The sequence below is a fragment of the Filicampus tigris genome, chromosome 1 (assembly GCF_054856515.1).
Source record: "Filicampus tigris isolate MCC_2025a chromosome 1, RoL_Ftig_1.0, whole genome shotgun sequence".
In the NCBI taxonomy this organism is placed as follows: Eukaryota; Metazoa; Chordata; class Actinopteri; order Syngnathiformes; family Syngnathidae; genus Filicampus; species Filicampus tigris.
Window position 1 is genome coordinate 11551588 of NC_141217.1, and position 288358 is coordinate 11839945.

At 41.0% G+C, this 288358-nt stretch overlaps 17 protein-coding genes and 2 long non-coding RNA genes across 33 annotated transcripts in view; 9 read left to right on the forward strand and 10 right to left on the reverse strand.

Annotated features, from left to right (window-relative positions):
• tp73 (tumor protein p73) overlaps window positions 1-335 on the forward strand; it is a 23611-nt gene extending 23276 nt beyond the window's left edge. For both annotated transcript variants that reach the window (XM_086052182.1, XM_086052191.1), the window contains exon 12: window positions 1-335. This exon is cut by the window's left edge and continues 969 nt beyond it. The gene's annotated coding sequence lies outside the window, so the exon portion shown is untranslated.
• Window positions 336-1165: 830 nt separating this feature from the next.
• Window positions 1166-11244, forward strand: rer1 (retention in endoplasmic reticulum sorting receptor 1). Of its 2 annotated transcripts, XM_086052228.1 has the most exons (8): window positions 1166-1524; window positions 2759-2840; window positions 3248-3352; window positions 4203-4299; window positions 4494-4572; window positions 6039-6174; window positions 8984-9038; window positions 10299-11244. In XM_086052228.1, exons 2-8 carry the CDS (start codon window positions 2760-2762, stop codon window positions 10307-10309), a joined length of 564 nt encoding a protein of 187 aa, XP_085908354.1. In that variant the 5' UTR covers window positions 1166-1524; window position 2759; the 3' UTR covers window positions 10310-11244. The 2 variants fall into 2 exon arrangements, with proteins under 2 accessions (XP_085908354.1, XP_085908346.1); XM_086052220.1 differs by having other exon boundaries at window positions 1168-1524; window positions 8984-11244.
• Window positions 11245-11635: 391 nt separating this feature from the next.
• tas1r2.2 (taste receptor, type 1, member 2, tandem duplicate 2) lies at window positions 11636-18643 on the forward strand. The gene is made up of 6 exons (XM_086042669.1): window positions 11636-11886; window positions 12211-12517; window positions 14640-15365; window positions 15685-15891; window positions 16081-16201; window positions 17279-18643. Exons 1-6 carry the CDS (start codon window positions 11702-11704, stop codon window positions 18205-18207), a joined length of 2475 nt encoding a protein of 824 aa, XP_085898795.1. The 5' UTR covers window positions 11636-11701; the 3' UTR covers window positions 18208-18643.
• Window positions 18644-28897: 10254 nt separating this feature from the next.
• Window positions 28898-30619, forward strand: hes3 (hes family bHLH transcription factor 3). The gene is made up of 4 exons (XM_086044106.1): window positions 28898-29046; window positions 29131-29226; window positions 29948-30029; window positions 30111-30619. Exons 1-4 carry the CDS (start codon window positions 28993-28995, stop codon window positions 30536-30538), a joined length of 660 nt encoding a protein of 219 aa, XP_085900232.1. The 5' UTR covers window positions 28898-28992; the 3' UTR covers window positions 30539-30619.
• Window positions 30620-32995: 2376 nt separating this feature from the next.
• Window positions 32996-74192, reverse strand: gpr153 (G protein-coupled receptor 153). Of its 3 annotated transcripts, none has more exons than XM_086052255.1 (7): window positions 73985-74192; window positions 73628-73714; window positions 58482-59076; window positions 51815-52244; window positions 45911-46100; window positions 44063-44247; window positions 32996-37299 (listed from the first exon to the last, which is right to left on the reverse strand). In XM_086052255.1, exons 3-7 carry the CDS (start codon window positions 58832-58834, stop codon window positions 36529-36531), a joined length of 1929 nt encoding a protein of 642 aa, XP_085908381.1. In that variant the 5' UTR covers window positions 58835-59076; window positions 73628-73714; window positions 73985-74192; the 3' UTR covers window positions 32996-36528. The 3 variants fall into 3 exon arrangements, with proteins under 3 accessions (XP_085908381.1, XP_085908374.1, XP_085908366.1); XM_086052248.1 differs by having other exon boundaries at window positions 73795-74192; XM_086052240.1 differs by having other exon boundaries at window positions 73628-74192.
• A 7137-nt stretch (window positions 74193-81329) lies between these two features.
• On the reverse strand, window positions 81330-125382 carry acot7 (acyl-CoA thioesterase 7). 3 transcript variants are annotated; one of them, XM_086052269.1, is made up of 10 exons: window positions 125220-125382; window positions 125032-125106; window positions 121761-121878; window positions 120852-121008; window positions 109746-109837; window positions 108566-108677; window positions 107821-107907; window positions 97258-97374; window positions 91446-91630; window positions 81330-81700 (listed from the first exon to the last, which is right to left on the reverse strand). In XM_086052269.1, the coding sequence occupies exons 2-10, from the start codon at window positions 125079-125081 to the stop codon at window positions 81602-81604; spliced, it is 1017 nt and encodes a 338-aa protein (XP_085908395.1). In that variant the 5' UTR covers window positions 125082-125106; window positions 125220-125382; the 3' UTR covers window positions 81330-81601. The 3 variants fall into 3 exon arrangements, with proteins under 3 accessions (XP_085908395.1, XP_085908402.1, XP_085908388.1); XM_086052276.1 differs by having other exon boundaries at window positions 125032-125101; window positions 125220-125349; XM_086052262.1 differs by lacking the exons at window positions 125032-125106; window positions 125220-125382 and adding an exon at window positions 123073-123220.
• LOC147152758 (uncharacterized) lies at window positions 87342-89881 on the forward strand. The gene is made up of 3 exons (XR_015089657.1): window positions 87342-87645; window positions 89151-89222; window positions 89297-89881. It is a non-coding gene; the product is annotated as an uncharacterized LOC147152758 (long non-coding RNA).
• Window positions 125383-126143: 761 nt separating the features above from the next.
• Window positions 126144-127487, reverse strand: LOC147152759 (transcription factor HES-2-like). The gene is made up of 4 exons (XM_086044225.1): window positions 127362-127487; window positions 127176-127271; window positions 126993-127080; window positions 126144-126886 (listed from the first exon to the last, which is right to left on the reverse strand). The coding sequence occupies exons 1-4, from the start codon at window positions 127449-127451 to the stop codon at window positions 126576-126578; spliced, it is 585 nt and encodes a 194-aa protein (XP_085900351.1). The 5' UTR covers window positions 127452-127487; the 3' UTR covers window positions 126144-126575.
• Window positions 127488-140188: 12701 nt separating this feature from the next.
• Window positions 140189-141009, reverse strand: LOC147152760 (transcription factor HES-2-like). The gene is made up of 3 exons (XM_086044398.1): window positions 140896-141009; window positions 140624-140807; window positions 140189-140523 (listed from the first exon to the last, which is right to left on the reverse strand). The coding sequence occupies exons 1-3, from the start codon at window positions 140983-140985 to the stop codon at window positions 140189-140191; spliced, it is 609 nt and encodes a 202-aa protein (XP_085900524.1). The 5' UTR covers window positions 140986-141009.
• Window positions 141010-155242: 14233 nt separating this feature from the next.
• On the forward strand, window positions 155243-195238 carry espn (espin). 3 transcript variants are annotated; one of them, XM_086052298.1, is made up of 15 exons: window positions 155243-155943; window positions 156832-157025; window positions 166033-166219; window positions 166398-166580; window positions 168062-168193; window positions 169658-169922; window positions 170378-170652; window positions 175243-175404; window positions 179225-179486; window positions 180366-180419; window positions 183259-183404; window positions 183641-184018; window positions 192135-192213; window positions 192510-192531; window positions 193978-195238. In XM_086052298.1, exons 1-15 carry the CDS (start codon window positions 155644-155646, stop codon window positions 194123-194125), a joined length of 2787 nt encoding a protein of 928 aa, XP_085908424.1. In that variant the 5' UTR covers window positions 155243-155643; the 3' UTR covers window positions 194126-195238. The 3 variants fall into 3 exon arrangements, with proteins under 3 accessions (XP_085908424.1, XP_085908432.1, XP_085908442.1); XM_086052306.1 differs by lacking the exon at window positions 180366-180419; XM_086052316.1 differs by lacking the exons at window positions 192135-192213; window positions 192510-192531; window positions 193978-195238 and adding an exon at window positions 185994-188248.
• Window positions 177333-194589, reverse strand: LOC147152762 (uncharacterized). Its single transcript, XR_015089669.1, has 4 exons — window positions 194224-194589; window positions 192104-192185; window positions 189122-190340; window positions 177333-188934 (listed from the first exon to the last, which is right to left on the reverse strand). It is a non-coding gene; the product is annotated as an uncharacterized LOC147152762 (long non-coding RNA).
• Window positions 195239-196332: 1094 nt separating the features above from the next.
• arhgef16 (Rho guanine nucleotide exchange factor (GEF) 16) lies at window positions 196333-212399 on the forward strand. The gene is made up of 15 exons (XM_086052328.1): window positions 196333-196582; window positions 198740-199379; window positions 200075-200126; window positions 200605-200768; window positions 200958-201014; window positions 202665-202825; window positions 204609-204761; window positions 204835-204964; window positions 205212-205286; window positions 205360-205452; window positions 206451-206602; window positions 207213-207401; window positions 208100-208170; window positions 210160-210261; window positions 210341-212399. Exons 2-15 carry the CDS (start codon window positions 198807-198809, stop codon window positions 210478-210480), a joined length of 2112 nt encoding a protein of 703 aa, XP_085908454.1. The 5' UTR covers window positions 196333-196582; window positions 198740-198806; the 3' UTR covers window positions 210481-212399.
• Window positions 212397-220297, reverse strand: ybx1 (Y box binding protein 1). Its single transcript, XM_086052338.1, has 8 exons — window positions 220023-220297; window positions 217213-217276; window positions 216918-216951; window positions 215129-215218; window positions 214764-215048; window positions 214405-214490; window positions 212828-213117; window positions 212397-212743 (listed from the first exon to the last, which is right to left on the reverse strand). Exons 1-7 carry the CDS (start codon window positions 220129-220131, stop codon window positions 212874-212876), a joined length of 912 nt encoding a protein of 303 aa, XP_085908464.1. The 5' UTR covers window positions 220132-220297; the 3' UTR covers window positions 212397-212743; window positions 212828-212873.
• Window positions 220298-222248: 1951 nt separating this feature from the next.
• Window positions 222249-229619, reverse strand: ppih (peptidylprolyl isomerase H (cyclophilin H)). The gene is made up of 9 exons (XM_086042694.1): window positions 229403-229619; window positions 224901-224965; window positions 224160-224183; window positions 224018-224062; window positions 223897-223939; window positions 223456-223548; window positions 222751-222838; window positions 222614-222654; window positions 222249-222507 (listed from the first exon to the last, which is right to left on the reverse strand). Exons 1-9 carry the CDS (start codon window positions 229466-229468, stop codon window positions 222439-222441), a joined length of 534 nt encoding a protein of 177 aa, XP_085898820.1. The 5' UTR covers window positions 229469-229619; the 3' UTR covers window positions 222249-222438.
• Window positions 229620-232512: 2893 nt separating this feature from the next.
• taf10 (TAF10 RNA polymerase II, TATA box binding protein (TBP)-associated factor) lies at window positions 232513-235089 on the reverse strand. Its single transcript, XM_086042708.1, has 5 exons — window positions 234612-235089; window positions 233852-234009; window positions 233161-233225; window positions 232922-233036; window positions 232513-232798 (listed from the first exon to the last, which is right to left on the reverse strand). Exons 1-5 carry the CDS (start codon window positions 234748-234750, stop codon window positions 232709-232711), a joined length of 567 nt encoding a protein of 188 aa, XP_085898834.1. The 5' UTR covers window positions 234751-235089; the 3' UTR covers window positions 232513-232708.
• An 873-nt stretch (window positions 235090-235962) lies between these two features.
• On the forward strand, window positions 235963-251101 carry LOC147152767 (uncharacterized). 3 transcript variants are annotated; one of them, XM_086052391.1, is made up of 13 exons: window positions 235963-236260; window positions 236541-236625; window positions 236696-236769; window positions 236856-236915; window positions 240062-240169; window positions 240762-240818; window positions 240910-241040; window positions 241445-241499; window positions 241642-241734; window positions 241814-241948; window positions 245851-245952; window positions 249131-249292; window positions 249427-251098. In XM_086052391.1, exons 1-13 carry the CDS (start codon window positions 236168-236170, stop codon window positions 249547-249549), a joined length of 1278 nt encoding a protein of 425 aa, XP_085908517.1. In that variant the 5' UTR covers window positions 235963-236167; the 3' UTR covers window positions 249550-251098. The 3 variants fall into 3 exon arrangements, with proteins under 3 accessions (XP_085908517.1, XP_085908526.1, XP_085908532.1); XM_086052400.1 differs by lacking the exon at window positions 241642-241734 and having other exon boundaries at window positions 249427-251101; XM_086052406.1 differs by lacking the exon at window positions 236696-236769 and having other exon boundaries at window positions 249427-251100.
• Window positions 246598-263273, reverse strand: LOC147152768 (outer dynein arm-docking complex subunit 1-like). 4 transcript variants are annotated; one of them, XM_086052360.1, is made up of 16 exons: window positions 258113-258227; window positions 257894-258033; window positions 256388-256457; window positions 255956-256055; window positions 255624-255813; window positions 255423-255539; window positions 255234-255347; window positions 255026-255093; window positions 253820-253989; window positions 253512-253625; window positions 253341-253423; window positions 253076-253244; window positions 252786-252964; window positions 252559-252662; window positions 250816-250898; window positions 246599-250726 (listed from the first exon to the last, which is right to left on the reverse strand). In XM_086052360.1, the coding sequence occupies exons 3-15, from the start codon at window positions 256425-256427 to the stop codon at window positions 250820-250822; spliced, it is 1527 nt and encodes a 508-aa protein (XP_085908486.1). In that variant the 5' UTR covers window positions 256428-256457; window positions 257894-258033; window positions 258113-258227; the 3' UTR covers window positions 246599-250726; window positions 250816-250819. The 4 variants fall into 4 exon arrangements, with proteins under 4 accessions (XP_085908501.1, XP_085908494.1, XP_085908505.1 ...); XM_086052375.1 differs by lacking the exons at window positions 257894-258033; window positions 258113-258227 and adding an exon at window positions 263212-263273 and having other exon boundaries at window positions 246598-250726; XM_086052368.1 differs by lacking the exons at window positions 257894-258033; window positions 258113-258227 and adding an exon at window positions 263065-263204 and having other exon boundaries at window positions 246598-250726.
• A 10158-nt stretch (window positions 263274-273431) lies between these two features.
• errfi1b (ERBB receptor feedback inhibitor 1b) lies at window positions 273432-287599 on the forward strand. Of its 2 annotated transcripts, none has more exons than XM_086052453.1 (4): window positions 273432-273552; window positions 281194-281321; window positions 282234-282307; window positions 284494-287599. In XM_086052453.1, the coding sequence occupies exons 2-4, from the start codon at window positions 281239-281241 to the stop codon at window positions 285399-285401; spliced, it is 1065 nt and encodes a 354-aa protein (XP_085908579.1). In that variant the 5' UTR covers window positions 273432-273552; window positions 281194-281238; the 3' UTR covers window positions 285402-287599. The 2 variants fall into 2 exon arrangements, with proteins under 2 accessions (XP_085908579.1, XP_085908587.1); XM_086052461.1 differs by having other exon boundaries at window positions 273464-273552; window positions 281191-281321.
• emc1 (ER membrane protein complex subunit 1) overlaps window positions 287186-288358 on the reverse strand; it is an 11792-nt gene continuing 10619 nt past the window's right edge. Inside the window, exon 22 of the mRNA XM_086052441.1 lies at window positions 287186-288347. Within this exon, the coding sequence (XP_085908567.1) occupies window positions 288168-288347 (180 nt within the window). The 3' untranslated portion in view covers window positions 287186-288167. The remainder of the gene's footprint in view (window positions 288348-288358) is intronic.

The window sequence follows — 288358 nt, forward strand, 5'->3', positions numbered from 1 at the left end:
TTAAAGTCAAACTTTCAATTTTGTGTTAAACGTGCATGTGATCAGTATTATGATGTATATAGTAACAGACAGTTTTGATAGTCTTGTTTCTATCAGTGTAAAGATTATTCAGAGGTGTACCCATCTATCCATTGCTGTTCATTATTCAGTCTTTTCTATGATCAAGTTCAGTGTTTTTCTTGTTAGGCGTAGATGATGAATTACTAATTGTCTCTGTGTAATGTTTCTCAACACAAAACAACTTGTTTGTTTTGTTTTTGAGTGTCATTAAAACTGGCCGTGGATAGAGCAGTCTTGAAAAAACATGTCATTAAATGTTACACATTTGTTTTAAATTGATTAAATCGGTTATTCTTCATTAGTGGTATGCGGGCTCTGTAGTGTAGTGTTTAAATGTTTAAATGCATAATGTTACAGTTCCTTAACCCATTGGTGTGCATAGCACAGTTGATGCCCGGGAGGAGCACATGTATATGATACCCCCTAATAATTTCAATCTTTTGTTGGGATTGGTTGGGGGGGCGGCTACATTTTGAAATTTAATGTCCATATAGCTGCCATCTGAAATGCTGGATGCCATCTTTAACACAGATGCTCCGTGGAAATGTTTGTCAATGCGGGGGTGAACGCAAGTTTTTTTTTAAGTTGACATGCGTCTGGTGTAGTGTATTGACCGACAATTTTGCTGCCCATTGAATTGTTTTTTTTTTGATGATGCGGCTGGAGGTTTGGGGTCGTCTGTGGATAACCTCAGGTGGATACCCGGGGCTACTGCCTTGAGTGGGAAAAAAAAGAAAAAAAGAAATCTAGTTCCTTTGTTAAGAACAGTTCTCTGATATTTAACTTTAAGTACAATACATTTGCATTTAATCCTTTAGATGTATTTGTTTTCAAACATTTCTTTTGGTAGATTGTTTACATTATTTTTTATGTGTAATAAATTTAAAATTTAAAAGTACACGTTTTCCTTATCTATATTTAAGCGAATTGTTACATATAACTTTTAGGAATAAAAACATTGTTTTTTTTTTATGTTTTAAAACTTATAAATTGATTTATTTATTTACACTTAGGCCAAATATCCATCCATCCATTCATCATATGTCTCGGGTGCTGGAGCCTATCCCACCTGACTCCAGGCGAAAGGTGGACAAGTAACTATTCTGAACTGGTTGCCAGTCCGTCGACTTGCAGGGAACATATCAGATAACCTCACATTCATACTTTCATTGAGTGGGAACTTAACCCACGCTGACTGCATCGAAGTCGGGCGAATGTTGCAGTTTCTCAAACAGAGCTACATTTAAGACCTGTTTGAGAACCCCTGGACTAAATAACAGTCATACGGAAAATGATACCGAAGAAACCGATTTGACTTGCATCCGACGGCTCATTTTCGGGGTTCAACTAGTCTGGTCTGCAGTAAAATCCGAGCCTTGCGGAAGTACTGACGTGTTTCTCATCAGTTTGGTGACTGTCTACTAGCTGAAGTAGAGCCGGGTAGCGAAACAGCGGCTAAATCAGGTAAGAAAATACTCTCTTTGTTCATTTTTGGACCGTTTGTCAAAACAGTCACGGTACATGCACAAGATGTTATATTCAGTTATGTATTATGAATTACATTCATTCCAAAAAAAATAAACACTGCTCTAATGTAAAAACTAAATAATGTAGCGGTTATAGCTAGCTGACTAACTAGCAGCGTAGAAGCGTTTCGTTTTTCCGGAAGTGAGTTGTCACATTGTATCGTTTTTTCTGGGACTTGTAGTTCTACATTTTCATTGTGCGTATGTATTGAAACAGGAGTAGTGCGTGTCAGGAACTACATTAACACCGCTTGGTTGTTTAATGGTTAGCACGTGGGAAATGTAGTTCAATGATGTATTCTAAAGCTCTAACTGCCGAGAAAGAAACACTTTAAAAACTACATCACCCATTCAATCGTCAATTTAGGCCGAAGTTCAATGTACATTTCTTGCTAGTTAGCTGGTTCCTTTTACAAGCTAATGTGAGTAACACGACATATTGTTTTATACATAAAATGTTGGTATCGGTATTATGCTTTTCTCGCGCTTTGTTGGGTAAAATGAATACTGATCGATTTTCTCCAGGCAATGCCATCCACGCAAATGTTAGCATTTTACAGCAGCTTCTTACTGTCGGCATTTTGATAGCTAATGTACAGTGTACCAAAGCAATCGCCTGATTGTGATTTTGGTGATGCGTTCAAATCAGCATGACCACAGACCCATTTGTTGACGTTCTTTACCTCATGGGTTTTCTTTTTGACCTGGGTTATATGATTAGCCTGTGAAAAATATAGTGCACTAACGCAGGTTTTGTGAAACTTAGCCTATGGTGGTTCATATGGAGAGTAATCATCTGGATGTTCAGTATTAACTATTAACTGCCTTAACGTTTCCATCACCTGAGCTCCTCATTATCATGGTATGATTCCTATTTTGTCCTGGTGTCTTTAACTCGTCCGCCAAGGAAATACTTAGGTCATTAGCAAACCATAACCCTTATCATCAAAACATCAGTTCATTTGATCGAAACACTGTTATTGAAGTGGTCCAGACCACGTCCCAGTTTTTATGAAAACCATGGCACTCTTTGGAAAATAGTTACACTGTCTTGGGGCTTACTGGCTGTGTGTTTAAAACATTATACCAGACGAATGTACACTTGTTCGTGATTAAAATCCTGTTTTTTTTTGGGGGGGTGGGTGGGGGTTGTCATCTTTATTTACATGCAGAATGTCAGAAGGGGACAGCGCTGGGGAGTCAATCCATGGAAAGTCATCTGTAGTTGCTGCCTTTTTCACACGGGTTGGACAGGTGAGCATCTGTCATTAACTTGCCAGCTACTTGTTCTAATTGATGTGTGGCACTGAAACCTAATGAATGGATGGTTGAAAGTGTAGTTTATTTACAAAAACAATGCACACTGCACTGTTGGGTATTGCCCATGTGTTTCCAAACACATATACATTATTTGTGCTTCTTTTTAAGTTTATGTTTGTCACATAGTCATGGACTTAACACAAGACAAGTGTTCTTTCTATAATATAAATTATTAATTTAGATTCGAGCACTATTCTTCTTGATGCTCTGGAAATGTTCAACATTGATTCAAAGTAAATTGATACAATATCTTTTTAGAGGACCTGCTTTATCGTATATAACGAGAGTCATATTATATCCGGTGGTAACGTCCACTTCTTGTTTTGTGTTGTGTGACACAGATCTATCAGTCATGGCTAGACAAATCAACACCATATTCTGCAGTACGATGGGCCTCCACACTCCTACTTACCGCACTGTACATGATCAGAGTGTACATACTACAGGTAATGTTGCCTTTCCAGCGTTTGTTTACAAAAGGCAGAATACAATTAATGTGACTTGCTTGAATCAACAAGCGAGAAAAAAGTCCTCATAGTGCATTTACACTTGTGCTTTAACTTACAATGTAAAACCCTGTTTGTGCTGCTGCATTACATGGCTTATTTTGTTGAATTATTTCCTTGAGATGTAAGACTCATGTCACGCAGCTATTTCTTATATGCTTACGGTATGTTCTCCTAACCTGATTCTATTAAAACTATAGGGTAGGCATACTGGACAAAGGCTCTGCTTGTTAACAGGCTGTATCAGACCCACAAGTATACAGACTAAGCTTCTCAAGTTTATGAATTTCGATTTCTGTCCAGTGATTGACAGCTTTAAGTTGATGAGTTCCTAAAGTCACAAAAAATAAAATAAAAATTCTCATAACTGCATACCTAAACTGGCACTTGGTACATATCCAAACAAATACTTCAAACACAACGCCACCTTGACAAGCATAAGATCTGTTTAACTATTAACAAGGGACTGCTTGACAAATTGGCTGTTTAAAGTAAAAGTTCCTCTTCACTTCTTTTCCTCTGCTTTCCGTTCACTTTCATTGAAGAAACAGTAGCAGTTTTGTTTACAAGTTTACAAGCTGACAGTTTTTTGTTTCCTTTTCTTTTGAACCACACCTTAAGCTTTCACTTCAGGTGACTCCAACCAGCCATGAGTCTTGCCACTCCATCTGCCTTGTAGTGTCAATATTCCATTTATGTGATGTTTAAGTGTGCTTATTTATGACATCTGTATAACGCTGTTGCCTACTTGCAAAAAGAATATTTCATTTGATCTTGCACTGCTTTGCAGGGTTGGTATATAGTTACATATGCCTTGGGAATCTACCATCTGAACCTGTTCATTGCTTTTCTATCACCAAAAGTGGATCCTTCATTGCTTGACGAAGGCAAGTTTACTCCATTTTTATGTTATTTTTGCCTTTTGTGTTTAGTAGCAGGCAAGAGTTCTTATTTATAGAGCACCCTAATTAATTAATAAAAACAAATCTTTTTTGCATAATTTCTTGAAACCAGACAACAGTTCACATTCTTGTAGTGTAAATTTGTATTTGTGTGCTTTATATCTGAAATCACTCCATAGATGAGGGCCCTGCCCTTCCTACCAAGCAGAATGAAGAGTTCCGTCCTTTCATCAGGAGGTTGCCTGAGTTCAAATTCTGGTGAGCCCAGCTCATAGTGAGGGCATCTAACTTGTCCATTCACAGATTAACCTAGAAAAAACTTCACTTTGGAATTTGAAAATGTATGTAATGTGTCATCTTTATCAGTGTTGTTAGCCTTACGACAAACAGCACTGTGTAGTGTTCCACTAATGCACATTTGACTTAAATCCTTTCTTGCTTGGCCATGTTTTATTCAAACAGCAGATCACCACGTGGAGCCACGCAGGAGTAGTGTTTTGCACCAGACAGCATACAGATGCTTGAAAGGGTCATCTTTTTTTCCATCTGGAAAATGTCCCAAAAAAATCTTAACTTGCTGAGTTTAAAAGGTTTTGCTCATATGCAAAAGTTCTAACAATGAAATCCTGTTAGCTCATTGTAGATTTTGTACCACACTATCTACACGCTATGCATGAGATTAACAATCTGCATGTATTGCAAAATTCAGTATATGAGTTATAATTGACCTGACAGTACGGTATTTTTTGGACCATAAGGTGCACTTAAAATTCTTTAATTTTCTCAAAAATCGACAGTGTGCCTTGTAAGACGGAGCAATTTATGGATGGATGTCAGCTTTTCAGTTCGTCTTTTTTAATCCAAATTGCTTTCTTCGTGTTATAGTGTTGTCATTCTCATCCGCATCTAATCGCAAGCAGGCGTCTATTTTCGTCATACTGGAACGTAGAACTACTTCCTGCTTCCGTGACTAAAAATCATGGGAAGTGTACAGTATTCCTACTAGGCTAATGCTGCAGTCGCTGGTTAGACCCAACGTAAGGTGAGCTTTTCTGGCGGCATATTTCAAATGTTATAATGTGGGACCGGCACGAGGTAAATGACACAGCCATCTTCAAATAGTTGAGCTGAGCAAAAAAGGTTGGATAATGGTAAGTCAGTTCAAATGAAATGTATTTATATGGCCTGAAAGGTCTTCACAAACCCATAGTTGACAAATATTAACGACATCCCCTAACCCCCAGGAGGGTCAGGAAAAACTCAAAAAACGTAAATGTATGACTTGATTACAGCTGTTGAACTGTTAACCAATATTGCATTTAGCATTAGCCAAAGTAATAACACAACCACTGGTCACCAAATTGACTAGCGATGTTCAAACTATCTGACTAATCCCTCCTCCGCTGGAAGCAAACCCTTGTTTATTTGCACGGCGAATAAAAGCAAGCCTGACACGCGGCGCTATCTGCTATTTTGTGTCCGGTCTGAACATAGCATAATAGTGCTAAATCTATCAAATGAACGTACCGTACGTACAATTAGAATAAACTATTTAACATACAATGCTTCACAAAAATAAAGCGCCTTATAACCCGTATTACCCTATGTATGAAACAATTTTGCAAATGTGCCCGTTCATTGATATTGCGCCTAATAATATGATGTGCCTAATGGTCCGAAAAATACGGTTTCTATTGTTTCTAAATGAACCCTTTTCTTGACAGGCATTCAGCAACAAAAGGCATTGTCATTGCCATGATTTGCACATTTTTTGAAGCCTTCAATGTGCCAGTGTTCTGGCCCATACTTGTAATGTACTTCATCATGCTCTTCTGCATCACCATGAAGAGGCAGATCAAGGTAAAGATATAAACACACGCTGACAAACTCTCAAACTGTGCTAGCCTTGAAAGTTATGAAAATTACACTGGAATTGTATTTCTTCTCACTTTTACAAAAGCAGATAATTGCACCATAAACCCTGCAATTAGAGAACTATAGCAGTGATTCTCAACCAGTGTGCCCTGGGAAAATATCCATTGTCAATTATTTTGACCAAAAATATATATTTCCTAACTTTCAAAAAATGTTTATATATGCCAACCACACATAGTAAGAGGCAAAACAATAACATTTTCTTCCACTAGATGACAGAAGGTACATAATGATACTGTATAGCCCACTTGTGAATTGTTTTGCTAAGTGGTGTGCCGTGAACCTGACCTCATTAATGGCTATATTATTTTATATTGTAAATAATTTATTGTTTAAGTAAATTAACAGAGCCGGACATTTTACCCAAATTTATCGCCTTCCGCCTGCAGCCGGGGTACCCTTGCGCCATCCGTCTATCCGCCTTTTTGTCCTTTTTTAAGGTTCTCATCTATCGTTTATCACCTACAAATTGGCCGTCCGTCATGATGGATAGGCAGACCGGTCTGTCACAGTCAGAATGCCCATCTCTGTAAATTAACATTAGAGGGGAAATCAACCCCCAAATTTTCTTTACAATAATATGTTCTATGTAGCCCCACTAGTCTAAACACGGCATTTTGGTTGATATTGTGTTTGTGGAATATGAGCTAAGTAGTCAAATTAACCAATTTTTTGCCATCTCAGGGGATGGCCGTTTTGTCACTTGCTGTCAACTGAAAATGTCATCACAGTTACTTAGGGCTCAGCTAACACCCAATCATGGCAGATGAACAGATGAGCCGCGATTGGTTGTTACCTGAGCCTTTTCAGTCAACAGAAGTGACAAAATTGCCATCCCCTGAGATGAATAAAACGGCTGGATTTCGCTACTTAACTCATATTCCACAAATGCAATATTCATTAGAATGCTGTGTTTAGACTAGTGGAGGCACATAGAGCATTATTGTAAAGAAAATTCTGGGGTTGACTTCCCATTAAGCACATACAGTGGGTACGGAAAATATTCAGACCCCTTGAAAGTTTTCACTTTCTGTGTCATTGCAGCCATTTGCCAAAATCAAAAAAAGTTCATTTTATTTCTCATTAATGTAGTAACTCAGCACCCCATCTTGACAGAAAAAGAAATGTTTGCATGAAAAAAGAAAAACTGAAATATATGGTCATCAGTATTCAGACCTTGGCGCATGTTATTGAGTAGAAGCACCCTTTTGAGCTCGTACAGCCATGAGTCTTCTTGGGAATGATGCAACAAGTTTTTCACACCTGGATTTGGGGATCCCCTGCCATCCTTCCTTGCAGATATTCTCTACTTCTGTCCGTTTGGATGGTGAACATTGGACAGCCATTTTCAGGTCCCTCCAGAGATGCTCAATCAGGTTTAAGTCAGGGCTCTGGCTGGCCCAATCAAGAACGGTCACAGCGTTGTTGTGAAGCCACTCCTTTGTTATTTTAGCTGTATGCTTCGGATCATTGTCCTGTTGAAAGGTGAACCTTGGGCCCAGTCTGAGGTCCTGAGCACTCTGGAAGAGGTTTCCTCCAGGATATCTGTGTACTTGGCCGCATTCATCTTTCCTTCAATTGCAACCAGTCGTCGTGTCCCTGCAGCTGAAAAACACCCCCACAACATGATGCTCCCACCATCACGTTTCACTGTAGGGATTGTACTGGGCAGGTGATAAGCAGTGCCTGGTTTTCTCCACACATACTGCTTAGAATTAACACCAAAAAGTTCAATCTTGGTCTCATCAGACCAGAAAATCTTATTTCTCATATTCTGGGAGTCCTTCATGTGTTTTTTGGCAAATTCTATGCAGGCTTTCATGTGTCTTGCACTGAGGAGAGGCTTCCGTCGGGCCACTCTGCCATAAAGCCCCAACCGTTGGAGGGCTGCAGTGATAGTTGACTTGGTGAATCTTTCTCCCATCTCCCCACTGCATCTCTGGAGCTCAGCCACAGTGATCTTTGGGTTTGTCTTTACCTCTCTCACCAAGGCTCTTCTCCCACGATTGCTCCGTTTGGCTGGGCGGCCAGATCAGGGAAGATCTGTGGTCATCCCAAACTTATTCCATCTGAGGATTATGGAGGCCACTGTGCTCCTAGGAACCTTGAGTTCTGTAGAAAATCTTTTTGTAACCTTGGCCAGATCTGTGCCTTGCCACAATTCTGTCTTTGATCACATTGGACAGTTCCTTCGACCTCATGATTCCCATTTTCTCTTACACGCACTGTGTGCTGTAAGGTGTTATGTAGACCTTTCGTAATCAAGTCCAATCAGTTTAATTAAACACAGCTGGACTCCACTAAAGGAGCAGAACCATCTCAAGGAGGATCAGAAGAAATGTGAGTTAAATACCAATGTCTGAATACTTATGACCATATAATATTTCTGTTTTTCTTTTTTTCATAAATTTGCAAAAATGTCTACCTTTCTGTTTTTTTCTGTCAAGATGGGATGCTGGGTGTATATTGATAAATAAAATGAACTTTTTTGATTTTGGCAAATGGCTACAACGACAGAAAGTGAAACATTTCAAGGGGTCTGAATGTTTTCCTTACCGACTGTATTTTGTGTGGTCTGCTTTTTGTGAGTTTTCTTCTTGTTAAATATTGTTGCATTATTTTGTTGAATAGGATGTATTTCCTTCAAATATATCAGGCGTTTAAGACTACTAAACTGCTTGTATGAGTCCTTTTCTTGCTGCTTACTAACTGCCCCCCCCCCTTTCTTCTCCAGCATATGATCAAGTATAGGTACCTACCATTCACGCACGGGAAGAGGACATACAAAGGCAAGGAAGACACAGGGAAACCTTTTGCTAGTTAAAACTCCCACTTCCCTTCATCCTTGTTTGAAATTTACCATTCACAGTCCATGGAGAGACAGGGGCTCAGATCAGTTTTTGTAAGGGGACAGTTATATGACAAGAATAAAAAAAGACCCAATCTTTGATCCACGTTTGACAGTGTTGTAAGAGCATACTAACGGCGCAGATCAAAAAAGTCTGAAAGTGTTGCCTTTGTCTGCTAGGAATGATGGGATGGGATGGGGGGTTCTTTAGAGGATTCTAGTCCTAAATTAGATCTGGCCAACATTTGTTAGTAGTTAGTGAGACTCGGTGCTGCCTTTTGCCTTTTAAAGCCCACTGATGATGTATGTGGTCAGCAAGAACCACAGGCAAATATATTTGCTACAGTTTTGGATCATTTGAAAACTTCTCCCACCCCATGGTAGCCTCCCATGAGTTTTGATTAATACATTGTCAGCAAGTTTGTTTCATGTGATAAAAGTCAGTAGTGCCAGATGATGAGGTTGATTGAGGAAACAAAACGTTTTTAGATTGAACAATTGCATCTTGTCTACTAAAATAATGTGCTCCTACTCCGAAGTGTATATCAGATGACTGTCCTCTGAGCCTAATTTGGATTTGTGGCATTTGATTTGAATGCACATTTCAGGGTCAAAATCAGACCTCTTTCACCACCTCCACACAAATTATTTCACTTGATTGATGAAAGACTTCAATTGACCATTTTCAGTTTTTAATATCAATTGATTCATTAATTGATATGTTTAATGCCCACGCACCCTCTTTGTCACTGGATTTAAGTGGCACAAACACATTTAGTCCCCACTAATCACTGGGATGAGTTACTTGGAGGGCATTTTGCTTGACATGGAAAGTCCATGAATTAGCTTTACCTCACATTTCAATACTGACTATGGACAGCCCACTCGAATGCAGTTTGTAATGGACTGCATTTCGAGGTGGATACGTTTGTGTTTGACTCTATTTTGCATTAGTTTAAGAATCAGTGAATTCATTTAATGGGAGATTTGGAACATGTTGATGTCAACTCTCAGTGGGGCTGTCATGTTTTCTGAGCACAGGGGAGTCTGGGAGAAGCAAAATTCAGTCTTGGACTATTGGTGTTTCAAAGCTTGGGTGCCATTAATTAGATTTGTTTAGACTAGCTCTTGTACTCATTTATAAATTGTTTGTTCTTCATAAAAAGTCATTCCAAGCAAACTGTTGTTCTTTCTTTTGCAGAGGAAACATAAGAAAACTGAGATTGAGGGCTTTTATTATGTCAAATGGATGAAGTGGGTGGCGATCACACCTTTTTTTTTTTTTTTTTTTTTTTTTCTGGGTGTCCCTGACAACTTTTTTTTTTTATTATATATCTATATTTTGTTTTCCAAAACCCTGGAAACTCTTGCCCTTACTGAACTGTTGCCAACACTGTTGTAAGGGAACAAAACATATTTCCTGTAAAAAGTGGCTTTCAAACAGTTGCTGAAAAGATTTGTACATATATATATATATCTTTAAATATGACATTTGAGATTTATTTTTCCCCCCCTTCAACCATGATAGATGACAATTTGCTAGTATTAAACTAAATTTCATCTGAAATTGTTAAAAGCAGAACTGGTTAATTGGGTTCTTGATTTGATGTATTCAGTCTATTTCTCATGACGTGCATGTTATTGTTTTCTTGTGTAACTGTTCAAAGGTTGGTTTTAATAAGTGACATTTTTTTTCACTTCAAATGCTATTAAAAAGGATATGTCCCTTAACAATACAAAGATATCTTTTATCTGCGCTGTATTTTTTTTTTTTTTTTTTTGTCTCAGAGTGGGTTTCAAATGGGTGAATCATACAAAAGTAACACTTATGCTATCAATATGGTTAAGTGATTATCTTGAGTTATGGTTAAGCCTTGGCCGATGCATGTGCTCAGCCACTGACCTTTTAGTGATTGTGTACTCATCTTTCTCTACAGTTTTAACAGCCACGAGAAGTAACACGACCTCTGTATGATGTTGCAACCAAAAACTGTGAATTTTTGCCACAACCTTTGTATTTATTTTGGGAAAAAAAAGTGGTTGATGGGGCACATTTCTGTGAATTACGTAAACCAGCTTCCTATGAATTCAATTTTGTGATACCAGCCACAATAAGAGAATCTGAAGTAAAGTGTTCTGGGGAGAAAGAGCTTGCAAATCATTTTTGTTTGTGCGCATCAAATTTGCAAGTGGATGTGACGTGGCTGACTGGGTGAATTAATGTATTTGCTTGTGACCTTGTGTGCCCCTGTACTTCATCTTACTTCAGCTGCTACTGCGGTTTCCAGCCCAGTGTGATATTTAGTTAGATAAAAAAAAAAAAACTCAGCATTGTGCAATTACATTTTTGACCAAAGTCAATGGAGAACTTTGTTTGCTTCTGCTGACATTGCTTTCACCAGAGTTCGCTGAGACTTCACAGCCAGTTGAGATTCTTTTTGCATACTGATTTGTGAATCCCTCCTCCTTTACAGACGCTAATACCAATTCTGATCATGCATTCCAAAGTGCATGGAAATGTTCATAGGGGCTTTTGCCAATAGAAGCATCATGTTACTTAGAAGCAGACAAGTATCATACTGAGACGTTACACGGGCTTGGACAATGGTCGCCAAAAGAATGAGACATTTTCTTGTCTCTTTGTATGTGATGGGATATGTTTTACACACATGGTCTCAGTGCAACTCTCAGTTCAACCTGAATGGAGATTATTTGATAGGTGGACTTTTTGACATTCACACTAGTAACTCTGTCAGCCACGAGAGACCAGAAGCCATTCACTGCTCCAGGTAAGTCTCCAAACATTTGGCAGAAAGGTGGAACCAATAGTATTTGTGTACAATATGTCATTAATAACATCAAAATCAAGAATTACTCTCACCAGACACTTTATTCAATACACGTGCGCTAGATTTCAATCCAAATTGTTCTTTTGCAAAAATATTTAAGCTTGATTAACAATGTCAGAGATAATCAGTTCATGGTTGTTATTGTGCTTGCTTGTAGTTAGCAGTGGTCTATAGCATGTACTGCATCATATTTGTTATTTTTGATGACGTCTTAATCCATTATATATGTTGTTATATCTTATTCCAATTCATTTCTCCTTCCAGTCAAGACTTCAGTCTGTCAAGTTATCGGCGGTTTCAGATGATGAGATTTTCCGTGGGGCAGATCAATAACTCAACTCAACTCTTGCCCAATGTGTCCCTGGGCTACAAGATATTTGACCACTGCTCAATTTCCAAGAATTTCCCTGGTGTTTTTGACCTCATCTCAGCCAACGGACTGATCCGACCTTGGAGCGAAGAACACCTGCATTTGTCTGCAGCCTCCAAAGTCATAGGAGTGGTGGGCCCTTTTACAAGCACCGACGCGCTGACTGTTGCGCCACTCTTCATGATGGATCTCATTCCACTGGTGACTGCAACTATTGTGCTCAAATAGTTTATGAACTAGTTGTTCAAACTAGAACGTGTGTAGTTCAAGGAGACGTACACATACTGTACTGTGATCCCTGCATATACATTTGGAGAGAATTGAAATTTTGAGTGGCAGACAGTTGACAAAAAGCATGTACTACTGATCTGAGGTTTTACCTCAGTTACCTTAACGTCGGGGCAGCAAATTTTAGCTTTGATTTGACACTATCAGTTTGGCAGGATCTGTTCCTTCATTCAAAATTAATATCCCAACAAAAGTCAGTGAAATCTGAGAAATTCAGTTGCCTAGCTGATATTCCATAGGGAAAAATCAATTACAGGATATAATGCTAGTGAATACATCCATCCATCAACAAGTACAATCATTTCTAGCCATGCAAACTCTCCCTCGACTGTGAGCATTGGTTGCTGGCCCTAATGTCTTGCTTTTCTCGCATTGATCTTCTCATGATAAAATGTGTGCTAAACAAGTAGCTCTGATTCCATTTCAATCCATTTTGTTCTTTGCTTCCGGAAATTTTGAGAGATGGAAATATCAATGATGTATACATGGTGTCCAAAAGTCACTATGATATATTCCTGTTTTTTTTTTCATTTTGTTCCCGGTTTCATTCAGACATCATTTGTTCATCTTGGGCTTTGCAGTTTTGTAAGCACATCACATCATTCCCTTGCCCAAAGCTCGCCAATTGACATTGGAGCAGCAGTGAAAAATCGCCGCCTTGCAAAACGTTTGTATGTCCACGACTGCAGCTCAGTGTCGGTGTGAGAAACTTTACAGACCTCACACCAGACACGCGTAGTACTTACGTAGTACATCTTTACTACTAGTACTACCCTACTACTAGTTAGACCACTACTAGTTGTGCTTTCCATGACAAGTGTCTTAAGTTGAAACAGGATGTGTTTTGGGAAACAGTTTATGGTCTGCTATTACGTTATGCTATGACACAGTTAATCAAAATGCGAACTACTGGAACAGGTGTTTGCGCAAAAGCACAGAAAGTCTTTCTGGAGAGATGAACTGCATCTCGGCATCCACAAATGCCCGATTCAACCACTTCTTAGGAGTGATGAAGCTTAAAATAGTTGTTGGCAGGGAAGTCAACGCAAAAATGTTCTTTACAATAATATGTTCTATGCGCCCCCACTAGCATTCAGATTAATATTGCCTTTGCGGAATATGAATTAAGCAGCAAATTCCACCCGTTTTATCCATCTCGGGGTGGCCGTTTTGCCTCGTTCTGTTGACTGACAATGACAACCCAGTCGCTCAGGTCTCAGGTGACAACCAATAATGGCTCACCTGCTTTCCGAAGCTCAATCTTGATTGGTCATTACTTGAGCCCTGAGCAACTGGGATGTCATTTTCAGTCGACAGCAAGTGGCAAAATGTCTGCCCCCTTAGATGGACAAAAATGGATGGATTTTACTACTTAACTCATATTCCACAAAGGCAATATTAATCCGAATGTTGTGTTTACACTAGTGGGTCTGCATAGAACATATTCTTGTTTAGAACATTTTTAGGTTGACTTCCACTTTAAGGTTGTGCAATGGCTTCAAGAGGGCGATAAAGATGCCTAATTGCCTCAAGTCGGTACGGGTAAAATTTTATCAATCTATGTAGTAAACTGGCACTAAACTGCAGTTAGGGACAGAAAAGGTTGCTGCCAGGCAGCCATTTTGCAACATTGCTTCAATGTCAACTGGCGAGTGATGGGCATGTGAAGCTGTTAAATGCTAATGGCCTCACGTCTCTTTGAATGATACTTGAACTTAAATAGAATAAAGAAAGTGTATACTGTAGTGACTTTTGGGACATTGTAATTATGGTACTTTTTCATAATTGATGTGGATGCTTGAATCTTCGCATTTGCACTATAAATAGCTTTACTTAGAATTGAATGTTAAATTCTTAACATTTTCAGCATTCACACAATGAATATGGCGACAGAACAATGATCCTTCGTAGGCTATCTTAAAGAAGTACAGGACTACTGCAGTTCAGAAATCCCTTTTTTTTTTTTTGAAGTTCACGCTGTGTGCTAATTTATGGTAACTGAAAACTGACGACCCCTCTGTTACCCCTTTAACAGGTCAGCTACGGAGCTGCCAGCTCTGCCTTTTCAGAAAAAGCGAAATTTTCATCTTTCCTGCGCACCGTGCATTCCAACCAAGACAGCGTGAAAGTGATTGTAGCCATCATGACGCACTTCAGTTGGGAATGGGTGGCCTTCCTTAACAGCAATGATGCTTACGGCAATGACGGCCTGGCACTCTTCAGGAAGATGATTCGAGATACTGACATTTGTCTGGCCCTTACCATGGATCTCCGGCAAAACACAAATTACTCTGAAATGTTCCAACATATTGAAGTATTGAGGGTAAAAACCATCGTGGTTTTTGCACCCAAAATGCTCTCCGAGGCTCTAATCGAATCAGCGATACAGTTGGGCGTCACAAACAAGGTGTGGCTAGCGGTCGACACCTGGTCCTTAAGTGAGAAGCTGCCCAAGATAAAAGGCATCCAAAAAATTGGAACTGTGCTGGGCGTGTCTCAGCCCGTGTTGACAATACCTGGTTTCACAGAATTTCTCCTCGCTTCCCAAAGCAAAGGTCATTGCGATGATGCAGAGGAGCTTCAGTTTTGCAATCAGATTTGCAACTGCTCTACTCTGAGTGCACAGGAGATCATATCGATGGACCCGTCCTACTCTTTTTCAGTGTACTCGGCCGTATACGCCGTTGCTCACGCCTTACACAATGTCTTGCAGTGTGACACGCACACGTGTCAAGGGAATATTTCAGTCTTTCCACACAACGTGAGTGGCTTTTTATTCAAACAATTTGAATTGTTCACAGTCATAATAATTCTTGGATAATCTTTTGATATTATCATGTGTAAGTGAAGATTTAATATACATACCCAGTAAAGATACTTTCTTGGTAATTAAATGGTAGTCAAATGTAAAGATGAATCAGCAATGTATCGAGATCCTTAATAAGATACTACAACTTTTTTTTTTTTTTTTTTTTTTTAATTTCACGATTACATTTTCAACAATTTAGTAGCCAGCAGCATAAACGCTTATATGAAATGAAGTGCACATGCTGTATGTGACTTGATGTTCCCCCTTTGAGGTTCTGGTGGAGCTGAAGAAGTCAAACTTCACACTGCTGAACCAGCACATTCATTTCGATGAGCACGGGGACCCCATTTTTGGATCTTATTCCATTGTTTTCTGGAACAAGAGTGGCGATATAGAGGAGATTGGATTTTATGAATTTCATTCCTCAGTCACCTTTGCCATCGATGAGACTAAAATTCACTGGCATGGAAACTGGAAGGTAGGTGATTTCTTAATTTCTAATCAGATTTCATACTGTTGTTGGTGTTTTTTTAAGTGTATTTTTTATTTTTCGCATCACCTGTTTTGCTTATTTAGCTGAGAGGGCCACAGTTCGAATCAACCTGGCCTTGAAACGGGAATCACTGAATTAAACACGTTTCCTTTTGCTCATGTTTATGATGTGCAGGTGCCAACATCACGATGCTCTCACAAATGTCCTGTTGGATTTGCAAAGAAGCAAGACGGAATTCACAAGTGTTGCTTCAACTGCGAGGAATGTCCTAATGGAACCTATATCAACATCACACGTAAGTAGGTCTGAACAAAGGAACATAAATGTCATTATTCCAGTGCATTACATCCTTTTTCATGATATTGTAATGTTGCAATGCAATATACAATTTAATTTTCGTGATATTCTGTCTTTCATTTAGCATTATAATAATTATTGTTCCTATCCGATTGGCTGGAAGAAGTTACAGGGTTCTATTAGTGAGGCATCAACTACCAATGTAGACAGTGGAACCTCAAAGGTCCAACATAATCCTTTCAGGAATTGTTGTCGACCAACGATTTACTTGCATTTACAGAAAAATGTTGAATGTATGAGTTAAAGGAAATATAAATAAAATCTCTTCCAACTGTTGCCGTCATAAAACCTTTATTAACTGTGCTGTAAATGTATTTTGAACATTCTTAACGGTCATAGAGGTGTAAAAAGAAGTAAGCCAATAGTAATCATTAACCTATCATATCATTAACATTATTTTACACATTATGATAATTTAGGCTTGCGGCACACCAAGCAGCCTCAAACTGTCACGTCACAGAGGAGCCTGGCTGTGGTCAGCGACATGGGGGAGGCGGGTGAAATGACGCTGCATTCAAATATTGCTAGCAGTTTGAAAACTTCCCCCTTTGATTGTTTCCCTGTGCTTTTTCTCATGCAACAGCTCTTGCACCTCTTTGAATCAGACGTATTGCAACTTTATTTAGAGTTTTTTTTTTTTTACTAAAGCACTTTAAAAAGTGCTGTACATAAAACATAAAGCATAATAATGAAAATAATAAATGAATAATTTTGTAATTGACATTTAGCATACAAGAGGGTCAGACTTTTATTCCCTCTATGTTGCAAGTAATAATAAAAAAAGGATGGAAAAGTACAAATTAGGAGCAAGCAAAACTATGCCTTGCTAGAAAAGCTAAATGGAACCCATAACCTTTGTGTAAAACCTTAACTTTGCCTTTAAAGCCCAATTTGAAACCCTAACCCCGTGTTGAAACCATAACTTGAAAACTCCCGAAAGCTTTTCAAGCTAATGCTAACCATGCCGACTCTCAAGCGACTTACCAAGTATTGCCTGGTTTTGTGTACCCCACAGAGGATGCATACAAGTGTGTGGAGTGTAAGGAGACGGAGTGGTCGTCCGAAGCCAGCACGTCTTGCACCCTGCGACAAGTGGAGTACGTCTCGTTTGAGGACAGCACCGCTATATTAATCATTGGGGCCACCTTGCTCTTGCTGGGCCTGGGGGTCACCATGTGCGTTATCTTTGCCCTCAACTACAACACGCCAGTTGTCAGGTCCGCTGGCGGCCACATGTGCTTCCTCATTTTGGGCTGCCTCAGTCTGAGCAGCCTGAGTATTGTCTTTTTTTTTGGAAAGCCCTCCCTTGTGTCGTGTGTCTTACAATTTGTGCCCTTTTCGTTGCTTTTCTCCTTGTGCCTCGCGTGTTTTGTGGTGCGCGCTTTCCAGATTGTTTGCATTTTCAAAATGGCCGCCAAGTTCCCCAAACTACACAGTTGGTGGATGAAATATCGCGGTCAGTGGCTGGTCATCACGGGGACGTTTGTAACGCAATGCGTGCTGAATTTAATTGGCTTTTGGATTGCCACGCCCAAGCCGCACAATGAGACGACATGGGCTCCAGACAAAATCATACTGAGCTGTGAAATCAGCACCAAGGCGGCCACCGGTCCGTCGTTTTTGCTAGTGTTTTTGTGCACCCTCTGCTTCATTTTCTCCTACATGGGGAAGGACCTCCCCAAAAATTACAACGAGGCCAAAGCGATAACCTTTTGCTTGCTCCTGCTGATCCTCACCTGGATCGTTTTTGTGACTATTTCTCTGCTTTATAGGGGCAAGTTCGTCCAAAGCCTGAATGCGCTGGCAGTGCTCTCCAGCCTCTACTCCTTCTCCTTGTGGTATTTCCTGCCAAAATGTTACATCATCATATTTCAACCCCACAAAAACACACCACAGTACTTCCAAGGCATAATCCAGAATTACACCAAAACAATTAGCCAGTAGCCTACAGCGGTTACTACCATCACCATCCTATTTATTCATTTGAAACTATTACGGTAGGTCCGGAAGTATTCAGCAGAACTGGGCATCGCCTAACCGCCACCGCGTTCCGTCTTGCGTATTTAATCGACACACGTGGTCCCGGTCCATCCCTCGTCGCAGACAGCCAATCGGCGTCGAGAGCGTAATTTTCACGTCACACCCAGGCGCCGCCGAACAAAGAAAAATATCAAACAAAAACAACTGACACAGCATGGTGAATAGTGAAATTAAAACAAGATGAAGCACGTGTCATTGCGTCTGTTGGAGGTACACAACACTGATTTTCCTATTTCGGCCGCGTGTCAGGAGTGCCGCACCTGCCTCTGACGTGGTCCAGGTTAAGTCCATTCTCGGCGTGGCTGACTCGGACTCGACTGGGGCCACATGGGTCGATTAAATATGCAGGACGGAACACAGTGACGGTTAGACGATGCCCATGCAGCTCTGGTATTCGGTGACATTGTTTTTAGCATTTTGGCTTAACTTCTACAATGGCTTTCAAATAAAATAACCAAAATGTGATTCAGTGTATAGACTTTTGGCTTTCATTTAAGAGGTTACACTAAAATGTTGCATTTGTCATTCAGGAATACAGAAAACATGTGACATCAATTTCAGTCAACAGCAGGGGACGGTGCTGCGTGAACTGTCAGCTGTCAGTGGATGGCTGAAAACGGGCAGATTCGTCTGCTTGATTCTTATTCCACTAACCCAATATGAATCAGGATATCATCTTTAGACTAGTGGAGGCACATAGAATTTCATTAATGAAAATACAAATTTTGACTTGACTTCCGCTTTATCATCTATCATGATCATTTCCAGTTCTGCCCCTCCCCTCTCATGCTCATAGACTTTTACAAAAGTTCTTACGGTGTATGTGTAAATTTGAGGAAAATGCATTTTGGGAGATTTTTCAGATTTGGTATTTTTACCCGTTTTTAAAGAATTCACATTTCCAGCCGTTTCTCATCTAAAATATTGAAGACTGACATTGGAAAACAGAATAATATCAAAATGATTCAAGTCAAATCTTTATTTATTTCTTTTTTTTTTTTTCAATTGTGTCTTTTTCGGTGTGAATACAAACTGCCGATAATTGTTTCCAGTGCCAAAACTTCATGGCAGTGTCGTGGCTCCATACAGTACATTTTTCAGGGGCTCACATCTTTGAGAAGGCTCAGGTGAGACAAATAAAGGGAAGGCATCGCACAGCATTTTCAAAGAGGAAGCACCGAATTTGGAGACGGCAACTGGCAGGAAACATCAGGCACTCAATTGACTGAGAAAAATTTAGAATTATAACACAAAACGTAAACCTTAATCTCTGCTTTAATCACGTCTCATATAGTCATGTGGTGCATAAAGGTAAAGATCATTGAAGCTGCAGACGACACCATAAAATAATTACATGGGTTTTGCAATGAAATGCAATCATGGAACTTAATTACATCGAAATGAATGAAAACACACTAATGGAAATTCTATGACGTCCCTCCAGATAGTCCCCTGAACTTTAGCAAACATGATTACAATATCCACAAACATCCAAGCAATTACTCTCAGTTATAGTAAGTACAGCTAGTTTCGCAGAAGTACGTTGGAGTAAGACAGTTGGCATCATTACCATATGTTTTTCCCTCTTCAACTTAAAAATAAATAAAGAAGAAAATCACCACTAGGTGGCACTATTGCACTACATCTTCCCCAATTTAGACTTCAACCGATTTTGACCGCGTTGGATAACGTTAGCACGTCCGCCTCACAATTGTCAGGTCGTAGATTCGAATCTGGACTCCACCCATTCTGTGTGCAATATAGATGTTCTCCCCGTCCCTGCATGACTATTCTCCGGTACACTGCTTTCTTTTGAAAACTCTTGATTTGAATGGTTGTCTGTGTGTGCCCCACAGTTGGCTGGTGACCAGTTCAGGTTGTACCCCGCCTCTCGCCCGATGACAGCTGGTAGGCTCCAGCACGCCCACGACCCAAGTGAGGATAAGCAGTTCAGAGAATGGACATGGGGTGCATTTTAACGGTTATTTTAATAAGAAGCAAGCAAACATATTAGAGTACTCATCAAGTGTCCAAATTACAGTACAGTACACATTGAGAAGGGTTTTATTGTGCGAAAACAGTAACCAAAATATTAGTCACACCCGCACATTCTTTTACAGACCACACCACAGTACCGAGAACAATGAAAAGAATACATAAATAAATATGCCTTTATGGATTATAATGTTCATTTTTGGTTAAAGAGGAAGTCTACCCCACCGCCCCCCAAATTCTTTACAAGAATATGTTCTATGCAGACCCACTAATTGAAACATGCATTCTGATTATAATATTGTGTTTGTGGAATAAGAGTTAAGCAGCAAAATCCACCCGTTTTTAGCTATCTCCGGGGGCGGCCATTTTGTTACTTCTGTCTACTGAAAATTACATCACAGTTGCTCCAGACTCAGGTAACGACCAATCACGTTGGTCGTTATCCCTTAGCAACTGTGATGTCATTTTCAGTTGACATCAAGTGGCAAAATGGCCTTGAGATGGAAAAAAACGGGTGGATTTTACTGCTTAACTCTTTTTCCACAGACGCAATATTAATCAGAATGCCAATTACGAGTGGGCCTGCATTGAACATATTCTTGTAAAGAAAATGTTTAAGTTGACTTTCCACTTTAACGCTGCTGGAGGTGTTAAAGGTGGTGTATATTATTGATATCGTGATGTAGAAGTATGCTACGGTGAGTTGTTATATTCTTTGCCCGCATGGTCTAAATATTAGAAACAGTTGCCACATGCAGTGCACTTATATACACTTATTATATTGTACATATTTATACACTTATATACACGCCACTACAGCCATTAACCTTAAGGCCTTACTGCATGGGACATATGGTAATGTAGCTATACAAGTATCTTAATAATATATCTTTATTGTATTGCATGTGATTCCTATTAGCATACATGCCAAACTTTTCAAATGAACTATTTTTGTTTTTTGTTTGCTCGAAACGCTGGCATCCATCAACTTTGCATTGGTGTGTAAAGAGCTACTCTACACGTGTGTGAAGTAAACTTGTAAACAACAATAAAATAGTAATATACATTGCATGCAATCCCTGATGCCTTGAAGGTGTAGCTTGCACGCACTCGGGGGTCGGGGGAGCGGAAAGGCTTTCAAATCCATCGGGGGTATGTGAGCATTTCTGGCGCTTAATTGACATTTTCTTGCGGCTATTCACCGCTGCAGGACGGGGAGGATGAACCGTGAAATGAGGAACGAATCGCTAAATGGTGCCACTTAGCATGGCATATGGCGCCGCGGGGCAGCAGCTCAATGCTGACACCAACAAATTGACGATTTCATACCAATTTCCGACTTCCATTCGCCGCGCACATTGCTAACTCAGCGGGAACGCTTTGGTGGCTACAGAGAGGTGACAGAACAACAACAACAAAAAGAAAGCATTCACATTAATAAAAAGTTTGTAATAATTTTTAGTACATGTGGAATTTGTGCAACAGTTGCAGTTTTTTGCACAAAGTCCGTTTGTTTCCAATTTTATTCTCACAATTTCTCATTCTCATAAATGATGCATTTATTCTCGTATGATTAATAATAACAACAATGCATCCGATTTATATACTATTATTAACACATTAAAACATGTTTTATTCCAATCTTTGATTTTCTACCAGTCCACATGGTTTTTGGACAATAATATTGTTGGGTGACACAGGTGAAAGAGCACGTTTGATCTCTGAGCGTCTTCTTGTGGTTTATTCACGCAATGTTTCACCTTTATATTCCACCTTTATCAGTGCAAACCATATTTTATCTCAGAATATACAGCTTTATTTTTACAATTGACTTTTGCAGTGCTTCATGCTTTATATTGTTGAGGGAGAGTTTACTGTACATATTTGATCTTATCTTTTTCCTCGGTATTATATATTTTTTTATTGCAGTATTCTTGCTATATCCTTGCATTTTTTTTCATATTTCATTTGATATTTGGGAAATCTATTAATATTTTATTAAATTGGGTGACTCTTAATATGCTTTACTCTCACAGTTGTATTTGCATTTGATTTATTTGCACATAAACAACAAAACAATATAACCTCTAGCATTGGAGGAAATTGTGCAGGTGAGATCCTAAAACCCATCGTAGGGTTAATTTAAAAAAAAAAAATCTCACCATACATCGAACATGTTCCTAAATAATCATAAACAAATGAATAAAAATAACAGTACTCCTTCGTGTATATGACGCACATTGCTGTAACATTTTTTTCCTGTCCACGTTGCATGCGCATTGTTCTTGATTAGACATTTTGCTCAAGACACAGCAATTCTGCTGCAACACATTTGTGTGTCCCAAAGATAGCATAAGGAGCGAGGAAAATCGCAGGAACGCCCATGTGTCTTTTCAGTTGTACCTTTCAATTTTCCACTTTGGCCGGATAAAGGGGAAACCCTGGGAAATCCTTGGCTGGCAACTGGTCCTTAAACTAAACAATAAGACACTTAGGTCGCGGCCATGTGGGATTTGTGTGGAGGAGAAAAAAATGGCATCCCTAAATTCAAGATTGATCCCGCAAGTGATGCTGATGTGAGGATGGACTATTAGAAGTGCTTTACATCCCTTTAAAACAACCACATCATGTTTCTCTCTATTTTGCTATTTTTAGTCTACGAGTCCTAGTTTAAAAATAACTGGGGTTTAACAGAAAAGCCAATCACAGTCATAAATCCAACAAACAGAACATACGTCAAAAGACGACCCATATTTTCACGAGGTGTGCCAGCAACTATAGATAAACGTGAGCGTTTTTTTTTTCCTGCTGGTGCATATGAGGCTAAAAGCGCGTGCAGATTCCGTCCCACTCATTGTTGTTTTACGAAGACAGTGCACTAAAAGGCTGCTTTATGTTAATTCAAATCCCGCTCAAGTGGTTCCAAGTAAATGGCAGATGTTTTGCAATTCAAGGCGCATCAATACCCATGCGCTTTAGTGTTTAACAATGGCACCCCCTCCCTCCGTCTCTCCCTTTTCTCTCCCTCTTGTCTTTCACTCGAGGCGCGCACAAAGGCTTCATCCTCCAGCGAGTTATAAAGTTACTTTGCAGTCAGTTCATTTGGGGCCATGTGAGAACCTTAAGCGATGTTAATGTGCACCTCTGCTCCTTTCATGCGCTCGCCCCTGCACACACAGGCGAACAGCAGCCTTTGTGCGCCCAAAGCAAAGGGAGAACCCTTTAAATAACCCTAGGATCAGTCCATAGAAATTCATGATGCTTTCTGTTTGATGTTTGATCAGAGCTACTGTCGCGTGGCTGTGCCCCAAATCCTTTCTCGAAAATTGTAATATATACGCACATATATATACATATATATATCAATTCTGCTGCATGCACCTGTTGATGTATACCTGCTCCGTTTTGTGCACTTGTTGCTCACAACAAAAGCCCTTTGGTCACACCAGCGCAGACTCAAGTGCACCTGAATGGAAGCGGCAAATCGATTTGCTCCGCTCCCGCTGTGCCAAATCGTGGGCCTGCCCTTGTCTGCATGTTTTAAGACACAGGCCACATATATGGGACGCTTCGTATACGCATGCAAGCATGGCAAGGAAAGAAAGGGTAAAAAAAAAAAAAAAATCCTCATGGCAATGGTGCTAGTGTACCCAACTGGATGGATGGATGGATGGATGGATGGATGGATGGATGGATGGATGGATGGATGGATGGGTGGATGGATGGATGGATGGATATGTAATAGATGCCATACATTATGTCAACCTCTCTCCCTGACCCGCAAGAGCTCAACTCCACTTGATTGTATTTGTATAAAATACTCTAAAAACAACTGAGAAAAAGCGCTGTACATACATAAAAATCAAACGCACAAGACAGTTGAACATAGCATTTTAAAAATGATAAAAACAAATAAGACGACAAATTAAAGGTTCAAGTCGCATGTGTTGCTGATCACCAAGAAAGAAAAATGGCCTTGTAAGAGGAAGTCAACCAAACACATTTTTTTCAAGAATATGTTCCCAGCAGGCCCACTAGTCGAAACACGGCATCCTGATTAATATTGCGTTTGTGGACTATGAGTTAAGTCACTGAAAATGACATCACAACTGCTCAGGGCTTAGGTAACGACCAATCACAGCTCAGCATCGGAAAACATGTGAGCTGTGATTGGTCGTTACTTGAGCCCTGAGCAGTTGTGATGTCATTTTCAGTCGACAGAAGTGACAAAATGGCCACCTCCAGAGATGGCTGAAAACGGGTAAACGCAATACTTATCAGAATGCCTTATTTTAATTAGTGGGCCTACATAGAACATGTTGAAAAAAATGTTTTGGTTGACTTTCTCTTTTAGGGCTGTTTGAAAAATAGACAGGGAAGGGGCTTGTCCAATGTGCATCGGGAGGTCATAGTTTGCAATTGGGACCAGCAACAGAAAAATGCCCTCTGAGCTTCTGCTTGGACTTCAATACCTCCAAGAGCAGCTGGTCACTAGGCAGGAGTGCAGGGAAGAAGCAGCTCAGAGAGGTAAGGTGGGGTGAGACCATTTTGAGATTTGAAAACAAATAGCAGAATCTTAAAATGAATTAACCCTATGGTGTGCCAGCAGTCAATGGAGTGAAGTCAGAATAGGATTTATGTGCTCCCTCTCACTTGTTCCAGTTAAGAGGCGAGCGGAAGCAGTTTGAACCAATGGAAATGTTTGAGGGAATGCTGGTTGACTCCAAAGTAAAGTGGATTGACCTAACCCATGAAATAAGACATAGATTACTCATCCAAAATGCTGCTGTGTAAGAAAAGGCCTGCCTCACCCGTCCAACCTGACTAAGGTGAAAAAAGACAGTCTTGACTACAGCACAAATTTGTCGGTCCAGTTTAAAACCTCTGTCTAATTTAAAGGCCAGGATTGAGACTGCTGCCTTCACAATGTGTGCCTAGGCGCCCGTGCAAATCAAGCGGAATGGGAAGATTTATGAGGACCCAAGTGACAATGTGTCACATCACGGTCTGGTTTCAACTGGTAAGTAGTTCAAGGGTGCAGATGGTTAGGAAGATGCCGGGTCAGGAGTTAAGATCACAGTGACGCAAATGCCTAGCTTGTCACCTAATGAGGTCACCAAAGAGGCCTGTCATACTGTACAGTGTTACATTGGCAGCCGGGTGGCTCAGTTGGGTAGAACTGCTGACTTTGGGAACGGGGAACGGGGAACAAGTCCCAGTCAGGGTGAACGGTAGCATCCAGCCTTTAAGCTATTTCCCATTTCCCAGCCACCGTCGTGGGTGGCTTGCATAAGGAAGGGCATCCGGCGTAAATACTGTGCCAAACATGTCTTGCGAGGGACAAAGTAGGAAGTCAAAATGTACATTGAGACATCCTACATCACTTATTATTAGCCTAGTCCTCTTTTGCTTTTGTAACTATCACATTACAATACATTACATGTTAAGAAAAAATAAAGACAGTAAATTATAAAAATTGCAGCTTTTCCTTGAGGTGAATGAGACATGTAAACGGAACATCTGCATTGGAGTGTCGATTGCAGGCACTTTGTCTAACCATTGATTTGCAAATGCGCCACTTTGCTCCCCAGAAGAGCATATAGTTTATTGCAGTAATAGCATAATTGCTTCACTAATTGCTGCTAACAAGTCCTTCAATAGTCCAATTCTTACAGCAGCTCCTTCAGAGCCCCCGTCGGCACAGCTCCACGACAAAGGCCCCAAAGGGTTAATGTATGACCCGAGGCTCAAAGGCTGAAAGTGGCGCGAGAGCTGCGTCCTTTTTATAAACATACACTTAACTTGTCGTTTAATGGCACATGCATTCTCCCGTTGCGCCATTCTCATGGATAGATGTTGACATGGAGACTTTGAAGTGGGGTGCATGGGGAACACTTTGAAAGCTTGGCCTCGTCCCTTCCCTTCCATTCGCTTCCATTCCCTGCATGTTATTTTAATAGAAGCACTCCATTCTTGTTTTGTTGCTGAAAGGAGAGGCAACACTAATTGGAATTATAGCGAATAATAAGCGCGGCCATGTCTCTTCTGTGACTCCGAGGAACCTCGCCACGGTGCCGTGTCCAAAGCAAGCGTGAAAACTTCACTAATGTGACGTGGAAAGAGGACAAAAGACACCACAGAGCGGCCTTGGAGCGCAGCACCTTTGCCAGATTTCATACCGATTACGCGCATCACTATTGCATTACATTAGTGTCCTGCAATTATTCGGTGGATTTTACGCAATTAGTGTTGAGGGGCTTTATTGTGTGCGTGTGCGTGTGTGTGTTTTGACACGAAGTAGGACACGCGCCATTTACATAGCCGTGACGTAGACGTGACAATATAGTCATCCGAATGTGATTGGCAGCCATGGAGATAGCATGTTGTGACGTTTAATAAAATAACAACTCACAAATTTGTATCCGTCAAGAGCAAAATTATTATTCACGTTGAGTGAGTAAAACAAGCTTCGGATGGTATACTCTTATGCATAAAGAAAAATATTGGGGAGCATTTTGACATTTTCTGAAAGATATAGTAATGCTGTCAAAAATTGTAACTACCACAAATTGACAAATAAAATTGCAGTGAAGGTGTTTCACTTGACTTTGACTGAAGATACACGTTGTTTATTATTATTATTATTATTATTATTATTATTATTATTATTATTATTATTATTATTATCAAATTATAATACGTGAGGTCATAAATGAGCATCCCATTTTTTCCTTCGAAATACAGCACGAATAGGTATAACAATATATAGGCTTATCCATCATGAATCAAAACTTAAAGAAAAAACAAACATATATGGCAAACACTTGGGTTATAGGGGCCAGGAAGGCACAGGTTAAAAGAGCAGGACAATGACTGGGGCAGTTTTTCACTGGAAATTTGTATATTGGTTATGTTGCCTCAAGGCGGGGTATGCAAAGAATAAAATATAGCACCTTGACATTTTTAGTCTAGTAATCAAAACTTTGTGAACACGTATACTGAAAAAATTATAGAATTTACTCAAGTATATTTGGTCAGGTGGTCGCACAAAATAATATTTTCTGGATCCATATATATATATTTTTTTAGATGTATAGTCTACATAAAAATATATCTGAATTCAGATGATTATACAGCATTTCGTGCAACCACTTGAAAAAATAAAATTGAGTAATTGACGCAAAACATTTTTTTTTTCAGTGTAAATTTACCCTCACCGTGATCCTTCCTACAAACTCGCGAGGGACACTTCTGTCTAATATGATAAGCTCACTCGTGGGCGGCGACATTACATTAACTACGCTTGAATATTCAAAGAATAAAGGTGGAAAGTGCGTTTCACCTTGGAAAACAAGGCAAATATTTGATGCATGCACCTCCAACCCTCCGCCCCCCTTTTCTTATTCTTTATGGAACTGCATCGAGCGTTCACTGACATGCCGCGTGACCCTCATAAGGCGCAATCTAAAACCTCCCCCTCCCTTTTCCAAAACGTCTTCGGGCCCCTGCTCAGAGTGGGCCACGCCGTGTCCCAAATGTTCAAGAAGTACTCATTTATATTTTCAAAAGCAGCTTTTTACGTGCGTAAAAGATGCGCAATGGGCCGCAGTGAGTCCACTTTCCCAAGCCAGCTCTCCTTTCAGGGAGCAGTGTGGAGAATCGCGAGGCGGGGGACCGAGGAAAAGGGGCGGCCCACAATTCTCCTCGGTGCCCCCCTAAACCAAGTACACCCGCAACCCCCTCCAGCTAGCCTGGTGTCAAGACAAAAAGTCATGACGCTCAATAGCCGATGAATAGCAGAGTTCGCTAGCCCAAAGTCCCTTTTACAATAGAAACTATTTTCTGCGTACCCACAAATATTGTCTCAAAAAGGTTGTGTGATGCGAGCACATTATTGCAAGTGTCACATATTGGGCCATGCAGTATACCATAAAATCGGGAACACGTCGAAAATTACCACGGTGCTGTATTCGACCTCATGCTGGTGTGAAACTTCAACTCCCAGACAAAAGAGTCACTGTACGACCAAGCAGAACCAGAATCGTGTTATGTTTCACTTACATTGATTGGACTCTTTTTACATTTCGAATTTATGCAGCACAAAAAAATAATTGAAACGATCCTACAATAAGTAGCTCACGGGCACTTGAAACACCGTGTAGGCAGAAAATAGGAGAAAGTTAACAATTAAATCTTATCCTACAATTAATCCATAAAGTGCAATCCGAAATACATACTTTATTCACATTTTCCCATACTCGGAAATACCACATAAAAACACATTCCTCCTTCGGTTGTGCATGTGCTTAATGTTTTTAAATTGTGGCGAATCTGCACATTTCTTCGATATAGAGAATGTTTCTATTATTATTTTGTTACGTCATCATTTCAAAATTACTGTAACTCTATAAATCAAGAAAATAAGATCAGATAAAAATGTGCATAACGCATTTCAGTATTTGTATTCCCTGTGTTGGTATGTGCTTGTTTTTGGCCATCAAATGACAGCAGTGCTCGGCCATTTGAGAGTACTGCATGTATTAGGGAATGGGGCAGGGGCGTCCTTTGCATTGAGATGTTAAGAGGGTGTGTCTATATAAAAACCCGCGCGTGGTCTACGTTCTCATTCTGGCTGCGGAGAGGGGAAGGAATTCGCTTCAAGAGAGAGAGAGAGAAAAAGGGATTCAAAACAGAATGGTGGCCACTACTGACTGCGGCGACAAGTCCGACTCAATCACTCCTAATAAGGTAGGTCTAAAAAACCCAATGTGAATGTAATATTAAAAACTGGGTTCAGTGAAAGGTATTCATTATTTTATTTAAATTATCCAGGTATCCAAACCGCTGATGGAGAAGAAACGAAGGGCTCGTATTAACAAGTGTTTGGACCAGTTGAAATGTCTTCTGGAGAGCCACTATAGCAGCAGCGTAAGCGTAAAAAACTTTAACTATAGCTCTCATGTAGTAAATGGCTGCTGTACAGTCCAAGAGTTCAAAACATTCAAGAGATTTTACAAACAAAATTGAGAAAATACAAATCTTAAACATTGTCGTCATTTTAGATCTTTAGGTGCAATGCTCTATACTAGAGGTCACCAATTCCGGTCCTCGAGGGCACCTGTCCTGCAGGTGTTCAATCTCTCCCTGATGTAACACACCTGATTCGAATGATCAGCTCATCGGCAAGCTCTTGAGAAGCCTGATAACGAGCCTGATCATTTTAACAGGTGTGTTACAGCAGGGAGGGATTGAAAACCTGCAGGACAGGTGCCCTCGAGAACCGGAGTTGGTGACCCCTGCTCTATACCCTTCATAGATATAATTTTAGGATTTATCCAAGCCAATCCAAATTTATATAACGCATTTTAAAACAACAGGCTTGACCAGAGTGCTACACTGTTTTAATTCAATCACACGTTAATTTAAAACACACGTGAAAAAAGCTAAGGCACATTACAGAAGATAAAACCAGTAAAACACTGAATACAATTATAATCAATTTCAAACACAATGATCGCATCTCGACGCATGATTAGGGAACCACCATGACGAGAAGAAACAAATGATTGAAATCCATCATGGACATTTTATTTACATGCATTGAACTATGCGCGTTTTGATTGTAATGAATGTTATTTTGCTCACACAGATTCGGAAGCGCAAACTGGAGAAGGCTGACATCTTGGAGCTCACCGTGAGACATTTGAAGCACCTTCAGAAATCTCACACCTGTAAGTCCGCACATAAAAAATTGCAAACATGTTACATTTGTCCTATCTAAGATAAATCTGACGCACATCTCTCGTTTGTAGCTCCCTCCACGCGCGGGGAGCTTTCCGATTACCAGAAAGGCTTCCACAACTGCCTGGCCAACTTCCAACACTACTTGCTGATGGCTGACACAGTGAGCGACCGAGAGCGCCTCAAGATGGCGCCGTTGCGCTGCAAAATGGTGGACATCTCCAGAACCACGGACAGCGATGCACCCCACGCAGAGACGCGAGAAATGGCGTGGAGAGCCGAGAACGAGAACACGGCCTCACAAAGGACCCACTGCGCGTCTCACTTTCGCCCAAGTGAAGACACGCGGAGGCCGACGCAAGAAGGGTCCACACTGTGTGGGCTGGTCGCCGCCCCCACGATAGACGCCCAGGAAAAAAGAGCCACGCTTAAAAAACTTCACCCCAAAAGTCCCGGTGAAGTTGGCAGCACTCATCACAATATGTGGAGACCTTGGTAGAGACGCTGAAAACGTAATTTAGCCTATTCATATACTGTTGCGGGTTCTATTTTCTGAATAAAATTGACTATAAAGACTCCATTCTTGCATATACTTCAATATAGTCAGTGTCATATATTCGCCTATAGAGCTGTTAATAACACTCAACGGTTTTATCCCCCCGAGAAAATTGTTTAATAACAGATGCAAGTAAACTTTTCTAGATTTTTTTTTCACATTTGTGACAGACAATAATCAAAACGAATGAGGGAAAAATCCAACTGTTATTAGTTGTTATTGTGCAACTAAATGCAAATCAAGTAAACTACATGACGTTCTTGGGTGTTGCATAGTAATCTACTAAATCTTGACGATACCAATTGAAAATTATACTCGTCAACACAAATCGTTTTAATCAGAGATGAAAGTAAACATTTTTAGATTTTTTTTCCCCCCCGTTGATTCAGAATCTGCCCTCGTTTTTTTCCCAGCACATCAGGTTTTCATAAAAATAACAATAATATAATATGCAATATATGACAGGTGACATTTTCTTTCTGAAACGTATAGCTATATATCATAACACATGGTAAAATCCGGATGTGCAAGTTATAGGTCAAACTTAAAAACAAAAATGAAAATCTAAACCTAAAAAAGAAAGAACCTTATGTGCGACAATACTTTTTTTTTTTTACAATCAGCATCAAAATATGTTTAGGGAGGACATATAAAGCCATCTGTAATTAAAAATTATGAATAAGTTGTATCAAACATTGAAAAGATTTCAATGGTCTTTACTATAATGAAAAATCGAACAAATGAAAATTCAAGGTTTGGAGTTATTTTAACGTTATCATTTTTTTCCGTGCATGGCTTTGCCATGAAATGTCCCCAAATTAATAGTAACCTCTTCATGCTTTGTTTAAATTATTTATGTGGGGTGTTTAACTTACACTTAAATAAAATACAGTGTAAAGATTAGCCCAATTATTAGCAATTAAAATGTCTCCATTAACCGAGAAGCAAACAGGAAAAACTGAAAACTAATTGCACCGTTAGCATACATAATACATGTACAATACTTTCAACGTAGGCCTATGTGGCTCATACTGATACTGGCTATAATGAATGTAAGAAATTAATGAATTAAAAAAAGTCAAATCAGGGTTGGATTTCTTCCGCTTTTTCCGCTTCCGTTAGGAGTTTGTTGTTGTTTTCTCAATAGTGTCATAAAGTGTGTGTGTGTGTGTGGGTCGGGGGGGGGTCGTGTGTGCGCCTTGATGGAGGTCCTGCACAGACGGCACCTTGCAGCGAGGAGAATCGCTCCCACGCCCACTTGTCTTTCACACCGGTGGCCCTCACGGAAGTGGGATGCTTCAGCATGCTTGGGGACCCCACCTCTTCCTTGCAAAAAAGACTTCACACTTCCTGATTTTCTTATCGTCCCCCCCCCCCCCCCCACCCCCCCTTATCGTGAATGTCCTTCAGCTATCCATAATACCCTCTATGAGCTATTGGTGCGATGCAGGGGCATCAGCACAGGGGGGGGCGGAGCATTCTCGATGGGCCCTTATGAAAGTAAAACAATCAGACGTATTGGGCACCACTAGTTGTTCTATATTTCGCGAATGTATAAAATGGCAATAGAATGGAATCGCAAAGGGTTACTACATAATTTTAAGGAGGTTACATTCCACCAAGTCATTGAATTTTAAAGATTTGAACTGTTTAAACACTGGATTAGTAAGGTCCTTACAGCCACTTCTATTAATAACACGAACAGCACGTTTCTATAAATGAAAGAGCAGTTCGGTATCGGACTTACAGGCCCCCCATTCTTCAATGCAATAGGTCAGATATGTAACAATCAACGGATTATACAATAAAAGGCAAAGCATTCTTATTAAGTGATTCTTTGACCTTATGTATTGGAGCGGTAGTCTGGGATAGCTTTGATTTAACGTGTTCTATATGAGTTTTCCATGTGAATTGTTTGTCAATCATAACACCTTAATTTGTTTAGTCCTTTCAATCTCTATTCCCTGCACAGTCAATGTATTTTCACATCTATATTCCTGCAACTACAAATCTGAAATTTGGTTTACCGTGACCCTGAGAGGGAAAATAATACCTTAATTTCAAGACAAAAAATCTTAACCCTGGCTCGAAACTTCAAATGAAGCCTTATCCTTTGTTGGAAAACCCTTACCCAGATTTGAAACCGTTGTTTTAAACTTCAATCCTCTGTTGAAACCCTACATTAAACCCAAACCTGGACTTGAACTCAAATTTAAACCCAAAACCCTGTAGGAAACTTGAAACCTTAATCCTGTCTTGAAACCCTAATTTGAAGCCCCAGCCCTGCACTGCAACCCTAATTTTGGTGATATTCAATCTTAAAAGAGGTGAAGGGGTGCAAGTAAACACACACACAGCCACACCCACACACGCACACTCACGCACCCGCACACACTTGAATAATCTTGTGAATTTAATCAGTCACAATCTTTTTCAAACAAAGTCATCTAGGAACTCATAACAATTAAACATCACTCATTGACTCATTAATCTTTGAATATGTAACAAAATTATATATTCAGATTGTAAATACAATAGAAAGTCAAATGTCAATGAAAGGGGAATGTGATTTGATGATAACGCATGATAAATGAGCACTGTTAAAGGAGACAATTGATGATTGAAACAGAATGTGGACAAACATGCAACTATTGAATAACAGTTTCATGTAACTCTTGATATTCATTTGCATGTTTCTGTGCAACTTCTTTGCCAGCTCTCATTTTCTGCGCCTTAGCTGTTCCTGTTTTTCGCAGACTCACTTTGAGCAATCATATGAATGTCTTTTCATTGCTCAACTTTTCTATTTTTGTCATCGATTGCAACGCACGAGCAATTTAACCATTAAACCATTTTCGGGGCCCTCACCTTTGATGGCATTACATCCAACATCCATGGTAGAGCTTGAGACTACTAATGCCGGGAGTTATATTTACTCTCTCCAGAGTTATTTAACTGTGGTGTTAAATTGTATTAACGCCGTGCCGTGTTAGCCAGTGTAAAATATGTATTGAATTTTGAGTTATTTTGCCACAGAATTTTTTCAGGACCAAATGCACTCAGACACAGTGTTAAATTTAAGTCTGTAAGGGTTGAATTAACACTCAGAAATTTGCTGTGTACTCTTACTGAACTTATCAAATATTCAAAAAGTTGTACATAATTACCAAAACAAATATGGAGAATGTTTCATGTCCAGGCATATGAGCAGGAAAGAATGTATCTGGAAACAAAAATCTGCTGTACAATAATGCATGGAAAGAAAATGTGAAGTGAAAAAAATCCCTGTATATCATCAGCATTCTATAGGGAACAACATCAAAGAGCATAAAAAAGAAGGAAATATCATCCGGAAAGAATTCACTTGTGTGTTGTGACGAGCCACCGTTTCACAATGATGCATGTGTCGTTTACAATATGTGGAGATGGATAGTTAACCCTCCTGTTATAGTTTTCAAAAGTTTAAAACATTATAGACAGTTAATTTCAAAATATTTTTGAAATAGGGTAAATCTTCCTCTGCTGTTTGGATTTTCTTTTAAATGTTATACACTAACTCCCGTTACATTTGTTCTGAAACATCTTATGTCATCTATTCCCAATGCCGCAAGAGATTATCCAATTTACACCTGTTGCCATTTGTACAACAGAATAAGTCATGGCTTCGTGTGAGCTTTGTTAAACAGGTCCAGATTTCACATGGAGCAAGTCAATTTTGTGTGGCTTGAGACGTGATCATCATTACTGCAGTATTGATATTTTTTTGTGGCATTTTTGTTTAACGATATGCTGTGAAATTTTTTAAATGGGTGCCTTTGCCCAGTAAATCAAATCACCACCGAATGTCACCCAAATGTAACAACATGGTCTCGAGACCAATTTTCATTTGTCTGCCCGTGGGCCAGATTCAACCCTCCACATAATTTTTTCATGGACCATGCAAAATTGCCACAGTTTTTACTTGACCATTGTTCTAAAAAGTTATCATAAAATCTATTATCTTCAACTGTATGGGGAATTAGATAATGTGATGGGACGAGGATTAGGGTTCCCACTGAGAATATATTAGGTAAGGGGCAAGAAGTGTAACTGCCTTGTGCTCATTTAAAACAGCATCACACGTATGTGAAGATCATTGTGGCATGAGAATAATACCAACATAATTGAAACAATATTCCCTTCAGATGAAGCCAAAGCAATAACAAACGCCATGTTTGTGTTTTTATAGCGTAAGAACTCTCTGCATTCAAATTGTTACTGTTGCACTTGTCTTCATCCTCCTTTGTTAAAAGAAGACTTAAACTGGTGTTGCAGATTGAAATGATTTAAGATGTTAAAGTCAAATGTCATAAAATGTGTTCCTTTTTACACAAAACTTGACGTTTGTATAGCATTTTGTGCCTTTATTGTACCTAATATGAAACGTAACATGAATTTAAAGCCAAGATGCAAACTAAACTGTGACGTTTGGCATACAGATATGCCGCTTTTCCATAAAGGAAAACCATAACTACAATGACACGATAAAAACAACTTTGTTACCCCGGCCCTATGAGAGAAAAAACTCGTCATGTCAAAATAAAAAATACAAATGAGCGCCCACTGATCAAACGCAGGATGTTCGGGAACTCACTGTGCTGTGTTTTAATCTGTGATTCCCACCCAAATATAATTCGTCCATGACAGCAATGCATAGTGACAGGAGAAGAATTAAATGGTTTTCCACTAACTATAGCATGAAATACAGTACATTAAATCTGTGTAACTACCTGTTGCCATTAATCCAACAAAATAAGTCATGGCTTCCCGTGTTCACCTTTGTGTTCATTTGAATAGGTCCAGACTTCACACTGAGCAAGTACGTTTGTCAGTAAATTGAGACAAGATTATTATTTCCGTAATTTTGTGGCACTTGTGGTGTGTTATGAGATGTTTCGAACACACAAAAGCTGTGGAGTTTCAGCAAATCGGGTTACCTTTACCCAAGGGTGGTTTAATTTTTTGACTAGCAGATTGGTTTGAAGATTGGATTTGGCTGAAGAACTGAAGCTGGTCGCCATTTGTAGGCCTACTGAGGTTGAAGTAATTTTTTTGTAACATTCTTAGATGTTAGTGGCTCAGTGGGTAACAGCTGCTGACTCTGGACACATGCAGTCAGGTTCAAATCCTGGTCGGGGCACATGGCCCACACACAGAAAATTGTTGTGACCAGAAGTGTATCTGGTGTAAGAAGTCAAACATATCGTGTGAGCGACTTGCTGTCATGACCCCTGACAGGAAGACGTTGCTTCTTCTTAGAATATGTTAGTAATACTTTGTAAAATTAGAATGTTTTTGAACAATAGCTATACTAATAACCTGGTATAGTAACTCATTTACCCCTTGTTGGATCAAAATCTCAACCCAATTTGCTGCCTCAAATCCTCAACCCAATGGGCTGGGTATGCAGTAAAAAAAAAAAGAAAAAAAGAAAACAAAAGCATTGGCTCAGTCGCTTTTTGGCCCAGCACTGGTTAGCTATTTCACCCAATTTGGGTTACTTTTGACCAAGCAGTTTTAAGAGTGAATGTAAAATGGATGAAACACTATGCTCTAAGTCTTGTATTGTGTAATGAATCATGTTAAGAAAAACAGCAGTGCAGAGCAACTTTCAGAACACCTCATACATCTAAACTCATTAATTTAATTCCTGGAAGCAGGATTTTTTTTTTTTGTGTGTGTGTGTTTATTTTTTAGTTTTGTTTAGGTTTAAACATGCAGCCACATGGTCACATTGAAGCATGACCATTTTTGATGGCCCAAAGAAACAGGCCTAACAGGAGGGTTAAACAGTGGATCCACAAATGTCAAAAAGGATGGGAAAGCTTGAGTCCGTGATGAAAAAAAGTATCACAATTTCGAGGGCAATTTTTTTTCTCTTTTTCTTTTTTGTTTCAGGAAGCGGAGCCAACAGAATCCGAGTGAAATGTGATATAACCCGAAGAGGATGTCGAGGGCGTGCTTACAAAACTGTTCGTGCCTTCTTTACCCTCCCCCAAGCTCGGCTGCTTGTGCTGGGCCCAGTCGACTACCGCATCCGCCTTGGACCTACAAGCAGGTGGGGGAGTCCGTCGGGTGACCCCCGCAGGCGAGCCCACCTCCCGACCACCTTTCCCGGAGCTCCCATGACCGTTTGTCCCGTCGGACGAGCCCCTCGAGTTGCTTTTGTGTTCCGAGAGGCGCCAGAGCGCTTGAGGCTCGCGTTCAAAGTCCGTGAGCGCAAAGTGAGGCAGGATGACCGCGTGGTGCTCGTACACGCTGGGGATGAGGGCGACGGTGCAGGACGCGCGGCGCGGGCTCCTCCTGGGGCTCGGCAGCGGCGTCTCGTCGATAAAGTTGATGACCTCGTCGCGGCTGAAGCAGCGCGGGTCATCGTCACGGTAGTCGCGTGGCAAGTGCTTGAGGGAGTGCGTGTCCTCAGAGCGCCGCCGCTTGCGGTAGAGGTGCCGGTGATGATGATGATGATGATGATGATGATGGTGGCTCTCCTCGTGGTAGGAGACCAGGCTGTTCCTGCGCCTCTCGCGGCGCGGCAAGGTGGAGCTGTAGCGGCCACTCACTATCATGTCCTCGCTGGAGCCCCAACGCTGAAGGTAGGAGTGGGGGATCTGGTCGCTGGTCCACATGTCGGTTTCGTCGTGGGAGAATCTTCTTGTAGGGGGCACCTGGAGCCAAGACATTAAAAAAAAGGAAAAAAAAGTGCCCCACTCGTGAGCGCTTGTGGGCTGTCAACGTCAAGGCACGACACTAAGACATTTGCTTTGGAAAAAAAAAAAAAACGTTAGAGCAGGGGTGTCAAACTCATTCTTGTCGCGGGCCACATCGTGGTTATGATTTCGCTTCGGAGAGCCGTTACGACCGTGGACCCAAATGAATGTATGATCGCCTCAACAAATTGATGAATAACTCATTTTGAAATCAGAGGCCAATAAAAAACTGTTCAAATATGCTAACATTTATTTTAAAAAGGGGATTGGCAACGAAAAATGCAAGTGCTATCTCGACATTTTAAAAAAGTGAAAACAATTTGCAGTTTTGGTATTTTAGAAAGAAACATGAAGTCAGTGCACATAATTTGCTTTTGCGGGCCACATAAAATGATGTGGCGGGCCAGATCTGGTCCCCGGGCCTTGAGTTTGACACCTGTGCCTTAGAGCATTTATTGAATAGCCTTGATATCCCAGTTAAGATCCATGTGCTACTAGCACGCACACTAGTTGAACAACTAGTACGAGTAGAATGACTGTCTTATTAGGATTTTTTTTCCACCACCACTTTTGGCCTATAGTAAAGATGGATATCAATGATACATATATTCAATATTTGGTTTAAGGTCTATATACGCTAGGAAACTCTTTGTCATCACAAGTACCACAATTCAGTGCACTATAGAAGAATGACTCGGGCGCACTAGTAAATTGACTGTCTTAAAAGTAAGGTTTTTTCACACTACTAGTGTCACTTCTGGCCCACTAATAAAACTTGAAGCTGCATATCAAGGATATCCATCTGAAGGTCCATGTACTACTTTGCTTTTTGTTCTCACTAGTGAGTAAATGCAGCACATTACTAGGATAGTAGCACAAGTAAATTGACTGTTTTAACAGTATTTTTTTCCATCACTAGTGCCACTTTTGGCCTACTAGTATGACCTTGAGCTGGATAACAAGGACATCAGAAAAATGCATTTATTCGATATCCTTGATATCTAGCTTAAGATCCATAGGCGAGTATACACCTTGTCCACACCAGTAAGATGATTCAGTAACATTCTAATAACGTTCTTTTTACAACTGCCTTCTATTACTGTATGCCATTTCTGCTAAATAGTACTGTACATGTTCCTAGTGAGGCAAAACAGTGCACTGTATTTGACATCTGAACGCTACAACTGAAGTGCTAAATAAATTAGCAGAATTTTGTCACTAAGTGTATCAGAAGCACACGGTTGTCAACGATAGTGCACAATTTTGCTTCATGAAGGCAGAAGTAAAAAGACATTGCAAGTACAGTCGTTCGACGACTTACATTCTAGCTCGATATCAAGGATATCAAATAAAACGCTCAATCTGCTTTCCATATCATGTGGCACTGCGTGTGGTTGCATCATAATCGCAACACACCTTGTCTTACTCATAAATCACATTACCTGTTTGAATGTCATTGTGACAAAACTCTGATTTATTATAATTCATTATTTTCCCCAAACCTAACCTGAATGTAAAGTGCAGAAATAATGATAGTTTCATGAGTTATCTACACTACTCACAAAACATTCGGGGTCTTGGGCTGTCTGTTGAAATTTCAGGCTGAACCGAAAATGCACTAGTGTATAACCTTTACAGATGAGCTTAACTTAACCATCTCAAAACTTTTGAATGCGCTCAATAATTCGGGGGTTTTTGCTCAAATGATGTAATTCGCACCAAATATCGTCAGTCATGCAGCCAGTCAACACAACACCCAAATGAATTTAGCAAATGAGTGTACAAAGTTTGGTTGCAAACAACAAATATTGCCCTACAAGCATGAGTGCAAGTCTTATCAACATATTCCAGGCATTGCCTCTTAATTGGCATATATGGGAAGATGGATAAGAATGTAATTCGCACAGAATAACACTCATGAGAATGTTAGACTATATACTGTAGGTGTTTAATCAGCATAAGTCCAGCTACGGTAATTGTTATTATTTTTGAAGAGGCCTAATATTGGCTGATAAAATCGACTAGCCTATTAATTGGCCAGGCCCTAATTTAAGCAGGCTTCCTCATGATTCTGTTCACATTTTTTACACTAAGACAACACCTAACATGTGATCAACAGTACTGTATTGGAACATGATGTTCCACTGAGCTCAATGCGTCATCAGCAGGTGGCAACAGAGAGACCGGAGGAGTCACAGAAGGGCATGGAAGTGGACATCCTTGGAGATTTTCATGGATCAAGCTCCTGTTGTGTATTTTGACGTTAAGGTTCTTGTTAGAAAACAGCAAGTTGTGCAAAAAGGATCGAACCTTTGAACAGTTGGACATTTGCATTCAAAAGTTCCGTGAAGGTCAAATAAAATTCACCTGTAAAGGTTATTTTAGGTTCATCCTGGAATTTCACCCCAAAGTCTAGTGATCTAGTAGTCCCTAAAAGTCCCTTCACTTTTTGGGAGTTATGCACTTATCATCAGCATTGAGTTTAATCAAAATGTTACACTGCAGATTTTACGACAGAGATTTTAACATGCTGTTCATGGGTATTATGTTTGGATCTTACAAATAAATGAAATATATAAGATTTCGATTGAATACATGGCCACAACTTGAAGAGCATTTGCACAATCTAATCTAATGGAGCAGAGGTTCCCACCCACTGTGGCGATGCACATTTGTGCCAGCAACGGACGTACAGTGACAGGTTGAACCATTAAATGTGCTTACACTAGATGGCATAAGGTGCAATTAAGCCGTAAACCAACCTGTTGGCATTCATGCAACCGGGTAACAGCTTTGTGTTCAACTAAACTGGCCCTCAGTTCACACTGACAAAATGCGTGACTCAAATTGGATGAGATCATCAATATTTCCATACCGAGTACATATACTTTTTGCCACATTTTTGATTGGTGGTGTGGTGTGCCAAGAGATTTTTCTAATGTAAAATATGTGCCTCGGCTCAATGGACCTAAATGTTGGGAAACATTAATAGAGATCCAATTGAACATTCGGACTTAACATTGACATTGAAATTAGACTATTTAAACAACTCTAATATAATTTTTTAATATTTGTTTGATAGTAAATGAACTCTTCTCTGATACTGACCAACACCATCAAGAATTATCCATATAGAGCTCTTGCAATGGATTTTATTCGATTGCACAAGTGTTCCTCCGCATTGTGGCCGGTAAGTGTGTACTTTGTGTGTGTGTATATATATATATATATATATATATATATATATATGTATATATGTAAGTGTGTACTTTGTGTCTATTTATATATATATATGTAAGTGTGTACTTTGTGTATATATATATATATAGCGTATTCATTCCACATTCCATTCTGACCTGATAACTTAAGCAAGAGAAGGAAGATGTTTGTCAAGCTGACGTCACATTCACAAGGCTCATGTCAGCCTGCACCCTTGTGGTGGCTTTTTGGTGGAATTCAGAGAAAAGGTGAGACAGCAGACGATACAGTAGCGGTGTGAGGGACTCCACAGCAGAGGGCAGCACAAGCATGACAAGTGACGTGAAATGCAAGACGCGTGGGGGGGGAGAGGACACGCCAAATAATGCAAAACAAAACAAAGAAGAAAACAAAAAGCCGCAGAGGCTTTATTGTACCGGTACAATCGCTAGATAAATCTAAGTTTAAATTTAAGAAAAATAACAGATTCTCTCTTGATGCTACCCATTTGTTTATCATCTTAAGTTTAATATTACAATGGGTGCTTTGACCACAAACATTGGGTGAAGTATGGATGAAATGATGGCTACTGTATCCATCTCTGTCTCATTCAATGAAGATGTCCTCAATGACAATTGCTTTTGCTATCTACAAACCAAATGACCCAAGTAAAAGTACATTGCTGGGACTGCAGACTGGAGGCGAAGCCCCTGTCAAGTTAACTGACAAAGATGGCACAGTGTTGAGATGCATTTGTAAAAATGAAGCATAAAATGGGAAGGGAAAGAAGCAAAAGAGAAACTTTTCTCTCAAGTTGCATCATCAACAGTCTTCCAGGCCAGGCTCAGCAAGTGAATTTCATCAGTTCTAGTTTGCCCAACAAATCTCAACGTAGGGCTGGGCGATATGACTGAAAAGTATATCACGATATAAGTGTTTCATATTGGTCGATATCGATATATATTGAATTTGTTTTCTTTATTTAAACTATTGAAAATAATGACCCGAAGGAAAAGACATTTAGCTTATTTTATTTTAACATAATACTTAACCTTTAATAAGAGGTCAATGTAACTATGAAAGAGTGAAATAAACTGGTTGATATAAAGATTAAATAAACTCCATTTTAAAGATAATGTGCTTAGAAGGGCTGAGAAATGTTTGAAAAACTCACAATCTAAATATTTCATATCAGTCAATATTGATAATTATTGATTTTGTTTTAAACCATACCTTTAAATAACAGTTAACTGTTTTTTGTACATCGTTAGGTAGAGTAACGTGCAGTTTGTCCTCCATCAGTGCACTGTAAATGCTTACTTGCATTAGGTCTACCCCAAAGCAGTTGTTGACACATACAGCATATAGCCTTCATGTAAGTGAACGAATACTCTCTTGCAGTGCATACATCATCGTTGACCAACCGTCTTAGGACTACTTTATCTTTTTAGCGGACTCATTATTGCCATAGTCCATTCATATTTTACTTGCTGGATTTTACCTTGAGTGCGATGCCGGTGTCGGATAAGGCTAACTAGTGCTAGCATGTCAAAGACAAGAACTCCTCTACTTGTACACCATGGCTCCATCTACGGCCTTTTAATAGGGTTATCATGCATAATATAATTTAATTGTAAGAGTTGTACTCAGGGGCGGAGCCATGCCGTGACAGACTGCCCACGCAGTGGGATTCATGAAAAAAATATATACTTTTAAATGGTTAGTAAATTGCGTTTTTTATTGTATTGAATATTTAAGAGTGGCATAATTGCGGTTGTCTAAGGAAGATCTGCACTTCATATTATTCAGTTTGTCGCTTTAGTTGAATATGCGATGTGTCGGGACAGGTGGATTGTGCTCAATGAGAGAAATATTCAGGCCCACCCGGATTTTTCCAGGCCCACCCATTAGCCACGTTCTGGCTCCGCCCCTGGTTGAACTGTGTCAAGTGGTCATTTATTTGAGCAAAGTTACGGCGCTCGCTCGCTGGACGCGAGCATAGCGCACGGCCGCCGGTTTAGCGTTAGGGTTAGTTAACAGCTTCTTCCTCGTTGCTTTAAAAGCTGCTTCTTCTTTGGTTTAAACGCTTCTTCTTCATGTTTGGAGGCGGAAGCGCGCTGCCTACATCACGCACCATGCTGCGATCGGATTTGTTTTTCTTTTTTTTTCTTTCCATCGAAGGTTTTATCGAAGGCATTTTCTATTGGTATGGATCACGTGTCAATCGCGATACATATCGATATCGAAGGATCGGCCCAGCCCTATCACAACGTATCTCTTCAGAGCAATTCGAATGTATTATCCAGGGCCAGAATGACAAGTTTGCCTAAATAATTGATTGTGGAATTCCACAAATGATGATCAGGGGTTGTTGAGTTGCCCTCGAAGGCTGTATGCCATCCGAAAAGAAACGTTGATTGTTTTTGTACTTATACAGCGCCACAATTGATTTGAAATACAACCTCCAAAATGTGATATGAAGATGGCATTTAGCTTTCACCGATGACAGATATTTGCCCATTTCCGGGGGCTTGTAAGTATTTGGACATTTGATGACACATCGTTTTTAATACTCGGGTGGGAATTATTGATAGTCAGTTAATGCTCTTTGTTGTGGGTTTCGCTGCCCTCATTGTTGTCTTCAATGAAAAGCTGCATGCTCTTCGACCTTGAATACAGCCGTCTTCAACCTTTTTTTGCAGACTATTTCATGTCAATACACACTGTATTTCAAAGGACAAGCATAGAAACAAATGCAAAGAAATGATTACAACTACAATTTTTAGTTGTATCTAGTAGGAAATATTTACATGTTCCTCTTCAATAAACTGGCCAGTCTCATGTTACGTTCCATAAAGTCGACTCGTCGACTAGTCGGTTCATCCCCTAAATGCAATGTCCTTTGGATCATGCACGAGTGTTCCTGTGTTCTTGACTTCAGTTCATGTTTTTGAAGTGCTCTCTTTTCTGGTAATCCAGGCCAAAATATTGATTTGCATAATAATGCACTGAGATCTCCTGGCACATATCCGTAGCTGAAAACTCCATAACAGCATTAAAACAAAAAAAAAGTATCTGCTTCATTTTGCATGAATGAGAGTACAGCACTTTCTGAATGGTGAATTGTCACATTTTTGTTAAATATTTTAGATTAAAGCTGAAAGTTTACGCTTCAACTTCATCTTGATTGTTTTATTTCAAATCAACTGTGGTGGTGGTGCATAAAGGCAAAACAAATTGTCCAAAAACCTCTGCAGTATAGTATGTCTTTGCATTGTGTTGATGGGAGTGCCAGTGGTCTTATTTACCAAACATTCGCTAGCCAGAATATATTTTGGAACCAGGTTACAAAGCAAATAGAAACACACACACGCACAAATCACATGGCATATCTGACAGCATCACAATGTCTGTTAAAGGCCCACAATGCCATTTGACCATGCACATTAGCAATAAAGTGTCATTCAAAATAGGTCATGTGATCAAGTTAAAAGAAATGAAGAAAATCAATGAAAGCATATACCTGCAAATACTGCATTTTATCTTCCTGCTGTTCCCTCACTGGATACCCTTGCGGGACCCCCCTTTCTAAGGTTGAGAACTCATACTTGGCATTACGGTCTACGGTCACGATTTCAGGCGCTGAGCTATAGTCATATGGTCTGTCATATATTAAGTCGACATGAATTCCTCCATCGTGGCTGTTTTCTACAAAGTGCAGAAAAGCACGAGCGTCAGGGTTAGATAGCAACGGACTCACAAGACAGACAGACAGACAGACAGACGAATAGATAATAGAGACAAGTTCAATTGCTTTCTGATTTGGTTTGCCTTTTGCCTTTACTTTGTCCTGCGAGACTGACTTTAGATCAAAATAACTTTCTCTTGAAATGCTTTTTGAATGCAGAAATCAACACAAATAAGACAAAAATACCCCTGCATGTTCCCAATTTGAGCATTCAAGTTCATTTAGGATGTGTTGAGCTTGGCTGTAAAATGCTGCATTTGAGGGAAAACTGTGCCAAAGGGATGAAAGATAGCAGATCTTTTGCACAGGCAGCAGGTGGGCATGCAAGTCAGCAGCTTGGTAAAAAAAAAAAAAAAAAAAAAAAGCAGGAAACAGTCCTTATACATACAACTGTGATGAGTTATACATGGCAAGCCCTCTGGAAAAAGAAAGCAGAGAACTGGAGGTGTTAATTATCACACAAATATTGGCTACCCGGTGTTGCTGTTTGTTACATGACCCCTAAGTGGACAACATGCACTTCTCATGGAGGACACCAGGGGGCTCAACGTGTTTGAAAGGTGACAGGAATAAGGACGGGGAAAGGGAGATTGCGTGGGATGCAGATCCACTTCCACCATCAGACAAAATACTAATATGCATATGTTGTTAGTCCGCACCATCAACAGCCTTTTAATATTCTAATATGACCCTATAACCTCAACCCGGTTTTCTTACAAAGTGTCAGTCCAACTATAAAACAACATTAGAAGGAAATCCCTTATATACAAATGTTGTATTCAGAAAAACAAAATATCTCTGATTTGAGGGTAATATGAGCATGAGGATGGCATCAAAGTGCTTTTCGGCAGGTTTTCCGGTCCTTCCAAATCAATGGGAACCATTTAGTTCATTGCCCTGTTGTAGTGGGCCAAAATGGCCCATCTTAAGTGCAATGGAGTGAATAAAGTGCTACAAGATAAATATGGCCTTTGAATAGCAATCACTCACTGGGTTTTTTTTCGGGTGCTCATGTTTCAGCAGTACATACTAGCACATTCTAACTGAGTAAATAGATGCTTTAGACTGTAGGTCAGGTGATAATATTTGACCATTGATTTCATGGGGAAAACCCCTTCAAAATATATTTTTTGCATTCATTCAAATTCTTCTTCAATATTTAGGGTGTACTCATACTTTTTAAATTCAATTTAAATTCCATTTATCACATGTAAACGATTACATCTGTCTTTCATTCATCTCCATCCACTAAGAAAAAGAAATGGCGCCCTAATTCCGAACCTAACCAGACTATAAGGTCACTGAAGGAAAGGGGGAATTCTATGCGTGGACAGAGAGTGAACGCGTAAAAATAAATTGACCAAACAATAGGAAAATAAAAATTGGCGAACACAAACAGCGAAAAGAGTTTGGGATCATCTTCTTCATGGCCATCTTAAAAAGAAAACAAAAATCAGTGATCTACAATTGAGACATTGGCCATGGTTCATTCAGGCTTTAAAAAGACGAACCATCCACCACCTTGATGTCAGGGGAAGGGAGTGAAAAAGGATGCCGGGTCGGTGGGTCGGGGACGGAGAGAACACCGGATTGTGTGGGGTGGGGGCGGGGCGGGGGGCTTACCCTCGTCCACCTCGTCATTGGACATGATGGCCACGCACTTGTCCCACACCATGCGGATGTCGGCCCGATAGCGGTCACAGGCCCAAAGGAACATGGGCAGCAAGATGGACTGCACAATGGAGCACCAGAGCACACACACAACCATCCAGTTGTAAGAGCGGTCAAACTTCAGACTGGCAAAGCTCACCACCTGTGCAGAACAAGGCCATAAAAGATACACAACTTGACTACATGACTGTTGGAATGCAGAAAGAGAAAAATTCATTGGTAACATTCCAAACGTTAGCAGACGGTCAAAGCAAGAAAGGGCGGGCTACTGATCGTTCTCTTGTGATTTGAGTGATCTCAGTCTCACGCATCTTCAGATTCTCAAACATCAATCTTAAAGAGCCACACGAACGTTTTCACTGAGTCAAAGGTCCATTCATTGACGTTGGCCAGGCCACATGCCATAATGTTATATATATATTCAGAACAAAATGACCTTTTCATAAATTTAAGAGCAAGTAAATCAAAATGTCATTTCCATTTTGAGGAGGAAGATCTGAACTTCATATTATTCAGTTTGCCATTTTATTTGAATATACGAATATACCATGTGTCATAAGAAATATTCAGGCCCACCCTGATTTTTCCGGGCCCACCCATTAGCCACGTTCTGGCTCCGCCACTGGTTTAACCCCCTAATTTGAAACCCTAACCCCAGTTTGGAACCCTAATTTGGGGCGAGCGGCCGATTTTGAAGGCCCCGAAAAATCATTAGTCGACAGGCGTGGGGGAGGGGCGTCCATTCTCCTCAATCCCAGCCGGATGCCCCTTCAATATGCCTCTGCCACTACATTTTTGTCCCGGGGGCGGTGGTGGGTGCTGTGGAATCGCCGCCGCATCGGCCCCACCCTCTGCACGCCCTGGAGACGATCCAGTTCTACGCATGCTAACCCAACCAAAAAGGTCGACTGAGGGTCAATGCTGTATTGCAATAAACCAGTTGAAAAAAGCAAACTACAAACATTCTCCTGTACTTGCAGTACAGTATATCCTGCATGCACACCTTCAATTGACAAATGTACCAGCATATACTCTAAGCATGCACTTTGCACAGCATTGTATCAATTCTAATCATAGACTGCATGGCAACCAAGTGTTTCAAGTGGTTATCAGACTGCCTCACAATTCTGAAGCCACGGGTTCAAATCCAGGGCCCCACCTTACTGTGTGGCGTTTGCATGTTCGCGCCGTGTTAGCATGTGTTTGTCAGGGTATGGCGACTTCCACCCGCATTCTAAAAACATGCGTGTTAAGTTCACCAAAGAGAGAGTAGGTGTGAATGTGAGAGCAAATTGTGTTTTTGTCTGTAGGCGCCAGCCAATCGCAGGGCGGGCGCCTATAGACAAAAACACAATCCCAGATGCAGCCCAGCTGGACTAGGCTCCGGCTCAGAAAATGGATGGATGCATAATCATCAACTGCCACGTGGAATTTGAAATTGGGATTATTCAAATCATTGCGTGTCGTCGCAATAGCAATCTTACATAATTGACATACAATTACTTACTACTAGGTAAATGCATCCCTATGTTTATGAGTGCTTATGACAAGGGCGTTTTTCTTAAGAGTTGGGCTATGACTTTTTATTTATTTATTACTCGTCTTTATTGGGGTTTGAGACCAAATATGATGCTTCAGATCTAACACAATTTATTTGATCAACACTTCAATGTATAAAATATATATTTTTACCACTCTCTGGTAAAAAACAAAATGCTTGTCTGAGTGTGTGCTATAAAAAATATGTTGTTTTCTTATGAATCTTTATGGCGCTTCCAAATGTAAAATCCAATTTTGCTCCCACCACAAATCTATTGCCGAGTGCGTGAATCATCACACAAATGTAAATGAGTATCCGAGAACATTTATTTGTGTTTGTTCTTCCAATGCATTTAAATAGCTCATTATATTTGGTCAGGAGAGATGCTGTTATTTCTGTCACGAAATAGAATCTTCCATCACCATGACCGCCTCTATTTAGAACACATTGTACTGTATAAATGCACTTTGTAGTACAGTGAAGCATTACTTTGCTCAAACCAAGCAAGTTCATGAACAAAACAGCAAACCTGGAGAATTCAATTCAATTCACCAAAATGAACTTGTCAGTGTCCTGAATCTTTCTGACTGCTAAATAGCAGCTGTGGCGCCCAAAGGAGTGTGAGGACCTCCCTTTGCTTGGAAGCGTATTCATTGTCTCTAGTCTCCACCTAGAAGTGTATATTCCACATTCATGTTTGGTAAAAATATGAATAGTATCTTCCCTTAGCATGTGCATATAAAACTAGGTATTGTTTATCAAGTAAGGTTTGAAATAATAAATGTAAACAGCACAAAAATAAATGCTTAAATACAAATGAATAAATAAAACATCGACATATACTGTTTGAAATCAAATGTAGCTTTTGAACAAACTAAAATGTTGAAAATTTTGTTTTATTTATTTTTGCTACAACTGTAAAGAACCTGATGTCTTCAGTCAAGCGTGCACAGTAGCGAAATGTGCCAATGAGCCAATGAAGGAAATGACAGTGGAGAAAAAAAAAGAGCTATTTGTCAAGGAAGTTGTTATCGCTCAGCTCCCAGCGTGCAGTCGTAGGCAAATAGCAAGTGAGCCCGCAGAAGCCGAGAAGCATAACCCGAAGGAATAATTGAAGATGATGACTATGAAAGACAATGCCTGTGTCACTTGCTAATGTGGTTCTCGAGCTCTTTTCGAGGTTCTTTTCAAGAAAGTATGATCTATCGCACAATATTAGGGCTGCAACTAACGATTTCGTCAATAATTATGTTTTGTTTTTTTCAGTTTCTCAATAATTATTTTTTCAATTCATCGATAAATCGGATTAAAAAAAACAATTGCCAACACTTTACTGAAAAATAGGACTTGACAGGATGCTTTGTGAACATCCCAGAGCTCTTATAAGAGAATAAATAAGTTCTAATGTTGTTGTTGTTTTTTTATACTAAATGTTGTCAAAAACGTTTATACAATATGATATGAACCACCACAAAAAACATTCAACATTCACCTTTTAACACGTATGTATTAGTATTTTGATTGCCAGTACTTATTATCTATTTTAGTACATTTGTTTAACACACATTCTTGTGTGTAATTCAATTTGTCCCTTCAGTGTAGCCATAGCTGTTCCCACTTTCACCAAAAACCGTTGCTATATCGGTGGTTTGCATTCTGAAGAGCTTTACATTCAATTCAGACATGCAATTCTTTCCAGTGTCCTCATTAGCATACAAAAAAAAGTATAGAAAAGTATACAACACTTTGGACTGCTGCATGTGTGTTGATTGAAGGTTTATAATTTAACGTAACATCCATATTATAGCATTTAGGTAGCGGACGTTTGTCCGGTTTATAGTAAAACACCCCTGGGAAGGACAAACTTGAAGTAAGAACGTTTTGCCTCGTATTTGCAGAAATCCTTGCGAAAAGTGCACACACCCACTCTTGCAGGGGAAAAAAAATCACAACAAGAAATGCCATCTTTAAAAGCGCGACAGTACTATTTTACCGTGCAAGCCTATCAGATGATGACAAGTTTGGTTTTTTCCTCCTACATCGCAGTAACACTATAAGACTGACTTGCGTTGACTACTGTATGACTAATAATCATAGACGGAAAGCGATGACGAAACTATATACAGTATATGGCGCAGCTCTACTTCTCAAAATAAAAAAAAAGTCTTTTGTCTAGCCAGGCGAATTTCACTACTACCGCTCTTCCATGTTATTCACAAACTAAAGCTAAATTACATGACAGGAACTTTTCATGCTTGTCAAACTAGATTAAAAAAAAAAAAATGCACACCAGCACGAAGAGAGACTAACATTATGTTTCCTCACTGTTGGGCTTCTGTGTTACACGAGTGTGCATTGACCGCTCGACTCGCGCTTCGTGACGTGTGACGTAATAAAAGAGTGACGCAGCGGTTGACGCAATAATCGTGCAACACAATGATTCGATAATGGGATTGATTGCCAAAACTTTTAAACATCGATTTTTAGCGATATTAGCGATTCATTGTTGCAGCCCTACTCAAGCGGCTATTTGCATTTTGTGTTTTCTGTGTGTCTTTTACCAATGTTTTAACATGATGAAGCTATAAGTAGTGTTTTGGAATATGTGCACGAGCACTTCTCATCCACTGAAGTTATGTTGTCGGTTTAACTTGCCAAAGGTGTACAGCCCTTGATTGGGAAAACGTGTTTCGGCGACAAACGACTTCAAAGATGGCTGCACACAGGGCTACATAACTGGGGTCATGCCGCAATCCGGTCACGATTAAAACAGACAGTAGTCTTAACCTAAACCCTAAATATGACAATAGCACATTTGACAAGAAAATGGCTTAAACAAGCGCCGGAACATTCTTTGAATACAGGCTTACTGGTCTGGCTTTTTGTCTGGCGTGTAAGCAGCCTTAAGCTCGCGACACGCTCTCAGTTCTTCTGCCTGGAAACACAATGAATTGACTTGTAAAAAATGAATGAGACCCCGAGGCTGGAATTTGCAAGCCAAACGGTGACAGGCTGCAAGGAGGGCTTTGCTCCTTCATTCATTTGTTGACGAGGAGCTTCAAGGACTCTTGTTCCCAGAAAGATGTGGATGGTGACATTCTTGTTGTTAAAGAGGGGCGATCACTCTTGCATTCTAAGCAACCTTTGCTCACTTTAATGGGCCCACACACTCACTCGATGACTTCATGGAAAAATACACAGATCATCCATAAGCACTGAGCCTGCGTGGCCTACTTTCCGATGTGGATGAGGAGGAATATTTAGGTTTATGTAAATAATAAAGCAGCATGGCAGGCTTCCACATCACCATCAGGGTGTTATGTTGAATGATTAGCTCCAGTAGTCCCGTTTAACGTCCTTCCAAACAAAGCTCAACGCTAAACAATGAGCAATGAAGAGATGGTGAAATGGAAGAGGGAAATTTCCACATCAAATCACTTTATCATCATCCCACAGTCCGTTTGATTGGCGAGACAGTTGTCAAGAGGGTTGACAGTTGTCAAGAGTAAAAATGCTGTAAGGCAAAGTGAAGTCAAAATGCGAAACGCACCTCCAGTGGGATGCGACAGACAAGAAATACGATGGCAAAGAGTATAATTTTGTTGGTTTTTTTTGTTTTGTTTTTTTAAAGTTCGAGATGTCAATGTTATTGAAATGTCTTCATTTCTCCAAAAATACACATTTGCACTTTGGGTCTTAGCAAAGAAAAAAAATGGAAACTGGTGTAATACAGTGTGCAAAATGTTGCGTCACTAAACAGGAAGTCAACCCCCCAAAATTCTTGGCAATAATATTTTCTATGCGCCTTCAGTCGTCAGAACATGACATCCTGATTAATATTGTGTTTGTGGAATATGAGGTAAGCAGCAAAAACCAGCCGTTTTTAGCCATCTCAGGGGGTGGCCATTTTGTCACTTCTGTCAACTGAAATTACATCAAAGTTGCTCTGGTCTGAGGGGACAACCAATCATGGCTCACCTGTTTTATGAATCTGAACCATGATTGGTCAATTCACATTGGTTTCCTTGCAGTGGAAGGACAAAACCACTTGGTGGCGGTAATGCACCATTAGGTGTCATGATCGTTTTTTTTCTGTTGACTTTGTTTGGATTAGATTGTGTTTTTGTCATGCTTTGTCTCGATCATTAGGTGTTAGTTTGATGATTCGCGATAAAAGTGCTTTCAGATACAAACGTGCTCGCGGAACCAACAAAACTCTCATCTCAAGGCACCTCTGTACATCACACAATCGTTTGCCGAGGATCAAAGAGATGTTTTATAAGTAAGTGATCGGGATGTTTATGCGCTCAACTCACCAGTATGGGAAAGCCGGTGAGAAAGTCATAGATGAAGACAATACCGCTGATCAGGTAAGTGATCTGCAGCGAAGTCTTGAGGGGTTCTGACCCATCGATGGAGGATCTGCGCTTGCCCTGGGCGTCCTCCACCACAATGGTGGGGACGTTGAACTTGTTCTTGTCCGCTTTGTGGCCTGCCTGAATGGAGAAGGTCTGGAAGAGAGCAATGCCGATGCAGATCACACCCATGGTCACGCTACCGCCAATCAAGAGCAGGAAGCAAACCCCAAACCCCAGGCCGATCTCTGTCACAATGAATCGGCAGTCGGAGGTGTAGAAACGGTCGATGGTGTCGTGCCAGCCCACTGCTGGAAGCGTGGACAGGATGAAAGAGACCAACCAGATCCCCATCACTGTGTGCACCGCCTGCTTCTTGGTGTTGCTCAGCCTGGAAACACAAACACGCAATTTAGGATAGGAAACACGAAAAAAGCCCAAAACAACACAAACTTGACTTACGAGTGACCCGCTTTATTCTTTGCTTTGACTTGTGAACAACAATTCAAGATACGAGCGCTACATGGAGCCAGCAAACTCAGCTCGCTTCACAATAAGCAGCAGCTGGTCAGATAATGAGCAAGTCTTTAAAAAAAGAGGCTTCAAGCGGTTGGTTGCCACTACCGCTTAAGAGTTTACTGCCAAACTAAACTCGATAAAACGAGAGAACCACACATGGTGTATTCAAAACAACCACATAACTTTGCCTTAGCTACATGCTAACACATCATGGTAAATGCCATTAATGTGCTAAAAAAACACACACAATAAAACGATGCTCACAGACATATTTTATTTATCCTCTGCAAAAAAAAAGTCTGTTATTCCTATTATTTCAGCTGATGGTTTGAGACACTGTACAACGGTTTTGAAATGTGAGCAATGTCAGTGAAAGAATTAAATACATCAAAACACATTCAACGTCAAGTAAGCCAAGGCACTTCTATACTGGTCAAAGTGTGTCGACATATTGAATTATTTTACACTAGCATGAGCAATGTGAAAAACGCCTTTTCCAAAACCCCAAAACATTTTATTTCTATTTTAGAATTGGTATTTTTTATGTGAAATCCTGTTCACTAAACAAAACTCAAGGTAGAAGGGAGATCCAAATCAAGTACATGAACTATCGCAGAGGAAATACAATGTCATCTTTGTAGAGTGGAAAACAAGCTGAAAAACGCTCACTTTGAAAAATTGGAGTTGAAAGCTGGAGCGAAGTAAGAAATCTTCACAGATGGCAAAAATGATGTTTCACATCCTATGGTCAATTTGTCATTTTGTTCTATATCTGTGCAGAGGGATTTGGTGGTTTTCACATCTCCAAGTAATTGTTGCAGAAGGGACACTGGCTAAATGTTTTTTGTGTCCTTTGGCGAAGGTCCCTTTCTCTCGCACACATTCACCTGAAACACAACCGCTAGTGACAGATGTTCCTATTAAAGCATTGTACCTGTCCGGGATTTTAGTAACACAGGACAGAGTAGGAGTCGGAGTAGGGGAGTAATTATCACCACCTACATCAAAAAACCTCTGCAACTATCCACTGTTTCAGCCTCCACTGAAGAAAGACAAAATGTTAATTGACATGTTACTGAGCATTTCAGAGTATTTCTTAAAGAGGCAGTTGTTCCATAATAATATGATTATAAAAAAATAGAACATAGAGATGAAAATGACTCGTTTGACCAAATTACTTCTTGTGGAAAATAAAACCACGTCAAAATGATTCAGTATGATTTAACCAGTTGCCACATTGAAAAAGTGACTTAGTTACTTTACTGATTACTTGGTTTTAAAAGTAACTGAGTTACTTTACTAAATATTTGGTTTTAAAAGTAACTAATTTAGATTGCAAGTTACTTTCATAGTTACATTCAGCAGATGCAAACAACCCAGTTTAACATAAAAATGACTCACGGTTTTGCCTCTTTATTATTGGAAGTGTAGTTTAACAGTGGTGTATGTTTAAGAGTGAAGTTTGTTTTTATTAAAAAAAAATACATATAGACAACCTTTTTTGAATTCACTTAACACAAACAATTCTTTTAATAAAACTGAAAATAAAGCAGTCTTTCTGTTATGACTAGTTGTTATTACGTGATCATTGTCAGTTATGCAGTTGCAATGGTCCTTTTTTTGCTTTGTCCTTTATGATGTCATATAGGCCTGATGTTTAAAAGTTTATAAATGGAGTTACTGAGTGACATGTTGTCACTGTAGTGATGGGTTGATGATACCTCATGGAGTGTATTGACACAATACGCCAACTGTGTTGGCACTGGGTTGATGATACCTCATGGAGTGTATTGACACAATACGCCAACTGTGTTGGCACTGTATTGATACTGTGTTGGCCAGTCAACACTGACCTCTGTTGTACATTAAAAATCATTGCAGGTCACAAATTATGTAAAAAAAGGATAAACTTCCATGCTGACCCAACATTAGCTTGTGAAATAATATTAAATCTTTATTCAATTGCTAGTTTTGGACTTAAAATGTGATCTTTGTGTATTGTATTTGCTCCATTTGTTTGCTGAGCGAAGTTGCTAATGAGAAGAGTTAAAAATCTGCTTGTTTGTGTAAAGGCTCAAATGAGCACGTAGTTTGCATGTTCCCTCTGTGCCTGCGTGGGTTTACTCTGGGTAATCCGGTTTCCTACCACATTCCAAAAACATGCATGGTAAGTTGATTGGACACTCTAAATTGCCCCTAGGTGTGATTGTGAGTGCGGATGTTTGTCTCTGTGTGCCCTGCGATTGGCTGGCAAGCAATTCAGGGTGTCCCCCGCCTACAGCTGGGATAGGCTCCGGCACGCCCCGCGACCCTTGTGAGGGCAGTCATACATTATGGTGCTACTTTCTCTTTAAACTTGAAAACATACTGCGCTGTGAATAATATTTTTGGGGTTTTTCTTACATAGTGTTTTTGAAGCTAGATAACACTGGTGACAGCACAGTGTGTGCAACAAACTGTGATGTTTTTATCTTTAGCTGACACAAACTGAAAATATAGTGACTGTGACTGCTTGAAAATGTTAATCTCTTTCCTTCCTCCATTGTTGTTTGTGATATGGCCACTCATTTAAACACTCTGACATTCAGAATTATACATTTTTGTAGCAGTTTGGCAGATATTGAACAATTCTTAAAAAAGAGGCTTCAAGCTGTTTATTGCCACTCCCAGTTGAAGTTTACTGTCAGATTAAACATAAAACAAAGAATTACACTTTGTGCATTCAAAACAACCACATAACTTAGCCCTAAAGTATGCCAGTTTAACACTAACACATACTGCGAAACGCCATTGACGGGTTAATGAATAGCATCGGTGTGACAGTGCTCCTCGATTTGGTTCCTTGATCTAAATTGGCCACAAAGCCGATGTAACATGGAGAGAGATGCGGACCAAGTTGTTGTGGTTTTAATTTATCAATAGAATTGAATGTACAAGTATGCAGCATTATTACAGAAAACGCCTCATTCCTTCACCAGAACGGGACTGAGCGTTGCCTGTCTGATAATTCCACTCGTTAAAATCCTCTGAAAAAGCAACATCAACAAATATACACAAACAAATCAAAATATTGTTATTTACATGTCCTAATCCATTTTTAAAGGATTATTTTACATACATGGTTGCAAAATGAAGGGCAGCAGTAGCTTCTGCAGCTTTGTGCAAAGACAAGGAGGTCTTGGTGTCACTGTGAGCAATAACACTAGCCTTTCCTCAATATGCCTATAGCAGTAAGATCGCATCACTAAGCAGCTTGAATCTATTGCGTGAATGAGCGTTGCAAAGGGCAGTGGACGCTGTGAGAGAGCAGCAGCGCAACTACAAGGTTGAAATTCATTATTCAGGCCTTCAGTGTGTGTTAATGTCAGAGACAAGGCAGCCATGCTAGCTCAGCAGGGCAAATATGGAGCCGTTGGAATGAAAAACGAACAACATTTACATGGCGTTTTTGCTGTACAATTCTGTTGTTATACGTAACTGAATATTGAAACGAAATGGCGAGGACAATGCGAATCAGAAGGAAAGTGAAAGGTGGCAAGGAAGGCAATATTAATTTTTGTGGTTCACAGTGGTATAGAACAGCCTGTGTGCGCATTTCCTCTTTTGTTTGTAGGTAACCAACATATTTGACGACACAGTTGTACAATATACATCACTGCAAAGTACACTCCCAAAAATAAACACCTTGTAAAAGGCCCTGTGAAGTAAAAATGAATGTTTTTGAAAATTGACACACAGAGAGACTAGTGTTGTTAACAGCTAGCATCTGTCTCATGCCTACCTATCCATAAATGTTTGAGCTGCGAAAATATATCCACTTAAAGCCAACAGTGGCTGAAATTTATGTCACAGAGTCGTTCCAGCAGGGCTTTTCGTGCTCCGACAAAAGGTGCTAGCCACCAGCTGCCTCGCAAGCTAACGGGCTTCTATGGGCTTCTCTCAGCCAGTGGACGGGTGGTCGGCTCAATAAAATAGAGACACCAAGCTGTTCTGTAAATTGTGTTCATCCAGAATGTAGGCATAAGTAGCTAGCTAGCTAGCTGCACGCTGTAGTGGGCGAAATGGACCTAGTTATTATAATAACTATAGTACATAACTTGCAATTGCGCTGGATAACCACAGATGCGAACGAAGGCGCTCAGTATTAGATTGTGCCGGTGTGCCTAATGTTGTGGCCAGTTTGTGTCTATTACACCAGTGTGTGAGTGTTATATATTGTGAATTTGAGCATCTGTTTGTCTTCACAGCGCTGCCAAATTGGCCGGGCTAACTGTAAATGCATCATGTCCGGAAGCACACTCATTCTTTGTTTCTCTGCATCGGAGAAACGCTGAGATGTCTTGATCATCACCACGTATCACTGCAGCACTTTCTGCACATCTCGCGCAGCACACGGCAATCTCTCGGAGGTTCTGCGAAGCTCAATCCCAAATTCATAGGTGCTGTGTTTGTTGGCTACTGTACTGTGTGCTCTTGTTGACCACAAAATGAGAATGTAAATCATCATCATTTACCAGATGGTCTGCAGCAAACCAAAGACCTTTGAGGAGTGCCTCAAGGCGAGCTGTCAGACATCTGCACCAAGCGTGTAATAATTATATGAGAGCAAAACACTTGAATGTGACGCAACTATCATTACTAAAACACCACACACAAAAGACATCCTAAGAGAAACCATCTTAAGATAGGATGTAGTGTAACAAATACTTAACACGTTTGGCCAAATGGAAACAAAATAAATTCCTACTGTGTAGAAATAACCAGCATAAAAAAAAAATCATGTATCCAAGATAAAAATAGCATCAAAATCATATTGCAAAGCGTGTGTGAACAGCAGATGTCTTGGGAGTCTTGCAAGGCCAAATTGCGTTACTGCAAGATCATGATGTCTGGTAAGGGGAATCTGTATTATTCAGTGTCACTTTGCTAATATCGCTCCTTGTTAGGAGCCAAGTGTAACTGAAGGCCAGAGCTGGCAGATGCTCCTTGAGGAATATTCTTACATGGTGTGAGCTCAAACAGAAGCGTTGGCTGGAGAGAAGTGCCACCTAATACAGACTGTGTACTCATCTGAGAAGATTATTCGTTCAGGACTATATTCCGCCATTTGCGCCTAAGTCTTTTTTTTTTTTTTTTTACATGCCTGAGTCTGACTTTGTGCACTTTCTATCGATGTATATTTTCCCATCCATACTTGAGACATATACCCACTGTGCGTAACCAGAGAATGAGTGCACAAATATCAAACAAGTGTGACTCATTGAATTCTCAGGTTGACTAAAAATCATGGAGCATGGAGTTTTCATGAGACTTGTGAATGTCACTGAAATGCATGAGAAAAGTATAGCATTCAGAATGGCATGCCACTGTGAACTGCATATGACCTATATAGGTGCTTTAATATTAATGGGCCAACTCTTGTGCTATGTTTGTATAGTGCTAATGCTAATGTTCAGAAGTGTAAGAATTTTACAGAGCCCCATTGGAGCATACCTTCGTTTGGAAATTGTTCCTATTGGCCCTAATTTCATGCCCAATGCAAGTATAGCAAAAAGCAGTCTAACTGAGTTTTATTTTGGTGGACTAGCGCAGATGGAACAGCGTTTGTGTTGTTATGCGCCGTAGTGGGAGGAAATGCAGTGGACTCCTGGCTAATCGAAACAGCTCCCCTGGATTCCCTTTAAAATCAGAGTAGTCTAAGATCGGTGTGCGCAGAGTGCCTTGTTTATACTGGTAAACTGCAAGATCTCCCCTTGCGGATGGCTTAGTCGGCCACGCATGTGACGTGGGTAGTTGGAGACAGCCAAGTTGCACCCCTGACATAGAAAATGTGGAATGTTAAAAAACCGAATGAGCTGAACAAGTTAAAGTTGGAATGTGAATGTCTTTTGTTGAATATCTCATTCACTTGAGTTTTTTTTTCCATGTGGAGAAATGTGCAATTGTGGAAAAAAGTCTACACTTTATAAATGTGGAAAATAGTTCCGCAAATGTCCTGATTTTTGGGAACAGTTTGAATTTCTATTGTTTTAAAGAAGTAGAATGTCAAAAAAGAGGGTCTCTCCTGCATTCCCATGCAAGACAAAAAAGAAAAACAAAGGTGTCTCACCTGTAGTTGACAGGCCAGCGTACCATCCACATGCGGTGGTAAGAGAGTGATGTGACGGAGAAGCAGGTGACCAGCGTGAGAGTGTAGAAGGTGGACACAAACACCTTACACAAGCCCTCGTTCCACTCGTAGTTGGAGTGCTGACGGCGCAGCGTTATAACGCAGTACATTGTGATGGGGATGGCCATGTTGAGGATGTGCGTTCCGGCCAGCGTGCAGATGAGGAACTCAAGCGGTTTCCACTTCTTCTGCTTGGCGCTGACGCTAAGGATGCTCCACGTGTTGGCCAGGACGGACACGCCCGAACACACCAGCCAAGCCAACGTGTTGGCGTTGATGACGTCATCCACCATGTTGGCGACGGGCGGGGCACAACCTTGGGGGCCGCAATGAACTGTTGGCAAGAGTGGGCGCACGCGAGGAGAAGGAGGAGGTGGTGGCGGGCAGGAGGGGATGCAGGGCGTCGGACGAGGCAGGCATCCTACATGGGTGGGCGTGCACTCTCCATGGGAAGGCCACAGCGGGGCGACGACACGGTGGTGGGGCAACACAGTGGGAGGCTCGTGGGAGAGGCTGGCAGATCCGGGCTGGTTGCCTGGGGATCAGAAACAGAGAGGGGGCGGTGATGTAATCAAATGCCATTAGTCAGTCCAATAGAAAATAATCCTTCATCAGACATAATCCTTCTTCCCAGTCCACTAATTACGTGAATCACCACACTTTATTAGAGTTAATACAGAAAGTCATTCATTGGTCGTGCTTCAGACATAACAGTGATCAGTCGGCAGGGTTATTTTGAAAAGAGACGAAAGCAACAGCCAAGAATGAAGCTGTGGATGCAAAAAGTTCACACTCCTTTGTTCAAAGGCCAAGTTTTTGTGAGATAAAAAAAAAAAAAAACAGACTACTATTAAAATGAATCAATTTGAAAATGTTTACACAATTAATGTGACCTGTACACTCAATAATAAAATGAAATAAAAAAAATAAAAAACTTTCCGAGATGTGAAGCAGTAATAAACAACTGAGATAATGTGTTTGAAAAAGTATACACACCCTCTTATAACTGGGATAGATGAGAATTAACCGATCACATTCAAACATATGTTAAATGGGCGTCAGCACACACCCGCCACAATTAAAATAATTTTGGGGTATTTTTAGTAGGCTTTTCCTGACATTTGCTTTGATTTCAAGCAGTGTTAGTGCTAACACAGATTTGCTATTTCGAACGGTTCATAATTCCTTCCTTCTTAACATTTTGTTTAAGACACATCAAATGGCGTATATCAATAAATAAACAGATTGTAGAAATAAGTTATTCAAAGGGCTTCTTGATGTAGCAGTCAAAAAATCGAATATTTGCTTGTGTTCATATCACTGCAAACTGAGCATATTCTCATCTGCACATTTTTTTGCACATATTGTAGCCTGATAAACCACAGCTAAATCACAGATCGTTAAGCGTTAATGAAAATAACTGTGAGCTACGGATGTGAGTGGGGCATAGTAAAACAGACAAATGTTGTCACAACAAGATATAAAAGATCATGCACATACAGGAAATATCACTGCTGGTGAGGGTCTACTTTTACAACTATTTACTACACAACACGAGCCAAAGCACCAGAAGATATAGAATGATGTCCCTCCCACTGTAGGGTGAAAAATGTTTGCCACACAGCCAGGGCATGTTGTCACATTCATTCTTTGTCTTTTGGCTTGTCCAAACACTCATGTGCTGCAGGCTGTGGGCAGTACCCCTTAGAGGGGACACTGAAAATGACCTCATCAGCATCATCATCACCGCAACCAGCGCTTACAGAAGAGAGTCACTGATGGTGTGGTGGTTCATTTGCCAGACTGCCATGCAGGCAGGCGGCATAGCTTCAGTTCCGACTCAGTGAGTGGGAGTGTGAATGACTGTCTGTCTCATATTTGTTTAATGTGATTAACTGGTGACCAGTCCGGGGTGTAGTTTGCCTTCTGCCACAATGTCGGCTGAGAAAGGCCTCAGTTCCCCATGACCTAGAATGGGAAAAGTGGCATAGAAAATGGAAGGCTGGATGGATGTTCAGAAAAATATATTAATGATAATAAAATAAAAGGGGTAATGTACAAAATGTATACTTAAAAGAAAAGTCAACCCCAACATGTTTTTTTTTCAAGAATATGTTATATGCAGGTCCACTTTTTGAAACAAGGCAATATGATTAATATGAAATATGAGTTAAGAAGCAAAATCCAGCCGTTTATAGCCATCTCAGGGGGCGGCCATTTTGTCACTTCCGTCGACTGAAAATGACATCACAGACCCTCCACCAATCACGGCTCACCTGTTTCCTGAAGCTGAGCTATGATTGATCGTTATCTGAGCCCTGAGCATCTGTGATGTCATTTTCAGTCGACAGAAGTGACAAAATGGCCGCCCCCAGAAATGGCTAAAAATTGGTGGATTTTGTTGCTTAACTCATATTCCACAAACACAATATTAATCAGAATTGCTGTGTTTCAACTAGTGGGCCTGCATAAAACATTATGCAACGAAGCCTAATGAACCCTGACAAGAGTGCAACATTTGCTGCCTTCACAACTGTTCACCACTCAGTAGGATAGGGGCTTTATATTCAACACAGACAACAAATAGTGGGCGCATGTTACTAGGCAAAATTTGTGCTCACCCCAAAGCTTAATTACAAAAAAAAAAGTCCTATAGCAGTCACAGCCTGCTGTTGCTTTAAAAAGGTGAGTCTCCATACAGCAAATATTAACTTATAAAAAGTGAATGATAACACGGTCAACAATTTCTAAAAAAAAACTGATTAATCAGAAATGCATGTTGACTATTCTAGATTCTATGATTTTTTTTTGCTGATTCTGAATCTGCCCTTGTTATTTCTCTAGCACATCGGGCTTTCATAATAATACAATAACAACAATATAATATGTAATATAGTAATATATTAGTAACATTTATTAATTACGGGTTAGGTTCAGCAACAGGTGGATTTTTTTTCTAAAACATGGTAGCTACAAATTACAATGCATGGTAGAATCCGTATTGAGCAAGCTCAAAAACCTGATGTGCTCGAAAAAAAAAGTAAAGACATTTTTCTAAATCTGTGTCAAAAATACATTTAGGGACACATGACGCCATCTCTGAGGAAAATTTGCTATTAAGCTGTCAAATAAACACAATTTGATTTTTGTCTCTGTGTGCCCTGCGATTGGCTGGCAACCGATTCAGGGTGTCCCCCGCCTACTGCCTGAAGACAGATGGGATAGGCTCCAGCACACCCCGCGACCCTTGTGAGGGTAAGCGGTATCGATGATGGATGGATGGATGGATAAACACAATTTGTTGTGAGTAGTCTGCTGTTCCCTTTTATTTTGAATAATTTGTAGTTCCCTTTACTTGTGCTGGTTTCTGTTTTTTTCAGGACCGGGCGTGCACAGGTGTGCTGAGCTCACACCTGTTCTCCATCACTCATCCAGTATTTAGCCTCCGGTCAAATCTCTACTCCTCGCCAGAACATCTTGTCTCTTGCTAAGGAACAGCCCCAAGTCTTGAGAGCTCAGCCGCTGCTACGCCCGGTCCTCAGTCTCTTTGTTACTTTGAATCTTTTCTTAATAAAGTTTGTTTGTTACTTTAGCATCTGTCTGCTCTTGGGTCCTACCACTTCCAGCCTACCGCGTAACACAATTACTATTCTGTAAGAAATCACAACCGTCTTTTTTGACAGCACTACCATCTGCTGCAGCTAGTGGGGTCTCTACTTCACACAGCATGAACCTCCTGTCCAATACCAGCCATTCGGGATGGCAAATTGAGCATAGTGCAAATAATCAATTACAATTTGCTGTTCACACTGCAGTGACAGTTCACAAAATCACACACACCAGACCATCCACTTTTGTAATTTGGCCAAAAGTAAATAAAACTATTGTGGGTGGAAATCGTGATATAGCAGCTCAACACTTACAAGTTGACACGTTGTCATAGTTACTTCAAAACACATATAATTAACTATTTCAATAAAAACATTTCTCTCTGCTAAAGCATATAACTGAAAAGCTCTATTGAGCCCCAAAACAAACAACACTCGACCAATATTCACTCCGGTTTTAGATCAAAGCAAACACACACAATATGTTAAAAAAAAAAAAAAAAAAACTATCACAAAGCATTCAAGACATCAAACCAGGAAGGGGATGTAAAAAAAAAATCCCCAGCTTTGATCCAGAGGTCTCCAGGTGCTGGTGAGGGTCTAAGCTGCTCTACCACAGCTTGAACCAGATGCAGAAATTCTGTTTTGCCAGCAGCATAGCAGTTACAGCAAAAGTAGAAAAAAAAGTCCTCCAAGTTAAGAATCTCCAATGACGACCCTTTTTCTTAGTTTGTTGTGGATTGTTAGTGATGTACGTATGTGAGTGGAAATGTTGTGTTGCTTTAAGTTAAAAAAATACATACTCAGGGCTAGTTTTTGGGGAGTGGCACTGTATTCTTTTATATGTAACTTTGAGGGGCAATTATATAAGTGAGATGAGAAAAGAAACTGCATTACAAATGAATCTTATCAGACTGAGATAAATATCCAGTAGGACCACTGGTAGTAAAGTGGTTATCATAGCTGACTTAATAGCAGCGGCCTGGCATGGGATCAATTAATTCCCCCCGAATGCTCTTGTCATGCTTCCCCTTTGCTCTAGTCAGCTGGGACAGACTCTATTGGCAAGGGTGCACATAATTTTTTTCATGAGTTACTCACATGAGTAGCAGGAGATTGGCGTTGGTACTCATTAGTGGTTCAACGGATCACATAAGTCACAGTTCGGATCAGTCATGTATTTTGAGTCACGCATCGGATGTAAGGGCCAGATCAGCAAAAAAAAAAAAAAAAAGATAAAAACAATTTAGTCTTCATTTATTTTATAACACGCTTTTGTCCATAAAAAAAACAAACCATAAAAACAATCAACTCCTCATGTCTAGTATAGCCGTTACTTAACGTAACGTACGTAACTTAACGTTGCGTAACGCAACTTAATGCAATATAAGGCAGGATACATTCTTATTTTATATGTGGTACAGTGTATAAGATAACAAGATATCCTGCCAGACATTTTGAGCTGAATGTTTTCTTAAAATTATTCAATGAGGAAAAGTGTTTTTTTATAAAATAAATGGAAGACAATGTTTTTGGCAACTCACGGCGGGGACTTGTGCCGTATCATACAATGACAGTGTAATTAACTAGCGGTTTGTTAGCATCCTAAATTAGCTACTGAATATGATTTTGGGATGGCATTGCGAAAACGTAAGTCAAGGTAGCCATTACACCACCACGCTGGTCAACTTCAGAGTAAGTTTACTAAGGCTAATGCATTGGCATCAATGACTCAATGTATTATTTGGTAATCTTATTTTGAAGTTAGCCTTTGCGGAGATAGCGTGTTCATTGACTATGTTTGCAAAACGCTCCCATACATCCGACTTGCGTGATCAATGAGGGTTGTCAACAGCTATTACATTCAATGCGGACTAATCACGTTGCCTTAATGTGAACGCACACAGTTTTTTTCACCGACCATTCTGATTGAACAGACACAGTGGGAGCAGTAGTAAGTCAGCTATCTAGTGGTGAATAGTGTTATTACATCTTATAACTGATCAATTACATATAGGAAACATTTAAAAAAGATAAGAATAATTTTCAAAAATGAATCGAGGTCAATCCCAGTTCGGGCACGCCGGTTGCCCATCCCTGTTCTGCACCGTCCATCACCTATCCTGACTGACAACAGTAAAATCCCCTCTCCTCCTGCTATCTCACAGGGTTTTTTATGTAATTTGTAACCGTTTCATTCTTCCTCCCATTTATTTTGGGTGCTATTCCACTGTTGACCACCAGCGTCCCACTATTTAGTTTGACACTTTAAATTTGTAAGCAGAGGAATGATAAGCGGTTTGGAAAATGGATGGATGGATGGATGGATGGATGGATGGATGGATGGATAATGGGAAGTGTTTCAGCAAAACATTTTTGCTGAAGATTATTACATTTCAAATCCCCTTCAATCCTGGTTTTTATCAGAGCTGGGCATTTTTCCAAAATTTCCCGGTCCGTTTATCGCCTTCCACCTGCAGCCGAGGTACCCTTCCGCCATCCATCTATTAGTAATCGCCTATAGGCCAGTCCGTTCGCTTCCGTTTGCATTTCCATCATACAAAATTTGACCAACTTCAACTCGCAAGCCCTCCCTACCCCTAAACCCTAACCCCCCCACTAACTAACTGACTAACCGCATCAGCATTTGCCATTCCAAACTGTACCATCAGAAGGTGAACTGTGTGACTTGATGGCAACATAACTTCCAAGTCCTCAGTAGGCCCGTGCAATGCCTTGGTAATAGCAGTGGAGTCAGAAGCAGATCTTGAATTTGAAAGTCTTGGCTGATTGCCTCCTTGCAATTTAAATTACCGGTAACAGTTTGATCACCCACAATCCCCATGGGCCTCCAATATTTTGCCACCCCCAAGACGGAGCACTGACAATTACAAGACTTCTCTCTCCAACTTCAAAGTGCTGAACGATAACAGAGACGCATGGAGTCACCACAAACAGACGATCTTTGCGAAGAATGACTTCAGAGAAAAGTCACTGTAAATAATTCATGTTTAGACCTGATGAAATATGCTGGAACAACCCACTTGTCAACACGGCAGATGGGGGGGTCTCTTTGACATGTGGTGGCAGAACAAGTGCATTTATTCAATTAGCTTTAGTGGCTACAGCTAGCTTTGAAATGACAATCATTTCTGCCTCCCTCCCCAAAAAAGGCGTTGCAAAACAAAGAATGATGTTACTCTGGAGTCAAAGATACGAAATCTTGAAAACGCTGGTTGATGTTGCTTGACAAGTCACATCACTGACGATGATTTGTTTTTTTAGCACTGCACAAAATGTCTGTTTGTGCATTTTTTAATAAACAAAACACCATAAGCAGTGACTAGAGATAAAAAGTCACATGAATTCCTGCTGACAGATATGAAATCTTATTTGAAGCCCCTTAAATGACACACATACTGATAATGAGTCTTATTTTGAGCATTTCTCCCCGATTAGGCTAGATTATCAAATGTGTCTCCAAGATTATCCTGATCGATTAATTTGTGAGCTGTGTAAAAAAGCAGAGCTGAGCATTTTACTAAAAATGTCCGTCCGTTTATCACCTTCCACCTACATCTGTGGTACCCTTCCGCCGTCTGTTTAGCCGCCATTTTGTCCAGCTGGACCAAATAGTAATCGTCTATAGGCCGGTCCGACTATCATTTTAAACAGGCTTCCTTTGGCGTTTCCGACTACCAGCTGAGAGAAAAAAATAAATAAATAAATAAAATAAAAAATACAACCTCCACCCTGGGGTCCCAGCGCGAGATCGACAAATGAGAGCATGGGTGGGTAGTTGTGATGTCATTTTCAGGCCGCCCCCAGAGATGGCTAAAAACGGATGGATTAAGTCTTATTCCACAAAGGCAATATTTATCAGAATGCCTTGTTTCAACTAGTGGGCTTGCATACGACATATTCTTGAAAACGATATGTTTGGGTTGATTTCCCCCCTTTAACGGGAGCCAAAAATATTTATATAATACTGTGCAAAGTCTAAGACAAATTTTTGCTACGTACCTATCAGATGTGTTTTACAATGTTTGAATGGGCAATATAATAACATTGCATTGTGTTGCCAGCTGTAGGAATCCGAATTACCAGAGTCATTTTGTGTCTTTAGAGGGGATCATTCCCAACTATTAAGAGTATACTACAATGATACTTCAATGTATAGAAGAACCGTGGGATTGCAGCTTTTCATGTGGTGCTCGGTGTCACCCACACACACAGTCACAGAAGAGCTCTCCTTCACAGGAGAAGGGATTAGGTTGGTCCTCAGAGGTCACCACACAATCAATCTGGTGCTCATTAGCTTGTTATCAGAGTCCAGCAGAGGGGCCTTCATGCATAACCAATCATGTGCAGGACCTGCTTGCTAACCCACTGTCCCGCAAAAAGACTAACAGCGGCCAAGGGGCATGATTTTTGGAGGTTTTCTGCAACTGTTGCTCCCTACAGTTTGCACGAAATGGCATTTCACCACCCCATAGCTAAGACTTCCAATCCAATCTGACACACAATTCCACTCTATGTGATCACATTGCACCCTGAATTTGGCCTGAATTGGTCTCACATGTGATTAAGCGCCATTACGATTCTTATAAACTGTACGACCCCTTTGAGGCTCCAAAGAAAGAATGTTACAACCAGCCCAACGGTCAGCTTTTTTTCATGTACACAAGTGACCAGCTTACATACAGTAACATACTTGAGAAAAACACATGCATTACCACATACATTTCAGATGGTAAATAAGGATAACAATTAAGTTAATTATTATCCTTATTGAGCAGCTGGAGACACTTACTTGAGTCCCCTGGGCAAATGGCTGTTATTTATGGTGTGTATTTCTCCATGATGTCATCTTGTCATTTGGAGTAAAGGGCATCATGTCTTCCCACTCTTGAGTGAGGGCGAAACACGTGTTTGGTTTGCTGTTATCCTTTTTAGTAAAACAATATTGCAACATGTGATCGAAAGAATCGGAACAACGCCGCTTGTGTTCAGTTCTTTTTTTGTTGTATCGTCACCATATTGCCACCATGACATTTTTTCCGCTACATGTTCAGTTTAAAAATTCACTTTCGTCGACATCTATGCATGACACTGATTCAACCACACACATTTTTAGCCTATGAAGGTTTAGCTATATGCTTAATTTTAGATCTCACATTCAAATCCAAATATAATACAATACAATACAACTTTATTCATATAGCACATTTGATAACAGTTACAGCTGTAATAAAGCACTTTACATTACAATAACTACATAGCAATAATATAACAAGTGAAAGCAATACATTAAAACACAAATTACTATATACAGTAGACACCGGAAAACAGCAGAAAAGTGCCAGTCTCAAGTCAGATCAAAGGCCAAAGAATAGAAATGTGTTTTCAAACGAATTTTAAAAATGGACAGATAGGGGGCTTGCCTAAGATTGAATGGAAGGACATTCCAAAGGGAAGGACCTTCTCCTTCCTTTTCCTGAGTCTCTCTGCCCGCCGTAGCTTGGCAAGCCTCTCCTTGAGATCGTCCCATAGTACCTTGAGTAGGGCTGGGCTATATGACTGAAAAATATATCACGATATCAGTGTTTCATATTGGTCGATATCAATATATATTGATTTTTTTTTCTTTTTTGTCAACTATTGAAAATAATGACCCGAAGAAAAATACATTTAGGTTACCTTATTTTAACATAATATTTAACCTTTAATAAGAGGTCAATGTAACTATGAAAGAGTGAAATAAACTGGTCGATATAAAGATTAAATAAACTCCATCTTAAAGATAATGTGCTTAGAAGGGCTGAGAAATGTTTGAAAAACTGTCACAATCTAAGTATTTCATATCAGTCAATATTGATAATTATTGATTTTGTTTGAAACCTTACCTTTAAACAACAGTTAACTGTTTTTTGTACATCGTTATGTAGTGTAATGTGCAGTTTGTGCATTGCAAATGCTTATTTGCAGTAGGTCTACCCCAAAGCAGTTGTTGACACATATATTAGCCTTCATTTAATGTTCATCCAATCTAAGTGAACGAATACTCTCTTGCAGTGCATACATCATCGTTGACCAACCGTCTTAGGACTACTTTATCTTTTTAGCGGACTCATTATTGCCATAGTCCATTCATATTTTACTTGCTTGATTTTACCTTGAGTGCGATGCCGGTGTCGGATAAGGCTAACTACTGCTAGCATGTCAGAGACAAGAACTACTCTACTTGTACACCATGGCTCCATCCACAGGTTTTTAATAGGGATATCATGCATAATATAATTTAATTGTAAGAGTTGTACTGAGTCGAGTGGTCATTTATTTGAGCAAAGTTACGGCCCTCGCTCGCTGGACGCGAGCATAGCGCACGGCCGCCGGCCCCGCGAGCGTAGCGCACGGCCGCCGGCCCCGCGAGCGTAGCGCACGGCCGCCGGGCCCGCAAGCATGCTCCGTTGAGTTAACAGCTTCTTCCTCGTTGGTTTAACAGCTGCTTCTTCTTTATTTCAAACGATTCTTCTTCATGTTTGGAGGCGGAAGCGCGCTGCCTACATCACGCACCATGCTGCGATAGGGTTTGTTTTTCTTTTTTTTCCATCGAACGTTTTATCGAAGGCATTTTCTATTGATATCGATCACGTGTCAATCGCGATACATATCGATATCGAATTATCGGCCCAGCCCTAACCTTGAGGAATTCATTTTCCTCGATGTTTCTCTCCCTCCGTCCTTTCTGCCTTTGGGCTGTGACTCGCTTGATGACTCTCTCAGGATGACACACACAGTGCATTTAATAGACAGACAACTTGACAGAAATGTTGGCATTGAGGCTAATGCTACATACAACACGAGGGATGGCCTGGCTGGTCCACCATTATGTTAGACAACTAGAGCAGGAGTTCTGGACTCACCAAGGCAATGACACAGATAATGATTTCCGACCTGTAATTATTCCACAAACCTGCTCATTTAAAGGTGTTAATTCAAAAGTAAAAACATTGCGTATTGTTGCTTAAGTCTGCTGGTTTTACTTATTTCAGAAGTAGACACCATTTTGAATATGAAATTGAGGCACTCATATGTGAACGCTGAAACCTGACCCACTCCTTTATCCCAGTCTGCTCATTAAACAAGAGTGAGGTCAAATAAAAGCATACATCTTCAACTAATGAATCAGCTATGACACAGCGGATGTTCCCATACTGCAAGCACTTGATTCAAGTCACTTGGGAACATATCATTAAATGGAACATGCGTCCTGATTAAATGATCTAGAGGAAATATCACCAGTATTGTACACAGAGGTACTCTTCCCTTTGAATTTAATTGCCCCAGCTCGCTTTTACTCTCTGCAATGAACATAAAGTCCTCTGGACTATTAGCGAGATCATTTTGTCTTTTATTGAGTTGGGCTATGAGACTATAGTTAAAAGGCAACCACTGTGAATAATCTGATTGTGTGCAGCTTCCACTCTTTATTTGTTTTAATAAGCTGCTATTTATGTGAGGACAACACAAAGGTGCAAGATGACAATCTCCTAATCATTATGTGTTGAAGACGCATGCCAGAATACAATATGGTGTTCGCTATCCCTGCGGGACAGTTGATAACACTTTGTTATAGTCACCAGCTTCTCAGAGGAAGTCGCAGAATTTTCCATCATGTAACCCGAGGCTTTCTTCCTGTTTATGTAAAGTTACCTCAAGCTAAGAGTGAGGCGGGATCACTGCTAGCCAGATGGCACAGGGTTTTTTCGTCTCAGCACACACCGACCATTCCTAGCATTAGAATTTCCCCAAGTCTGTTATTTATAAAAACATGCACTGTGCTTATGGCCTTATTATCATCATCACCGCCACAGGCTGGGCAACAAGAATAGCACTCAGTTGAGCACAGACCTCCAACTGGGCTGGAAAATCTGAATTGGATTCAGCAACAGAATGTCCATATTCATAGATGTACACCTCCTGCAGATGTCGCAAATATTAACGAAAGTGTTGAGAAACTTCGGGGTTCACACTAAAATAAGTACAATCGCTGTCCGTGCCCTTAATCAGTGCCAAGGGAAATATTTGCTAACAACTAAAGGCATGTTTGCATACAGGTTTTGTCAGAAAAGTCCCAGGACTGGTTGTTACACAAGATATACTTCATACCCAAACCACAAACTTTGTATTTTCCCAATGTTCAATGTTGGCAAACCAGCACATCTGCAAAGACATTGACAGTCCAGTCTTGGCTTCTTTCAGTGCGAGGTGAGAGTTGTGGCAGGACAACTCATGGTTGCTTCACCATAACAACACCCCTATTCACAATACCCTGAGCATCTGACAATTCCCGGTCAAGAAGAACATTGCTGTACTGGAGCAATCTCCCGACTCAACCAAACTTTGTTTTTCCTCTTTACCGCGCTCAAGGGAGTCATCAAGAAGGCCCATTTTGAAAAAAGTCGTCTACGTGAGGAAGGCCCTGATGACGGACCTGTGTAGATTTCCAGAAGAATCCTTCCAGGAGTGCATGAATGTGTGGCACAGAAGCCTGAGAAAGTACATTCAACTCCTGGAGGGTCATGTCAATTTATGTCAAGCTGAACAATGAGGTTGGCACAATTTTTTTCTTGAACTTTTGTGAAACCTCAAACTATGAAACAACAAAAAAAAAAGACAGAGAAGGGCCTTTTGGTTGAAAATAACCAATTTACTGATATATAACTAAGAAACACGCCATAAGCGTAGCTGAATCACTGCATGGATTGAGTGTGGCATTTTTACATGGCGTTCACCATTCACTCCAAGAACAGCGTCATCTTTTCTCATGATACACAATTTCTACCAAGTTCATATATTCTGTTAATACCATGCATGTACATACTCTGTTCAAGTGTAAGGTGCCTAAACCTGACAGATTTCCAACGTGTTACCATTTCTCTTTCTCATAATTGACATGACAAGCTGACCCTTAATCACCTAATCGCCACCTAATCACCCCTAATCTTTATTTTCAACTCAAAAGCTGTACTGATTTATAATCCAAAGTGATGCAGGAATCTGTTAGTCATTGCAGTGGTTTATAGACGTGAATTTCACAGACAAGCTTGGCGTGACCCTCTTTCACGCCTACCCATTGAAGAAAAGTACTTGACAAATATATTCATCGGTGGTGGTGGTAGTAAATGGATGGATTGCAGTGAATGAGTTTCCAAATGTTTCCGTTCAAAAGCGCTGTTGTTGTGTATGAACAAAAAAAAAAAGATTATTTTTGTTTGTTTGTTCTTAACATTTGTAGTTGACAAATGTGTAATTCAAACAGGTTTCAAACAAAGAGAAACCTCCCCTTTCTGGCACAGATAACAAAGAGCCATGAAAACAAACCCCTTGATGTAAGCAACGCCATGCGAATTGTGGTCTGCGTGTTCTGTGTCCAAGTGAAGGCAAGCACAGCGTGAACACAAAATATCAGAGGCAAACGTGTGACACACAAAATGTCACACATGCCCCGTGAAACACTGAGCTCGGCGGTGGAGGCGCCCGCGTCACGTGATCTGCAGCTTGCATGGCCGCATGACATCCACTCTATCTGCAGCGCACTAATGGCCTCTGCATTTACATGAATGTCTCCTGCTATGGTTGCTGACATGTCGACACTTTCACATTTTCATAGCGATAACATAACTCTCCTCATCGTGGTCTTCGTCAACAAGAACATGAAATGGAGAGGAGTAACTGCATTGGATCACTTGGTGGGTCTAAATGATCATCTGGCATCATGTGTTTGCTTACTTGACAGAGCCACTGCATATTAATGAACATTGGTGGGGGATACAAATCTTGATAATGCCAGAGTTAGCCTGATTTAAGATCGGTAGAAGATCAGGTTGTTCAAAGGGCGAGTCACACCATATCTTAAAACCCTCCTTTTCAAATGAAAGAGGCAATAGTTTGTTCATTTGTTACAGCCTATAAACCAACCGTTGAGCTGCTCGCTAGTTTGGACGTGAGAGGCATTGCCTATTAGTGGGGGCTAATTTGCATAATTACCGCCCCATACTGAATTTCTCCGCCCATGACTTGGACCGACACCAGATCGCACAGTAGCACTATCATGTCAAAGCCGAAAGGTAAGCACAGCTGCATTTTAAGCATATATTAGGGTTATTTTACAGTGTTACCTGCATTAGTTTCTGACAACCTGAAGATACAGGACTTGAATGTTATTGACGTGGGAACAAGTGATATTTGCTTTGTGCGATGTGTTTGCTACGTGCGTCATATGCAGGAATCTGCTACACTAATTGACAAAGTGTAATTTGACGGTTTGGTGGCTTTGTACAAGCAAGTTTCATTCACAGTCTGGACACGGGTGAACATCTGCTCTGGAGTGAGACTCAGAGGCTCTAAAAGTCTCCAGTAACACCATAAAAAGTCAACTAGTTTGTTGCTCGCCACTTGAAGGGTTGGAAAAGATGCTTAATAGTTATAATTAAAAGTTAGCAACACTGAATTACTATCACTTTAGTATCCTAAATCGTCAAGAGTTCAAGTGACACAATAAGAGCAGGATATAATAGTTTAAAGGGGGGAAAAAAAAGTACGTGGAATCAGATATCCTCAAACCGGAATCAGGCGAAACTGTATGCCAGTGCCCTGTGTACAGTAGAACAGTACACTACAAATATAAACACAGTGATATTGGTCAGGGTTCTCCAAAAAATACAAATACAAAAGTTAAACTTAACCATCACTTTGACCTGTAGTAACATTGCACTGATACGTATAAATTCTCATGGCTGTATGTTGGCTATGCCCCGTAGTAACAGCAGTGTAACGTTGAATATTCCCTGACAGGTACAGTATAATTATTCTTATTGTTGTCATGAAAGGTGTCAATAACAAAACACAAAACTTATGGCAGTGCACGTGCTGAATGTTGAAATTTGAGTCTCACACTTCAAATTGAAACATTTTAAACCGTGGTTTAAACAGCATCAAAAAAGAGTACATTTGTTTCTGACTCTGAGAGCACATTTCCTGTTGAGCAGCTATCTGTTGAAAAGTCACTACCTGGTTTATTTGTTGCCGATGGAGTATTTCCCCACAACTATCAAATGTGAGATTATCGTCCAGAACCCAGCACGGCGGCGCACGGATGGTGTGCTGTCCGTGCGTTTTCACCTCTCAACTGTGTCATTTTTCATCTTGCATGCAACAAAAATCGATTTGAATGCAATCAGACAAATAGGTCAGATTAGCTCACTGTATGCTGGAATGCTGCGTTCGTTCACGTGTCTTCGCGTCGGATGCAGGACACCACCTGTTTGGGCTGGAGCCTATAGCCTACTTACTGCTCGAATCCTACAACTACTACAATCATCATCATCATCATCACCATCATCATCATCATCACCATCATCATCGTAGCATTTTATCACTCAACTGACATGTGCGGTGCTGTTTGTTTCTTACCTTTGACGACACGCTTAGAGCGTCCTTCCAGCAGCTCAATCGCCACACGAGGTCTTCATATTCTTACAAGAAGTGGCTTCTCGGCATCTGTCCAACAGTCCAAAGTAAGAAAAAGGGGTCGGCCACTGTAAAAATGATGAAGGAGCCCTGGAGACAACACACATCACCTCCGACGGACTCCTCTTTGTCTCCCTAAGCGACGCAGAAGATCGTGTGTCGTAAGATTATCGACGAGTATCAAATAAACGATCAGAGTCGTCCTGCCCAAAAGGCCGACAGCGAGACAACGAGGGTGCCCGAGTGGCGCGAAAGGCAAGTAAAAGAGGCATCATCCTCGTGTGCTTGCTCGCTCCTCACCTCAGTCACTCAATGGAGCTTTGACTACTGGCTGGCTGCGCGCTCTCGCACCCCACACAGGCGCGTGCGCGGGGCAAGACGCTCAGTGGTAGGGGTGGGCGGGTCGATCCAAATATCAATGTTATCGATACTAAGCAAGTACTTGGATCGGATCGATACTATTGTCCTGAATTCGATACTTCGCTCAAAGCGCCGCCCCCCCCTCTCTCGCCGCGCGCCTCCTGCTACTCTCTGCTAGTCTCTGCCTGAGTAAGTGACTCAGGCACACTTTTAGCCCCTCCCTGTTAGAGAGGGTGACGGGAGTGAGAGAGCAGCCGGAACCTAAAGCAATGGCAGAGCCAAACAAGAAGCGGAGCGCGGTGTGGACTTTTTTTTACAAAAACAGAAAAGGACAGTGCCAAGTGTGATTTGTGTAATGAAGTGCTCCGCTACTGTGGTAACCCCACAAATTTACACAAACATTTGAAAAAAGCTCACCCTACAGAGAGCAACGAGCTGCAAGCGAAGAAGTTGAGGGAGGAGGAGGAGGGGGGAGATCCCCAAGTCAGAACACCCCTGTGGACATAGAGACAATGTACTCTGGCAGACATAGAGACAATGTACTCTTTGGCTTTTCAGCCAAAAAAAAATCAACTATAGTTGTTGTAGTAGAAGTATTTTATTTTTAACAGTCATGTCATGTCATGTCATTTTCCAAACCGCTTATCCTATACAGGGTCGCGGGGAGTTGCTGGAGCCTATCCCAGCCGTCAACGGGCGAAGGCAGACTACACCCCGGACTGGTCGCCAGCCAGTCGCAGGGCACACATAGACACTGTCACTGAGCGGGAATCGATCCCACGCTGCCCGCACACAACTCGGGCGTCAGTGTTAAAGGTTTTCACATTGTATTGTTTACACTATTTGCACTTTCTGATTTTATTTTCAAAAGATTGTGCAATGGAAGGTATTATAGTTGTCACGTTGACATTGTTATATTTGTATTTTCATTACATTGCTGCTTTTTTTGGTTTGACTCTCTTGACTTTTGTTCTGAAACAGTTGTAGTAGAAGTAGTTTAATTTTTTATACTGTTAAAGTTTGCATTGTAGTTATTTGCTAAAAAATAATACATATATCCAAGCAGCAAAAAGTATCAGTATTGTGTCGGTATCGGCTGATACTAGCCTTTCTTTACTTGGTATCGGATCGATACCAAAATTCCCAGTATCGCCCACCCCTACTGCGTGGCGGTGGGAGTGGGAGTGCACCGACAGATTGCATTGGGATTGGAAAAAAATCATTCATGGGAGCGGGAGCTATACATACACTCAAGCCTTATAGGCGAGCCTTTCAGCGATGGGCAACTGGCGGCTCCCGGGCCACACTCTGAGTGGCCCCTTGGCCCCAATAAAAAATATACAAACCCAAACACAAGAAAGGGAAAAAAAAATTAACACACATTAAATGCACGCTTTCCATGAAATAAGGGGGGACATTGAGGGAAAAAGGGATAAGAAACTAAAAAAAAAAAAAAATTGTATAAATATGTAAATTTGTGGGTGCCAATCTGCGAATATGCATTGACTGTAGTTTTAATTTGTAATATCACCATTCACCACTAGATGGCAGACATGGCGTGGTTGCACTTACATAGGATCTCATACTGCCCTATACTGTACTACAAACATGAGTAGGCCTAATCATTGTTTGCGGATTTGGAATGACATGCAGGACAAGCAGTAACTCAATAACATAACATTTTGAGTGAGGTATTGTATAGTGTTTTGTGTTCATGTATTGCTTTCACTTGTTATATTATGGCTATTTTCTTGTTGTATGTAAAGTGCTTCGTTACAGCTGTAGCTGTTGTGAAATGCGTTATATGAATACAATTATATTGTATGTTGCTAAACCATTGCACTGTTGCTCAAGTTTAATACCTCCCTTACAGTGATTGTGAAAACCAAACTTTTGGAGTTTTACCTAACTTTGTGACCACACTGGACCGCTGCACCAACGCTCACATACAGTACGAATCACACTGCATCACGTTATTCATGCTCCTCTGAAATGAGCAGTTTTCATTGACATTATACGAGTGGTTATGTAAGACTCCTCCCATGGACGCTGCCTTCAGAGTAGCGTTCTTCCCTCGGGGCTCACATTGTACCCAGTGAGAAAACCCTGCATGCCACGAGAGCTGCCTGTAACACAGACAATGTTCCACATTTGCAGGATGCACCTGCCTCCCATTCACTCACAGCTACACCTGGCAGCTGCAGATCCTGGGAGGTGTGTCACAAAAAAAAAAAAATAGCTGTCCTTGATTCTGAAGCAGCAAGAGGGGATTTTGGAGGAGAGGGCGTGGGGGCTATTTCCCAAGAGCTTATGTGATCCAGTCAATTAAAGCTGCGCCATGCTCCCTCGAGGTTTCATTTCAAACGACATCTGTAATTGGACTGCAACAAAAATCAACACAATCTGCATATATTTGCTGTGTTTGCCTAGAAGTAGGCCATCAAAACACAACAGAAATTAGAAGTGTGACTGTATTCAAAATGCTACTTTGTCAATGACATATCACTAGATGCTTCTGTCAAAAATCATTTTAAAAAGTCATGCACCGGAAATTGAGCAGGGTAGCCTACGCAGAATCAGACCTAAAAACAAAAAAGACTAAGACTGACATTTTGAGAGTACTTCCAGCGTGTCTTATCCAGAAATCGTCTTTGGTACACAGACATATGAAAGCTGCCAGCGCTACTGCAGAGGTTGAAAGGGGTGGTGGGTCAGCCTGTAAATGCTCAGAGCATACACCACACACTCCATCATGTGTGTTTGTATGGCTGTCTTCCCAGAAGGAAGCCTATTCTAAAGAAAGACTGCAGACAATTTGCTAAAGACAAACAGACTAAGGATACAGATTACTGGAACCATGTCCTGAAGATAAACTTTTGAAATTGGGTTCAGATGGTTTCAAGCGTATGTCAGTGTGTCTTGCCTACAGTAAAGCAAGGCGAGCTTCAGAGCAAGCAGAGCGTGATCTCCTCACTCCGGGAACTGGGCCACACGAGTGTTCTGACATGATAGCAACCCCAAACACACCTCCAAGATGACCATTGCCTTGCTAAAAAAGTTGAGGGTGAAGGTGATGGACTGATCGTGTAGACGTGCATGTCACCAGACCTACAAGTTAATGCTACTGAGGTGGAGGGACACAATAGACACTATTTTGTGACTGGCGCAAATCCAGTGCTAGCGTGTAGCATACGCTAACTCTGCTTTAGATCCGATATGGCTAATTTTCCAGATGAGCACAGTCTGGCTGATGTGTGACAGGGAGTGCTACACTCGCTATTTGTGTGCACCCCCGCATAGCTGTGCCTTCCGATAGGATAATTGTAAATATATAATACAATGATTCAGAGGGTCGGATGCCCGCTGTTCACATATTTATGAATGAAAAATGCCGCTTTAGGCCAGCTGTCTTCGTAAGGCGAGGTTGGGCCATGTAAAGAAATACAAAATTCCCTTTTGTGAAATACTGTATGTGTAAGTGTTTGGTGAGGGCGCTAGAGGTCAGCTTTTTTAAAAGAAGTGGTCCATCTCTCGCCACCTCTTTGTGATGCTAAGTGACCTGGAAGTAAAGAGTAACAGAAGGCATTCCCGCCCACTGGCTCCTCTGGCACCAGGCTGCCCCCACTCTCCCCGTCAGCGCCGCACCATCGGCCACCCACTCACATGTACGCACAGACAAGCTTTAAATACCTAACACAGTCACAAGGTCTTACTGGTGCTCCCTCACAAATGCGGCGTATCCTTACAAGATAGCCACGCCTCTTTGGGCAGGAGCTTGGTCATCTTACGGCCAAAGGGAAGCCCAGTTGAATAATACCTGCCAGCAAGGTCTCCTGTGGACTGAAAAGCCGAAAAGACTGGTGGCGTGCGCATGTGTGTGTGTGTGGGGTGGGCGGGGGGATTCCAGGCCCTTCGCCAATAATCGCATGCCGGCTCCAAGCCGAGAAAACAGCGGCGATCTTGAGGAAGGACTCTGCTCTGAAAATGTGTCTCTTGCGTGTAATGGCCTGGTGTCCCAATATTTTTGCCCATATTGTGAACAAAAGACGGAGGAATATCAACTCACTTGTGAGACAGGCACTTTACAGATGGGCATGTCTCTTGTCGTATATACATGTGACCTTGTAGTAGGATGTGGACAAGGCTCAGGTTTCTGTGTGAAAATAAAGCTGCTCAGTCCGTCAAAAAAAAGAAAAAGAAAAAAAACGACTGACAATGTCGCTTAAGAAATACAAAATGCTCACTCTGCTACGAAAGATGAGAGTTTTTGTTTCCAGCACCGGCTCACTTCATCTTTTAATCCATCCTTATGAGCCCTTAATGCTTTTCCTCTTGCTCTAGGCCATCGTGGCCTTGTCACTTTCTCCACTCTCTGATCCGTCATTGCTCTCATTCAGATGACATGACGCGGGCTTCATTTCTTGTTCCCAATTTGTTTGATGTACATCTTCCTCAGGTGTCTTGAATAATTTCTGACCTTGTTTGTTCTCTTGTATGCATGTGTTTTTCTCCGGCTTCCTCCCAAATTCCAAAAACTTAGCATGTTAGGTTGACTGAAGACTCTAAGGGCTGTATATTTTTTGCCCAGCGCAAGTCGAGCGCAAAGCGCAGACGAATTGTGCTTTTGGTATTTTTGCAGACAAGAGCAGTTTGTGACATGGTGGGCATGAAAACAGCTGACTAGCTTGCCGGCCAATGGAAGCGGTTCCTCTCATTCCTTTTATGGTCAGTGTGCAAGATGCACACAGTCTTTGACATTATGGATGCAGCAATAGCAATATTATATTTGACTGTATGGGATGAAATGTTTGTTCTGTTAAAATATATTTAACAACAACATGGTGTTGCGAATCGATTCTTTTATTTTGTTTACATTGATGCCTATTGTAAGTAGTTTATATCGATTTTATATCGATTTTCGATAAATCATTACATCCCTATTGAGGACTAGTTCCCAACAGTATTGCATCCATTTCAAAACAGCTGAATGCCACATACGGTTGGTAAACATCAGAGCTGGCCATTTTACTAAAATTTGCCGATCCATTTATCAGCTTCCGCCTTCAGCCGGGGTAGACTTCCACTGTCCGTCCAGCATGAGCAATATTTGAAACGAAAGACTCATCCTGGCATTGAAGCCTCACCGCGGCCAGACTATATACGTCTCCTTTTAGGACCCAGAAACCTCGGCCGCGGCCAACGGGAAACGGAAACCGCGCCGCGGCCATTGAAGCCTCACTGTGAAAATAGACTTTAGACGATGACATAGATGGAAAAAAAAGGCCTTCCGACTATTCTTAATCTGTTTATTTTTTTTCAAGGTTCTCGTCTATTGTTTCTCGCCTACAAAATGGGTGTCCTTCATAGGCAGATAGATGGACCGCTCCATCACATAGGCGGAATGCCCAGCTCTGGTAACCATAGTTACCACAGCAAGCTGCAACCAGCCCAAATGAAATGACTGAAAACAGTGGTGAAAATTTACACGTGATGGCAAATGTGTTGTTAAAGAGCAGTGCACGTAATTGCATTTTAATAAGAAGAGATCATGATTAGTTTTCTGAAATGGATTGTGTTCTCTTTTTCCCTCAAAATGCTTCAACCTCACTCGGGTTAAAAATAGATTCAAACTGCCTCGTGGAAGCTGGGTCCTAACTTAATTTTTATGGAGGGAATGAAAAGCTAGCATGCTATGTTGGAGGGACTCGGGGGACAGAAACAATAACCTTGAAGATCCAATGACAAATCATTTTGTGCCGGTGCAAGGAGTAAGAGCAGAAAAGGTGCTTTGCTGCGGTGACTCTCCGCCGGCAGTCTTTTCACCATCTTTCTCTTTGAAACAATCATCATTCTAGTGCATTTTTTCATCTCACGGAAAATCTTTCCAGCTGTTGCGTGGAATGAAAATGTGAATGCTTGTCGCACAACTTTCGGATTTCTAACAAGCAGCTGAACCACAACAGGTGTTCAGCACATCATCCAAAAAAATGTCCTGGTTCTATTAGAATTAGTATTTAAATAGTCATCCTCTCCACGTTGCTCGCATTTTGACATCAGGAGACCATGATGACACCTGACAGATGATCAACATACCTTGCCATTGAGAGGCTTCCAACGGGATGTTCTGAGAGGAAAGCGGCCACTGACCTTTGCGTGTCATCAGCAGGTTGCAACACAGATATAGAGATTCAAAGAGTCACAGAAAGGCATGCATAGAAAGGCTTGGAAATGTATTGATCGATTCATGAAGCGCAAACACCTGCTGCGAATTTTGCAATTCAGCCCCTTGTTAAAAAACAGAAAGTTGTGCAAAAGGTAATGAAACAATGAACAGGAATGTTGTACTGCATTTTAGACGCATCCCGAAATTTCAATATCCCGAACATTTTTGGGTAGTGCATTATCAAATATATCATCGCTGTCCGGCGGAAACCCTCTATGTCCGAATGCGGTCAATGCATGGTTAATTTTTTTCGCAAATCGATACTAATGGTCCATCCGCACTTTGTCTGTTATTTTACGCAATACTAACCAATTTTAAGTGGTAAAAAAAGAGCTTGAGAATATTTATATTGGTGCGCTGGATGCCTGTATTTAATGTCCGGATGTTTTTGGTTTTTTTTTAAATTCAATTCAATTAACTTCAATTCAATCCAGGCTAGCATGTCATGCCTACAGACTTCAAGTGCACGGCTGGTGCTGGCTCTGTGTTTGTACTATTTTAATATCAAAGTGTGTGTGTTAATGTTTCCCCCCCCAAAAAATAAAAAGGTTATAATGAGTTTGTTCCAAATCCTTCCTGATGAGAAAAGTGTGTGTAAATAGGTACTATATACTATACAGTATATGCCATTGAATTTATATTTTGGTAATACAAAGCTGGTGCGAGACACAAAAACAGTGAAAGTGAAGAGTATGGAAGTGACAAAGCAGAGCAGAATGGAGAATCAGTGTGCCCAATTTTCACAGGAGGAAGGAAAAGAGAGCAGTGAGGCAGAGTGTGAGAGCGCAGGAGGAGAGCAAGGGTGGAGCGGAACACCGGGGGGCGGGGGGGGGGGTGTCTTTGGTGTTGTATGAAGGCGTGGGAGACATGTGAGTTGAGTCAAAACCCCCCAAGCCACCCCTGCACCTCCCCCTCTCCCCTTTGATTTCACTCTGAACGACAGTGGTGAAAAGATGGGTGGCGTGTGTCCTCTCTGTCAAGGCATGCCCGAGACAATGACATCATCATCCTCATCACCGACATAATCATCATCATTGTCAAACGAGGACATGGGGCAAGAGCTCAGATTCACGATCAGATCTTTTATTTGTTCATCACGTTTTTTATTATTTTTTTCATCTTTTACTCACACTATTACCCTGTATACTTCATCAAGTCCTTTGGAAAGCTTCAAATAGAAGTCTAGTCAGTAGTTGCATGTCACAAAATTAAAATATTTCTCTTATTTAACGCGTGTATATATCAAGGTTCAAAGGTTCAGTAGGTGGCTACAATTACAGAAGAGGACGAGCAAACGGGACTTTGTTTTCCTTTGGTGTTGAGTTGCAGCCGTGTCACTGCTTGGCCTCCTTCTCCGCAAGTCTCTTGGCTTTATTAAAGAGGTAACGGGCTTGGCCTTCATCATAGCGCCTCTGCTCCTCCTCGCCATTAACCTGAGTAGAAAAGAAAGAAACAGATATATTGCCCCATGCAAAATATCATTCCATCGGCTACCATTTTCAAATTGGAATTTAGTGCAATGTCCATGCATCCATTGTCGATACCGCTTGGCCTCAAGCGAGGTACACCAATCGCAGGGCCCAGAAAAAAACGACCGTTTACATTCACCTATGTACAATAGTCTTCAATCAACCAGACATGTTAACTAAATATAGAAAGCAAAAATGTACGTTAGTTAATCCACTGGATCTAAGAGGTTTTACTTTACAATACTGTATCTTTGTTGCAGGTTTTTTTAAAAGTGATTGTTTTGTGTTTTTACAGTCCACCTACTACGGGAATGCCTTCTCGTGTGGGGAAAGGAGAGCCAAAGTTCCTGTTGCACTTTTCAGCCATTAATTGAATGCAAGGAGAAGAGTAAAACACAAAACTATAACGAGCACACTCATGCAGAGGCTGCAGCTCACGCGCCAAGCTCCGCCTCTTAAAGGCACAGTCATGTATCTAACACAGAGCCACTACAATCTGTACAGTATTCTCTATGGGTTTAAATGCATTTCCAATGACTTAAAAAAGAGTGATTTAATAATTCTAAATGCATTTGAACCATTTTGCGTATGTTTTGATTACAATGGTCAGTTTTCTAAAGTTAAAGTTTTCTAAATAACCTTTTGCATGGATTCAGAACCTGACCTTGTTTTTCTCTTGCACATTAGGTTTTCATCATAATAATAAATATAATACAATATGTAATATGGTAATTTATTTAGTAATATTTATGAATCATGGGTTAAGTTCAGCAACAGGTGCTTTTTTTTTCTGAAACGTCATAGCTATAAATTACAATGCATGTTAAAATCCGTGTTGCGCAAGCTTTTATAGGTCAGACTTAAAAATGTAACAAAACAGGAAAATATCTGAAAACATGACGTCCTTTTTAAATCAACATCAAAAATACATTTTTGGGGACACATAAAGCCTTCACTGATTAAAATTTGCTGTTGATCGGTGTGATGTGGGTGGTTTTAAAACTATATGTACATATATAAAGAGCTGGGCATCTTCTATCCATCTATAACTTCTGGGCGGTATTTCCGGCGTGGTCCCGGTCCATCCCTCGTCGGCGACAGGCAATCGGTGTCGAGAACATCATTTTCACGTCACACGCAGGCGCCGCACAAGCAGACGTATCGCCAAATAAAGACAGAATATCAAATAAAAACAACAGATGCACACAGACACACGCACAAAACTAAATGGGGCACACGTCATTGCATCTGTGAGACCAAAAGTTTGATTTGATATTTGTCTTTGTTTGGCTGCATGTCAGGAGTGGGGCACCTGCATGTGAAAGTAAAAAAGTTGCAGTGGGCAGATGAACACTGAAGAGATTCTTAAAAGCAATAGCAACGTCAAGGCTTGTCCACCTCTGGGATTCAATGTCACATGGTTGACTATGAAGTTGAAAACAACTTTTTCACCGTCACTTAGCTCAAGTCAGCTTTCAATTCACGCGGTTAGCCACGTGGTACCTTGCAGTTGAATTCGTCTGCCTTGCCGCTTGAAACAGCATGTCCGCCCACAGCAACAGCACCCGTGGTAACTTTTTCAGCGCAGCCGGTCCTCTCCCTCGTCTCCCTCACCAGACAGAGGAGCACGCGTGCGACTGTTTATTTTTAAATACACTCTGCAAGTGAAGATCAGCATTCATGGCTTATTCAGACAGAGGCTCTCCAATCTGCTCACACCAGGGGGTTGGCACATTCAAGAGCACCTGCCACTCAGCGGCGCACCGAGCACCGAGCTGACAGATGGCGCTTTAACTTTATGGAGGGAGCAATTTGGCAACACATACGACAAAATGTCAGCATTTTGGGGCAGGAGCAGGGGGGGGGGGGGGTCACCTGGCAAATGGGATGACAGTTTTATATCGTGGTGCAGAGTAACGAACGCACTACGGAGAGGACTTCCCTTTATGTAAATGTAAAGACAAGCCCATCCTCAAAGCAAGAGTTAGGTGTGCAGGGACTTGCGCAGAACCCTGACCTCAACCCTATCAAACATCTTTGGGATGAACTACAGCAGACTGGGTGAGGTATTGTGGCTTGCTTGCTTTGTAATGATGTGAAAATATTTGAAACGCACGTTGGAATGAGCGCAGCAGAGTTGTGTTGGTGCTAGCAAATCTCGCCATCTGTTAAAAAAAAAAAAAAAAAGCTCAAAAACAAGCTCAAAAAAATGGATTGAAACTTGTCCAGTCCAAGCATCATATAGCACTAAATTTTTGTCCAATTTCATTGGGCAGGTGCAGGGGGGCTACAGGTAGATAAGTGGATTTCAATAGAAATAACAAATTAGACTTGATAACATAAAGCTAAAGTTGACAACCATGGCATTGAGTATTGATAGTGCACTGGAATGTAATATCAATGTATGTGTCATTTTCAAAAACAAGCAACACAAATCAAATTCAATTATTTCAAAACAACAGGAAGAAAAATACCACTTGCCAGAAATGTATAAGACGTTGTTCATCAGTAATTGGTGTTAGAAGCAATCATTAATGGCTTTGTCTCTATTGACTGAGCGAGACAGCATTGCTGAGACCCCACGAGAAAGTGTACATTGTGTTCCCTTGAAATGGTTATTCACACAGCAGCTGCAGATTAATGACTATGATTATCCTACCGCTAATGGCTACCAGCTCTCCTCAAGCAGTATATTGTGTTTCAAATTTTATACACCAAATGTCAGAGGAGATAAGTAAAAGCTGATTATTCTGGCAAATGTTGGACACAAATCCAATTGTCATTTAAGGGGAAAGGAATATATACTCTTGACGACTCCAAACTGTTTTTCCTTGTTTTTTAAACAATAATGCAACTCCAATACAATTTACACAGCAGAAATGTTCAAGCTGAACTTTGAAACCTTGCAGCCACGATTCTTTATTATGCAAGGAATGAACATCGGGATGCGGTCACGAATATCTCAACTCTGCCACGCTTGTCGCCATTAACCCGTTGACTATCGCGTTGAAGGCTTGGCGTCTAAAAATAAACACTGCGTTACTTGGACTACGGCAGGTTGCCACGACAACCGGGCTTGTTTTCATGTAAAGGGATGCCAGCGGAGTCTCTGCCACTAAGGAAGTCGGGAGGGCGGCAGCCTCAGAGGAAGGCGAGGAAGGAAGGATGGCGGTATGAGGAAAGAAGTGAAAGGGATATCACAAAAAGGGCAAGGGGGGAAGAAAGGAGGCAGAGAAGAAGGAGAGAACGGAGTCAGAAGATAAAAGGAGAAGGGGGGAGAAAATGAGTGTGGCCACAGAAAGTATATGGGGAATGAGTTAGCGTGGAAGGCAGAAATGCCAGAAATGAAGTAAGAGGGACAGAAGGAGGAGGAGAGGAAGGCGGGACGGAGGGAGAAGCACAACGCTGAAGGAAACGGGGGAGAGCTGGTGAAGAATAACAGTAGAAGGGAGCGGGACAAATAAGAATGAAGCACGAAGAAAGGGAGTCACGGAGGACGGGATGCTGATTATACTGGCGGATGGAAGGAATGACAGGAAGAGAAGGAAGACAAGGGAAGAAGTGGGGAAGGAGGTGCAAGTTAGACGGATGAGAAGGGTGGAGGACAGGCGAGGGGAGGGGCTAGCAAGTCTTGCCAGTGTGGCCTGACTCTCAAACATAGCGGGAGCGCACACTGACAGCATCCAAAGTGCTGCCCCTCCGATAACGTGTCATATACGGTATGATATCGGACTGCGCTGGATGTAGACGAGTGGAAGACAGCAAAGAGTGCCGGCAGCCATCCTCATTTCTTCTCTTCTCTTTTTTTTCTGTGGCCCAACACAACAATGGTGGCGCTTCTTTGGGCGGGAGATACCTCCAGCGCCACCTCCCCGACCCATGCTGTCCTCCTTCCCCAATTTACATGACATCCCCCTCCGCACACGCACGCACGCACGCACACACACACACACACACACGATTGCTGAGACCCTGCTGAGCTAAAATGGGAAATTCTATAAATAGACACAGTGGGCTCAGTGGGGAGGAAGCCTGGTCGAGAGAAAGGGGCGCCAGGGTGGGGGAAGCACCTGCAGTCAAAAATAGCCAATTCTGTCTTTCACCTGGACTATTTATAGAGCACAACTGGAGCCGAATCTGTCACAATGTCATGAAATATTCATCGGTGAAGGCGCTACCGTGTGATTGTGTCGCTGTCTATTCAAAGACCACGCATGGTGACTCACATGTAAATCTAAGATGTATGTTACAAGTTTTAATTAAAGCTGCAAGCGCCGATGGATGCGTCATTGCAACGCCATGCCTTTTGGGGGACAGACATACAAAGTGGAGGACGATGGAGGACTTGATGCGAGTACGGATTTCCACTGCATATTAGCAATTCAATGTGGAAAAATCGACCTATTTGCTGCTCTTGTGCTCGTACTAAATCCCTGTTTATTATAAAAGTGGTCATTTTATACAGTTCGGGGTGTTTATGGACAATTGTAGTAAATAAGTCATGGATTTTCATTTTTCATCGCATGGCTTTCAAACACTGTTTACAGCACTGCCTTAAAATATAACCGACAAAGCAGTAAATCAGCAAAGCTAGACCTCCATTTTACCATGGGTCACTTATGCCCCAAAACTACAAAATCTATATTAAAGCTGCAAGTAGCGAGTGAGGGGCCCTTTTTCATGGCAAGCATCAAAATGATCATCAAAGTCTGACGCCATGCTCCGCCCACATTAGATAGCATAGGCAAGAAAGCCTCACAATTTCAAGTCATCCAACTGGTTCCCATTAGATCTCACTTAGGGTTCCGGAATTAGGCCAAAATGCCTGATTTAAACCAAAAGGGTCAACTTCCTCTTCAATTTGGGGCACGGTTCGTTGAGAGATTTTTGTGCATCCTGTCATGATAGACGTGTCCTTCAAATTGTGTCCATTGGTGAGAGTGGCGTCAGCGGCTAATTAACTCTTTTTTTTGTACGCCTAAGTGTTTATTTTTTTATTGTAGAGACTATGTGGATAAATTTAGAAAAACAATTCCACACTACTGTACACTATACTCGCCGTCATCCAGCTTGCATGGCAAATTGATGTCGTCGCATTTCCGTTTCCGTTAAAGTCCCATCGCTGGCGTTAGGGTTATCATCAGGTGCTAATTGGATTGAAGTGTTCCATCTTATTCCTTGCTCATGATAAAGCATTTGTTTGGTGCACAGGGGGACAGCCATTAGATGTGGAGTAAGTAATAGAGCTCACGTGAGTGCGCCCTCATTTTGATCTGGTCTCGTTCCTTGTTTAAGACAGCAGGAAGACCGAAATAGCAAGACTTAGCCTCATGTGCCTCTCTTTCGCAGAGAAATGAACATGCTTGGTGATGTCTTGAAGCTAATGCACACTGCACACGCAAACATTCAGGAGCTTTCTCTTTCAAACGAGCACGTCAATCCTTTCTACGTGAAAGTATTTATGTCCAACATTATCTCGTAACACATGCACACGCGTGCACTTTTCATTTGGCATGCTCCAACAGAATTGCGGCTGTGTGCGCACGTGCCATTTACAGAGGCGAGCATGAATTATTAAACTCACCATCATCATCATCATCATCATCATCGGGAGAGCTCATTTTTGTTGTTTTGCTTCTCTTTTCATCGAATCGAGGCATAGAGATACATTACACCGAGGGCTTTCCTGGCTGCGGTTCAGTGACATTAAAACAAAAGACAGGAGCAGGTCATTCCAGATGGAAAAGTGGCTCTAATGAATGCGTGGACGCAGGCACACAAAAGGCGCAATAAACACAGGCTTGTGTCAAATGGAAATGGGGACAGTGGCAGGGGCTTTTGAAAATGCAGACTGGCAGCAGAGGCGGATTGCATTCGAATGTCTGTAAGGCGCCAACAAAAGCAAACAGGTGCGTTTCCAATCCTCACCACCCTGCACTCCTCCGCCACCTACCATCACAGCACATTAACATACATTTAAGTAGGGTTGCGCAATATATCGAAAAAATGTTGAGATCCCGATATTGGCACATGCAATATATCGCAAAAACATGCAATACGTTTCCTTTGGATTTCTGCTTTTTGTCTGAATTTGAGCAGTCAGATCCAAACTGAAATGCGCATCGACATCCGGTCATTTAACATTATCTAGGGGAATTACAAATATTTAGCTAACAATAGGTTGAGCTTGCTTATTTTGCCGCATGAAAAAAATACTTCTTTGATTGCATAATATAAATGTAATTTCTTTAGGTGCATGTTAAATACTGCAATAAAGTCGTTGTCTTCAACACACACATCTCTTATCGCATGTTTTTCTGGAAATTGAAATTGAATATTCAAGCACAAATGGCACAGCATAATAAACAGAAAGATGATAAAAGTCATATTACAGCAGCTTTGCCGTGACAACCTTGTTCTTTTTTGTTCTCATCAAATCTTCGTGTGCTTTCTGAATGTGTGCACCGTACTGCCCCCTGGAGGCCAATGTACAACGGAACCAGCTCACCTCCACAGCAAGTGGAATAGGATTATTCCGTGTGTGTAGGAAGTGTTATATTGGAGTGAAATGTATTTCATGTTCAATAAAAGTTTGTATTTCTGAACATTATTTGATGAAAAAAACATTTTTCAATCAAAATTGTAACACGCAATGGCATGATCAAGTATCAGTCCTCAGTATCGACGAGTACTCATATTCTTCAAAAGTACTCGTAATTAAAACATGGACAAACATATCTGAGGCCTGATTGAATCACTCGACCTATGTGGTAAAATAACATCACAGCGTTTCCATCCATCCAAGTCCCACAGGGGAGTGCAGGTGAAAATTGGACTTGTGTGTGAAATCTTATTATCTGCATGTAATCTGCTGAGCTAGGCAGCAAGGCAAATGCACAGTTAAGGGCAGAGCTGAGCATTTTACAAAAAATTAGGACCAAATAGTAATCGCCTATATATAGGCCGGCCCGCCTCTCATTTTAAACGGGCTTCCGTTAGCGTTTCCGTCTACCAACTTCGACCAACTTCCACTAGCACCTGCTGAGCGATATTTGAAATGAAAGACTCACTGTGGCATGGAAGCCTCACCGCGGCCAGACTTAATGCATCTCCTTTTAGGACCCAGGAGATGTCAAAAAGCCTCATCCGCGGCCAACAGGAAACGGAAGCCTTGCCGCAGCCATCGAAACCTCACCGCGAAAATAGATGATAAGATGAATACATAGATGGAAAAAATGGGCTTCCGAGTATGCTTAGTCTGTCTATTTTTTTCCGTCTTTTGTTTATTGCCTCCAAAATGGGCACCCGACATTGGCGAACAGGCAGACCGGTCCGTAGGCACCGACAGCCATCTTGGGTTGCCTAACTTGATTTAATTCTCCGTGCTGTTTTCACATTATTTTATTTCTTACAGTGAAAATGCACCAGTGAATGGCCCACGGTTGTCCAGCCAGTCTGGGAGAAGTGCTTCATGCACATTTTAACGGTAAGAATGTGATTATACATTTTCTCTAATATGCAGAGCTGGGCATTCGTCTAAGCTTTCCGTCTATATTTCAGACCCGCCCAGTCGGTCCGAGTCAGCCGAACAGCGTTGAGAATGGACTTTACCGGTACCACGTCACACGCAGGTGCCCCACTCCTAACACGCAGCCAAACAAATAAAAAATAAATCGATGTTGTCGACCTTTCGGTCCCACAGATGCACTGACGTGCCCCATTTTGTTTTTATTTCACCGATCACCACGCTGTGCGGCTGTTGTTTTTATTTGATATTTTTTCTTTCTGTTTGCTTGTACGACGCCTGCACGTGATGTGAAAATGATGTTCTCGACGGCGATTGGCTGTCGCCGAGGAGGGACGTACTGGGTCGGCCGGAAATACCGCCCAGAAGATATAGATGGATAGAAGATGCCCAGCTTGCTAATAAGTTATATCTACGAGTGCTACTCAAAGATTCATCTACACCATGCTGTCAGAAAGATGAATAAAAAAAATGAAAGCAAACGCCCAGTCAGGATAAAAATTCTCTGCGAAATGTAAACCTAACCTCTGTAAGTCATGATTCACGACACTGAAGTTAGTTTACTCTGCACGGACGATGCAAACCGTGAAGTTCATTCTTTGAGAGGCTCTCATTACTACATACAGGGACACTGGTATAAAACGTGCACTGATAACACCTTTTTCAGCACCAAGCGAACAGTAGTTGTCCGTAACAATGGCAACGTAAGATGGCTGCCCTCTGGCTTCAGCCGCGAGGGGCCAATTGTTAGTCCATACATATATAAGTCTGCCAGTGGGTTATTAGTTTCACAACAATTCATTTTTAAAAACCTCTCCTTCCCTCTTCCTTGTCTCATTACACAATCGTCCATTTTTTTCCACCCCAAAACATAATTACATCACCTCTTTCTTTTGCAACTTCAGAGGCCAGGTTTTTAGCCTAAAAAAGTTCAACTGAGTGGCCGGACAAGGTTTGAAGGGCAAGCGTCTACTACTTAACAGCGCAGTAGAATACTGTATGAAAACAGTGAAGTTGTTCATTTAAACAGATGGCAGAGCTGCACACCAAGCTTCAACAGCAGGTCTCCCATTGCACTCAGCAGGTAATCACAGAAGCTTTATATGCAGATCGGAAGTGCTAAATCAGCCAAATGTTTCGCAAACATTCAGGGATCTTGTTAAGACATTAGTATTCAACCTTCCTCAGGACATTAATGCAACACACAGCGACGCATTTAATCAAAACGGAACCCAAATTAGCAGAATTACAGGCACCGACTCTTTTTGTGGGCAGGTGATTGCCTTAAGGGGGACACAAATACTCCTAATCATGATCACCACATAATAATCCTTAAAGTACCACCACCAACTTCTCCCACGTCACAAATCTCAGTCCGTTGCCTAATGTTAGTTTCTACTTCGTACTTTTCAAATGTTTGTTATGTCACAAGTCAATTTTATATGAACCGGTCTCTTATCATGTTAAAATAACGCTGAAATAATGATTGTAATTATTCTTTATGTGTCCCTATATAAATTGTTTAAATGCTTAATACAGCCGTATGCAGAAGCTCTTTGACTGGATTTTATTTTCAATGCTGAAATAATTTATTGTTTAACATCAAATCATAATTATTTACTTGCATTCCTGTGTTTGTGTTAGTGGCTGAATGTTATGCTTGATTAATTTCTGCCCATATAGCCAGTTCAAATTCAGGATGATCCCTGAGACAAATCTTATCTTATTAATGGACAATATGTACATTGGTCAATACATTTCAATGAATTAAATAGATGCTCTATGTGTATGCGGGCTCGGAGGCTATAGTGCCATGTTTCATGCAATGCTAATTTAAAATCCTATTTAACAAGTTCACACACTGACCAGGTTGTAATTTGTTGCTCATTTGGAGGATTCTAGTTTATTTTGTTCCCTTGGTTCCAGAAGCGCTCTTGTTCTTGCAGTGGTATCCAAGCAACGCCACGAGTTGTGTACGATTTGAATACAATAAAGGCTTTATGACAAACAAGTCAAAACAAATCAGTCCAAATTCAATACCGCGGCACTAATCACGGAATGTACATCAGATGTCAAAACCTAAATCACTCCATACGGGGTCTGCCTTCACCGACACGGATGAATAACATGACATGTTATAACAGGGTTAAGCATCATACTGGAGAGTCTGAAGATGGTACCAACCTTAAGGGGGGGGACGGGCTGAGCTTTGCCGTACTTGTCCAGCGAGATGAAAGTGAAGAAGGCAGAGACTGCACGATAGCTCACTTTCTCGGTGTCAACCAGCGAGCAGGCATCGACCACCACTTCTATTTCCATGGACTTGTTGCTGATGAACGTGAGACGGCCTGTCACGGTCACCACGCAGCCTTGACACGGGAAGAGGAAAAGGGAAATGTCTTCCATTGGGTGTTTTCATACAGTCACATGCTGCTGGTTTAATAACATATGCGGTTCAAATGTTGTCAAAAGCGAAGCAAGTGAAACGTTCCTTGCCAAATCAAAATGAAAGACTTTATATCTTTACAATTTTTTAAGCGCTGCTGGTAACAAGCCAGGTATGGCGAAACAAATCATGCGCTCTTGCATTGGACTTCCATTTGTTTTATAATAAACATCATGCTGAACTTCCACTGAGAAATTTAACAACTCTGACCTGTCAACGATTTGATAACATTTTGTGTTTAGTCAAATCTATGTTATATACACATATGTTGAGAAAATAAAGAAGTAAACTGTGTGTGTGCATTCATTAAAATAAGTATTCTTCCACTTTTGTAAGTGGGGTTGTTTCTTTACTCCTTTTAATGTGCTCAAAGTGTGTTATTACTGCGGGTTGCCACGGAAACGTGGAAGGAAGGCATTATCCCTGCAGTCTGAGTTCTATTTTGAAGCTCAAATAACAAACTAGAGTACAAGGAAAATGAAGATGTCTTTGTCTGTGCTGCAAACATTCTTTTGGATGTCAGATCTAGATGTTGAATCCTATCGTCCTCATGCTTTAGGACATAATGTCAAAGTCAAGGCTCGCGGGCCACATCCGGCACGCAAGAAGGTTTTCTACGGCCCCTGGGCTTATGATATTGATTTATTATACGAACCGGCCCGCAGACCGCAGCAAGCTGGCTGTGAGTAGCAGATGTGATCGGGTCCTTCGCGCCTGCCGATGACGTCACGCTTTATAATATATTGTAGCGTCTTCCGAGAATACATCGTCAGACGTAGTTTAATTATCACGTTTTAATTAGTCCAACCGGCTATTGTGGGCCGCAGCCGACGCCAATACAGTACGACAACCGTTCAGTCAAAAAAAGTGCAACGGCTCTCCTCTTCGTCCTTCGCTCCTCTCGCTCGCATGACCTCATATTCAGCGAGCCGCGCGATGCATTCATTTTCCTCAGAAACAACACAACTCGGCAAAACATAAATTCGACCACAACACAGATCACCCCATTTGTCACACTATTTAGATAATACATTACTTTGCATCTGTGTTTGTCAACCCCTGGCTGTTGTGTTTGCTAAATAAAAAATAAAATCAAATAACGGACATTACCGCTACTTTTGCGAGGATCGTCCTTCGGTCGTCTACGTGCCGACTGAAGACGTCACGTCACTGTTTTGTGGCTTTCGGAATCGGATTGTGGTGAAAAGTTATTCGGAGTAAAACACGTTTTATTAAAAAATACTTCACATTATGTACATTTCATACAATCTTGCAGCCCGAGTGAACCAGAAAATTGTTCCCAGTTTGGCAGGAGAAACGCAAACTGGGTTTGCTGATCTTGTTTCATAAGACAGGCGGTGGCTTCTTCTCGGGTGGAAGTGACGTACTTTCTTTTTTTTTTTTTTAAATCTTTTATATATATATACATTATCGAACAAGAAAACATTTGGCATTCTTCAGAAAACATTATCTTGATACATCAGAAACAGAAAAAGAATATTTGCAAGGCCTTTTCAAAAATGTGTTTCACAAAAATTGCTTTAAGTGTTTAAAAACATAAAATAAAGTAAAAACGAAATTTGAAGGTAACAATCATTGAGACTCTTCAAATTCAAACATTTTAGTGACGGGCACTTATTTCTCCATTTGCTGGAGTGAATATGGTATTTACCTAGTATAATTATTATGTTTATCAAATTTGACAACGGGGGGGATTAATCTTTGAAGAAAAATATTTGACTTTATTAAAGGGAGTGATATTTACGATATTGTGTTTTAGCCAAGCATAAAGTGACGTTCGAGATGCCTTGCAAACGTAGCAGTAATGTACTTTATTTTATTTTGTATTTAGTAACTCAGAACATACAAACACAACAGCCAGGGGGGTGACAAACATTGAGGCATATATATATATATATATATATATATATATATATATATATATATATATAGAGAGAGAGAGAGAGAGAGAGAGAGAGAGATTTTTTTTAAATGAACATTAACAAACCAAACCCAGTTATTAATACATACATAATACACAGAGAAAAGAAAAAAGAAGAGCTGGGGGGATTTTCAACAAACATTCTAAATAAATAACATAAAGCAACAGTCTCAATCGTTTTCATATTTTTTTAGAATCTAGAATAGAATTTATGTACTGTCTGGTTTCTGCCTCGAAAATTACGATGAGAGGTTTTGTGTGACTAAATTTGGATTTGTGGATAAGGAATTTTAGGCAAAGAAATATATTACAGAAATATATCATGAAGCGTGACGTTGTCAGCAGGCGCGAAGGACCCGATCCAATCCGGACATTTTAAAAGTTTTCAATGAACATTCAGTCCGCCCCTCGGCTTGTAGCTAAATTTATTATTTGGCCCACCGTCCATTTGGCTTTGACACCCCTGACTTAGGAGATAAAGAAGTCTCTTTTGATTGCGTCGGCTTTATGGGTTCCCATCAGGCACTTCTAGAAAATAAAACTGCTGCAAGGGTCTCGATCAGAGGTTGAATCGATGCAAACGGTCGCAGGCCACATTTGAATGTGTAAAACAGACAAATGGGTCAGGTCAATTAGTGGATAAGGTCAAAGTTCAAATGAGTATGAAAAACAGGTTATTTTATTAATAAAACAAAAATGTACTCATTCTATAATTTTCATATTATAATTGATTGAATTATAATAATCAAATCATCCCAAATTGTTACATGTAAATTATAGAACCAATTAAGAAATTACATACATTACTTAAAAAAAAATCTAAAATCTATTTCAAGAATCCAATTTCGGTAAATAAAATGAAAAAAATTAACAAACTGCTAAATGAATGCGACAAATAATACAAGACTATTGACAGAGGTGTGTCCTCTGTTGTTGACTTGGCAGTGTCAGACCACTACTGTGTCTATTTTAACATCGCCAGTTTTAACCATCTAGCAGTCCCGGTCAGAACAGTGAAGAAACGCTACCTATCTTCTGAGGTGGCAGCAAATTTTATCGAGATCTTAAAAAACACTCCTGCTGACATTTTACCTGCACCCTGTGATCTTATTGTTGACAATTTTAACCTACATCTTAAATCATCATTAGATTCAGTAGCTCCACTTTTAATTAAAACAACAAAAACAAAGACTGTACCCCCGTGGAGAAACAATGCTATCAAAATATCAAAGAGAAAATGCAGGAGTGCAGAGAGGAGGTGGAGAAAAAGTAAACTTACAGTACACTATGAAATTTTATGCGAACAACTGAAATCTTACAATAAAACAGTAAAACTGGCAAGATCTTCCTATTTCTCAAACCTCATTACAGTCAATAAAAACAACCCCAGGGTTCTCTTCTCCACCTTTGAACTTTTAACTAGTTCTGATTTTAATAAGTCCCCACAGAGACCAACAGATGCTCTCTGTGAGGACTTTGCAGACCACTTCAGAAGTAAAATCGATGACATAAGATCCAGTCTTTTAGCCCGTCAAAACACAAGTTTTAATAAACCCGGACAATCATATTTACATGAGGAAACACTGGAAAGTTTTGCCCTGGTTGATGCAAGGACACTTGTTCGAGTTTTCTCCCAGGTAAACCCAACAACCTGCCTTTTGGATCCAATTCCCACATTTCTTTTTAAGACATTTTATGGATTTTTTGAAGAACAAATTTTAAATATAGTCAATTGCTCTCTTCAGACAGGCGTCTTCCCAGCTGCCTTTAAAACGGCGGTGGTGAAGCCCCTTCTGAAGAAGAGCGGTTCTGACCCGAGCGTTTTTAATAACTACAGACCCGTATCCAACTTACCGTTTTTAAGTAAGATTTTAGAAAAACTGGTTTTCATCCAGTTGAATCATTTTTTAAATACAAATAATATTTTGGAGAAATATCAATCTGGTTTTAGGATGAACCACAGTACGGAGACTGCTCTTTTAAGGATCTTAAATGATATTAGGTGCACTGCAGACGTGAGAAAACTCACAGTCTTGGTGCTACTGGATCTAAGCGCTGCTTTTGATACAGTAGATCACCAAATTTTATTAAATAGACTTAAAAATCTAGTGGGCATCTCTGGTACTGTTTTTGACTGGTTTTATTCCTATCTCACAGACCGATATTTCTTTGTAAGTATGGATACTTGTTCCTCTAAAACTCATGAAATTAAATGTGGGGTTCCTCAAGGTTCGATTTTAGGCCCCTTACTTTTTAATCTTTATATGCTTCCCCTCGGGGATGTCATCAGGGGACACGGCATCAGCTTTCACAGCTATGCTGATGACACGCAGCTGTATATTGCCGTGTCTCCTGATGACACAGGACCCATTGATACCCTTTTAAATTGCATTTTAGATATCAAGTCATGGATGGCAGATAATTTCCTACAGCTCAATGAGGACAAGACTGAGGTCTTAGTTATCGGTCCCGAAGGTCAGAGAGAGAAGCTTTTACCAAAACTACACATTTTTAATCCCTCACACTGTGTGAAGAACCTTGGCGTCATTTTTGACTCTGAGCTCAGTTTTATTCCTCATATTAAAAATGTAACCAAGATTGGTTTTTATCACCTTAAGAATATCGCCAGAGTCCGCCCGTTTCTCTCTCAGGCTAACACGGAAGTGCTGATGCATGCCTTTATTTCCTGTCGTTTAGATTACTGTAATGCCCTGCTCTCTGGCCTCCCGAAAAAGAGCATTTCACCACTGCAACTACTGCAGAATTCAGCCGCTCGGGTGCTGACGAGAACCAGAGGGCGGGAGCACATTACGCCAGTTTTGAAATTGCTGCATTGGCTCCCTGTGTGTTTCAGGATCGATTTTAAAGTACTTTTATTAGTTTATAAATGTGTTAATGGTCTTGGGCCATCTTATTTATCTGATTTGCTTTTATCATACCAGCCCTCGCGGATCCTGAGGTCCTCTGGCGCCGGCCTTTTATTTATTCCAAGGGTGAGGACCAAAATGCATGGCGAGGCTGCATTCAGCCATTTTGGTCCTCACCTTTGGAATAGCCTGCCAGAGGATGTCAGGTCTGCAGAGACTGTTGGTATTTTTAAGAGGAAGCTCAAGACACACCTTTTTAGTTTGGCTTTCAACAACTTTTAAATAATTTATCTTTTCTTTTGATTGAAGATAATTCTATGTTTTGCTTTGAATGTTTTAAAGCACTTTGAGTTGCATTTTTATGTATGAAAAGTGCTATATAAATAAAATGTGATTGATTGATTGATTGATTGACAATGAAAATGCACAGTGACAAACAAGCCGTGGCCCTCGGTGCAAATTTGGCCCAGCCCTGGTTGAGATACAGTGGACAGAAAAAGTCGACACGCCCCTGTTCAAATGTTAGGTTTTTTATAGAAGAAATGAGATCAAGATAACCCATTTCAAAACTTTTAACAGCATGAGGGGGAACGGAATAAAACGTTTTTGTCAGACACGAAAATGGACGCTCTGATGATGGAGCAAAACCAAAGTGGTCTCATCCAACTTTGGATTGCTTCTCAATGCTTTTAGTTTTGACAGCAACGCAGAGCATCAGGAGTCAAGTATTGTCGCGCTGACCTTTCTTAATCTTGCGATGAAAGTTGATGGCGTCCACAGAGGCAGTGACAATGTTGCTGTGGCAGTGGCGCGCTGCCACAATGCCCGCGACCTCATCCATCAGCTTCATGGTCACGCCTGTTCGACACACAAACAGACACACTTCAGTCGCATGACAAAGATCAGAAGACGCGTCAGCTTTTCAGTCAGTCGAGTGGTACCTTGAGTTGCACAATGTCAAGAATGTCCTGAATTTCGAGGTTAACATCGTGTACAGTATTCTAACAAGATGGCGACCGCACAAGAAGAGAAGCGTCCAATGAACTTCACATAATGGTTGTTTTTGTTGTTTTTGGTGTACATACTTTAGAGGATGCGGGAATACCTGCGCAAACCCTCCACAAGTACGGCAAGAATATATAATGGATCTAAAAGGATTTCATACTCCTTGCTGGAGGAAACCAAGAGCTTCCTGCTGTGAGGTGTTCGCGCCAGCGTGCCTCCCATGCCAGCGTTTAGTACTGCGACAACAGGGTGATATTTATTTAGGGTGATTTATCACTTTTAAGACCACGTCGTTTAATGCAGAAAGCGCACAAGGGCGCTTTGCCAGATTTCACATTAAAAGTTGATGAATTTTTAAAGAGCGAAGAAACAGAGTGAAAGTGCAATGAAAGCTGCAGATTATAAAGAAGCACAAATGTAGATGCACTCGTTGAAATTACAGCTCAGTTCTACAAGTTATTTTTAAATTATGAACTGTATTTTTTGTTGAGTTTTGTTTTTTGACGATAAAAAATGAACAGAAAGACTTGAGAGAGAGTCTCGTCCTTTTGGAAGTGCATATAAGGAGGATTCAAAGGGAAGGACTGCAACTGACCCAAGACATTTTATTTGACTAGGCGGTCATAGACGCAAACTACCCGTTGTCTGATTCCTCCCTCCCTTCCTTATCATTTACTTTCAAAAGACAGAACCTAATAATATGTAACATATTAGCGTTTGGAAGGAACATTCCCATCTCAGTGATTTGCTATGAGGCATTCCGCAGGGAGACGTTTTCATTTGATTTCTTTGGCATTTTGTCCTCAGTGGCATCTATCAACATCCACATGCCATTGCTGAAAGAGCTGCAATTTCGAGTAATAAAATGTAGTTGCCAGATTCATTCCCCCTGAGTCTCACATGCAACAAAAAATCAATAAGTCTGCTTGGGATGGCTTTTTTGGCTCTGACCATCTGCACGGTGTCGGGAGCCTGATGTGTGGGAGTACAAACAAGAATGTGCAGCCTGCTGCATTCACATAAAAGACAGCCTTGTTCAGTTGATTTTGAATAAAGTTCTTGTTCCTCCTGTATCCATGAGAAGCCCACTGAAATGTTGCTAACAAGACTCATAAAGCCTTGGTAAGTTTCATATGCCTGCCATAGCCTGTCTTCCTGGTTCTCATTCTTCCCATTTCCCATTCTATCAAAAACATTTGCATTCGCGAATCTGATGTCACTTCTCAATGTCCAGTTATCTCCTCTGCGCTCATCAAGCTCTGCCTGATGCCCATTAAATATCAGGCCGACGCTGATAGTCCACATCGCAGGTGTCAAACTCTAGTCCTCGAAGCCCATAATGTTTCAAATGATCTGTATCGTTATCAGGCTTCTGAAAAGCTTGCTGATGAGCTGATCATTTCAATCAGGTGTGTTGCAGCGGGGAGAGATGGAAAACATGCAGGATAGGTGCCCTTGAGGACCGAAGTTTGATACCTGTGTTCTAAATGTCCAACTCAGTGGCCCAGCGACAGAACGTGAATAATTTGTTACCATAGACACACAATGTGGCCACAGTTAAGAACAGCAGGTCGGACTGACCCAAATGTGTAGCACTGAATTGTAGATGGTGGCCCACATGGCAGCAGCGTGCGACACAAAAGCTTGAAAGAGAAGCACAGTGTGAAAGAAGTGAACAATGTAACAGAAGAAGAGAGACAAAAATACTGCACAACACTGTGACATAAGCAGCAGGCCAATTGGTATTGAGCCATGAGCGTGGCTGCCACAATCACACTTCTGTGATTCATCTCGGTTGACACCTGCGGACGTACAAAGAAGCTGGTTGGTTCATCAATCACTAGTGATGTAACGATTCACTCAAGCCCCGATTCGATTCGATTTTCAGTTCCCGATTTTCGATTCGATTCGATTTTTTAAAAATTGCTACCATGCTTGTCTCTGTGCACTAGTGCGGTTCTGCAGCCATCCACAAACACAATACGCTGCGAGCGTTTTAATGTGCGGTGATGACAGACATGATGTTTGGCGCAAAAGCATAATTTGATCTACACATTCAAAATGTGCTGTCCATCTGGAATGAAAAAAAAGTTTCAAGACATCAATTTCTAGATGAAGTTAATCAACTCGATTTTTTGATTAATCGAATTGATTAAGCGATTAATCGGGGCAAATCGATTTTAAATCGATATTTGATTAATCGTTGCATCCCTATCCATCACATATAAAAAGCTAACGATTCAAATCTTTATATATAATCGGGAATCGTGAGTCGGATTCTATGAGTCCTCTGGTTGGCCGTTGCTACTGTACTGTATGTACAACAACACAGACTCAAGTGATTCAGTGAACCGAATCCCATTAGTGAGTAACTCAGAGTAACCAAGTCCATAAAATGAGTTTACCGCGAACAACATACTCCATAACACTGCAAATTGCAAAACTCCCCATTGTGGAACCAACAAAGGTACAATAAGAATACGTGTGTCTGTATTAATCATTGTGGTCGGTGGATCGGTGTAAACAACCAATTCCACAAAAAAGGTGTATATGAAGCTTGAATTTCTGATACGAAGAAATTGTTAGTTGAGAATAGAGTTTCTTTCATTGTCGTCATTTTAGGAAAAAGCAAAACGCTAAACACAGCTAAACTTGCCAGTGTCAGACCCCGTTACAGTACCAAGGGGTCAAGAATGTTTCTTCTGCGATAAACAGAGGTTCACACTATCGTAAATAATACAGTTCGCATTACACCATGTACTGTAGAGCCGACGTAAATAGGTTGATGGTGCGACTAAATGTGAGACTGAAAACGAGGACAAGCAAGGCCAAGACAGCCCAAGGGCCTCCGTTGCACATTCACAGGGTGACATGGCACACTATGACTCCCTTTGCCATAGGGAGGGAACAAGCCAGAGGGTGGATTGGCGATGTGGGTGGGGGTGGTGTCATGGTGTGGCTGTGTGCAAAGAGGAAAGAGAGCTCGCTCCAAAAGGGGAAAAAGGCCAATTAGTAAGCCAGTCCCCAGTGCGGCCCAGTTTGCCAGAGGGCAAAATACCCCTGTGATCACACTCCTTGCCACCATCCCCCCCAAATCTTCAAGTGCATTGTGCTCCGAGAACAGTAGCGTCTGAATAGCGCATCAACATTTCATGCGAACCCACCCAGACTTTGCATGAGGTAAAAAGAGAGCATCACCTCTTTCCAGCAGGGAGTGAAAAGAGTGAGGTCTGCATGACCTCTCACTGTCACTGTCTTGACACCACAAGATATACGGGCCCCCGCGTGCGCTTGATTACTGAATAGTCCAGCCGGCTGTATTGTAAAGGGGGGAATAAGAAACGTTGTCTGTTTGTGTAGGTGACTCATTTGTGAGCAATCTTGAGATGCCCCGTATTGAAATACTGTAGAGAGAACTCGATTATTGTGACGTTCAATGTGCACCAAGTCATAGGTACAAACACACATGCACACACACCTTTGTCATTCTCATTTTTGCCTTGTAGAGTACCCCAGTATTTTCTTTTAATATAGCATGCAGGGAAATGTATGTCGTGAGTACAATGCAAAAGTATTAACCAATATCCATAACACCTTGTGGAGGGGAGGTGCATGGGCCAAGCAAGAACCGTTTGCATTCTGGGTAGGATCCAGATAAAGGTGTGGCTAGTTTAGGTTGAGCCATCAATAAAAACGGCTCATCCAATCTAGGGTGAAGGTCAGCTGGAGCATACGCCAGCTGACTTCAGGAGAAAGGCACCTTGAACTGGCCGCCCGTCGGTCAAATCTGTTTTCACCATGCGAAAGAGCACTACAGCTATTAGCATGACTTTTCTCAGCTGCAATATTGGACTATTGACCGGACTTTTTCAGCAAATGATTAAAAGGAGTGAATACAAAAGCAATGATGATAAAATGAGGCTTCAAAATTGTGGATAATCAAGCCATTGTCACCGCTCTCAAACTCTGTGGGTGTGCCCGGTCAATGCACTGGAAACATGCCCCGTTCAAGTGTCAACAGTCAATCAAACACCACACATCTTTCTTATGTCGACACATCCCTACAGCAATGAGCTGCAAAAATATATCCGCCGCTTAAAGAAAGCCCGCGGTGGCTGGAATGCATCCCACCGAGTTGTTGCGAGACTTTTCCACCCTGCGACAACGAGGCACCCTAAATCGGCCATCAGCGCGAAGCCCCTATCGACATGCTGGCCGTCTTGTTTGACTTGTTTTTCCCCAGACGATGTGTTCGCCATCACGGCTGACAACGAGGCACTCTAACGCAGCGATGCCAGCAGCCAATCCGAAGGGACGATGCATTTTCAGGGTGTCGGCACATTTGCCGGACATGCCGGGAAGACGATCCGGACAACTAAAATGGCGAAAAGTAGTTTAAGGCTTTATCTCCACAATTGAGTACTACACAGTTCTCATGTTTTCAGCAATTACCTTCAACCAGGTATAATGTTTTCAGAGACAAATCTATACAGGAACTTTAAAGTGCTTGCTATGCATCTAAGCCGAAAGCTCTGATGTCATCCCCGGAGGATGCTATGATACACTTTGATCTTATTAGCCGGCGTCGTCTCCAGTTCATTTCATTCACATGCAAATTCAATTGGAATTCAATTTCTCGTTTCGAAATTGCGTCATCGTCCCCGTAGGTTATCACAATTTGCTCAAAGTTACACTTCCACGAGTATGTTTATTTTAATCCATTCTATTTTTGATTTGCTGGATTTTGATGGTCTGGTCCATCAGTAAACTTTGACCTACTGAAGGTCCTTTTATCACTTCTCAAGCTGGACATCGTTGCCCTCTGCTCATCTTCTTATCCACCCCCCGGGCGAGTGCTTTGATCGAGGACAGCATCAAATTGCTCAAACTGCCTCCTAATGAGGTGTAACTATGGAAACGGTATCTGTTAATGTTGGCGCCTCCCAGCAATCTCGCCACATCATTGCGGAAACCGCCATGAACTATTGTTTTTCCAAGTATTCTCCTTTCGGCTTTACTAAGCAGTAAGCACGCTGCTTACAAAATTACCCAGAAGTGCCGACTCTGTTTTTGTGCACACTCAGCAACAGGCGCAACAACTGAGATGGAGTTTCTGGAATGGAAATGTTGGATTTAATAAATGGTTGTTTATTATTCTGCTTGTGGCTTGCAGTGGCGCAGAAATGCATTGCATCATTCATACTGGCATCATATTACAATATTTTGCCATACGGATTGTCATTTGTCATACATATATAAGTACGCTGAGCCAAATGCAGACTTTCAGTCACAATTTGCAGACGTTCTTAAAAAAAAACCATGTGTTCTTTTAACAAATGTATGTCTTTGGCTCTGTTGGAAAAACGAATTTATTGCAAAGCATATTTGACATGATATACGGTAGTAGCAAAGCGCATGCCTGCTGTGTATGCTCGACCTCTCATGATTTTCAATTGATATTGTCAAGCTTTATTGTTACTGTTTAGCGCCGGAGGATGGAATGCTAACTAAAGTTTAATGACTATTGTGCATATACAGTACTGCAGTTGCAAAAAAACACATGATTTCTTCTCTCATTCGTTTGTGAGTTGAACACCTTTCTTGATATATGAATGTATGTTGAGCGTGAAATAACATTTCTGAGCGCTATAAGCGGTTTTCCAATGCAAAGATTGAAGTGCTGAGTCTCAGTTGAATGCAAAATACCATTGCTTACTTAAAGCGGAAGTCAACCCAAACTTATTTTTTTTTGAGAATATGTTCCCAGCAGGCCCACTAGTTGAAACACGGCATTCTGATAAATATTGCGTTTGTGGAATAAGTGTTAGTCCACTCCTTTTTAGCTATCTCTGGGGGCGGCCATTTTGTCATTTCTGTCGACTGAAAATGACATCACAACTGCTCACAACGACCAATCACGGCTGACCTGTTTTCTGAATCTGAGCCGTGATTGGTCGTTGTGAGCAGTTGTGATGTCATTTTCAGTCGACAGAAATGACAAAATGGCCGCCCCCAGAGATGGCTAAACACGAGTGGATAAACACGTATCCCGCAAACAGAATGCCCTGTTTCAACTAGTGGGCTTGCATAGAACATATTCTTGCTTTGACTTCCCCTTCAAATAATGTACTGTATCACAAAGTGATGGATGGATGGACCACCTGTCAAAAAACTAGAAAGGAATATCCACGATCATGAAGCGCTTTGATAAAGACTCTTTCAATTGCAATAAACATTCAACGTTTTCCCTCTCTTTAGCAGGAAAGGGGAACTTCAAACAGAATTTCAGTTTTAATATTGCGTTCATTCATTCTAAACTCCTGAGAAGTCAGAAATCACATAGCTCCGCACATCTGAAATGAACTTTGCCTAACGCATTGGTTTTTGCGCACGCCACTCATCATTTTAAAGCTGAATGTGTTGTCATTTTCAACAAAGAAATCAAATGAAACAATATCGATCTGTTTTTGCGACTTTTGAAAATATTTTCAAACTCCTATTTCAATTAGACTGCAATGCAGTCCACCAGTGGATGTCAACTGTTGTTTCCACGGAAACAGCTGGTATACTTCCTTTGAACATGGACTAATGATGGTGGTGGTGGGGGGGGGTCAAGATTAATGAGGAAAAGTGGGCAGACAACCGTGAACATGTAGCAAAGAAAAGGAACGTTCAAGTGAGACTGGTGGGAGTGTTAAGTTTAAAGACGTCAGTTTCTCTCGGGTAATTAACAACATTTGGAACACGTCTAGGAACATCGTCACAAGCCCTGCCCGTGCAGTTAGGCCTCCATTCTCCCGTTGGGCCGAAGTTATTTTTTAAGTGGCTTTCATTGACATGGATTCTCCCGTCTAGACGTCTGACACTTTTGTCAATAAGGCGTCCTTACACTCTAAAAACACAATTTGGGGTCAAAAATGGACCCATCCACTACTGGGGTCAATTCGACCCAACTTTCTGGGTTGTTTGTTGTAGAAAACAACCCCAAAAAATGGGTAGTTTTGTTGAAAACAACCCCAAAAATGTGACTGTTTTGCACAAAACAATGCAAGAAGTTGAGTTAGGTCTCCTTTACCTTGCATGTGACGCTATTTTGGACCATTCTTCTTGACAAAACATCTCCAGTTCAGTCAGGTTTGATGGTTTGCAAGCATGGGCCGGTCCGCTTTAATATGCCAGACCGCAGATTTTCAATAATATTTAGGTCTGGGGACTGAGATGGCCATTCCAAATGGTTACCTCTGCATGAATGCCTTAGTAGAATTTGCGCAGTGTTTCGGGTCATTGACTTGTTGGAGTATCCAGCCTTGGCACAACTTCAATTTTGTCATGATTCTTGAACATTTTTCAACTCAGGAATCCACTGACACTGATTGGAATTCATGCAACCTTGAATGCCGGTACTTGCACCGGCTACACAGCCCCGTAGCACGATGGCGCCACCGCCAAATTTGACTGTGGGTAGCAAGTGTTTGTCTTGGGATGCTGTGTTCTTCATCCGCCATGCACAGCGCCCCTTGTTATGTCCAAATAATGCCATTTTAATTTCATCAATCCGCAGCATCTTATTCCAAAATGAAGATGGCTTGTCCAAAACGGGCTTGACTCTGTTTATGTGTGCAGGCAAGGCTTCTTCTTTATGACTCTTCCATACAGCAACAGCTTGTCTGCTTATTTGAGATTTTACTTCACTACTTATATGCTTCCCCTAAACTTTAGTTTGGCTTCCCCAAAGATTGTTCGTCATCATCATGTTAATTCATGGGCCTAAGCCATGACGATCTTTGAACAATCTTTGGTTTCAGGTCATTTGAGTGTTGTTTTCAGGCTCCCGTGTTGCCACTCTTCAGAGAAGATGCAAAGAGGGGAAAAACGTGCAATTGGCCACCTTTGATGTCAGATATTCCTCTGTTGCTGGATTCAGTGAGAGGACTCCTCAAGATTTCCTCTGGATGTTCACGTTGAATGTTCCTGTGTTTATGCGCCTGCTTTACGTCTCCTTAGGCTGCAGCTAACTAGGTCACAGTTCCACGGAGCGGAGGGGAAACGTACAGAAAATGATTAGTTTGTATTCTCAAAGAGAAGTTAATTCTCTCAAGCAAGAGGCGGAGAGAGCCGAGGAGGGGGAAAAAAAAACGAGGCTGCCTGACCCGACTCGTGCTTATGTAAACAAAATAAGTGTAGTGCAAGCAGCAGCAGTGAGCAATGGGGAACATTGCCCTAATGAGCAATAGCATGTATAAAGGCAGTGTGTGTGTGTGCGCGTGTGTGTGCGTGTGCGTGTGGGGGAGGGTGGGGGGAACGGTCTTGTTCCATTTGATTCTTAATTGGACAGATGTCTTAGCAAGCTCTCCAAATTAAAAAGCCAAGCATGACACGTGCAACATTTATCCGCCCCGCCCTGTTTGCTTCAATCTCTTGTCCTGCCCTCCGTGCGCTCTCTCGCCCGTTCATTTCGCTCACGTCTCTCTTGTTGTTCTCATGCATTCTTTACACCCGTGACATTGGCAGAAATGCCAGCAGAACTCAATCCGTGTACACTATACAGACAGATACATTTGGAAAAGCTGCTTAATCAAATCATTTACATCGTACCAGTCGACGTTGCATGCCAAGGCATGCCTTTTGTTTCTGTGTGCAGAACACGTTTGCGTTCACATTTTGTACTTGATAGATCAAACAAAGTTTTCGGTCAAAAGGTGGCTGAAAAGTGGCTGGAAGTTCAGTCAAAATACTCTACTTTGAACAACAGATGGTAGTGAATGAGTTACATTTTCATCCTTATCAGACATTTTAGGTATATTGTATGCTTCGGTCTAACCTAACCTAACGGGCACCCAACTTCGGTAACTTCACAAATGCCCCAAAATGTCCACAGAAGCGCTTCAAAATCATGTAAAGGGTTTTTCCAGAACAATGGAAGCTGGTGGAGCCGCAACTGTACATTTTCTTCCAGCTTGACGTCTTTTATAGTCACGTATCTGTGCCACTCACCATAGTGGAATGGGGAAGAAGGAATTGTAAAATAAGCTAAATCACTTGTGCTTTGCCACTATTAGCTGCTGTTACTTTGACTTTGCTGTTAAAGGTCCTCAACCTTGCACACACAATGTGAACATGAACGCAGTCGAACTCCACTACAACAACCTCGCTTTGCTTTTCCAATTGTTTTATAAATGTCCTCTTCTGCTGAGGACAAAATATACCAACTTGAAGGCCAAAAGCTCAGTCATGAAAGTCATAATAATAAACTGATTTAAGTGATTTACAAGCTGGTTTTTTTCATGATTCCCTCTTTTACGACTATTGTGATTCATCCCAATTCCCTTTTCGCTCTTCTCTTCTGTAGGAGTCTCAGCTTCATGCTTCCCTGCGGGACATCCACGCAACACTCTAAGGCCGTGGGTTCAGTCTGTTTCGGCGTTTGAACCCAAACACAGAGATTCCGCTTCCTCCTATTCTTTGTATTGCTTACGTTTGATATGGAAATTGCAGAAAAAGTAGCCCCTACATTATATATATTGTGGGGTTTATGAACCTATAGCGCAATTATTATTTCACTGCAGTGGATGAATTGTGTGTATTAGTTAAGAATTGGGGTTGTAATGTATAGACGCTCTGGACAGGCAAAATGGCAGCTTCTACCGCCTGCCTATCAACGTGAGAGCAAATGTTTAATTACTGCTATATTTTATTGATTCCAAAAGGATATCCAAGCCATAAATTAAGCCACAAACCAGCCCCATTATGCATATTTCTGGTCTTAGATTCACCACAAAGCCAAGTGCTGACAGACTGAGATATTGACTGCCCAAAATGCATAAGTCAGGATTTTTTTCCCCCAGCAAGGTGTAGAAAGAGCTACGCAATAAATATGAAACGTTACGCCCTCTTTGGGCAGTGGCTATAAATGTGTCAGAAGAATTTAGTCCAATAAGTCATAAGGCAAGTAAAGTGAAACCTATAAGTGATTAAATCATATTGCTGTGTGTGTAATATTCTATAGCAGTAAAACTTATTTGAAAAGCAGTGTGTCGGATGATACTGTTCCACTCCTGTCCTGCAGGTGGCGGTAACCTTCATTGTTAAAATGGGCGCAAATTGCCACACACAACGAACTGTTTGTATCGCTGCGAATCATTAGTTGTACTGTGCTGAAAAAATATGACATAATCAATTGACGTCAATTTTATGACATTATAGACAATTCCAACAAATCTTTTGTGGTTCAACCAGCTATTTCACATGCTGGGCTTTTTCAGCCAATTTGGAATGACTGAGACAAGCCACTGAACTCACCTCCATGGACGTAATCGTGTAGTGTGCAGTCAGAGGGACCCACCAAATGGATCAGACTGGACTGGCTGAAGCCAACTGTGTGCTTTTCTGCAATGCAATAGAACAATGCATTACAGTACATGTGTACATTTTGACCATACAGTATACGCTGTTGCTGCAATAGTGCTTGTGCACTCATGAGAGCACACTGCGAAAGGCAGCATGATGTACCTTTTGGCATATGCTCTCTTAATTTAAAGAAATCAACCCAAACATATTGTTTTCAAGAATATGTTCCCAGCAGGCCCACTAGTTGAAACACGGCATTTTGATTAATATTGCGTTTGTGGAATATGAGTTAAGCAGCAAAATCCACCCGTTTTCAGCCGTCTCAGGGGGCGGCCATTTTGTCATTTCTGTCGACTGAAAATGACATCACAACTACCCAACCAATCACGGCTCGCCTGTTTCCTAAAGCTGAGCCGTGATTGGTAATTTCCTGAGCCCTGGGTGGTTGCGATGTCATTTTCGGTCGACAGAAGTGTCAAAATGGCCGCCCCCAGAGATGGCTGAAAACGAGTGGATTAACTCTTATTCCACAAACGCAATATTTATCAGAATGCCTTGTTTCAACTAGTGGGCGTGCATTCAACATATCCTTGAAAAAACTATGTTTGGGTTGACTTCCTCTTTAAGGACTACACTTAACTGTATATACTTTCTTATTCTAGGAATTAGTGACATTCCCTCTAAGTGAGTCTCTTACCTGGGTTAGGTGGAGGTGGCACAACTTCTTCAACCATTTCTTTGATTTTCAGCCTCGCCGCCTTCTGTGCCTCATATCGCTTCCGACCCTCCTCCTCTTGTTCTGCGTCAAACTACACAGAGATTTGCAATGGAAAAATTGGTGCCATGTGATGGTTTGTGTTCCTTTGCAATTATGTAATGGAAAACTTCTTCCACCTGTTCTTCACATATGAAACTGCATCCTCTCCTTTACCTTGCATGCGGTGCGTCAAGATAGCAAAGCACTCAAGTAGGGGGCCTTATCATGTTTCTGAGAATAATCTACATATTGCTCTTCTTGGTATCTTGATAAGGGAGGGGACTTCTCATATGTTACGAGATTGTTTTGTGATGTGAAGCAGAGATGAGAGGGATAGATGTTTTTTTAATGCACGCTGTTAACTTGTTTCTCTCTGTATACTCCATCCATCCATCCATTTTCTATATCGCTTCACCTCGCTGCGGTCGCGGGTGAGCTGGGGTCTGTCCCATCAGATTTTGGGCAAAAGGCTGATTTCTATAGTATTTAGATATTGAATATTGTTGATAGATGAGATGCCTATATCAGATACTTTATTTCCGTAATTTCTACAACACATTTACAATAGGAACAGAAGCATTGCCCTGGCATAGAAAAGCCCGACACATTGAGTCCCACTAACTAAGATTTCTCAGCGTGGCATTAAGGCAAGATAATCAAAACGGACATTTCAAATGTTGCACGACTATTACTTGCAAAGGTGGGCATTCCGTCAGACCGACAAACCAGTCCATCAGTCCGTCACTGACGGCCGCCGGTTTTGCTGACGATTGACAAATGACGGGACTTTTCTCTTAAAATGACAGACTTAGCACTGACAGAAATAAATTTTCATCCATCAAAGTAATTGTCATTAACTGCGTCCGTTACTGTCAGACAGACGTTTTTCCGACGTTTTTTTGGGTAGTTTTGTTGAAAACAACCCGTCAATGACGGATTGACAAATGACAGACGGGTACCCAAGCCGCTGACGGATGACGAATGACGGACCAGCAAAATCTAGTAAAATGCCCATCTCTGATTACTTGATCAAATGGCCTCTCTCTACGAAAGATAGGAGCCTGGTGAAATGCCAGAGTTTCGTTGATTAAGGTCAGGGCAGCTGATGTTTTCCACGTACCTTGATGGGCGGCACCTCCATGACCTTGTCGACATTCTGCAGAGAGCAGGGTACGTACCACAGCACGGCCCTGTTGACCAGCTTTTTGGCACCTGCAGTCACAGAGAAAAAGGTCAAAGTCTTCTACCCAAGGAAAATGTCACTGGGAATCGTGATGCTTTTCTCTCTCAATGCAGTCTGAAACTGTGATAAATGGGCAGCCCATGCAAAGCAATCACTGATTAGCAGTGAAGGAAACCTGTTGACAGCTGCAACATGTAGAAAGTTGACTATGACAAATTGACAAACGCTTGCTAAGAGAATTAAGCCGAGAACTGTGTGTGGACATTCTCTGTCATTTACACACTCTTGGTGCTTGAGGCTGCAGTAACATTAGGCAGTGTGAAAAAAACACTTACCAATTAGTGGAGTTATTTGATTAACTGTTTCAGCCCTAATAAATATCAGTGATCATTTGGCTCCAAACTTGACCAAGTTGGCCAAAATTACAAAACGGTTTCAAACTTTATAACAACTCACATACAGAATCTTTAGGGGCAGTCTCACTCTATTAATATAAATTCCTAGAGGTAATAACAACTGGTTGAAATCTGCATCGGAAATATGTATCCAGAGATCTGCCATCTTGGAATCAGACATCATTCTTAAATTACTTTAGAATTGCAGAGTGATGCCATTTTTTGTAGTCTTTTGTAAAACTACTTGTAACAAAAGGCCAAATAGGTCTCTTGCCAAAATCAAATTTAAAATGAACTTAAGATCATATTAACTCCTATTTCTGCATAGTTCCAATTAGTGGCGCAACAGATCATATACAGATAAGTCACGGTTCGGATCCGATCGCGGATTTTGAGTCACAGATCGGATCGTTTTTCAGGTCAGCAAAAAAGAAAAAAAAGACATTTGTCTTCATGCCTTCAAAAATGGCCAAATGTCTAATATGGCTGTACAGTGTATAAAATAAGGAATCCTACCACACATTGAGCTGAATGTTTTCTTAACATTATTTAATGAGCAGTGTTTTGTAAAAGGGCGGCACGGTGGTCGACTGGTTAGCACGTCCGTCTCACAGTTCAGAGGTCGATTCCGGCCCCGGCCTTCCTGTGTGGAGTTTGCATTGGCATAAATGACTGTATTATTTGGTATGTTTTATTTTGAAGTTAGCCTTTGGCGGAGGCAGCGTGTTCGTTGAGTATGTTTGAAGCTTCATTGACATGTTTGAATGACGGTGTTGGGACGAGAAGCAAAGAAAAAATCCTGAATCTTGAGGACTCGTTTCACCCCTGGTTGCCAAAATGCTCCCATACATGCGACTTACGTGAACCGTGAGGGTTTTCAATTTCCTCTGCTACAAGCGGACTAATCATGTTGCCTTAATGTGAACGTGCAGGTTTTTTATTTCACCAACCATTCCGCGGATCGTGCACGGCCCGAACCGTGGTACTTGATCCGTACGGATCACGAATCAAAGATTCTCCATTGCCCTTACATTACAACATTTCGGAGGGCTGAAATGTTTCATCTGTTTTGCAGCACCAAGAGGCAGAAGACCAGAAAACAAACCTTGCAAAAATTACTTCTCATAGCAATCAGGCGGAGAGGTTGTCATGGTGATATCTGTTCCATTCTGCCAGAACTTTGTCACTTAATTCGCTAGCTATGAGAACCGGAGGCTATTTTGAGGCATTTGAGCACACACACAAGAGGAATGCATTTGTACGTATGTAGCTGATGAAAATTTAAAAAAACATTATGAATCCGCCTACTAACATTTAACACGATAATAGAAAAAATATGTACATTGTGACAATACGTCACAGCAATAGCTCAGACTTAAAGCAGATCTCTTGGGGAGTAGCATTTGCATTGTACACTCAAGTTAGAACTGTGCTGACAGCCGGGCAGCGTTGCCGTGCCAACCGCTCTTCTCTCCTCCTCCATTCATTGGCTCCCGCCCTTGTCAGCAACCAGGAAGTTGCCCACAGGAGAAAGAGTCATATTTACATATCCTTGACTCAACCAAGACTGTTAGAGTCCAGTCTATTATTAGCCACTGCTGGACGTTCCAAGTGAACTGTGTTCAGGATGGAGGAGGAAGAGAAAGGGAGAGAGGGCTGAAGTAGGTGGCTGTTGAGGACCATTGCCAGACGACCTTTTTGTCAGAATCTAATCATGGCTTTCAATTTCGAGTCCCTCCACATTGGATGACAACAATGTCAATGTTTGACTATGTTGTCCTTTCAACAGCAGCCCTTGTGTGTTCACCAAAGCAGCATGATGGCCTCATTAAGGTTACAGTTCATGCACGCTGCTATTAAAATTCTCCATCTGGGAATTCATCCAGAAACACATTTGGCTTACATTCGATGGTCCCAAAGATGATTGATGGGGTTCTTCCATACCCAACTTCTCAAAGCATGCCTTTATGGGCTTTGCTTGGTGCGCTGGGACACAGACACGCTGGAACAGAAATTGGTCTTCTTCAAACTGTTCCCACTTAGTTAGAAGCATATAATTATGCCAAATGTCTTGTTAAAGCGGGAAGTCAACCCAAAGATATATTTTTTTCCAAAATATGTTCTGTGCAGGCCCACTAGTTGGGACAAGGCATTCGGATTAATATTGCGTTTATGGAATATGAGTTAAGCAGCAAAATCCACCCGCTTTTAGCTATCTCTTGGGGCGGCCATTTTGTCACTTCTGTCGACTGAAAATGACATCACAGTGTCTCAGGGCTCAGATAACGACCAATCATGGCTCAGCTTCAGAAAACAGGTGAGCTGTAATTGGTCATTACCTGGACGTGCGTGCATGACCATATTTACCTCCGCAAACACAACATCGGGAGTGATCAATCACGGCTCAGCTTCAGAAAGCAGGTCAGTCGTTATTGGTCGTTACCTGAGCCCTGAGCAGTTGTGATGTGATTTTCAGTCGACAGAAGTGACAAAATGGCCGCCCCCAGAGATAGCTAAAAACGGTTGGATTTTGCTGCTTAACTCATATTCCACAAACGCAATATTAATCAGAATGCCGTGTTTCAACTAGTTGACCTGCCGGGAACATATTCTTGAAAAAAATGTGTTTGGATTGATTTCCTCTTTATTGTGTAATGGTAACACTAATATGAATAAATCATGCTACTAATGTAGCAGCTGTGGCTAACATTGGCTTGTTCAAAATGCTAAAGCTATCTTAGTATTGCTAGTCTGCTACTTTGTTGAAGCTAGACAGCATGTTCTCTCACTGAAAACTCTCACTTTAAAAGAGAAGGTGTTTCCCATTAGAGGGAAAAAATACACAGCATTGCAAGTCTTTAAAATATATATACTTTTTACACACATAAGAGTGCCTTTGTTTATGGCCGTAATCCAAGCTTCACCCCCTCAAACGTTTGTGGAAAGGGTTTAATTTTTAAATATGCCTGCTCAATAACAAAACACCCATGGTCTTATATTTGATATTGCTATAATGTGCAATAGTTAGTTATTTTATGACTGGCCACTGAATTGTAAACATTTTTTAATTACAATTAAATTGTTTTGTTTTACGTTGGCCGTTTGGGAGCACTGCACCATAAACGGGGCCCCATGCTTGTGTGTGTATTAATCCGGGCCAATTTAAGCATAAGATCCTCCTTGTAGTTGGTGGAGGTAATTAGGGGGTTGTAATTATTGCCTTTGTGCAGATAAGTTCCTCCAGTGCCATTTTTTTGCATCATTCATCACCATTAATCCAATTGAAATGAATTACCGGTCGTCACTATTATACAGTATAAGCAATTTAACTTCTACTTACTTATACTTATTTTTCTACTACATAATGTTTAAATGGGTCATAGCAGCAGTCACTGTGATCTTTCACCTGTTTGCAGCCCCTCCATTTTCATGTTGAGGTGCTCTCCTTCTCCAAAACAAGCCTCCCCTGCTTTATCCACTTCATGTACCATAGTTTTTTCACAACTGTCAGTAACTTTGTCACCCTGCTATTCTCTGCTTTTTGTCTCACGCACGAGTTATCAAGCCCTGAAAGCATATAAAAAAAAAAACTGTAACCATTTCTACTTCCTGTACAGTGTGTTCCAGACTGAGGGATCAAAACGGCAGATTTGTCCATTACACGGTTCAAGGGCTAAATTAGGTTGAATTGAGGGACACTCCGGCCTGCTGGGACTACATGATTTCAAGCCAGAAGTTTTTGCCATTATTACATTGAACTGGAAAGAGTTCACGTTTGAATACCTGTGACATGCACGATTACGTTAAAGCATATAATGCATTTAGCAAATGCGCCTTTGCAGGCTCTCAAAGCTAACGTTCGGAGTGTGCAGTTGAATGACCCACCAGGATCACTGCTAGAACTGTCATGCTTATTTTAAGCCTTACCCATGATGCATTGCTGAGATGTGTCTATGCATGCGTATGTGTGCGTGCATGTTGAACATGGCGGGGGGCGGGGGGTTGTTGGTGGGGGGGTACGAGTTGTGTATACGGTGTTTATGCAAATGCATGCCTGAGTGTGCACGTGATGCAAGCATTATTACCTCTTGGTATGTGTACATGCAGATTGTGTGAATGGTGGCCAAAAGCCCAATTGTGTGAATTGTGGAGACCATGTTTGTTGCATCCGTGTGTAACTCAGAATGTGAGACTTTGTGGTTTTACCGAGTATGCACCATTACTGTACATGCGCATATGCAAATCTGTGTGCGTGTGTGTGTGACTGCGCATTTGTGTAGAGTGCGCATGAGCGTTGTGCACAGCGGGGACAATCATCACGGCTTGTGCCCACAGTAGGCAGGCTCCCCCTGGGGGGGCCGTGACTGAGGCCTGCCTGATGAGATCCTGCCTGACTGACTGTGGAACCTGGATGCCAGCCTCCTCCGCCACACGAAATACACATTAATGCATGGAACCATAACGAGCCTACAGTCATGCATATTAGAATGTATGAATGTACAGAAATTCATGAGCAAAAATATATACATAAAAACAAACTAGGCAATATCCCGAAGAGACTTAGACATTTGCACAACGATTTCCCATCAAAGCTTTGTTTGATTATCGAGACACAAATGTGAAAGGCAAAATCTGATTCAAGACATCAAGGAGAGAGCGCATGTGTGTGCGTTCATTATGTGGGCTTTGTCCAAGTACAACACGTCAGTACGCATACTGTATCAGCCCTACACTGACCGTATTGTGTGTTTGTGTGCGTGCGTGTGTGTATGAGACGTGTTCAGGTACACCCATGCACTTGGCGTCCATGTGTGACTGGACCTCAGTGTGTGGGACCTGATGCTAAGCCGACATGACAGAAGCAAATAATGTCTGCTCCCGTTATCTTCTCTTCCCCCTCGGCCCTGCAGGAACCTTTTAAAGGGCCAAACACTGATACAAGCACACATGCACAGAGATGCACATATGTACAGTATGCCGTACATATGCACACTCCGGTAGGATATACTGAGCCATGTAATAGTGCACATGCAAAACGCATCGATGCACAAAGAGAAAATGTGACTTATGCCCTTGTTACGTAACACATTGAATCCCACAGTCCCAAATTCTGAGAATGAGTACTGAGCACTGAAACTACCTGAATAGAATAGTATTCTATTCAGTAGTATTCAATACTACAATTATTTGAAGCACTCAAATTAGCTGATTTAATTGTTTGGAGGTCAAATGCTGCATTCAAGACTGCTGGGAACTATGAAGAATATACGAGGTCTGAAGCATCCCTGTCAAATGGGGTGTGTGCCATTTGTTTGCTTGGTTTGTGAATGGATAATTTTGATCATTTTTTAAAATTCAAGTTCATGAGTAGGAACGCGTCATTTGAATCAGGATGAAACACATACACAGCAATCATCACGTCCGAAGAGAAACATTCTGTGATCATTTCGGTGTGCTATGTCATGAGGGCTGTCCTAGCTAGTCCACACATATCATAGAGCACAATTGTGGCGAGCAAGGGTTGCCATGCCAATGACATAGATATAGCTATTCTCCTTATTACAGACAGCATGTGACCAAATCTATTGTGAAATTGACATTTTACGCTAAAACTAATGGCATGCATGTGTGGCTTACACGCAAAACTGAAAACTTGGGTGAAAATGCATATGTTATTTTTTTTCCTCATTTCAACTACAATCATAACTGAGTCAATGTCACCATGAGATGCCTGAAACACTTCCGCATTTCACCCAAATGAGATTTTTCTTTGAATTTCACATTCAGTCTAACTATATGCTGTGCTGTTATAAATGTATATTGGACAAGATTTCAAAATCATGTACGGCTCCAGGATTTTTTTTTCTCCCAGTTTCTCCTAGACTAATAAAAAGGGGGGCTGAGAATAAAATTCATAAATATATTTTACAAAATCAAATAAAATGCTATATATATCATTTTAAAATGAAAAAAAAGAAATGCTTTATATATAAAAAGAAATTACACATACTCAATATCACCATTTCTCTCAAATATTGTTCACAAACCAGTCTAAATCTGTGATAGTGAGCACTTCTCCTTTGCCAAGATAATCCATCCCACCTCACAGGTGTGCCATATCTAGATGATTAGTGCACAGGAGTGCCTTAGACTGCGGACTGGATGCGGCCCCTGACATGCAGAGTCCCCAGCACTCCAGATTTTAACATCACATCCTGTGTACCATTTTTACTTCATCTTTATTTCTCACAGGAATAGTACCCTTAAAAGTACTAATGTACTTTTGAACTTTGGTTAAACAGTTGGTTCTATGGTTCCTAGTGCACGGGTGTAGATTGTACTTTGACTGGCAGAAATGGACTCAACCACACACCTGTTTTGGTCAAGTACTGATAGTATAGTGTTCTCCACTTGTCACCTCATATCTCCAATGCATGTCTGTCAACCTACTCCCAACCCAGCAACCAGCCGACCAACCAGTACAAGCCTGTTGCTAGGGCAACAGCTGTCTAGGGAATATTTCTTGTTTCTCACACCTCCTTCATCTTTCCCTCCTTTACCCACCCTTACTCAGTTTTCTTTCATTCAGTCTGCGGGCATTGCATTCATCAATGTAGCCCACTGTCATTGTGTCTGTCTTTTCTCCCTTTCTTTCTAATCGAGGATAATCAAAAGTAAGACAAACAGATTGCTATGATGCAGCAGCAACTTCTACACCACAATTAAATCATCAGAAAAGATTCACAAATACATAAAGTATTGCTATATTAGACCAAAAGGAGGACTGTGTGTCTGTGCGTGTGTGTGTTTCTTTTCTGTGCATAAACTACCCCCATGCTAGATATGTTGTGTGTGCTGCCCTCTACTGATCAAAGGGAGAAGCATTACACTTCAGTAGTACATAACTCTAATTGCCCAATTCTGTGTGTAGTTTGACTTTGGAATTACTGTATTTCGGATTAATTACGATGATCGAATTTATAATTAAATAGACACTAAAAAGCACTGTTTTATTCATTTGTAATGTGTATTTTATGTTTAAAACACAACATTTATTCCACTTCCAAATTAATGTGTAAAAAAAAACATGTTTCGATCCTTAGTGTAATTATCTGTGAGCTCTCGGTCCAGGAAGAAGCACTGTCAAGCCCTAGTTCGCCATTGGCTGACTGGGCACATCGAGTGACCTCTGGCACGGTACAAGCACCACTAGTAGTATGGGGGCTCCCTCTACACCAGGGGTGTCAAAGTCAAATGGAGGGAGGGCCAAATAAAAAAATTTGCAACAAGCCCAGGGCCGGACTGATAGAATGTCATTGAATTTTTAAAAAATGTCCAGATTGCATCAGGTCCTTTGCGCCTGCTGATGATGTCACGCTTTATAATTCTGTAATATATTTCTTTGCCTCTATGTTTGTCACCCCCCTGGCTGTTGTGTTTTATGTTCGGAGTTACTAAATACAAAATAAAATAAAGTTACTTTTGCGCGGTAGCTCGTACGTCACTTCCGCTTATGACCCGAAAAGAAGCCGCTGCCCGTCTTGTGAAACAAGATCAGTGTAACGTTTGCGTTTCTCCTGCCAAACTGGAAACAATTTTCTGGTTGACTCGGGCTGCAAGATAGTATGAACTGTACATAATGGGAAGCAAAATGGAGAGGATCATATGATTGGTATGATGTCTGCAGCTGACTCTATTTTAGAGTGGCAAGGTATGAATGAGGGTGTTCCTGTCAGAAAACACAGGCCCGTATTCTACTTGACACGTCTATTTACTGTGGTCTGCAAAGACTTAGACAAAGAATAACCTAGCAACATCATCCAATGCATATCCATTAGTTAGCAATATGCCTAAACATTACAATTCACTGTATTAAGAAATTAAACAGCCAAATAATAGCCTACATACAATACACATTCACACATTTCATCACTAGAATAGTTAGCATACTAGCCGAAATAACAAACTAGTGTTCATCAACGTGACATCACTCACGAGAACATATCTAGGCCACAGGTGTCAAGGTTAAGGGCCGGGGGCCAGATCCGGAGCCCGCAACCTCATTTTGTGCGGCCCGCGAAGGTAAATCATGTGTTTCTTGAAAATTGTTTTCACTTTTAACAACACTGAGATATGAGATACTACAATGCGTTATTTGTGACCAATCCTCCCCTTCAAAATAAATTGAGAAAAATAATTGAACAAACAAGTACTTCCGGCTTCTAATTTCGAAACTAGCTATCCATCAATTTGTTTTGTATATGTGATAATATAAGGCGGTCATACATTTATATGGGAACACTGTCATAACGGCCCTCCGAGGGACACCATAACTACGATGTGGCCCCCGACAAAAATGAGTTTGACACCCCTGATCTAGGCTATTATGTACAGCAGTTAGATGACACGAACCTAAATGATTAAACTCACCATTTACCATTTACACACAACAACAAACGCGGTGAAACACTGGGAATCTACAACGACTAAGTTTGCTGGCACGAACAAACTACTAGCTAGCTGTGTCGAAGGAGGAGGAAGAAAAGAAACCACGTCTCTCGCTATCAATACTTAGCGATCGAGGAGCGTCCAATGCCTGCTCATAGTGTGGGAACTCTGAGTACTACATCGAAACCCAATGAATTTATCAAATGCCAACAATCACTAAAAAATAAAAGAACGTGAGATTTCTAACATGAAGTATGTCTTAATAATACGTGTTTTACTCCGAATAACTTTTCACCACAATTCGATTCTGAAAGCCACAAAAAGTGACGTGAAGTCGACCGAGGGACGATCCTCGCAAAAGTAGCGGCAATGATCGTTATAACAACAGCCAGGGGGGTGGCAAACATAGATGCAAAGATATAACAGAAATAGTGTTGTGGTCGAATTTGGGTCTTGCCAAGTTGTGTTGTTTCCGAGGTTGATGAATGCAGCGTGCGGCTTGCTGGATGGGAGGGCATGCGAGAGAGAGAGTAGAGGAGGAGGAGGAGAAGAGCCGTTGCTCTTTTCTGACTGAATGGTTGTCGTACTGCGTTGGCGTCGGCTGCGGCCCACAGTAGCCGGTTGGACTAATAAAAACGAAATAATTAAACTACGTCTGTGTTCTTGGAAGACGCTACAATATATTTTAAAGCGTGACGTCATCGCCAGGCGCGAAGGACCCGATCACATCTGCTACCCACACCGGCTTGCTGCGGGCCGGATCTAATAATAAAGCAATATCATCCCAGGGGCCGTAGAAAACCTCCTCGCAGGCCTTGACTTTGACATATGTGCTCTACACAGTTCAGTTGGATTTAACAATTAAATTCCGTACATTTGCATTTAACCTTTTTACAACAGTTTGTTTTCAAACATTGTTCGAGGTACAGTTTGTATCTAACTTTTAACACATTTTCATTGAATCCTTATTGAAGGACAGGTTTTTTTTTTGTAAATGATACGTTAATGTCCCAACTGTGCATATTGTTACAGTGGCTCACAAGAATATTGAATATACCTTTCCAGAATAAAACCGCTACCTAGTAAACTAAAGTGATTTAATGTTGGTCATTATGGTATTAGTTGGAGAGCTACGTATTCTTTGAGGTGCTACTTGGTTTAAAAAGTTTAGGAACAACTAGCCTATGGGTCAAGAATGATTGCACTCTATCAAGCAACAAATGAACGTTTGATGTGACCCCCCAAAAACTGATTGGATTACTTTGCCTGCTAGATAGTTCAAGTTTATTGCAATTCTAAACTTTTATAATGAGCTAAAAATGGTTAAAGTGGAAATCAACCTAAGCATATATTTTTTCAAGAATATGTTCCCAGCAGGCCCACTAGTTGAAACGCGGCATTCTGATTAATATTGTGTTTGTGGAATATGAAGTAGCAAATTCCACCTCTTTTTAGACATCTCAGGGGGCGGCCATTTTGTCACTTCTGTCGACCGAAGATGACATCACAAATGCTCAGGGCTCAGGTAACGACTAATCAGCTTCAGAAAACAAGTCAGCCGTGATTGGTCGTTACCTTAGCCCTGAGCAGTTGTGATTTCATTTTCAGTCGACAGAAGTGACAATATGGTCGCCCCCAGAGATGGCTAAAAACGAGTGGATTAACTCTTATTCTACAAACGTAATATTTATCAGAATGCCGCGTTTCAACTAGTGGGCTTGCATAGAACATTCTTGAAAAAAAATGTTTGGGTTAACTTCCTCTTTAAACATTGCATGCATTGGGTGGAGAAATTGTAAAAAAACAAAAAAACATATCAGACAGTAAGACCTCTGATTTGGTTGGTGGCCCATAAAACTGCAAAATAATATAGAATCCATATAATATGCTGTATTTGTGCAATATCTACAGTATACCAGAGGCTTGACTAAATATGACCACACCACAGAAGCTGCCACCAATTTGGACGTGCGTGTGTATATCTAGGTGTGTTTGAATTGTGCTTATCAGTGAATGCCTGCACACATGAACGGTTGTCATTCTTCATTTCCTCGCCGGGATGAAGGAAGGTGGATGGAAGAATGAGGCAAAAGGTTACACTGGTGAGAGGCAGCAAGTCAACAAAAGATATGATTTGCCCTGAGGATTACATGTGATTGACGCAATAATCGAATCAACCGTCGACGTCTTGACAAGTTACCTGTGAGGATGTTCTCGCCCATGACTTTGACCTGCACTTCCAGCGAGTGTTGCGAGGTGTACGTGATCTCAGCCGTGGCGTGGGCAACCTCCCCGATGAACAAGGGGTACAGGAACTCAGTCTTCTCCACACGAACCAAAGCAGCCAGGCAGCGGTCCTGGAGAAGGCCGCACAGTACAACGTTATCATACGTGAGGTAACAACACTCAAAAGGAAGCAAGCATAGTTAAGAGCTAACATCTGCTTTGACCACACAACCATGACGCCTGAAGATGCATCGTGTGATATTTGCTATTTAGACACCTCGCTGCATTTGTAGCTCCTTTCAAACACACCATTCCACAATACAAACCGATATAGTGTTTTCTATACCGATTTTTATGAGTACGTTTTTTTTTCTTTTCTTGCTATAGTAATCTGAGTCAGAAATGCATTGCAGGATATACATTGATTTTGAAATACAGTGCTGAATTAATTTAGTAAAGCACCTGTCACAAAGATTGAAGCACTGTAAATATTCAAATACCGTGCGTGGTGAACATGTGTGTTCAGTGAAACAGTCGTGTACATACAATAAGAGATATCGCACGTCATATCTGAAGAGAGGCTGAAATTTAAGACATCGGCAGAATGTTGTTGAAGGCAAGACAAGGATCCAGTGATGTGAGGAGTCAAAGCAGAATTGCTTCAATGGGTGAAAGGTGAAGCATGATATGAGAGTCAATAGTTGGAGGTGATGGGCAGCCATCATGTCGATGACTTAGCTGAACTGTTGCTTCTGTTCAGTGCTGTAACTGTTTTTATTTCAACCTCCTGTTTTTTTTCTATTGTTGTTGGTTTAATAGGATTCTGTCATAGGCAAAACCGGTATTAAGCAGGTTTTTGGGCCAAATGATTGTAACCTCTCACCTCATTCTGTGTGTTGCAGTGCCGCGTACTAATAATGCATCCAGCTTCCTCGATCATCTTCAGGATGTTGCCACCGTGCACGTTACCGACAATGTTGGCATCGTCTGGCCGCATGATCCTGCAGTAAAAGAGAGACGCAATTAGTCTTGCTCTAATCACAAGAGAAAATGAATCACTCACTTTTGGTTTCACTTGCAATAATGTTGTGCTTTGTTTGGGATACTGAACAGTTTTACAAAGCATCGCATTCATTTGACTGGTGTTTCATTTGGGGCCGGGCTAGAGAGGGGGAAAAAAAAGACCTACTGACGAAAATGTGACGCTGATAGAAAAAAACAAAGTCACAAGAATTATGAACTGAATGCTGTTCAATGCTATCAGGGAATACACTTGATGCGATGTACAATAATCTGATGAATGACAATCTGTCATGTACGGTACAGGTTAACAGCGTTTGGGGGTTTACAGTCAATCACGCATTGTAAGGCTGTGCAATTAATTGAAATTCAATTACAATTACGATTATTACACTCCACGATTACAAAATTGGCATAATTGTAAAAAACGATCATCAATATGCATTTATATCCAACGCACTATGTTTGTTTACACAACAAAATCATACTTGAATTTGTACTTTTTTAAATTTTATAATAACTAATTTGATACATTTTGTTTGGTCCAAAAGGAACTTACATAGTGATTCAACGAAATGTATGTCTTTATTTTTTTTTTTTACGTTTAAACATTTTCTTGTTTTGTACCCAAAAATAAATGATCATTTGAATAATCGTGATTCCAATTATTACCAAAATAATCGGGATTGGTGGTTTTTTTTAAATAATCTAGCAGCCCTAATGCATCATTATCTTTGGATTCAATGGAATTAGATTGTACAAATCGTCATACCTATCGTTCCATTTTCCTGTGGTTTGTTGTCTGAGTCATTTTGCGGATTACAGCTCATCTTAGATGCCAGACTGCATGTGCTGCCCTTCTAACAGGTCATAAAAGCAAGAAAAGCCACATCTTCACACCATAAATTGGCAAATGAGTCACATTTACCATCTGAGTAACTGGTTCTTGTTTTTATGAATGACTGCTGACAAAATGACTCATAGTTAGTCACAGCAGCAAAGTTGACGCAACTATGCACCGGTGTCGCGGACGGAGCAGCTTGTCACAATGCTGACATTTCTGTGGAATGTACTTTAATTTTGAAAAGACACTTTAAAAAGGTGCTCCCTCGTATGATATGAAGGTCACACTGTAATCAAATACGCTATTATAAATGAAGTATTGTGTGAACTACCTGCAGAGCTCATATTTGAAGTCTGCCGTCTCCACTTCATAGGGCACAAACTTTCTCGGAGGCCTGAAGCAGCGCATCTTCCACACCTGAGCCTCTTTCTTCTCGTCTTTCTCCAAGCCACTTACTTGAATTCTGGAGGCTTCCAGCTCTGAGATTTAAAGCCCTGATGTCACTATGGTCACCATTATAACTGGTCTGACTGGATCAGAACCCGCCCGCTGATGAGGTGATAAGAGGCCAAACTGACAATAATCTTTGTCGTGTGCCGTGGCTGACGAGGGAATCTCAGGAATCTCCATTGCTTCTGCCAAGGGACTAATGTCTGAATTGTGTATATATGTGAGCGCTGTTGCATAAAACAATCTTAGCCAGTTATATATGTTTTTTATTCATAACAACAAATCTGTATAATTTACTTACTTTGTACTTTACTTTGAGGGCGGGGAGGGGGTTCCTCAGTATTGCAATTGCGATTTAACATGATTTTTTTTTTCAAGGTCCTCTTCCCATATATATTTTAACAAACACAAGAACTAAATGAATCTGTAATACAATAACAAATATCAATTTTATCATTCACAAATGTTTTGATCTTATAGGTTAGACTTAGTTCAAATAATGGCAATTGAAACATTAATTAATTTGGAAAACAAACAATACTTTGACTTGCAGTCTTTTAAGTGTTCACTTGAACTTCAAAAAGTTCTACCAAACAAGTGTGGCGGAAAAATAAATCAGTAAGTCATAAATCAGATTACCACAAATGCATGCGTTTATCACGTAATCTGTTCATATTTAATGAAACAATAATATGTAAACATGTGCAAAGCGCAGTCCAACTGTGCCCATGGGTGGAGATCTTTTTCTTTTGGTATTTTGCTAGACTTTGCACAGGTAGAATAAGGCTTAACGGGACGTTTATGCCTTTGTGCGCCATTCTGGGATGGAAGAGAAGTAGATTCGCTGGGATGTTGTTTTTAGCTGTTTTGGCACATCATTTAACCCAGTCCAATCATAGTTATTAGCAGAGGTGTCAAATCCAGGTCCAGAAGGTAAAAACCCAGCCAGTTTGGTTTTGGCTACACGTGCTTTTACAGAAGGAATGTGGGAGGAAATTGGGAGTACCCGGAGGAAACCCACGCAGGCACATTCAAACTCCACACAGGAAGGCCAAGGCCGGATTCGAACCCCCAACCTCTGCACTATGAGGCGGACGCTGAGTCTAACCAGTCAACACAGTGCCGCAAAAGGCAAATTTGCTTCACAGGCCTCGGTGTAGTCAAAGGGGCTTCACAGTGACGTATTTACATATAAAGGGTTGAGAAGTTTATTTTGTGACTGTACATACAACACCTGAGAACTGGTTGAACTTGTGAAAACACATGACTCCTTAAACCCGTGTTTGCCAAGCAATATTTGCTCTGCTCCCACGAGTGTTAAAAAAAAAGGGGGTGTGCGCTTTGCGCCCCCTGTTGGTGAACAAGAGTATAACGACACAGAACATGCTGCTGGGACATGGAACCAATTCAGAAATGTAAATTAGGTTACACCTTTTCCTTTGTACATATTTTCATGTGCAATAGAGACGTGAGCAGTAAGATACGTGGTGTCATTATCTTGTACGTGTTTAACGTGCAATGTGTATGTTTGGTGATATACGACAAACGAGTGAAATCACAAAAGAAAAATGCTTTATCATCCCCCAACACATCCTGTCTGACGCGGTACGCCATCACTGTTAAACATCTTCGACGCAGTGACCAAAAACGGAAATGTGGATGGATATAAAGCTCGTAAAAGAGATAAAGCAGATTAAGCCGGCGAGTGACGTGAAGTCTCGCGACGGACGGACGCCGGCATACGTGAGTTCAGTGTACGTGTTCATGTGTCGCACGTCTAATAACGAAGAAAAGTCAGAACACACGTAATAAACATAATTAACACAACTAAACATCCTACCTGCATAGCTGAAGGGATGATGCGGTGTCTAGAGCCTTCATCGCAGACATGATGCTGGTGAGGATGTCCTCTATCCTGACGGGAGAAAACGTCATGAAACCACTCGCACAGTATCAGAGACTTTATTAAACAATAAAACGTGAAGAAAGTGATTTGGATTTAAAAAAAAAGCTTTAAAGGTTTCTCACGGGTGCAAGGAAACACGATGTGCTGAACAAGCGATTCCGTCAAACGTATCTGTGGTGTTTAGTTTGTAAATGTCACGCCAACAGCCATTTTGCTTCCATCGGTCGGCTTCCGTTTCAACCAGGCGACTCAGAGCCCATGAACGCAACACACCGTGGCAATATCACCAGCAGCCTTTAGAGGGTAGCAGAAACCAATACAAAAAGAGAGCGGAACATAAAGTTGATTGAATTGAATTGAAACAAACGAAATTCGTTTAACGAATAGATGGGTATACATACCAAGCACAAACTTTACAAATAGCAATAATTGTGTCAAAATACCTGCCTGAAGATGTTGCCCAGTCTCTGTAAATAAGGTAACCGAAGTACATGTATTTTATTTTACTTTTTTAGAATACTCATTCTGCTCCCTCAAAGGAGTGATACAGTTCACACTCGCTGCACGAGGCCTGACTAACGTCCACCAGCTCCTTTAATGTTGGTTTCGGGGAGGGGTCCAGTGGCAACCATGTAAAGCCCTGGTGAGCCCCATGCCCAAGAGTATTAGGACAGGCTAGAAATTAATGGTGGCCACACAAAATACAATAAAACTACTTTAGGCACATTTTAGGCGTTTTCACTTAAGGGTTTTCTCAACTTTCTTGAAGCGGTTGAGAAATTAATTGCTATGTTTTGAGTTATTTTCAGGGGACGTTAAATTTACACCAAAGATAAGCTGTTCATTGTAGCAAAGTGTTATTTTTTCATTTTTGTCCCATGAAAAGACACATTTCATATAAAAAAAAAATATGAAGTGTACTATCGTAAGATACTGTACAAACAATATTGCATGCATGGAAAATGGATACAATCAACAAACACAATATTACCACGACGTCGCAGTTTTATTGTTATTTATATACATTACATAAATACAGAATTCGCTGCAAATTGCGAAAATAAACACATCCCAACAGAGATACTTGAAGTGACACGCAATATGTCCACAAAATCAATCTGCACAGATTCAGAACACTGAAGTCATACAGTGCAAATTCACTAACAGTGACCCTTAGGGCCTTACAGGGCTGTTTCAATAGCCCTTAATCATTCAGTCCTCAAAGCAGACCAAATATTTAACGTAAAACATACATGCGGAGTTTTAACAAAATACGACAGTCTAGATTTGTCAACTTAAACAGGACAACCGACGCGTACGCAAAAGAGGAAGTATACAATACTCGGCTAAGTCGATTTATGGCAAATCTTAAATGCATATAATTCATGCTAATTCAACATGCAATGTATATAGGCTATATACATGTATATAACATGCTAGTCGCTTCGGTTGGCGTGCGTTGGACCCACTAGAATGATCTACCAGGGTCTCCACATAGGGGCGCTGTCGTGCTGTGGAACTGAGCGAGCTCTAATGGGTGGCACCGCGCTTTCGGATTTGTGGCCCATGCTAGACTTGAGCCGAAGAAGCCTCTGCTGGATGTGCGGAAAAGCTGCGGAGCTCTGACTGCAGCAGTTGAGGCACTGCCGGTTGACGTTGGCCGCCATGGACCGCTGGATGAAGTCGGTCACTTGTCGGGCGACGTCTGGCTCGAGGCTGCTTTTGGGGAGGAGTGCAGAGACGCGCTGGAGGCAAGCTTTGTAGCCCTCTTTGTAACTGTCTGTGGAATCTGAAATAAAAATGGTGATGATGAGCCGTTAGGTCAGCGATTGGATATTTTAGAAAGCCAAATCTCCCTCCACTTTTTTGTGAGTATTGTATTCTATTATACTCACTTTTATTTTTGACAGAGGGAATGTCACTGAGAAACCTCACGGTCATCTCCAGGATGTCTGCTTTCTCCAGTTTGGAGTACCGAGTCTTCTACAGATAGTAAAAAGAAATCAAATGTTAAAACAAGTGAGACACACGCTTACTTTGATTATTTCACATCTGAGTGAAATTAAAAAACAACATACATCTCTGCCGGCAAGTGGAAGAATCAGCTCTTTCAAGTGGTTCAGGCTGTCGTTAATACGAGCGCGCCTTCTTTTTTCCACCAAAGGTTTCATAGTCTGAAAAGAAGAAATCCAATTTAGTATGGCGATATATTAAATACAAAATAATCGAGCACAGTTAAACGTGTGAGGGAAGACACAACTCACCTTTCTGAGCTCAAGGGCTTCTTTTCTTTTGGCCACGGTGGGCCTCGGAGAAAAGGATGCCAGAGCATTACAAGACATGTTTGGAGACATTTTCTTCGCCCTTCGATTCTCGAGATGTATCCTCGACAGATACCAGAGGAGAAGTGTTTCTAACCGCCACTGGCTGCGGTTTATATCCAAGTCGACGGCGTCGGTACCCGTGCGTCACGGCTACGCCCCCAAGCCAACACCAAACCAGTGACTGGCCACGCATTTGACGACAACAACAGAAAAACGCATCACGTTTATTAAGATAGCCATCTGTCTTTTACTTAAATCCAAGCGTGACAACTCCAGTGCGTGTCTGCATTGTGATAAGCATAACAAATATATACATAATCCACATCCAGACGCCGCGCGTAAAACATGTTTGCTCGCACACAACTGAACCACGCAAACGTTTGAATAGACTTATAACTATTTTTAAAATAGTTCCATGCATAGAAAATGTAGTTTATTTCTTTATACGTCGTAGAAAATCAACATGGATTGTAGTAGTGCGTAACTATGCGGAAACCGTTGTTGTCTTGCGTAATTACGCGGAAACTCCAGACTTTGTTCTAAAAATGAAACAAAGCCAATGCTCGTGAATATGTTGAGATCACATAATTGTTTTTTGAAATTATATTTCAAACTAAGTACAGTATATAGGTAATATATTCAGCACTGTTTTTTTACTTTTAATATTGTTTTATTTGAATTAAATGTCTTTTTACTTGTTTTTATGGATGTTTGCTCATATACATACTTTTCACTGAGAAACATTTAATGAAAAACTACTTAAATGACGGCGTAATACTGGTATAGAATTGAAGCTTGCGAGCGTGGAAAAAGGGTCCGCAGACAGACAGTCTCCTGCTCCAATCCAATCCACGCCACATCAAGTAAACCCAAGCCACGCTACTTCCAAATAACATCTGCTCGTAAATTTTGACAACAATAGTTTTGCATATGAGGTTTATGCAGTTCTAGCCGGAGGGGGCGAGGTCTCAATACCTGTGGGGTGTTTTCTGCGTCCTGTTGCCAACGCTCTGCACAGTGGCGGGTGATGAAGCCAAGGGGGTGGGGGGGCGGGGGGGGGGGGGGGGGGCGCTGCAGTGACTTGATGCACACAAAGAAGACAGCAAAGCCTTAGAAAGCACTCTCAACATAAATGATTGTCCGTTTGATGCATTTCTGCTTAGCAGTTGATAATGTCATATAATTTCATCAAGCACTATATGCATCGTGCTTTTCAAAGTAGGCTATGAGTACTTATACTTCAGTTTGAAATTATAATGCTATCGAACAATAACTGAAGATAAATGTCAAGCCGTCGGATGCCGCTGCACTCAGGGGAACCACGCGTGCAGCACGCGCCACGGTTACCAGATGGCTCTCTGCCCCCCTTCTGACCAGCCTTCATTCTCCCTCCTCCTCAGCCTGCATCCATCCAGTCAGCCCCAACATCCCAGCCACCATTCATTCGTTTCTAAGCCATACTACGGACATACGCACACACACACACACACACACACACTCATTGAATGTTGTCGATTTTTTTTTTAACGCGCGTGACACATGATCCCCAAGCACTTTTAGCGTGGCTACCCCATCTGCATGTTTCTAATAATGTGCAACTAAAACGAATAGTTACCTCCCACCCCCACCCCCTATTTGGAGCCTCTGTGTTGCGTTTTTTACTATGGCCTGACTCTTAGCCATTTTGGGGTTCAGGCAATCACGGGATGCCTGTTTTGGCATATTGTATGGCAAATCAAAAGCTCAGTCTGGTAGAGTGAATAAAAAGTGTAAGTGTGGCGGAGAAAGAAAGAAAGAAAGAAAGAAAGAAAGAAAGAAAGAAAGAAAGAAAGAAAGAAAGAAAGATGAACATGAAGAATAAATAACCCAAAGAAGAAGAAAGAAAGAAAGAAAGAAAGAAAGAAAGAAAGAAAGATAGAAAGAAAGAAAGAAAGATGAACATAAAGAAGAAAGATGAACATAAAGAATAAATAACCCAAAGAAAGAAAGAAAGAAAGATGAACATAAAGAAAAAATAACCCAAAGAAGAAAGAAAGAAAGAAAGAAAGAAAGAAAGAAGGAAAGAAATAGCCATTAAGCATGCAGGTAGGTACAGTGCCCTCCAAAAGTATGAGAATGGAAAGGTCAATTCTTTTGTTTTTGTTGTACTAAACTTAAAGACCAAGTGTGAAGTAAACTTGGCCAACCATCTTTTGAGTAATACCTCCGGCTAAAGGGACGATTACAGGGACAGACGAAAATCCGTGATTAGTCCATCCTTTTTAAATAAAAACGAATCGTCCTGCGTCCTCCATCCTCAAAATGGGCATGCGTCTGCAACGGATGGACAGACTGTTCCGTCCCTGGGACGGATTGCCCATCTCTGGTCTTCGGTACCCGTCCCTAGTTTTGGGTCAGTGTCTTGCTGCATGATGAAGCTTCTCCTGATTAAGGTTGGATGCATTGTTCTGTAAATTGCCTGACGAAATGGTTTTGTAGTCTTCAAAATTCATGCTAACATCATGAGTCACATTATCATTAAATAAAGACTAGTGAGCCCATTCCAGAAGCAGCCCTACAAGCCCAAACCATGACATTACCCCCGCCATGCTTCATACATGAGCCTGTGTGTTTTGAATCATAAGCAGATCCTTTTTTTTCTCCATACTGTACTTTGGCCTTCCCAGCGCTTTGGTAAATGTTCATCTCGGTCTCATCAGTCCATAAAAGTTTGTTTCAAAACTCTTGTGGCCCATCTCTGCACTTCTTTGCAAAATCCAATCAGGTCTTCCGTGGTGGTCAATTGTTATGACCATTTTCTGTCACCTTTATTATGTCATATAGAATTGAGCACGGTCAGATATCTGACAATTGTTCAATCGCACATTGTCAGAACATCAAGTTTACTTCCATACCCTGTTCCGCCCAGCCCTGCTCTCTGTTGTTATTTTGTATTTTTGTATATAAAAAACTCCTTTTTTTTTTCCAGTTTTGAGTCCTGTCTGCTTCTGGATCCAAATCCTACTCCTCACGTCACAGTTCATTCTGACCAGACCAGCAGATTCAACCACTCATTAATGATGTTCTCCGAGATATGCTTAACCAGTTTGTGTATGTTCATCTCGATGAGATTTTGATTTTCTCGCGAACCCCGAAAGACACGCCCAGCATGTAAGATTAGTTCTACAGTGCTTCCTCGAGAACAAACTCTTTGTCAAAGCGATTTCGATGTTCCCTCTGTTGGTTTTCTGGGCTATGTCCTCGCCCAGGGTCGGCTTAGGCCAGATCCCGTTAAGATTGGGGCGGTGGCTAATTGGCAAGTCCCTTCCTCCCGCAAGTGGCTCCAACAGTTCCTGGGGCTCGTAAACTTCTACAGGAGATTCATCCATGACTACAGCACGGTCGTGACGACTGCCCCCCTCACCAAGCTCACCACTACAGCATCTTCATTTGCATGGACCCCCGAAGCTGAAGCCACCTTGAAACCCCTTAAACAACTGTCCTCACCCATCCTAATCCTGCTCTTAAATACATCGTCGAGGTGGAGTCTTGTAAATCCGGGGTTGGAGCCCGTGCTGGCTCAAAGAAGTTCCAGTTACCAAATGGTACATCTATGTGCATTATTTTCATTCCAGAGAGAAACTATCATGTTACATGCTACAATCCAAGCTTTAACTAAAACTTCTAGTGGACACTCCAAGCATGGTGAGTTCACATTTTATGGAATACGTTTGACTAAGTAAATTCATTCTTCTTTGTTCCTTATACATTTTTTAAAATATCTTTGTCTTATCCAGCGGATTTAAAACATATCGTGAACACTCCAAGAATGGTGAGTTTACATTTTACGGAATACGATTGACTAAGTAAATTAATTATTTGTTCCTACTCTCTGGTCTTCATATTTGCTTAACAGCAAGTGTAGTTTTCACAGGTGAAACCCAAAGCCAAAAAAACAAGCACTTTTTAATGTTTACAAAGTAACAAAGATGACATCCTTCCAGAGGGAGAACGAAACCATCATATTTAATTGAATATGTATGTGGTGAGGAAATTGATGATCAGATTTTCCCCAATGTTGACTACTGTTATGGGTTAATGTGTAACATACCTGTAACATACAACGAAGCTATAACCTCATCCAACGCAAAGCAATGGGTTGATGCGATGGATGATGAGATGCAGTCGCTAAGAGACAATAACACATTTACCCCGACCAAATTACCCAGGGGCAAGAAAGAAGCGAGGGGTGGATGGGTATATGCTTAAAAGCGATATTGAAGGATGTGACAAATACAAAGCACGTTATGTAGCAAAGCGATATAGTCATAAAATGGGTGTAGATTATGATGAGACATTTTCACCCACTGCAAACATGACTAGCATTAGAGTGCTAATGCAAAAGGCAGTACAAGATAACCTGATTTTACATCAGATGGATGTCAAAACAGCATACTTGAATGCACCAATTGACTGTGAAAACATAAAACAGCCAGAGGGCTATGATGTCAAACCAGGCACAGGAGACAAATTGGTGTGCAAGTCACAAAAGACTAAAACAGTCCGGCAGAAATTGGAACAAAATGCTGCATGAATATTTAAGACAAAAACAAGTTTGTGCAAAACTCAGCTGATCATTGTTTCCACAAAAGTGAGCAATGATATTCCTTTGATTCTTTGTTGCTTTGTATTAAAGTTCTCACTTCTTGCACACTGTCACACGAGACAGGTTGTGTGTAATTATTCCTCTGTCAATATAGCGATATATCGGTTTTGTTGAGACTGAAAATAGTCGGACGCGATACTACTGCTGCATAGTACCCCTCTCCCAACAATGTGGGGGGTAACTCTGTCCTCTCAAGCCATATAAACGGGTTGTTACAAATGACTCCGAAATCAGAATTTTGCCCTTAACCCGAATATCGAATGCATTAAAAGTAGTCAGCGGCACAATATCAATTAGGCGCGCACACACACGCGCGCACACACACTAACACCAATGTGCTTGCATAAAATTGTGATTTGAAAATTGTGACACTAACTGTACTTGTTAGTGTGGTCGTTTATTTGTCACAACGAAGGAGATGATGACAGCATGCAGCTCGTTGCTGCTTTGCACGGACTTACATATAGTATAAATAAAGACCGTACTGCTGCAGGGCAAGCTAGCTTAGCGCTTAGCATTCAAGCAGCCGCGAGCGAAATGACTTCCCGGAGTACGGGCGACAGCGTGTAGTAGGACAACGCTTTTTTTTTTTAACCAGTTCGGCGCTGGACCTGCCCACAGTAGCATGCCACTAATGGTGAGCGAGAGGGATAAGTGCTCTTTAAAAAAATCGCATCTTTGGCGATCTCGAAATAGCGTTGTTTGAGATCACGATTTCGGTCCCAAATCGCTAAATCGTTCTGGGCCCAATAGAATGTCGGAAAATCTTAAATGCCCACAACCCATACCAGAAACTGTTACATTTCACTGTAAAAATCTGACAAAACATTAGGATAATTAGGATTACATTAGGATAAAGGATAAGTGAAAGTGGTTTTAAAAGGTGGCTGATATTATTTGATTAAGGGGAAGTCAACCCAAACACATTTTTTTCAAGAATATGCGAGCCCATTAGTTGAAACATGGCATTCTGATAAATCTTTCATTTGTGGAATAAGAGTTAATCCACCCGTTCTCTGGAAGCAGCCAGTTTGTCACTTCTGTCGACTGAAAATGACATCACAACTGCTCAGGGCTCAGGTAACAGTGATTGGTCGTTACCTGAGCCCTGAGGTGTCTAAACATGGGTGGATTTAGCTGCTTAAAGTCTTATTCCACAAAAGTAATATTAATCAGAATGCCGTGTTTCAACTAGTGGGCCTGCTGGGAACAAATTCTTGAAAAAAATGTGTTTGGGTTGATTTCCTCTTTAAATGCTGCAGCACTGTTTTGTCATGTTTTTCATAGTATGACTATAAGCCATTAAATGATTTGGTATTGTATATTGGTGCATACATATTGTATTATCTTCTTTAATGGTTTCGATGCAATGGTGAGTACTTTGAGAGGCACACTTGTTGCACGCGCCCCACACAGTCCCGCTGGGATGGAGGGATTAATGGAAGGGCAGGGACCGTAGGGGTTTGGTTTTTGAGGGGGAGGGGCGTCCCACCTCTTCTCCCATTCTATGCCGTCGGTTAGAGTCCCCTTTTGTCTTTTCAAGTAAATTGGGCGTCTGTAACCCATCTGTGCAGGCTGGATAACAGGGAGCTTTTGTCTCTCAAGGTCCCAACACTTCACAGGAATTAAGAGTCACATGCATGCTGCAGATTTTGGGATGAAGGAGGGGGCGAGGGAAACAGGAGTAAAACGCCACCTGACTTTTTTCACAGTGTTGGTTAGAGTTGGTGGTTTTGTGTCCATCCTGTCATCTTCAAAGCTGCAGTTAGTCATTAAGAATGGGTGAGGCATGAAAGAAGACAGACTAAACTGTTAAATTGCTGGTATGACTAAAAAAGAACAGCTCAGTGTGTATGAACAGTCATAGGCTTGTTAGATTCTTAATATTTTCATGTTCGTGGAAAACAAGTCAAGTCAAGTCAAATTTATTTATATAGCCCTTAATCAACAGGAACGTCTCAAAGGGCTTCACAAATGCACCAGATCGTATACACGACATCCCCTGATCTTAACCCCCAGGAGGGCAAGGAAAAACTCAAAAAAAAACATTTGGGGAAAAGTGAGAAACCTTGAGAAGGGACCGCAGATGGGGGAATCTCCCTTCCAGGATGATCGGGCTGCAATGGATGCCGAGTGGGCAACATTGAACACACATTATAGTACTATACAATGTTTGTTAAACCCATGTGAAGGTTAATCAAATGAAGTGCTGCAGGAAGATGACATCGATGAGGTGAACAGGGGCCCAATGGTCAATGTAGAAATCTCCATAGCAGCGCCTCCGAGGATGTGGTCAGCTTCTAATCTTGTAGTAGTGAGTTGCTGTTGGATCGAAACAGCAACCTCCAATTCGGTCGTCATCACCTAGTTCCCAAGCCTGGGAAAAGGGGGCAGAAAAAGAATAGAAGCGGCAGTAAAGAGGCCGAAACAAACAGTTGAACTAAATGCAGAATCGTACAAATAAGTCTTAAGTTGTGTTTTAAACATTTCTACTGAGGTAGTGCCTCTAATATCCGCGGGTAGGGCATTCCAAAGCATCTGTGCCCGAATAGGAAACACTCTGGAGCCTGGAACATATGGTATCACTAAGTCGACGAGATAGGAAGGTGCTAAACCGTGCAGTATTTTGTAGGTAAGTAGCAAAACCTTGAAATCGCATCTCAAGTGGACTGGCAGCCAATGCAAATTGGCTAATATCGGAGTAATATTATCGAACTTTCTCGTGCTTGTCAAGAGTCTTGCTGCGGAATTTTGGACTAACTGCAGACTTTTAATACTAGACACGGGAAGACCAGAGAGCAGAACGTTACAATAATCGAGGCAAGACGTAACAAGCGCGTGGATTAAAATTTCTGCATCACTGATCGACAGAAGTGGACGAATTTTAGCAATATTACGGAGATGGAAAAAAAACAAGTGTTGAATGTATAGTAGGAGCATGTGAGTTACAGCCCAGATTGATTGACACAGGTTGGTTAAAAAAAAAAAGGACTACACGAATATTTTGTAATTGCAGAGCAGAATAAAAAATATCAAAGACCCGCTGCCAGTAATTGCACCACTTAAAGAACAGATCATCTGAAAATCCACAAGAATTGAAAAATAAACTAATCATGATCACATTTGGTGTGTACAGTATGAGTGGAACGACTACAGATTCTTTGTATTTGTCTATAATGTGATCAAAGTTGAGTTGAAGTCAATTAGTAGATGACATCATTCATATTTTTTCAGCACAGTAGAGTGGTTGCTAACCTTTTTTGTGCCACGAACCTGTTTCGCGTGGACATAATTCGACAGACCAGCACAGAACCAAATAAAAACAAATTATTAAAGAGAAAGTCAACCCAAAAATATTCTTTACAATAATATGTTCTGTGCGCCTTCACTAGTCCAAACACATCATTCTGATTAATATTGCGTTTGTGGGGACGGCCATTTTGCCACTTTCTGTCAACTGAAAATGGCATCACAGTTGCTCAGGGCTCAGGTAGCGACCAATCACGGCTCATGTGTTTTCTGAGTTTCCTTTTTCTTTTCCCCAACCCACCGAACTCATGGATGAACGTAAAGTTTTACAGCGCATCTGGGCAAAGTAGCATATCCGGCCTGTCCACAGTTATTGCAGCTTTTAGAAAATCAAACTAAAATGTCACATAATGACACTTTTAAGCAATAAAAGCATACCGGAGTGCTTCTCGTATGTTTTGAGTTTTCTCCAAAATATCTTTTTGGTGTCCTTCAGTAGGGATCAGCGCAGGACTTCAAAAAAACCTGCTTCTACATTGGTAGAACTAAGCGCAAATTTAGATCCAGACTTGCTGAGCACAAACAAGCCATAAGGACCTGTAACCCTCTATACCCTATGACACTGCATTATAAAAATTCAAATCATTGCAATACAACTTTAAAAGCCTATGCTAAAGAACATATTTGTGAGTCCGTAAGGGGAGGTGACAGACTAAAAAGACTCTAACTCCTACTATTGGATTTATACTTTAAGAGCCACAGAGTTCCCTGGTCTCAATGGTGAACTGGATTTGATCCCTTTTTCTTTAAGGTCTCTTTTGGAAAAGGATATTGTAAATAATTGTATTTATTAATTGTCAATTGTGATTTTTTTTTAATACCGTATTTTCCGGACTATAAGCCGCTACTATTTTCCTAGGTTTTGAACCATGCGGCTTATAAACAGCGCGGCTACCTTTGACGATACATTGGCAAATAAAATGTTAAAGTGTTTGTTCATTTTGTCTTAAAACAGCTTACCTTAACTAGAATCCCACCTTACATTTTATCCAAAGGACCTTGTTGATGTTATTGTGCAAAGAGAAAGTTAAGGCATGATTACCTCCAGCCACCGTGCTTCTTCTTTGTCTTTAAAAGAAGTAGAAGGACGCAACAAAGAAGTAGCGGCAGCAGCAGCAGTGCCACCTTCGCTTTGCACACGACAAGCGTTTAAAAGTGCAGGATTGTACCTTTGGATGAATTACACTACGGCATTCTAGCTAAGGTCAGTCAATTATATGATAAAAATCAAAACTATAACGTAGTTATTAGCGTACGGTCCGTTGTAATCGTCCGCTACCGCGGTTGAAGCTCACGTTCCTCTCACAGCCTGCAGCTTGGTATTTAGTCTTCGTTTTGCATTTTTAAAGTTAAATTTGTTGTATAACAAGTATTTAGAAGGGTGGGAAGCATGTCGGGGGGTTCGCAACGGCGTAACAGAGGTGTAAATCCAGCAAATCCAAAACCGTAAATCCATACATTTAGAGTTCAACATCATTCCGTAAGTGGAGTAAATATCTACATTTTCAACAAAGATAGGTGCGGCTTATACAAAGGAGTGGCTTCTATATGTTCTTTTTTTCTTTTTTTCATTATTTTTTTTAAAAGTAGAGTGGGTATAAAGGTGCATCTTATGATGGATGTTTTGCCCCAGCTGACTGCATGTGTCCAGCCCACATAGACCATGTGACCTACTTATATAGCAATACGATGCTAGTCCACTTGAGCTTGCCCTGGCGAAGGCCTACCAAGGCTGAAACGCTTGGCATTTGTTTCAAATGGCCATGTTAAAATAAAGGCCTTTTAATTTGAATCACTTTGAGTGCCTCAGTTTCATGTTTTTTTTTTATGCGCTGCTTTTATTTTGATGTGCATGTGTGTCAGCGGTGCAAGCAACTTGGTGTCAGTGTAATCCATCCATCCATCCATTATCTATTCCGCTTATCCATTATCTATACCACTTATCCTCACAAGGCCTGCTGGAGCCTATCTCAGCTGTTTTCGGGCTAGGTGGGGGACACCCTGAATTGGTTGCCAGCCAATCGCAGGGCACACAGAGACAAACAAACATCTGCACTCACAATCACACCTAGGGCCAATTTAGAGTGTCCAATCAACTTACCATGCATGTTTTTGGAATGTGGGAGGAAACCGGAGTACCCGGAGAAGACCCACGCAGGCGCGGGGAGAACGTGAAAACTCCACACAGGGAGGGCGGGGCCGGAATCGAACCCACGACCTCTGAACTGTGAGGCGGACGTGCTAACCAGTCGTCCACCGTGCCGCCCGGTTTCAGTGTAATTGTCATTGTAATTAGTGACTTCTCTGACCAGTCTATCAACTAACTTTAAAAAAAATATGAACAGCACCAACACCAACTGTGGTCCTCATGTTAGCAACAATATCATGTTAGCAGCAATCTTATTTCCTACACAGTGGAGGGAAGATAGGAATTTGCCCTTGTAATGACTTGAACAGCCATGATATGAACAGCCAGAGCAGGGCATTTTACAAAAATTTCCAGTCCGTTTATCACCTTTCGCCTGCATACGGGGTGCCCTTCTGCCGTCCGCCTTTTTGTCCGTCTGGAACAAATAGTAATCGCCTATAGGCACCTACAGGCACCAGTGCTCTGGAATTCCCTACCCATGGATATTAGAGGCGCTACCTCATTGGAAATGTTTAAAACACGACAAGACTTATTTATATACTTTTGCATTTAGTTAAACTATTTGTTTTGGCCTCTTTACTGACGCTTCTTTACTTTTCTCTGCCCCCTTTTCTCAGGCTTGTGAATTTGGTGATGATGACTGAATTGGAGGTGCTGTTTGGATTCCACAGCAACTGATCGCTACAAGACCGGAGGCTGACCACATTCTCGGAGGCGCTGCTATGGAGATCTCTGCATTGACCAACTGGGCACTGGGCTGGGACCCTCTTCCCCGAAGTCATCTTCCTGCAGCACTTCCTTTGTTTGACCTTCACATTATTTTAACCAACATTGTATAGCATCATAATATGTGTTAAATGTTGTCCACTTGGCATCCATTGCAGCCTTGATCATCCCGGGGGATTCCCCCATTTGTGGTCCCTTCTCAAGGTATTTCATTTTTCCCCCAGATGTTTTTTTTTTAGTTTTTCCATGCCTTCCTCGGGGTTGAGATCCGAGGATGTCGTTGATATTTTGTCAACTATGGGCATGTAAAGCCCTTTGAGACTTTCTTGTGATTAAAGACTATATAAATAAATTTGACTTGACGCACGGACGTTGTGACGCAAATAGAAGTCATTTCCACTTGTTACTTGCTACCGTCAATAAAACATTATATTCATGTCACTCACCACAGGAATAAAGCAGTCGGTTTCCTCCGCGTTCCAAAAGTGTGCCACTGCGTTGCGCCTCTCGAGTTTCGCCATGATTGTTTACCTCTCCGCTTGCGTATTTCCGGCAATTACTGTGAAAATGCGCAAAGGAATCACTGTATTCAAGTTAGGCTCGCTACGGCGAGGATGCCGCGCTTACAAGCACTTCCTCTACTTCAAAGACCAAGATTCCTTGTGCTTGAGCATGCGCAAAGTGTCCCGCGCATTCAGGATATTCCGATTGCCGTGAACAGACACGCGTATTCCGGTTAGAAAGGGAGTAAACCGGGCATTATATTCAGAATTTTAAAAACACGAATACGGGCATATTTGGGTTATTGTGCATGTTTATATGGCTTTTAAAAACCCAAATACTGCCAATATTTGTGTTTTAAAAGGTTTATTGGCTACACATAAACTTGACATATCTTGTCTTACCATTAAGTGATGACTAGCAAGGCTTTTCGAGATATACGTTTGTGACCCTTTCCGGTTTCATACAAGTTAACAATGCTTACTTGCAGGTATTCTGAGAGCTCTTTTTGCAAGACATATAGTTGATGATGATGAAAGCTTATTGAGTAACGAGAACTCAAAAATGCTTATTTTGAATGCAGAAATCCAAGTAATTACATAGCATTGACTTTCTTGCAAATATATATGGAATAGTAATGTTTTCTTGTACACTGTTGTCTTTGAACATTTGCGCTAATAAAATACTCCTATGATAAGTAGTACAGTAGTTATTGTTTTTAATTTGATTTTTTTGGACTTGGATATGAATATGACAAAACTGTTGCATGAAGTCACACTGGAGTGTGTTTTGGGGCCGTGCACAGCCAGCCATGCAATGACCTCATGTGTTCTTCCCACCGAATTGGCGGCAAGCAGTGAGGCGCCTCATGCAGCAACAATAGAGCAGCTGCTCTCAGCATCAATGGGCTTAGGTTGACCTGTGGCTTTATGCATTTGCCGCCTTTTTCCTAAACCCAACATCTCGTTCATTATCTGCTTTTTATGACACAATAAAGCACAAATCCAACCAGAAAATACTTGTGTGTTACTAATACGCATTTATTGACTTTCCATGCAGTGATACAACATCTCATTCATCACATTTTTGTGACTTCCATGCTTTCAACATATTCAACACATAGTGTCTACAGACTATTCTTTTGCACAGACCAAAATACTTTTAAGTCCATCGTGCAAACCTCAAAACGAGTAACCCTTGGGGTTTTACAAAAGTGTTGTCGACAACCCGTGCCTTTGAAACCCCAAAGAGGATTGCAATAATAAAACGTTGCAAACTATACTGCTTTTTGGGGATCTGTGCTCAATTTGACCCAAAATGAATAACTTGCTGGATGACATGAATTATACCGCAACTTCCACAATTCCTCCTGTTCACTGCGTGTGCTCAGTGGATCATCACGAAATAAATAAGGCATTAAATAAGTGTCCGTTTAATCTACCAGGGCCTCCACATGTCAGCGCTAATGGCAGGCGGGACTTGTTGCACTGCGCGGAGAGCCGGGACCTCCGGCTGAGACTGAGACTGGCTGTCGGCCCTCATGGAGCTCAAGCCGGACTTGAGGCTCAGCAGCCTCTGCTGGATGTGGGGGAATGCCCTGGAGGTCTGCGCGCAGCAGTTGAGGCAGGACGGGGTGACTGTGGCGGACATAGAGCGCCGCACAAAGTCGCTGACCCGCTGACGCGCGTCCTGGTTGAGGCTGGTTTGAGGGAGCAGAGCGGAGACCCGCTGGAGGCACGCTTTGTAGCCTTCTCTGTAACTTTCTGCGGGATCTGAATCGGAAGAAAATACAATCATGAGATACCAAATCACGCAAACTTTGTGGTTGTGATTATTATTATTATTCGGAATGCATTTGATAACTAATCTCACCTGTTTCGGGAGACGCGGGAAGGTCCCTGAGGAAGCGGACGGTCATTTCCAGAATGTCCGCTTTCTCCAGCTTGGAGTAGCGCGCGTTGTCTTTGCCAACCAGGGGCAGAATAAGACTCTTCAAATGGCTCAGACTGTCATTAATACGAGCACGCCTTCTCTTCTCCAACAGCGGCTTGAGAGTCTGGAAGAGGTAATGAAGGGTACGTGTTATTCAATCGCATTGTTTGCACAAGTCATGAAAACATGAGCAGTGTTTTTCTTGTTCTTACCTTTCTAAGCTCGTGCGCTTGTTTCCTCTGGGCCACGGTGGACCTGACAGGGAGAGGCTGGCTGGCCTCGGAAGTGATGCTGGGACTCATATTTTGAGGGGACTTGTGCTTGTGAGAGGTGTTCGAATTCGGAGATGAAGTGTGCTGCGGAGCTGCGCCGCCTCCTATTTATGTGGCCCCAGTGCGTCACATGGGCGGGACACCAAGCCGCTGCGCGGTTTGATTCGGGAGGAGGGGGGGTGGGGGTTCAAGCCCTTTGGGAAATGAATTAATGACATGCGCTCCTCTCTGGACCATCTGTCCTTCTCGGGTCCTCCGGTCAAGCGCTGGTATGCAGAGATCATTCGTGAAATTGCTGCAGGATAGGCCTAAAGCACATTTTGTTCACTTTTTTTTAATTCAAGTTGCAAACGACTCACACAAAAACAACAACAACAACAACAATTTCGGTGCAAGATTCCTTTATTTTCATTCGGCGTTGGTGAATTTTAGGGGTCCCTCATACACAAACTGCCATACTTCTGTGACGGACAAATACATATTAGAATTCAATAAATCTAGGTTCATAACATGAAAATATTCTAGGCCCCGTACGTGTTATATTACAGCCTATTCAAACTGTCACAACAACACAATGCACACAAGACTATTTGTTTCCAAGATAGACTAAATGATTCCTAAATTGCATAAACCCACGCCACGCCATCTAACATCTGCTTGTGAACCCCCACAGAAGCTTGTTGCCAATGCCAACAACAGTGTCTACCTGCATACATAGATGCTGCTGCTGCTGCTATGCTGGGGGTGGTCAGGGGTTGGAGGGGGGGGGGGCGTAGTTATAGTGACGTGAGTACAAAAGTGACGCTGAGTTGCAGTGTCACACACAAAAACATATACGCTCGCACACGCATGCACAAGGACGCACGGGCGCGCGCACACACACAGATTGACAATTGTGGTTGGGGTTTGAGTTATATGCCCATGTGATTTGCATGAACCTAAAACGTATACGACATGTCAACAGAGCAGTAGTGACTATAGTGAGATGTAACGAAATATACGCAGTAAATGATCACTTAAGTTCATTTTTGTTACTCGGTTCACAACGTTAGCAAAACAACGCGAACACACTATTTAAAAGTCGAGCAGGCATTGGCCTCTTATAGTTTTGTAATTCCTAATTAAATGGTATCTATTATTATTATTATTATTATTATTATCATTATCATTATCATTATCATTATCATTATCATTATCATTATCATTATCATTATCATTATTATTATTATTATTATTATTATTATTATTTAAACTTCTACTCAAATGCTTAGTCGTTGATGGCGTAGTCAGTGCACATGCAAGGTGTCGAACTCCATTCCTCGAGGGCCCCGGTCCTGCCTGTTTTCCATCTCTCCCCGCTGCAACACACCTGTTTCAAATGATCAGATCATCAGCAAATTCTGCAGTCGCCTGATCCCGATCACGATCGTTTGAATCAGGTGTGTTGCAGGAGGAAACCTCTAAGACATGCATGCAGGAGGGCGCCCCCCGACGACCGGAGTTTGACACCCCCGGTGTTACACTCGACCGATTTGTCGGCGGGCAGCTTGGGATCGGTTCCTGCTCAGTGACGGTGGCGTTCGTCTGTGAGTGTGCCCTGCGACTGTTGGAGACCAGTTCTGGGTGTAATCCGCATTTCACCCGAAGCTGTGATAGGCTCACTTGACCTTGTACAGGAAAAACGGTATCGGACATGACTCTAATATATACTTCCCTATAATTTTACCAGCCTTCAAGCAGGCCTATATTTTAAACTCTACTGAAGTTCAGTATAGAGCGTGCAGTATTTTTGCCACCGATTAAATCTAATAAATGTAAAATGGCTAAATAGTGAATTATTGTAGATTTGCATGCGTTATTATCACCGAGTCCAAACTCTAGCTGCCTTGAGACTCACGCGTTCGGCACGCGCCAAAACCACGCAACAGATGGGAAGCCACAGTTTGAATCAGCCGCCACTGCCCAAGCCACCATGCACCCCCTCCGCCCCGATTGTGCTCCGACAAACCCTTCCACCCCCACCCTGTACGTCTCTCTGTCATCAGCATCCTCCCGACTCAGTTCTTATCCTTGCGGGCAAAATAGGCTACTATAAGACTTGCTTATGAACGTATGAAAAATGTTGCAACAAACATAGCAGCGTATTCGATGACACGGCCATCATTTACGTATCGGATTTAGGTCGACTTTATACGTTTTCCCCAGTACAATAAAACGACAATTGAGTTTATGACAAAATGGCGACTTAATGTTACACCTGAGATCTATTGCACATTGTTATTTTCTTCTTTTTCCCCCCCAGTCTATATTATTATTACCATGTATGTTTCATGTTGCACCGTCGAAGCGGAAAAAAATATTTTGAGTGTAACATATGAATCTGAAAATGCTTAGATTTGCAGGACATGCAGGACTTTCGCACGTCTAATTGTATGCATTGCCTATATGTTGAAAGCACAAATTGGAGTTGAGAAAAAGGGGAGGGCAGCCCATTTGTTATGAATTCGTGGCGCAAAAACATTTATTACACAGTAAGCCCAACCCTAAATGCTCAATTGAATAATTGTTTATGCCAAGTACGCGCTGCATTGCTCGGTTCCAAGCCATGTCTTGGCCATGAGTTGCACCGTTTTGCACGCGTCCTGTCCCATGGGGCCCCAATTAACTGCCACGTCCAGTCTGCATGGGAACGAGCCCCTTTCCGTGAAGCAACATTGGAGAAAAAAAAAAAAAAAAGAAGAAAGAAAAAAAAAAAGAGAAAAAAGAGCAAGGGGCTTCGGTTAGGGGCTTTTTTGTCCTAGTTTCAGCGTGGGTATCCATCTGTGCAAGCCGAGACCACAGTGATCTTTTGTTGAACGACATGCTGAGAAGTTGAATTATGAAGGGGCTTCCGGCGACTCATAAAGGGGAGGGGGTTGGTGGCGGTATCTTTATCTTTATATTTTAGGCAAGCTATTGCGGTGTATTACACAGCAATTGGCAAAATTATTCTTCCAAATAGTATATAAAAAATCCTCAATGACTTTTTACATGTTTAAAATGAACCAGAGCTCTAAAGTTATATCAATTGAAAATCATAATTCTCCAATGAAACGGATGTTTCGGTACTATAGTCTATATGTTTGTATATGTGCAACCTGTCGATTTTGAGAGCATGCGAGTGCTTTGGTGTTATGAGTGGCATGAGACTGACACGAGCGCGGCTGCGCGGGGTGCGGGGGTGGGGTTGGGGGGGCTAGTATGGCAGCCCTTGCCATGTCAACAATGGCAATCATTCAATTCAATTTAGAATTGTTTGAACACGATTACGAAATAATATTTACAACTCTGACATTTTATTCCTAGAAAACAAACCACCTTTTCACGTTTAATGCCATTTTCTTTTCTTTTATTAACTTTCAACTATGTGTGTGTGCGTTGATAATCAACATTTCTCATCAGCCAGCTACACAAATATACAGTGACTGCAGTCCAATTGCCAACTCCAAGCACACCAGAGGTATTTGTAATTTTAACAAAGCGTTATATATGGGCTAGACAACAACACTTTTCTGAAATCATTAGTAAGAACCTCAACAATAAGTGCACTCTATTTGCAGTGGATAAGCGGTTCAGATAATGGGTGGATGGATGATAAATCACTTATCACCCAAATCAAATGGCACCAGAGCACCTCTGAACAGATAAAGGCAGTGAATTTGCTTACTACTTTAGTGAAAAAGTACAATCCACGAGGTCAAATATCAGCATAAATCAGCAAAATTACAAAGTGATGCAACACCTAAAATCACAAGGAATAACTCAATTAGCGCGTCAGAATTTGATACAAGTGATGAAAAAAACTGTAGTGGAAATGGTTCAGCAGCTTTAACCATCAACTAGCTATCTTGACTCAATACCATCGGACTTTTCAAAACTATTGTGAAATCTGTTCACACCGATTTACAGCAAATAATCAACTGCTCACTTGAGTCAGGCAAGTTTCCTAAACCCCTGAAAGCAGTTGCCGTCAAGCCCCTTCTAAAAAGAGGGACATTGGACACTGTCTTGTTCGCGAATGATACAGCCATTTCAAATCGTCCTTTTTGACCAAGATTGTTGAGAAAGTTGTTTTTAATCAACTCAAATTTTTTAACTTAAATGGAGTAACCACAGCACGGACATGGAAAAAACGGAGTATCTATCCACCAAAATACAAATTAATAACAGAGAGCGGGGCTGGATGCAGAAGGCATTGAAGAAAGCTTGACGTTTTGACATGTCGCCGAGCAACTCGAGTTTAAATACTGACAGACATCAGGCCATGCCCAATATTAAACAATAAAGATGATAACATAAGGACCAAAGCAACTAAAAACATCAAGGACTCAACCCAAAACACAGTCACAATCACAATCAGTCACAACAGTACCTCCCCTCGAGGGGCACCACCCAGCTTGTGAGGGAACTTCCGGTAGAAGTCGGAAGAAAGGGTTGGGGATCAGGGACCTTGAGAGCCTGGAACATTTTTCAGCACCTTTCGGAAGGAGGGCTGAGTGCGCTAGAGGAGATCGGCTTCAGGAGTGTGACATGAAGGTCACACAGGTCTTTAAATAGCCATTTGGGAGGCCACACCTGGGGGGAGTGCGCCTGCAGCACTTGCACCGCCGAACTAAGAACGGGGAGCGGACGCAAGTCGTGAGTCGCCTGGAACAGGAAGGGGCGGCGGCCGCGGATTGTACGCTGTCAGAAAATCACAGTCTCTAGGGGGATTCCACCAATGGCACTGAACAGAGCTGAGATATTTAATCGACCCACATGGTCCCGGTTCATCCGTCGTTGGCGACAGCCAATCGGTGTCAAGAACATAATCCTCACGTGACACGCAGGCGCCGTGACTTTGATTCCCGCAAGGAATTGGCCCACCACTCTGATCATCCCCGTAGCTAGTTGATAACATTGGCCAACTTTGCGCAATCGTTCGGATACACATTAGGTTGCTGCTCGAAGACAAAGGAACAGTTCAGCAGGAATTGGCCGCAAGCTCCTAACTTTTTGGAATAATGTTTGGGTGACGGAATGTTGGGTTCCCGGTGAAAAAGTGGAGCAGCAGCCGGTGAGACGATCATCCCTGATTCGAAGAAGATGGATGGGTTGGAGCAGGTGGTGACATTTGCGCCAAAGTGCTGGATAATGGCTGGACAGCCATCGTGTTGACGGTGGTGGAAAGGTTCTGAATAGATTCCACGATCTCACCCGAGGAGTTGCTTATGTCTGCTGAACGGTGCTCCCTGAGCGTGGACCGCTTGGGAAATTGTGTCTGAGTCTGCTATAGTTCCATGAGAGGTCAGAACATGCTGCCATGTGAGGAGCAAAATTTGGACCCGGAATCAGACAGGACATGGAAGTGGAAAAACAGAGAGTCTTTATATACAAAAACTACAAAGTAACATAAGAGAGCAGGGCTGGATACAGAAGCCATGGGAGGAAACTTGACATTCTGACAACATGTCACTGAGCAACTCGAGCTTAAATACTGAGAGACATCAGGCCATAAAGGCCTAGATAGACCAATCCGACATTGGCCAACAGTGACCGACGCTTACCCCCTGTGGCGCCGGGCCGGCCGTCGGCACGTCACGCTGGCAAAAGACACCGCAACGACAGACAGCGACGCTGACCATTAAAGTACCTTCTGCGCATGCATAAGATGTAATACCCTTCCATACCATCGGTGGCGGTAGTCAATATTTCTCATGGTTAGAAAATTTCAACCGGAAAGCTATTGGCCTGGGGCGGATTATAAAAATATAAACAATGCATGCAACTATATTCTTCGCTCATGATGAACTCCCACCCAAAGTAAACCCTCACGTTCTTGACGGTATCGTGAAATACTTACATTGTCAACCCTCGCTCTTGTACTTGCAAAGGCCCTGATACACCAAGAACGATGTCGGTTTGGTGTATCAGGGCCTTAAGAAGATTAAGGCAGCAACGCCGTGCTCACTGTTTATCCGCATTTGTCAGGTCCTGTTGGTGCTCGCTGATTTGCTAGCTAACAGCCAATCAGAGTGACTAAATGTCACGATTCAACATGCTGAAACGCCCACCAGACGCTTACAGACGAGTTACGACACTACGACGGTGATCACTACACCAATCAGACGGCGCAATCAGACGCCACGACGCTTCGCGACCTCCGACGTCCGTTTGGTCCGTCTAGGCCTTAAGACACAATAACAATAACAAGTGACAACATAAGGACCGTAGCAACTGACCAACTGATCAAGGACCCAACCTAAAATACAATCACAACCAGTCAAAACACAATTGCAAGCTTGTTCTTGCTAAATCTTTTACCAAGGTATTTTGTTGCATCCTTTATGAAGCATGTGGTTGAGTTGCACGCAGACAAAATGTAGCTGTAGTTGTCCTAAAAATGAAGTATCATCCTTTGGGCCGCAAATGGCCCCCAGGTCACGAATTTGAGACCCCTGATCTAAAACAACAAATAGCTCATGATCCCCTCACACCTCCACCCCACCCCTGCCTTGAGTATAGAAGTAAATGTCACAAAATTATGAATATTGAAATAAAGTTGATTTCATCCTTACTACTTACGAATTGACGGACCTTAAACAAAAAGCTTATTCCGTATATATACTTGCAGGAAGCCACGTCTAGTTATTCTGTTGTTACAAGTGGATAAACAGGTTTATTGTATCTTCTGCCATGCGTTACTGGCATAGATAGATTAACAGACATAAATGTGAAATTAATAAATATTAACATTCGACAAAATATGTGAAAATGGATCGTTTCCCACTGCACCCATGATGATGTCTCACAGATGCCACTGCATCCTGCTTCATTTTGATTCATAAATATCACATGTAAAAAAATAAAAATAAATGAAATGAGACAGACTGCATGGCTCTACTTTATTTGATTGTAAAGAATACATTCAGCAACATTTTGAAAATGCATATTTTTCAAGTGCCTGCCTGAGTATAACAGGCATGCGCCAAACGCAGAAAAATATATTTGCCAGATAAAATATCTCCGAAAAAGTGAACCATGTCATGGTTGAGTGTAAAACAAGTGATGAATGAGTGGCATGTATAATGCTTCTATTGTTAATAACCTGATTTTAGAAAACATTCTAATAAATAAAATAGATGGTCCTTTTAAAAAAGCGCCTATATCATCCTTCTGTCCCGGAATGACCCAATGGCGGTAAGTCAGTAAAATCAAACTTGAAGTGGAAATCAACCCAAACATATTTTTTCAAGAATATGTTCCCGGAAGGCCCACCAGGCCAAACAGATGGTCTCAGGTGATGTACTACACTGCAAACTGCAAACATATATCGTTAAATGAATAACTCCTTGACAGTGCAAAAAAAAAATATTTGTAAAGGCATTTTTTTTCTTGTAGCGTAAATCAAATAAATCTCGTATAGAAAGAGAAACAAGAAATAAGTAGCGTACATGTTGATATAGAGATTTAAAAAAAAAACGCTGTTTGCTCATTTATCTGCGACACCACATCGGAACCTATCAAATTGTAGAATGGAGCTTCCCAAGCCTAAAACCACGCCATTTGCACTAAACATCTGCTGCACAACTTTTGCGTCATGCATGCACGAGGTGGACCATATAGGCGTCGCGGTCAACTTCAAACGAATATGAAACGACGTCAAAACGATTTAAGTCAGAAATCTGTCAAATGAGTGTATTATTGTTTGTATTTTTTCCCCCTTTTTGATCATGGTTTGGTTAATTTTTTTGCCCTCGCGACGTCGTGTGTGTGTGTGTATATATATATATATATATATATATATATATATATATATATATATATATATATATATATATATATATATATATATATACAGATAGATAGATAGATAGATAGATAGATAGATAGATAGATAGATAGATAGATAGATAGATAGATAGATAGATAGATAGATAGATAGATATGGATATAGATATAGATATATTCGTTGTTGCGATTTTGCTAAGGATTGAAAGGCACAAAATGACAACTGTAATAAAGTTAAACCAGGTTTTGTTCAAAACTCCATTCCATTTGCTATAATGTAACGCACTGTGTAAAATAGCATTCAACATCATGTTGTTGTAATTGATATTCATGGTTCATGATTTTAATAATTCCTCTTTATAAGAGCTTCTCTGTCATTAGCAGTTGACCAATGTTCAGCCTTGGCGGAGGTCTTTGCTCTGAACGGCTTCGATTTAATTCATTATGATGGCAAATGCTGCTCAAATTAAATCAAAACAACTCGAATAAAGATTTAAGAGAGAAAAGCACAAACTACTGTCTGGACAGAATTAATACTGGAGGGTCAAACAAATTACGTGACCGACAAAGGTGGGTGGAGATATCCTGCAGACACAATGAGAAGCATCACGGATGGCGTGGGTTGCGTGCATGGTTATCACACAAACACATTCACTGTAGCCTAGAATTGGGCGTTAGTTTGGATCGAGGGAGGGTCCAGACAGGATTTTGAATCTCTCAAAAGATGGCTCGCCAAGCCAAAAGCCAAGCTGCGTGACGCACCTAAACATCTGGTGGTGGCACCTACAAGTCGACGCAAGTGTAAGACAGTCTTCAATTGAAATACAGAAATTATGTTGCTTTTCGTTCAAATTTCGGTACAAAGATTGTAATTTGACGTGTGTATGTGTGTGTTGGGGCGGGAGGGGGGTATTAGATTCACCTCCATTGTGCGATACTTGAAGTGCACGAGGATAGCACGAGCCATGCAAACAAAAGGCATGTAGCAGATGGTTTGTACCAAGTTTTACGGGGGTCATTAAGAGCTGCCCGGTGGGACATTAACGAATGCGTGCAGGTCAGGTATCATCATTTCTAATGCAAAAAAATGCATGAAAATAAAAAAATAAATAAATAAAACTGATAGGAAATCCATCAAAGTCTAAATATGGTAACATTAGGTAACACATGCGCAATCGAATGGGCTCCAATGATAATGACTTTGATGATGATAATAATAATATAAAAATAATCCAAGATGATAATGCAAATGTATTTTTAATGTAACAATATTTATCAATTGTGCTGTAGTTTGCAGATCCTCAAGGAGGTTTTTGTTACAATTTTGGTTAACATTTTTTAGCAACATGAGAACAAAATACAACTCTCATAGTGAACACTGTAACACCCCCGTTGGTAAATTATTTGAAAAGTATGCATTTCGTCTTTTTAAAAGCAGATACTTCGATTCAGATTTTATTCGTTCATCCATGCGGACAATATGCAATAAAATAGTCATATTCAGGATCAAAATCAAATCAAATCACAATTTCAAACTATTTCTGACCTGATCTATATAGTGCATGAGTAAATTCACATTTTAAAATGTTGAACTATAGAACGCATAGTTGCATTGTTGCATGGAGTTTGCACAGAGCCTCCCGGGCTGCGTTTGAGCGGAGCCGTGAGAGGGCGTGGCCTCCATCGAAGTGTACGCCCACAGCGTGGACGCGTCCCGCGTGGATGAGCCTTGACAATCTTGAGGAAAAGGGCGCTCAATATGTGTGCAGCATCCAACGTGTGAGGGCTGCAGGAGACGCTCTGCTGCGAGAATACGTAGTGGTAAGGTGTTTTTTTATATGTTTTGCATAGATTTGCCAATGATATTATAGACATGCAGTGCTCATATGTTATAATAGATTATGCAATGCCTATATCGTGTGCTGCGGAAATATTGCATGCATGGGACTGCATTTATAGCGAGTACATTGGCTTAATTGTGTTTGGTAATAAATTAGCTTTCTGCAGATATACAATTTTGACACATTTCAATTCGAATGAACGTGCCACGCGTAGAAAGCAGACACCTGACTTCATGCTTGTATTTACCCATTTAATCCATTTTCGAAAATGCATGACAAAATGGATGGATGAATTGAAATAAGATATGTTGAATAGGAAATTATATTATAATCAATGGTCTCGCATCTCAGCAATACGTGCATGCGCTTAGAAATGCTCCCGCCTGCGTGCCCCGTCAGGACGACGTGGGAGTGGGTGTGTGCTGAATGAGTGCGTGTGAGTGTGAGAAAGTCTGACTGTGGCTCTTCTCACTGCAGATCACGGTTGACCGGCTCGCTGTTGGGGGTGGGGGGGGGGGGGGGGACACTTCACGCCTGCGTGGTAAGTTCAAGGGGCACTTCAAGATCGTGACAGAACGGCCTGAAATGAAAGATATTCATATAGTTTCACTTAACAGTGCGAATGTTTCAGTGATGATTACAAATAACAAAATGACCTACCGAATGGCTATCCGCTTTATAGCGTGTGTGTTGGCTATAAATATTTCTCTAAATCAAGCTGAAGGATCAGGTATGCATACATTTCGGGGAGTAAAGCAAATGTGTGCATAAATTAGGCGTTGTTTTATAACATCAATAGAATCGACTTCTGCTCTGTGGGCTTGTTCCATAAATGCAGGGAAGCGATTAATACAGTACCATTCATTTTTACAAATAAAAGCCTTCCAAGGGAATATAATGAATGTATAAATCACGAGTAAAACCTTAAAAGAATGTAGGTTTACTTTTATATATTGGGCCTACTAATGGAAACAGTCATAACAGACATTTAGACAAAGGCGGGTGTCAAGGATGAGAGGAGTGAATAAAGTCATTTTGCTTTGTGTGTCATTGTGTTATTTCTTACTTTCTTTTCTTTTTTAATAAATATTATGTGGTGTGGACTCTTTTTCGGTGGCATTAAGTTCACTGTATACTTTCTGAACAGATGTGATAACTTCGTATCCACTCTGCAGGACTAATCACAATGCTTTGCATAACTCATTATATTAATTAAACGGCAGACAGGATGTCTTTTGTGCGCCTGGGCTCATCGTGCACGCGCCCAGGTGGACGCACGCAAGAGCAACAATGGAGGAGAGCGTGGCACGCGCCAAGCAGCTGCACGCTACAGATGGACAAGATGATTAGAGAGCATATAGTACTGTCAAAAAATATCAATTCACCACTAATGGCTGCCCTATATGCTGAGATTTGAACTTGACACCACAATAAACTCGTTGATGGGAGATATTCACAACTACGAGTGGAATTCAAACGGTCCATTTTATAAGCTCTACCGAATTTAGGGCGTCTGTTCAACTGTTCAAAGTGGTTCGAGCAGCTTGTTCCCGCCACAAGAATGGTAGAAGCAGCGTGAACTTGAGCCAGAATGGCCTGGTTTGAACGTTCCCGCGTAGGCAGTACGCAGCAGATGTGAGCACACAAAAGAAAATGGGGGGGGGAGCATACGCGCCTCGAATAATTAAGTGCAATTTGAATAACTGTCGCGAGCCCGACGCGTGCAAGACATAGCCCATCTTTCTTAGGCCGAGGAGCAAAACCGTTACCTTCCCAGTACAGACTTTGGATACTTCCTGAATAAGGGGGGGCATGGGACATTTGAGCGTGATTAAACCACATACTTTTGGCTCTCTGTCCGGACCTCAGTACAAATACAAAGTAATATTAAAAAGCACATGCTATTTCGTATAGGTATTTATTGACATACACATAGTGAGAGCTAAGTGATAGAAAGCATTTACAACATTACATTTAACAATCTAATGGCATAAAAGAAAGTATATATTTGCAAATAGGGTGTAATGTGAAGTCAAAGAGTACACTTATGGGAATTTTTTGAGTAATCAAGACGGTACTGTACTGAAGTCACAAAAAGTGGCATGTGAGTTGGAGTCATGTTCGATAAAAGCTTTGTATATGATACACACGCACAAATAATACAATCCACGCAAGTACAGTTTACTCTGTTTTACACTAAAATTTAAAGACAGACCAGTGTGGCAGCTACACACGAGTGCATTCTGGTAAGATATTCCTATGCTTATCAAATATACATTTACACGAACAATTTCACTGTAAAATAAATATGTCAGTGTACTATTTACAGAGAGCGTTTTTTGCATTATTTATGACGCGTGCTTGTGAGTCCCACCAGGGAGTCCTTATTGTCCATTTTCTTGTACAATTAGTCAAGGCTCTCGTGGGAATCATAACCCCCCCCCGCCCCCCCCCCCACCCTCCGTGCTCAGAAATCCCACTGGTGCAAGGTGTAAATGACAGTTGGGCCTGTGTGACAGATGGTGTGGAGAGGCACGCGTCAGGCACGAGTCTGATATAGAAGCCCCCCACTCCCCCCACCCCTCATTTAACAGCGCCCGAAAGTGCACCCCAACCCCATCCTTCACGATAATCCGACTGCATGAGGAGGCAGAGGGGAAAAGATGCGGCACATTTATCGTGCTACCAAAAGACGTCTTCTAAAATTAAAGTTAAATACTGTATTGGACTGAGTTGGGTAGCCTTTACATTAGGTATTTCAAATACAGATAAATCAGTACAAATCCTTAATTAAGGAAACAGTTTAATTCGCCAATTTGTATTTGTTACAGCAGTTATATGTGACATGCTTATATGTTATTGAAATATTCAGTGAAGGCAGTTTTCGAATTGTAATAAATGGACATAAATTAACAACAACAACACCAACAACAAGAAAAGAGGCCAGTGACTACAGGTGACGTATAAGAATACAGTACAATTGTGCTCCTGATTTTTAAGCTATCCTGCCACCGTTTGGTGACGCAAAGAATTACATTGGCTAACTTTGCAGGTGTCCTATCGTGTTCAACATGTTTAATATGCACTCAGGCGAGGTCAAACTGATCATGGGAGCATCAGATATGTTAAATAAATTCACTGCTATAAGTAGTGCACAAAATAATTTAGATTTGGTCTACATATCCAAAAAGAATTCAAAATGCCATACTAATTTGCAACTTCATCTAAATAAATCTATACATTTTTCATATTTATGCAGTTGATGATATGATGAATGTTTATTTTATCAAATTGTACGCACCAAACAATTGGCTAATCTATTGCTGTACGGCACAGGTGTCAAACTCAAGGCCCGGGGGCGAGATCCGGACCGCACCATCCTTTTATGTGTCCCGCGAAGAGAAATCATGTGTGTTGACTTGACATGTTTTTTTGAAATTGTCTTCACAAGATATTAGATATTTCAAGCATTTGTTACCAATCCTTCCTTTAAAATACATGAAAAAAATTGTTGAACAAACTATTTACTGGCTTCTGATTTCAAAACTAGTGATCAGGCTAGTCACCACCTCAAGTAGTCGCTTGCATGATATTGATTTGTTTGGCACAGTTTTCAATGATGCCCTTTGTGACAAAATGTGTTTAAGTGATGTTATTCTATTTATTGTCATCCTGAGGGTTCAAGTTTGTGGGGTTTGTGAACTGTACAAAATTACAAAGGCCTTTTTAATCCCTATATGGAAAATGTTGTAATGTATTGCAAATCTACACACATTATGGTCACCCTAATGAGATCCAATGCATAATGCTATGAAAAAGTTTATGACCCCTTCTGAAATTCTTTTTTTTTTGGGGCGGGGGGGTAGTTTCCACTATATTGTTTTACTGTTCAATCCGGCACTTGCCAGGTTATGTTTATTGTTCCTTCTGCCATCTAATTGTTACAGAGCATTTAATTGTAATGCCTGTCACTATAAATTGCTGGCATATAGCAAACTGAACAAACATATATTTGTAATGAATACATTATATCATTTTCAGATAAATTAAGTGTAATTGGATTATCCACTGCATGTTCTCCTCTCATGGAACACTACTGTGCTAGGCACCTTGGTTTGGAATCACTGAATTTAGTTTTTTTTATTTGTTATTATTGAGTATAAAAGTTTTGAATTGCTTCTTTAGGACATGTAGACCAAACCTAGGTCCAAGAAAAAAAATATTTTGTACCTCTTATAGCTGCCACCATTTATTTTAACATATATTGTCCTGAAATGCTTAGTTTGGTTACATGAACTGGAAATAGGGGAAATGGCATGCATACGCATAAGATTATGAGCGTTGATTGAAACGATAAGCCACTAGGTGGCCATACCTCCTGTGCAAACAGTGACCTTGTTGCCACAGCCATATAATGTTACATCACATGAATGGACCGGCAACGGGTTTTTTACTCTAAAAGAAACGATAGTTTAATCAAACAAATTGGCATGGATTGTGGCCAGTCGCACAGTAAACATATGACCTAAGTCCCCCACACGCCTTTCTGCGCGACAATGTTCGCACTGGCCCTTTAAATTGTGAGCCGATTTTCAGAAAGCAACCACCTATAACAGGCTCAGCGATCCTCCCCTTGATGGATTATTTAACAGTCGCTCAGTCCCATGTCGCCATCTGCCAGAAGAGGAAAAATACTCTCTGAAGCACATGATACGACTTAGTTGTTGAAAAACAAACAGGCTGAAGGACTAAATGACGTTCAAATAAGTGGTGTGCGCAACAGGTGCGCCCCCATCCTGCAAGAAGACGCGCGCTCGAGAGCAGGTCACTTTCTAAATTGAAACTACGCATAATAATGGATTGACTTTGGGTGGATCCGGAGAGAAATTGAGTGCTCAGTGTGATGAACGGTTTCCAAACGCCGAGGTTATCCCCGCGGTGAAGCAGTCGAACTCAAGTGTGACGGAGGAAGAAGGAAGGAAGGAAGGAAGGAAGGAATCAGGAGGGGGCGGTGGTCGTCGCGCATCTTGCAGCAGCCATGGTCGTCGAAGGGGAGCGGACGCTGCTGGCCGCAAGGCAGGGGGACGTGCAAACTCTCAAATCGCAATTGGCATCAAAATCGCTCACTCGAGACGTGAAGGATTCACTGGGAGCCTCCCCGGTCCACCACGCAGCCCGGGCGGGCAAACTGGCTTGCGTGCGCTTCCTGGTGGAGGAGGCTGGGCTGCCCGGCCACTGTCTGGCCAACAACGGGGCCAGTCCGGCGCATGACGCCGCAGCCACCGGCAACCTGGCGTGCTTACAGTGGCTCTTGACCCAGGGTGGATGTCGGCCAGAGGTGAGTAGATGGCTACTGGAAGCACTTTAATTAAGGGCTCTTCTGTCATCTTCGCACTGGTTGTGTCAAACCACACTGAGATCTCAGATCATCAACTTTCAATAGAAAATTCTGCATGTGTGATAGTACCGTCTGGCCACAATCCCTGGACTGATTGGACTTGGAAGAATGCCCTCATACCGTGCACCACACCCATGTAAATTGCCCAAGCAGAACACTATGGGCTCAACAAGTAGTCTGCCGAAACACCAACGCTCTGATCAATTGATTTTTGTTTATTTGTTTTTTTATTTAAACCTACACAACATGGGTTTTGAAAAAGACTTTTCTCATAGTTTAATTTCAAAGCATGCATTTAAAAACTAGCTGCATGTTTCCATTAGTTAGAATGGCAACTGGAACGTTCGTAATGTGTTCAATGGCCCAGCATACCAGTGTAGTTTAATATTAAATTCTTGTTGGCTAATAATTAACAGGAACATACTTGATAAATCAGATGAATGGATGAAATCCAAATGTCTACTTTGTAATTGAATCATTTTAGTTGTATTTGTGGCATCTCTGTATTAAAAGTATTCTCTTCATTGTGACAGTGCAAGAAGTCATTGTGGCAAAGCATTCGTTTTCTATAGTACTTCTAACACATTTAGATACTGCACCGGTTGCCTTATTTAAAGTGCATTTTTATTTCTAGTCTGCGCACATAGAGCAAAATTTGTAGTCTGGGATTGTCTATGGGCAATGGCGATTTATCATGGTGGGGTTTTAGCATTAACATCTCTGACCTTTCAGATTATTTGTGGCTATTCACTTTATTTAAGGGGCCACACTTTTGGATGGTTGGTATATTGTGGACACGCTAGCGCTGCCACTATGTTTTGGTTCCAGGACAAAGACAGTTCCGGTGCCACCATTCTCCACCTGGCCTCCCGCTTCAGTCATCATGAGATCACAGACTGGCTGCTCAAGAGTGGGGAGGTGGACCCCGGGGCTGCCACTGACACAGGCGCCCTACCTGTTCACTACGCTGCTGCCAAGGGAGACCTGTCCTCGCTCCGACTGTTAATGGGGCACAGCCCAAAGTAAGAATAAGATGGTTTTATCTCTGCAGGGGGTTGTAAATCCTCTTGTTAGTCTTTTCAAAACAGGGGCTGTTGATGTGACTTGAATGGGACTTGAATGGACAATTTCCTCTGCAGTTTCATGCATCTTTTCTTCCTGTAGGGATTTCAAGCCAAATCTAAAAATGATCCATCTTGCCATGCTACTTATTGTGTACAAATCGAATTATCGTGCATTGAATATGTTCAGATTGAGCCGATTCATTGTTTAAACAGAATATTTGATTTGTAAAATTTGCATGTCAGAGTAATGGTTATATTTTTTCTGAAAAATCTAAATGGATTTATATAATTTAGAAAATATCACGTTACACTTTTCCATTGCTGAAATGCACAATATTCTTTCAAAACTACTTTAACGGGTCTACTGGATAGCTCGGTAACAGTGGCACTTCTTAGCTCAAACAAAATCCATTCCAGGATACTGGTTATTCTCTGACTTGTTTGGATTTCAAAACAATTTTTCAAAAAGGAAGTAATGGAGATGGAAATAATGCTGTGGGGTTTTGCTGCGGTGTTGTAAGCTACAGTTTAAAAAAGCATGGAAAAATTTGAAGAATCCTGGAACACCTTGAAGCAGGCTCCAAATAGCTGTAGCTCAGGGATGAGCCTGAACTCCCCGAGATCCTACTGTGCCTTTACAATCAGATAAAGCCATTCCCTTTTACTTTGTATTTGCTATCATTTCGTCTCCAAATCCTCCTCCATAAAAGCAAAAACAGATATTTTCGTTGTCACAGTGATAAATCCATCCAGTCTAACTGTGCGCATGGATGGAAATCTCTTTCTTTTGGTATTTTCCTAGATGTGCTGAGGTAGAAATGGCATTTGCGCCATTGTGGGAGTGAACACAGCAGCTTCTTTCCTGACCTATGGAAGCAGCTCCCCTCTTGACCTTTAAATTCAATGCAGGAGAGGCGTGCAGTCGACAAGCCAAAAGCTGACTCATTGGAGTCCGTGCAGGAGATCGAGACGTGCAAAATTAATTTAAATGAATGGAGTGCACTTGTATAGTGTGTTATCTACACCGGTGGTGCCCAAAGTGCTTTACAAAGCGTCACATTCACCCATTCACGCAAGCATTCATACACCAATTGGAAGCTGCCGCCATGCAAGCCGCTGCCAGGTCAGGTCCACTTGGAGCAAATTTGGGTTCAGTGTCTTGCATTCAAAAGGAATTGCAAGAAGCCCTCCACGTGCGGATGAAGGTGTGAAATTGGCACTTCGAGACCGCCTTTGAGACCCGATAGTAGGTCCGTGTGTGAGAACCTCCTCATCATAATTGTGCCGCGGTCATGGGGATGTGTTTAAAAATATATTGAAGATGATAAGATTAATTTGTTTGATTACCGTAATTGATTTCTATCATGGTTTGCAGAGAATGATGCACGCTGTCATATTTACGAATGAAATACGATGTCATCCATCACACATGTCGGCACAGCTCAGAATCTGTCTGCCTCGATCAAATTCACCAAAATTGCATGACACCACCTGCGCCACAACTTAGACCTACTTTTATCTGCTCTAATGTGTAGTGTATTTTCTGTCACAGAATTGTAATAGAAAACCCCCTCGATCCACCGGAACACCCAAAAACCCCAAAATTGCCCATTTCAACTAGCCTTGCCCTGGAACGAAAATGAAGATGCACCAGTTTCTAAGCCGAGCGCATGTGTGCCTGTCTCTAAAAATAGAGCCCTCTTTGTTAACTTTGATAAAGAAATATGCGTATGGTGACCGCTGGAGTCCTATTGAATGAATCTACTTAATTCATGTAACTTCCCATTTATGTATGAATTTCTCTTTTTGCATTTTATCCACTTTAACATCCTGTGACGATGTTGGCCCCTCCTTTTGACTAAGTGTCACCAAAAGCAAAACACATGGCCATAGTTAATCCTGAAATTCTCACTGGATATTCGCTGTTGCATGGTAGTTGAGGTCCAGCTCAAGTGCGGTCTACTTTTGAATAAGTGTTAAAACAAAAACAAAAAAAGCAAAATAGCCGAAAAAGCGAAACATGCCCAAAGTTAAGTTGATGATCGCTAAAATTCAGTCTTATAAGTATGATGGTGTCTTACTAAAGCTTACTAAATACTGTACACCGCTGACCCATATGACAGTGATTTGAGCTCCAAAGATCTGTAAAACATTCTGCTTTGTTTCATTAGGTTCCGATGAAGATTAATATTTGCGATGGGGTAAATACCGTCACCACTAGTGATGTGCTAAATAATCTAATAGGCACCATTAAATTTCCCCTGTCATTTGTTAGACCTGAAGTGAAATTCAAAATTGATACCTAAAAAAATTGCTGTACACGTGACTGGAGTCAGCATGTTGACTTTTTTAGTAAAGAAAAACAACAAACACACTCACAAAACTTGCTCGGAGGAAAGCGTGACGGTGTCTTGAAAGTAGTAAAAGTTACATTGCATTGTAGCTCAAGGAGAAAGCTAATAAACATATGTTTTGTTTTCACAGTTGATTCTTCTGTACTTTAGTAAACAAGTCAAGGCTGTTGCAAAAACACCAGAGTGAATAAGCTTTGAGGCTCACGCTGGCAAATGTACTTTATAGTCTGGCACTGGTCAGGCACAAGCTGAACTTTGCTTTTTAGATTTCAGTTTTGCAATCTAAATACTCAAATCCATTTGAGGGAAAAAAAAAACCCTCTTAGAGGTTTACGCCTGTTAAAAACATTGCAGCTTCCATGTGCTGCTTATGTAAGTTATCAAGAATGATTTCATATGCACTATGTAGAAAAGTGTTCAGGGTAGAAGTGAGGTTATTGATGTTGCTTGAGAGGGCCTGGCCACACACTCTCCGTTCAACTTCATCTCCAAAAGTCTTTGGGGTTGAAGTTTAAGTTCTACATCAACCAATACTGTACAAAAGTGTCTGCATGGACCAGTCCCTTTGTCCATATATCATACAGTATGTACATTGTATCTAACATCAGAAGGCGGATTTGTCGTTGTGCGATTGCCACTTGACAACTACTGTTCTTAATCAGTGCCGAGTCAGACCCGATCATGGTTTGCAGAGATAAGACTGGACTGAATGATTGCCATGGACACTGCTAACACATTAAGGCGGCTGAGTTATCCATTCAAACAGACAAACTCAGCACACAGAGAGTTCCAAACACCAAAACAGCACAAATCACACAGCTAACTTATCCCAATCAGCGGCCGGGTCCTATGTTGCTTCAGTAGGGTTTGAGTCGTGACACAGACACACTTCTTTGAGCCAGCTTACTGTAAAACATCAGAACCATCTGGTTTTGGCAAGAGAGTTGAGATTTTGGGTGGGGGCGGGGGTGGGACTTCAAAACAAAGCACTGTTATATTAGCAATTATCAGAGAACTTCAAGTGTTCAGTCTTGAAGTGTGAACCAAAGTTAAAATGTCAGTAATAGAAGCTAAAATCAGGAGGAAGTATAATGTTTCATGACATATTTGTGCAAAAACGACAATCAGAAACGAAAAGCAATAAACGCAACATGGCTTTAACTGCTATGTAGTCTGCATTTTAGTTTTGTTTACTACTTAGGGATTGCATGTCAGTGACGATCCACAACTACTAATATACAGAAATAGGAATGTGATGACACAGCACACTTTCTTGAACTGATTCAGCTTTGTTTGTCCTATGCTTTGCATGCTGTAAATGCCCAAAATGTATCCGTTCCAATGTTTTCTAATGGCACAGCTAGGTTGGTGCATAGCTGCTGAAACTTTAATGAGCCCCAGGGACACATAGCTCCCTGATAGCTAGGGCCCCATTCACTCTTCTCCCCCTCCCCTCCTTGCTGTTTGTCACCATCTCCCTAGCGACACACAGTAGCGCCAACCTGCGATAAGCTAATGAGGAAAGCAAATACGTTTGAATAGCCAAAGCTCAAAGTGGCCACTAGCATTGTTTGCAATGGAACTTTGCAGCTGTGAGATAAGCACTCTTGTTTCAGGATTTATTACAAGCACCAAATTTGTATCCATGAGTTTTAAGAGGCAATAGGAGGGCTCGGGCTTGTTCTAGTTGAGAAATTGCAAGGATAACATGACCCCTGTGTTACATAATCAGTTTAGTACCTGGCATTGTAATGACAGACAAACAAATCGCTGCTTAGAGCTAATCGTGCATATTGTGCATTACAGTTTGTGGTTCATTTTTGGGTGGTAGAATTTAACATTTAGTTTTGTTTTAAGAGTCAGAGGGTCATTGGCTTGCTTTATATTTTGAGTACGATACCAACAACCAAGCATGTAACATTCCACACATTAAAGCAGCACTGGGCAAGAATTCGACCTTAATAAATTTTTTTCAAAACTCCTTTTGATGAAACATTGACTTCCAAGTAATTGAATGGGACTTTTGTCATGCCGTCGGGGGGTCTGTATTGTTTTTACTGGCCCTAAGCAACTTTGAGGAGGATGGGAACAACCCTGGCACACACACAAAAATACAAATGTCCTGAATTGAACTTTAGAGCATACTCACTTCCTCCTTTCGCTATAAGGACAGGAAGTCGATTCAAACGTCTACACGCTATTACTGGGGTCATGGCAGAAGCCCCAAAACAAACAAAACAACAAAAGTATTGTTTGAACAAAGTTAGATTCATTACCCCTTCGCTATTCATCTTTCACACAGCCACTGGAAATAGAAATGTAATTCAGTCCAACTTGCAGGCCAGCGAGAGCTCAGGATTTCACGACATTACGCGTTGGCGCGCATGGGAAATGTGGTTGACTTTTGTCAAAACACTACCGATTTTTCCACACGGTGCTGCCATAATCAACAAAAACACAGTGTTGCTTTAATGTTGCGGATGACAACATTATCATAAAATAGGTCCATCTAAAGTAAAGGCAGAAAAAAACACCAACCATTGATTCATCCCAGGATCCACAGCAACATACTTCTACAGGCTGCCAAAATAATCAAGTTTTTTAATTAGTGATTTCAAGCTTTCATTTTCTTTATTCAGCAAGAATAAGGAAATAGGATCATCCGGTAGTAACTTGATAATGGCCAAGCACCTGTTGCTGCCACTAAATTGTTTTGAGCTGTGTTTGTAGTGTGTTGTGACTGCACAAAGTTTGAGCCATTCCAGGAATAGTTTGTTAGCTCCGCCAAGTACAGAGGCGAGACGTATTGTTTTGACTGGCATTTGTTGGTTGGCTAGTTTGTTAGCAGGATTTAGCAACTTAATAAATATCCGATGTGGAGTGATGGCAAATCTAGGTTAAAATATTCACTCGTTGCCATTTCACGGCTTCCCCATGGCTCAGAATGTCTGTGGTCTTACGTAAAATCACACATTGAATTTATTGTTCTAATAACTTGAAAGCAGGGGCGGAGCCAGAATGTGGCTAATGGGTGGGCGTGGAAAAATCCCAAAGCGTTCTCAAGCCAATCATGAGACATTCTTTGTCCATGGTCATTCTTGGTGGCCTCCTGTTAGTGGTACGTGCCCAGAACACCTCTTCTGGAAGGCGTCCAGGAGGCATCCTGATCAGATGTCCGAGCCACCTCATCTTGCTCCTCTTCAATGCGGATGACCAGTGGCTCTACTCTGAGCCCCTGCCAGATGACCGAGCTTCTCACCCCATCACTAAGGGGTTGCACAGTGGAAACCCGTCTACATAAAAGTATTTTGTGTCATTTTTTCATAAACCAGAATCTATCCTGCCTACTAATGGATGAACAAACCAACACAAAGACAGTGTTACATGATCTTTATACACCAATGTTCAAATAATGTCTTTTTCTCTTTGTGCCGTTTGAATCACAATGAAACAAACCCCACCCTGCCCCTGCAGCACCTTGTCATCCTCTGTGAACTAGGCCATTGTTCACAAATCTGTTGCACTGTTCTTTTTCACCTCTGCTAAGATGAAGCAGTTGATAAAAGTCTACGTTTGATTATGTGACTTCCATTTTACGACTCAGCCTGCACATCCAGTGTATTTAGAGTTTGTGTTTTACGAGTAGGCCGCAAGGCTTACAACACAACATCAAATTCCATGTATCTTGGTGGCGAAATTCCATTGCCAGTGAACGGGCATTCGCAACTGGAAAATTCCTTGATACGTTTGTTTGGACATCTGCTCTTATACAATTAGAACGAAGACCTCCAAACTGAGATTCATGCTGATGTTTTGTAGCTCTGGCCATGTAGCCTTTGGAGCAGATACAGTACATACTCATATCTATGTGTAACGCTGAAACGATTGCATTGATGATTTAAAATCAATCAATCAGTCTTTTTGTAGCCCTTGAGTAGAACAGATGTGACCTCATATTCAATTGGTGGCTTGTTCGCCTTTCAACGCTTGTGAATTAAAGCCTGCAGGCTTACAGACTGTGAGTCCCCAGATAGCCATTGTGCACAAAAGCAACAGGTAGTAGTATCATGGATTTGAGGCACAATGTAGAAAGTCTTCAAAGGTAGAGCTGTAGCTTCTGAAAATGTGCAATTTCCATATTTGGATATGCAATACAAATCAAATGTACTAATCTTTTGCTAAACAAGGATACAAAATATACTGTGGTGATACCGAACGTGAATTGAGCAATTCTCAGGATGCGATTACATATCAAGTCAATACGGTTTGCATAGACAGGGCTGAATCTGTACAGCTACACTAGAGACAAACGGCTTCGGGAATGAGCTTCCTTCATCACATGCACGCCAGGTTAAAAAGTGGAGAAACAATGTCGGACAGAATAATCATTGCAGTCTGTGGGCACCAAGACTTGTACAACACAGCCAGCTTCCAATACAAGCCAAAAAGAAGTGGGCGTTGGCTACTTGGCCTAGCTGGTAAGTAAGTGCATGGACTTGGAGGTTGCAGCTGTTCAACCAAGTTAGCAATAGTTTGAGACAAAGAACCATGCCACCTGAATGAGTGGCGATGTTCATGCATTTTTTTGTGATGTTGTAAACATTACATGTTATATTTAATGTTTATCAGTGTTTCTTTTGAAGAATTTTTGGCTGTTTAAATGGCTTCTTCCAATGCATTTTCGCAATGAATTCGAGTCGAGTGAATTAGAATAAAAATACAGTTGTCTAAATAGACATATGTTGCTTCATCTGATCGAATCTGTGATGGAGTATTGTTTTGTTCAGACTTGCTGATCGACCACAAAAATCCTGATCGCGTAAAGCCATATTTTAACATTTACCTCAAAGACTAAACCGGCATGCTGGGTCAGACTAGACCACAAATAATCGTAAGCAGCCTTGTGTGTTGCATTTAGACCGTACATATGCTTATCCGCGTGTAGCTTAAATGTAGGGTCTTTAGTCAGTGGCGAGCTGGCCTTGAGCTCCATCCTATCAAGTGGTAGCTTGACTGGGTCAGGTTTGCCTCGACAGAAGGAGCACCGCCTTTCACTTTTTTCATCTGGTCTGTGGCTAGTCATCACATACTCGGGCCACCTTCACCAGTGGTAACCCTTCATTAAGCACAAAGCCAGTCTGGCAAAGCCACTGGAGTGGTAATCCTCTTAGGAGATGCGTCGCTCATTTGTCAGTGTCCAGATAAAGCACAACTTTATAGGATTTAGTGGGGAAGTGCCTGGTCACTCACTGACCTCTCTGTGTAGGACAAGGATAAATATAAGGTATGGGATTTTTCTTGGGATGCTTGGCTAGGAGCCTTAGAAAAAAAGAGGAGGGGGGGAGCGGTCACGATTTGAAGGGTCATAGATAGCTACTTAAAACAAAAAACTGCAGTTGTTGCCATAGACACAGGGTTGTCTTGACATAAGAAGATGAATGAAAATTTGGTCAGTTCAATTCTAGTTGTGTACAAACTATGACCTAAGCGTGCATCTTGGGGTTTTTTTTAGCCCTCACACAGCTTTCCTACTGTTTGTTTTCAGAGGCTCTGTCTAAGTGTTTTGCATTGTCATTTGAATACCAAAATCTTCACCTAGGCCTTAAGATGATTGCTGACACAAGATTTAACAAACAAGCTGTGTGTGGTGAAATGACTTCCAAACATTAGGCATTGTATGAACATTCTTTGGTGAATGAGCTGTTGTCTCAAGTCAAACAAAGTCATTGATCAGTTTTTGTTTGCAACGATGTTTTGCCATATTGTATAATACATTATATATTGCTACGATTATCAGAGGTGGGCATTCCATCAGACCGACGGACCGGCCCGTCAGTCCGTCACTGATGGATGCCTGTTTTGCTGACAATTAGTAAAATAGTAGGACAGTTAGCAAAATAACACAGGATATTGTACAAACCCTTATAGAGGCTGGTGGAGGAATCCATATTTTTGGGGGGGGGGATCTGGAAAAAAGATGCCAATACACAACTTGATTTTCACTATTTGACTCACTATGGTGTCAGTCGAATTGTCCAACCTTCTGAAATCATAATGGACACTCCCATCTTTTCTTCATATCGCTGGTGTCGGGCCAAAACCTTGAACCTCTGAAATAGTCACTTTCCAGGAGACCCTGAAAATGTCAAGTTTGTTCCACCATTAGCATTGCGTTGTGAAAAAGAGCAAGCCTGCGGCCTATAGTGCTAGTTATAGCATATGAGGTCATTATAGCGTAACCAGAAGTATAAATCTAATAGTAGCTGGCACTAGCACAATATTGTATTGCGTGTTGCTCCACAGATTCTCTGTTCCTGAAAAGTAGTAGTACAAATGTCTTGTTGCCAAAACTGTGTTGGAAAAGACAATGGCTGTTGAAGCTTCCCACAAATCCAGTTCCCTTAGTAGACTGACAGAACTGCTGGTTAAAGTCGAATGCCAAATAGGTTAAAAGGCTTAATTAAACATTTAGGCCTGTATTAACATTTCCTTTGTTCTTGTTAAATGGATGAAGAGAGGACAGCCTACAAAGTACATTTATATCCGCGAGCTTTACAATCTGACCTGCACAAATCTTAATTTAACCTTCATCTTCTCTCCTCCCGCTATAGTTTTATCAACTCCCAAACTAAGAATGGTGCCACGCCGCTCTACCTGGCTTGTCAGGAGGGCCATTTGGAGGTCATCCAGTACCTGGTCAAGGACTGTGGAGCTGATCCACTCATCAGAGCCAATGATGGGATGACACCCCTGCACGCTGCTTCCCAAATGGGCCACAACACTGTCATTGTCTGGCTGGTATGCACGGATGGAATTATCTTGCCAATAAATCAAGCTAGTGTATTAATAAATCCACGGATTCACACACTGTTTTCTAGTCAAATCTAGTGAACAGTTTCACGTCTTTTCTTAAAAGAACTTGAATCTGGAATTGTTGTGACAGTATTTTAAAATAAGACCACAAGTGTTTCTCCAGATGAGTTTCACAGAGATCAGCCTGATGGACAAGGATGGCGATGGGGCCACAGCGATGCACTTTGCAGCCAGTCGCGGTCATGCAAAAGTTCTCAGCTGGTTGCTGCTGCACGGTGGCGAGATCGTCACTGACAACTGGGGAGGTACCCCCCTCCATGACGCTGCAGAGAATGGTGAACTTGAAGTGAGTGCTTCTCTTATTTTCCCTCGTGCAGTTAAATAGTGTAGAAATAAAGGCCTTGTTCCTTCTTGCACAAGTACTGTATGTGTACATTGAGCTAAAAACAAAGTCAGATTTTTGGTCTGATCATTCGCACGCACACTGTCACATTGGATTTCACACATAACCACCATTTTTGAATCATTTGGAACCTTCTACTATGACTGCCAATCCGCTCTGGTCACATGCATGATGTATTTAACATTATTAGTCTCTTATAACACTGTGGAACTTCTGAGGTTGAACACAATCTGTTCCAAAATATTTATTTGTATTTAGAAGCAATTTCAATGTAAAATGATGGATGTTGAATCCATACAGTCCACTGTCAAACTGTTGCCATTTTGAAATGATCATTTGGAAAACGTTAACATTTGCAGAGATTTATACTAATAAAGTGGAGCATATCGATAGCATATTTGATCTAAATCTTACCATGTTAAATCATTGTTGATAATTATTGTGAGACATCATGAACATGATCAGTGTCTTCACATATTAAACACATAATTCCTGGTAATTTTAGCAAATGTTATTTCAGAAGTGTGTATGAAACTGGTCGCCCTTCACATTAGTCAGTCCCAAAGAATTAGCTCTCAATTTCAAAAAAGTTGATGACCCCTGCCCTAAATACTCTCAAGATCAAATCATGCATAATTTGTACCTAACCTCACGTCATGTCTAATAACACTTGGATCAAAAATAACCCAGTTTGGGTAAAAACTACGTTGGTCAATTTGACCCGACGTTCGGGAGTTAGGGGGGTGGTGAGGTGGGGTGTTGGGCTATGTTGTTTTGTATAAAACAACACAAAAAAGTTGGCTCAAATTGACCCAAGTAATGGATTGGTCCATTTTTTTACCTACATTGATACATTTTTTTACCCAACTGTTTTACAATGTAGCATTATGAGAGTTTGACTACTGAAGTTTTGTATGATTTAAAGCTTGTATGAATTCTAAAGCGTTTCCACTGTACAGTATGTACAGTATTTGCGAATAATATTTCAATTTAAATTGACCTAAATGTGACTTGTCAATCTTTTTTACCTGACACCTGTTCCAAGATCAAATCTCTTTTGTTAACAAGAGAATGTTAATGTGTTACAAGTTTATGGTTTTCCTTTACACAATAGACGAGATAAAAGGAAAACATTGTACGGTAGTCCCATCACACTCCTTAATATTGTTGAAAGAAAGATGAACATTGGTGAGAAAGGAACCTTTGCAAAAAATGTGTTTACGTACCAAGAATTTTAAACTAAGATAAAGAGTATGACCTCTCGTGTGATCAACAATTAAATGTGCTTTGAGGGGTCTTGAGGGGTCTTTGTGTAAGAATGAATATTTACTGTTCAGACAGCCTCAGAGGCACCTGTCAGTAATAGAATTGCATACTAAAAGCTCCAACTGCATTCAACTAATGTATGACTCGTCCCTCCACAGTGCTGTCAGATTCTGGTGGTCAATGGAGTGGATCTGGGCATCAGGGACCAGGATGGCTTCACGGGGGCTGACCTGGCTGAATACAACGGACACTTCCAGTGTGCCAAGTATTTGCGCACTGTCGAGAACATGGTGAGCAATGACATGAACCTGAGACTTCTCTTTCCACGACTTCGGGTTCAAGCATAGAAAAGGTCTGAATGAGGAATGCGTATACCAACTAACAGATGTAAGATTTACCCTGCTGCTTTGAATGGCATGTCATGAAAACATGACATCGTTTCTTATATATCTTATATTATGTACAACATATACAAATTAAATTACATTGTATTGTTATCACAGAAAAGCAATGTGTATATTTTTCCAGGACAATATATCCCATATCCAAGTAAGAATGCTGTCCTTTTTAAAAGGAATACTTTGTACAATTCAAGAAGGCCCGAGGACAAAGTTTAAGTTGGATAACTGCTGTTCATACTGTGATAGACTAGGACTCAATGTTAAAGAAAGAAGCCTGCTGATTATTATTGATGTGTAGAAACAGTGTTTTCTGACGCCTGTGGCCTAAGCCTACATGCTCACTTATTAAGCTGTGTTTGTGACATTAGGACTGTTAAGAAATCCTGGAGGAGGTGACTGCATTTTAATGCATTTCAATGTGCTGTTAACATCAATAGTCAAACACAGCGGTATACAAACAAGTTTAAAACTGTCTTTCAACTTCAGCAGGATACAGTGAGTATTTCACTATCACAATGCAATATTCAATGTTGGGCTCCTGACATGAAATAGACTGGAGTGAAATGGATTTCTTATTAAAAATAACACACGGCCTAGGATTTACACCCTGAAAGCTGTCTTCCTTGTGTGTGTGTGTGTGTGTGTGCGCGTTGTCAGCACTAATTGGGCCAATGGGAGCTCTGCTCGTACAGGTCGGAACAAGGGTGTATTCAATTAGGACATTTTCTATGATCTCATTTGTTCTATCAACAGCACAAATGCAAAATTCCATTTCATTAAATTTTGTACTACATTAGGAATCGTCATATTACCTATAAGGCCCGCAGGTGCCACAACCTACACTACAGAATATGCCCACCAGGGCCAAAATGTAGCATTACAAAACATGTGTCAGCTCAGTGCAAGTATTAATGCTTGAGTACAGCAACCCCCAAGTGGCAAGTTGAATAAGAACTCTTCTACCGTCGGTTGTGTATAGGAAACATATTCCCCCTCTTGTATTGACTGCCATTAGGGACAGAGAGCCAAGAGTGTGTGTGATGTGGGAAAAGCAGAGGGCTCCAGAGCCTCTCTGATCACCTGTGAGATGTTTCAGTAGTGTGGAGTGATTAAATCCACATGGTGGTTGTGCTATATATATATTTTTTTCAGTGTATTTAATTAGAAGGAAGCGTTTGGTGAATAATATAAACTTTTTGATTCTAGGATAGACTTTCAGCTTTAATTTAAAATGTTTCATCAAAATATGGCATTTACAGCAATTTATAAAAACCTTCAACCAAGAAGCCTATGAATTGAATAATTGTTTGTCTGCTGTCAATACAGAAAAATAATGTTTGCATCCTTCAACAGAGTGTGGAGCACCGGGTTCTGTCTCGGGACCCCTCGCTTGACCTGGAGTACAAGGAACCTGAAAACAAGCAGCAGGATTCAGGTCTCTCGTCCCCGAACACCACCTTGCCCCCTACTAGCCAAGCGGCCCACTTTGACATTAGTTCACCTGCCAGCTCCTTGTCAAACTATGGCTCGGCCAACTCCAGCCAGTCCAGCACCGGGGAGAAGAGGAGCAGCTTAACAATGTCTCGGGGCCCACAGCTGAACACAGTCGCACACGCAGGTCAACTTTTATGCTAATACAAATTATAATCTTCTTACATTTCATCTCCACCTGCTTTCAAAGGTTACCTGAGGTGAATTTAACTTCATTCAAAAATATGCACCACTCACCAAAGATAGACTAAGAAGACATATGCTATTGATTCTCAGAAATTCTGAGCTCAAACGTGGACTCTTGTTTATGTACTTGTATTGAACCTCAGGCAAAATCTTGAACTAGTTTGCCTTTGTTTATTGTAATTGAAAGGTGCAATACCGGTGCTGCTCTCTAGTGGACAAACAATAGACTGAGTCTTCTTGAGAGGTCAATTTAGGAGTGGTTAAGATTTCACGGAATCGAGTTTTCTTGCTCTTATCATGTTCTGGTTCAATTAATTCAACCTTGAATTAGCCTCCTTTAAAATATGGCAACAGTGTACATGGGAATGAAATAAAGGGTCTGTTTCTCTGTTTCAGGTGCATCAGAGACAGCCATATCTGACATGCAAGCATACATGGACATGCTAAACCCAGACATCGACCCAGACAGGCCCAAGAAGAGTCACGACTCTGTTTCGACACCGCCACCACCACCCACATATCCACCCCCGCCTCCCCCACATTCTCCTCCGCTGCCCCCGCCACCCCCGGGCTATCCAGCACCGAAGCCCCCTGAGGAGGCCACATCGGCAGAGTTTCTCAAAGTGAAAAGCAACTTGCGCCACGTGGATGGAAACAACAAGAAGAAGGAGGTAAAGACATTATTGGGGAAAAAATTGGGAAAAAAAAAACTTCATCTATATGGGCAAAAGAAAGGGAGACTCTTAAAGGAAGTAAAGACAGGTGAAAATTCTTCTTATGGGAAGACTTTCTTCAAGATGTTGGAGTGTGTCTGTATGTCACGTTAAATTGTTACTTTATCCAAAAGAGGAGTTCTGAGGCTTACGAGCTCTATTCCACTAGTTGATTCCAAAAGCATTTGATCGCGTTGAGGTCTGGACGGGTCTCACATTCCAACCATGGTTTCATGGATATCTTGGTTACATAGAAAATAAAGAATAAAGGACAACTAAGGGCTCAAACTCAACTTGATTAATTATTTAATTAGTAAAGCATTTTTTTCAAACAGCACTTCTATTAAAAGAATGTATTCTGAATATACATAGATGGATAGATCTATATCTCAGGCGTCAGTCAGTGTATTGTGTGACAACCATTTGCCTCACTCGGTGCAATACATTCATCGCACAGGTGTGCCTTAGGCGGCTCACAATAAAAGGCCAATTTAAATGTCCAGTTTTACTGAATTGGGAATGTCCGGAAGGGGGTCAGAAAAGAAGTCAGTATCTGGTGTGACCACCACACGCCTCTCGTAGTGCAACACAACCTCTTCGCATAGAGTTGATCAGTTGCACCATCGATGCATATCCATCACCGTCGTTGTTGCAGGAATCTGTAAAGCGTCCCTCCAAGCTGAAATCATTCAAGTTCTTGCATGGCAGGCCTTAGATCTTTTAGTTCAGCTCATGAAAAATGGGGGTGAAATAAAAGTATCGCATTAATATTTTTGTTTGGTGTAGCTAAGGGATGATGGTAGAGTGCATGCAAAGTATCCAAGTAAGTACACATTTTGTCATGTCATAATTTGTTTGGAGCCGATGGCTCCCAAAGAAGACGGCCTGAGTGATTGGGCTACATTTGTCACTAGCTGCCATTTCCCCTTGTGCCTCATCAGTTGGACTATTGCTCTTGTGTAACAGTGGTCACAAAGACGTTATTGTGTTAGCATGGCTCACAAGGCTAATGAAGACGCTCATTAAAGAGCCAAGTGGAGTTGGCACACTGTGCTCACTGTGATGAGTATGAACTCAATTAGTGTAATTAATCTGGCCACAGATCACTCAACAGCGTGCTTAACAGGTAAAATCAGCATCAACACTATGAAAAGTTGGACGGAATTGCTTTGGTCAAGTGATTTATCGCTCAGGGCTTATTATACTTTGAAACAAACACCCTTTTAGTGAGAATCTCTCACTTATTGAGGTGTTTATCTCCTTGGCACCTGGTATCAGTGTATAAAGCCTGACGAATCGTATGACCAAGTTTGCTTCATCCATATAATTGATATGGATCCAGGGTTTTTTTGTTTTGTTTATTTTTTTTAAGCAGAAAACCATTCATTTAAGACAAAAAGAACAAGGCTATGTGTTGTAATTCATTCCATGATCATTAAAGCGGAAAACAACCCAAACATATTTTTTTCAAGAATATGTTCCCAGCAGGCCCACTAGTTGGAACATGGCATTCTGATTAATGTTGAGTTTGTGGAATAAGAGTTGAGCAGAAAAATTCACCCGTTTTTAGCCATCTCAGGTGGCGGCCATTTTGTCATTTCTGTTGACTGACAGTGACATCACAACTACTCAGGGCTCAGGTAACGACTAATCACGGCTCAGCTTCAGAAAACAGGACAGCCGTCGTTACCTGAGCCCTGAGTAGTTGTGATGTCATTTCATCATCAGTGATGTCAGTCGATAGAAATGACAAAATGGCCGCCCCCTGAGCTACCTAAAATCGGGTGGATTTCTCATATTCCACAAACGTAATATTTATCAGAATGCCTTGTTTCAACTCGTGGGTTTGCATGGAACATATTCTTGAAAAAAATATGTTTGGGTTGAATTCCTTTTTTGGTTTTGCACTGATGTCAGTTAGAGGTAGTGAAAGTGTCCTGACGCTTAAGACCGTCTCCAGGGTGAGGTGTGTGTGTCTTGTGTACATGAGTTGGGTGGGAGGGAGGATTTTAATTAGTCTCACTCCTTCTCCTCTTTTTACCCCGAAGACCAGCCGAGCCGAGACTTCATTAACAATTTAACCTAAGCCTCTCCTTGGGACTGCGTGTGCATGCACGCACACATCATATGTACACAATGTGAGCGTGCACAATAAACATAGTTACTAAAAAGTATTTATAGTATTTATAGTAACAGAACCGCTTAGGTCATCCAGGTGATCAGATGAATTTGCAGATGAAAAGAGCTTCAGTCACCTCATTTGCGTTGGCCTAAGTCAAATGTTTTGAGTGAGTCAGACAAACAAATGACTGTTTTGCCTGTCACAATTATACTTCTTTGGAGCTTTACAGCTGTTCAGAGTCGATGGACTTTGACATATGTGATAAGTACATTTCCTCCTATATGGACTGTCCTGTACAAAGTACTGAGCTTTTTATTATTATCGGGCGCTACGATGAGAAAGCGCCGGGGTGCTTTGTGCTTCACATAACTGGGCAAGTAGGCCAGTGGTTGCGGAGTGCAGGCCACTGGTGACATCATCACTTACCGCAAGGCCGGCCCATGAGGTTATTGATGAGGCCTTAGCGTAAAGTGAGACGGGCAGGTAGAGTGACAGGTGTAGCGCTGAGCGGAGAGAAGAGATGACGCTCTGGATCTGGTGACAGCTACTTTCTGTGCTTTGCTGGGCTTTGTGGCCGAGGCTCTGTCGAGACTACAGAAAAAGTCCAGGAGACACTAAAACGCCAAGGTAAGGTGTTGACGACCGAGAGGACTTTGTGGTCGTAAAGGCAGCGGCGAGGTTGCACAGTAAGCTTTAGATTTGATTATCTTTGCTGGTGTTTTTAAATTGCAGGATTCCGATTTTTAGCAGATTAATAGACACTGAATGTGTCGCGACTTTGTCACGATGTTTAAATGGTGCTTGCTGGCTTTACTGCATCAACTGGTTGTCGTGAGGAATAGTTGTTGGTTCTTTTGGAATAAAACTGCTGACTTATTCACCGCCTTTAACATTATTTGAGGTAACAACACAAGTAAATGTGCTATTGAGCCACTGTGGAATCAAGAAAGACATTCTTATCTTGTCTTCTTATCTTATAGAAAACAGCGACCGGGTAAAGTTATGCAATGCATACAATCAAGTACGATACTGCATGCAAAAGAAGGCCGTCGCTGTGTTTCTATGTCTTGAGATGTGAACGATGTGTGGTGGGGTTGGGTTGCGGTGGGGTGGTGCGGTTGTTCAAAAGGTTTGCTGTTGTCGGTCCATCTCCCTGGAGGCTGCTAATCAAACCATCCATCTGTGGACGCCGCTCACATTACCATCGCGCCTCCCCGACGACCGGCCAGTCAACAAAAGTTACCAGGCTCATTCATCAGAGTTCTGAACGAGACACCGCTAAAAAAAAAAAAAAAAAGACAGAGCTCAGGGGTCACACTGTAAAAAAAAAAGTTTGTAGAAATTACGGTAAAAACTGTTAAATAGCAACAGCCAACAGCCATAAAATCTAAAATTGTATGTCACCGTAGTAAATACTTTTAATTACTGTAAATCAAGAAATAATACCAAACATTAATTTTTACAGTGGTAATATGTAAAAAATACTTATACTACAAGTGAAAAATAAAAAACTTTGAGCAAACGATTAACTCAACACGTTTCCTATATTTCTCATCTTATTGTAGAAGGTGGATAGTTACCTGAAGTAAAACTCATTAGCATTCATGTCACCATAAATTAAAGTCCTACATTGTCTTTGTTTAACTCCTAACTTATGAACTTCTTCTTACACTTGTGTGACCATCAAGAACATTCAACAAATCGCCTATAGAATGAAAAATGGCTTTATGTTGTCAACTCTTTGACCCTGTCATAAATGATTTCTTTATTTATCATTTTTGAGGGGAAACGATTCTAAAATCAACGGTTCCACGACGTCTCCAAACTGGTGTGCGGTTTGATTTCATCCGAAACCCAAAGAAGAAGAATGAAAACAGCACAAAACCTGTAATGAATGTTTTTCAGTGAACAGCCCCAAAATGGAATTAGGGCTACCAATTGGCATAATAATAATCCACTGCAAATTCATTTTGAATATTTTATTGAGACTTCAGTATGTGATCTTTACGACTGCAGGAGATACTGTAGATGTCAGTGAAAGTGAAAGTCCACTGTGGCCCTGTGGTATGCGCCTACTTCAATCTGTGCATAAATTCTCAAGCTGCCGATGTCGTGTGGTTCTACCTGAAATACAAATGCCGACAGGGCACTGCAGCTGAATACAAGCCTTGTTCAGTTATTAAAATAAAGCTGCTTTGTCCACTGAAGGGTGCTAATCTGGAAAGAAAAGCCATTAAGCGCTGTGTTGTCCAAAACCTTCAAGCAGAACTAATACTGAGCAAAATATTGTATGCAAAAAGTCGACTTGCTTTTCCTTTTAGTCTAATAGTGAAATGTGAAACACATTTGCATTTGAACAATTTTAAGATAACTTTATGAAATATAGATGTGGCTTAAATTCTTTCTTTCTTTTTTTGTCTCTGTAGCAGCTGACGGTGGGAGAAAGCCAAGACAAATTACGGCGTGTTGACTCCAACAGAAAGTCGAGGAGCTTCAGTAAGCAGCCGAGCACTGGGGACTACTACAAGACCCTGGGGAGTGACGCCGCCGAGCTCCGTGGGAGCAAAGTCATGGCACCAAAGGAGGAGGTAACTGTCACACGGTTAGCATGCTAGCCCCTAAATACAATTACTGTATGCACTCGTCTATTTTTAAAGAGGATGGGAATGAGAAAATGGCAAAGTGTTACAGATCATCAAGTCATATCGTACAGTGTCTGTCTCACCTTTCTTTGAGTGTCACGGAATAGCCTCTGAGAACTTACAAGTGTCAATTTAGATTGCTCTGATGTTTTGGCGCTGATTGTACCATGGCATGCTGTGGTGCATCGAATCCCTTTTTAGTCAGCTCAGCATTCACGGGCAAGTTCTGAGGGAATTGCAATTGTTATTTTACTACGGTTTCGAAAAACATGTTGATTCCATTTGATATTTTGATATTGGGTAAATGAATGACTCTGCGAGCCTTGAAGAAACATTTCTGCAATGAGATTTAGCTTGATGGCAAACTGTTGGCATTAGGTTACCGTAGCAATATTTGCCTGTGCATTATGCCACTCGGCTGGTTACGTAATCGTCCGCCCTGAGCTTTTTGTTTGCCACATGATGCAAACTGCCCCCTCATTTCCATCTTGAGCCTCCAGCTTGCTGTTCAAACTGTCAAACAAGCTACAATAATGGAACACACGTGGACAATCGACCCATCAAGGGCTTAGCTCAAAGTCACCATGGCTTATGAAAGGATAATAGCACTGACTAATATTTGGAATTCATGTGGTAGCTTGCATTATAAGTGGCAGTTTCCAATTTGTTTAATTGTTCAGAGTTTCTTTCTAGGTTGATATTTAGAAACAAATACTGTATGTGAGTTCATACAAAAACAGAAATAAAAAACGATTACAGGCAAATAAGTAAAGGCTGTCACTGTATGTACCATAGTAAAAAAATGTTTTAAATAGGATTTCCAACAAATATGTTTGATAGTAGGGCTGCACAATTAATCAAATTCAATTCGACATCGCAATGTAGGCAATTTTTAAATCACAAAGGCTGCAATTTGGGGGGGGCTGCCTCATTTAAATAAAATAGGGTTCATTTTTATGTACATGTATATTTCATTTGTTTATTTCTTTCTTCGGTGTCGAGATAAGTTGAGTGCTTAAGAAGTGGACAGACGGATCGGTCCGTCGGTCAGACGGAAAGCCCACCACTGATGGTTACGGCAAACCCGCTTAACTTGAATACATTGATTTCGCCGCTGCGTTTTCACTTGATTTTCTGTCTCTATGCTGAAAATGCTACCGTGTATGGCATACAGTTTGTACCAATAGTCATCCATCAATCTGATGGATGGCTGCCCTCTGGCTTCAGGTGCGAGGGGCTTACTGATAGTCCAATCATACGTATATACGTGATTGGTCGTTACCTGAGCCCTGAGAAACTGTGATGTCATTTTCAGTCGACAGCAAGTGGCAAAATGGCCGCCTTAGAGAGGGATAAAAAAAGGGGTGGATTTTGCAGTTTAATTCACATTTCACAAACGCAATATTAATCAGAATACAGTGTTTATACTCGTTGGGCCGCATAGAACGTATTATTGGAAAACACATTTTTGACTTGACATCTCTTTAAAAGACCACAAGTCAATATTTGATAAGTTAACAACACTAATTGAAGTAGATAAACTGTTTTTCATATTAATCCATAGTTCACTTGCCCATGTTTGAGCGTAAGTGTAACCTATAAAAGCAAAATATTTATGTATAATAAATATGAGATTGTTTCTTGTAAAACAGATTAATTTATTGCTTGTTTTTGTAAAAGAATATATACATGGGAAGAGGATTTTGAGAAAGATAATTGCATATTAAATCGCAATTAGATTATCTTTCAAAATTGTTAAGTCCTAGTTGAGAGTATGAATTTATTTTGTAAAATGACGTTTCAACACATTATTCATTAAATTATTATTATATATTATATATATATATATATATATATATATATATATATATATATATATATATATATATATATATATTATATTATGAATATTCGAAACCTTTTTTTCGGCAACTATTTATTCATTCATTTTAATTTATTTTTTCAACAGCAAGCTACTTCTAAGTAGACACTGTTCACAAACCTTGAAAGAGCAGGACGTTCCAATGATGATCATCATTCAAATTAGACCCAACAGAAAAAAAAAAAAAGATTTAAATACTTTAAAATCAAATGCCTAAAAGCAACACATTCAAGAAAATCACATATATCGTTGAGTTGACTTGTTGCCACATACCTCCACAGACAACCGAACAGGGTCTGTCAAACACAATCATCTGTCTCTGGAGATGTATTACTATAATCTCATGGGAATCAGGAGTGGGGGTGCTGGGCTGATATGGAGGATAATCCCCTTTGAGCCAATTACAGCCTCAGAGGGGCCCCTCCTGGTCTCAGAGGCGTCTTAGCAGATGGGTCGGCTAATCAGTGGCACGTGCCGCCAGGCCTCATCTGGACACTAACCTCCCCCAAACTCCCTGGGGAGGCTTGAAGAGTAAAGGGGGGGGGGGGGGGGTCCCATGATGGGCACGCGTTTGAAGAACACAAAAGGGGCGGGGCTGATTCTTTGTCACGGTCCATTAACTCGCTTCCAGCAGGGTTATTGCACGCTTTCAGAGCGTGTCAGACGCGTGTAATGTGAAGGGGTGCGGTGGGCGTGGGGGTTAAAGCACTATCGCTTACAGCGGCAGATGGCCCGTGCCCAACTGTTTAGCCTTGGTGTTTCCCCTGGAGAGTGGACCATATTAGCTCTGTTATTGTGTCTGTATCAGTTGATTAAATACAGCAGAGGGAGGAGAACTCAAACAGGGACGCGTACAGCTGTCACTATCGGCAATCTGTGCCAGAAATGGATGTTCCCTCACCCGAGCAGGTGTTTAAACAGGCATGCCTATGCACTCCGGAAACAAAGAGTTTTTACATGAATTGTTGGTAATGAATGGATGATTATTTCAAATAGAATTTTTAAATCATTTTTTTGTGCCATAAATTACTGTTGATTTTTTTTTTTTTCAGTCATTGTGAAACTATTGGAAGTAAGCACAGAGGCATTTCACTAAGAATTTTGACTAAGGGTGGATTTACACTAGTTATTCCCAACCAGGGTGCCGTGGCACACTCATATAGCGGAAAGACCACATAGTGTGCATGCGAGAAATTTTCCAAATTCACTCAATTTTTCCAAAAATGAATGAATTGAATTATCAATTATTATTAAAAACATCATACTGTATACTGTATTTGTACATCTATTTATGCCCGTAATTACATGTTGCCAGTATAAATAGATGTACTATATTTGCCAAGAACAACAATTAAATGCCCTCCCATAAGATGGCAGAATGTACAATAAACCTGTGTATCCACCTGTTGTGTTCATTTAAACAGGCCCAGATTTCACACTGAGTAAATTTGTGAGTAAATTGAGACGGGCTCATCATTATATGTCTTCATACTGTAGTACTTTTTGTGTGGTGGTGTGCCATAACGTAAAATGGGTGCCTTGGCTCAATAAAGGTTGGGAAATGGTGATTCACATAGCATGATTTCTTTTTCATCCACTCTGTAAAGATGACAACATTGTCAAAACGATCCCTGTTCACGCGAACCTTGTCAAAGAATAGGTCCCCGCACAAAAAGTTCTCTGATCAGTTGTCCAAGGCGTTTCCGGGAAAAACGATTGATGGTTTCCCTCCTTTCCATTGGAATAATCTGAAAAATGTGATAATAGCATTATTCAAGTTATGAATACATAAATAATACATTTATCAACGACAGTATGGGTTGCAATCAGTTTGGGTCGCACGGTATAATATCACCAATAATGGCTATACAATTCTACGCTCAGGGCTCAGTTTTATTGGAGGAACCTGCCGATGGCTCCGCCCCAACATCTGAAAATGGCACCACAGAGGAAACCGTCCCAGCACCACCTCCGCCACCGCCTCCTCCGCCACCACCACCTCCTCCTCCTCCTCCTCCCCCCCCAAGCAACCCGACGCCAACACCGCCCACACCTCCACCGTTGCCACAAGACACACCGACAACCCAGAATGACTCTGCAAACAACATCGCCAACAAACAGCGACGTGCATCATCCTCATCAGGAAGTGAGTTTCCCGTGACCCCCAAATGCCCTCCTGCAATTGAAAGAGGAGGGGAGGCATACATTTGCAAACAACTTTTTAGGAAGATGTTATCACTTTCTCGTAGCCGTTTCTTTAAATCCATGAATTCTAGTGTGTCAAGTTCACTTGTGTTCAGTCACATTTCTTAAGAAAAGGATCTTTAAGGCAGCCCCAAATCTCTCAAGGTATGTTTTGAGCCGAACACTACAATCCTGAATAATTCATCTCAAATTGATGATGCAGGGCTACCATTACCCTGTGAACGGGTTTAGTGTTCAGCCATTTCCTTAAGTGCCTCAGTGTGTTAGATGCTGCTGACTGACTGTGTACAGCAAGTCGAAAAACGGTGTCTCAACAAACAATTGATTTTACTAACATTTAAAAAACGAAATAAATATCAACATATTTTCTAATACTGTAAGACTGTGTGTCATTTGGATTTTTCAATTAGGATTTTCAATTTGGATTTTTCAATTAATGCCATTTTCTAAACTTCAATAGCAGCTGTTACTCATTAAAAAAAACTATGTGACAAATTATACCAACAGAATAAATTAGTTTAACTAATGTGCTCGGTCTCGACCTTTGGCCCACATAATTACCTCACCTAAAGGTTTAGTCCTGTTTTACACCACACATTTCTTTTTATGACCTGAAACAATGTATACTTGATTACAATCGGTACTATCAAACTATCATGCTTTTCATCTGATCATGAAACCAGCAATCGTTTTCTTGAACGTTTTATGTTATTGCTCTTATGAGTTATCACTCTTGCTTCATTCCATCTTTGTCTGCTTAAATGTGTCCATTTTCATCTCTTTGCCTGCCATGGTCTTTCCTCACTGCTGCTCTTTCAAGGCGGGGGTCTTTCTGCACCACAGGCAGAGGGAGGGGCACTAAGACAAATGAAGAGTAAGTAGAGACCACAAAACAACCATGTACATTATTTTTTTCCCCCCAATTATATGAAACAAAAGTTAGGCAGAAGCCCTCTGATTCCCCACGCTAAAAACAATAATTTTGTAGGAAAGCCTTGGATTTGGCACTAAATGTCTCACATATTAATTAAATATACTAATGTATATATACATTATAATGTATATTGAGAACATGGTATATGAGAAGATAATTCAAGCCTGCAAAAAAGGGATTTCGTGAAGAGAACATTAAACTGAAATATTTACATTTAAATGGTAAACGTACAAAGGGAGTACTTTTTATACGATTGTCTAAAAAAAAAAAAGAATGGATGCAATTGCCGCCAAGTGGTTTGTGAGACAACAAGGTCATAAAACAAACACTAAGCTGTAAACCAACAATTTCCTTACTTAAATACCTTTGCCTTTAAATGTCTTTGTATTCAGTTGTCTTTTTTTTTTGTTAATCGCAGGAAAGTGCAATTATTCTCACAGTATGCAATACTAATGACCTTATTTGTCTACCAGTGTAAAGCAAGTCATAAAGACATTAAGCGGACGCTAACCAAAATGTCGCCACTGCATCCGGACGCTTTAGATAAAATCACATTGACTCAACAAATGAGATGAGAGCAACAAACCGGGTGTCAGACTCAAACGCCGTTACGACAATGGATGTGCTACGACTGTATGTTCCTCCCACCTTCCCATTTACCAACGAAATGGAGAGGAGGCGGAAGTGCAATTAATATGAGACAAAGGCTGATTTCTAATCCAAAATACACATTTTGTGCTGCCATTCGAGTCGTCGCGATGTCTCCGTGCACCTGTCACTGTTATGCTTTGCTTTACTCTCACAATGGCAGACTTTGCCAAGAATCCTTTATCTCGTTACGTCAGCAGCAGTGCATCTGTGGGCTGATGCGGCATTATTTGACTCATGAGGTGTCCCTTTCCTTACTTTTTTTTCCCGCTCTTCCCATCATTCTGGCTCAAGTTGACTTTGGTTTCATCTGTCCGAGACATCTTCACAACATGGAAGGAATAGTTGTTTTTATGGCAACGTCTAACGTGGCTTGACTGTGGTTGAATGTTAATTAGCACCGCGTTTAAACGCTTTATATCCATGAAATAGTCCAAATTACGTTTGCTTCTGTTGCTGCTGTGAAGGGCTTTCTCTTTACCGAGGATCCACTTTTTTTGGGTATTGGTTTACAGCGGAAATCTTTCCAATGTTTTGAAGGCAAGGAAATTGAATACTCTCTTTTTCACTTACTCCAGACAAAACTGACAAAACCGGAAGCAGCAAAAAACAATCATAAGAAGTCATTGTCCAAATACTAAAGGTAATAGTAAGGAAGAGTGAACCAAAGTTGGGTGAGGGAGTATCCCATGCCACAGGTAGTTTTTGCAAAATCCACATATTAATATTTACAGTGATATATGCTTTGGTGATTTTGACTAACAAGCTGCGGGTGTGTGCGTGCGAGTCTGTATGTGTGTGTGTGTGATAATTCCTTGCCCGCTTGCCAATGGCTCGCTGTCACTTTCAGTTACCGGTGATTCCTTTAGATTTTCCGCCGACTGTGATGATGGGGCTTTAACAGGAAGCTGCTTTCTCCTCCGCGAGGGAGAGTGCAGCAGAGCGAGGGAGCGTTAGGCGGGGTTGCACGCTGCTGGGGCTTTTGTGGCCAGTCAGACCATTGTGGTGGCCTCAACAGGCAGCCGTTTTACGCGAGGACTGTTTTGCCTTCAGCCAGCAATTAGAGATGACAGCGGACATTCAACTTATTTGAGGTTATTCTCAAAGTAAGGTGAGGTGTCCTTTGGATGCAGTTTGTTTTTAGACTAAAAGATGTATGATGTTTCATTGGTAAAGAAAACCTAAAGCTTCCACGGTATTTTAGTTTTACTGTCTTTGATTAGCATGTGATCCTATTGATGTGTGAATCAGCTGTTTTGAGTTTGGTTACTCTTTTGCTCATGTTTATTCATCATCCAAATCTCTAAAATGTATGAATGTGGCATTTGATGACATTTATTGTAAAGTAACTCATTTTAGTCCTAAAAAATGTATACGGGTTTCTTTGAAAATGGAGTTACAGGTCACAGCCGAAGTCTGCCTAAAGTTGTTGCATTGTTCATTGTAAGCAGATTAGCGACTGTGGAAGCTGAATAGGTACATTTCATAACAATCCGTTCTTAAAGTGAAAGTTCAGCAGCTCCACATTTCCATCAGATAACACGTCAGGTAAAAATGGTGAGCTACTCTTGTTTAGTTTAATGAAAATAGTTGGTCCTCTCCTGTCTGAATGACATAAAGATGTCTGGAGTGGTAATATTTTAAGTCCTGTGATGCATTTTTCAACTGCAACTAGGAATCGTTTCAAGAGGAAAGATGTCCCTCTGTAACAGTTGAGCGATACGTTTTGAGCACTGTGGAGAGGTAGAGAATATGGTTAATAGGAAAAGCCTGAACATATGGAAACGAGTCCACAGACCTGTAATCCACCTGTCTGTACATGTTCAGTGCCAACATTTACACTTGTGATGAAATATTGAACGTGTCAACCAACTCTTCCCTTGCCCTTAACTCATTCACTGCCAGACATTTTCAGACCCTCTTTTACCCTATTATTTGACAAAAAAATGGGAAAAAATATAAATAAATTACTGGGATTGAATGGCTGGATTGTGAAAAGACGAATACATTCGTCTTTGGCAGTGAATGAGTTAAGACTACCTCCATTACGTTGTTTTTGATTTGTCACTCCCTCTATTCCATCTTGACTTCTAACTGGTTTCACTACTCTGCACCATTGTTCTGTTTTTAGGCACAAAATCTTTCAACATGATGTCCCCCACTGGTGATAACTCAGAATTGCTAGCAGAAATCAAAGCTGGAAAGAGCCTGAAGCCTACGCCTCACAGTAAAGGCTACACCACTGTCTTTTCCAACAGTGGGCCGACAGGCAACAACGTAAGTCCGCAGTGTCCGCGATTACTTTACGATTGGCTCATGCCTTGGAATTTTGGAATTATAGGCATTAGTTAGGACAATGTAATAGATCAACGTGGTTTAATTAATTCAAAGACAAACATTATTCAAATGGCTAACTGTATAGTTGGAAGATCTGTTCAAACAATCAGTTGTTCAATCAAGCATTTAGTTGCATCACATCCAACCCGTCTATTTGGGGTTTTGTATTTCTCCAGGGAAACACCGTATCGCCACCCGAGACCCGCCCTTGTAGCCCGCCACCCAAGACGTCATCCCCGCATGCGTCCAATACGTCGGTGACCTCTCCACCCACAACGCCGAGTCCCACTCCCAGTCCACCGAGCTCGGGAACCTTCAGGACCATGTCGGCGTCGGCGAGCTTCGAGCAACTGCACTCCAATTCCGTAATCAACGGGAGCAGTGTTGCCGGCACAGCAGGACCGCAGTCAGGAAGAAAGTCGAGCCTTGCAGATGTGGAGGCGCTCGTACCCACGCACGACGAGCAGGGAAAAGCCATCCCCGAATGGAAGAGGCAGGTGATGGTGCGAAAGCTTCAGGTCAAAGTGCAAGAGGAGGAAGAGCACAAACGCAAGGTAGGCACGGCAGTCTCACCGTCTTGTCACATTTTAGCTATCCCATTTGTGTTGTAAAGAATTTAAAAGCAGAAAAAAAAAATCACTGCTTTGTTTTGCTTTACAATCATGATAATGAACAAGACAAATGGGCTACTACATTTCAAAGTGGGTTTTTGTGACCATGATTGTTGTGTGCTTGCATGACGTGTCACTTGTGTAGCTGAATCAAAAGTTGAAGCTTTCATCAAGGAACTTTCCTTTCTTCTACCCTACATACAAATGAATCCAATCATCATTTATTTAAAAAAAAAAAAAAAAAACAATAGATTTGATTATTTTTGCACTCAGCCATCATTATGTATATGCATGTTGAGAAAATGTGCCAGACACAAAAAAAATAGAGTTTGTGATTAAATTGAACTGATCGATCGTGAATTTGTTTCTATTAAAAAGTTCTTAATCGAAAATAACGATGCTGTTCATTAGGACTGTAATGATGCAAAGTTAAGATTCAATTTGTATCTCAATTTCTGACCTTTAGTTCGATACACGATTTAAAAAGAAAAAAAAAAAAAAAAAAAAGTTTAAAATATATGTGTGCACTGTAAACAAGCTGACGTTAGCCACGGGTGCTACAGTAGTAGCATGACTGCAAATTCTGCTCTCCTCACATAGTTGAACAGAGCTAGCATTAGCGGTCGCCACAGTTTTGCTCACTGCAGTCATATGACCGTCACTGAAAAAATGTATCACATGACATGAGGATGGAGAAAGCTTGCTGAAGAAATTTATCCTCAATCCAGGCTTATGTGTTGTTGTTTTTTTTAATGACTTTAAAATAATAATTAGTACCGGTAGTAGTACAATAATAGTTAGGTTAGGTAGTGGTATAAAAATAATGATAATAATAATCTATTAAGTTTGATAGCACTATGAGTTCATATAGTTGTATCTGGATTGAAGGCACAAAATGTGGGTGTTGGAAGGGGCGTGTCACGTGCAATTTCAAAGGCGACACAGGTTTGTGTCTTAAGTATGGCGATTTTCTGTTTCAATGCTGTATTGTTATCAGTAATTCTAAAAACAGTAATTGCTCTAAATTGTCATTTCCCCAAAAGATTCACATCCATCTTGTTTTAGTGCATGAACTGGCCTTATACCCTCCAAGTTTGAAAGCTCCCGGTCTTTGGCATTTCTTCAGGATAATGCTGCATGTTTTGCATACGTTTCGAGGTTTCACCCGTTTTGAGTCTTTGTGTTTGTGAGTGATGTGAAAACTTGACTCCACTGCCCATCACAGCATCCAAGCACTTGATGGATGGATTTCACAGAGTGAGCTGTTGTTGGATGATGGAGCGTTTTGTGGTTTCAAGTTGATACATGCAGATTCAGTGGTGTGATGTCAAGCCCATTCACACTGCAGTTCAAACAACAATAGTATTCAACAAAACAGACACCCAAAAATGACTGAAGGTGCATTTGAATCATACAACCTGTGTAGCCTAACTTTTCATGCATACCGTTGTTTACATGAAAGCGATGTGGCGAGCAACGCTTAAGCACAACTGATGCGGAATACGTCATCACCGTTGCACTACCAACCACCAAGCCAGGGTTTTGGAATATCATCAGGTGTCAGTGTTGCACTCATTATGGGCTTCAGCAGTGCTCAATGTAAAGTGTCCTCAAGTCGGCTAAATTCAAAACAGGTGACATATGCAAATGTGCATACCTTACAGCACATCAATTATTGCTACTGCATAACAAATGCAAAGGCTGAATGAAAACAAACAAAAAAACGTCTTGTCCTCTTGTGCCTTTAAATGAAGCATGAAAAGAGGCAGTGCCATTGCACCACTAAATCCATGTAAATCCAGTTTGTCCTCAAGGATGTGCAATGAAGCGTGTGTTTCAACAAGGAACTCGGTGCTGAAGAGTCCATTCCCTCCTCTCCATTTTCTTGTCTCTTGGTCTCCTCTGACCTCTGATTTAGTTTGCGGCGGGTGGCCACTACCGTCCTCAGGAATGGCACTACTCCCACATCCACAATGCTATTTTAGGACCCTTTGGGGAACTGATGACCGAGGGTGATCTCAACCGCATTGAGAAGCAAATTGAGAACCTGCAGGTGATGCACAAGGTCTCGGAAGTTGAGAAGGAGCTGGAAGAACTAGAGGAGGAGCTGCATCAGCTTCTTCCCGTTTCTGCAGCACTCACTCAAGGACATTTTTCAGTCAATCCAAAGCAGGTGCATGGCCAAGCTGAAGATCTTCCAGCCTGGTGCAGCAAAATTTCTACCTTGCTCAAGAGCATGGCCATTCTTCTTGCCACACTGGGGGGCAAAGAGATTGACATTCTGGAACTAATAAACCCTGCATATTCTCCAAAAGGGACAAAGACCGCGGCAGCAACTCAGCCCGATCCAGCTACGGGATTTATTGGGCGCTCTCGGTCTTTCTCTACAAAGGAAGACGTAGAGAAGGAGATGAAGCAGTTTGGCGTATCGGTGAAGAACCTCAAGGCCAATTACGAAATTCACTCACGGTCTGCAAATAGCAAAGAAACACGGGTGTATCAACGCCAGAGCTCACTCCCAGTCGTAAGCGAGTCGAATAATAATCCAGAAACGCTTTGTCGGGATGACGCAAGATCCCCGGTTGACTCGCCTCAGTCCCACACGGACGGTTCTCTGCCTTTAAAAGAGGAGTCAGTCTTGAAACTTGTCGAAGAGCCACTTCCCGGGGCGTCTCAAACCTGTGCAAGCACGGAGATAATGGCGCAAACTGAGATGGAGGAGTTTAGCCAGGTTCTTTCGGCAGACCCCTTTTTAAACAGTCACCAACAAACAAGAAGTTTGGAGGTGCAGACAGATCTCAGCTATGTTCAGGAATGCATCGAAACAAGGAAAGAGAGGATCGTCTTCCTGTTTCTTGAACACTGGCGCAAGTACACCATCTCCGAATCAGTCCGAAGAGGAAATAATCTGGATGTGAGCTGGGAGAACTTCAGTCAGCTTGGCACAGAGGAGGGGAATGTTGGAGAGATTCGCAGCGACGACGATAAGCTCCTCCTTTTCATGAAGTCCAAGCAGGTAGTGGGCAAACTGATCGGCCACTGGAGGACCATCATGAGCCAGGTGCCCAGTCGTCAAATCCGCAGGCTGAGTCGAGCTCAGATGATCTACTGGCCGGAACATTTCTTGCCACACATCAACGGCTCACCTGTGAGCTACGAAAGCCTGACGCTTGATCTTTTCATGCTTGGATACTTCCAGCTGCTGGAAATGAACATGTCACGCAACGAGCGCAAATTCCGCCATCTCTTGTGCTATGAGATGTTTGACCGTCTTGGTCGGCATCGGTGGGAGGTCATAAAGCGCTTTCACAGAGAGGTAATGGGGGAAATTGAGAGCGGGAAGAGAGACTGGGCGGATGGTTTTGAGGACATCAAGCTGAAGTACTTTGGAGATTCCGATGACGAGGGAGGTGTCACGACTGCCTCTCTGCATTCCACGTCTCCCGAGGTGGCCTTCGTTCCGACGGAGGAGCCACGGCCACCGCCACCCTGTCATCCTCCACCCCCTCCGCCTCCAAATACGCATCCTACTCCGACATGTGCTGCGCCGCCGTCTGAATTTGATGCGCCCTTTGCGTCACCTGCCGCAGCTCCCGATGGAGCAACGGACACCGGTCTGCTGCTGGACTCACTGAACAATTCACAGACTGATTTAAAGGAGGCCGAGCGCGTGTCATTAAATGAGCCGAATGGTCAACAGGATGAGATAAGGAGGGTGACAAACATGCAAAACACTGATGCAATTAAAAGAGTTCAGACGCTTCAGGGCAGCGCAGAAAGCCAAGAAGCAGCTCCAGTTGAAGACGTTACGGTTGAAAGCATAGCAGAACCAGTTGGTAAAACGCTAACTAGAGAAAAACACCATTCAATTCAAGTGATCTATGAACTCAAGGAGTTTAGTAATGAGGAGATCATTAGGTACATTGATCGAAGTTTCGCCTTCTGGAAGGAAAAGGAAGCCGAGCTTTTTGACATCTAACACGCCTTGACGTGTATATCCGCACTGAAGCAGACAGAAAAGGCATAACTAGCAGCATCGGTGGCGACCATTTCGCTCTACTGGATGAAAGAAATCATCTTAAAAACTGTTTCTTTGACATACAGCCTCGGAATAAAACAAAACATTTTTAACTTAAACTACTGATATGCAGTGAGGGCTCCTAAAGGTTTGAATATGTCTCATGAAGATAAAAGATTTGATTCAGCATGTTAGACCTCCAAATCATTTGTAGTTATGGAATTTATGCAGCAGCACCGTTTAATGTACTAAATCTCTCAATTGGCATCAGAAAGCTATTTGAGAGTCTGTCACTGCACCCTGCACTCTAAAAACAGTTGGGTTAAAAATAGTACGATTATTTGACTCAACTTTCTTGGTTGTCTTTGCAGAAAACAACCCAAAAAATGGATGGGTCAAATTGACCCAATTTGTGTATCGGTCCATTTTTGACCCAACATTGTGTTATTTTTAACCCAACTGTTTTTAGAGTGTGCGATCTATTATGCATTTTAAGACTAATTTTGTATCATTTGAGTGGCTGGAGAGTTCTCTGATTTCAATGTGTGTTAGTATTTTTGCTGTTATGAATAAAGTTGTTTACATTTTTTGTGAATATATAATCTCATGAGCTCTTTGGTAAAGCAGAACTACAAAATGAAATGGTCTGTCGCCTTGCTAAAATAATGGTTTAAGTCATTTATTTTTGTTTTTCAAAAACCTGAACCAAAACTGAATATATTTAAAGAGGAACCCTCAGTTTTTCTTTTCAATAATATGTTCTATGCAGCCTCACTAGTCTAAACTTGATATTCTGATTAATATTGTGTTTGTGGAAGACGAATTAATTAGCAAAATCCACCTGTTTTTAACCATCTCAGGAGGCGGCCATTTTGTCACATGCTGTCGACTGAAAATGACATCACAGCTGCTCAGGTAACGGCCAATCACAACTATGATGTCATTTTCAGTCGACAGCAAGTGACAAAATGGCTGCCCCCTCAGATGGAAAAAAAAAAACAGGTGGATTTTGCGAACTCATAATCCACAAATGCAAATGCCACAATGCCGCGTTTCAACTATTGGGGGTGCACACAACATTTTGGGGTTGAACTTCATTCATAGAGGGAGAATCACATGATCTGTTCAATTTTGGCTTTTTATGTTCAATTTCAGCAGAGGTGGCCAGCATTATAAAGAGAAGAGAAATTTTGACCAAAAAATATCAAACTAAAAAAAGACTTTATTCGGCCATTATTTTCAGGAAGGTGACAATATTTTAAAGGGAAGTCGGCCCAATACAAAGAGAGAAGATGTTATTGTACTCTTGGTTGTGAGGCACTGAACTGTGAAGTCTCACACTTTTGTCGGTACGTCTTCCAGCATTGAGATTACCTTCAAATAACCCTCTTAGCAACTCCTGCTGTCGTGCTATCTTTGGCTTGGAAGCCATAAGGAGGTTACATTGACTCTTTATCAACTGTAACTTCACAAACTGGAAGGCAATCAACATTAGTTATACAATGTAAGCCATTTCGTTGAGTTACATTTGACTACATTTGCAAACATAATTGGACTGCATTCGAGAATATCATTGGAATGAAAATATTTATTGTATGGATTCGAGAGTCATTTAGGATCAAAAGATACATTGCAGTGAGTCCATCTTTGATTATTGAACACCGGAGAGTTAACATTTTAAAAAGATCCAAATAAGAAGCAAATGTGATACTACTTTGTATAAGGTGGAACTTTGGTTTAGTTTTAGTTTCAAAATTCTATTGTGGTCACATCCCTGATTTTTTTTTTTTTACAAGAAGATTGCCTTTTAATTTTTTTCTGAATTTCATTGCCTTTCCCAAATGATTTTAAGGGACTCAAACACAATCACAATTAGATGCCATAACGTACTAATTTGGGGCTGCGGGCAACTTCAGATGACTCACAGAAGAACAGTAAGTAGTCAATTCCATTGACGACAAAATATTCAATAACACAAAAGAACGTTCGATCATATTAACTGCAAATTCATCAGGTCATTTTTTTTTTTTTTATTTGCTTTGCAGTTTTTTTTTTTTTTTTAATCCTCTTTAATTCCCAGGGGAATAATGAATCATTCATGACATAGATAATCTTACCTGGATTCCTTTGCCAAGACAAGTGAAACACTTAAACAAGAGAAATGCATTGGGGGTAATGTATCTTGTCAGGTCAAAAAAGAGAATCGAAGATGGCTGCCCCATTTGCTGCCGCTCCTCACGTTACTGACTAAAAAGAGACAATAGGCTCCAGTTACTCGTCAGCGCTGTCGGAGAAAACGTCATGTGTTGACTTAGAGCAACACGAGAAGAATACTTAATAATGTGCAGTGTTCGCTGCATGTGTAACATATGCACGTCAGTGTACACACAATACTTTGAGCGGTCTTCCATAAAAGCCTTTTAGTATGAGCGGATTTAGAGTAGTTGAACACAGGTTAAACATTGGTATCATCAGTTCTTTCTTCTCTATGCAAAGGCTTACCATAACATAAGCATCTTCACACACAGAAAAAAACGGCAGCGTTTCAATGCAGAGAACTAGTAAACATACAGTATGTATCCAACCACTGAAAAATCACATCCAATAAGTAATTGACTTTGAATTATGTGTGGTGGGTTTCTCACTCACTGGTTAAATACGGAGCACAAATGCTATTATTTAGTCTAAAATGGTATTATTTTAGGTACACTTTTCAGACTCTCAACAGTTCATTTATGTAATCCAAGGCACTGACGGGCTGACCATTACAATTCAGTTCATCACGAAAAATTACAGACTGATGAATGACGGGCGGGTACCCTGGCCGCTGACCTAAAAAGAATGACGGACCAGCATAATTTAGTAAAATGCTCACCTCTGCTAATTTTCAGTGTCATTTCTTCTTTATGTGGGAAATCATCAATAATAAGAAAAGGGAATTTGGTAATTGATTCATCGTGTCATGTCACTTTGGGCAAATGGAGTTCACTTGTTGGCTGCAACCAGCAGACGCGTTATTGATTCAGTCCCAACTCATTTGTCGTATTTTGGTAAGACACACATAGCATTGTACAGAGTTTGAAAATTAGCACTGCTCTTAAATATCGCAAAAGAAAAAAAAACTGGATATGAATGATTCAGTTAAAATGTATTGCATATAAAAATGAAATTAAAAAAAATTTACTTAAATGTTTAAAAACAAAGAGTCGACAGATTAAATGCAAATGTTTTGTACTGTGTTTAAAGGGGAAATCAACCCAAACATATTCTTTTCAAGAATATGTTCCGAGCAGGCCCACTAGTTGAAACACAGCATTCTGGTTAATATTGCGTTTGTGGAATATGAGTTAAGCATCAAAATCCACCCATTTTGCCATCTCGGGGGGCGGCCATTTTGTCACTTCTGTCAACTGAAAATGACATCACAACTGCTCAGGGCTCAGTTAACGACCGATCATAGCTCAGCTCCAGAAAACAGGTTCAGCCGTCGACAGAAGTGACAAAATGGCCGCCCACAGAGATGGTTAAAATGGGTGGATTAACTCTTATTCCACAAACGCAATATTTATCAGAATGCCTTGTTTCTAATGGGCTTGCATAGAACATATTCTTGAAAAAAAAAATGCTTGGGTTGACTTCCTCTTTAAGTGTTGTACTTTTTATTTGTCTTCAGTAATTCATCCGCGTACCACTAGAGAGAGCCTGTGTATCACCAGTGTTAGTCATGACACACTTAATCACTGTTCAGTGTGACTGGAAATTGGTACTGAAACAAGAGTTCAGGAATGAAGAGTGAGATTATTCCATTTGGTTGAAAAATAAACTTCATTGATCTTTATTCTTCCCCATAGTCAATCAACATCCCTCGTTTGCTAAACCGACTCTGAAACAGCAACAGAACTCAGTTGGGTTTCTACTCCTTGTCCTCCCGAAAAAGATAACACTAACTGTTAATGGGGCGAAGCAAAACAGAGCATGCGTGCAAGTGGAAAAAACATGGATGTACTCACGTAATATTTGTCATTCTGCTGAACTTGGCAGGCTGATGAGGAAGCGGCACGCCTGGCATCGATGCCCGCCTGGAGGAGAGACCTGATGAAGAAGAAAATGGACGAAGAGAGGTGAGTAACGAAGCTCTGTTGCTGACCATAACCATGCACTTGCAGTCAATGCTTGAGAATTACTAGCTTGATGGATGGAAGGATGAACATTGAAATTATTCTCACAGTTGATTATGTTTCTGAGAAAAACATGATTTGCATAATAATTTGGAACGTGGTGTCACTGACACTTAAAAACCTGTTTCAGCCTTGCTGTACGTTAAACAGATAATATAAATTTGGAACTTAACGTGTATGTGACCCTGTAAATTCTCTTTGATATTTACACCCTTTCCTCTTGTGCTTATGCCCTCCTGATGTGACAGGGAACAAAAGAGGTAAGAACAAAACTGATTTCTATACATACACACAAGATCATACAAAACGGTGCCTGTTGTAATGTATGACGTCTCCCTAGATTTTATGTGGCTAAATGCTTTCGCCAACTCATTAGGAACGCCAGCCCTGTAGGATAGATTTAGTTTAAAAATAAAATTGCACTTGGATACAAAGTACTGTACTGTACTGCAATATTGAATCAATGTCATTGGCGTGACAGTTTAGACTACTAGGTGGTGCCGTTTCCATTTTCATATACCTTACCCCAGTGAGAGGAAATGTGTACGTCACAAATAACTGCTTTATCCGTAGACGTGTACATGATATCCCTAAGTACTGAAAAGTTTCCTTTTAGCAGCATGTGAATGTTAATAATACCCCAAAGTACAATAGGCCAAAGTGTCCTCACCTGTCAATGATGGCCAACAACGGTTTTTCTCAGGCTACTTATGAAGTGATCCCATGCATGTTAGATATAAGTCCTGATAAATACTGTAGATCAATACAGGTAAAAATGACATGTGCCCAATAGAATCTTTTGACATTTTGCATGGCTACTTTGAAAGGGCAGCACCTTTATGTTCACGTCATTTGGCCAGCCAATTACAGCATTGTGACACTCTGAATCCCTACCAAAATCTCTGCTGGATGAACACTAATTTGGGCACGCAACTGCTTTTCATGCACAGTACACTCACCACTTGTGCAATTTATTCATTTAACTCCATGTTTTTTTGACGGTGGGGTTAGTTGTGCTTCATTTTCTAATGGGAGGGTCAAAATAGTAGACACAGCTCGAATTATGACTCAGTAATACCACATTTGTAAACAGTAATGTAACCCCTCCAAAAATACTTATTTTTCCCTCAATCCCCAAAAAAACTGAGCAATAATGTTTTGCATATTTTTTTTTAAATGTCTCTTATATTGGGTCTACTTAGATTAGTGGTTCTCAAATTTTTCAAATAAACAGACATTCTTAAATAATGATCCAATTAAACTGTATTGCACATACGAGTTAAATAAAAATTATACCTAAAAAAAGTTGCAAAAAAGCAGTTCCAAAAGATGAAATGCAAATGTATTGTATTTAAAAGTTAAATACAACTGAACTGAGCTGTACTTAACTGATGAACAGAACCAGATTAAAAAAATAAAAAGTTTGAGCCACTGTAACATTCGTGCAAATTTGAACATGGGTTAGAGTTGAAATCAGGCTTTCGTGTACCACTAGAGGGAGCCCGCGTACCACTAGTGTACACATAAAAAACTGAAATGCGTGTGCCACTGTTGTGTTTCATGTATATTAATAGCAGTTGATAAAGTATTGCTCTGTCCTTTGTTGTTTTCTAAAAAAAAAAAAAATAATAATAATACATGTTTAGAAGTAAACGATACGAGTTTTTCAAACAAATTCAACTGTTTGTCCTCCTGGATGCATTTAGGAAAGCAGAGGAGGAGGCCAAACAGGCCAAGGAGGTAGAGGAGAAGACAGAGCTGGAGCGACTAAGGATCCTGGGTTACGACGAGACTAAGCTTGCCCCTTGGCAACGACAGATCATCCTGAAGAAAGGGGACATCGCCAAACAGTGATCTGGCCCGCCCTCGTTCTCTTCCACTCGTGGGACCCTTCCCATCATCGACCCACCCACAACTCCCAAGGCCTTCACTGATTGCTTTTCTCTCCCTACCGTTTGTTCCCGGTGACGTCCCATCTTTGTCTCTCAACATCCGGACATGGTACTGATGCAGGCAAGGCTCCTCGTGGTCCTTGTTGAAAATCACGTGGGGACAAAGTTTCAGCATTAGTATGGCTTCTGCATGCACAGGTTGCCCTCACATAAGACCTTTTCTTTCAACTGTATGTGTCCTTAATTCAGACCTGTTTGCTTTACCGCAAATTCTATGCGTTTTACTTAGACTTTCTAGTACAAACGGTGAGTGGCAAGTAAAGGGGCTATTTGTTAGCATTGCTGCCATGGGAACTGTCTGTTTTGTACGGTCCCCACACTCGCTGTCACGTAACACCACTGACATACTAATCAATGAAACGATGTCATGAAGACATTTTTGCATAACACTCATAGAAGCGCATTCTTTACTTTACAGCCATAGTTTTCATTCTCCCAAGAAACAACTCTTTCTTCTTTTCAAAACAGTCTCTTGACCTAAGCTTACATTTTCTGGGTGTGAACATTTGAGAGGAATCGAATTCATTTCAATATTACTAGCACATGTTCATTTTCTAAATCAGCACTGTAAAAATTTAAGGCTACTTTGATCGAAATTCATTTTTCTATTGGTGTTAACGCTATGGTGATCATGAATGTTTTGTGCATGTTGCATAATTTGTATCAAGCATGTTGTAATCCGATAATGGCCGATAATTAATCAATTTAAAACTGTTGAAATCAAAACAAAGTTACGTGAAAGTTTAACATTCCTGTCATTTTGAAATTTTGGAGGACTTCATTTACTGTCGAAAACTGCAGTCTATGGAGCTATTGTTTAAGTTTTCATTTAACTTTTAGAGATATGCCGACGACACTGGGTGCTCCCTGAACTTTTTGTTAAAATTTTATAACAAAGTTGTATATAAATATAATAATAAAAATATTGTCAAAAATGTATAGCAATCATATTTTTTTTAAATCAACATAATGCAAATCTGAAAAATTGTTCAATAAACAATGATGTTTCAACAAAGTTAAGAGTTTTATTCTTTTGGATTTTAATGCCAATATTTTCCTTTTTACTGAAAATTAATATTGGCTCCAAATATCAGTTATCAGCCTCCTTGACTACTAATAATCAGTATCGGCCATGAAAAAAACATATCGGTCTATCTCTACTCAGCACATTATAAAGCTATCATTATACATGTATAATATACACAGATATGTATATACAGTAACTGAATTTTAAAAAGATGTAGGATTACACATTTGACAAACTATATCATATAAATGTTTACAATACATAAACTCGTTTAATGAAGCCTACAGCGCACATCTGATGTCATCATTATTTGGAAATCATTACTGACTTTCATCAGCTGCCATATGATGTTGAAATTTCAAATGATATGATCGCCATTTTATTTTTTTTAATGCATATAAACCCTGTACATAGTCACCCTCTAAGATCACGACAAAGTCAGCGTTTGCACACTGGATCTCAGCCTTGATTGGCTAATGTTGGCTAATACATGCAAGCATGATTATGTTTTCAAAATCAAAGGAAATAAATCGTTATTACAAAAACGGAACAGACTGCTTTTGTTGACTCAAAGGATAGTGACTCATAAATTGGATTTATGCAGATCAGTGGTTTTCCTTCTAAATATTTAAAGTCAAACATGCCAATGTAATCACATACTTTATGCAAATGAACCAATATCTGGAACGGATGTATCCATGGATGGATGGATAGATAGATAGATAGATAGATGGATAGATGGATAGATAGATGGATAGATGGATAGATGGATAGATGGATAGATAGATGGATAAATGGATAGATAGATGGATAAATAGATCTGTCACCTTCAAGTACAAATAAATACGCAATGATGATGGGCTGAGTGCGTTTTTAGTGTGGTGCAGTACATACTAATGGCCACTAGAATGCGCTCACGACCTGTTGGAGGTTGCAGGCACAACAAATTTATAAAAACAACTGAGGAAGAATAAACAAATATCTGACGGAGTAATACTTTAAAAATGCTTAAATAACCTCCACATATATGCATGTATAGACTTTTACATTAAGGATATACAAATATACATTCAAACAAAGTGTAACTTTTCCTTTAAAAAGATGAAGAAAATGTTTGAATAAAGATAGTTTTATCTGCACTTTGTGTGATTGGGTGACGCTCACCTGTGCCGAAGACGTCACCAGAGAGCCACCAAAGCAGGAAGTGGCAGTTTACGCACAAATATGTGACGCGAATGTCTCGACCCATCAGGGACGCAAATCAGGTTTCTCTCTCTTTCGCTCGTTTTTTTTTTCTGATAATCGGGAGTTTCGGAAGTTCACTTCGCTCAGGTAAGACAGTTGTGGCGTGTTGCAGCCTCACTTTCTTGCTTTGTTGCGTGCCACCTCGCCATAAAGACAACCATGGGAATGTGAGGCAGACATTGTTTTTTTTCTCCCACTCCAATGCGTCTCTTAAAGGTTGAGCCTGCGACTGCGACTGTGTGGAGGAAAACAATAAACAAGCTCGTAGAAATCATCGTGTCGGAGAATTAAATGTGTAAACCCATGCACGTCTTGCCTATGGCATGAACTGATTCAAATGTTTGAATAGTTTTGCATGGATATGTAATAAGCAAACTTTAAATGTCAACGATACGCTTTCAGCGTGCCTTTGAGGTTTCAGTACTGCAAATGACGACAGTTAATATGAAATGAAAATAACTGTATGTACAGATGACCCCAAAAAACGTACTGTACTCACTCTTTAATTGTTTGCACTTTCGTCATATTTTTTGTCCTTTATTGGTCTATTTTATTTAATGTCATTAGCATGTCTTAAATGTAATATTATTTTCTGTAATTCAATTTATTAGACTTGTATCTATGTGAATAAACACCTCATTTAAAACGAAATACTTTGAGTAATGGCCACTCAAAGAGTGAGTTCCTTTTGGGGGGCGGTGGGGGGGCACTCTATATAATGATTTGGACCAATCAATCTTACAGTATATCCTTTTACTTTTCTGATTCCTTTGTTGTTCTAAAAGGGAACATTGTTAATGTAGTGGTGGAATAAATATAGTCATATTGAGCATGGTAGTCATCGCCGTCTGGAGAGGTCTGAAAAAGTCACCCACTGTCAGGGGCGGAGCCAGAACGTGGCTAATGGGTGGGTTTAGAAAATTAAGGGTGGGCCTGAATATTTTTCTCACTGAGCACAATCCTCCTATCAAGACACAAAATATGTTGAAATAAAATGATCAACTGAATAATATGAAATTCAGATCTTCCTTAGACAACCACAATTATGCCATTGTTAATATTAAATAAAATAAAAAACACAAATTCAAAAATAATTTAATAATTTACAAAAAATTTAAAAGTATATATATTTTTCATAATTTCATTGGGTGGGCAGTCTGTCAATCATGGTGGGCCTGTGCACACTCAGCCCATGGCTCCGCCCCTGCCCACTGTCCTCTTGATATGACTAAGAGGCTTTTCATTTTTATTTAAAGAACTACTTCATGTGCAGTTAAAACAACCCCTATGTATTGTTTCTCAAGTGTCGTCCAATGTTTTACAATAAACCAAGATTGGAACATTGAAGATGTATGGTGTTTGTTATGAAAAACAAATCCGGATCGGCAGGTCAGGATTTTTAAAGATGGAAGATTGGCCAGAAAATTGTGATCGGTGAAGCCCTAGTTTAAATGCCAGGTTTTTGTGATAGTTTGAACTTTTTGGCCATAATTCTAAAATGTATGTACACAACATAACACTGCTCATCACCCATAGAAATACTATTAAGACTATTTTCTCAATTCGTAATTTCCATCCCTATATTACAAAACAGAACATTATTTCAAATTGACAGTGCAGACAATGTATAAAGTAAATTAAGATTTAGTTAGTGGTTTGGTGTGTAACATGACAAAAGAGGCAGAAATGTTGATCATTGTTTTCTAAAGTAAAAGCAGATGATTACAAATGTTTTATTTTGACTCAAGACAAATGTAGTAACTCTGCTTTCATGGAAGACTACAGAAATCTGACAATATTAACTGTTGCGAGGCTGAAATTCAACTCATTCACTGCCAGACATATTTAGACCCTCTTTTACCCAAACGTTTGAAAAAATACATTTTTTAATATGGATAAATTCCTGTGATTGAATGGCTGGACTGTGAAAAGACAAATAAATACGTCCATGGCAGTGAACGAGTTAAGGATGTGGACAACTTCCAAGGCCTTTTTTAGTGGATTTGATAGAGCATGTCTGCTTGTGTGTGCATTGCCTTACTGTTAGTTTAAGAACTGACGGATGGAGTCATACATGTGGTCTCAGTGGGAAGTTTTGATAGCCCCGCTGTGGGTCACTTGTGGTATTTGAGGGCCTTCCACTCCTATGTGACCCCTGCTGCTCGTTTCCAATGAAGCTCGTAACACGAACGTCTGTTTGTGGGGATGCGTAAACATGCTCTTATTTTTCCTACTCTTCCACAGAGCCCTCCAATGTTGTAGGTGCTGAGGAGGTCAGTGGACTGGGCCAAGGTAACAGAGGCAGGACGCCATGTCGCACACCCAGTCACATGGCCGTGCGGGTGACCAGGTCCCTCTAATTCTGGAGAGCCACTTTTCCACTGAACTCCATATATCTGAACCCGGCGATGAATGCTCCCAGTCACAAAGCTCCCTCGCTGTCCAGCCCGAGGTAGGCGCAACCCACGAGGATGAAGTTGACAGGCCGGTGGCGCCGCAGCAACTGATTTTGAGCACCCAAAGTGCAGCGGCGCTGAAGCTTGGCACCCAGCAGATCATCCCCAAGAATCTAGCAGTGGTCAGCCGGCCCAAAAACCGCCATCACACCACCGTGGTGACGTTCCCTGTGGGACTGGAGAATTCCAGTAATGGATCCCGCATCCGGCACTCAGCTCAGGGACCCGATGTGAGCTGGGAGGACTACGACAGCGATGGAGACGGCTTCGCTATGCGGAGGAACCGCAGGAACAAGTCCTACAGAGCAGCAGTGACCAGTTTGGACATTGAGGCCATGACGAGGGGAAAAGGGGCTGTCAACGCGCTAAAACCTGTGAAAGAAGGCAGAGCCTCCAGTCCAGGTTCAGCGCGCAGCCCCAGGAGGAAGGTAGAGGTTGCTCTAAGCCCATTTCTTCTGGCAAAATGTAAATAAAGGCCGGCTAACAAATCACAAGTCATGCTGAAGCAAAAGTTTCGGATCGCCACCTCTAACTTTGCTGTTTTAAGTTCAATAGTAACTCATAGTCAATAAAAAACACAAAACCGGCGGCCAAGAAAAAAGGCGTTCACTTTTGGTGAGGATCTGGATAAAGGTGCAAACACTGTCATTTGTGCCTCCACTAGTCCAAATCACTTATTCTCCCAACATGATATTAATCAGAATATTGTGTTTAGACTAGTAGGACACATAGAAGGTATTATTTTTAATTGACCAATTGACTACAGTGCTACCACTACTGTTTTGGTACAAGAGTAATTGGGAACCAAGAAGTGTTGTGTTACCAATCAGTTATTTTGGTACCCAAATGGAAATACTTGAACTTTACAGTACCGTTTGGTGGAAACTGGGCTTTAGCCTCAGTCATGCTCTCTGTTAGTCACGGAGCCGATGCCCCGTGCCTGCTCAACTGTTTTTAATCTTCCACATGAGGGCCTCCTTTGAGGAAGTCCTCATTTAGCTTCTACTAGATTGTAATTGGAAAAAGTAAAAAATGGAACGACATATGAAGTGAGATATCAGGAATGGGGAAAAAAGCTACGTCTATTCCTCGGTGATAAACGGCTCTGTTGTTGTCCTTCCAGCGAACCCTCGGGAGAAAGAGGAACCGTAACCAGCGCGGATCGTTCAAAGACGGTATGATTGAGTCACTAGTCTCCACATCCCTAAAAGAGGGCAAAACCCTCCAAATGATCAGGTGTTTGTAGATAGGCGGCTAGAAGATGGAAATGTGCCGCATGGGAACTTGCTGGGCCACCAGGATTCAATTGTGGACGCCAAGGTCTCGACAGGTTCCAGCTCTGTTCGAAAAGAATGGCTTGAACTCGGAATGCACTCTGCATAGTGAATGTGACATTGTTGAGTCCTGATTATTCAATTGTAATGTCCCGCAGCCTCAGCTTTTCAGCCACCCGTCCCCGTGTGTTGACGACAAGAAAAAGCTGTCCTGATCATTTATTCAGTATTCTAAAGTAACAAACATTGCGTTTTACATGCAGAGGTGATCTGCAGTAATTCTCTGTTCTCTCCATATTTGCCCACTAAATAATACAGTAATACAACTTTTCCAGACCTCAGAACCCTGAAATGATGAATTTGTGGGTTTGCCCCCCAGCGACGCCGCGCCTCTACCAGGAGATCCGAGAGCGGGGTTTGCACTCCACCAACCAGGATGAGCTGCTGGACGACTTTGTGGTGGTGGAAGCTCCGGTCGAGGATCAGAGCATCGTGGTGAAGAGCTACAGGCCAGCGCAGCTCACCTGGAGCCAGCTGCCACAGGTAAGCCCGACCCACACCCCTGCTCATAAGTGATGATGATGATGATGATGATGATGATGATGATTGAGGCGGGCGACTGATACTGCATACATGAGTTGGAAAGACTGGTATTTAAATCTGTTTTGTTTTGTCTTTATTGAGACACCTGACAATTGCATTGTAAAAGATTTGTATTCCTGCTTCATGAAGGTGAAGGAAACCGGCATACTGAACATGATCTCACCTCAAGAGAGAAAGAGACAAGAGGTAAGTATTCCATCTCTTGAATTGTGTGCAGAAATGTGATTCTGATATAGATCTATAGATCTCTCTCGCTCTCTCTCTCTATACCTACAGAATATATACATATCTATAGATATGTACAGTATATCTCTTTATATAGAGAGAGAGAGTGTGATCTGGCAAAACCTCATAAATTACATTTTTGTGAATTTCTTTTTTTGTTTTCAAAAATCTATACAAATAGTCAGTCCACACGCGTGGGTGATACTTTTACACATTCTTGACCAATCTAAAGTGTTGAAAATGGCTTGCTCTCTTTCAAAATGCAATGCTAATGGTTGAACAAACTTTGAGCCATTTTTGGGCTCTCCTGGAAAGTTACTATTTCGGAGGTACAAGGTTTTAGCCCAATGCCAGCGATATACATAATACAATATAGATGATACAATATAGGTCGATGTAGACCCTACTTTACCCAAATGTGCTGTAATTCTTTATGTTCATCAATGTGGTCGGTGGGTTGGGGAAAAAAATGAGCACCAAACAATATTATGTTTTTAATATTATGACCTTTTTTTTTCCAATATTGTAAGTTTTTATACATTATCATGAGATGTTTTTTTTTTTCTTATATCGCCAACCTCCCCACAATATCGTGATCATTATCATATCGTGAGGTTCATATCATGATAATATCGTATTGTAATGTTTGGATATCGTTACATCCCTACCAACCAAACAACAATCTCTGGTGCTCATCTGAGCGCTAAACCATTATAACATATAACCATTATTATCATTTTTATTTGTTATTTTTATTATATATATATATATATATATATATATATATATATATATATATATATATATATATATATATATATATATATATATATATATATATATATATAATGCTCATGTGAGTACCCCATGAAAAAAATTGTGTGTATATGTATGTATACACACACATATATATACATATATATATATATATATATATATATTATGTATTAATATATATATATTATGTATTAATATATATATATATTATGTATTAATATATATTAATTAACAGCTTTTTTTTGTTCTCCTCCAAACCTCACACATCTTAGCACAAAGTAACCCTGATTAAATCCGGAACCTAAGAATGGCTGATCAGTGTTGCTTGCGCCAAGAGAGCGTTACCTCCCAAGTAAAATGTCCATTGAAATTTAAAGTCATGCCTACGTCTGATGAAACTCCTAACGATATAAAAATGTACCAGAATTGTGTAAAGCCATGTAAGTGTAGAATTCATTGGACCTCTTTGTTATTGCTTTCATTTTGTGTCAATAGCAAAGGTCCACCCTGTTTGCACTCTACTGCCTGAGTAAAGCCACACCCGGCCAGGCTGTCTGCTGCGTGCGTGGGTGCTTCCCACTTTTATGCCTCAAGTTACCTCGTGGGTCTTTATTGTATCGCTTCAACTTGATCTAAGTTTCCATGGCAACGCCCTTTCCCTCTGCCGACAGGCAGAACGTTCATATTCACTTTTGGATGACTGTATATTCGCAGCATAAGTACCCTAAAGAAATCAGTGTTTCAATCTCACCCATATGATTTGCTTACAGTGACTGCTTCAGTTGAAACTGCTGTTGGTGATACTCATTGGTTCTCTTTTAATACATTTGACAGGCAATCTTTGAAATAATCACATCGGAACACTCATACCTGCACAGCCTGGGCATCCTGGTGCGACATTTTAAGGAGAGTGACTCTCTGAGGCAGACCATGACGGCCACAGAGCACCATCACCTCTTCTCCAACATCTCGGTGATCCACCAAGTCAGCAAACGGTGGGAACAATACATACTCATGCTTTTATGCCGTGGGTTTGTTTCGATGTATTCCATACATTTATTTGCTATAAGCAGTGCAGTTTTAGAAATGACTCAAAAGTGTCAGGCCCCGCCCACCCCGTATGCATGGGTTAAGTATCTTGTAGGCCCCATCAACATGTTAAAACACGCTTGGCAAACAGGTTTTGCAGCTTCGCTGCTCTGCGTGGTATTTTTGGGCTTTAAAATGATAATGTGCTGCATTACAGAACGTGTCACAAATACTTCAATGCCGCAAGAAGGGTGGGCGTGGGGTAGCTTGAACGCCTTGAGTAGTTGGTAGTAGGTTGCAAATAGGAGTGGAAGTGTGATAGAAGAGCAAATAATGATTCACATTTGTATAAATACTGTATTTGTTGTGTCCCTTTTTCCTGGCATGAATGGCGTCATTCGACCTTTTTTTTGTTAAAAAGGCTCTCTGCAAGGGTGTGGCCGAAAGTCGCGCATCGACTGTTTATCGTGATCATAAGGAGTGCGCTTACGATGCTTTGCTCAAGAAGGATTATATTTCTCATTTTAACCAACCAGATGTTGACTTTATTTCTTTTAAAAGAAACAGCCAAACTGCAATGCTGGATACAGTAGGTCCGCCTGATACAGATTTTTTTTTAAGCCTCTACTCATTCCGATATTTGGCAGAATAAAGTCCAAATATACAATTAATCATCTGATTAATTAAAAACGATATATAATGAATAGAATACTTTTTTGTCCCTTAATGCTTACAATAATAACGATAGGACTTGCAGCAAGGACTGTCTGTTTACGATACTTTGTCCTTTCAAAATTGTTTAACTTTACAACAGAGAGCAAAATCATCAAAAGACACCTGTTTTTTGTTTTTTTTTACCCAAATATTATTATTGCTTTTTTTTGGGGGGGGGGGGGGGTTACAGACACAACAACAAAATCAGAAAAAAATCCCCACAATTTTTGACAATTCCAAATGACCCAAAATCAGCCGATTAAATCATCGGCTATTTTTTTTTGTTTTGTTTTTTCATACGAGCCGTTATCTGCTGATTGTTATTATTTATAGTTGTTGTTATTATTATTATTTATTTTTATTTTTTTTGCTTTGACTTGCAAGCAAAATTTTGGGATGCACTAGCTTCCTGCTAATACACAATACAAAATGCCATAGGTAGGCTAACAAATCACTGTCACCGTGTTATAGTCCTTAAGCAATGAATATTTGAACACAAATGGTGTAGCAATACCAGCGATTGAATAGCAAATACTTAAGGGTGTGCCCCCCCCCCTCTCGCCAATGACAGCCGGGATAGGCTCCGGCACACCTGCGACCCTCGTGTGGTTAAGTGTTTCAGAGAATGGATGGACGGTGTGGCAACACCTGTAGACAGACAATATTACAATAGTCCCAATAAAGTATTCTTTATCCTCTGAAAAAAACCCGATTAGTATTACTGCATCTTACTGAGCAGTTGTGTACTGTATATCCATACGGGTTTATTATGCTGCCCTCAATGGCAAGAAGCCGCACAATTAGTCATGATACGCAAACTGTTTCATTCTTTACATTCGATTATTACTATATGTTTTAAAAAGGTATAATATTGTAATACTCAGTGCTATTTTTCTTATGGAAAAAAAAAAAGTTACATCATGTTTTATGGACACAGATCAATCCCTACAATTATTAGTACTAACATAATAACAATCAGTCTGTGTGAGAGTCACCATCATTCTAAGCTCCCTCTCCCTTTCTTATTTTTTCCAGTTTTTTTGAGGATCTTGAGCGCCGTCACTATGACAACCCAGTGATTCGGGACATTAGCGACATTGTTCAAAACCATGCCGCCCACCACTTTGATCCGTACATTGTCTACTGTTCCAATGAGACCTTCCAGCAGAGGACGCTGCAGAAGCTCCTGTGAGTGGGCCGCCAAAGTCTGCTTCCTCGTGTAAATGTTGACCTAAAAGCGTCTTTCTTGACCATCTTTTAGGAGCAGTAACGGTGCGTTTAAGGACACCCTGAAGCAAATTGAAGGGAGCAGCGACTGCGGAGGCCTCCCAATGATCTCGTTTCTCATCCTTCCCATGCAACGGGTTACCAGACTGCCATTGCTGCTGGATGTTAGTCCGACCTGCACATTGACAAAAAATCTCCAATTATCATCTTCTCAATTGTTTTATAGTCGAAAGACGAGCAATTCACAAATGGCATTTGAATACAGTATACCCGCGGGTGGCTGTGTATGTATCTGATTGGATGATCATGTGGCAATCCCTTAATGTCATTGCTCCACCACTTTTACTGTGTTATTTCCCCTATATATAAGTACTGTAATAGTTTTTTTTTGTGGTGGATTTCCCCTCACAGACAATTTGCCAGAAGACCCCCGACAAGACCGCAGAGTACTTTGCTGCGGTCTGGGCACTGCACGCCATCAGCAAGGTAGAAATGCTGACTCGGCATCTCTGCAGCCTCGCGTCCCGATTATTTACCTTCTCATTGCACCATTCAACAGCTGGTCAGCAGCTGCAATGATGGCGCGCGGCGAATGGAGAGGACGGAGCAGATGTACACCATTCAGAAACAGATGGAGTTTGGTAAAATCAAGGTTAGACTTGTCTTGTTGTTTTGGGACTTTCGGTTCCTCTTGACTCTCTGTCTAGGTCACATATGTCAGACTCAGGCCTTATGCATATGAATTGCCAGCGAATCTGAAAACTTTGGATCCAAATTAAACCAGGCATGGGATGATATTAGATTCTGACTGTTGGATAACTGTGAGCAAAAATATTGTGGTATCACGATATTAAAATTACAGCTCTAAGATGACCTTTTTTGAGATATTTCAGTTTTTTTCCATTGAACACAATCCATTTTATTTTTAAACAAAATGTAAAATATTTCGTACAGAAGGAGTACCATCTTAAGTGCAAATGAATACATGCTATCATTCTTAGGTTTTAATTCTTCTTAGTAAGTCACAGTGTCCCATCACTGGTCAGCAGCTTCTTGAAAAGACCTGTGTGCTTTTCATGTTGTCCTTGGGGCTAACTAGTATCTGTTGTCACTTTTTTTTTTTTTAATGAAGGACAATGGACATTAATCAGAGCATAAAGGCATCCATGTTCGCAGTGTCTCTGCTGCCTCCCTCTTCCTTCGTCAACTGCTGGCTGAGAAGGAGGGGAAAAAAAGTTCATTGGAGGCAATTCACTTAAAAGCTGCAGCTGGTTTACTCAACTCTGCAAGCAGCCAATCATATTGTGCTTTGCTTAGACGTCCCCTCGAAACGAAATGAAGAACTCGATACCGTTGACAGCCAGTATTAGCAGTTTCTTGATGACATGACTTTTTAAATCTACGATAAACCGGTCATCAGCCCGTACCTACCTTCAACCTTTATTTACTGATAATACAGATGAACCTTTAATACAGAGCCCCGACATGACATAGATTGGGAAAGTGAATTTGTTTGTGCCCACAAAAATGAAGCTGTGCCCATGAAGTAAGTGTGCATGGTACGCTAATACCTGGCCACAAAGTAGCTGCACTGGACATTTGTGTAAGCAAATGGAGCAGACATTTGGTCGAAAATGTGTGTCGCCGCAGCCATTTCCTCTGGTGTCGTCATCACGCTGGCTGAAGAAACGTGGCGAGCTGGCCATCTGTGCGGAAGAGCTCAGCATCTGGAGAGCGTTCAGCAACAGGAGCAACTACCTGTTCCTCTTCAATGACGTGCTCATTGTCACCAAGAAGAAGAGGTCAGTCAGCATTTCAACTCCACCGCAACTCGAATGATACAAGCAATGTCACTGGATGCATTGCCAGTGGGCTTCTTGTGTAAGTGACTGACGTCAATTTTTTTTTTTGTAGCCGTGCGTGATCTAAATCGACTATTACCGTCTAAATTGGACTCATGTGTGTCCAATTCTGTTCAAGAGTGAAATTTATAATCATTCTAAAAGATGAATCTTTTTATTACTGACAAGGGTCTCTCAATGTGTATTTTGTTAAAAAGAAAAAAAAATTGGATAGAGAGATGACCAGGACGAGATAATCAGGATTTTTTTTGCCAGTCATTTCCTGAAGATTGTGAGACGATTCAGCAGCTGACTTGCAGGGAACAGAGGAGGCTGAGGAACATGGATGTGGTCCACACATACTTGACATTCTTCAGCTGCTTAGCCTTAGAGCGATTTCAGCTTTGTGTTTTGACTTGGGGGGGGGGGCGAGGGGGGGACAATGTCTGCTCGGACACTTTTTAAATGGTTGTGACTCACCCAGTACATGCTGGGATGGCAGCGACAGAATGTTTAACGCAGCGTGCTAAGAGCTAAGGTGAACTGTATTAGTCTGCGTTTGTTTCTTCAGCGAGGAGTGTTTTGTGGTGATGGACTACGCCACCCTGGATAACGTGGAGGTGGAGGTCAGTGAGGAAAGAGACGGTCAGGCGTCACCGCCCGCCAAGAACAGCTCAAGCCAAAATCTGTCCTTCAAGCTGCTCATGAGCAAGAACAGCGAGGGCCGACCAGAGCGCAGCGCCCTCGTGGCCGAGTCCAGGTACGCTCCTCCGCGGTGTTGTCCGAAGCAGGGCTTCTCAAAATTAGGGGGTCCGGGAACTTCTTATAGCGAAGAAGAACCTTAGACCGGTGGTTTTCAAACTGGCTGAATTAAAGCAACACGTATGACTTGGTTCGATTACATTTCAGGGTGACATCAAATATGCAGCGACGACGGTATAATACCAAATGTGCTGCGTTTGCAATGATGTTGTTGACTTTTGCTTGACATTCGTATTCATTGTGGGGTTGTAGTTTGCAGCGGCATCACGCTGAGAGCTGTTCCTAATGTTTTGGACTGACCGATGAGCTCACCAAATTGTTATATGAGTACCTCCCGGTGATGCATGTGGCCAATGAGTGTCTGTTTCATGAAGGGTGATTGGAGTGCTTTGGCTCTGGCTCCCCCTGCTGTCAATAACTATGTCACACATAAAGCACCAATAGAAAAAAAAAAATCTATTTTGTAGGTATCTACGCTTTTCATGTGTATTTATTTTTCTGACAACCTTACTTTTACTTGTTACATTTGAAAACAAACATCTTTACTCCCTACTACTTACTCGCTAGTCAAGATTGGCTTGTTTTTTTTTTCCCAATTCTGTGGTACAGTGCAGGTTCATTTTCCACCTTTGCATTTGAATTTTCTTCTTTTCATCATCCTGTTTTGTTTTTTGTTTTGTCTGCATCATTACCAAGGGTGGACCGGGCTCGTTGGATCGTCGCACTCACCGAACACAAACAGACCGAGCTTTTCTCCTGCAAAGACGGTAAGAGTGACAACAAATTCACGCGTATTTGAATTGAAGCACCATCACTGTGGGTTTCATGTGCTCTGACTTGGACTTCTCCTGATGGAGTTAATTGTTTGGAAAGGGTGCACAGAAAACACTTCATTTGCATTTCACATCAACGTGTGCTCGTTTAACATTGTTTTAAATAATCATGCACATTATTAAGCCCAGTCAGAATCTCACGTTACGTGTGTACGTTAATGCAGGGATCTTAGTCTCTTGTAACTTCTTCCGCCTCTAAAGCATAATTTAGCTCTTCCTCAACATGCAAAACGTTTGGCACCAAAATGCCACAAGATGGTTCCAAAGTGCTAACAGAAGAGTAGTACTATTTTCTGATTTACACAGTGCTTTGATGCCATCTTGGGGCGTTTCTGAGATCGCACAAAAAGGCTAGTTTTCTCAAATGAATAATAGATTTTTTTTTTTTTTTAAATAATCAGTAAATATCGGTAGGTGAATTTGCGCGGTGTCAATGGCAAGCCCTGCTGCAAATTACGAAAAGCCACAAGTAATTAACGCCCAACCCCCAAAAGGTCGCTTATAGATGCCACCAAAGCACAACATGAAGCTTCTCAACAAACTTCCACATAGTTCCTTAGCACCAAAATGGCAGAAAAGCACTACACAAAGTTGTTCAACTTGCCTACAAGATTTTGGCAAAGCACTAGAGTGAAGGTCCTCAACTCTGGAAGCCCATTCCCGCCAGTAAAAAAAAAAATGTTACTCTTGAAGAAGCCCATTCACGCCAGTAAAAAGAATTAATTTTTTTAACTGCAGAAGCCTGTTTCCGCCAGTGGATTTTTTTTTTTTTTTTTTGCAGAAGCCCGTTTCCACCAGTCGAAAAAACCCCGTTTTCTTAATTGTACTATGTCCGCGAATAATGTTTGACATAGACGACATTTGAAGAGACCGTAGGTATACCCACCAAGTGCGTGCAACCCTTTGCATCAACGTGTGTGTCATGTGTCATCTTCCACAGTACACCGCTTATCCTGTAGGGGGTCACGGGGAGGTGCTGGAAGCTATCCCAGCTGACAATGGGCAAAAGGCAGACTACACCCTAAACTAGTCACCAGCCAGTCACAGGGCACACACAGACACTGTCACTGAGCGGGAACCGATCCCAGGAATGGGATTCCTTACAATTGACTACTCGTTTATTCACCTAATGGCAGAATTTCTTTTGTTTGTTTTTTGTTAAAAAAAAAAGATTGTTTTTTCTAAACTTGCAGATGCCCGTTTCCAGCAGTGGATTTTTTTTTTTTTTTTTTAGTTCCGCTTGTAAAAAAAAAAACGCGCAAGCCCCAACTGCAGGCAGTCGAATCCACTGGTTTCTGCAATTTAAAAAAAAGTTGGGTTTTTTTTATTGGCGGTAAGGGATTTCTAAACAATTGTGAACCCCTTTGGGGAACACTGCATATACATTTTAACTTTTTTCTTTGGGTGATTTTTTTTTTCATTTTCCGTAAATGCTCATATATGATTTGGGCAACTTTGCTTTGAGGCTAACGATAGTTAATAGTAAGACACAGTTACATTATGATGCAGTTTAAACAGTAACACTGCGCTTATAGAAAGTCGTGATTCATTTAAAATACACGCTGGAGAGACTATGTCTCCCGACTTGCCTGGGAACGCCTTGGGATCCATCCGGAAGAGCTGTAAGACGTGGCTGGGGAGAGAGAGGTCTGGGCTTCCCTGCTAAAGCTGCTGCCTCCGCGACCCGACCTCAGATAAGCGACAGATAATAGATGGATGGCTACCCAAATGCTTAAACACTAAGTTAGTTAAATACAACTGAACTGAACTGTACTTATTGTATATCTGATTCTTTCGCGCACCGTTAGAGGGCGCCACCACATTTTGACTCACTGCCCTAATCATTTTACCCCAAGTCAGATGGAATAGGCAAGGCCTGACATACTGTAAAAGCAGTCAGTTCATGCTGGAAATGCGTTTTAGGTCTGCCCCAGTACGAGGCCACCAAAGCCTACATGCCCAAGGAGCCCGATGAGCTGGGCCTGAGGCAGGCCGAGCTTGTCATCGTCCAAAGAAAGGAGGACGGTGAGGCTTTTTTTTTTTTTTTTTTTTTTGTGGACCCTACGGGGCATGCCCTCTCCTAAAGACTGTATGCTCCCGCCAGGCTGGTGCTACGGGGAGCGGATGCGCGACGGCGAAAGAGGCTGGTTTCCCGCCAGCTGCGCCACAGAAATCACTGACCCCACGGCCATAGAGGACAACATGCAGCGAATGAAGCGCCTCCGCAAAGAAACCAACGTTTGAGGAGAGAGTAGGCACAGAAAACAGTAGTAAGGTCGGAGGCCACACCAACCTCATTTACTTGTGCCTTGGTAAGGCTGAAGAATTGGCATTTGAGGGGAAAGAGGTACCGGCCAAGCCGATTATTATATTCATGAAGATGTACAGTGCATTTACAGCGCTTTACTTTGCCAAAGTTATTTTTTTGAAATTTTATTCCAAAATTGATTCAATTTTTTAAGTCAAAATTCAACACTAAGCAACCTGTGATTAAGTAATGCCAATTTATTGAAATAAAAAGAAAACCACTCAAATTCACAATCACATTTATATAAAATATTTTGTTCCTCCCACACATTTAGGAATGAGGCTGTACAGTGGTGCCTTGAGATATGCCTTCTTTAATTCGAATGACCACGAACATGCTTGTAACTCAAAACAATTACCTCAATTCATTATATCCCATTTAAATAATGGAACTGCCTTACTTCCATTAATTGTTCCAGCCACCACCACCCCTAATTTTCTTTTTTTTTTGGGGGGGGGGGCAAAAATGCAGCTTTTATCAAGTGAAATAGTAATCGCATAATTAACTGGAATGTAAAGAATTCAAGAGTTTTTCATGATTTAGTGCTTCATTTCATTACGCTGCTCCTCTCGGTGTGCACGCCTTGGCCACTGGGGGGCAGTATAATAGTATTACAGTATGAGATATTTTTTTACCTGTTGCTCCACTGTTTGAGAATAAAAATATTGATTGCTTACAAGATAATACTGTGACTTGCTGATTTGTTAGCACGGTAATGGTGTTGTCCATTACCTATGAGCCAACGGAGGCATTCTTCAGGCTTCTTTGCTCGTTTTAAATACACGTGATTCTCTTAGTTTGTTTAGCTTGACAGTAAACTTCAACTAGTGGCATTAAATAGATTGAAGCCTCTATTTTTATTGTTCACTATTTGCCAAACTGCTGCTTACTAAGTCGTTTGAGTTCATCGTCATCATACAGTGCTCTTAATTCCAGTTTGGACTAACGATTCAAAAGGGCGGTAGGGATAATCAGCAAAACGATTGCTTATGACTGCATGAAATGCATGAAGGCACCACTGTACAGTCAATGCGGCTTTTCAGATGTACTGTACATGGGATTAACCAGGGCCCACAATTTATGTTTCCATAAAAACACCCCTTTCTACAGTAGGTCATTACTGATTTCTTATTATAGGCATTTTAACATACAGTAGTTGTCATCTACCTTTTGTAATAGCAATTATGCTTATGGTCTTTATTTAAAAGCCCAGTATTTTGTGCATGTGAGAAAAGTTGTGAATATTTTAAGTGGTTTTCCTACACTGCATGATCACTTCACCTCCGGAGGAACTTGAATCTTACTTCTTGAAAATTACATGTGCATATGTAGAATCTAGCTCAGGGGTGGCCAAATATGTCCCCGGCAGACGGCCATCTCAGTTCTTGATCCAGTCCACAGAGCATTCATATTAAATGAGCAGTCCTGTCATATTTGTTGCATTCATTTTTGAGTTTTTTCTTCTCCTAAAATTGGGTACCGTAATTACAATGTATCCATTTCATCAAATTGGCTGAGTGAAATAAAAATGCATATGCTGTATAGACTAGGAAAAACAATCTCATTGTTTTAATTGTAAAAAAAGTAACTGGTTAAATACAATGGGGGGAAAAAAAAGTAAAATGTATAGAACAAAGTTTTTTAGGGGGCCTGATCTATGAATTTCAAATTAAATGTAGCCCTTAAGCGCAAATTTCTGCCCACTCTGGTCGAACTGAATACTAAATGTTATGCATATTATGACCTCGGTATCATCATATTGCTCAGCATTCAGTGATGAGCCTTGTGTAATTTTGTGAAACTTCTAACTAGCTTTGGTTGCCTACATCCAATAAACAAAACAATCACTCCATTGTCCCTGGTTTTTGGACTTTTATTTGAGCTTGCATTTTGTTAAAATGTTTGAATAGATAAAAAGTTATTTAAAAATGTCAAACTGACCAAATATCAAATTTCACTCATTCATTTTTTTTTTCTTGAAAAACCATTTGGTGTAAAAACTTAGGATTTAGAAAAACGTGCCGTTTCCCCAAAATGTGTTGTAGCTGTCACGTAAAAAGAAGGAAAAAAACAAGTCTGCATAGAACCTGCAGGCAATCGGTGGTAATCTGTTCAAATGCATGGTGCAAGCTTGTGACGGTCATCAAGTCAAATCTTTTATTGCTCTGATCTTGTTGGATGTTTCTTGTTGACAAAAAACTGCAGGGGAAAGAGAGAAAACTTGTAATTTCGTCCACTGCTCCTCAGCATGGCGCAACTACTTGCAAGTTTAGAGACGCTTACCCGGACGATGGTAAAAGATGGTAGGTGCCGGTGGGCAGGTTGTTCCCTACTCAGCCCCACCCTGCTGGGCCTCGGGAGCGGCCGTTTTCTCTACGGAGGCGTCGCCTCCGGCCTTGGCCTCCTTGGTATCCTGGCCGGGTTTGCCGCCGGTCGGTGGGCGCGGTCGGCGGCGGTAGTTGACATTGCGGCGGTAGCGCCGCTGGCGGGGCTGCTGGTTGGGACCCCCTTCGCCGCCCTGATTCTCCTTGTCCTCCTCGCCGTCCCGCACCGGTCTGGGACGGGGTGGACCCCTGACGTAAACAGGTAGGAGGGGGGGAAAGGTTTGTTGATCAAGAAGCAAATTGCAAGACCTTCGCTGCTATTTGAGGTGAGGATGCAACAAAAAAAAAAACACTTTAAAACCAAAAGTCCCGCCACAAAGAGTGACACTGCTAGTAACTGGTGAACTTAGGTTTACATGGTTCATGAACTGGTTAAACCATAAATACGGTCTACCACAAACTTATACCTAAACAGTTTATCATTTCAAAATCATGTTACAACATCACTCTAAAAGGCTTACAAATGATGTAAGGACATGGCAAAGACTGCGTAACTTGCGATAAACCAGGCTGAACTGGTCCCCTTCATCGAAAAGTCACATTTCTTCAACTTTAAACTACCTTTCATTAACCTTTGTGGAAAACGTCATTGGTCAAGGCCAGTGAAAAATGTGCTTCCTTCCGAACATAGGAAAGAACAGCACTGTTTTTAATGAATTTTAATTTCCTAAGCAACATCATCTCGCAACAAGTATCGGTAACTCAAGACTGAAACTCTAGAGCCTTTGTGTGGTTCGTTGGTGGCCTGTTGCATTCAACATTGCTGCAGTCAAGGATTATGGGTGACAAATATGTCTAAATGGTTGGTCAAGAGTAACTTGTTGTAAAAAGTGGCTGAGAGGTTGTGGCGAAGCTCCTTTCCTAAGCATTTTAGAGTCATCTCGCTTGAACAAGAAAAACAGACTCCAAGGAAGCCTTCAGTCTCAGTCAAGACGTATCATCACTTCGGCATACTTCCGTGACACCAATTACTACTTTCCTATTAACTTGTGAATCGGGGAATCTAACTAGCGAACCCCAAATAGGCAGGGGCTCACTGTAGTGCGGTGATTCTTAACATGGGGTTTGTTAAGTCAGTCTCAGGGGTACTGCAGAAGTCAAGATGGCGGGTGTGTGTGCGTGCGTGCGTGCGTGCATCTGTTCTGTTCACTACCGCGACGTCATATTTTCAAGGAATGTACACTATCGTTGTGTCCATTGTACTGTAGTGCAATGTTTACATCCGAGCTCCCCTTGCAGTGCCGTTAATGTGGATAGTGTAAAGATGCTACTCCCAAAACAGTACTATCGATACACGATAAACTTCAATCACCGTTCATACAATTCGACCCTCTTTTGCCCTTTGCCACATTTCAGGTTTCAAACAAAGATATCAAATTGGATTTTTCTTTTTCTGTGAAGAATCAACACCAAATGGGACAATCATGAAGTGGATCGACATTTTATTACGAATTAATAAAAAATTGAAAAGTATACCTTGGCCGTAAGCCTCTGTAGTAGTTCTGCCTGGCGGGTTTGTTTCCCTGATCTGGACCCCCCTGGTTCTCATCACCCTCACTGGCCTGGAAGCAAACACGAGACAAGTTTCATCGAGCGCAGGATAACAATGAAGAAATGATTCGCTGACATGGGGTGCTGTATTGTTTAGGTCCAGACACCCGATACACCAATATTTATTTTTGTTGACAACCACGTCAGTGACTTGTTTTTTTTTTTCTCAAGGTCCGGGCTGGGTCAGGAGAAACGGAGTGCCTGCTTGAGGAACATAGTCGTGTGACCTCTGTCAGCGTGGTGCGGTGGTGTACGGGGGCCGGCGGCCTGAAGCGTCTACGTACGAAGTATGGCGGGTAGCGCCGTCTGCCGGGGTAGGCGGGCCTCCGCGGCTGTTGCTGCGAGTCTCCCTCGGGGGCGCTCTCTCCGCCTTCCCGGCCGCCTTTGCCTTCGCGACCTCCGGTGCCCGGCTCGCCCTCTCCGTCACTCTGGTAGTTCTCTGGATAGTCACCGCCGCGGGGGGGACCCCTCCTTCGGGGGTAGCGTCTGTAGCGGTTCCTGTCGGCAGCGTACTTGCTTCCCTGGACCGCGATGCCCCCTGGGCCGGTGACATTCGCCGCCTCTGCCCCCTGGTGCCCATGGAATGACACAATCAGGAAACGGGTACAGATGTAGGCGGCAAAACAGACGACATGAACTAAATGCTTACTTTCTCTCCCTCGACTACGTCAAACTCCACAGTTTCTCCATCACCAACACTGCGAAGATATTTTCTCGGGTTGTTCTTTTTGATGGCTGTCTGAAAATGAAGAGCGAAAATAAGAAATGCATACGCAGTGATACTTTGAGTAGGACTGAACATTTTGGAAAAATAATATAATTGCAATCCCGCCCCCCCTTTCGATATTGCGATTTAAAATGCGATTATTTTTTTCCAAGGTCCTCTTCACATGTATTTTTAAACAACCACAAGCAATAAATTCATCTGAATCACAATAAACACAGATGTTAACTGTTCTGGATTGTCCATATTTTCTAAACAGAAATCTCTGAACGCAACCTTCATTAGGGCCGGAACATGTGGGGTTCTGCATATTTATTTAAAAAAATAAATCAATATGACCATAGGTCATATGGACAACACGCCACCTACGCTGGTAGCTCTGATAACGTAAGCATTGCTGTGGACGCAAACACAAATCCAAAAAGAGCTGAAAGCTAACGCCTTGGCCCCGATCACTGATATTCATATCAGTGGAAAGAAACAAGTGTAGCCACACAAAGTGCAGATTCATTGGCATATTATCGTGTCCATTAATACGCAACGGACAGATACAGACTCGTTACGCATTGGAAACGGATATGCCGGTCGCCAATGTCTTTAATTTCCTAGCGGGCGTCACAGAACCAATGGGGCTGAACAAGTGATTAAATTGTGTAAAAAGAGCACTGCAGACATTAGCTGTGAGCCAATGTGCATGGTTGCATCCGCTAGCATTAATGTTACATGGCTATTATTAGCGCCTACCATACATAAATGGGTTTCAGTCGCTCTTCCACCATAGTGTTTAAGTGTAGGAGTGTGTGTGCGCAAATGCACACAACAGCAAGCAGGCTGACTGACAGAAGGCAACAAAGCAGTGCAAGCGAATGTGGATGATATATGTAAACAAACACACACACACGCAAATGACCATTTATAGTCTGAAAAAACTACTGTCCATTTTTTTCTAATCGGGTATTGAGTAGATTTTGTAATTATGTTGGCAGGCGTCATTTATTATGCATGAATGTTTTGATCTTTTAGGGTCTGCTTAGGCTAAAATAAAAGCGAACGATCCATGAGTACATATGAAAGGCTTCTCTAATTTAGAGTTGTTCATTTGCAACATGAAGTTGAAAGAAAAAAAAGATGGAGCAACAGCTCAAAACTCAAAATACTTGTACACTGGGGCATTTTTAAGTCAAGGTATTACAGTACAGTGTTAATTAAGGTCCTATGAAAAGCGCCTAAGTCCTTTTAACCAGTGGTCGCCAACCTTTTTTTCTGCCACGGACCAGTTCATACAAGTCTATACCCCTCGCGGCCCTGTCAGGTTTTCGAGGGTAATTCCAAAGACGACCTTCGGTTTTGGGGAGCTGCTGAGCCAGGCGTTTTAGGCCTTGATGGCTTAATGACTAACAGATTATTTCATTCCAAAAAATAATTGCCACACAGTTCATTTTGTGCATTGTGGGAGGACTTTATGCAAATCGATTGATTAGGCACACCCAGTGTGATTTATTAAAGAACCTTAGTAAAAGATCACAATCTTTGTAAATCACATCCAACAGCTGCGTGGGTTGTGCGTTAGCACAAACACACTATTAAGCACCCACTAATTGGCATTTTTGTAAATCAGACCCTAGCCCTGGTGTAGTTATGGAATTGGAGGAGGGAAAAAAAAAAAGGACATACGTGGTCATCACACAAACTGCAAAATGCGTCGTAAACGTACCTGGTGTACAAAAACGTCCTCTTTAGTGTCGTTCCTGTGCAAAGAAGATCACATCTAGTTAGTGAAACAATGCAGACGGAATCATTTGGTCGAGGGACAGACTGCGGCTAAAGTCGCAAGTGTGAAGATTAATTAAGCGGCGCACGAACAGCACGGTGAACAGCAGACAAATTGTCCCATCAGCGCCACAGGCAAATCAAAGCTATAATAGGATTGCGCTTCTCCCTTCAAACACACTTACAGGGCCTCTTAAGAGGAACAGGTGGGGAGTAGGACGAGGCGGGGGTCCACTTACCTATTGATGAAACCATATCCATTCCTGACGTTGAACCATTTCACTGTACCCAGGACTTTTGTGGCTGCCGAGAAAGACAACATTGCACAATAAACTCAAAAGAGCAGAACAGACATATGCTACCCTAGTTCTTAACGTTCTAGAAGGCTATTTTTATCTTCAATTGTTCCTAAGTCGTTATTTTCCAATTTTTCGTTATGATCATTACTTTGTTTTTGGATGGCACTCATGAGCACTAACTGATACGTGGTGCAAATTGGCAAATTTCACTAAATCAGCCATAAACGACTGAGTGGCCTCATGAACAGTGTCTTCCCTAGCCTTAACTTTTAAATCGTCAAAAATGCTTGTAGCATTCACTTGTATGAGCATGAACACAATGGCACCCGTAGGTATGACGCAGCTTATATTGTGTAGAATACAAAAGTTTCGATGGTTAAGGCAAAATGTCGTGCAAAGCCAAAAATGTAACATGGGACATTGGAAATATGGTGAGAAAATTTTTATCCAATGCGGCTGTCTGTTTGCAAGTCCCAATATTCATAATTAGGTTGGCATCTGTAATCCAATTTTTACATACAAAGTAGGCCATTTTGCAACCCACATTTTTACACAGCCACACCCACTCAAGACCTTTATGAAAGGGACACGGCAATGGCATCAAATAACTTCGCCAAGCTTGCCTGGAAGTTATATATAACTGCCAACTGCCACGCTCTTTTTAGACCTAAGGGGTGCCCCTGAGCCAGCTGCACTCGACAAGCAGCACTAAGAGCCAATCCAGACCAGCATGTTTTCCTTGTACTTTATGTTCTATAAAGCTCTTATACATAGCCAAATTAATTACAATTATAATTTACTCATGACTATTTAATTGTGTATGTGGGTATAACTCAGCTTAGCGATTCTCAGATGGGTGGTTTGGACGCAAAAGTGGGTCGCAGGCCAATTATGGGCGGGTCATGGACAGGTTGTCAAAAACAAAAAACAAATAATGACAGGGGTTATGAATGGCATTCAAAGAATGCACACTCAGTTACTGCCAATAGTTTGTATATGTATTGCGTGTTAATGCTAACATTTAAAACAATAAAAATATTGGATCTAAAATGCATCATTAAAAAACTCAATCGAAGGCAGGCAGTTGTTTTTTTTCTCATACCGTCAACTATGACAGTCTTGACTTTTTTTTAAAGTTTTCTGCTAATGTGCTTAAATGTTGTAGTTTTGTTGGTTGGTTTTGTTTTCTCTACTTTGCTTTTGAAATGTTAACTGGTGTGTTTGTAAATGCTTGTAGGTGTTGTCTTTGCTTGTGTGAAGCACATTGAGTTGCCTTGTGTATGAAATGTGCTATATAAATAAAACTGCCCTGCCTTGACATTCAAGGATACAAAGTTGAGGACATGGAATATTTAACGTGCGTCCAAGGCTGGACTTGCCTTAAATTGGAACATTTTGAGACATACGTCCCCAAAAAAATATTTGGCTGCATTTTACAAAATAGTATTTAATATTACAATACTGTATTTGTACATGTAGTCACGTTCACCCTCAGTTTCTAAATAAGGTTCTCTGAAAGGCACTAAACATGTAAAGTGGGTCACAACTTCAGCTTCAATAGGAAAATGCGGGTCCTAGTTTTAAAACAGTTGAGAACCACTGGAAACTGCAGTCGTAATAATTATTTAGTTTGTGCGTGTGCTAAGTGTCCCTATTCAAATTCAAATAGTGAAGATTCCACAAATACATAATCTAGTGGCCCACTTTAAAACAGAGCGCGATTTGCACGTGGTGATGTCGCGCGGTGACATCTTAGCATAGCTGGCTACTAACTAGCACGGCTAACTAGCCTAATGCTTCGCAACCATGTGGTTGAAACCGGGCCAACGAGCTCGAACCACGGCGGCTTACATGACGGCAAATGGCGCGAACACACCAAAAATAAAAGCATTCACCTGCTTCGCGTCGCCGGTGAACAAAAACGACAACGACTAGAATAAGGGTTCGGCCGACATTTTGGGTGGCCCCTTCAACCGTGAAAATGAGCGAGCTAGGCTCGCGCTAGCTTAGCCAGCTATCATCCCCAGTCGCCGTTAAGTAGCTGACAAGAGGCCGCAAGTGACAGTGGAATTCGACTTGAATTCTAGGCTGTGCCGCGTTTTGTAGTTATTTGAACGCCCGTCAATCGTGTCGTGCTCCGGTTTTAGGTAAGCGCCGAAGCAGTTTCATGGGGGAAAGCAACCGACACGGAAACCGGAGGCTATACTGTGAACAAAGGGACGGCCAAATTGGTTAGCATTAGCTCGGTTGCGGAGACGACGGTCACATCTGGTTACGGTTAGGCGAATTGTCGGGAACAATTACGGTAATGAAATTCATAGTTTAATAATCGAAACGACAGTAAGATAGGGAGCGGTCCAACTTGTAACGGCCGGCCAGTAACGTGGCACGAGTGGACGGGGACGTCAGAAGGCCAACTAAACCGCAGAGTACGCGGTTGCCGCATGTTCAAAAAATTAACCACCCTTAAACGATTTGAGCGGCATGACTTTAAACTCAAAGAAAATGTGAAGGTACATGTTTAAGATCACGCATTGGTTTCACTTCCATTGCCATTTCAAACTTCCGAGTCACATTACTAGTTGGTGCATTCAGCGACTGTTCGATTGCCCAGGCAGATATCAATTTCTACCATGTACGAAATTTGTCAAAGTTGTCCGGTGCTGGTAAACATTCACCTGCGAGTTGGTGGCTAACTAGACACCAGTGGCTAAATAGGTAAATGAGCTCACTTCCAGGCGTAATCTTACCGATGACCTTCTTATCCCCCGCGGAAGCTGTGGCAACCGGGCTGGATGGACTCTCCACGTCGACAGCAGGCTGCTGCGGCTGTGGTTGTATCTCGGCCTCGCTGCTCATGGTTACTACTAGTTGGTAATGGCTTCTGCCGGCGGCGGCTCTCTGTTGTCTCTCCCGGTGCAAGATGGTAACCTGGCCGGCGGTGGTGGGGGGGCTACTGCCTTCGGGCTCTCTGCTTTCTTCTTCCCGCTCCCGTTGCCGATCGAACTGGGCAAACAGTAAACTGTGCTCGGGAAAATTCCTGGACTGAGCACCGCCCAGCAGGCTATATGATTGGCTGGCATCTGGAACGGAAATGAGCGTGCGCTGCGATTGGCTACCACACGGTTATAGAAGGCGAGGGAGGCGTGTGTTAAACTATGATTGGCTGGGTAAGAAAGTACCTGTCAATCCTCAGCGCCCCATAGTGACGTCAAAGACAGACGTACAAGCTGACACTTTTGGAATACGTTGATGTGATATAATAAGCGTAATGTTTAAATCATTAGAGAACAAGACATAATCTACATTATGCATACGAAATCTAAACGTTAAAATTGGGTTTTATTTAGACGATTCAACAGCAGTTCAACATTTTGCCATATGGGCCAATATGTGTATTTCAAACATTTGACATAATTGTACAGAGGGTGAACTGAATAATATTTTACCCACTGTTACTGGAAATTGTATCTGTGTCTGAAGCCCAGTCGAATGGAGTTGACCTTATTGCAAAGGAAGCCAACAAGGCATTTTATTCCACTGGACATGATGAAAATGCTGCATTTTTTTAAATGTGTATATAGTGCATTCCACCATGTCAAGGCCCACAGTATGGGCATTCATCCATTTCATGGTAGTCTTAAAAATGATGCAGAATCCGCATTCAATACCCCCCAGCCACATAAACCTGGCCTATACAAATCACTGCTTCAATGCAGGAATCAACAGTAGGGAATCCAAAACTGGACGTCCAGTACAGAAGACAGACCAGACTGGGTGTGAGACAAGCCCACCGCAGCCCCCAACCATTGTGATGTTAATGCTCCACTGACACTGTTTATGAGCATTGGCTTATGTGCGAAGAGCTCCTTGTTCACGTTCTCCCACACAAAGATGGGCTTTTGCACTGAACTCAGAAAGCCTCCCCATGAAGCCACCCCTCCATCTCTTTACACACACACGCACACAAAACGGGGGGGGGGGGGGGGGGGTTCCTTCCTCCAGCCTCCATAAGAACAGTCCCCATCTAAAAGGATTCTTTTGTGCCAGAGGAACGAGGTCCAAGGCAGAACAGCGAGAGTGTGAATGGGGGAGGGGGGCTGAGCTTGGATTTGTATGGATGGCTGGGATAAGAAGGGGGAGGCAAGTTCAACAGAGGATTCCTCGCTCAGTCTGCTTGGTATTAAGTGTTTGAAACACCATCACTGGATGGATCATTGCTCATCAAGTCACTTCACAAATAATAGTTACCCGAGCCCGTTTTTTTTCTCCATTAGCCCTGATTTGAGATTCTGAATTTGGGTTTGTGGGGAAGGGTGGGGGTAGGACGGGCTGGCAACGGGGTTAATAAAACACTGGGAACACAATGTTCTTGCAGTATAAACATTACATTACACCCCAGTCTTGCCATTCAAAATGAACGAAACCTTGGAGTAAAATAAAGGTGCCTGACTGACTATGAATTTAGGATTTTTTTTTTGAAGTGCAATATTTTTAAATATATTTTTAAAATATCTGTGTCACTGTGTCAGGTTACAACACTTATAATAAAACCTTACAATACTTATAGGAGTAAATATGGAATAACTTATGTGCAATTATTTTAACACACTGATACAATTTTTATGTTACTGTTTGGGTCTGGACGCATTAGGAAAAAAATATAGAGAAAAATAGGTTACTGTAGCTATTACAGACACCAAACAAAAGGGGGCAGTATATTACCAGTGAGGTTAAAAGCACAGTCAAACTAAATGTAGTCTCCCAATATGAAGAAAAAAAGTGAAACAGCTGTCTAATAGATTTGAATTTAATTAATATATATACTTTCACACTTTAACCATTAATATATTATTAACTGTGCAAAACTAATCTTGCAAATGACTTGTCGTGACCCCTAATGGAATAAGTCGCAACAGGAAAAAAAAAAAAACTGTTTATGTTATCGTCATTCAATTCAATTAGGAATTTTATTAACAGAGACACGCAAATGTACATTTTTTTTTGTTTAAGTAAAAATATTTATTTCCGGTTCATGATACAAAGTTGGGCTAAATCTTCTTTGGGTTTTACACATACAATTGAATTAGACATTGAACTAATGACATTATGAAAGGTCAACAAATGGGACACACTGTAACTTCATGTGCACAGAAACATCTTCTCTCACATCTCTCCGCACTGAGCAATGAGGATAGGGAGCTTGGGCTTGTTGTTGGGTCCCGTGGGAACGTTCTGTTGGGGGTTGGAATAAAGAATATTTATAACATTAACAACAAATGTGTCACACTGCTAATTCTATAAAGATGCGTGAAGTCAATTGATATTCAATGCAAAGCACCTCAATCTTTCTCATGATCAGTAATCCATCCACAACTTTACCTGTAACAGCCACAAATAAGAATATTCAAGCATAACATATATAATCTTAAACTTTAAATGAATACAAATTCCACATTAATGTGAATCCATACTCACCAAAAACAACATGTTTTCCATCCAACCAGTCACATTTAGTGCAGGTTATGAAAAACTGGCAACCATTTGTCCCTGGACCACTGTTTGCCTACGAAGAAAGAATGATTAAATCAGTATGTTTGAATGTTAAATAGGAAAAAAAAAACATTTTTTTCTCTTTTGGTAGGTTTGGTGCTTCAGAGATCAGTCAAAATGGGGAACTCTGCTTTGAAAACAGCTGGCCATGAATGAAATATGGATTTGCTAGCTATTTTGTACTTTTTTCTTTACACAGTACGTATAACCAAATGATTTTATTTGCTGTTGCACATCACTGTTGTTCTTACACATTCCTGTTGCAAGTTTTTGAAAGCAAACACAATAAACCGGATGACACATTCACCGTAAACGAATACTATACTAGTTTATTATTGTTACTTTTAGTAGGACCGGATGATATTCAGTAATCCCAATTTGTGCTTCACTTGAAATGTTGTGAGTCAATCCCAACGACTCTTTAAAATTCCAAGACTTAGATTAAAGACATGCCCATCTGACAATAGGATAATGTCAAAAACACTGGCAGAGCTGCAATGAGTTTCTAGTAAGCGCATGAATGATCACTAATCTTAGTGGCAGATATGGGGTGGCTCCAAATTTAATTTTGCTTAGGGCCTCCGAGATGTGTGGGTAGGCTCTGATCAAAACGACGAGAAATCCACATACCATGGATAGAAGACCAGGTGCAGAATGCTTCACTCGAAAGTTTTCATCTGCAAATGGACCTCTGTAGATGCTACAGATACCAGTACCGTCACCCTATAAGAAACAGTGCATAGGATCATACTCACAAAAACTGTACATTTACAATTTTCAAGCAGCCCAGCAAGAGGGCTATTTCATTATTTTTCCATTTGCAACCTGACAATTTACCGTAGGAGGGAATAGGATTGTTTTGTTTTTTTCAAGCATGAACCCTTGAGATCAAACAACTTATAACAGCTTTTCAGTATTGTTTTTAACGGGACAAATATAGTGCAAGTCAAATGTGTAAGGCATTGCTGCCATCCGAGCGGTAATCCCATCAGAAGTAATGTTTTCATTTTGAAAATGGCCTGAAAATGCAGCTCCTTGTCATGCCTACTGTACTATTTGGCATTTACTCACATTGACAAAGTCCCCTCCCTGGATCATAAAGTCTTTGATCACTCTGCAAATGAACAATATCACGGGTGTGTTATAAGAGACAATGAACTCTGTACAGTTTGACTGTATATATTATCCATACCTGTGGAACGTACAGCCCTTAAAACCAATAGGAACACCATCTTTCCTGTGAGACAGATTTTTATTTCAATGCCTCATAAAAGGCAAGCCTGCTTGTTCACATAAATGAAACATCAGTAACATTTACAGTAAATCTGCCTTACCGGAACTCTCCAGTGCAGAACTGCCTGCGAAAATTAAACAAAAATTTTTAAGTCGCGCAATATCTGTACAGATATTGATGCTGGTATGGCTGCATCCCTAAGTATATTTAATTTTACTTTTTAACACACATATTTACCCTCAATGTCATTCACGGACCAAAGCAACATGTGGTGCTGTAGGGCTCTAATTCAGGTGTGCCCATGTCCACTTCTCAAGAACCCCTATCCAGCCTGTTCTATTTCATCCCTTCTGACCGCCAGGGGGCGGTGCTTAAAGTACTGAATGTTGCATGCGCAATTCGAGTATTACTCACCTGTGACACCTGGATGACACTGGACGTGTATAAGTTCCGGTCTGACCAGAGGTTAGTTTCCTATGGAATCTCCTCGCGTGAACACGAGGATTCCGAGTGACAGGATGGCGGTCATTCGGGATTCATAGAACCGTAGTTACACGTAACTTTCGCTTTAGGTGTATCCCTATTTCAACACATCTGCTTCAAATGATCAGCTCATCAGCAAGGTTTGCAAAAGCCTGATAACGACCGTGATGATTTGAATTAGGTGTGTTGCAGTAGGGATACATCTAAAACAGGCTGGATAGGGGATCTCGAGGACCGGACTTGCTCTGATTAATATTTAGTCAATCCGAAGGATGGGGGAAAAAAAACTTTTCAGATTTTTCAGAAATTTCCAGAAAAGGCACAGTAAAACGATGCTCAAATTAAGATGACAACATACCGGAAATTCTCGGCCGTCCTTGGGACAACATCAGCAAAAAGTTCAACTTTCATCCGCCCCACATCCTGAAACGTAGTGGAGAAAAATTGGTTTAAACAAACAGCTGATGAGACATTAACACAAGTTTTATCATTGGAAACAACCCATGTAACCAAAAAAACAGAACATTATAGAAAGATGTGGGCAGCAAGACTTGGAAAATACGGTTGATTTGAGCATTGCCGTTAAAGTAATTATAAACCTTCAAACAACCGCTACTTTATCATGAATGAAGCAACAACACATAAAAATGATGACTTCTATGCCTTTCTGTGACTCTTCCAGTCTCTCCATATATCTGTTGCAACGTGCTGGTGTGCACAAAGCTCAGTGGCCGCTTCCCTTTGAAAAGTTTGAACCAATTCTAATTGAACCAGGAAAAGTATTGGTCAATGTATGGATCAAACGTGAATTTTGCCATTCAGATCTTTGTTTGAGAACAGCAAGCTGTCCAAAATGTACTACAACACTGAAGAGTTGCACATGCAATAAAAGGTTTAGAGAAAGTCAATTCAAGCAAAGGTTAAAGTGCATTTTAGGTTGACCCCAAAGTCCAATATCGCTAACTTTCCGTCAGTGGTGTGTGTGAAACGCCACATTGGAAGGGGACTGAGACGAAGGTGAACAGGGACAATTCAAAGTTTCAATAAATGAGCAGAAGCTGTCATCTTCTGCATTACCTGTTACATTGTGCATAAACGCCACATGGGAGGTAAAAACTAGGCCGACTTCCTTGAAGACAAAAGAGGGCAGTGCAACTACTGTAGTACAACTCCAAGACAAGCAGAGATGCACAGGCTCTAAAAGAAGGCGTGAAAAGCGATAAGGCACGTGGTACATATTTTACAGGAGCTTGTGACTGCATAGTGTCAAGCAGCAGTACTTGCTTTGCCAGTCGTCACTTACGGCTGAAACACAATTCCGGAAAGTCAGGTTTCTTCTGGGATAAAAATTAGGGCTGAACAGTTTTGAAAAAAAAAAATCTTAATGCAATTTTTTTTCTCTCCCTCAGTATTGCAAAATAATATGCAATTATTTTTTTCAAGGTTCTCTTCCCATAGATTTTTTTGGAACACAAGCAATAAATTAATCTGTATTACAATAAGTAATGCCAGTTTTACTATTCAAAGGTTTTGGCCTTATAGGTTAGGCTTATGTTCAAATAGAGGCAAATGAACAACGAATTAATGTGAAAAACAGTTTATCTATTTCAATTAGAATGATAATTAAAATTAATTTTAATAATTATAATAATTTATAATGCGCTTTACATTTGTGGACGAATCTCAAAGTGCACAGTACGGACAACAGTAAACAGAATAGCAATAAAATCGAACAACAGATAAAGGAAATAAAAAAATCAACAAAAACAATCAACAAATGAAATCATTTACTGTCAAATCAGCCAGGAAAAGCTTTTCGAAAAAGGAAGGGAATGTTTTTAGTCAACCCGGAGGTGGTCAAGGAGGACGTTGCAGATGGAGAGCAGCAGCATGAAGGCTCAGTCACCCATAGTCTTGAGCTGAGCCCTGGGCGGGCCTAGATGGCCTGATCGGTTTTTGGCCAAGGTACTGTATATGGATTGAGGAGTTCAGTGAGGTAGGTGAGGGCTGCACCGTGCAGAAATTGATGAGGGTGAAGGAGGATTTTGAATTTGATCCCAAGGTGAACGGGGAGCCAATGCAGAGTGCAAAGGATGGGGGTGATGTGCTCTTGTTTATGCACTCTCATCAGGACCGGAGCAGTGTTGTTTTGGACAATTTTGGAGCCTTTGTAGGATTTTGCTTGGGATCCTGATGAGGAATGTGTTACAGTAGCCCAACGTGGAGGAGACAAAGGCATGGACGAGCCTCTCTGCAGCAGGACGGGCGAGAGATGGCGGGAGTTTGGTGATATTGCGGAGGTGAAAAAAGAAAGAAAGAAAAAACAAAAGAAAGAATGAAAGCAAGAGAGACAGAAAGCAAGAGACAAAGAAAGCAAGCTCCAATATTTATACAAAAAAAATATCAGGCGGCGGAGGGCATTTTGGGCTGACAGCAACTCTGCAATTGTTTTGAGTGACAGTATTGAATTTATATTTGACTTTAATTTCATCCCATTTGAAACATGAAGCATAAAGTGGACATTTATGGTGATAGTAACAGATATGACGTGATATGACTTTAGTGACGTCTCCATGAAATGAGATGAAAAAGCCTCACCTCATTATTTCCCCCAAATACTGCATTTCTACCTCTGACCGAATCGCTCTACTGTTGAAATGCCCCGACACGCTGCACCACATTTACTTATGTAAACACAACGTTGTGAGTATGGTCGACCGTCCCTTCTTCTGCGTATGCAGGTCACTTTAGGGGCGCAATTATGTTCACACAAGAAAAGACAACGAGGGCGCATTTATAATGTAATATGAACGCTCCCGCGTAAAGATGAAAATGACTTCCCAGCCCTGATTTGCAGACGCGGTATGTGTGCAAAGGTTCGCGAGCAGAAGTCCCATTAACCAGGTCAAATAAATATTCAGGCAGTTATTTTGCAAATACAGTATCAATTTTCATTGTTCAGTGCTCTTTTTTCTACTGTATTATTAAATTATTAAACATTTTTGTTTGATAGATGGATAATTTAAGTTCAGCTTTTTAATTCATTTGAAAGAGATCGTCGCTGCGCTTTTTTTTGGTTCGAGTTCAAAATGTATTTGTTTAATAAATAAAATGTAATTTTCTAAAACATGGATGGACTGCATGGATTTGATAAGAAACACTATTTTACAAGTAAGTATGTATGTGTGTGTGTTGTGTATATATATATATATATATATATATATATATATATATATATATATATATATATATATATATATATATATATATATATATACACACACACACACACATATACATACATCTCTATTTTACATGTCAAGAAGTGTTTGCGGCTCTCAGTGTTTTTCTTACACCCTGGCACTAGACCATTTCGACATGGCTACATGGGAATGAGATCAAACCCACAACATGGGAGATGACATGATTCTGCGCGTGTGTGAATATGCCTATACTTTCATCAGTCTGAACAATTTAAAGAGAAAGTCAACACTAACATTTATTTTTCAAGAATATGTTCTACGCAAGCGCACTAGTTGAAACAGGGCATTCTGATAAATGTTGCATTTGTGGAATAAGTGTTAATCCACTTCTTTGAGCCATCTCTGAAGGTGGCCATTTTGTCTTCTGTCGACTGAAACTGACATCATAACTGCTCACAAAGACCAATCACGGCTCAGATTCAGAAAACAGGTCAGCCATGATTGGTCGTTGTGAGCAGTTGTGATGTCCTTTTCAGTCGACACAAGACAAAATGGCCACCCCCAGGAGATGGCTAAAAACTAGTGCATTTTGCTGCTTAATTTATATTCCACAAACGCAAAATTAATCAGAATGCCACGTTTCAACTAGTGGGCCTGCTGGGAACATATTCTTGAAAAAAACTTCCGCTTTAAGTATTAAAATCTTTTCATTTTCCTTTTTTTTTTTTAGGTCTGTGCTCATAGAGGCTTTGCATGGGGATTTAAACCATCTTGATTTCCACACCATGAAGAAGAATGCACTGTACTTAATTTGAAATCTGAAAATAGTAACACTAACAAACAAAAATATGAAATTCATCATTTTCATATTTGAACGAGGGGTTGGCACGGTGGTCGACTGGTTAGCACGTCTGCCTCACAGTTCAGAGGTCGTGGGTTCTATCCCGGCTGAGGCCTCCCTGTGTGGAGTTTGCATGTTCTCCCCGTGCCTGCGTGGGTTTTCTCCGGGTACTCCGGTTTCCTCCCACATTCCAAAAACATGCATGGTAAGTTGATTGGACTCCCTAAATTGCCCCTAGGTGTGATTGTGAGTGCGGATGTTTGTCTCTGTGTGCCCTGCGATTGGCTGGCAACCAATTCAGGGTGTCACCCGCCTACTGCCCGAAGACAGCTGGCATAGGCTCCAGCACGCCCCGCGACCCATGTGAGGATAAGCGGTATCATAATGGATGGATGGATATTTGAACAACAGGTTCATATGTAATTTATGTTCATTGTTGTATTATTATTTATTCAAATGTACAATAAACTTCGAATAAATTACTGGTCAGTATTTAAGTGATTTACCTTAAGTGTAGTACTTAAAAAGCAAATCGCAGAACTGATCACTATTGATGAAATTGCAACGAAAGGTTATCCTAACAAATTCAAAAAGTAGGGTGTCGCCCATCCCTTCACGAAAGGAAAATTAGTGACTACTGTCGTGACGATAAGCGGTTCGGATAAAGATGGATTCGTTTATTTGGAGGGGCGTGTTGATATTACCGCGTCATGCGTCAATTAAACGTTAACTTTCTGGCAGGACACCGGTGTACCTCATGTTTGTTTCTCCATCTTGGTTGTGGTCAAGCGTTAAGAAAGCCTTTCTCCAACTTACCTGTCCGCCGATTGTAATGTCGAAGAAAACAATAGGATTGTTGGGGTTTGTAGCTTGAACAGACATTATTCCACTCCCTGTGCGTTTTAGGAGAAAAATAGAAATGCTGGACACTTGTTCAGAGGCAAATTTGAACAAACGGAAACTTGTAAGGAAGCCGGGAAAGTCTTATTACGGCAAGTAGCACGGGACATACCCAACGAAAACGCGAATGGACACTCTCAATTACAAAACAGAGCAGATGGGCAACGGGAGCAAGCGGAAACACTTTGCGTGTTTTCTTGATTAATTATATTATTTAAGGATTCATTACTTCCTCATTGATTGGTTGATTCCAAACCCAAAAATTTCAAAAAACGCTGATATACATTAATCAGGGGCACTTCTAGGGTCAGTGGTTTGGTTGTTTTTTTTTGTTTGACGGTGCCATTTCCCCAGTCGGGCCGCAAGATCAATTGACTCAATAATTTTAACACAAGTTCCTTCCCCCATTTATAAAAGAGAAGCGTCAAAAATCTTTGGGCACTCAATCAATTAGTTTATCGGTGTTAACATTGGCTTATATTTACCAGAACACAACAGTTACTGTAGCCTCTCCCATTCCAATTCAAACAAGAGGGCAGTGTTGGTGTCTCCGACCACCTGAAACCTTTCGTAGCTAGAAAAAAAAATGGTCTGGTAAACCTTACCTAACCACAACATCAACTTAAATCAAATTCACCCACAATGAGGACTGGTAAACAGTGTTGGTTTGTATGGTACTGAGTGGGAGAAGGTAAGAAATATTCATAGAAGACGTTCAAGCCAGATATTTACTACTTACACCATGACTGCACTGTCAGTACATCACTGGAAGACACCATTTTCATCTCTGCAAAACGGTCGGCGAAAGGAAGGAGGAATAAACCATTTTGAGGTGGGAGGCATCGCTGTAATTTTGTGGTTAAAATGTGACATCAATAAAATACTTTCTCCATGAAGAACGGGAGGAAATTGGGGGAGAGATAAAGATCCTATGAAACTGGGGAAAATCCAAAATATGAAAATTATTGAAAAAAAGTACAAGTTAGTGAATATGCAAATTCACAAGTGCCAAACTGCAAACATGCAGGGGTCGGCTGTATTTTTAAGTAGTTGTTATGACCAGCTCTGCTAGGGAAGCATGGAAGTAACATAGATCAAGATGGCTGAAGGAGAGTTAAGAATTGAATTTCTTCTAAGTAGATGCAGGTTTTAGTAAAAAAATCAAAGGTAATCGCAAAAAGGCCCAAAACAAGTTCACACAGAGTATTTACAAATTGATAGTGTCTCACACAATTACAAACGATCAAAGCACACTTTACAAGAGACACTTGTCAGTCAAAAATGCAAGCTGCACTGCTAAATCCCAGCCGCCTCAAGGAACAGAACAGAGGTGCTTTTATGGTCCCAGCTGCAACAGGTGGAGATTGATGATTAAGCAGTCTATCAAGAACGAGCGGGAAACCAAACCACCAATGAGGAACAAGCTGGAAACCAGTCCACCAATGAGGAACGACTGGGAGTCCAGTCCAATGAAGAACGAGAGGGAGACTAGTCCACCAATGAAGAACTAGCAGGGGACCGGTCCAATGAGGAGCAAGCAGGGGACCAGTCCAATGAGGAGCAAGCAGGGGACCAGTCCAATGAGGAATGAGCGGGAGACTAGTCCACCAATGGGGAATGAGCAGGAGACCAGTCCAATGAGGAGCGTGTCTACCAATGTATACAAAGGGTACAAGAATTAGACAGTAAAAGGGGAGTAATGCCGGTAGATGGGCCCAAACCAAGTTATAACCAACTGTTGTAATCTTACCAATCACCACTAGATGGCAGACATGTCTCAGTTGCACTTAGACTACTACAACACGAGAAGGCCTAATGTTGTTTTTTTTGCTGATTTGGATTGTTTCACCACTTCAATTTCTTGGTCCAGTCAGTGTATGACATCCTCCCTCAGACTCACCTGCTTGCCTACTCTGCCAGAGAAGGGGACCATTAGAGCCTATCCTCAGCAGCTGCCCAGAGGCCTTGGGAGTCGGGCGCCATGACCAGGTCCTGAAGGCAGTAGCAGATGCTCGGGTATCAACATCAGCAAGCAGCAACACCCATCCAAGACCACAATTGCCTTCGTCCGAGCAGGTGAAAAGCCTCAACCACTTGTTAAGACCCAAGTGGGCCTGCTTGCGACAGCACGAGACTCGCAGCTCCTGGTCGACCTAGGGAGACAGTTGAGATTCCCGGACACCATTGCTGCTACATCACTTTGACCAGACATGGTCTTGATGTCTGAAACAAGCAAGCAGGTGGTGCTGCTTGAATTGACTGTTCCCTGGGAAGATCAAGTAGAGGAAGCCCAGGAGAGGAAGAGGACCAAGTACGCAGACCTGGTAATCGAGTGTTGGCGGATTTGATGGAAGGCCCGCTGTGAGCCGATCGAAGTGGTCTGCAGGGGCTTCGCAGGACAGTCTCTCAGGGACACATAGGGATTTGCGGACTGCACAGGTGAAGAGCCATCAAGAATATCCTGGAGGCTGCTGAAAAGGCTTCATGGTGGCCTTAGCTAAGTAGGGGGGACACGTGGCGCATTGTGCTACCTGGACACAAGTCGGGGCCTTATCACCCCCGGCTGGGTCGCCCGGGTGAGGGTGTCTGATGTAAAGCCCGAAACACCCTATGACCCCGGGAACATCACTGATGATGCAGTGTTGCACCACAAGGTGTATTCAAGTACGTGATGCAGCACAAGTACCTCAATATTACAATTTTGAATAAGTTCATTTTTGCAAAAAATGTACAAATGAGTTAGTGCACTTAATGGTTTCTTGTTCAGCCACTCTGGATCCTCCCACACTCCAAAAACATGCATTTTAGGTTCCTTGAAGACTACAAATTGTTCATGGGGTGAATGGTTGCCTATTATTGTCTGGCAAAGAGTCCGGGAAGTATCTCACCTCTCACTCATAAGGAATATGAGATAAACTCAAATGTCCCTAACGAGTAACTAACTAAGTGGATGGATGGATGAACCCCCCCCCCCCCCCCCCCGGGAACGCCCCTGCTGCAAATACTCAGAGACATAGACAAAAATGTATCTTTAGGGTTTTATTTATTCAATAAAACACACATGTACAAACAAACAAAAGTCAAAGGTGGAACGACAAAAATAATGACTCCAAAATGTGTTAAATCTGCACTAAAGCATTGTGACTGAAAATGAGAAAGTTGACTAACGAGAGGTGGGTTAGCCAGGAATTAAATCTAGCTAAAGCCAAAGCAACACAGATTCTATGTGAAGTAGTAGGGCTTCTTGACATTGACGCCGTATTCTGAAAGCGCAGGGGCCAGGTCCTCCATTGTCAGAGTGTACTTCTTATCCTATAAACCAACAGGACAAAACATTAGAATGATATCAAATTATCAGGAAGAAAACAATGGCATATGCACTTATGCTCATTTCTAATGGACATGGGAGAACATTAGAAAATGGAAGAAACCGACCTTAGTCTTGCTCCTTGAGCTTCCTGATGCAGTCCCCTTCATTTTACAATACTGCAGTGCGTCATTGGCGATGTCTGAAATAAACTTCTGCGAGGCGAGCGAGATCAAACGGATTCTAAAAAAAATAATAAAAAAAATTAAATAAAACTTTAAAAGATTTCACTATGCTTCCAAGTTGGTGCAACTGTCCCACACTGATACTTTTTTTTTAAACAAATCCTAGAACCAAACACCCATACATTCTTGGATCAGATGCTTCAAAGCCAGCTCGGTTGAGGTAGTAGCCTGTTACTGCATCAGGAATCTGACAAAAGAAAAACAAAACAAAGGTCAATGCAAAATCCAAACTTCACAGTCACAAATTTCCACCATGTCTGAAGAACCCAATTTGGAGCAGCAGAAAACTGCATGCAGTAGTAATATCCACGTCATGATTACATTTTGTCATGAATATTCATGTATTATTGACTGAAAATAAAGACCACAAAAATAGGCGTACAGAAATTCACAACACAGTATATCAAAACCTCCCACGTTCCAAAAACATGCATGATTCGTTGAAGACTCTTGTCCACAGTTTGTCTACATAATGGACCCTGCAATTGACTGGCAACTAGTCCAGGCACCTCTCGCCCAGTCACCTGGGATAGGCACTAGCTCACTCACATGGACAAGTACTATAAAAACTAGAGTAATACTGTATCTCAACGAGGTATTCTGTTTTGAAAACTGAGCAAATCACAGGTCAACCATCTTTACTCAGCGGGATGTCTTTGACTTTAGAGAATGAAGAAATGGGAAAATGATCTTGCTTGATAGATTGATATGAAGATAGACGTCAGCAATTCAATTACATGTAGTATTTTACATTTATAGGCTTGTGTCGCTATACAATACGTGCAGTATGGAGGGTGAGAAAGCGAGACTTGCCGTTGGGGTGTACTCTTCTAGCTGCATAACGAAGTCAGCCAGTGGGGTCGTGGAGACAGTGGGCTTTATGTCTCCGTTAGTGATGCCTCCCGGTACATAAACTCCATTGGGCACAGACGAGTCTGATGATGATGTCACCACAGGAGCTGGGGTCGAAGCTGCAAGACAAGTGACTGTGTTTTAATCCATTTGTATTCTGACAGTAAATCCCCGGCGAATCGCAAATAATCTAATTGTGACTTTTCTGTAGAACATAAAAGCTAGCGGTGGCCACCAGCTGATAGCCAATCGGTTTGACAGTTAACAGCAGCATGATGGAAGACTCCAGGAGAGGTCTGACGAGCACGCGAGACTTATTGTGGGCTTGACGCAGGAGAAAGCAGGAAGTAAACGAGTCCAGTAGGCATCTAAGCACATGCCCGAGCCATACACACAGACATGCAAACTGATATGTACCTGTATGTGAAATATGGAACGCATGGAGCCAATAACAATCACACTGTGTATGAAAGCACAACTGAGCGTTCCGTAATGATGCTGACTGTTGCTGAACCGAGGCAATGTTTATTCGTAAATGTAATTAATCAACAAAGTAGTTCTTAAGACAATATTACGTTGCGTTTATAAAATGAGAGAAAATACGGGCTACCGAGTAAAATGCGTGATATATTGACTTAAAAAAATGAGTTTCTTGTATTTTTACGGGTTGCTAAGCAAGCGTGTCCTCAAATTTCCGTAGCATTTGATCAATATAACTTACCATTGCTGGCGACCACAGGGTTGCTGCCGACGTTGCTGGTTGCATTCTCATTTACGATACAGTTGCTTGACGTTAAAGACGTTGTGGCGTTCGACGAGGCTCCGGTGGTGACAGACTGGTTAGCGCAGTCAACATTCATGGCGATGCTGTTCACGTTGTCGCAGTATTGGGAAACAACTTGGCGGTTAGCTAAAGCTAAAAAATTCAGCCAGTGTTTCCTACACGCGCAGTTAGGCTCCAAAAGCCCACGAGTCCAGCCCTATGAATTCTTAAAGAGACATTTGTGGCTGTATATTATTGCTTACGCCACTTCAGGCGCTTATAAAACGAAACGAAATGCAGAGTCACGAGCTAACTAGCATCAACCGCAGATGTTTGTAGCTAGCTACCAGACTTGAGAGCTCACGCTGAGTAACAAATGGCGTCATGTGACCTCGATTGTACGAATGTGACGAAGTGAGCCGAAAATACCCGAAGGAATTGAGCTCTGTATAGTGAAACACCCGAGTGCGGTTTAATATGGAAGCCCAAAAGAGTCAAAATTAAGATTAATAAATGTTACGGAATAACAGCTACAAAATAGGGCCAAATTTAATACAAGGTAATATTTTTATAAATTGTGTTGCATTATTCTTTAATATCTAATCATAATTTAATTAGAATTAAGTACAAAAGTAACAAGGAAAATGGAAGAGATGATATAGTCTGTCAAGTTCCCTTTCTGTCCAGTAAGTGGCGGTATGCACCAACGAGTTGTAATTCGCCAATACGCCTCATATACTCGACTCGAGCATAGCACCCATGAATTTACAAATGATTGTGATAGCACCCGAATCACGGATTTATATATTCATATATAAATCCAAACTTATATATTCATTTGTGGAACAAGCTGGAAACCAGAATGCGCTTTTCTTTTTATTCTCAGTTGGTTGACACTCTGGCGTCTCGAACGCTATTTAATTGTTACATTCATGGTAATCGTTTATTTGAACTTACGCGTAGTTGTTTGATATTCCTGATGTAATAGCTTAGTGTGTTAAACTAAAGATAGCAAATCATTATAGATATATGTACCATCCATTTGTTTTGAGCAAGTTTATACAGTTTAAGCATAAAACACGAGATTAATCAACCCGACAATGCTAGAAATAATTGTTTGACGGTGTTATTCATTATTTACTTTCAATAATATCTTATACTCCAGCTCACTTGCGATCCTAACAAGGACAAACGTTGTAGAAAATGGACGGATTGATGAATTGTACTCATAAGTGCCAATATCCCAAGCACATCTCACAAATCACATTTGAATCGAATTCCAACATCACAATTTGCAGGATTCGCTGAATGCAGCAAGGCGGGGCTTGTGACTGTCTGAGACAAGTTTACAGGGTTACTTTTGTGTGCGTGTGTGTTTGTTTTAAGTGTGGTTGATTAAAGGAAGACAGCGCAAATCCCTAAAATAAATCCCTAGACTTAAAAGGAAACCGTAAACGTTGCTTTGAAGAAACTGACTGGACAGGCATCGAGCGCGGAAGGTTGGCGACGTCATCATGAGCGCACTTGTCCGGGTCCTTGTGGTGGGAGCAGGCTGTCGAGGGGAGATCTACTCTCGCTATTCCATCATCCACCCTGACCGTCTGAAGGTACGACAGGGGACATACCTTTTAAAAATTGAGAGCTGCTTTTTGGGTAGTCAATTCCAAGGGGCTACTAGTTTGATACGCACTTCTGAAATAACAAATTTGCTCAAATTACTTTTAAGTGTTATTTTGACATTGGTAAATGATATTCATCTATGTGACGATCATGTTGATTCCTCACAAAAAAAATTCAAAAGTTGGTTGAATGCTGATCCTGGTGGTGCTGGATCCTGAAATAGTAGTTAAAGTCGCAGCTATGAGCAGTATCACTACATTTTTACAGGTTGTTGGTGTAGCTGATCCCAGGAAGTTTGCCCGCACTAAGTTCCAACAACTGTACAACATTGCAGATGAGAACCTGTGTGAAGGTGAGCATGAAACACCTTGAAATCCTAACAGGGATGTGCCATGTTCCATTTTCGATGGTGCCTTTCCTAGACTGGCGTATTTTAGCTGAAAGAGAGAAGTGTGCAGACGCCGTTTTAATTTGCACTCCAGACACCCTTCATAAGGTCAATGATTCTAATAATATCTGTATTAGTTTGTCTTCCCACACCCTTGTTAGTCTGTATCATACTTATATGTTTGTGTGTCCCAGGAGCCTGCAGTGGCCTTTGCAAAGAAGGGCTACCATGTTCTTTTGGAGAAACCAATGGCCGTGAGTGACAAAGTGGCTATTAAAAGAATATAATAATAATAATCTGTATGACAAGTGGATGTCTACCATTACCATTGCCTCAAAACTATCAGTTTCTGAAGCGCAAATCAAAACCCTATTTAGGTCTGCTTTATTTATATTTGAACTACTCTTCCAACATCAACAATGTCTTCAAACTCATAGATAATAAACGTTTCATAATAAAACTTTCCAAATGAAGTAAAATGTTATTTTAGCACAGTAATTCCTTACCACTGTAAGGCAAATGATCACTTATTGAATTAATTGGTCCAAAAATTATTATTAATCTACTACAATTATCCATCCATTATCAATACTGCACTATCTTCACGAGGGTTGCTTCAGCCTATTCCAGCTGTCTCCGGGCAGTAGGCGGGGGACATCCTGAATTGGTTGCCAGCCAATCGCAGGGCACACAAAGACAAACATCCGCACTCACAATCACATTTAGAGAGTCCATTCAACTTACCATGCATGTTTTTGGAATGTGGGAGGAAACCGGAGTACCTGGAGAAAACCCACGCAGGCACTGGGAGAACATGCAAACCCCACACAGGGAGGCCGGAGCTGGGATCGAACCCACGACCTCTGAACTGTGAGGCGGACGTGCTAACCAGTGCTAACCAGTCGTCCACCGTGACGCCCCATATTTTTTCACTGAAGTCCAAAACAATTGTGTCTGCCTAGTTCGCTAAGAGACTGGCTGTTTTCAAGAAATTCAATATCACAAGTCACTACCAGACGAAACACACAAACTACTTTGTACGACAAGGTGACAGGTCGAACGTCGTGAAAAAATTAAAGCAAACTATATGGTCGGCCCCCGTACATTTTCACCTGCCCAAATCTGGCCCTCTTTGCAAAAGGTTTGGACACCCCTCATCTAGGGCAGTGACAAAGCAACGTTCCCAGATTGCATTGCATGGCGCAATACATTTAAGTAATGAAGGTATGGGTGTTTGTGTTACTAGTAGTTGAATGTGTCTCATATTTCACGGTCACATTTATTTATTTAATTATTGTATAATCAAAATAAAAGCAGTGCAACATATACTGTTTTTATTTTAATTTTTTTAAACAAACCGTGACATTAGGTTGTGTCTAAAATAGTAAAATAGTCCTGCTTAGCATGAATATAATTCTTCTTTTGGGCATATGACAGGATTGACTTGGAAACAGTTAAGTGAGAAAAATAGCACCAACCGCGCATGTCTTTTAGGGATGGGCGAAACTAGTGATTTTGGATGCGATCCGATACCAAGTAATACTGAACCAAGTGTTGCGATATTGAGCCGATAACGATACCGGAAGTGACTTTTCTTTTTGATCCGATACCAAGCAATACTGAACCAAGTGTTGCGATACTGAGCCGATAACGATACCGGAAGTGACTTTTTTTTTTAAACACAAAGCTGCAAATAAAACCACATGCGCGCTTGCCTTTGTGCTGACACCAGTAGGAGTGCACACATCATCAGTTGAACCAAACTACTTCAAACTATTTTGTTACCACTTCCATGCCATCTTGTCAACTGTGGCATGCACTCCATACAAGTGCCTATAAGGTGTGGGCCTTCACCCTGATGGTTCTTTATCTAATCAAATGGGTTTACAAAGTTCTGGTTTGGCGGAACCAGAGCCAGCAGTCTGTTTCTGACAAGGCAGAAAGCTCTTTGCCCTTGGCAACACATAGCGAGAATTCTGATTGGATGACAATACAACCTTCTAACCCTTGTGAGGGTAAGCGGTTTGGATAATGGATGGATGGATGGATGGATGGATGAATTGATTTCAAATATCAATACTTGAGCATGAGGATCAATACTTAAAATTGAGCACTCTGGATCGGAATGTTGATATTTTGGTATCGATGCCCCATCCCTAATGTCTTTTAGGTCTTGTTAGTAAAACGCAGACGGTGGGCTGTCAGTAAATTTGCCGGTCTGTCATTCGTCAATCGTCAGCGATCGGGCCGCCTTTCCGTCATCGTTCCAAATTCTTCACCATGACCACAAATTCACCATGGCCCTTGACAAGAAGAGGACAGGAATGGCAAATCAGACAGTTACACAAAATAATGGCTCAATTCAACTCTCAATTCAATTGTATTTATAGAGAAGGTGGTAAACAACCGCAGCTGAAACAGTGCGCTACATGAATAAAATCAAAAGTAAGACAATTGAACTTTACAATTTGAAACGATAAAGTAGTAGCAGAGTTAAAAACAAAAACAAATAAGACAAAAATAATAGCTCAAGTTTCGTGCTGTATTGAACGCAAGGTATACAAGTGAATTTTAAGATGTTTTTTTAAACTGGACATGGAAGGGGCTTCACCTCTGAGCTCCCACTTAGACTTTGATACGTCAAAGATCCACTGGTCAGTCGACCTGAGACACAGGGCTCAGCGACGGAGAAGCTCAGAGAGGTAAGACGGGTGAGACCATTTCGAGATTTGAAAACAAGTGACGGGGTCTTAATGAACTCTAAAGTGCACAGGCAGTCCATGGAGTGAGGTCAGAGTAGGAGTTACGTACTCCCTCTTACATGGACCAGTTAAGAGACCGGCGGCAGCATTTTGAACCAATGGAGCTGTTCGAGGGAGGACTGGCTGACTGTAAAGTGCATTGCAGTAATGCAGCCAAAATGTGAGAAAGTCATGGATTTACACTTTGAAAGTGCTGTCGTGTAAGAACAAAGTGCTGTTGTGCCAGCTCCCCGAAGTTAAAACACTGGACTTAACTTCTGCACCAATTTGCCGATCCAGTTTAAAATAACTTTCAAGCCTATATTTGAGACTGTTAGCGCCATAAAGTGTGCCAAGGGGCTGAAGTCAATGGGGAGCATTGACAAGAGTCACTGGGACTAAACATCACTTTGGTTTTCTTTTCATGAATGTTTTCAAGAAAAAAGTTGTCTTTTTTTTCAAGGAAAATGCACCTTCCTTAGTGGGACAAAAATATCTGAACTCAGAACTCAGAAGTAACACTGTGAGATTATCTTTACACATTAAGTCACCAGTTGAATTACTGCTCGGTATGAAATATAAAAGGCACATTACAAAGGTTGTCCTTACTGCCCCCTATTTCACAATCACTGCTAATGTACACCTTTTTGTGACTTCAGACAACGGCTGAAGACTGCATCGAGATTGTGAAGGCATGCACTGAGGCAGGTGTGATACTGTGCGTGGGTCATGTTCTACGATACGATCCCTCTATCCGCAAGATAAAGGTGATTTCGCTGATTTGATTTTTGTAACATCCCACTCTTAAAACCTTTCACAACTGTAGAATCTGTATCTGGTTATTGTTGTCGACTTGAATGTTGATCATAACATACTGTTTAACGGGTTGTTGAAAGGTCAAAGTAACAATCCCGGAAGCGGAGTTTATCAGCATGATCGACCTTTGTGAAGATTGAAGCTATTCACATTCTTATTCACTTTTTATCTTAGTTTATTTGAATGAGACAGCGTGTACATGGGTGATGTCACCGAATCCACTTTTAGTGAGACAGAAAATCTTGACTTCTGTTCCTGACAAAAACACATTCCGCCTGAGCCGGGTGTTCCAATTTCTTACTTTTGTAACTCTTTACAATCTTCCCCCACAATGGAATGTTCCTTGAGTAGTTAAACAGTGACAATCCCTAACTTGCGTACTTTTCATGCATGCATAGCTAACATTGATTATCATTAACGTGAGCAAAAAAGCAAGAATCACTTCTGCAGTAAGGTTTGAATTCATTACTGAGTAGTGCTATTCATATTTCCCATCAATACCTTTATGTCTTTCAAAAATGCCAATGAAATGATGTTTTCCAGGAGCTGATAGGCAGCGGCATCATCGGTGATGTGATCCATATTCAGCACTTGGAGCCAGTAAGCAGGAATAAAGATGCACTTCCCCAAAATATGTGATTGTGTATGTTTCTAGCCATACTGTACACACACGATCCACGTCTTTCTTCAGGTCGGCTTTTATCATTTTGCCCACTCCTACGTTCGTGGAAATTGGAGGAATGAAGCAGAGAGCTCATTTGCTCTTCTGGCCAAATCGTGCCACGACATTGACCTGATCCATCACTGGGCCGGAACACGCAGGTAAAACTTTCCGACAGAAAACCGTTTGGCACCATCCATAGCCAACTACAGCAAGTCTCCAGTTTCAGTCTAGCAAGGAGTGCCACAAGGCTCCACACTTGACACCCCTCCGGTTCAAAATTCCTGGCCAGATTACCTGACAACGGATTTACGTTTTACTCCTAGACTGGCGACACCCAGCACTACATTAGCATTTCCACCGCTCATGACATTCTGGTTTGGAACAGTAAATAATTTAGACATGGCTTGCACAATTTGTGACTTCAGAGTTTTTGTCAATGCACCATGGGAGACTAACAAATAGGCAGACCGCTTGTTGCTAGTAGCAATTGACTAGATGACATGATGTAGACATTTGTTTGCCACCAAAAAGGAATAGATGACGTTACAGCTTATTCTTGCAGGTGTTTGAAAGTGACGTCGTTTGGTTTTGTCAGCCACTTCAGTCCAGAAAACAAGGTATTCTTGTACTTTTTATGTGTTTTTTTTAAGGGCTTTATAAATAAAGTTGAGTTGAATTTTGGGGCGCTTCAACTCAAAGAATGTTTAGATGCTATAGTAAGTTCTTTATGTACTGTACGCATGAGACATGTCGCATTAGCCAACAGGGGCTAGTGATCGCTGCCTGGACTGTTCAGTAGAGGACACATGTCCTTACTCTGCGAGCAAAATCTACATGGACAGAATGAAACAGGTGATCATCGTAGCACATGTTGTACATTTCGAATTCTTGATGGCGCTTTATCATTTTGTTGCTGTTTTTGTCCCCATAGGGCCACACTAGCTGGCCGATATCCGTCATATGCCCTGACACTTTTCCAGACATCGAGACGGTAACTGAGGCTCTGAGGACTGGACCGTACGGCCGATGTGTCTACGAGTGTGACAACGACGTCTGCAGTAACCAGGTTCAAATACCTTCAATTTGTAATGCGACTGCGGTGCCTTAAAGCGGAAGTCAACCCAAACATATTTTTTTCAAGAATATGTTCCCAGCAGGCCCACGTGTTGAAACACGGCATTCTGATTAATTTTGCGTTTGTGGAATATAAGTTAAGCAGCAAAATGCACTTGTTTTTCGGCTGACCTGTTTTCTGAATCTGAGCCGTGATTGGTCTTTGTGAGCAGTTGTGATGTCATTTTCAGTCGACAGAAGACAAAATGGCCGCCCCCAGAGATGGCTAAAAAGGAGTGGACTAACACTTATTCCGCAAACGCAATATTTATCAGAATGCCCTGTTTCAACTAGTGGGCTTGTATAGAACATATTCCTGAAGAAAATATCTTTGGGTTGACTTCCGCTTTAAGATATGAGTGACCCGACTTACAAGTTTTTCGAGTTGTGAGCCATGGTTCAGACAATTTTTTTTCCTGCTTTGACTGAGCTGTGTGTGGTATTCCATGGAACTCAATTCACTTCACTTTTGTAGAAAAACATGCCATAGTCGAAAAAATGAAAAATCCAATTTGATCATAAATGAAAAACGGTAAATAAAGTCTATTTATATTGTATAGCGCTTTATCTACACCAGACGTGCCCAAAGTCCGGCTCGGGGGCCAATTGCGGCCCGTGTATAAACTTCCACCGGCCTGGGGCCTCTGGCATAAAATGAATAACATGTAAACACTGTTGACCCCAGTAGAAAATAAACATGTACAAAAAAGCTATTTTATATATCACCAGAAGATGGCTTCAGATTAATGGCCGCTCTCTCGATGCGTTTGTAAATACGTTTCGAGCGAGCTCTGCCTCTCCGAACATTCCACTCTCGGCCCGTGTTTGGCGTCGCAGTGAATTTCTGAACGCAGCCCTCGTTGCATAACCCCTGTGTGACCACTTTACAGCTTATTTATAAAATGCAGACTGTACCAAAGAAAAGGAAAGTTTATAGAGAAGGGCGTCCCGTTGCTTCCAGGACAAGTGGTAATTGGCATATTTTTTCACTGAAATACGAAACAAGTTTCAAACAACCATGTTTGCTAAATTTGCCAAGAGACTGTGGCTCTTTTCAAGGAATTCAATATCAAGAGTACTACCAGATGAAACATGAAACTTTCGACAAAATGACTGGGAACGAACGCCGTGAAATATTTAAGCAACTGATATCTGAATGGTTGGCCCCCACACATTTTCACCTCACCCAATGTGGCGTCTTTGCAAAAGGTTTGGACATCCCTGATATACACCATATGTTGTCCAAAGCACTTTACCAAGCCTCATATTCACTTTTTTGGAAAACATGACAGTTAGGGTTGGTGCATTGAGTTAGGTTGCATGACGTGTATAACTTAACGCAGTGCCGTGTCTGACAAGCTTGGTGCTCCCTCCCGCGCCATTCGTCGGCCAACAGCGCACTGAGCTTCAGTAAGGACGTGACAAGAAAATTTAAATCGTTTTTGTTTACAGCAAGACCAATGTCACCGAAAAGAGCTGGAATAAAGGAACAAAACAGTGTTTAAATGTTGTCATTATGTTAGGAATTAAGGAAGTTATGACATTTTAAAGGCTTCAAGAAGCGGGCAAAAATGTTGGGAACTTTCTCCATCATTACAATGGAATGGCCTGTGGCTGAGTGTCTATGTAAAGCGGTGTACGGCTGTTTAGGGACAAGTAAGAGTAAATAGAAAGCGTTTTGAGTCGAGATAGGCACAGGGAAGGTCTATTTGTGTCAAAAAAGCCATTTCTGCAGTGCGACCCTTGTCTACCTGTTGTCTGTTTGGCTGCTGGAGATTCCCACACTATCCCTGGCAATATAAATGTGGCAAATGTGGCAGCTAGCTTTCAACACTTTTTGTGCCATCATTTGATGAGTTACTCCGCCGTGCGTGGGATGAACATCGAAATACTGCATGAAAATCATCAAATTGAAAAGAGGGCGACAGAAGAGATCATATCAAAAAATAGATATGGAAAACACATTTTTGACAAGGCACAGCTGATTTTTCTGAGAAGGAGGGCAAAACACACCTGTGCGACGTGATCACCCAAAAATCACCTCACGAAAAATGGTGGAAACCAATCCGTTGTCAGTGTCATAATTGTGTGAGTTCAATTATAAGATACGTCTATTGCCAACATTGACGCTTCTAATAACCATACGGAGGGTGGAATCAAATGCAAATAACCAGCTGACATTAGCATTTGTGTTTTTTACATCAAGCAAGTGTTTGTTCTCGTATGTACTAATAGACACTGTGAAACACTGTGCCTGTTAAGACTGTGTCCACAACAGGCAAACTATGTTTACACGTCATCAATATTTGAGTTAAGCTCGAAATTCCGGTTTCTGAAACATTTGGAATAACCTGTTAACCAGCGTGAGCCGACAGAGTTACTCCCCTATACACGGTAATTTCTAGGCTATGCCCATTTAAACGTGACACACAGACATCATGATGCAATAGTCATTTCCGCTTCTTACCGAGGGGGAAAGCTGAAAGGCTAACAACAACTTTTTACCGTCAATAAAAAAAACATTATAATTCATGTCATTCACCACACTAATAAAGTAGAATAAAGCAGCCGGTTTCCTCCTCGCTCCAAAAGTGTGGTTCTGTGCTCAAATTTGATATTAGTAGGCCTATTGGTTAGAAATAACCCTGTGAGTAATTCACAGAAGTTAATACAAAAATCACAAATTTAATAGAAACAGAATTGTGGACAACTTCAGATAAGTTCATCCCAAATTAACTGGTTAGCTTTGTATCAGTGTAGGTAAAGTTATCCATCCATTTTTCTCAACTGCTTATTCTCATTTGATATGTGAAGCTATCCATCCATCATTGATACCGCTTATCCTCACAAAGGTCGCGGGCATGCTGGAGCCTATCCCAGCTGTCTTCGGGCAGTAGGCGGGGGACACCCTGAATTGGTTGCCAGTCAATCGCAGGGCACACAGAGACAAACAAACAACCGCACTCACAATCACACCTAGGGGCAATTTAGAAAGTCCAATCAACCTACCATGCATGTTTTTGGAATGTGGGAGGAAACCGGAGTACCCGGAGAAAACCCGCGCAGGCACGGGGAGGACATGCAAACTCCACACAGGGAGGCCGGAGCCGGGATCGAACCCACGACCTCTGAACTGTGAGGCGGACGTGCTAACCAGTCGTCCACCGTGCCGCCCATGTGAAGCTATAATATATTTATTTTTAAATGTACTGTAGAGTTGGAAAAAAAAACCCAGCTAGGTAATAATTCAAAGAGTAACAAGAGAGAGGACATTTATGGCGAGGGATTTGATCAAAATTATTCACACAAATACAACCGCGATTTTCACGTTGTGTGTGCATTTATAATGACTTATCATTTGTAAATATTCAATTCTGCTTGTGAAGTACAGTATTGAATACGGTATGTGTTTATGGATCAGCGAGCACATTTACGGGGTGAGATATATCCTATTTTTCATTTAAAAATTGGAAATTGAAAAACGGGAAAACAAGCCTTTATTTGCGCTTCTATTATGTGTTTATTTAACACAAGTCGGGAAACAAAATATTATTAATTTATTATTAATTATTAACTTAATTTGTTTCCCTCGAGCTTGTTTTGCCTTGACACGGAAGATTTCGTCTGCCGCTACCTCTTGTTCTTCTACGTCGCTGCAGCAGCGGACAAACAGAAAACGTTCACCTGTAAAGTTATAGTGCATTAGGGTTGATCCTGAAATTTCAGCAAAAAGTAGTATTGTATATTCTGCTAAAATTGCATGAAAGGAAGGTTCTAATATGGGATACCGGTTCAAAATTAAAAGGGTTGTTCTTGCCCTGATGACAATATTTTTTCCTGTTGTTACTCTTCCAGGTTGTTAACATGGAGTTTGAAGGTGGTCTGACTGCAGCGTTTTCTCTGGTGGCTTTCACTGAAGATGTCTGCAAACGAAAAACAACCATCTATGGCAGCAAGGTACAAAGAAGAACATGAACTGTGATCTACAGTCTGTGTAGCACTTCAAATTAGGGGTGGGACTCGATAGAAAATAATCAAATTACATGTCTTGAAATTCATTTATCGAGATCAGGGGCTGGCAATAGTTTCACACTCAAAGTGCCATTTTGACCCGGTTTCCAGGGAAAACAAAGCGCTGGGAGCCACAAACACTTATTGACGTTAACCTCCAAAAACGTCTGTTTGTTTGAGTTCCCAGGCACCGCTTAGTTCAAGTTGTACAATACCTTATTGCACACTCACGTCCACATATTACTACCTAGAAAATACATTCAATCGGTAATTTTGACAATTGAATTGATTAAAAGAGTATACAAACCAAGCCGGCGACATCCAAATACTTCATAGTCCACGCTCATCGTGCCCCCAGCCTCATCTTCATTTTGGCAACAAAGCCTTCACAAAACGCCGTCTTTCAGGTTTAGACCCATGAGTGATGCAGCTAATAAAACAACAGAGCCGGGCACTTGACCCTTTTTTGCCGGTCCGTACTCCGTCCGCGACCCGGGTACCCTTCCGGCCTCGTCCCTCCATCCATATTCATAAAAATGATTGGCCCCCGACCCCGTCCATCCTCGTCCATTTAAAGCACTTCCGCCCTTGTATTCCGTGATTTGAATGGATTTTAGTGTATGACTGAATAATAGAGACAGACATGAATATTTTACCTCTGGAAAAATACAATACAATACAATACAATTTTATTCATATAGCGCATTTCACAACAGCTACAGCAGTAACAAAGCATTTTACATACAACAACAAAATAGCCATAATACAACAAGTGAAATCAATAAATTAACACAAAACAATAGACACCGGAAAACAGCCGAAAACTTATCAGTCTCAGGTCGGATCAAAAGCCAGAGAATAGAAATGTGTCTTCAAACGGGTTTTAAAAATGGACAGAGAGGGGGCTTGCCTAACATCCAATGGAAGGTCATTCCAAAGAAGGGCCGGCAACAGAGAAGGCTCGATCCCCTCTGACGCTCCGCTTGGTCCTCGGCACCTTGAGCAGCGCCTGGTCCGCAGACCTGAGGCCGCGGGAAGGTGCGTAGGAGTGGAGGAGCTCAGAGAGGTACTGGGAGCCAGTAAAGGGAGGCTAGAATTGGTGTTATGTGCTCCATCTTCCGAGCTCCAGTTAGGAGGCGAGCAGCAGCATTTTGGATCAACTGGAGACGTTTGAGAGAGGACTGGCTGACTCCAAAATAAAGTGCATTACAGTAATCTAGCCGAGATGTAACAAAGGCATGGATGACTGTTTCTAAGTGCTGATGAGAAAGGAGGGGCTTTACCTTAGCCAGCTGTCTAAGATGAAAGAAGCTGGACCTTACAACAGCACTGATTTGCTGGTCCAATTTAAGATCACTGTCCATTTTGAAACCCAGGTTTGACACTGTTGTCTTACGGTATGAAGCCAGGCGGCTCAGGTCAACAGGGTGGGATGTAGAAGAGCCACTGGGACCGAACACCATAACTTCTGTTTTCTTTTCGTTGAAATTTAAGAAATGTTGTGACATCCAGGCGTTGATGTCCTCTAGGCAGGACAAAAGTGGTCTAAATCAGAAAGTGTCTTTTTTGCTCAGCGGGACATAGATTAGATTAGTCATTCGCATAGCGGTGGAAAGAAATATCGTGTTTTCCAAGGATGGAACCCAGGGGCAGCAAATACAACGAGAACGGCAAGGGCCTCAAAATAGAACCCTGTGGAACACCATGCGATAGAGGGGATGAGCGGGACTCCGAGGAACCTAGTCTAACAGAAAAGGTCCTGCCAGCCAAATAGGATCTAAACCTCTCTAGAGCGCTTCCACTAATGCCCACTTGGTGTTGCAAATGAGTCAAAAGAATACTGTGGTCTACCGTATGGATTGCTGCATTTAAATCCAATAAAACAAGAACGACTGAAGGAAAGCAAGGACCTAAATACAAACTGATGAGACGAGGAACACCTGGACAAGACACACAGTGTAAGATGGAACTGAGGGGCCGGGAAGAGGCCTGCCACTGCCGAGGCACCGGGACGGAGGCCTGCCAGTGCCGAGGAGCCAGCAGCTGGCGAGGTGCCGCCATGGGGCTGTGCCTCATCAACCTTCTACCATAGAGGTTGGGAAGCACAAGAGACACGAGGAGTTGAAAGTACAGATAGTGAGGAAGGTAAACTAGGAGAAACGGGATGAACGGGACTAGGTGAAGAAGTACGCAGTGAATGAGGTGCCGAAAAGCGGGGAGTGAAGCGGCTTAGGTATAGGTTCGGCTGACCTGTTTTCTGAATCTGAGCCGTGATTGGTCGTTGTGAGCAGTTGTGATGTCATTTTCAGTCGACAGAAGACTAAATGACCGCCCCCAGAGATGGCTAAAAACTAGTGCATTTTGCTGCTTAATATATATTCCACAAACGCAAAATTAATCAGAATGGCGTCTTTCAACTAGTGAGCCTGCTGGGAACATATTCTTGAAAAAAAATATGTTTGGGTTGACTTCCGCTTTAAGCAGAGATGGCCACATAAATTTGGCCGCAGTATTCTCGGGCATTCGATGATGTTCAACTTTTACGTTCAGCGTTCTAGACTGTTCCCATACAACCACAACGTTAGAAAGAATATTGGCTCCCATCTGTGGAGATAAGAGGACACACACCTTCAAAGTTCTCTTTCCTGCTCGGTGCTTTGCAGGAGATTTTACAAAGACGATAGACATAGGTGAAGGGTAGTTTGGCCACGTCCTGTAAAAACTATGTGTAGAATGATGCAATTTTCAAACTGAGCTGCAATTGGTCAGCGTGGGAGATTTTGTGTCATTTTGATTTTGAGCCCAGTGCCATTACCGGTAAATGGTCTGGTAATTTTTTTTAAGTCAAATTTTTTTAAAGTCAAATTTGCCTCCTGTCACTCATAGCAACAGTTGATTCCCCTATTTTGGCAGTAGCTGGACGAGCTCTGACGTGTCTGTCCGGCAATGGGTGAACTGAAAAATATCCTGCATGGTTTGAAACTGTGATTAAAATGTGTTTTTTGTTATGCATTAATTTATTTGCAATTACTGTAATTCATCATAATTAAATTAACGCATGGATTCCCATCCCAACCTAAAATCCATTAGCCATCAAAATGACAATCCAAGCACTACTTTTCAGGGCGAGTTGTCATTCAAAGACAACGAGATTCGAGTCTTCGACTTTCTAACCCAGAAAGCCACCAAGTATGTGGCAAACGTGGATGGCCCCAAGAACTTTGGCCTGTCTGGACACTCTCAAGCTGATTACTACTTGATTGACTCCTTCATTTCCGCTGTGTCTGTGAGTCCTTTTTGATTTTCATCAGTGTAATTTCCACAATTTTTTTTTTTTTTTTTTTGCCACAGTAGAACCAACTTTCATGCTCAAAAGAATTCATGTAAAAACTGACTTAGTCGTGGTCTTTGTGCACACAGAACAATGACCCATCGCTCATCACTTTTGGTCCTGAGGAGACACTGCAGAGCCACTTGCTGGTGTTTGAGGCGGAGCGATCACGACGGGAAAGCAGGGTGATTCACTTTGACCACTCTGGATGACCTCTTAAAAATACTGACTGGGGACTGGGGAAAAGTTATGATTTACTTCAGAAATACACACGAATCATGTTTGTGGTGGGGTACACTTGTAATACTTTTGTGTTCGGTATTTAATTGTATTCTATTATGAATGCTTAATTTGTTTGTCTCATACTCACCCAATTAAGCAATACTAAACACGACTCAGATTGTACATGTACATACACATTCATGGCTTTCTTTTATGCCATGTCTGCCTGTATTTTTTCCCCCGAATGTTTTAGAATCATAAGCCTGGGGACTCAATGAAGCGTGTCAGCTTTAGTCAAAGGTTCTGAGTCACCAAGTGTTTGCTGTTTTCACCTGTCAGAAATTAACTAAATCAAGGGGCGTGACCGTGAGTGCACCCTCTTAGGTGAAATTCTCCACCGTTTCAGATGAATTTTTCTCATTGTGGTCTTTGTGAAATCCATAAGATGTCCAATCGGTAACTTTGAAGAAAAACTGTTTGTAGAGCCACTCATTCGATACTTTCATCAAACCATTTTTTCCCCTCACACCACATGAGATATTCATGGTTTTCTTGTTTGATTAATTTCCCCCCCTCCAAGCCATTCAAAATGGCTTGACAATAATAAAAAAAAAAGATTACAAATTATCCTGTTGCTGGTTCTTTAACTCTGTCTTTTATCTTGCACCTGCCCTGTAAATGCAAGTCTGTGGTTGAACTAAACCTGGTTATGAATTGAGTGACTACAAGAGCTACTCATGTAAACGTATTCATAGCCATTACTTTTTTTCTTTAGTTCCATTTCCTTCCACACTGCTTGAAGTTGAGGCTCTTAAGTGCAAGACTCGTAACACAATGTAAATGTGTTAACTACTGATCAACAGTTTCATTTGAAAGTCCAGAGTCTTTTTCACAGTCCACTTGCGGTTTTGTGCTTTGACAGGCCATCACTAGTAGCACAATTTGGGAGGAGCAGTTCATCCGTGGCCGGTGTAAAACACTGCATAGGATCCATATCGAAAGTGAACACGTGCGCGAAAGCTTCAGTAGTCCACATGGAAACATCTGCACATCAGGGCCAGCCTTCATCATCCATGTACGACTGGCTAATGCAGAGCAGCTCATTGTTGGTGCATGTTCGATGCACAACACGGACCCCTGGTCCCCGTGGCTTGTTTCTCTCTGAGTCTGAAGACAAAAGCTGATTTTAGTGATATCTGTAATCCAACGCAATTATGAATAAACTTTCCCGTCACTGCTCGTGTCCACGTACTCACCCACTTATGGGCTGCTGTGGGAACCCAACCTCTCATTTGCTCCCTTGCTTGCTGAACGACTGCCTTTCCGGGCTTTGTCCTCACTGTGGATCACGTAATATTTTTGTTTATTCATTTTCCCATAAAAAAAATATGAATAAACACATCTTTGATACACATTTTAGACAACTGTATCAGGGCACCTAAAAGAAATGAAAAATGCAAGAAAAGAAAGGATTTGGATGTATAAGAGCTTGCACTTTGCTGGAGGGCCTGTGGGAATGTTTGTCTTTGGGTTACAGCCTTATTCCAAAAATAAACGCACAACACCCCGTAACGACAAAATGAAAAAAAATAAAAATTACAGGCTTTACTCAATACTTTGTTGATGGTTTGACAACATTTACAGCCTCAAGTCTTTATGAATATGATGTGTGCATTTTTGACAAGTTTTTTTTTCATGCAAGTCCATTATTTATCCTTTCAGCTATAGAGATGGGCAATATGGCCTCTCAAAAATGCATTTAATTTCTGATTTTAGAAATGTTTTCTACCCGTCACTTATATTAAAAGCAAATAACTGACTTTTTTCAAATCAAGTTATGCTGTTTTAATCCTTCTGGGATTATAAATACACTTCCAAATACATTCTAGAAATACAGTAGTCTTTACTTATACTGTTCAAATACACTTTGCAAAACATCCTTAGTTTTTTTTTTTTATCAAAACATATTTGCAAGCTGATTTAACATGAATAAAGTAATCCGCCAGACTGCATGGCTCAGCTGGTGCAAAAGTCTAACCCCTCACCTGCTCCAACTCACTCATAACCTTTTCTACTGTAAAGTCTTTACAGGTGAGGCAAGGTAACCTTTTCAAAATATTTGCAGCTTGGAAGCACATACCTCAGGTCAAAAGGTTCAAACATGTTGGTCAATTACTGCTTTTGCAACATACAAAGGTTACAATGTCTTCGGTAATGTTCAGCGTGATGATTATGTTTGCCTTCCACCAGGCTCCTTTCTTATTAAACTGAAAATAATGTCAAACTGATTCCTGATTCAGCAGGAATTATACTCAAAAGTTTGCTTTTCTTTCTAGAGGGGCTGGAAAAGTTGTTAGATATAGCGACCAAATTTCTAAATTGGCAACACTGGCTCTTGTATACTGCAGCCATGTGCTAGTGGAAGCATCCATCCATCCGTTATCTATACCGCTTATCCTCACAGGGGTCGCGGGCATGCTGGAGCCTATCCCAGCTGTCTTTGGGCAGTAGGCGGGAGACACCCCGAATTGGTTGCCAGCCAATCGCAGGGCACACAGAGACAAACAAACATCCACTCTCACAATCACACTTAGGGGCAATTTAGAGAGTCCAATCAACTTACCATGCATGTTTTTGGAATGTGGGAGGAAACCGGCTAGTGGAAGCACTGCACGTCAAATTTGAATTAATTGATAATCGATTAATCAACCAGCCCTCCTTTCAACTATTCACGTTAGCGTCTACTTTGACAAGAATATTTGCACATGCTGACATCTTACTGAATGGCCAGGCCGTTTCCAATGGCACAATATGCTCCATTTATGTTTTTTTGCTTGGTGGTTTGAGTTCTGGAATTTTAGGCACATTTGAAATTCAAACTGGACCACTTTTGGTGTGTTCCTTTCTGGAAGTTGCACTGTAGTTGTTTCTCAACGATTGTCTGTACATGCGAATGTTGTATATAACTGGGCCTTGATGAAGTAATGAATAAGACCTACTCAGGAGGCGGGGTTGAAGCAGCGCTGGACAGGTTGACTGCTGGCGTGTTCCCCTTCCCTCGAAATTGATCAGCTATGGAGCCAAAGCCATCACTAGCGAGGTCCTGATGATGAGAAAGCGCAGTAATATTCATGACCGTTGTCGGTGTCTACAAACTGAAAGCTACAACAACTGCACAGCAAAAAAGTGTGCGCATGTGAACACATCTAATGACAAGTGCACATACACACTGTGTTAAGCTCTCCTGGAAGAGAATGATGGCCTGCAGATTAAGAAGGCCGTTGACTTTTTCCTCCACCAGCTTCAAGCACGCCGTCATGTGCTCATCCAGGGCTCCATCACTGGAGCTCAACGTGCTGGACATGTCAGTACTTTCATAGCATATGTCAAGCAATGTTTGTACACCTGGAAAATAACGCGGGTGTGATTAACTGGTGGATTATGTGCTATAACATGTCCAAAGAAGCAGGTGGCAAAGGAGCATTGTTGCATACATGCTCGGCTGCTCTGATGTACCTTTTTTAAGACTATTTACAGTATTTTCCAGGAAGTCAATTCGCTTTTCGAAGCCACACAGCTGCTCCTCAGTAGTCTCTTGCTTGGTGGAAAGGGCCGCCTGAAGAGTTTGGCGGTCTTGAGCCTGCTGTTTCTGCTCGGCGACAAAGAGCTCACTCTCCTTGTAAAGCTTTGGGTGCGAACAAAGCAAGCGCTGCGTCAAGTCAAATGACAGCTGAACTGAACTTTTCCATTGACCTAGTGTTGAATATAAAGCGGCACTAACCTGAGAGATCTGCTGTTTAATGTCCTCTACGTGCCAGTGCTGATAGTTGACAAAGCTCAGTAAAGAATAGTTCTCCTCCTCCACTGATTTAAAAAAAAAAAAAAACACACAAAATGCTTTTCAGGAAAATCACTACTCTGACCTCCCGACCATTGTTGAATTTTGACCTACTTCCTAAGAAGTTTTCCACCAATGTGTCCAGGTCATTCTCTCCCGTCTCTATCAGGATTTTCCTGATGGTGTCTTCGAGATGGGCCAACTTCTCTAGCTGGTCCAGAAGATCCTCTGTGGGAATTTTAAGAGCATTTATTTACTCAGACTTTTTGGTATATCCTCATGAGGGACTTTTTAGGATGAATATTACATTCATGATGGTTCTTCTTTTAGACAAACAAACCCATCTTTCCATCTATTTATGCATCTATCTATCCATCCATCCATCCACAGTATCTTTGCGAATAGAGAAAAGATTGACCTACCTTTCTCGCAATCGGAGCCCTCGTCACCGGCATTCTTGACGTTGACCATAGCCTCAAGGTTGCAGTGCGTGGCAATTTCATGCTCCAAGTTGGTTGTTGTTTGAGTGTACTGAGCTTCAAACTGAGTCTTTTGTTCCTTCAGCTTCTTCTGCTTTATCTGAATTGCAACGCTAGATGTCGCCACATTACAGTTAGTGTGCAGCTCAACGCTTTAACGTCAAGGGGGCAGAATTTAAGACTATCGCTTCATTTTTTTTCCCATCCTTTCGCAGTCGCAGGTGAGCTGGAGCTTTTCTCAGCTGGCTTTGGGTGAGAGGAGGTGTACACCTCGGACTGGTGGTGGCCAGTCAATCAGTACAGTATCAGTATAGACCACAGGTGCTTTCAAAGTGCTTAAGAGAACACTTACTGTATTTGTATTTTTAAATAAAACTAACTGTTGTTGCTACTTATGTCCACTGGGAGTCCCACTGACGCTATTTATGTGAAAATGAACGTCTACTGTAGTAGATTGCCTGTCAACAGTTTCAGCTCAAAAGAGGTTGGTTTGGTGGAACACTTTGGAGTTTTTGTTCACGCACTGCCACAAGTTTAGAAGGAAACTGCACCCTTTTCTGAATAGTTCCCACTTTTGTTTGCATGGTGTGGTGAGTCAGGTAAGGTTGTCAAGATTTTCAGATGGATGATGACATTTATGTAACTTTAAATGGTTTCTATGTCTTAGCTACATGCTTTTGGAATGTGTGAGGAAGTTGGGTTACCTGGAGAAAATCCACATGAAGAGCAGAGAGACCCAACACAAGAGGGCCTGTTTCCTCCAGGTACTCCCGCTTCTCCAACATTCCAAAAGCACATATTAGGTAAGCTTTGTGAATTTTTGTTTGTCTTACATGTGAATAGAGGTTGATTGGTCATCAGTGTGTGGTGTGCCCCACCTCTCACCCAAAGTCAGCTGGAATAGGCTTGAGTTTACCCACAACCGAAATGAGCGGTATAGGGAATGGATGGATGGGTGGGTGGGCACGCACACTACATAAACTGTCACAGTGTTCATATTTAGCGGTAGCACAAGTCAAAAATGGTCCTTCACTTACAATTTGAATGGGGAAAAAAAAGCAGATTCATTTATGTATGTACACTTACATACTGGTTAAGGTGGTTAAATGGCTGAAGGCAAAACAAATGTAATGAGATGTAAAGAGTCACCTGGCGTTGTTGGCTTTTGTACACATAGCGCTCAAGTCAGAAATTTCCTTGCGAATGGCTTGCAACTCCTGCAGAAGACAACATCAAACATTAGCTAATCAATTTTCACATTCCTGCAGTTACAAGTTGGAGCAATGGAGGCAAGGTGCGCGACGCAACTGCACAATGTATTTTACAGAAACGTTTAAACAGGAGCATCAAGACTGACCTTTTTCAGTTGAAGCTGAATTTGCAGGAACTCGTTCTTTTCCATCTCCAGCATATCGAGTTCCTTCTTTAACTGCCCGTTCCTAATCATCAGCTCATTGAAGCAAATGTGACCCTTTCAAAAGAAACGCGACTGCTTTCACCTTTGAACGCCGTCCTCACTGATGGATGCTATCGATGAAGCACTAACCTTGTACAGTTTGTCCTCTTTGGACAGGATATCCTTTGCGGAATTGTCTTCGCATTTCGTATTATGCGGTGCACTCCCCCCCCTCTGTGCGACCAACTTCTTCTCCCATTCTAAAATCTGCAAAACAAGCCAAAGGTGGGGCGTTCGCATGACACTGTGCGGCATTAAAGCATTAGCACGTTTTAGCACAACAGTTCTCACCTCCTTTTTATAAGACACCAGTTTGGTTTTATTTGCTTGTAGCTCCTCCTCTATACTCTCCTCGTTGGTCAAAAGGTGATCGAGATCTTGCACAGCATTGACTTCTTTCTTTTGGTTGGAATTACTCTGAGCGATGGTGAGGATGTGTAACAGTTCATCGTGTTCAGTCTGGAGCCTCTGGATCTCTCTGCTGCTCAGACAAGGACAAAGGCAAACACACTTGCACTTCAAGCCAAGAGAACACTGAGAATTTATGTTTTAGTAGGCATGGACATAAATAAGGAATACGGATTGATTCAAAAAAACAAAAAAAGAAAACGTAACCCACTTGCCTGTCTTTCAGAAGGAGACTTTGAATTTTCTCATCGTATGCCTGTTTGTCTTTTACAGCTTGACGATATTGTAGCTTTAATTTGTGCAGGTCATTTTCAGCTGTAATGAAAAACAAGAATGCAATTTGATCATACACAATAATTGTTTGTAATTGGTTTTGTGTGAGACAGAGGGCGAAACTGTCTGGTCCCAAAGGTCCAATCCACAATAATGTACCTGATAGTTTATGTATTTTCAAGCCCAAAAACATGTTTGCAATAAAAGTCAAGGGACAAGCCATTGCCAAGCCTATTATCTGAGCATGTAGGATCCGTTGAACACTCGTGCATTGTTGTTGTTGGTCCAGTGTCACAGCAGAGGTTTGTTTTTGATCTGCCATCTTGTTTCCAAGATATAAGAACCACAAAGTCCTACTGTGTGAGATTACTTACGATTTTCCTCCTGCGACCGACCTCGGGCAGACCGTTTCATGTTTCATGAGAGTGAGAGCACGCCTCCAGTCTGAAAAAGAACACAGCACTTGGCTAGATTAAAGTGCTTTTTCAAAATGTTTGTACTTTTGCATGACGTCATCTTATCTTTTGTCTTTGCAGTAAAAAAAGTTGACCACATCTCGATGGGGTAAAGATCAATTATGGAATTAGCAAGACTATGCCAAAAACATCTTACCTACAAAAATACTACTAGTTACATAAAAGAGCATTGTGCATTCACACAAAATTTGTTGTTCAAATGTGACTGTATAATATGTGACTAGATTAATAGCACATTTACATTTAATTATTTTAATATTACTAACTGTAGATAGATATTGGATCCATCCATCTACTTTGTATACCGCTAATCTTCATTAAGGAAATGAATGAGCTGGACCCAATGCTAAGCGACTTCGGGTGCGAGGTAGTGTACCGCCGGGACCAAAATTCCCACTCATTCACATCCAAGTACAACTTGAAGTTATCAATGAACCTAACACGCATGTTTTTGGAATGTGGGAGGGAGTCTGGGGAAAACCCACACACGCACAGGGTAGTGGCATGCAAAATCCACACAGGAAGGCTGTAGCCCGAATATGAACCCCCCCCAGCCTCAGAACAGTTAAGTTGATGTGCCAAAGCCCACAATACATATTGGGTGTACAGTATGTACAATAATAGTCATTATACGAGGTCTGTCATAAAAGTTCCAAGACTGGTCTAAAAAAGATCTATTTCAAACCCAAACTACAAACTATCAGTTTAGATCGTGTGACGTTTGCTTCGTTCAGTGTGCAACAAGAGGTGAGAATTGCGGCAGAACAATTCATGACAACGCCCCTACTCACAAAGCCCTGAGCATCTGACAGTTCCTGGCCGAGAAGATCACCGTGCTAGAGCAACCTCCCGACTCAACCAACCTGGCTCCTTTATTTTTTTCTTGTTCACAAGCTCAAGGGGGTTATCCTGGGAACAAGATGTCTCTGACAACAGAGAATCCCAGAAGAGTCCTTCCAGGAGTCCATGAAGGCTTAGCAGAGAAGGCAAGGAAAATGGTTTGACTCCAGTGGAATACTTCCAGGGGAATTCATGTTTTATGACAACATTCCTGCAACTTTTATGACACTTTGCATACCACTCAATATACTTCCCACTTTGCCATAATTGTCAACATATTGCTGTAGCATATTTACACTCTATTTGTTACTTGATATAGACCAGCATCATAATCTCCTATTTTACTTTCGTTTAGATAAAATTACAACATTTTAATCTGTTCTCAACGTCTATCTATCTATCTTCCTATCTCTCTCTCTCTTTCTCTCTCTCTCTTTCTCTCTCTCTCGCTCTCTCTCTCTCTCTCTCTCTCTCTCTCTCTCTCTCTCTCTCTCTCTCACACACACTCATTAACACTTAATTTTAAATTTTGTTGAATTAATTCGGGACAGAGTTGGGTAAAACCTGATAATGCTGCTTTGCCTCCCCCTGCAGGTTAGCTGAGGTTGCTAGCTCACGTAGCATCACGTCCAACAGTCCACAGAGTACACGTCCACCCTGTCATTGTAGTGACGTCAAGCTAACGTGAAGTTAACGGGGGTCGGCTTCAGAAAAAAACGAAAACATTTCCAGTTACTAGTTATCGTTTGGCTCGCGAAGCGGGTTGTGTTCTTGTTAGCTCACAGTGTACGTCGACGGTAAGTGAATGTTGCTAATAAACACGGTCGTTATGTCCAAGCTCGGTGGCTGCGCCTATCGTGACGCCATGCGCCAGCTGTGTGCTCACTTCCGTGTTTATTACACAGCGTGAGGCACTGTGATACAGAGCACGGGGGTGGATGACGAAATCGCTCACTTTCTTGAATTTACTGCGCGGTAATAGAAGGATCGCTTTCGCTTTTGCTCTTTATCTACCTATAGTATGTATTTCATTCCTCCTCTACCTACCAACCAACCAACCAACATTCCTACCTCGTGCTATACTTTTCTTACAGAGGCATTTTAATACAAATTCCAAGAATCATATATCACAAACAATTATTAGGCCTATAGTATTAGTATTACATTTGACAACATGATGGCGACAAAAACAACTATTAAGACTGAAGTCTAAGACTTTAAAGAGCAAAAACAGTAGGTGGAAAAAATAGGCATCTTTTTCATCATAGGCACTTGGGTGCACCTTTCCTGCACGTAGGATGATGTGAGTGTTGAGGTGTCCTTTTCAATTGCACTCAAATGATAATGTAAACAACAGCACACTGGGCCAAAGAACATATAGGGCTTGACTAATATGATGCCAGAGTTGGTGCTCGGGCAGATCATTTTGAAGGTCAGGTTGATGCGGTCACGGACCCAATATTTTTGCAAACCATTAGTAAATAGTGGTTAAAGTTAAACAACATGTTACATGTGGAAATATATTTCACTATTTCCATTTGTTGGCTACATATCAGAAATTAGAGTTCCATTTATTTTTTAAACCTTTTCACTTGCAGAGCTCCCATTTATGCTTTTTTAAGGGCAGTTGGAATCCTATTAGAATAATATGGCGGATGTGTTTTTTTACGTTATGATATTTTACATTAGACTGTCATAAGTTGTTGTATATTTCACATGATTTTTTTACATTGTATACCAAAGAGATTCAATTTCTTTTCTTAACTTTAAATTCACATATTTTATGAACCATGAGTTTGAAAAGACAATTCATTTGAATAGAATATACTACATGTAAAACCTGGAGGATACCCTAAAAATAGGATAGTTTTTAGAACAGGCTCCGCAGGTCTACAGTGGCAAGAAGGGTGTGTAGCACAATGATTGAATCATGATTGAATCACCACAAACTTTGACCCGACACTAAACTGTCCTTCAGTCAAGTCTGATCCAGTCACAGTACGTATAACCTACATGCACGTTAAGACAGAGCTAAAGGTCAAACTGGAGTTGTCTTATCCTGAACGCAGTCATTTAGTCCTCACAACAAAACACACACACACAAGGGCCTGATTTGCTCCAGGAGCTTGCACTGTGAGTCACAAGCTGTTTTTTGAATGAGTCAACTGTCAGAGAGCGCCCAACTCCCCCAACCCCCGCCCCCCCCCACCCTTGCGGCCCTCCTCCGCACACGGGGGCACATGCCGCCGACGCTTTTACGTCGGCTTTAACCTCACCATGGCATCACTTCCTCTCTCTTAAATCAGTTATGACACATCTTCAAACAGCCCACAGCAATGGATCGTTATTGGATGACGTGGTTAAATCCATTTACCTCAGTGTTATGGCGAGGTTTCAGAAAAAAAATCTTCTGAATTTTTCATCATAATCTATGTTTCTCTTTTTTTCCAGAGACATGCTGTGGCGAGTTGTGGCGTGTGGTGAATTTTCTGCTGAATTAATAGTCCAATAATAGTTCGTGCTCATGGTGAGTCAACAGGAAATGATGGAGCGGGAGTAAGGCAAAGGAAGAAACTGGAGTAGAGGTTGAAAGAACCAAAGGAGAAAATACAGGGAAAAGGAACTACCGGTAGTTACTTTGTCCTGTCCTAGGATTGTGAGCTATGCAGCAGGGAGGGGCACACATACACACTCACCCGCACACGCACAAACACACAAATGTTTCCGCAGCTAATAAAATTCAGTGCAGTCAGTGATGACATTGTCATCAATCTATAGAAGGGAGCAGTGGTCCAGGGGTTCAAATGTAGTAGCTTGAGGGTCTGCAAAATAATTTGCAATAAATTATGTCATATTAAAAAAAATGGTATGCCCCTACATGATACATATGACAGGTGTGTCAATAAAGCAAGCATATTAAACCAATTGCTCCCGCCTACCTTAGCATTGGGCTTCTAAAAGCCCTGATCTGACTGTGACGTAGCATCATATTCTTTTTTAGAATGAAGGACAGAAATGAAGTACTCTTTTCGACAACAAAAGGTGTACTATTTTAAGAATACATCCTCCTTTAAAAGTCGAATGGCATCTTTTCCAGATTAAAAGGAGGCAGTTAAGGTAGTGTTACAAGACTAAAGTAACATTCTTAGTAATATTACAAGAATTAAGCTGTATTTTTGTACCAAATTGTATCAACAAATTTGTCCATGTCTTTTACTGTACCTATTATACAGTAGGTAAAGTACATGTATAGCGTTCTTCACTAGTGTGCTTTATTTTTGCATTTGTAAACATACAACTGATGTGACTTCAAATACCTCATTTTTACCCCACAATGTGGATCATGTTTTTCAGTGACTACTGTGAGTTTTTCTTGTTTAAATGGAACATTGCCAACAATTTTGCCAGAGTGGTGTGCACTGCGTACAAAGAAAAGAAGACTATTTACTGTGAAATATTGAAATGTCTTGTTATGGGCTGAGAGCATATACAGTCAAAAGCATTTTGTTATTATAGTTCTACCACTACCACAAGCTTGAAACACCTATAGACTTATTTAACCCCCCTTTTTAAACCGTATTTGAACACAAAAAAAATTGCAAGCATCACATAAAAAGAAAATCCGTTTTTATGTGTTTAACTGTTCTGCCGGCAATGAAGAAACGACAGAAAAGTCTCTCAGTGACTGTGGCTCTCCGTTCCCACATGCAACAGCACTACAATGTGTAAAAATCCAGTAAAATCCTTAAAAAAATATATTGTTGAGTTTATTGTTGAGCCCCCCTCTTACCCCAAATCAGCTGGGATAGACTCTATTTCACTCATTACACAAATGAGGATAAGCAGTATGTAAAATGTATGGAGCTGTACTACACTATACCGAAAGTTAGTCATGCTCTAGAGTCTAGAAAATTATAACTGCCATTTTTTTCCCTTAAATCCAGCGATCAAAGGGAACCATCAATCCTCGGCCAGTCCTCCTTCGCTTCCTTCTCCAGGTGGCGGTTGATTATTTGATAACTGAGCTGTATCCCCTCACGCAATGAGGTCAAAAGTTGTGCTGCAAGGCCCACTCAGACATTCGAGGAGCTCGATTCTGTTCCTGCTTCCTCTTACTTGCTCGGGCTGATAAAAAATTAAAAAAAAAGGTAAGAAGCATTTCAATTACAGGATTAAAAAATGGTGTGTTTTTCAAATCACTTGTACATGTGTTTATGTTTATGTGAATGGAGAAAGAAAAAAGTAGTGCAGTTTGAATTAAGTCATTATCGTTCCATTTCAGGCCGACAGAAGTTGTGGGTGTGAGCACACAGAAAACTTGAGAGGTTCTCAAGTGTTGGACGATGCCACACCTAGTTTCACTATTTTGTAGCCTGGAAAATCAGATTACTCATCAACTCAATAAATATGAGTTGAGAAGACACTAATGTAGCGAGCCGTTGCAAAGGTCTTTGCCAAACTAAACTCGGCAAGAGCCCGCGTATGAGCAAGTCAGACGTAATCTAATAAGACTAATACGAACAGGACTCTACTTTGAAAAAACATCTTTGAGTTTATAATATAAATTTAGGCACATTGAGAGGAATTCAAGCATAGTGGGTAGACTGAAAACACCAGTCTGGCTGTAATTACTATTACATGTTTGTACACAGCTGGTTCTTCTATAAGAGTATTCCCTGTGACACTGTGTCAGCAAATCAACGGAGCACAGATGCATTTACCATGGAGCGCGTATGTTAACACAAACATTTCCTTCATCCACCTTGAGATGGAAGACAGATACGGTGGAACCTCTGAAGTTAAACACATTCTGTTCCAGTCTTGTCTGGCAGCACTATAAAGTTCTATCATCCATCAGTCTATCATATAGACTTGCATTGAAAGCTGGAATTTGTCTAAAGGTGTGAATGGTGGTTTGTCGCCACTTGACTCGGAGTAGCACTGTAAAATTGCCACCTGGCAAGAAGTCTGTCACAGACTGTTTGAGAACATTAATGGCTTGTCACACTACTCCAACATGTAGTACAATTTACGCAGGCCAAGGGAAGTTTCTTGAAACGGGATCTGTTCTTCACGAGATACCCAGCGGACGGCCTGCTACCGACACCAGTGACGAAAACACCGAACTCTTAGAGCAGCCGTCACACAAACCTAGGCAAAGACTATCCAACCGGCTGCAATGAAACGTCTACAAAAGCTCAATTCGGCAGATGCGTTCGTTGGAGAGCAATAAAGGTTGTTCAAAGGCTTCAAGCAGAAGATTATGATGCTCAATAATCTGAATCTTAAATTGTACTACAAGTTGGAGCAGTGTGAGGGCCATAAAGCTTCATAAATGATCACTAAACTGCAGTTGATGCTGAATTCAAGTGCAACCCTCAGGATAGATTTTCCCCTCTCAGAGTTTGGTGTTCTCATCACTAGTGTTAGCAGCGGGCTGTGCGCTGCGTGGCTTGTTGAGAACAGATCCTTTTTCGAGTAACTTGCCGTGGATAGTCCGGAACTGAATAACTTCTTGCCAGGCAATCAATCTTGCAATCCTGTTCCAATGTCAATTGGCCAGCCGTGATGTATTTGCAAAAACTGTCAAGCCAAAGCTGCCACATGATGCTGTCCGACTGACTCTTCAAACAACATTTTTAAAACGTAAGTGTTTAGTGACCTTAAAGAATTTACAAGTCTTAATAAAACACCCTGTAATTTCATTGACATAAGACAGCTCCCATGGTACTTACACACACAGGTCCGCCAACAGTTCCTTGTTCTAGAGGGAAGTTCCTGTTATCTAAATATGCTCTTAATGTGCTAGTTATCTATAGTAGATAACATATCATATCATATATCCTAGCAATGCCCAGATACCTGCAAATAAACCCACTCACCACGAATGCTAAGACTCTCAGAGACTCCAAACCTTGAATTACAGTACATGAAAGCAAGTCCTTGTTTGGCATAGTTTGGTACAGTGAGTTCCTGCTTCACAGCAATGCCTCCGCTCCTATCGAAGAAAGCACACGAAAGGAGTTTACAAATGTGGGAGTTGGGTTTCTGACTGAACTGACAGCTGTGAGGGACGCAGGGGCTCTCAGAGCAGGAAATGACTTGACCTCCCCCAATGGGAGATCGGCCCGCCCTGAGAATAACCCCCACAGCTCTGAGCATCCCGGGTCGCCACAGGCGCCCACAGAGGGCGGGCGCAGCAAACCTGCTCGCCCATGTGGCAATAATGTCCAATCCGGCATCACCTCAGCATCTTGAAAATCCAGACGCCAGATGCCCTGTTAACATTTCAAGATCAGTCGTTGTGTTTATTTAGTACAGTGTTAGCATTTCGGCATTTAAGGCATGGGGCGTCGTCTCCTAGCAGATGACACTGTTTTCCCCTTTCTTTCTAAGTTATACAGAGTGGTGATTGAATTGAGCTTTTTCGACCGAAGCCACACCCCGAAAATACAGACTGGTCAGTCACAGCGCAGCACAGAACAACAGAACTGATGTCTGACACTTTAGTCGTGACGATGCATTGAATTGACGTACACATTTTAGACTTTTAAAAAAGGTTTTACGTGCATTGCATTTCGGCTAAACAATGGGCTTTTCTTCCGTTTCTATTCATCCGGCTATTTTCTATACAGCTATACAGGGTGACAGGGAGTTTGAGAAGGATAAAAACAATGACACACCAATGCTATTCATTAGCCCATCCATGGTGTTTTGCATTGCTTGTTAGCAGTGAGCTAAACTGACTTTATTAAAGAGGGGAAATCAACCCAAACATATTTTTTTCATATTCTTGAAAAAAATATGTTTGGGTTGATTTCCTCATTAAGGAAAAGTATGCTGTTCAGGTCTGTGAGACCCGTTTTAAGATTTTATCAAAAGAACAATGACAAGGTATATCTGTAACCTTTTCCTCATGGTGATAACATACTGTTATGGGATTTTCTTTAAAAAAAAAAAAAAAATTATTACACTTTATTTTTAAAAAACGAGTAGCACATTAATTCATAAATGTGATCTAACAAAGGTAAAGGGCAAATATTAACAATGTTTGCTATTCATATCACTTGCAATTGGGACGTAGTAAACATCTGTTGAGTATTTTAACAGAAAATTATTGATTGTGTTGTTTTGAAAGCCCAAAACTCGAGTGGGTCCACCAGACCCATCAACACTGGCTGAGTAACAAAAATACAAACACCATACTAAGGTTAAATACACAATGATTAATTCCCTTTATTTTCTGTTTAGTTTGACTGTAATCTTCAACAAACAGCTTGAAGTATATTTTTTGAAGAATTGTCAAACTGCTGCTTCTTGGGAAGAGAGTTGAGTTCATTGCTGAATGACAACTTGTTTCCCGACAAACTTGTAAGTTGGGTTACTCGTTTCATAAAGAGGAAGTCAACCCAAAGAAATTCTTTACAATAAGATGTTCTACGTGCCTTCACTAATCTTAATCTAATCACACGGCATTCTGATAAATATTGCGTTTGTGGAATAAGAGTTAATCCACCCGTTTTTAGCCAGCTGTGGAGGCGGACATTTTGTCACTTCTGTCAACTGAAAATGACATCACAGTTGCTCAGCTGAGCGACTGTGATGTCATTTTCAGTTGACAACAAGTGGCAAAATGGCCGCCCCCCGACATAGACAAAAACAGGTGGATTTTACTGCTGAACTCATATTCCACCAACGCAATATTAATCAGAATGCTGTGTTTAGACGAGTGGGGCTACAAAGAAAATTCTTGGCTTGACTTCCGCTTGAAGTCAGTACTGTCTTTAAAATCCTTGACATCCCTCTTAAGGTCCATGTACTAATATGATCCTTGTCCTTAGTAGGGCAACTTTTGTGTAAGAGTAGGTCAACTACTATACATGTTACTAGTGAGGCAAAATTGTGCGGTACTAGTGGTGACATTATAAAATTGTACTATTTGACTGATCTGGCGCTTCACTAGTAGGCTAGTACGAGGAGCATGCAGTTATCAACTAGTCTGCAGTTCTGCCTCACTCGTATCATAGTCGTAGTTGTCCTGCTTATATGCAAAAGCTGTCCTGCTAGTGAGGAAAAAGAGTGTACTTTTACATGGACCTTAATATGGATTTAAAGGATATTGAATAAATACTCAAATAGCTTTTCATAAAGCCGTTTAATTACTTATTGGGAGACAGGAATTAGAATCTTTATTCCCATTGCATAATGTACAGCAAAATTGGCACGTCCCAGTCATTCTTAGTGCACTGAATTGTTTTATTAGTTAGGACAAAGAGTGTACTGATGGACCTTAAAATCCCATATTTTTATGTCTCTTCACAGAGGGTCTGAAAATGTCTGGTACTGAATAAGTTAAGGTGAATACCAAAGATATCGAGTAATTACTCAAACGGCTTGCCATAGTGCCCAGCAGCAAATGGCTGGGAAAACAAATCCAAGTAAATTCTGTCTAATGGACTGTAAATAGCACAATAGAGTATGAGAGTGTTCTTTGATGGTGGACGTTTTACCAGTTTGTTCATGTAAAAACACTGCTGTACGTTTGATGGGTCGGCCATTACTTCTAATGGTGGGATGACACAACAGGATGTGGAACTAACACAATGTTTATCAAAGTGTATGAGTATTCTTTGAGCAAACAAACCCGGACCAGGACAGCAAGTGATTGCAGCAATACTGTTGTATTGTTGTATGACATGTTCATGAGTTGATGAGTTAACACACACAGGATACATGTGGGTATAAACCACTCCTTGATATACTCTGTATGTTTTTTTGTTTTGTTTTATTGCTCAGCGGAAAAGATGAACAAAATAGATGGGAGCAACTGAGTTCACTGAGTCATCTGCTATCTTTTTTTTTTTTATTGATTTATTTGATCTATAGTTCAGTGGCCCAGTGTTCAGCTCTCTCGGGCAGAAGGTTTTACCTTTGCATCTATGTCTGGTGGGCCCTTCCTGTGAAGCGTTTTCATGTTCTCTCTGCTTGTGTGGGCTCTGTCCAGCTTTCTCCCAAAGTCCAAAAAGATGGATGTTAATTTCATTGAAAACTCTGTGAGGGATATTAAATCTTTTTAAAAAAGACATCCTAGTTGTTTCGAGGACATGCATATTAACCTTTCTGTTATGTTGCGGGTCAAAGTGACCCACCTGTTTGAATGTTTTTAAATAAATTAAACACATTTTTTAAACGTACAATCAGATTTACCCATTTTTCAGTAGGGCAACAGAAAGGATTGTGCTGATCACTGAAGAGAGTTGGGAGAAAATATGTCAGCTAAATTGGCTTTCAACAGGGTCAAACACAGTCCTGCTGGAACATGTGCATTTTCCTTTTTTTAAAAAATTACACCCATCCAGAAACTACTTCATGCGGGGCAACGGTGATGCTTGTTGGAGATTTGTGTGCGGAGCTAACCACTCACAGGTTTTGGGTAGTGCCAGGTTATTAGACCTTAATGGACAAAGATCCTAATTTATTAGGTGTAAATATTCCATCTCAAGAGAATAGCTAATATTAAAATCATCTATCACTGAAAAACGGATTGAGGTTCCATGAGGTTGACATGATGGAAAATGTCATTCTCCCTCAGAGTTTACATTTGAGTTTTTCAATAGTTGATAAATGGACTGAGTATGTAAACCTGTTACAGTAAAAGACACATAGCACACACACAGTCACATCTGCCTGTGCACAGTGCTCTCCTGTACACTGTAAAAAAAAACCACATAATTATGTTATAGTAACTTAAGTGTGTAATGAGTTTCAACACATGAATACATGTTTTCAATTGTTATCATATATTCATATGTTCAAAGGTAAAAAAAAAAACTCTTTTAAGTGAGTTGCCCAAACAAAGGGTGATCAGAACTTTGACTTCATTTATTTTATAAAACACTTTTGCCCATTTAAAAAAAAAAAATCTAATATGGCCATTTAGGATTTAAGAACGCAATATAAGGCAGGATACCTTGTTATTTTATACACTGTACCACATATAAAATAAGCATGTTCTTATTTTTTATGTGGTACAGTGTATAACAAGGTATTATGCCAAACATTTCGAGCTGATTGTTTTTTTAAAACTATTTAATGAGCAAAAGTGTTTTTATAAAATAAATGAAGACAAGGCTTTGTTTTATTCTTTTTACCTTGAAGTGCAATTTAAGGCACCTTCCTTTACACATGAGCAGCGCATTACAAAATAATCTCCACAATATTGAAAAAGAAGTTAAAAAAAAAAAAAAGCAAGGAACAGCTGTTGAAGTACCAGCCAGGCACTTGTTGCTAATGATAACAGCTGCTTGCTACTAACGGCGGAGACTTGTGCCGTATCATACAATGACAGCGTAATTAACTAGCGGTTTGTTAGCGACTTAAATTCGCGACTGAATATGACTTCGGGATGGCGTTGCGTTGATGTAGGTGGCAAGTTGAGACTTCGAATACGGAAGTGAAGTTAGCTGTTACGCCACCACGGAGGTCAACTTCAAAGTAAAAGTCTTACTAAGGCTATTGCATTGGTATCAATGACGCAATGTATTATTTGGTAAGATTTACGTTGAAGTTAGCCTTTGCTAACAAAGAACTGTTGTGTTGTTCCATTGATTCCATCGACATTTTACACATTATTTTTTCCTCTGGCGATATTACGGGACAAAGTGCGCCCCTTTACAACTCAATACGGGACACGTACTTATGTTCCATAATCCCACCGTGTGTGATGGGGGCCTGGAAAGACAGTTTATACAATAGGGACATATGTCAAACCTGGACAGAAAAAAAGAACTCCATCAATCCATTCAATGTTAATAAGTTAATAACCACAAATATCTAAACAGTGTGGGCTTTCTAACAATCTATAAAATCTGACAAATAAGAAAAACGATGGGGGTGAAAACTATAATGTTTTACCTAATTAGAATCAATGGGAATCCTTCTAGGTTAATCTTTTAAATCGTGTTGGGAAAGCTGCGTTGTTACAGGTGCAGCTGTGACAAAACATTTTTCTTATTTTATGAAATATCTTCTAATTAGTATATAAGTCAAAATTTCACAACACTAGTGTTGTGTGTCTTGGAGTACTCGGAGCCATTATCCACCAACTTTTTGGTGCTCACAAAATGGCGGTGATACTCAGTCTTGTGTCAGCAAGCTGAACTGATGTTGACCAAGTGATTCATTCTTCTTTCTTTTCTTCTGCTCACATCAAGGTTATTTTAAAGTTACAGTTAAATGTGAAAGTTCAGTATAAGTGTAAGTATTAGTGAATATATTCTTAACAAAAGCCAATAAGACTTAACTATTGTTGATAAAGTGATTAATTGTTTTTTTAATGTTACAGTGAAATGACAGTGAAGTGTGAATACAAAATGTAAGTACTGTGAATATATTTCTGAGAAAAGCCCAATGTGCTCAACTGATGTTGACAAAGTGATTGTTTTCCTTTTGTTGTCTTTATATACAGTACAGGTTGTTTTAAAGCTAGGGCTGGGCGATATGACTGAAAAGTATATCACGATATAAGTGTTTCATATTGGTCGATATCGATATATATTGCATTTTTTTCTTTTTTTAAACTGTTGAAAATAATGACATGAAGAAAAATACATTTAGGTTATTTTATTTTAACATAATACTTAACCTTTAATAAGAGGTCAATGTAACTATGAAAGAGTGAAATAAACCTGTCGACATAAAGATGAAATAAACTCAATTTTAAAGATAATGTGATTAAAAAGGGCTGAGAAATGTTTGAAAAACTGTCACAATGTAAGTATTTCATATCAGTCAATATTGATAATTGTTGATTTTGTTTTAAACCTTACCTTTAAATAACAGTTAACTGTTTTTTGTACATCGTTATGTAGTGTAATGTGCAGTTTGTCCTCCATCAGTACACTGTAAATGCTTATTTGCATTAGGTCTACCCCAAAGCAGTTGTTGACACATACAGCATATAGCCTTCATGTAAGTGAACGAATACTCTCTTGCAGTGCATACATCATCGTTGACCAACCGTCTTAGGACTACTTTATCTTTTTAGCGGACTCATTATTGCCATAGTCCATTCATATTTTACTTGCTGGATTTTACCTTGAGTGCGATGCCTGTGTCGGATAAGGCTAACTACTGCTAGCATGTCAAAGACAAGAACTACTCTACTTGTACACCATGGCTCCATCCACAGGTTTTTAATAGGGTTATCATGCATAATATAATTTAATTGTAAGAGTTGTACTGAGTCGAGTGGTCATTTATTTGAGCAAAGTTACGGCGCTCGCTCGCTGGACGCGAGCATAGCGCACGGCCGCCGGGCCCGCGAGCGTAGCGCACGGCTGCCGGGCCCGCGAGCTTGCTCCGTTGAGTTAACAGCTTCTTCTTGTTGGTTTAAATGCTTCTTCCTCGTTGGTTTAAAAGCTGCTTCTTCTTTGGTTTAAACGCTTCTTCTTCATGTTTGGAGGCGGAAGCGCGCTGCCTACATCACGCACCATGCTGCGATCGGGTTTGTTTTTCTTTTTTCTATTGAACGTTTTATCGAAGGGATTTTCTAGTGGTATCGGTCACGTGTCAATCGCGATACATATCGATATGGAATTATCGGCCCAGCCCTATTTAAAGCTACAGTTTAGTTTGAAGATGCAGTATAAAGTGTAAGTATTTGTGAATGTATTTCTAACAAAAAACAAAAGCCTAACTATTGTTGATTAAATGACTATTTTTTATTTTTTTTTATGTTACAGTGAAGTGTGGAGACACAAAGTAAGTACTATGAACATATTTCTGAGAAAAACCCTGTGGGTGATTGTTTCCCTTATGTTGTCATTATACACAGGTTATTTTAAAGATACAGTGAAGTGTAACGATTCGGTGTAAGTATGGATTAATATATTTTTGACAAAAGCCAGTAGGCGTAACTGTTGATTATAGTGACTTTTTTATGTTACAGTGAAATGACAATGAATTGTGAAGACAATGTAAGTACTGTGAATATATTTTAGTGGGCTGCACTGATGTTGACATTGATTGTTTTTCTTATGTTCTTTTTATGTATAGTTATTTTAAAACTGCTGTTTAGTTTGAAGATCCAGTATAAGTGTAAGTATTTGTGAATATATTTTGGACAAAAGTCAGTAGGCATAACTATTGTTAACAAAGTAATTAATTGTTGTTGTTTTTATGTTACAGTGAAGTGCTAGTGAAGTGTGAAGACACAATTTAAGTACTGTGAATATATTTATGAGAAAAGCCAGGGGGCTGAAATTATGTTGACAAAGTGATTGTTTTCCTTATGTTCTCTTTATACAGCTTATTTTAGAGATACAGTTTCAGGTGAAGATGTGGCAGAAGTGTTAAAGGCTTTGTGAGTATATTTGTGAGGAGAAAAGCCAAAAAGCTGATCTGATGACAGTGATTTCATTGTTTCTATTTAATTTTCATAATATTATTTTATAATATCTATAATTTTATTTATGCAATGTACTATTTTAGGATTTGAAGTACTTAATTTTGTGTATTTTAATCTAATATTTTGTTATTTTGTATTTTTGCTGTTTTTAATATTGTGTATATTTTTCCAATATTACTTGAACAATTTGTATTTGAAAAAAGTTTTGTTTTAAATAAAAATGTGATCTATTGTGAAATTGCATATATCCTGTTTGTACTTGCAGAGGTATTGTCAAGAGGTATTGTCAACTGGAATAAAAAGCACACTTTGTTTTAACTTAAGCGGTTCAGTTTATTTTTTGCCATAAACACGTATGTTCTCCTAACATATAGCACATAACATAAGTAGTGCAAATAGAAAAAATAGAATTTTGTTTCCTAGTGACAAACCTCTGTCATTTTACTTAACTCAAGGGCAATAGTTCAACAATCATCCAACATACCTTACTATGTCGTCAGAGGCCAAAATGCTGTGTTCTTCCAACAGAAGGTTGTTTGTTAAAAAGCATTTCAACTTAGTCGGATGTGTTTAAAAAACATACACACTGGCATTAATATGAAGAAGTAACACCAGTTTGCACAACACGTGTTCAGTGGCAAGAAGTCATACTGTTATGTTGTAACAATTTGTATTTCTAAGTAGGTATAAGATTGTTGGTTCATTTGATTAAATATAGACTATATAGATATAATGGCAAATTTCACAACAGGCGTTATCAATGACGTCCACTGCCTTTCTGTGACTCCTCCAGTAAGCTCATGTCCAGTACCCTCTGAGAACATTCGGTTTGAATACTGTTGATCAATTGTTAGGTGTAGTCATGGACTCATAATGTCAAAATGTGAACATCTTAAAGATGGAAGGAAGAAAGGAAAGAAGAAATGTATTGGTTAATTTGTGGATCAAACACCTGTTGTGAATTATGGTGTACAGCAAGCATTAGTTTTGCTCCGATTCATATTTGTATTATGGTACATATTTTCAGGGGGAATTTGCAAACATCCACCAAAATGGTGTATTAAATATATTAACACAGCAATGACACAAATGGTTAAAAAGGGAGTCAGGCATGACTCATTTATATATATTTATATATATATATATATATATATATATATATATATGTATTTGCAAATATTTTACAACCAATCCCATTATATTCATTTACATTTGCTACGGAATGTGTCCAATGGAAACTTACACTGGTCATGGCAATTCAGTTAGCCATTGATTCTGCTAGCTAGGCCTCGATAGCTAGCTAGATGAGCAAAGTGGACTGATACAGGAAAGGGAATGTTGACGTTTCTCAAAGTAAATATGGCTGAACTGAAAAACAAGGAGTGTTTGTTTTATGGAGGAGGAGGATCGATTCCTGTGTGTCATAGAAGTTTGTCCATCAGTCACGTACGAGTACCTGATATCAAAGTACAGATCGTGTATTTTTCCACTCAGGTTGTTATTTCCATATTTCAGCCCACATTCCTTTGTAAGGATTGGAATACAGAATATTTTCAATAAAAGTCATCTTTTCTTTGAAGTGTCGCCAAAAGACACCCACATAGAAGCTTCACCCACACAGGTCACGCTGAAATTGCTTAACTGCATCATGAAGGGCAATTTTCTCTCAACCATTACACAAGGTTCTCTCAACCATTACACAAGGATCGCTGCTTACCTTGCCACTGAACTGTGGCGCACTATGTGGGGTTCTGCAACTAATTTTCACGAGAGGCAGTGTGTCAGCAATTACTTGTACTGTGATTTGAATCACAGGTGAGTGACATTGTAACGCTGCAGATGTAACAGCCAATCAAAAATGCCTGTTTCAGCCAAGGGCGTGGTGGCCATAGTGATTTCAGGAAAATCTGTGAATTTTGCCGAACGGCCGGTGTATTTCTGGGCCAGTCCCGGGCATCACGGCCACCCCAGCCATCCACCCATCGACGACTACTTTTCAGCACATGGCGACCGCACTCTAACAACGTAACAACAAAATGCTTGCTCAACTTTATTATTTATTTCATAGGGTAATTAGAAATGTTGGTACAGATTTTAGCAAGCATGGAAGTTGACATGCTTGTTTTGCTTTTGCGGGCCACATAAAATGATGTGGCCAGGCCAGATCTGGCCCTCAGGCCTTGATTTTTGACACCTGTGCACTAGAGGAAGTCCACGTTCCACTTGTGGTACGCTGCATGACCAAGTATTCTTACGCAAAGTACTTTATTCTGTCAGTGATTCCCAACTAGTGTGCCTTGAGAGATAATCATGTGCCGCGAGAACCTTTAAAGTGTCTCTTGATTGGTATGAGATGATTAATTTCAAACAAATGATGTATCTGTACATTTGTCATGCCAGCAATGTTTAGTTATAAAGACAGAGCAATTAAATGTGCTTCCATTAAATGTCAGAAGGTCCAATGTACTTGTGCACCCAATTTACAACAGAGTCAAGCCATTTTCCCTGTTTTATCAATCACTCTGCCTTGGTCAAATGACACAGGAGTTACTAGTGGTGCAATCGGAGCGTTTGCAAAGAATGACGTTATGGTGGAAAAGGTACTTAACTAATGCTTTTTGTGTTGACCTTTTAGGGAGCGTTTCTCCTTTAAGAGGATGCTGGGTGGAGTTTTGAGGACACGAGCGCATATATAAAGAGACGTGCTGACGTCACGCAGTCACAATGAGCGCACTTCACGCTGTTGTTGACACATCGTAATGCACATGGCCCCGTTGTGGATATGAACGAGAGATGGAGCAGAGACTGACAGTCGGTGAGTACCAGTCAACGTTCGTACAAGTCTGAATGTATTCATATTCAGTCGACCGCTGAACAGTCGCCATTCCAATGCAAGAGGGACATTGTGATTTATTTTCTTTAATTAGACTTCCTCGAGTGAATTTACGGCGAATAAATGAGTGAGTGACCACTGACTCAGACGTCTTTTCTCTCCTCGTTGTGGGAATGAAGTGCGGGTGGTGCGCTACGTGTAATTTGAGTGTTATTAACGTGAGAATGTGCTCTCATTCTAAAAATGACCCGCAGCACGACCGCCTGACGTACGCTGACCCGCCGAGCTAATGCTGCACCTCCGCGACCTACCTCCAGAGACGCTATATATATATATATATAAAAAAAAAAAAATATATATATATATATATATATATATATATATATATATATATATATATATATATATATATCACCTATATAGCGCTTTCGCAAAGCGCTTTACACTGTACCTCATCTACCTACAGATGACGCAGCATATACGCGCAACACACACACACACATTGTATCCAATAGTATTGTGTTATTACGTAATCCTAAATCTTTTCGCGATGTCCCCTGGCATCATCATCTTCATCATCACACCATGACGGTGGTTGTTGGTAGCTAAAAGCTATCTTAGTTAAACAGTTGTAAACAATTCAGTCCACTCTCGATATTCCCTGCAGGTAAGTGGATGTGCTTTGGAAATTAGCCAGCTAATGATCTTGAAATTATGTCAAGCACGGAGGCTTTTTTTTCATGGTGGCGGTGGGTGGTAGATGGGGGGGCCGACAGAATGTAAGGACGGAAGCGCTTTAAAAGGACGAGGACGGACGGGGTCAAAGGAAGATCATTTTTATGAATAAGGACGGATGGACAAGAACGGATGTGTACCCAGGTCGCGGACAGAGGACTGACCGGCAAAAAAGGGTAAAGTGCCCAGCTCTGGTAGTATATATATTTGGATGTGTAGAAGTACACATACTTATGTAAATGTACTGATTCAACTCTTAAGTAAAAGTAGAAACATACCAGGTAGTGTAAATTGTACTATAATATAAAAAAGAAAAAAAAAAACATTAATAAATTGGCACGATGGGAAAAAAAATTCTCCATACAAAATAGTTTCCGTTTCTTATTAACTTACATAGTGCTTGTATTGCAAAGACAAGAAACAATACATTCCCCATAAATTATTCTTATAGTCGACAGTGTCAAACAATTCTCCTTAAGCCATGGATGGGGAAAAATTTGCTTTTCTTTAATGTGTTCATGGTTCATTGGTTCATGTTCCTTCATGTTGCCTGTGTCCCTGTTTTATTCCACCTTATAAGACCCCAAGATGTTCAAGATAACCAGCCTTTTTGGACAAAGTAAGGAGTAGTAAGTACAGATGTTTGTGTTTGAAAATAGGGAATAAATGTAAAAAGGCATCAGAAAAATACATGCTGAGGTTACAGATAGTTGAAAATCTGCTTAAGTACAGTAACAAAGTATTTGTACTTCATTACTTTGAAGGATTTGTACTTAGTTACTTCCCACCACTGAGAATACATTGCGCCACAGGCACACCATGCTTACTGTCTTTCCAGTGACGTAGCTGGGCTGTATTCCACACCGGTTTTGAGGTCAAAGGGGCCTGACATTACAAACGCAAATAGAGGACAAAAAAACGCTGGGGGGGGGGTTCATTTGGCCGCATCCTCAATTAACCTTTTTTTTTTTGCCCTGCGTTTATCTGCACCACATATCTCCTTTTCTGGTGGTTTCCATCTTTTAAGCATCTCTACAATTGCAAATGTCCTCTACCGTGCTTGTTTTTTTCCGGAAAAATAACAGTCGCCATCTGAGCGGCTGTGCCAAACACATTCAGTAGACGCTGACGCACGAATCGGTTCAATTTGGGGGGAAAGGGGGCGCTCATATCCCCCCAACACAATGCAGCGAACCAGTGTGACGTTACACTCCGTGCTACCTACCGCTGTGAGGGTCAACCGCGGCAACATTACATTTAAAAAAAATTAAGAATAAGAAGTTTGACCACAAGAGTGCCCAAAACCCATCAACCCCACATCATCTACGCAAGTGTGTCCTTCATTAGATTTTTGTATATTTATGGATGAAAAGTGTTTTGCTCAACTGTATGAGAAGAATTCGTAAAAAAAAAGGCACACTCAATTACTGTCGTACTTTCTGTTTCTTTACATTTTTTTAATCATAGCCCAGAAGTGTTTGTACATCCGTATAGAATATATCTATTCAGTGTTTGTATAGCTACCACTTTGAGTCCCAACACTTAAAAAAAACTTCTAGGTCTCCTGTCAGTCATTGGCTTTTCATCAGAGCGTTTTCTTAGGCGGACTTATGTTATAGGCACCAGTACTGCTATCGGTTTCGTTGCATCACTACAAGGTCAAATTGCCCTGAAACGCAGCATGGTTAAATGAGGGGAAAGGATTTCATCGATATTATTACCACAGAACTGGTGGTAATAACTGGTTGTGGGCTCACACCAAGGTTTCTTTTAGCGTGGACTTTACATTTTCTCCCTGTGCTTGTGTGGGTTCTTTCCTGGTACATCTGCTTGCTTCTTATTTCATCAATTGCAGAGGGTGCAATGTGCTTATTTGAAGGAAGGTGGCTATTTGAGAGGAGGCCTTTATTTGTACTCGTGTTGGTGCGGAGCGAAACACCATGATATCTGTTGACTTGCTGCGCAGATGAAAGACTATGCTGATGATGTATGTTTAGTTTCTCATCTTTTAAAGGGGAAGTCAACCCATATGTTCTACGCAAACCCACTAGTTGAAATAAGGCACACTGATAAATATAGTGTTTGTGGAATAAGAGTTAATCCAGCCATGTTTAGCCATCTCTGGGGGCGGCCATTTTGTCGCTTCTGTCGACTGAAAATGACATCGTAACTGCTCAGGGCTCAGGCAACGACCAATCACGGCTGACCTGTCTTCTGAAGCTGAGCCGTGATTGGTTGTTACCTGACCCCGGAGTATTTGTGATATCATTTTCAGTCGACAGAAACGACAAAATGGACGCCCCCAAAGATGGCTAAAAACGGGTGGATTTTGCTGCTTAACTCATATTCCACAAACGCAATATGAATCAGAATGCCGTGTTTCAAATAACATATTGAAAAAAATGTGTTTGGATTGATTTTTTTGAATCTACAGCCCTTTTTTAACCAAAAGCACCAGCTCCTCAATGTACTACAGAATAGAAGGAAAACAAAAAACAATATGAGTGAAAGAGGATTGATCGCTCTGAGCTCCATGATGGTGATTTGTGTCCACAAATGCAGACACCATACGTGAGAAGTAGTTGTTCTCCAACTTACCGTGTGCGTCGTGCAAAGAAAGTGTAATCGGGTTCTGGTGAGGTACTTGCTGTCCTGCTGCCGTACACGGAGCTCATTCCTCTGTCCATCTCCTGCTTACTTACACACTGGCAATGGAAAATGTAACAAATCAGGATGTTCTGTACCAAACCCAACGATACCTCTTGGTGGAAACATACAGTGAAAATAAATACTTTAGTGACATCAACTGTAATTTCTTTAGCCGCGTGACATTTCCGTGGATGATACGTATGGCAATTAATTGCGGAACAGCCTCTCGTTGTGATTGTATGATATGATAAATTCCAGAGTCGGGCAAAAATGGAGCGTTTTTTTGTCATCCATCTGGAGCGTGGGTACCCTTCTGTCGTCCATCATCCGCCTTTTTTCGGGGGGTAAAAAAATAGTACCCGCCTATAGGCCGGTCCGCCTCTGTTTTTTAAACGGGCTTCCGTCAGCGATTCCGACTGCAAACTTCAGTAGCAATGTCATAATAATGGCCAGGACATTTAAACAGCATTAGTTGACACACGTTTGTACAGTTTATCAGCCAAATACAACTGTATTGTACGTAAAAAAAAAATAATAATAATTATGTATATATATATATATATATATATATATATATATATATATATATATATATATATATATATATATATATATATATATATATATATATATATATATATATATATATATACAACTGTATTGTACGTAAAAAATAATTAAATAAATAAATATGTATATATATATATATATACATATATATATATTTTTTCTCTTTTACGTACAATACAGTTGTATTTCATCTTTTAAGACTTCAAAAATGTTTTTATTTAAGTACAATTTCTCTGTATGTGATATGTTGTACGTTTACTCAATATTTAAATAGTGATTTCAATTTTCGTTGCATCTAAGCGTCGTGATAGTAAACACCGAGGCCTACTACGCGAATATAATTGAATGTTGGTCATATTGGTGTTAGAGAGCCACGTCATTTTTGAAGTGGTTCTTGCTGTAAACAGTTTGAGAGCCACCGCTTTAACAAATATTTATTATGGTGGTTTGCTGCTTGCTGTATAGAACTGCAGTGCAACTGACGGACTCCTATTTTGGATCTCATTGGGTGTACCTAATAGTTTGTTTGGTACATGTATGTAGGACATATGTACATACATGCAGCGGGGGGTGGGAGGTCAATAGTATTCCATCATTAGTAGAATAAGCTGTTTCCCCTTTGCTTGGTCCTCCAGTTCATAGTTGTGCTAAGTGCACTGGTCTCCATGGTGTATCTTCTGTCCTCACCTCATGGGAGAGTTCACTTGCATTCTCAGGCCTGCTTAACGGCACTCCAAAGTGTCACAAAGGCCCATTTATAGCTGAGAGTGGCTCCATTCATGCATGCTCGGCCAACTGGCGCTACAATTCCTCCATCTCCGAGGCTCACTGGGCGGATTTGATGACGCTTTTTTTTTTTTTTTTTTTCTCCGAAGGATGAAATAAAAATCCAAATAGATGCGTGGGACCCTGTTTTGTAATTTGTTGCATGGCGTTTTTTTTATGCTTGCTCAGCATTGTTGAACCCACTTCATTAGGGGTGGGAATTGCAGACTAAATCTCAGTAAAGCATATTATCATAACATTTTTGCCCTCACTAATAATAGGATCACAATAGAGCAAGCAACTGTGCACCTCAGTCATACGATGTGTGACTGAAAAAGGAAATAATTGAAGTTGTGATAGAAATGCCAAGTAGTATTAAAAAACTGCATATTCTCAAAGAGTTATATAGTTGGTAGCACAAGAAAAAAAAGTAGGGCTTCAGCTATCGAATATTTTAAAATAGAATGTTCTACCGGTTTTATGGAATTGATGAGTTAAGTAATTGGCTAAAAAATAATTTTGTTACGTATTTGTACCCGTTCATTGAACAGATGTGTTACTGTTCATTTGCATATTCAGGTTTAAAAAAAAAAAAAAAGGAACACAAAACCCAGTATATGTATCATTGCTATTATAATAATAATAAATTAAAAATTATAATAATAAAAAATAATTAATTAAAAATAATAATAATTTTGCATTAGAGATGAATATCAGATTTTGCTTAAACTTTTCTGTAACCGAACTATGGGAGTTATTTGGTTAATAACAGCAGCTCTATAATAACTCAACTCATATTTATTTATTTCGCGCTTTCATAACAGCTGCAGCTGTAACAAAGAGCTTCACAGAACGTATAACAAAACACGAACAATAACTCAACAGAACACAACTTTGACAAAGTCTTACATGATCATACATGATCCGATGACTTCCTATGTGTACGTATGTTAATGAATCAATCCCCTCCACAAACACAGATGCACACTCTCTCCAAAATAACAACAACAACAAAAATCCTATCAGTCTGAAATTCTTGTTTGGCAACACTAGATGGCGTTTTTTCTTTATTTCCAATACTGGATGAATTTTCAGTTTCATACAGAGTATTATTTCGGTTCCTGAATGAAAGGATGTGAATAAATGTCATCATCATTAGTGTTGCTTTGTGTATTATTTCCTGTTCCTTCCTTTTCCTCTCAGCACTTATTTCGTCATTTAGCCTTATGGTCTTGACTCATGTTCATTTTTTTCATTGGCCTATGGGGCAGTTATGACTGAGCCATTCTACATGGCTGCATTTATTACCTATTCAAAAAAAAAAAATGGAGTAGTTTTATAATCCTCCGGGAGTGATTTGCATCACCCTTTTGATTTGAAGCGTTGCAGTGGCTAGCCAAGACTGCTGCAGGTTTTCCTTACAAAAACACAACCAATTAAAACACACAGTACCAACTACTGTACTAGTCATGAAAAGGATTTTGAGACTGTACGGGAATGCGTGCATGTGTGGGTCGGGGTGGGTGGGGGGGGGGGGTTGGATGTACCATGTAAAAGCTTATCATTGAGCATCAGAGGAATGCTACACAATCAGTCACTGTTGTGAGGGCGGATACTGCACGCTCTCATGGCCACACAGAGGAAGGAGGGCGGCGAGCGGTGCCGCTCGCACTCCCACATCTGACCCGCCGCTTGTGCAATTGTCCGCAGGCACATGGCATTAAGCTGGCACACGGCTCGATTGATTTGTTGTTGTTATGGCTAGTTCAGCGATTTCCAGCCAATGTGCCGCGGCACACTAGTGTGCCCTGAAAGATCATTCAAGTGCCGTTGAAATCATCCAATTAGTGGGTATGAAAATGACATTCACGACAAATAAAATATGAATATTTAAATTGAATAATTATAAATTAATAATAAATTAATCTGCCCCAAAATGTATGTTGACATCCCTACTTTGACCAGGGGTCTTCAATCCTGTTCCTCGAGGGCCGGTGTCCTGCTTGTTTTCCACCTGTCCCTGCTGCAACACACCTGATTCAAATGATCAGATAGTCAGCACGGTCTGCAGAAGCTGGATCACGATCCTGATCATTTGAAACAGCTGCGCGTTGCAGCAGGGAGAGATGGAAAACAAGGCAGGACACCGGCCGTCGGGGAACAGGATTGAAGACCCCTGACTTAGACCAATCGCCACCAAAAACATCTTTGGGCATAATTGTTGATGTATACTATGAGAAAAGTTTGTTAGTTTGGAAGAAAATATTTTTTTTATTGTAAACATAGAGGTATCACTCTACTGTCACTGTTTGTACAATATTTGGAGTTATCATTGCTGTTGCTCTCTCTCGCGTCTGTATGTGTTTCTTAACTTTAAAATTTCAATATTTTTAAAAATATATATTTTTGGGGTGGCTGGGTTTTTGTTGTTACTGTTTACTATTATTATTATTATATATTTATTTATTTTTCTTTTCCAATGCATTTCACTGGGCGTCAATTATGCACAAATTTTGACATGACTTTTTCGATTATATGATTCAGCAGAATGCTTACTTTCTACAAATAGTAAAGTAGGTTTGCCAATTATTTCGACATTTCATTTTTACAGAATTGATCTGAGAGTTTGAGTCAATTTGCAAATTGTCTCAACTCATAAAAGCTTTGTGGATCATTACACCCTAAAGGTTTAGCCTACACCCGTATTAACCTTTTGTTGCCACTGGCAAAGTGTGTTGCTTCGTTTTTATTTGACATGTCTTGTCTGTATAAAAAAAAAAAAAAACTGGCAAGAATTTGGGCAACTGATCTGGAATAACTCACCGCGGTACAGTAATTCGAATTGAAAGCAGTCCAATCTGGACTTCAATAACTCTGTTTCTGTTTCCTGTTTCGATTCAGCAGCATCGATTGCGGTGAAGCTATGATGGGTTAAATGGAGAGAGCTGAATGTTTTCTGAAACAAAGCCACTACCTTGCGGATACCACAACATGAGCGAGAATAACTACTGGGAACAGCATGACTTGAGCAGGTACATGAACACGCAGCAGCAAACAAGTTGATTGCAGAGTTCTAATCGTTTGGGATTTTTCATTATCGTTTTTATTTTGTTTTGACTTATGCTTTAAATTCAATTATTTGTAATGAGTTTTTAGAGCAAGCAAAACGCTTTGTTTTAGTTTAGTTTTTATTAGTTTGAGTTTTTTTAATATATGGAGAGTATGTTGAGTGCAGATTTTTTTTTTTTTTAAGTCACTAAGTATTGTGTATAAAGGTAAATTACAATTCTCAAATGACTGTTTGACCTTCCTTCTTCTGTATGGATGTACAGCAATACTGAAATAAATATACTTAAAATGAACTTTGAAAGCTCATGTATGATATTAACCCTTTCATGCACAGTGGTCACTACAGTGGACGGGTATTTAAAAGTTGCTTTCGCCTATATTAATGAATCAAAATTTTTAAACCTTTCATGCATGAATTATGATTTGATGTAATTATTGAAAATATAAATATATTTTTGGGATTAATTAACATAGGCAAAAGTAACTTTTAAATAGCTGTCCACTGTAGTGACCACTGTGCATGAAAGGGTTAATTGACAAAGCCCAAACGAGGGATGGTTTTGTTATATTTAGAGTGACTTTTATTCTGTTTTATAAACCTAGAATGTAGTTTCAGTTCGTTTTCTTCTCTTTCTTTTTTTTTTTAAAGCATTTTTATTTTAAATCATTAACAAGTTCTTTTAAATCAATTTCAGTTTGAGTTATTTTGGCAGTTTTTGTTAACTCTAATAACCCGAAACCCGCAACTCATCACAAACTGGAGCGCATTTCGTCATCCTCACTGTGCTACATGTAATAACTCACTGAGGACGGGTTACGCGCACAAATGATTGACGCGTGCACGGTAGACTCCTCAACCTACGCTTGCTTTGCAGAGTGTGCTTGGGCCTGCCGAGCGGCCACGTGGAACACAACCTGACCGAGCAGCAAATGGTCCAAGAATGCAACTGTAAGTCTCTTTCATATTATTCTCATGTTGTGTATATCCATACCACTATTTTAAATGAATGCGTCCTTGTTTAAAACTCATTCATTTTTGTTTTTGCGGAACTGCTTGTTTGACCTCTGAAAAGAGTACATTTTCTGGCATACCAAGTTGGAAGTCTTCCAAATGCGCAACTTTGTTGTTTTTCAAAGTCTGTGCTGTTTCATAACAAATGCCCGTCCCATGAATTGTGTGCACATTATAAAAATGATTCATAAACCAATAATTGAGTGCAAAAATATTATTTGATCTCCATACCTATAAAGTACCTTTTTCCCTGTCCGCGCACTTGTATGTCAAATCATCTATTTAAACACACCCCAGGCTTGTTTTAAATAACAACAAAAATATTGTACAAACATTGTTACAGTGTACCGATCCCTCTGCGTGTTTACCTGGGCTGCAACGAACAATTAGTTTACTAATTGATTAATCGGTTGATTATCTTGCTGATTAATCGATGAATAGGATCGGGGTAGGGGTCGGGGGGTAAATCTTATAAATCTATAAAACAGGACATTATTTCAAATTTACAGTTCAGAAAATGCACAAACATAAATGAAATAAGATTCAGTTACTGGTTTGGTCCGGACCGTAACAGGCAAACATGTGGACCAGAATTCTGAAGATTTGAATTTGAAATCAAACAAGGTCTCGAAACAATTAATCGATTATCAAAATAATTATTGGTTAATTTCATAATCTATTACTTCTAGTTAGTCCATTTAAGATATTACCTCTTTTTAAATTGACAAGAATCTGATGATTTTTTTTTTTTTTTTGCGTTAAGGGCCCAAAAAAGATATTTTATTCTTTCATCGCTGTCCTGTGAAAAACACTTATCTCCAATTTTGGAAACTTTTCTAGTTTCGACTTTAATGCGATTTCTGTAACGCGGAAACATGATTCAGGTAAAAATTAAAAAATGGAAAAAAAAAATGGAGAGAAGTGTTTTTCACATGACAGCGACGATTATCTTAATTAATCAACAGCTTATCTTTCATTCTGTTCTTTTCCCCATTGCGATGGTTGTCCTGCCTGATTATGAGGCTTGTGGTGTCATTTTTTGGCTTAAGATGAAGTGGGGGGAAAAAAAATGGTTCCTTGCCATTTATAAGGGCTAATGATAGCTTATTCTTCAGATGGAGACTTGAGATGATTGAGAAGCCATGCCATAGAAAGCGTTAGAAAGTCATGTCGTTGCTCAGCAGGCTTCGGGTGGACTGAGCTGCCTCGCGGAGGGGATCCTATCAGCCCCCCCCCCCCCCCCCCCCCCCCCAACCCCCCCACCCTCTTCCTGCCAGGTCACCAGCTGCTCCTGCAGTCTGGGCCACGTCGGATGTTTCCATAAGGAAAGTTATGGGAAGCTGTGTTAAGATAGTGGCCATTCTCTGCGTTAATCAGGGTGTTGTGGCTGATGTTTGACGACAAAGGTGACGGGTTAAGCGGTTGTTGTCTGTGCGTTTGCGCTCGCTTTCCTGTTTGGTCCTCCTCGTCACCTGCTCCCCCCCCGCCCCCCGCGTGTTTTGCCACTTCCTGACCAATCACCAAGCTCGACTGAGGGATTGCATGTTCTTTTCCATGTTTCTTTCTCTTGAGAGCCGTTTCCTCCCGAGAAGGAAGCTGTGATAGGAAGACCTTGTACAGATAGGTCCGTAATTATTTGGACAATGACACTTTTTAATCGGCTCGCTCGAAAACACTACCGCAGCCTAGTGGGCGTTGACTGCCATTTCTTTTTAAATCATACAACCTGATCAATAAAAGTCCCTAGAGAGACGGTTGCGGCTGGGTTCAGACGGCAGCTTTACATTTGTGGCAATTTTGATATTCACTCATTAAAATGGAGTTCTTCCTTAGCTTTATGCTCTGTTAAGGAAAAAAAATCACATTTCATACTATATAAACATTGTCTTTTAGGAGACAAAATATCAAGTATAATATAGTGGACCCTCCTATTCGTGTGGGGTGGAAACTGAACTTATCTAGGAACAATATAAAGAAAATATACATATCGTCGCTGTCCTGTGAAAAACACGTATGTCCATTTTTAAAAAGGTTTCTTATTTTTTACGTGAATGGTGTTTCTGCGTCACAGACATTGCATTATTGTGAAAATTAAAACACGTCTTTAATTTGTGCTTTCACAGCTAACCTCTTCCGACCAAAGTTTCCGTCCTACTCCGATTCCTACTGCCTGCCGCTGGACAAGCCACTTGGACCTCATGAAGGAGACCAGGTGGTGCCTTATTGTTCTTCCCACAGATGGACGGTGTTTTGGGGCCCGCAGAGAGAAGCCAAACCGTTGCCGCCATTACCCGACCCCGAGGAGCTCATGTCTGACGAGGCAGCGGATAATGAAGTGGAATTCTTCACCAGCGAGCAACGGCCGCTTCTGCCCAAAAGCTGCCCCAAGATGGTGTGCAGGAGCAGAGGTCAAGTGAATCCCGCCTATCAGGGGGCGTCGTCGCTGCCTGGGAACGCCCCGTTGGCGTTCTCCTGGCCTGGCAAAGAGGACAAATTAACAGGCGGAGGGGCTGAGCTCGGCGCTAACGACTGGCCTCCCGTTCCCCTGGCAGAGAACCACCAGGATACGACGTGGAGTAGACATCCGGACTATAAACTCAACTACTCCTCCACCATCCCCTCCGAGAAGCCCCAAATTCCTCCACGTATCCCAATCCCGCCCAAAACCTACCTAAAGACTGCGGCCGGCGAGGAGAAGCCGCCCAAAATCCCGCCCAGAGTCCCTCTGGTGCCGCCGTGCCCGCCACGTTCCCCGAGTCCCAAAAGCCTCCCGATTTACATCAACGGTGTAATGCCGGCCACGCAAAGTTTTGCTGCTAACCCGCAATATGTGAGCAAGTCGCTGCTGAGCGAGCGGGCGCCCCCGGCGGCTCAGCTCTCTCCCTGCATCGTCCCCATTTTGAAGGACGGCAGACAGGCCAGCGCCACGCACTACATCCTCCTCCCGCCGCGCCAAAAGACATTGGCCGAGAGACGAGGGCGACTCTTGAGTGAGCCCGCCAGGTTGGGTAACGAATGGCAGAACCGGTAAAATGAACTCCCGCGGGCCAGGTTTACTTAAGGTTCGCCCGTGCAAAAACGGGCACACACTTTTTGTGGAAGCTGCTCTACCAAACCGATAAGGTAGCTGCGCTCTTCGGGTAGAAACGGGCAAAACACCGCGAGGAGTCGATGAAATTATTTATAATTTATAATTAGGATTTGAATCAGGTGTGTTGGAAGAGGGAAACTTTGAAAACATGCAGGATAGCGGCACTCGAGGACCGCAGTTTGACACCTGTGATCCACTGGTGGAGCTTATGGGGCGGGGGCATCCCCTGAAATATGCTTGGACCCCCCAGGTGCCAAACCAGATAATTGACTGTTGGGTATTTTCCGATTTTCCGATTTTTAAGGTTGCTCTCCCAAACTTGCCATGGTGAAATCCACCAGAGCTACCTAAAGCGTAAAACCATCACTTCAATTGGTCGTTCTCCACCACTATTACACCAATTGCGCCTCAATCTTAGTAAATGGCGCCCAGCAACAATGCGCATAATCTTTTAAGCACACGCTATACGGGAGCTTAAGTAACTAAAGCTCAATGAGCGAGGAGAAAATAGTTGCTCACATCATTCCTTGAACCTTCTTGCTGTGCTATGTCAGTGGAATTGTGAAAAATGGCGGCATAGTGTGATGTCACGGTGCAAGCCTCCGATAGTTGGCCCTGACATCTGTTGTTGCTACTTGGCAATTTGTAGGAAGAATTAATGGACTGGACTCCACCCATTAGGTACTCTAACCACGATTGTTGGCGCAATACTCAAGTTGTGGTATTATACCCTGACAATTGGTTATATTTTCTTACCCCACTCTTCGTGTCCTGCCGCAAATAGTGAATATTCACTATACTTGACGACGTTGAGCTTCGAGGTTTGTAATTGCCGATAGACGCCACAAAGCACTACTTTCCTATTAGACGGGGCTATGGCCTGACTAAATGAAGTTCCTTCGCCTCACTTCAACATAGTTCTTTGGCACCAATATGCCATGACTGCTAAATCAACCCATACATTAACACACTTTATTTTCTCAGGAAATACTATAATCAGGAATATTTATTTCATATTTGTCCAATGGCTTTGGAAGCACACACACACATGATTGCACCAGTAGGGTATTTCCTTAAACAAGAGTGACTGACTGCTAAAGTGTGACACGATACACAAGCTGAATTCACGCGCCATATCTTTCAGTTGCTAATGTATTTTTAAGAGTATTTATGTAAGCACGGCACTGTGAGTTTGTTGTTTCTAACATTTTGCCAGTGAGTATTAGCCCAGTATTTGCTCCAGGTCAGCCTGGAAATCCTCTTAACATTCCAGTATTCTCTTTCGACTTGTAGGATTTAGTTGCCTTGTCGTTCCCCAGGAACTTCCTTTGGGGACAATATTTTATTCCAGTACTCTGTAACGTTCCGATGACAAAACATGCTGCAAGTCAAGCAGAGCAGATACTACAATATATATTGTGCACTTAAATGTGAGCAAATGGGGGCTTGTGTCAGACTTATCATTCCATGTGTTATTTCTTCAAGACGCTGCTTGAAATCCTTTACGTATGATTTAGAAAAAATATCTCATAATAGTGACTGACAGTTGACAGAACAATGAACAACACCGCACAACACACACATTCAATTATTTTGTGTCGCATTTGTGTCCCAAAACTAGTTCTCTTATATCTTATCTTTCAGCTCTGGTTGTGTGGTATCTTGATTTTAAAGGCTTTAACTCTGGTTTTGTAAATCTCAAAGATGAAACAGTGAAACGTTCGTTACCGACATTTACTGATTTATTTTCATTAGTTTGACTAAAAGTTGTCCGAACAAAAAAACAGAAGACTGAAAAAGTCATCTTGAATGCTGTAAACTTTGTGATTCTTTTCCCAACAATATCTCCAGTGAACATAATTGACACATACAAATTGCATTTGTAAAATCAGCCAAAACAATACAGTACCTAGTGTGTGTGGGCGTGTGTTCATGTGCGCGTATGCGTTGGATGTGATGTTACGTTTCCTCCCGGGAGGATCAGTGCTGTGTTTACAACCTCTTGTTACACTGACAAGTTTCACATTCTCTCGAAGGTTATGTTTGCACCTCAGCCGCAGTGAACACTGTTTGCAAGTTATGAGGTTGTAATCATTGTAAAAAAATCATATATATTTATAAATAACTTATTAATTAAATGTGTGTAAAGAACTCCTTTTTTTTTTCTACACCCAAATACAACATACAGTGGTAATTGGATTTTAATTCTGTAACTCAATTAGACATTTTTAATGACACTAAAGTGGTTAGCTTACAGCCTTGCACACACACAGTCGGAGCAGCAGGATGACTGCCCTGCAGAAATAAACGCTTCACCTGGTCATTCTGTGTGGTGAAAATTGTCATGATTGGGATTGCTGCTTCAGGTGGTAAGTCATTCACTCACAATATTTGCAGCAAGTTTGTATATTCAAGTACGATTTTTTTTTAACTAGATTTCATCCAAACATGGCACAAATAAAATTACTCCACTATGACTTCTTCCTTTGCCTGCAAATAAGTTAAAAAAAAAAAAAAAAGCACATAAAACCTTAATTCATATTTCATGGAACTCTTCCGCCCTTCCCTCCCTCACCCCTGCAGTTCCTTGCGGGCCTTTTTTTTTTTTTTTTTTTTTAACCTCTGCTCCCCTTCATCTTCCCGGCGTGAGGTCCAACATGCAGCGTCCGGGCTGCCGGAAAACTGGGGACGCAAATGGCGACTGCTTTACCGCCAGGCCCTGTTGAGCAGCTTGACTTCGGCTAACCGCTTGCTGATCATGGTGGCAAAGAAGAGCGCGAAGAGCACGCTGCTGATCAGCATGTAGTCGTAGTCATCCTTCAGCACGTCGAATTGTTTGGAGGGATAGACGCGGGTTTGGTAGATGTCTAGACCGTACGCCACCACCTGTAGGGGTG

Excerpts from the sequence above, each read along its gene's own strand:
- rer1 (XM_086052220.1), top strand. The coding sequence starts at position 2,760 with ATGTCAGAAGGGGACAGCGCTGGGGAGTCAATCCATGGAAAGTCATCT. Across the intron at positions 4,573-6,038 it reads TTGCCTGAGTTCAAATTCTG|GCATTCAGCAACAAAAGGCA; the intron begins GTGAGCCCAGCT and ends TTTTCTTGACAG. Across the intron at positions 6,175-8,983 it reads CCATGAAGAGGCAGATCAAG|CATATGATCAAGTATAGGTA; the intron begins GTAAAGATATAA and ends TTTCTTCTCCAG.
- tas1r2.2 (XM_086042669.1), top strand. The coding sequence starts at position 11,702 with ATGGTCGCCAAAAGAATGAGACATTTTCTTGTCTCTTTGTATGTGATG. Across the intron at positions 12,518-14,639 it reads TGATGGATCTCATTCCACTG|GTCAGCTACGGAGCTGCCAG; the intron begins GTGACTGCAACT and ends CCCCTTTAACAG. Across the intron at positions 15,366-15,684 it reads TTTCAGTCTTTCCACACAAC|GTTCTGGTGGAGCTGAAGAA; the intron begins GTGAGTGGCTTT and ends TCCCCCTTTGAG.
- hes3 (XM_086044106.1), top strand. The coding sequence starts at position 28,993 with ATGGTGGCCACTACTGACTGCGGCGACAAGTCCGACTCAATCACTCCT. Across the intron at positions 29,047-29,130 it reads ACTCAATCACTCCTAATAAG|GTATCCAAACCGCTGATGGA; the intron begins GTAGGTCTAAAA and ends TAAATTATCCAG. Across the intron at positions 30,030-30,110 it reads CCTTCAGAAATCTCACACCT|CTCCCTCCACGCGCGGGGAG; the intron begins GTAAGTCCGCAC and ends TCTCGTTTGTAG.
- gpr153 (XM_086052255.1), bottom strand. The coding sequence starts at position 58,834 with ATGGTGGATGACGTCATCAACGCCAACACGTTGGCTTGGCTGGTGTGT. Across the intron at positions 52,245-58,481 it reads CGCTGGCCTGTCAACTACAG|GCTGAGCAACACCAAGAAGC; the intron begins GTGAGACACCTT and ends TTGTGTTTCCAG. Across the intron at positions 44,248-45,910 it reads CAATGACGAGGTGGACGAGG|AAAACAGCCACGATGGAGGA; the intron begins GTAAGCCCCCCG and ends TGCACTTTGTAG.
- acot7 (XM_086052262.1), bottom strand. The coding sequence starts at position 123,149 with ATGCGCTGCTTCAGGCCTCCGAGAAAGTTTGTGCCCTATGAAGTGGAG. Across the intron at positions 109,838-120,851 it reads GGGCGAGAACATCCTCACAG|GTGCCAAAAAGCTGGTCAAC; the intron begins GTAACTTGTCAA and ends CTGTGACTGCAG. Across the intron at positions 91,631-97,257 it reads TCATCGCAAGATTAAGAAAG|GCTGCGTGGTGACCGTGACA; the intron begins GTCAGCGCGACA and ends TCCCGTGTCAAG.
- LOC147152759 (XM_086044225.1), bottom strand. The coding sequence starts at position 127,451 with ATGTCTCCAAACATGTCTTGTAATGCTCTGGCATCCTTTTCTCCGAGG. Across the intron at positions 127,272-127,361 it reads AAGCCCTTGAGCTCAGAAAG|ACTATGAAACCTTTGGTGGA; the intron begins GTGAGTTGTGTC and ends TCTTCTTTTCAG. Across the intron at positions 127,081-127,175 it reads TTCCACTTGCCGGCAGAGAT|AAGACTCGGTACTCCAAACT; the intron begins GTATGTTGTTTT and ends TACTATCTGTAG.
- LOC147152760 (XM_086044398.1), bottom strand. The coding sequence starts at position 140,985 with ATGAGTCCCAGCATCACTTCCGAGGCCAGCCAGCCTCTCCCTGTCAGG. Across the intron at positions 140,808-140,895 it reads AAGCGCACGAGCTTAGAAAG|ACTCTCAAGCCGCTGTTGGA; the intron begins GTAAGAACAAGA and ends TACCTCTTCCAG. Across the intron at positions 140,524-140,623 it reads TCCCGCGTCTCCCGAAACAG|ATCCCGCAGAAAGTTACAGA; the intron begins GTGAGATTAGTT and ends CTTCCGATTCAG.
- espn (XM_086052316.1), top strand. The coding sequence starts at position 155,644 with ATGGTCGTCGAAGGGGAGCGGACGCTGCTGGCCGCAAGGCAGGGGGAC. Across the intron at positions 170,653-175,242 it reads GAAACAACAAGAAGAAGGAG|CAGCTGACGGTGGGAGAAAG; the intron begins GTAAAGACATTA and ends TTGTCTCTGTAG. Across the intron at positions 180,420-183,258 it reads GGCACTAAGACAAATGAAGA|GCACAAAATCTTTCAACATG; the intron begins GTAAGTAGAGAC and ends TTCTGTTTTTAG.
- arhgef16 (XM_086052328.1), top strand. The coding sequence starts at position 198,807 with ATGTCGCACACCCAGTCACATGGCCGTGCGGGTGACCAGGTCCCTCTA. Across the intron at positions 204,762-204,834 it reads AGGACGCTGCAGAAGCTCCT|GAGCAGTAACGGTGCGTTTA; the intron begins GTGAGTGGGCCG and ends ACCATCTTTTAG. Across the intron at positions 210,262-210,340 it reads CGTCCAAAGAAAGGAGGACG|GCTGGTGCTACGGGGAGCGG; the intron begins GTGAGGCTTTTT and ends TGCTCCCGCCAG.
- ybx1 (XM_086052338.1), bottom strand. The coding sequence starts at position 220,131 with ATGAGCAGCGAGGCCGAGATACAACCACAGCCGCAGCAGCCTGCTGTC. Across the intron at positions 214,491-214,763 it reads GGCGCTACCCGCCATACTTC|GCCAGTGAGGGTGATGAGAA; the intron begins GTACGTAGACGC and ends GTTTGCTTCCAG. Across the intron at positions 213,118-214,404 it reads TACAGAGGCTTACGGCCAAG|GGGTCCACCCCGTCCCAGAC; the intron begins GTATACTTTTCA and ends TGTTTACGTCAG.
- ppih (XM_086042694.1), bottom strand. The coding sequence starts at position 229,468 with ATGTCTGTTCAAGCTACAAACCCCAACAATCCTATTGTTTTCTTCGAC. Across the intron at positions 223,940-224,017 it reads AAGGGCTGTACGTTCCACAG|AGTGATCAAAGACTTTATGA; the intron begins GTATGGATAATA and ends GTTCATTTGCAG. Across the intron at positions 222,655-222,750 it reads TGGAAAACATGTTGTTTTTG|GTAAAGTTGTGGATGGATTA; the intron begins GTGAGTATGGAT and ends TGGCTGTTACAG.
- taf10 (XM_086042708.1), bottom strand. The coding sequence starts at position 234,750 with ATGAATGTTGACTGCGCTAACCAGTCTGTCACCACCGGAGCCTCGTCG. Across the intron at positions 233,226-233,851 it reads TAGAAGAGTACACCCCAACG|ATTCCTGATGCAGTAACAGG; the intron begins GCAAGTCTCGCT and ends TTCTTTTGTCAG. Across the intron at positions 232,799-232,921 it reads GCTCAAGGAGCAAGACTAAG|GATAAGAAGTACACTCTGAC; the intron begins GTCGGTTTCTTC and ends GTTGGTTTATAG.
- LOC147152767 (XM_086052391.1), top strand. The coding sequence starts at position 236,168 with ATGAGCGCACTTGTCCGGGTCCTTGTGGTGGGAGCAGGCTGTCGAGGG. Across the intron at positions 245,953-249,130 it reads CAACCATCTATGGCAGCAAG|GGCGAGTTGTCATTCAAAGA; the intron begins GTACAAAGAAGA and ends ACTACTTTTCAG. Across the intron at positions 249,293-249,426 it reads CCTTCATTTCCGCTGTGTCT|AACAATGACCCATCGCTCAT; the intron begins GTGAGTCCTTTT and ends TTGTGCACACAG.
- LOC147152768 (XM_086052375.1), bottom strand. The coding sequence starts at position 256,427 with ATGAAACGGTCTGCCCGAGGTCGGTCGCAGGAGGAAAATC. Across the intron at positions 255,540-255,623 it reads TGGTGTCTTATAAAAAGGAG|ATTTTAGAATGGGAGAAGAA; the intron begins GTGAGAACTGTT and ends CTTGTTTTGCAG. Across the intron at positions 253,245-253,340 it reads TTAAACAGCAGATCTCTCAG|CTTTACAAGGAGAGTGAGCT; the intron begins GTTAGTGCCGCT and ends TCGCACCCAAAG.
- errfi1b (XM_086052453.1), top strand. The coding sequence starts at position 281,239 with ATGTTTTCTGAAACAAAGCCACTACCTTGCGGATACCACAACATGAGC. Across the intron at positions 281,322-282,233 it reads GAACAGCATGACTTGAGCAG|AGTGTGCTTGGGCCTGCCGA; the intron begins GTACATGAACAC and ends CTTGCTTTGCAG. Across the intron at positions 282,308-284,493 it reads AATGGTCCAAGAATGCAACT|CTAACCTCTTCCGACCAAAG; the intron begins GTAAGTCTCTTT and ends GTGCTTTCACAG.